The 288,358-nt window shown below is 38.9% G+C and overlaps 5 protein-coding genes across 10 annotated transcripts; 2 read left to right on the top strand and 3 right to left on the bottom strand.

Moving 5' to 3' along the window:
• Positions 1 to 4,733: 4,733 nt before the first annotated feature.
• parp9 (poly(ADP-ribose) polymerase family member 9) lies at positions 4,734 to 13,161 on the bottom strand. 2 transcript variants are annotated; one of them, XM_034304683.2, is made up of 10 exons: positions 13,029 to 13,161; positions 12,645 to 12,702; positions 9,605 to 10,482; positions 8,719 to 8,952; positions 8,353 to 8,571; positions 8,149 to 8,218; positions 7,142 to 7,555; positions 6,932 to 7,029; positions 6,523 to 6,679; positions 4,734 to 6,076 (listed from the first exon to the last, which is right to left on the bottom strand). In XM_034304683.2, the coding sequence occupies exons 3-10, from the start codon at positions 10,478 to 10,480 to the stop codon at positions 5,784 to 5,786; spliced, it is 2,361 nt and encodes a 786-aa protein (XP_034160574.2). In that variant the 5' UTR covers positions 10,481 to 10,482; positions 12,645 to 12,702; positions 13,029 to 13,161; the 3' UTR covers positions 4,734 to 5,783. The 2 variants fall into 2 exon arrangements, with proteins under 2 accessions (XP_034160574.2, XP_034160573.2); XM_034304682.2 differs by lacking the exon at positions 13,029 to 13,161 and having other exon boundaries at positions 12,645 to 12,817.
• parp14rs1 (poly(ADP-ribose) polymerase family member 14-related sequence 1) lies at positions 13,060 to 27,000 on the top strand. 2 transcript variants are annotated; one of them, XM_026934130.3, is made up of 17 exons: positions 13,060 to 13,240; positions 14,755 to 14,858; positions 14,976 to 15,009; positions 16,133 to 16,366; positions 16,797 to 17,024; positions 17,202 to 19,453; positions 19,553 to 19,786; positions 19,882 to 20,100; positions 20,581 to 20,647; positions 20,750 to 20,899; positions 21,268 to 21,330; positions 21,446 to 21,622; positions 22,389 to 22,595; positions 22,786 to 23,442; positions 24,109 to 24,248; positions 24,349 to 24,523; positions 24,618 to 27,000. In XM_026934130.3, the coding sequence occupies exons 1-17, from the start codon at positions 13,060 to 13,062 to the stop codon at positions 24,899 to 24,901; spliced, it is 5,406 nt and encodes a 1,801-aa protein (XP_026789931.3). In that variant the 3' UTR covers positions 24,902 to 27,000. The 2 variants fall into 2 exon arrangements, with proteins under 2 accessions (XP_026789931.3, XP_026789921.3); XM_026934120.3 differs by having other exon boundaries at positions 16,130 to 16,366.
• Positions 27,001 to 27,544: 544 nt separating this feature from the next.
• Positions 27,545 to 49,228, bottom strand: esyt3 (extended synaptotagmin-like protein 3). The gene is made up of 23 exons (XM_026933121.3): positions 48,522 to 49,228; positions 42,381 to 42,422; positions 41,476 to 41,610; positions 41,200 to 41,276; positions 40,822 to 40,891; positions 40,210 to 40,299; positions 40,060 to 40,115; positions 39,552 to 39,672; positions 39,081 to 39,257; positions 38,678 to 38,760; positions 38,493 to 38,541; positions 37,210 to 37,299; positions 36,078 to 36,140; positions 35,637 to 35,696; positions 34,254 to 34,325; positions 33,985 to 34,071; positions 31,469 to 31,618; positions 30,771 to 31,135; positions 29,176 to 29,274; positions 28,737 to 28,868; positions 28,548 to 28,653; positions 28,402 to 28,451; positions 27,545 to 28,274 (listed from the first exon to the last, which is right to left on the bottom strand). The coding sequence occupies exons 1-23, from the start codon at positions 48,813 to 48,815 to the stop codon at positions 28,235 to 28,237; spliced, it is 2,508 nt and encodes an 835-aa protein (XP_026788922.3). The 5' UTR covers positions 48,816 to 49,228; the 3' UTR covers positions 27,545 to 28,234.
• A 2,904-nt stretch (positions 49,229 to 52,132) lies between these two features.
• dnah7 (dynein, axonemal, heavy chain 7) lies at positions 52,133 to 163,626 on the top strand. Its single transcript, XM_034304802.2, has 65 exons — positions 52,133 to 52,472; positions 55,011 to 55,082; positions 55,179 to 55,275; positions 59,203 to 59,338; positions 61,520 to 61,595; positions 61,962 to 62,142; positions 63,331 to 63,403; positions 64,048 to 64,173; positions 64,598 to 64,717; positions 65,047 to 65,230; positions 65,806 to 65,985; positions 66,265 to 66,537; positions 67,425 to 67,552; positions 68,574 to 68,652; positions 68,747 to 68,968; positions 69,300 to 69,446; positions 69,709 to 70,029; positions 70,703 to 71,070; positions 71,502 to 71,688; positions 75,065 to 75,258; positions 79,475 to 79,673; positions 81,229 to 81,369; positions 81,677 to 81,889; positions 83,718 to 83,827; positions 86,876 to 87,044; positions 89,313 to 89,415; positions 90,136 to 90,263; positions 91,360 to 91,572; positions 93,470 to 93,568; positions 94,642 to 94,890; positions 101,911 to 102,060; positions 103,180 to 103,362; positions 107,250 to 107,426; positions 109,323 to 109,454; positions 112,538 to 112,759; positions 115,972 to 116,169; positions 118,073 to 118,228; positions 119,037 to 119,205; positions 119,446 to 119,572; positions 119,913 to 120,132; positions 120,251 to 121,123; positions 121,741 to 121,970; positions 122,105 to 122,435; positions 122,541 to 122,887; positions 123,045 to 123,225; positions 124,446 to 124,631; positions 126,922 to 127,085; positions 129,972 to 130,126; positions 133,900 to 134,090; positions 138,356 to 138,489; positions 139,140 to 139,475; positions 141,102 to 141,228; positions 143,129 to 143,323; positions 143,538 to 143,630; positions 143,760 to 143,936; positions 144,655 to 144,816; positions 145,155 to 145,355; positions 145,652 to 145,813; positions 148,324 to 148,509; positions 149,077 to 149,214; positions 150,052 to 150,282; positions 154,381 to 154,533; positions 157,605 to 157,782; positions 159,514 to 159,617; positions 163,246 to 163,626. Exons 1-65 carry the CDS (start codon positions 52,461 to 52,463, stop codon positions 163,450 to 163,452), a joined length of 11,976 nt encoding a protein of 3,991 aa, XP_034160693.2. The 5' UTR covers positions 52,133 to 52,460; the 3' UTR covers positions 163,453 to 163,626.
• A 687-nt stretch (positions 163,627 to 164,313) lies between these two features.
• On the bottom strand, positions 164,314 to 207,531 carry slc39a10 (solute carrier family 39 member 10). 4 transcript variants are annotated; one of them, XM_026942380.3, is made up of 11 exons: positions 207,471 to 207,531; positions 188,171 to 188,248; positions 184,043 to 185,458; positions 183,796 to 183,964; positions 171,986 to 172,161; positions 171,631 to 171,804; positions 170,833 to 170,953; positions 170,299 to 170,568; positions 169,621 to 169,701; positions 166,445 to 166,635; positions 164,314 to 166,118 (listed from the first exon to the last, which is right to left on the bottom strand). In XM_026942380.3, exons 3-11 carry the CDS (start codon positions 185,435 to 185,437, stop codon positions 165,966 to 165,968), a joined length of 2,730 nt encoding a protein of 909 aa, XP_026798181.2. In that variant the 5' UTR covers positions 185,438 to 185,458; positions 188,171 to 188,248; positions 207,471 to 207,531; the 3' UTR covers positions 164,314 to 165,965. The 4 variants fall into 4 exon arrangements, with proteins under 4 accessions (XP_026798181.2, XP_026798157.2, XP_026798174.2 ...); XM_026942356.3 differs by lacking the exon at positions 207,471 to 207,531 and adding an exon at positions 204,384 to 204,523; XM_026942373.3 differs by lacking the exon at positions 207,471 to 207,531 and adding an exon at positions 191,780 to 196,384.
• Positions 207,532 to 288,358: the final 80,827 nt, after the last annotated feature.

The following is a 288,358-nucleotide window of genomic DNA, read 5'->3' as shown; positions in this document are numbered from 1 at the left end:
CCATAGTCATACTCCAAAATCTATCCCATTTGTTTTCCCCTCCCTCGTGGTTTCCATTGTTTGTCTCTCCCTCTTGCTTCTGTTTGTGAGTGTGTGTCTCTGGGTGTACCACACCACTTTGCGCCTCTCCCTTATTGAATCAGTGTACACACCTGCTCCTCATCTGTTCATCAGTCAGAAGCATATATAAACCCTGGTTCACCAGCTCACCAGATCGTTCCGGGCTTCCAGTGCAGCTTCCAGACCTACTCATGTTTGTGTTTTTTGTTGCCCAGTGTTTGTTTATTCACTTATCCTGTCATTTTCCCTGTGTGCTCCAGTTTCATGTCTTCCCCAGCTTGCTTGCCTGCATTCCGCTATGCCAAGCCCTGCTTTGCCTTCCCTGTGATTCACCCGACTGTGCGTTCGACTCCCACACCGCTGACCCAAGTTCAATCCCGGCCTCCCCGGCCTCATCCAATGCACCAAGCCACACTCCTTTCCCACACATTTCTATCCTCTCCAAACCCCAATGAAACCCGTTTAACCTTCTACCCTTGTGTCTGTGTTCTGCTTCTGGGTCCCCACATTCTTGTTGGTTATAACAGAATGATCTGGCCACCATGGACTCAGCGGAACCAGATCCCCTGCACACAGCCCTGTCAAGCCATGGTGCTCTCCTTGGCCAGCATGACCAATGGCTCCATGAACTCGGAGAGAGTAGTCACATCATGGTGAACCAGATGGAGCTCATCAGCCAACATCTTAACTGCATCCCCTCCCAGCTCGTCCAGCCACCTTCTGGTCCCCCAGCCCAGTCAGCCCATTCATGCAGCCTCCGCTGCTCCTTCCTTCCCCCAGCCTTCTGCACTGTGAAGCGTATGTTCCTGACCCTGAACCCTACGTGGGCAACTTGGGTAAATGTAAGTCTTTCCTCTTCCAGTGCACCCTTGTGTTTGGCCAGCGCCCACTGACATATACCAGCGACAAAGCCAAGGTCTCCTATATAATGGAGCTGCTAAGGGGAGATGCCACGGCCATCTGGGACAGGCAGCCAGCTCTGTGATCCTCCTTGAGGCCGACAAACACCTGCTCTCCCTGCGCCAGGGGTCCCGCAGAGTGGCAGAGTATTCAGTGGACTTCCACATGCTAGACGCAGAGTCTGGCTGGAATGAGGTGCCACTTCACGGGGTGTTCTGATTGGGCTCGATGAACTGGCCCTTAAGGATGAGCCACACTCCTTTGAGTCTCTGATCTCCCTCACCATCAGGCTGGATAACCACATGCAGGAGCAGTGTAGGGAGAAAACCAGCCGGCCCCACTCCTCGGTTGTCCTCCATCTGCCCCCCACTCCCCGCTTAGCGGGCCCCATGGCCCTCAAGCAGCCACCCAGGCCTCGAGCCTCCTCCAGTTCCCCTTCAGACAGTGAAGTGCTCGGCTCAACCCCGCTGAGCACAACCGAAGATTGAAGCTGGGCATGTGCCTTTATTGTGGGCAAAGGGGTAACCTACATGCACTGGCCAAAAGGGGGGAGATGAAGCTGCTGGTGAACCGAACCTCCCCTACCTCATTCCCCCTACTCCATCTCCAAATCCAAGCCACATTGTGTCACAACCAGCTCTCCATAACCCTGGTCACATTGGTCGACTTGGCAACAGCTTTCTCCCATCACTGTTAATGCCCTGGACGGAAGATTCTTGGCTCGTATAACCTGCCACATCGTCCCATTACTCCCAGTCCTCTCAGGCAACCACCATGAGGACATCCAGCTGAACCGCATGTCTTCCCCATGTGCCCCATTGGTGTTGGGGCGTTCATGGCTGAGGAAACACAAACCCCACATAGACTGGTCAGCAGGGATAATAACCAACTGGAGCTCCTTCTGTCACATCCTGCCTGTGATCAGCCCTTCTGCCTGCTGTAGCGGCAAGGTCTCCACCGGCCTTGCCCCATCTGATCTCGTGTGCCCCCTGAGTACCATGACCAGGTTTTTAGCAAGGACTGGGCCCTCTCCCTACTACCTCACTGCCCATAGGACTGTGCCAAGAAAGACCAATCCCTCCATCCTTGTATTGATTACCACAGCTTGAACAGCATCACAGTTAAAAACAAGTACCCTCTGCCTATCCTCAACTTGGCCTTTGAGCCACTTCATGGGGCCACCATCTTCACCAAATTGGACCTGCAGAAAGCATACCACCTACTGAGGATCAGAGAAGGGGATAAGTGGAAGACAGCATTTAACACCCCCCTGGTCCACTTCGACTACTTGGTCATGCCCTTCGGCCTCACCAATGCGCCAGCAGTGTTCCAGGCCCTGGTTAATGATATTGTCAGAGATTTACTGAACCACTTTGTCTTTGTGTACCTGGACGACATCTTGATCTTTTCTCGCACTCCCGCTGAGCACAACCAACACAGCTCAGTGACAGCTCAGTCAGCTTACTGGGGCAGGTCATCGAGAGCAGGCTAGTGATGGCCAATCCCGAGAAGATCCAGGCTGTTGCCGAATGGCCGAGGCCCACCACCCTGAAACAGCTACAATGGTTCCTGGGGTTCGGTAACTCTTACCGCTGCTTCATCAGGGATTACAGCCGGGTAGCAGCACCCCTCTCCAGGCTCACCTCCACCTCCACTCCCTTTGTTTTGAGGCCTGAAGTGGATCACGCCTTTGACAAACTCAAAAGGTTGTTCACCTCCACTCCTGTGTTAATACAGCCTGATCCCTCTTGACAGTTCACAGTGGAGGTAGACGCCTCGGACTCAGGAGTGGGTGCAGACCTGTCCCAAAGCGCAGCCCAAGACCAAAAACTGCACCTGTGCACCTGCTTCTTTCACTATCTGTCCCCTGCCAAGCACAATTTCGATGTAGTTGGCACTGGAGGAGTGAAGACACTGACTGAACAACAACAACAAGGGGGCGGAACAACCCTTCATCATATGGACTGACCATTAGAACCTAGCCTATATCCAAACCATCAAACGACTCAACTCTCAGGGCACGCTGGGCCCTGTTCTTTAACTGCATCACTTTTGCCATCACATACTGCCCCAGGTCCAAGAACGTCAAGCTTGATGCTATTTCACGTCAATTCACCTCTGAAGGCCTCCTCGCATTTGTGTTTTTTGTTGCCCAGTGTTTGGTTACTCGCTTATCCTGTCATTCTCGTCTTCTCCAGCTTGCTTGCCTGCATTCCGCTATGCCCAGCCCTGCTTCGCCTTCCCTGTGGCTCACTGACTGAGGTTTGACTCCCACGCCACCGACCTGAGTTCAAGCCTGGCCTTGCCTTCAACACAAAGGCCCGTTTGCACTCTGCCTCACTCCCCCTTCCCCGTGGCACAGAGATTGAGCATCTGACTCTCACAGCACTGACCTGAGTTTGAATCCTGGCCTCAACAGACGAACCAAGCCCTGCTCCTTCCCCACACATTTCTATCCTTCCAACCCTCAAAAAAAACCTTGTGTCTGTGTTCTGCTTCTGGGTCCCCACATTCTTGTTGGTTATAACAACATATGGGTGCGATGGTGAGTTGTCCACAAACATTTGGCCTTGTAGTGTAGGTGTGTCTCATTATTGCACCTGCTAAAGCCATGGCTTGAGTTGCCAATCATGGAACCAACTTGTAACTTTACTATATCAGACCTAATAGACCTGCTGTTAATGATCAGATTGTATTAAACCTGGCCAAAATGGTATTTCATAGATCATGTGATTTTTATGAGCTTTGCCTTGATTCCTAAAAATATATTGTATTATGTGCTCACCAGCAGTGAAGGAAGGAGTAGAAATGAGACTAAATCACAGAAAAGAAAATGAGAAACTTCATACATGGTTGAAACAAGCTGAGCCAGACTCGTTTGACTTTCAGTTTTAATAGTGAAGATTTCAGGACAATAAAATGGAGCTGCTAGACTTCTGGATTGACTTACCTTCATGTGCGGTGGCATCATTGCTTACATCTCTAAAAACTGACGTGGTTAGGAACCAAATATGAAATACAAGTGTTTACACATGTGAGAACATTCCTTTAAGAACTTTTAAAGGTCCCAGCCACCATCGCGGTGGATGACAGTAACATTCCTGTGGAAGTGCACTTGGAAGTCAGTGTCATTTTATATAGAACGGCTACAGAGTATTTACAGATTTTGTACTTTCCAAATTCAGTGTTTGGCAATTCTTCCTGTTGAAACCTGCTTTAAGTGGCTCTTTATGAAAAGTTTAGGGCTCGTTATTATCGATATTCATATGGCAGACTGTAAAGTGCCTACCAATCTCCACTAAACTGATTCAATTCAATTCAATTTTATTTGTATAGCGCTTTTAACAATGAACATTGTCACAAAGCAGCTTTACAGAAATAAATGGATTCACAAAAAAAAGATATATAGTAAATATGTGAATTTATCCCTGTGAATTTATCCCTAATGAGCAAGCCAGAGGTGACACTGATACAACCTTTAAAGGGTTATTAGGAATATAAAAAGGAACTGATTTGTCTTTTCTTTCCAAATCACGAAGACTGCAAGACTTCAACACATTTCCTGATTCCTTACAGGTAATCTGCTTAGCCCTTCACCATTGTGTTGTTATATTTAAAAGTATGTACAGTAATATCGTGATTCTAAGTGTGGGTCAACAAATACTGTGTTTGTGTTACAAATTAAACCTGTCTGTATATCAGATTTAATTTAATCTACCGGCTCATTCCTTTTACACACATCTGACATAAATCAATTGAACATAGAGAGCAAATATGGAATATGTTATATTTTATTGCTGTAATCAAAAGACAGACCAGAAAACACTACACACTTTCAAGCCATCACCTAATCATAACCCATCATTCTTAGTATTGAAAATGAAAATAAAACATAATATAGCTTCACAAAAGAGTGCAATCAAAAATAGTATATAAATCTGCAAAGGTTGTTGCTCTATAAAATTCTCTCATTAATGTAGTGCCTACATTTATACATTAGCCCCTGTCCCATTTTCTATCATTCTGACATGTGCCATTCAACAATGTGGTACTGAGACTCAGGGAAAGTCCATGAGAATTAAAACAAAAAAAAAATCACGAATAAGTAAGCACACAGCTAGAAGATTCACAGCATTATAAAGGCCACAGAGTATTTGTTGAGTAAGCTCCTATATCTTCATTTTTATCTTCAAATATCTTTTTTCTTCTTATCTTCAAATCAACAACTATAATTACAATGTGTATAAACCATTCATATTACTGTAGTACATGAATTTATAAGTCAGCCCTTAGCGAATTTTCCCTGAAACTGAAGCAGAGGCAGAAGCCTCTAAAGCAAAACAATACAGTATATGATCAGGCCCAAAACAAGAAGAGAAAAGGACAAAGAAAAGCTGATAGCTCAGAGTATCCTAAAGAGGATTTGCCATCAGCAAGGTCTGGCAATATGTATCAAAATGTACACCAAGATGTCCTTTTTCTGTTTTCTGACTAATTAAACTTTTTTGTGTAGGTCATAGTGTAATTTAGCTTCCAGTATTTTTTGCCCTGAAACTATTAATCACATCCGTGTTTCCATAAAGTTCAGGTATAATCTAAACCATTATCAGTACAATAAAACTAATTTAAGTTCACTGAATCTATTTACTGCCTATATGCTAAGAGTTTTGTTGGTTAGAGTTAGCAAGCTGTAAGTTTAATTTTTGACATCTTTAATTTACTCTGAATGAGGCGTTGGTGCTCAGTGAATGTAATGTAAAACCTTATTTTAATGTAAATACAGAATGCCTTAGTGGAAAATACAGGGTTTAGCTAAAAGAAAGCTAAAAATAAGTTTGGTTGGCTTGTTTGCTACATGTGAAGAGGAACTCAGGATAGGCTTGTTGGCCATTGAAGATGATGTGGATGCCCCTCCCATTGGTCACACTATCGTAACGAACCAGAGGGTCTTTTCCAAATGGAGGAGGGACAATCATTTCTGATGAACCTTGTGTCTCTTTACCAGTGAGCACTTGAGCTTCAATGAAGTAGATATACTCTTCTTCATTGTCCGTCCACAGTGATTTTGCTTTGTCCACTTCAGTAGTGAAGTATATTCCAGCTCCATACTTTTGTTCTGGAAGTAAAGAGAAATGGATTAGTGATAGGTGACTATTAACTATCAAGACAAAGTTACATTAACTGTCCATTTCAAGTCAATAAAATCCATTTTTGGACAGGCTCCATCAACTACCTAATTCTTTATATTTAAAGACTTATGCTCACTCTAAAATTCTCAAGGGACTTCTGATTAAAGTCTGTATTAAGTGTACTTGTTTGGTTAAGCAGTTTCTGTAAGCCTAGATTTGGCTAGAAAGTGTTACAATCACATGTTGTGTGCTGCATGTGCCTAATTAGAGTGCTACTGATCAGCCTTTTATAGACAGATCTACAATTTTTTTCTAGAGCATGGGGTCCCCACCTCTTTTTTTCAGCTACCTAAACTTATAGTTACTTGTTACTAAATCTTAGAGCCAAGAATTGAGAAATATCCCATTTAGTACAGCAGTGGTGGTTTTGTACCGTTAGGTGGTGCGTATTCCCTCTGGAAGCCCACTCTGCAGATCAGATCACAGAACTGTGCTTTCACACACTGGTACAGACGCCGAGGTGGAGGTTGTATACGTTTGCTGTTCAACTTGAAGAGCTGCTGCAGAGCGTAGTTCTCAATTTTTTCCACCTACAGCAAACAAAACCAGGAAAACCACATCAAGTCCAATCACTTTAACAGTAGTTTTTAATTGAAACACTGCCATACAAGGATTTGTTGGATTTTTAATGCACCCTTAATGGCACATTGTGAGTCTGTTATTCAACCTTCATTAGCTCTGAGCAATTTTTAAATGGTATTATGATCACTTTAAATTTTATTGTGATGATTTATCATTTTAACCTAAGTACAAAGACACAAGTGAAAAATCTCACAGCTTACCTTCACAATGTTCAGGCCACATTTTGCAAAGTTTCTCAGTCTTTCTTTTACTGCCCAGTCATTGAGGTCTATGGGTGTCTTCCGATATGACCTGTTTGCTAATGGGCAATGGAGACAAATTATACAAACGCATATAAAGAAACATTTATGTTAATATTGAGTGTTTTTTTGTGTATTGTCAAGTAATACAATGTAGTACAGAGAACATACACATCCTCTCTATCTGTTGTCTTTGCCCAAAATCGTCTGCCACATACATATGCTCCAAATCGCCCTGCATGTATTTCTCTTCACTCTGAGCAAAGTCTTCTTGGGCCTGACATAACATGGCTTCCACCTCCAATGCGGCACACCTGGTCCCTACAGGCTCACCATTGATGATAATTCCTCCTTTGCCTTCGCGAAAGAATTCTGAGATGATGACATTAAATGAAACCTGAAGGGACATCAGCTTTTCATGATCCTCTTGGTTCAGGTGCAGAACGTGATTATTGTATATTTTCTGACAGCCAGAACGCAAATCCAGCATATCAAAAGACCATCGTTTGGCCTCTCTTAGCGCCTCTGGAGAGGGGGCAAAGAGCTCAATGCAAGGTGCTGTTCTAATGCCCAGATTGTCATGACCTGTCAGAAAAAATAAAAGGTGGAGTGAGAACAATTAAGTATTATTTGTAATTATGTTATGAAATACATTTATATGCTCATGATATTTTCTTTTTTTGCCATATATAGTGCTTCAGTCTGAATTTTGTGCAGGTGTTGACCACCTGCACCATGTCAGCCACTACTAGTAAAATAACAAGTCGAACTTGATGCCAACGGTGTCGATGGGGATTCTTGTTACTAATTTGTATGCCAGAAATACCCTTGTAATAAAACATACTTCAACAGCTCTTGAAGAGAAACTATTTCAGACATGTGACCTTGCTGTGACCTTGACCCTGTTTAGATCAATTCCAAAATCTAATCAGTTCACCTGCTGGTTACAACGATAATTCCATGTAATTCCTACAAACATTTAACCACTTGTTCTTGAGATGTTGCGCTAAGGAGAATCTCAGACAGACAGACAGACAACCCTCAGTAGCAGAGGCATAAAAATGGTGAACAATCTTAAAGCAACTATGTGCTTTCAGGAAACCATAATCACTTAGAGACCAATGAGGTTTGAAACACAATCACAGGTGAAAATATACTTTTTATAAAAATGTCCTCACTTTTGGTGCTGCTGGACATTTGAAAGGTTTGCAGTCTTGTGTTAGTGGAAGCTATTTCCTTTTCAAAAGCCTAAAACAAATCAAATACATCAACAGTATACACCAATGCATTGACATTCTGACCTTTCATGATATACAGTACTGTGACCAATGCCACAGCTAATAAGTCGTTCTACATTAGAATAAATGGGAGCGTAAGTGTACCTTCAGTGTGTCAGTATCCTTTGGAAAAATTACGAAAAATATTTTTATTTTCGAGCCTTTATAGTATTTAGAAAATTCCACTACTGCAGTGGTCATAATTTGAGAAACTTCATCTTTTCCAAGGCCAAGGTTGCCCGTCCCGAGAGCAGGAAAAGATATAGATGACCAACCTTTATTTCTTGCCATCGTAAGGCAATTTGTGACCACCGAGTGAAGAATCTAGAAAAGACAAGGTCAACATTCAAGACTTAAAACATCAGCCATGATGAAGGGCTGAATAAACTTTAGATGCTAAATCAGAGTGCTAATGAATTACTTGATGTAAACTTCTAGAATGCTTGACTGGTTATATATCAGAAATCCAACCTTATTGGCCTTATCATCAGTGGTACTTTTTGGCACACAGACAGTGTGGTACACTGCCTTACAGTTCAGTTTACAGCCAGAAGTTGGAATAATGTCACCCTCGTGAACATGTCCATGTTTAAGATGTTTTATTTCATCCTGAATCTTCCGGCCAGCTTTTTTCAGCAGAGCAGCTGAAACCTGTCCTTTTGATAAATCTAAGTTGGGTCCTATCGTGTTCACGATGACATCTGTCTACAAACACAAACATAATGAAATGGTCAAACATCATTAGAGGCTAACAATAATATTAACCTACTAACAATTATATGAAGACAATAAAGGCTATAGAAATGCACTGAAATATTGGAATATAAATAATGGAAATAGTATTTCTTTACATTGTTATAACCCTCATGAGTTTATTCACCTAGAGATTGTGCTTTGTTATATTTTCTACATACACTATATGGGCAAAAGTTTGTGGACACCTGGTCAGCACACACATATATAGTTCTTCCCCAAACTGTTGCCACAAACTTGGAAGCACACAATTGTATAGAATGTCTTTGTATGCTGTAGCCTTACAGTTTCTCTTCACTTCACTGGAACTAAGAGGCTGAAACCTGTTCCAGCATGACAATGCCCCTGTGCACAAAGCGAGCTCCATGAAGACATGGTGTGTGAAGGTTGGAGTGGAAGAACTCGAGTGTCCTGCACAGAGCCCTGACCTCAACCCCACTGAACACCTTTGGGATGAACTGGAACACCAACTACACTCCAGACCATGGGATGTTCAACAAACACATATGGGTGTGATTGGTCAGGTATCCACAAAATTTTGGCCATAGAGTCTAAGTGCGCCATTATAATTTAGTTTATAGATGTTAACATTTTTTTAACTTACTGTCTCATTCTCAATGGCACCCTTTTTGAGGTGGAGAGTCACATTCCCCAGATCTAGACTGGAGACTGGAGACTGGGTTGGTGCATTGCCCTGGTTTTGCATTGGCATTAGGTCAGATGGCCCCAGAATTTCCCTGCAGGCTCTGTGCATCTGTTGAACTGATGGATCATCATTATTCACCAGACGAACTTCAAGGTTCCCGGCTTCTGGATTGCGTTTATCACTGAATGACTTCACTGTAGCTACAATGATTTCAGCACATTTTTGCAGTGGAAAATTGTAAAGCCCTGAGCTAATTGCAGGGATTGCAACAGACTGCATGTTTTCATAGTTAGCTTTTCGCAAGATACTCCAAATAGTTTTCTCTAAAAGGTCTGATGCATCCCTAAGTTCTGTCTTTGTTGCCTTTAGTGATACACAGGGTCCAACGGCGTGTATGATCATTTTACAAGGGAGATTTCCAGCTCGAGTGGCAACAGCTTCACCTGTGTGAACTTTACCCTTTTGTTTTATGATTTCATCACTCCATTGCTGAATCATACGACCTCCAGCTCGACTCAGAGCTAGAGCAAGTCCTGCTCCATGATTTAAATGCTCATTTGCTGCATTTACCACAGCATCAACCTTATGTGTAGTAAGATCATCTTTCCACACTGATACTTTCAGACTCTTAGACAGCTGTTTGCTGTACTTAATGTCAGGCACAATGGTTGCTTTGCTGTGGGAAAAGGATGAAGCTGTATGATCCTCCAAATTGTGGATCTGAGCGGTACAACCAAATTTTCCTTCTAGCCCACGGCAAAATGCAGAGCTACTGCGTTTCAGAATCTCAATCCCCTCTGGCTGCAACAGAATAAATGCCTTGCCATCTTCCATGACTAAAAGGAAAAAAATAAAGAAGCAGAAAGCATGAGAATAGTTAATTGGGATTTCAATTGAAAGTTTAATTGAAAGGAGGTTGTGGCTGGAAATTGGCTTCATCGCACCACTGACAGTGATTAACTGATTCTGAATTATGCCATTATTTATTGTATATTTATGTAGCCCCTTATGTACAGTATATCTTAGTGGGATATACTGTAAAATATGAAAGTATGATATTTATTTATCTACTTTAATTTGATGTACACAAAGTAAAAATCTCTGCAAACTATGTTTTTGTACTCTCTCTCTCTCTCTCTCTCACACACACACACACACACACTGCATCTCCGCTTATCTCCTTGGTGCCACTGTACTTTGCAATAGATGTATACAGTATATAAGAGGGTTCGATTTTGAGAAGGCATGAGTAGATTAATAAATGTTATTGTGGTTTACTTCATTGGAAAACACTTTAAAGATTGCTCCAATTAACCTGAAGCATGCTGTTCCAAATTGCCAAAAATATTTGATAATTTGGGACATCTTGAAAATAATTAAATAATAAACATATGTACATGATTTGAACTAACATTATGTTTATTTTGTTACAGTAGTACATAGTCAAGATATATGATTTCACAAGAATTAAGGCATGTTCCTTCCAGTCCTGCCAACCCAGTGACTTTGTTGCTAAATTTAGTGACTTTTTAGACCCTTTTAGTGGTTTTATTTAACTCTACTGACTTTTTGAGCAGATCTTAGCGACCTTACTGCACTTGATATGGCTCTACAGCTCACACCACAGCTGCTGGTTATACAGGCATGGTCAACTAACCACCAGTGTGTGACAATGACAGTGGACCTTGTCACAACCTTTACAGAAATAGAGGATATGGATTTAGATTTAACTCAATGCAAGAGAGAGGTGACAAAAACGTAACCAGTTTCTTTGTGTCTATTTCCAAACTTCAGAAGTTCAGACGTAGATGTGGATCCCAAATGAGCAAGCCAGGGGTGACAGTGGAGTAGAAAATACTCCCAGAGACGACCCAGGAAGAAATATTAAGGTGACTCAAAAGGAAGCTCATCCTGTTCTCTATTATATTCTATTATGTAAGATATAACACACGACAGACTGTGCTGTTATACGAAAATGATGCATGCTGGGGGTTGGTGAGGACCTGGGTGGTTTGGGGTCTGGGGGTCGATGGTGATGCTCTCCCCTAGCCTCCTACCCCCCAGATTGCATTACTTTTGTTTGCCGCATGGTCTGGAGTGTGCTATTCCACTTATGCTACAGAGATTTTCCAATAATTAGAATGTTTAATTAATTGATGAACAACATGTCACACATTTGTACAGTTTATAGTTATATTTAGTGTTGTGGAATGTCCAAGAGACAAGTTGTTTCCTGTTCTCACCTATATTATAGCTGTGCTAAATGTTATTCACCAGCCTCTCTCTCGCTCTCTCTCTCTCTCAAAAAAAAAATGCAGCTTGTCATTTTACAGAGAAACCAGAAAGTACAAACTCTTATAGTTCATGTTACAGCCCGAACTACTTGTGCTGTTATACGAAAATAATGCACAACTTCTGACCAATCAGATTCGCGCATTCACCTTCTGTGGTATAAAATATATTATTTTCCAGTTCTGCTATTCTATTCTTGGTGTCTTCAGAAAATGTTCCTCCTTCATATAACATGTTTTGATATTCAAATGATCATAACAATGCAATGAATATGCAAATGAGTCTGTGAGGGCATCTGGTGACGTCTATGGACCTTCAGAGCAAGCATACTTTCCCCTGAAAAGATCAGGAAGAAATGATGGCCTGCTTGTGTTCAAATCCTGCTGATGCCATGCATGACCTTTGTCTTTGTTTTTAAAAAAAAAAAAAAAGGCTTTCATGTCTCCTTCTATTTCTGCCAGGGAATTTTAGGAGAAATATGTGTGGCAAAGTTGAAAACAAAATGAAACACAAGTGAGAATCACTATTAGCCTAAATCCTAAGGTAGCCTGTCAATGGTAAACAGGGAAGCAGAGAATTTTTCCTCAAGGTGAAACACAGACTACGAGAAAAGTCTAACTTCACCTTCCCACGAACCGGTTTCCAAAACACTCCGTACTTGTACTGTTTTCTGTTAAATTACTGATTAAAAGTTCGTATTTCTTACCTGGTTTTGTGTCAGAAGCAAAACAGGCGTGCAAAACGACCAGCGACAGAGTACACTGCTGTGAAAAAAAATCGAAAGTAAAAGCATTTCCTTGATAAACCTGATGATACATTTACGGGAAACGAAAACAAGTTCCGCGTAAACCCCGCCTCCTCTGTAAATAACAATAACCTTCCTCGTCTTTTTATCTGTTTTTCTTTAAAAAATGGTAACTTTTTCTAACTTTATATATGACTCTGTATACATAGTATCTGGCTGTGCTTTAAGCCATGGACATGTGCTGAAGTTCTGTGTGTTTTGAGCACATCTGCTCAAATCCTCTTTAACCTAAATCTCCATTTGGTGTGAAACAAAAGCGAAAGTGTAGCACTTAGCTCTCTTCACCTCAGAGTCAGGCGTCAGTACACACTCAGCGATGGACGAAGAGTTTCCCTTCACCCTGTTCGTGGAGGGAAAATGGGACCCCACGACGCCCAAGCTGAAGAACAAGCTTACTATTTACTTCCAGAGCAAAAAGTCTAATGGAGGAGACTGTGTGGTACAATATGAGGCTTCTGACGGCCAGAGAGCAACCGTACGCTTCAAAACGGAAGAAGGTAGCTATCATTATTTACTGTCGATAACTCTGTAAGAATAATAATAATAATAATAATAATAATAATAATAATAATAATAATAATAAGTTCACATACAGCCTTATGGGCTGTTAATTGAAACTACAGCTGTACAGACTGTTCAACACCCTCAGTTCAACACTTTTCTGTTGGCCTGCTGCCATCAAGGGCATGTTTTCTACTTTGAGTATGCAGCTGTAACCAGGAAACGCCAATCTATTGTACTTTTTTTAAAAAAAAAAAAATCAAGGTGCTTAATTAAACCCTAAGGACCAGACCACTGATAAAAGCTAATCAGGTGCACACAACATGTCTCATTCATCCCCCAGGTGAAAGATACACACTAAAAGTGCCACCTCAGCAACAAGAAACAGTACAGCTTAGTACCTTAAAAGTGCAAGAGTTCACATTTTTCATTTCTTGTCATTTAGTACAAATAATGTGGAAAGTTATGTAGAAATGTTAATATATACAGTGCTGCGCAAAAGTCTTAGACACCCTATTTTTTTTTTTTAGTACAAACTTTGTTAGAGATTTTTATTTTATGATCTACTACATTTCTACATTTATGATTTCTATATTGATTCAGTACAAAAACATTTTAGATTCCAAACAATAGTTTTCCAGGAAATTAAATGTTACAGAAAAATGTTTGTATATCAGTAAAGAAAGCAGCAGATTACATAAGAGACACTTTTATGTAACCTTTAGTTTTATGTAACCTTTAGTCCTAGTCTGCTCATATGATTGGACGAGGGGCGATCCAAGAGTGCTTTTATACTGTATATATATATATATATATATATATATATATATATATATATATATATATATATATATATTTTTTTTTTTTCACTGTGTGTATCACTCCGTGAAACAGAGCAACAGTCCACTGAAACTGTTAACAGTAAAGCTAGTAAGATCATCAGCAGACCTGGCAAACGATACATATTTTCATGAATATAACATCTGACTTGAAATAGCAAAGCTCGTAAGATGAAGATGAAATATAAAAATGGAAGCCAATTACACTGGAAGCACCTTTAATGGGAATGTACAAATCATTGTGAGCTAGCTAACGGGCTTCGGGATCCATTTCCATTCACTGAGCAAAAATAAACAGAACGTTTGGCCATATTGTGTCATTTATAAAACTGTTACCTGCGGCACTGGTGCCTACACTCGAATCACAGCCGTGCTGATATTCAGCATAACAGCACTCTTGCTCGTGTGATATTGCTTAAGTACTTTCGTGCAGTTGAAAAGTGCGCTTGAAGTGATGTCATGACAGTCCTTGCTACTGGTAACTCTAGTAAGCATGCTAACTCAAGTTGAACGACCATAAATACTGGGGGAGCTTTGTGTAAATGAGGGGAAATGGGACTGGCTCAATGATTAAAAGAATCATTCAACTCTTATTCAACTCCATTGATTTAATCATTAGAGACCTATTTATATCTTACCTAATGCACCTTTAATTTTTTATTTTGTTTTAGTGAGACAGAATGTTCTTGAGAAGCAAACGCATGAAATTAAGCTGGTGAAAGACATCCTGAGCCTCAGTGTTTATCTTCCTCCGACTGAGGCCAAACCTACTCAGGTGAATATTTTATTGGATTATTTTTTCCCCCAAAGGTTAATGGAAATTTATAAGAGATTAACTGATATAAAAAAATCACTTATGGAAGTATGACTGCTCAAAACATTTGTTTTTCAGGAAACACGGCCCTCGGTTAACACAGGTCAAAGAGGTGAGCCATTTTGTCATGATTTAAACCCTTTTTTTTTTTTGCTTCCCTCTAGAGGTGAAACTGATATGTGAACCTATTACACATTTTTATTGTGATTTTTTTTTCCAAAAATTTGCTTTATCTATTTACATGTGTGTATAGCACATATGTTACACACTCTTAAGAGGAGCAAAGAAACCCTGTTCACTGTTGAATGCAGTTTTGGTTGTGTACATTTAACCCCTTAAAGTTTGGGTTTATTATTAAGTTATTCATAGTTATTCATACATTACTTAGATACTGCTATGAATTATTCAGTGCATTCAGTGACACTGATAGTATGCAGTTACAAGACAGAGGAACGTAAGTCTGGACCAAATGATGATTCATTGAAGTTCAAGGGGTTAATAATACCTCTTGATATACTGTATATTGCCCTCTATTCTGTGTTTATTAACAGTTGTAAACCAGTTGTAAACTAGCTAGTAAAGACTATTCTTTTAATCTACTGAAATAATTTATCTTTAGTTACATTCAGTGTAGTGGCTCCATAATAGCAAACCATTAACCACTGAGGAGCTGAGCGAGAAAATAACTTCCGTGACTTGTAAGTCTGTAATCATCCAATATACTTGCACCTTGACTTTTATTTTATAATCACCCGACATGTCACATTTTGACATAAGTTCAAACGATTGCTTAGGTCATTATAGAAAAACATTTGGACATCTTATAGAATTGTATGGTCAACAAAAATACACACTCCCTCACTCACCCCCTTATTCCTTGAGAAAACATACAACAACAGGTGTTTTAACCCCATCTAATCAATAACATTCACATTTAAACAGACATGACAATTTATTTGGCTCCTACAGTCAACTACACTTTCATTTGTTTCAGTTCTAAACATGCCACTTAACGTAGTTCTCGGTCTCAGTCCTCAATCTTTCGCTCGTCAAACACAGCAGATGTTTGTGTTTCCCCCGCTCTTTTACACCAGATTTATGTCATGAATGGTTTTCTAAAGAAGAAAGAACACAAATGTTCAGTACATCCCAAGATTGAGAATGACCAGCCTTTATTGGCATGTGTATTGTATCTGTTTAGAAAAAATTAAATAAGTGCATTTTCTTTTTAGAAGAATCGTCTACCGAAGATGAAAAGCCAACATCCCCTGAATCTAAAGAAGAAGAGGACTGTGAAGACAGTGAGGAGTCATCTCACACATCAGCTGTAATCAAAAACATCCAGAACTTGAAAGTGGAGTTCCTCGATATGCTGGTAGAGAATGTCCTCAAGGGGACCGCTGAGCCAAAAGACATAGAAGTCATCCCTGAGTGTGATTGTGCTGTGGTTACTTTTACTAACAGCAAAGGTGAACCATTACCCCCTGCATAAAACACATACTTTTATTGGTGTATAATGGCAAATTATACTCAATGTAAAAAAAAAACAAAAAAAAAAACAACAATAGCGAGTTTGTGGTAAAACAATTGAGAAAAACACCCACAATAAAATTATTCACATATAAATAATTTTAAATATGTAAACCTCATCCACATTATAACATTAATATGCATACAGTAATTACCATTATTACCTATTCAAATTTATTTTTTAAAAAGTGATTAAGGTAAATTAATCCTTGTTTACCTAGTGTAGTTTGTTGCCACGTAAATGAATAAATTACCCCATTAATAGTAAAGCTATACAGTAACTCAATTTGTACTAACTTGCAATAATATATGCCCCCTAAGCCAATATCATTTCATCTACAGTGAATGTTATAACTTTCTGTGCTTTAGATGCAGGACACTTCATTAAGTCTTGCCCAGAGAACTCAGTTTTCAAGAAGAAGAATCTGGAGATCAGTCCTCTAGAGATGACTACAAAGGTGAAAGTAGAAGATTTACCTTCAAACGTGAACTCCGACTATATCATGCTTTATTTTGAAAAGTATGGTGAACTAGAGGGCGACGTGGAAATGCTAGAAGATGATAAATCAGCTATAATCACATTTCAAGTTCATGCGGGTAAATATTAACTATTAAATATTACTTAAAATAATTTTTCGTTATAAGCAGTGTCAAGCTATAGCAGAATCTTAGCTTAGCATGCAGAGTAATCTGGTGTAAGATCTTTCAAATGGTGTCTGTGTTAACCTTAATAACTGCTGTGTGTTACAAAAATCTTTACATTTGTTTTTCCAGATGTAAACAAAGTTCTGGGAAAACAACATCAGATTAGAAAGCACCCTCTCAGAGTATTTCCATACTACGAATCACTGGGAGTTGCTCTCTATGGTAAAGAGAGACCCATTTTGAAACTCCCAGAATCTTTCATAGAAAACATTGATAAATCTGTCTGGAAATATCTTCAAGAACACCAAAAAACATTGGACCTAATCATGCAAGATATGCGGAAGCATTTCTGCCACCTGGAGTTTCAAGACCCAGCTGTAAGAATCAGTCCTCTACCTTCCATTCTTCAGCAAGGTTTACAGACAAAGAAACTTATCCAGACATGGAGGGAGAAGGCCTCTGCTGAGTTCACTACAGCAATGTCAAAATATAAGTCACTAGAAATCAAGATTGAGGGAGATGCATGGGCTGAACTGGAAGGAGAAGTCCACAAGATGTTGTCATCTGAACCTGTAACCCTGATCCTTCACAAAGGTCAAGGAATGATGATCATTGCAGGCCTTGCAGAAGATGTACACAGAACTGCGAATGTGGCACAGAGTACTGTTAACAGGATTACACAAAGAATCCAAAGAGAGAAGAGCAGCATTGAAGATGGGCTCTCCATGACTCCATCTATTTTTGAGCTCATCATGAAAGATGGTTTGGAGTACAAAATCTGCAATGAATGTCCAGAACTGAAGCTGAGTTACAATGCTTCCAGTCAAACGTTAACTCTTTTTGGGATAAAACAAGACATTTTAGAGTCAAAGAATAAGATTTTGCAAGAGTTTGTGGGCCTAATTCGGAGAATGATAGAACTCCACCCATCTATTCGGCAGTTTCTGATTATGGGGGACAGCGAAGAACTGACCAAAGAACTATTCTTATCCAAGGGAATCAGAGCATCATTGGAGATTAAGGAACACCAGGCATTTCTTGTTGCTAAAACAGAGAAGACCTTGAAAAACAGTGAAGATCAGTTGAAAGCACAACTAGATCATGCATGCATTGATATAGATGATCCCAGTGTGCTCAGGAGGGCAGAATGGCAAAATCTTGTTGACAGATTAAGGAGCACAGTAAATTCATCAGTTATGACAGTGCTAATAAACACATCAGACAGCCAAGTTGTGATTTCTGGATTTGTTGAATCAGTGCAGTTAGTTCAGGAACAGCTGTCTGATTATGTGCTTAACAATTCCCATGTTACCACAACCCTGCAGGCCAATAAGATTATTGTGAATTTTATAAAGGAGCACAAAAAGGAAGACTGGTGTGAAATTATGAAAGACAACGTAAACGTTAGCTTTGAGGATGATACAATCTCACTGAGTGGCCCAAGGCTTCATGTATCAATGTGGAAACTTCTCTTTGAGAACCTACTTTCATCTGTTTACTGCTGCAACTTTAGTGTAGATAAGCCTGGTGCCAAGAAGTTTTTTAAGAGTAAGGAATTGATGATTGTTGAAACAGCCAAGATCAAAATGGGGTGTGTAGTCGAGTTGGTAGATGAACATGATCGCAACAAGATTTCTTCTAACATCACAGGAAAAAAGAGAGTTCGTACACCTGATGGAGTGGAGATTGTAGTTAACAAAAGTGACATGTGCTTCTATCCTGTAGATGCTATAGTGAATGCAGCCAATGAAACGCTCGACCTCAGTGGAGGTCTATCAAAAGCACTTTCTGATGCTGCAGGACCTCAACTGCAGGAAGCCTGTAACCAGATTATTAAAAAGCGGACACAGTTGAAGACAGGTGAGGCTGTCCTTACTGATGCTGGACAATTGCCCTGCAAGTATGTAATTCATGTAGTAGGGCCAGACTATGATAGTTCTAATCCTCAGAAAGCAGTTACTCTTTTGAACAATGCCCTAAGAAGGAGTCTGAATCTTGCTGACAGAGAGTATTGCCAGACGTTGGCAATACCAGCCATTAGTTCTGGCAACCGTGGATTCCCACTAGACCTTTGTGCAGACACCATTGTTTCAGCAGTGAAAGAATTCATTGAGTTCATGAATGGAGACACATGTTTAAAGGAGATCCATCTGATTGACAAAAATGATAAAACCATTGCAGCTTTAGAAGCTGCAGTGCAGAATGTATATGGGGGCAGTTCCACAAGTCAGGACCCAACATTCAGGGCAATTCCCAAATCCAGCAGCCAACAGCAAAACCTGAAACCATCAAACTCCTCGAACCAAGGATCTTCCCAGAGTGTTAAGACGAATGAAGGGTTGACTGTTACTCTTGCAAAGTGCAACATTCAGGATACCTCAGTGAGTTAAATTCTCCTACCTAACATGCTCTTTCTTAACTTTTATAATTCTTCAAGACCAAAGTTGTAGTAATATTTTTGCCTGTTGTTTTGACCTTAGGTGGATGTGGTTGTGAACTCTATATCATCTGACCTGGCCCTTAACCATGGAGTTATTGCACAAGCCATTCTTGCTGCAGCAGGGCCCCAGATTCAGACACTTCTTAACCAGCAGGCTACAGGCCCTGCAAACAGTGGAGCAGTCTTTGTCACTAGTGGTTGCAATCTCAAAAACAAACTGGTGTTTCATGCTGTAGCTCCACATTGGGACCAGGGACAAGGTTCAGCACAGACGGTACGGTTTTATTGTTTCTACCATACCTGCCTTTTTTTCTATAGTAGATTTTTTTTTTGTTGTACCATAATTCTAATGGATTCTGGTGTCTGCAGTTGGAAGGCATCATGGATAAATGTTTAAGTCAGGCAGAACAGCAGAAGCAGGGGTCTATTGTGTTCCCTGCTATTGGAACAGGGAAGTTGGGTTTTCCAAAGGCGTTGGTGGCTACCATTATGCTGGACTCAGTTCTTAAGTTTAGCAAAAACAGGACTTCACATCATGTGCAAGAAGTGATGTTTGCTCTCCATCCTAGTGACCATCAAACCATCCAGGTAAGTAAAGATAATAATAATAATAATAATAATAATAAAAATAATAATTTTCTTATAGCACTAAGTACTCAGTGTAATATAATACTTTTCACAAAAACATAAATATGCATGAAAGAAAATAGAATAAGAAACCCATATTATTAAGGAGGTAGGCAGGAAAGGATGAGTGGTGGAGGTTCTGGGTGGGCCAATAGCAGAGTAGCTTGTAATCCTTAAAAATAATAAATATGTTTAGAAGATTTGTAGTGTGTAAGATTGTCTGAAGGGAAAGAAGTTCCAGAGAAGAATGGAGGTTAGATGGAGGGCTAAAGAGCAGGATGGGAAAGGGAGATCTGAGTACAGGTGAGGTGGTAGAGGAGGACTTTGTAAGTGATGAGGAGGAACTTTAATTAGATTGTTGCTTGTAAGTAGACTGTGAAGATGTTTTCTTTAAAGAGATGAATTAAAAAGGTGTAAAATGTTTTTTTTTTTAATTCCCAGGCTTTTACAGATGAATATAACAAAAGGTTTAACATCCAGTCATCCTCAGCAAGTGGATCCACAAAAGGTTCATTGTCAAACCAAATATTTAAAAAAACACAAATATGTGAAAAGTAAAATTCAAATAGCTTTCAGGTCTGTTTATTTCATGTTTATGATGAATTTCTAGGCCCGTTTTCAAAGGTCACCTCACCAAAGACAGGGATTTATGAGACTACGATGGGAGGAGTTATGATTCAGGTTCTCAGCGGTGACATCACTAAGGAGACAACTGATGTCATCGTAAACTCAACCAATGAGAATTTCACACTGAAATCAGGTAACTCTGGTAATGCTTGGAAACCTGTTGTAGCAAAATGCAGATTGGTAACCAGAGAGAATGAAATTACAGTTACAGCTGTTACACCGCAGTGTATTTGTATTATTAAAATCAATCTGCCAGATGTTCAGTTAATAACTGACCTTTACAATCACAGTGAGTCTACTGCATGCTGCAGCTGATTTGTACAGTAAAAACATGCAGTTATATAGACCGCATTCTTTGTTTATAACATGCTATCCTGTACATGATGCAATTTTGAAGTGCAATGTATCATTTCCCTATAATTTAAATTTTGTGATGTGGCAGTTATTATTCAACCAGCTGCTACAATATAATTAATACATAATGTATCTCTCATTTTTAAGGTGTCTCAAAGGCTGTTTTAGATGGAGCAGGTCCAAACGTTGAGGCTGAGTGCCAGCAACTAGGTGAGAACTGTTCACATTAATGAAATCAGCTTCTAAAATAACAGAAAAAATTTATCTAAATGTTTTCTGTGTGTGACTTGATGCATAATTTACATATCACATTATATATTAACAGGAGCACAGCAAAACAAGGGACTGATAATGACTCAACAAGGCAACCTGCAATGCAAAAAGATCATCCATATTTCAGCAAAAAATAATCTTACAGTAATCCAACAACGAGTTAAGCAAGCTTTAGAAATGTGTGTGAAGCACAAGTTCAGCTCCATTGCCTTCCCTGCCTTTGGAACAGGTGAGCTCCAACACTTTTATAAATACTTTACATATGACAGATATATATATAAACTATAAAAGTATAAAATATATAAAGACTTATAGGATGCTTTTACCATGTGAAGCTTATGCCAGTGCATTGTAATAACCAGTTTCCATGTGTTATCTGTAACGTTTTGTTAACACGTTGTATAAGGGTATCTACATTGGGCTTTAATAACACATTCATAAGCAATATTGGAGCATTTATTTATGCATGGGTGTGACTTGGGTTAAACATTGTGTTCAGAGATCTGGGGCTGTGAACAAACTGAGATGTTTTAGTAGACTGCAGTATCACTATAACAACAAGCCATTCGGTTAAATACCGTGGTCACTTTATTATCCAAACTACTTAGAAAAACAACATTACTGACAGATTTTACAGAATTGCAAGATTACAATAGGAGATGTTATCACTTTGATTATCAGTGACATCCATATCAGTTTCTGTCTCATTACCTGAGGTAAAAGGTGTTTAAACAAGAGCCTTATCATTATTTCTTCAGTCATCTGATCTCTGTGCTAACACTGGTGGGGAAATAATTGATTCCAAATTCATTCCAAAACTATTATGAGCATTATTGCAATACAACTTTATTTTGAATCATATTTGGTAATCCAGTTTGCATTCATACCCAAGATCCTTCAATGGTTGACCCCCTTCATGGTCCATCATTGAAGGACCATGAACAAAGAGTGGCCCAAAGAATATGTGTAAGAAAATAAATCCATCTTTCTTGCAGGTCAGGGTGGAGTTAATCCAGGCCATGTTGCAGACTCCATGATGGATGGTATAGTTGACTTTTTAAATCAGACTCCACAGTCTTCACTCAGAATGGTGCGCATAGTGATCTTCCAGGCCCCCATGTTGGTAGATTTTCATCAGAGTATGCTGAGAAGAGAAGCCACTGAAAAGCAGAAGAATGAGAGTACCTGGTCAAGACTTACATGTACGTCTTCCTGATTTTTTTTTACCCCGTGTTCAAATGAACGCAAGTAATGCATTACACAATAGTGCTTTCAGTTGTTATGTGGTGAATTTTAAAGATGCACCATGCAGCGATCAAAGATGTTTTTAACTAAAATGAGAAATCTGTTTTTCCCAAATGCCAACACATCTCATATCTTTCATTTCAACAGCATTTACCAAATCGATTTTTATGAGCAACAAGACCAAAGTTGTCAAGCCACCACAAGAGATGGACTTTGTAATCAAGGAAAAGATGGTGACTGCGGTTTGCTTCTCCATCTGTGGGCCTTCACAAACCGCCGTGGATGAAACCAAGCAGTTTCTTGAAAAGCTCATCTCAGATGAACTGGCATTTCAGCCCATCAGTGATGCAATGATCCTCACATTGTCTGATAAAGACAGACAACGAATCCAGGAGCTGCAACGAACCATGGACGTTAGTGTGAAAATTGAGCACAAGGCTCAGGCGGCTACAGCAGCAGATTCAGACGAGGTCATACTTATAGTAGAGGGTCTCAGCAGGGATGTCCTGTTGGTTGTAGGTGAGATCAACACCATGTTGAAAACAACCAGAGAAGAAATGAACATGAAGGAAAACATGAAACTAACAGCTGAGCTGGTAGACTGGCAATACCAACAGGGTGGCCAGTACCACAGCTTCGACCTAGATACAAACTTCCAACTAGAAAAAGCATTTACTCTGAATTCTCAAGAAGTGGACATCAAATTTAAAAAAAAAGTGTACAAAGTCAGAATGCCAGAGGGTCCTGCTGTGAGTACTACTGGTGGCAACCAGATGGAAATCAGGCGTGTTGACAAAATGAGAGGTACTTTTTTATTACTTCTACAAGGATTTAAGTCGTCTAGGTAATTTTAAACAATTAGTACAGGGGTATGGGACCAAAATTTATAAAGGTCCAGATGCATAAAACTCTCTGCTCACAAAGGTGTGGATACACCACAAGAGATACTTTTTAATGCTTAACAATTACTGATTAGTTTGTGGCTAGAACTAAGACAGTTCGAAGTGGTTATGTTTTGTTTCGTAATGGTGCTTCACATTACCACTTTTGATTATGTACGCTGAACAGATTTTCAGAACCTGTTCTGAATTTGACACAAGGAGAAAAAAAGCATTCATCTTTAAACACAGCATTTACATCATTGACTTTTCTTTAATCAAGTCAATTTTCTTTAATTCTTGTTGAACAAGTCTGTTCGCTCATCAGACCAAAGCCGGTAAATAAAATGAAAAAAATCTTTGAAGGTCCGTGGAAATTCTCCCCTTTCTGAACTAATGTCTTTAGCCCTGTAGTTCAGTCAACTAAAATACTTTTCTGGCTCCTCATCCAGATCTAGTAAAACAAGATTAATGTACTTATGGTATAATCTTGGGAAATAATTTGTTTCTGCCAATCAGAGCTATTACTAAATGTCCTTATAACCTTTAAGCATTTCTGATTCAATTAAAATAATCAATTTTTCAATTGCAGCCACTGAGAACCTCCCAGAGGAATGGAGCATCATGGGACCAAATGAGCTGCACAAGGTTTGTCCACTGCAAACTGGCAGCAAAGAGTACAATGATGTCCTAGGCCACTTTAGAAAAACATGCAATCATAATGTTCTTAAGGTATGTAGCTTCTGAGACATGTGAGGCATAAATTTGATAAATTTCCATGGCTTAACTTTTGATATGGTTTATGTACGGTCTTCTTTTTTGCTCCTTGTAGATCGAACGGATACAGAATCCTCGCATGTGGAAGAATTACCAAACTAATAAGCAATATATGGAACAAATGAATGGCCATCAGAACAACGAGAAGATGCTGTTTCACGGAACCAGAGAAGAGTCCATAAACCACATAAATCAAAATGGCTTCAACCGGAGCTACGCAGGGAAAAATGGTATAATAATCTGAATGATCAGTGGTTTAGTTTTTGCTTTACTCTTTAAATTAGTGCCTAATTTTACTAATGTCTTTATGTTGTTTCGTTGCAGCTGCAGCCTATGGAAAAGGCACCTACTTTGCGCTTAATGCAAGCTACTCTTCCCAAAATACATATTCAGTACCAAATGCACAAGGACAGAAGCGCATGTATTACTGCAGAGTTCTCACTGGAGACTATACACTTGGAAACGCAACAATGATTGATCCGCCTGCTAAAACCGCTAATGGCACAGATCTCTATGACACTGTGGTGGATAACACAGCTACTCCAACCATCTTTGTGGTGTTCCGTGATTGCCATGCATATCCGGAATATTTAATTACTTTTACCTGAACTGCAAAACAATGAGAGCCTTCATGATTCATGAACACAAACCCCATATAGTGCCTTGTACACCTATTCAGCCCCATGAACTTTTTCCACAGTTTGTACTGTTGCAACCTGGAACCGAAATGGACTTTATTGGGATTATATGTCATGAATCAAAACAAAATAATCCATAATATTGAAGGGGGGAAAACTAGTTATAATTTGAAAAATTATTTACAAAAATTATGAAAGTTGTGATTGCAAAATTAGTCAAAATTAGTTCTGGTGCAAGAAAATAAAGTAGGAGAACTGTGACTCTGCCTAGTCACATGTCCACCAAAACCAGGAACCAGGTATATAGGGGATTAGTCAGAGAAGCAACCAAGATGCCAAGGGTAATGCTGAGCACAGTGCTACCACCACCATGCTTCACTATGGGGAATGATGTTCTCAGGGTGAACAGCAGTCTTTCATGGTGATTTATGCCAAGGCCAAAAAGTTAAATTTGGTCTCAGACCAGAGAACTTTTTTCCACGTTTGCTGAGTCTCCAACTTTACTTTTGCCAAACAAGAAACAGGATTTTGTATTTCTTGCAATTTTTTATATAAAGCTGACCTTAGTGGAGTGTAGGGGTTATGGTTGTCCTGTGTCTCCTATCCGAGCTGTGGATCTCTTCAGCTCCTTTAGAGTTTCCCTTGTCCTCTTGGTTGCTTCTCTGACTAATGCCCTCCTTACCTGGTTATTTGGTGGATGGTCTCCTCTTCACAGTTATGCCATATCCAGGATGCAGGATATCCAAAGTTTAGGATATTTTTTTGTATAATCCAACCCCGATACATACTTTTCCAGAACTTTATCCCTGGACTTTGATTGCTCGTTGGTCTTAATGAGACCAACTGTGTGTTTAGGTATGTTCTCTAACATACTTTGAGTCTTCCCACAAACAGGTGTGTTTATATTGAAATCACACTTTAATTGCACGCTTTAATTCAACTCCATTCAACTAATTATGTGACTTCTGATGGCAACTGGTTGCACAGAAAATAATATAGGTGTTTCACAGAAATGGGAGTGAATACTTGAGTGAGTACTATGGGTTGTTTTCTGTGATTTATTAAATATTTAAGTCAATCTCAGTTCCAGACTGTAACACTACAAAATGTGGAGAATACAATACAGTACCTAACAAATGTGTGATATAAACTGCTTGAATTATCATTGAAGTGTCAACTGTGTTTTACATAAAAATCCATGCAATGCTGCTTTTAGGTTTGTTCAAAATAAGATTGTCTTTACAGTTCGTTTATTATTGTCTGCTGTTTTTGATCAGAAGTATAACTGTATCTCTATAACTAGAGGCCTCTTGGCAAATGAAGCTCAGGGTTGTGACCTTGTTTTGAAGTGCACTAGATATATAGTGTACTTGAATATCACAGGTTATTATTTCAGCACATACTAAGCCCTGTATGCCTTAACACCAGGAATTGCTGAAATAGCACCACCGCTGGCTCAAGACTGTAAGAACTATTATGGGTGACAAGTTTATTGCACATTTCTCTTGATGTAGTTTTTTTTTTTTCCAGTGATCATTGTTATGAAAGTTTAGTCACTGATATAAGAGTGATATTTTTAGTTACATCAGTTCCTAACTAGATCTAACTAACTTCCTAACTTTCTAACTATAGCAATATCCTTAGCTTACATCCAAAAACTAAGGAATGTGATACTGTGCTCTGACTTTTACAGTTTATTAATGTTCTGTGCTGCTGCCTTCGTGTTGATTTTTAAATGAAGATGCACTGTGATTTTGTTTACAGAGAACTGAATCTATTATCTGTAAATTAATGACTCCAGTATTCAAACCATTCTTGCTCTTTCAAGATAATTCATGATGTTTATGCACAAAGTAAAAGAGCAATATGAAATATGAAAAATGTTTTCCTTACTTCTACCTTCAATTTAGGAAAAAAAAACCACTTTTATATATGGTTATAATCAAGGCACTCTTTAGTTAGCTTTTTTGTTTTAAAACACTATTCACCGGTAACTCAGCATGCATGTTTTCCTATCCAGAAACTGCTGACACTCAGTTTAACTTTAATAAAAGCCATAGTTTATTTAATAGTTGTCATGTTTTTTTTTTTTCTTTTCTTTACATTTCCCAGTGTTTACTACAACACAATCACAGTTTAAATGAATATACAGAAAAATACTGAGGAAAATAAAATAGAAATATAACAACACTTTGCCATTAATTAATTTGTTATGTCAATTCATGCTATATGTTTACAAAATTTGATCACAGAATATCCTTTCTGAAGAAGATATATATATATATATATATATATATAAATAGGCTTAAGTACTGAACATACATCCATGCCAGCTAACTTATTGTACTTTTTTGTTTGAAAACATATACATTTCATATATATATATATATATATATATATATATATACATATATACATATATATATATATATATATATATATATATATATATACATATATACATATATATATATATATATATATATATATATATATATATATATATATATGTATATATATATATATATACATATATACATATATATATATATATATATATATATATATATATATATATATATATATATATATATATACACATGTACATATATATATACACATACATACACACACACACGTCAGCTCTCCTAGTCGTAATCCTTAAGACCCTCACTGAGAGTGCACATTTTAATTCATTATAGTGCTCAGCATGTTCGAGACAGCAGTTACTGAGGAATAACTGATTACTGATTATTGCCTTTGGTTTGTCAAGAGCTGTAATGTGGAGCCACAGAGGCATGTATTAGTTTATTATTTACAATCTAGTAAACATCACATAACCAAAGAACAATGCATTAACATGTGCAACACAATTCCTATTGTCATGAGAGCGTACACATATATTTTATATCATGAGTCCAGAAATATTGCGCGCATGAAAATTCACACCAAAATATATTTACAGAGAACAAATCGATGCAATCTTATTGACACAAAGCAGTACCAGTGCTTCCAGTATGATTAAAAAAATGCAGTGCAAAAAAAATAATAAATGACCGCTTCCCATCATCAGGTGAAAACTCCACTCACAACTGATGGAAAAATATTTAAATACAGTGCCCTTAAAAAAAAAAAAAAAAAAAAAAAAAGTTCTTCAGTGTTAAAATAAAAATAAAGATTCTCGTATTTGTCACTACCTGAGAGGTGAAAGAAATTTTGCATTAAAGTTGTAAACAGAAGTGCAGAAATGAAGCAACTTCTGAACTTTGGAAGGAGTTGGTTTGATTAAAGATCTTCATTCCTCTAGACAGCTTTCTTCAGCCCTGGGATACTGAGCTCGTACCTAGAAAAAATGCATACACAATTCATACTAATAAGCTTGAAGACAGCAGTGTATTTGTTCATCAACCAGATTCACATTAAATTTTTACAAACAAACAACAAAAAAAGAGAGATACATCATTACTAACCATTCTGTGGAACCTTTCACAAGATCCAACTGAGCCAGATTAATCAAGACCTGCGGATAGAGGACAGGTGGCGATTTTATCGATCAATGACCAAAGCTAACCGGAGCAAAGTTATCATAACTTCTTAATATGTGCATCTTTCGTACCATCCCGATCTCTTTTCGTTCTCTGGTATGGAACATTCGATTGTTCTTCACAGAAACATCTAACTTCCGGGTCTTGGCTTCTTCGAATGGCACCGAAAACTCGAACCTGAGTACGTATATACGTTTAGTTAACAAGGCATGATTAGCAGTGCTACAGTACCTACGTAGGTCATTGGAACAAATTCTCACTTCTCATCGAAGACGGGATCCACGGTTTTCCTCTTCACTTTTGTGCGCATGCGGTTTTTCCACCTTTGGTCAGGAAGCAAGTAAATGCGAACGTAGGTGTCCGAGCCGTTGGAGTTACAGGGGAACAGGTTCCTAGAAAACAGTGTTACAGGAGATGCCACTTTAATTTAGCAATACAATATATAGCCTCATTTTACAATTGGGCAGAGTTTTTATTAGAGTATTATTATTATCATTATTATTATTTTCATCTAAAATAAAGCTAACTACCTGAGCAGGTTAGTATGTATGATCTTAGCTTTAAATGATTAGTAGTTTTGGGTCTTTAAAATTTAAATGATGATTTATTTCACAGTAACCAATGTTTTCTAATACACAATGAGTATCTTAAACATTTTTTCCCATGAAGCAGAAGCTTCATCAGTCTTTAGAAACTCACCTGCAGTTAATGACCGTCACAGTGAGCTTGTTCCTCAGCGTGGCATAACGAATAGTTATCTGAATCTGGCCAAAGCTGCCCTGGTGGTTCATGATGGCGCTGTAATTCACACAATGATAGTTGTGTTAAGGGTTTAACAGTCTTCTCAAGTTGTGCTATGCAGCATTTAGCATTTCAGGAGAATATTTTACCACAAAATACTAAAGACTGCTAATGATACATGAAAGTAAGCTCTGGCTAGTTAGCATAAGATAAGCTCCCTACTGCTCTTACTCAGCGTTAGCAGCATGACTATTTTTGCCAGAAACATTGTGTCAAATTCTACCATTCTTCATATAATAATTATGTAAACTCAGTTAGCACATGGCTATGAACTTATGAAAACTAATAGTTAGCATGTGGCTATGAACTTATGAAAACTAGTAGTTAGCGTGTGGCTATGAACTTATGAAAACTAGTAGTTAGCGTGTGGCTATGAACTTATGAAAACTAGTAGTTAGCGTGTGGCTATGAACTTATGAAAACTAGTAGTTAGCATGTGGCTATGAACTTATGAAAACTAGTAGTTAGCATGTGGCTATGAACTTATGAAAACTAGTAGTTAGCGTGTGGCTATGAGCTCATGAAAAATAACATTTAGCGTACAGCTACGATTTTATGAAAACTAGTAGTTAGCATTCAGCTATGAGCTGGGTGCTATGGACATAGGTTCGTCTACGACAACATAATTTATGCTGAATGCAAAAAGTTTGAATGATGCGCTTTTGTCAGATTTGAATATTTCGCAAAAAGAACTGTTGGTCTAATTCACTTTATCAAAAAGAACCAAGTAGACTAGGAAAGGCTTCAACTCAATAAAAGCTCCACATTAATAATGAAATGTACATACATATGCATATTTTGGATAACATTACTATGTGATTATAAATTTTTTATTACTGACATCTATATGACATACACATGATATACATATAGGCAATTTCCTGTTTTGGTTAAATCATTGGTTTGGGCTTTTTTTTTTCCAGCTGCGATTTCTGTCTTCAGCTGACAAAAGTATTTGAATATGAATTTCATATATTTTTGTATATCATATACATCAATTTGTTGATGGTGCGTTTAATTAATATTTTGCCAATGTTTTGAAACATAAATTTTGAAATAAAAAAAATCTAAACCAAAAAAATAGAAAACAAATCCCAAAAATAAATTCAAATATCAAAAATGTATATTTTATGTAAAGGTGAAGCATCTGGAATTCCCAGGGTTAAGTAGACACTTTGGTCTAATTTCCAAAAAAAAAATCTGTATTTTTGAGATTTGAATTTTTGAGATTTGTATTTAGGGTATGGATTCTTTTTTAAAATCTCAAAAATGTAGCCTATAATTTTGAAAATCATAACCCTGCAAGTTCAAAACAAAGAAAAACATATACAGTATAAGCTCCATACATATTTTAACATTCTGTAATAAGTACGTCTAACCCAAAAGTCTAAGTTATCTAAACTTTCCTGTGACACAATCTTAATTTTTATATTTTTGTTTCTGTCACCAGACTCATATTATACAGTGTAACACCATGTGTACATCACACTCACTCTGGGTAAGGGACACCATCGAGCAGGTCTAAGCGTGAAGAAGCGATAGAGTTTTCTGAGAGGAGGCTGTGTGAGTCATAGCGCCGCATTCGAGTGGAGCCCGCGAGACGGTTCTCCGAGACCATGAGAGAACCTCTCCGGGCCATATACTCAGCCTGGGATCCGCTAGAAGAGCTGACAGGCACCTGCATCTGAGAGAGTGTGGAGGCCTGATTTTTCTCCTCAGGTTTCAAGGAGTTAAGAGGAGGCTGGGCCTGGGATTGCTGAGGTTGCTGGAGCTGAGGATCTTTGACCTGGTTCCCTGTTCGAGGTTTGGCAACTGGAGGGTTTGAAACTTTGGGCTTAGGCTTCTCCAGTTTCAGGATCTGGGATGATAAAGAGCTTAGTAAAGAAACTATACACTCTGAAACATACATATATAACAAAAGTGTGTTGATGGTACAAAATATTGTAAACACACTGTTAGAGTTTGCATTATGACACTGAAGCCTTGTAGGAACCATAAAATAATGACTAATGAGTGAGAAAGTTACTAATTTGCAAGAAATTGCACAAACAAGCACTAATTAAACTAAAGAGGAACCAAGCGCAAGATGTCCTTCATACTCAAAAAGTAAAGGTTTACCAGGATTACAACAGACAAACATAGAATTAAAAGTGAAGCATGGAATCATGCAGGTCTTGGTTTAGCAGCTCACCCTGAGGATGGCTTTCATCTTGAGCTGGCTGTTGGAGCCGGAACGTTCCAGCTGGAAACGCTGGTCCAGAGTCAGGTCTGAGGCTTTGAGCAGCCGGGCGAGAGGCAGAGTGAGCATGCCCAGTGTATTTTTCTTTTCAGCCAACATCACCTGAACCCATGAGGCAAGTAAAATAATCATCAAATTCACTTTATACTTACTGGGAGGCACATATGGCTGTTGCCATCTCTGTTTGTTTACATCTGCTCCTTTTTCATGCTTAACAATAACAATAACAATAACAATAATAATAATAATAATAATAATAATAATAATAATAGCACTTGTGATCAAGCCTTAAGGCCAGGTCTTATTCCTTTATTCCTGTCTTGGCTGTTTCGATTATCAATGAATTACTCTGACCATTCATTCATTCATTCATTCATTAATTCATTCATTCCATTCATTCAATTGTTTTACCCTGGTCAGGGTCACGGTGGATTCAGAGTCTATCCAATCCACCTACCATGTTTTTTGTGAAGTGGGAGGAAACTGGAGAACCCAGAAGAAATCCACGCGGAACATGTGAAACTTAGCACAGACAGTAACCTGTTCTACCATGCTGCCCTCTGAAAATGCAGTTTTCTATTTCATTTTTTCTATTTCATTTGTCCAATTAGAAAGCGACTGTCTCAACAAATATATACATCAATCAGCCATAACATTAAAACCACCTGTCTAATATTCTGTAGGTTCCATTTGTGCTTCCAAAACAGCTCTGACCCGTCGAGGCATGGACTCCACAAGACCTCTGAAGGTGTGCTGTGGTGTCTGGCACCAAGATGTTAGCAGCAGATCCTTTAAGTCCTGTAAGTAGCGAGGTGGAGCCTCCATGGATCGGACTTGTTTGTCCACCACATCCCACAGATGCTCGATTTGATTGAGATCTGGGGAATTTGGAGGCCAATCAACACCATGAACTCTTTGTCATGTTCCTCAAACCATGAAAACATGGTCTGCAACAATGTTTAGGTAGGTGATACGTGTCAAAGTAGCATCCACATGAATGCCAGGACCCAAACTTTCCCAGCAGAACATTGGCCAGAGCTTCACACTGCCTCTGCCAGCTTGCCATCTTCCCATAGTGCATCCTGGTGCCATCTCTTCCCCAGGTAAGTGATGCACACGCACCCAGCCGTCCACGTGATATAAAAGAAAGTGTGATTCATCAGAACAGGCCACCTTCTTCCGTTGCTCCATGGTCCAGTTCTGATGCTCACGTGCCCATTGTAGGTGCTGTCGGCGCTGGACATGGTCACTCTGACCGGTCTGCGGCTACGCAGCCCCATACGCAGCAAGCTGCACTGCACTGTGTGTTCTGATACCTTTCTGTCAGAGCCAGCATTAACTTTTTTAGCAGTTTGTGCCACAGTAGCTCTTCTGTGGGATCGGACCAGACAGACAGGCCTTCGCTCCACACATGCATCAATGAGCCTTGGGCGCCAATGATCCTGTCGCTGGTTCACCGGTTGTCCTTCCTTGGACCAGTTTTGGTAGGTACTAACCACTGCATACCGGGAACACCCCACAAGACCTGCAGTTTTGGAGATGCTCTGACCCAGTCGTCTAACCCTCACAACTTGGCCCTTGTCAAAGTCGCTCAGATCCTTACACTCATTTTTCCTGCTTCCAACACATCAACTTCGAGAACTGATTGTTCACTTGCTGCCTAATATATCCCACCCCTAGACAGGTGCCATTGTAATAAGATAATGTTATTCATTTCACCTGTCAGTGGTTTTAATGTTACGGCTGATCTGTGTGTGTGTGTGTGTGTGTGTGTGTGTGTGTAATATATTGTGTGTATAATATAATATTTAAAATAAAGAAAGTAAATGTTCAATATCTTAAGATAAGATAAGATGTGCAATATTTCTAGGTCTCTATTTAAATGTAAGCAATGTTAAATGCTTCATACAAAAGGTCAGATTTTCCTCAAGCCTAATCTTTTCTACTGAAGTATGTGTTCAGAGGAAACTCTGATAGATTTGTTCTAAAATGAATCATAAGATCTTGCCCAAACTTGTGGAGTCAATGCCAGCTTGAGTACACACCATCAGTAAAAAAAAAAAATTAAAAAAAAAGCAAAAAGGGGGTGAACAAAATTCTAAGAAAGTCTGAAATTCATATAAATATTTCTCTCTCAGACTTTTTGACCCCACTGTATGTGTGTATGTATGTATGTATGTGTGTATGTATGTATGTATGTATGTATACACTGACATGTATAGCAGACTGTAAGATGTGATTTCACTACTAAATTACTTTACTAATCCTCCTGTGTTGCTTAATGTTCATTTTCATACATCCACCTTTTACCTTCTCATTATACTTTGCAAAGCAAGCTCATCCATAATATCTCACTTGGACTAAATATGAAAATTTTAATATTGTAACTTCTAAATAGAAAACAATTTGAACATTGTATATGATATACCAGACCATGATCTGGTTTTGGCAATTTAACTCTAGCATACCTGCACGTTAAGCACCTGGCTTTCCACATTGTGCACAAAGAATGTGAAGTACTGCTCAAAAACAGGATCTCTGGATGCATACACAATCTCAAATAAAAGAGACGGACAAAAGGGTTAGAAACTTAGAAAAGCGGAAAAAACATGACACTTGAACAAAGTAAATATGATCCATTTTACACATTGTTTCTGTGTGCTAGTTTATTCCAGCAGAGGGTGCTGAACCTCTACGTTTCTCACTAGTGGTAATGTAAATGGAATGCAAATGGTACCTTGCTTTTCTGGGTTTGTTGGTCTATGGAGAACTTCACATAAGAGTTGGGATTGTGTTGCCTCCTTGTGAGCTGCAATGCACAAGAAAACACTTAAACCCATAAATGCTTGAGGCTCCTTTTGTACATATTGGGGGAATAGATTAATGTTTAGGGCTGGCCATACAAGGAAAATGGATGGAGAAGAAAAAAAACATAATATCAACCATCAGCTGCCATTTTGCTATGGTGTCCAGTTTGTATGATGCATTTCACAGCAGTTGTGCAAGAGAAACCAAACTGTAGCTGTGCCTATGATCATATGTTCCCAAAGGAAACCGGTTCAACAGGTCCCAGGAGTGATTTACAAACCAAAACCTGCTTCTATACCCTGTCCATCAGAGTTCACAATACATGCCACGTCTGTATGTGACTCTGGAATGCTTTTTAGCCCATGCATCTGCATTCTTTTTCAAGACAAAAAAAGTGCTGGTTGACTCATGCAAATAATATCTACATAGCAATCACGTAACCAAAACTAAAAACGTTTCTATTGAAATGCAAGGCAATAAATCAAATTAAAATTCACAGTAGACTTTTGCTATGAACAGTGGGGACTTTTATAGTTATTCTCATATTTATCTCTGCGTAGTAATGTCCTTCTGAAACTAATGATATTGTAAGTTGCTAATATAATATATAACTATGTAGAAAAGTTCACCATAATTTAACAGGAAACTCCAGATGCCAGATGTTTTTTTTTTATTTTTTTTATTTTTAAGCGAATTCAAGAAAGACAACTAGAGGAATGAAGCTCATTCCCGTTTTTATGCCTCAAACATCCCTTTACCAGCAGTTATTAAACAGGAAATTTTCTTTTTTTTTTTTTTTGCTTAACAGGTCACATGTTCTAAAGTCCCCTAACCAGTATTGGCTGTCAGCTCTTCCTCTTGAGTCTCATCAAACCTCTAGGCAACCGGACGCATACAAGTTGAAGCAGTGCACTTGTTAAGAAAGTGGAAAGATGAGCGCATGAAAACTGGATGGACAGCAAATTCTGGGTTGGTTCAAAAATGCTTAGCTGACTTTGTTCACGTAGCAAACGTCTCTAAAAAAAAAAAAAAAAAAACTGTAGACAGCTGCCTGATTGAATTATTACAAAGTGTGGTGTTACGTACATTAGCACAAATAATCCAAACAGTAAATGCAGGCTTTGATATGTATATTAATGCAAACATACTTCTGTTTGATCATGTGACTAAAAGAATGAAGACACCTGGTCTTTCTCGTCTTCGGTGACTGACGGTGTGGTGTCAGTCAACACAGAAGAATGACACAGAAATGCGTCCAAGTATATTCCTGTTTGTGAAAGTGGAGCTATAATCATAACCGAGGACAACTTACCCTCGCCTCTTTGGGTTGCTTCCCATGTTTCTCAAGCTGGCTTAATTCATTCTGGTCTTTCTAAATATATAGAGACATAGAAGAAACATCAGCAAAAACTTTGACTTGACAATAAATCTCAATCTAAACGAACGTACAGTCATAAAATCATAATAATAAATCATAAATCTTGTAAACAAGCTAGTATATGAATAAGCTGTATCGGTCTGTTTTGGTGTTGTGTATCTTCTAACAATATTGTATATGTAAATGATTTTATAGCATTTGTCAGTGTTGAACAACAACCTTTTTATCTGGTGAAGTTATATAGGTTATATTTGCAAAATGCAAAAATCCTTCACAGAACAAAATAAAGAAACCACGGAGACAGCTGACTGTTGTATCGACAAGGCAATGTCAGAATAATAATAAGAAAAAAACAACGCTTGGTAGTTTACTCACAGGAAGGTTAGAGGCATTGTCCAAATATATGGCAAGCATGGCACAGGCACAGCCATCAGTGGCCTAAAGAAAATTAAAATGTTTTATGTAATGTCTCATATACTTGTCTGTGTGCAAGTTGCGTTCACTGGTTTCAAAATTATTTTCGAAATAAGTAATGACATGCAAATGAGAAGCTTGCACGTACAAAAACAAACATTACAAAAAGCTTTCATATTTGTCCTTTGCTTGTTTTTCATCATTTTGGGTTCATTTTGGGGATAAAATGAAGGAAAGATTGTGATGGACCCAGATGTGTATCAGCAATCACTGGCTAACTAATAGCAAACAGGTTAGAATAAAGATTGACCCAAGTACCTGTTGTACTGCTAATATGGATCACTGTGTGCTTTTCAAAAATAGCAAGAGGGTAACAGTAAAGAAGGACAACATGGTGGGTGAAAAAAATCTGCAGGATTTTCCAGGTGCTGCGATTTAAGAATATTTTCAACATCCAAAATGTATTCTTGTATATGTTGGGTCCATTTTTCAGTCCCTGGAGGACTAGTGGTTCAGTCTTGGTGCTCTCACCGCTGAGGCCCGGGTTCGATTCCTGGCCAGGGAACCAACCACAGCCATTGGGGGTGCACAAGACAGTGCACTCACAGTGCCGGTCTCAAGCCCGGATAAAACTGGGGAGGGTTGTGTCAGGAAGGGCGTCCAGCATAAAAGCTGTGCCAAATCAAATATGCAAACCAATGATCCGCTGTCACGACCCCTAACAGGAGCAGCAGAAAGAACAACAACAACAATGTGTTGGGTCCATTTTTATCACATCTTTTATGAAAATGGTATATAAGTCTCTAGAGTACACATCTTAACCAGAGAATAGCCTGTAGAACAGACCTGTTCCAGGTCACAGGGGGCATTTTCATATTTCATGACTTTGTGTGTAGAAACAATTAGATAAGAGTCAGTACTTTCTTTTTTAAAAAAAAATAATTTTATGAAAAAAATGACTTCATTCCCTATTTCAGTGTGTGCCAAAAAAGAGAGATTTTGTTCATCTGAAAAATGAATGAAAGCACACACACCTAACATGTGGGTAAATCAATTGATCTTCATAATATCCACAGTAAGTATGCCAGGTTACCTCTTTCAGTAGCTCCAGATCAGTCTGCAGAGAGAGCCACTGCAGTTTCATGTGTACTTGTCCTTTTTCGATCTCCTGCAGGGGGAACCACTGTAAAATCAAAGGCAGTGTGTAAAGAATCATCAAGATCATCATCAAATCATACAGAACCGCACTGAAATGTATTTTATTGTAATGGTAATTGATAATAATTATATGTTTAGAATTGTAAGTTTCAGTAAGAGTAAGCTAATTCCAAAAACACACTCCTTAAGCTAGCATGGGGAATGTCAAAATGTCTACTGTTTATGGTTTTGCACCAAAAATACACTTCTTTTTATATCCTGAAGCACATTCATCGCTTTATTACAAAGGGTTCAAAATGTAATTAGTGGCTCTTTTTATACGGTGCACACACAGCATCGCCCTCCTCGTAGTGTTACGACATTAGTGTAAAGCTCATCAGACAAGGAACAGTACTGTGGAGAATATTCCAGATTCTATTCCATGATCTAACTCTTAACGTCAATAGAATATTCCAGATTCTATTCCATGATCTAACTCTTAACGGCAAATGGAATATTCCACATTCGATTCCAAACATGATCTAACCCTTAACATCTGTAGAATATTCCAGATTCTATTCCATGATCTAACTCTTAACATCAGTAGAATATTCCACATTCTATTCCAAACATGATCTAACTCTTAACATCAGTAGAATATTCTAGATTCTATTCCAAACATGCGCTAACTCTTGACGTCAATAGAATATTCCAGATTCTATTCCAAACACGATCTAACTCTTGACGTCAAAAGAATATTCCAGATTCTATTCCAAACATGATCTAACTCTTAACATCAGTAGAATATTCCAGATTCTATTCCAAACATGATCTAACTCTTAACATCAGTAGAATATTCCAGATTCTATTCCAAACATGATCTAACTCTTAACGTCAATAGAATATTCTAGATTCTATTCCAAACATGATCTAACTCTTAACATCAGTAGAATATTCCAGATTCTATTCCAAACATGATCTAACTCTTAACATCAGTAGAATATTCCAGATTCTATTCCAAACATGATCTAACTCTTAACGTCAATAGAATATTCTAGATTCTATTCCAAACATGATCTAACTCTTAACATCAGTAGAATATTCCAGATTCTATTCCAAACATGATCTAACTCTTAACATCAGTAGAATATTCTAGATTCTATTCCAAACATGATCTAATTGTTCTAAACTTCTATTCCCAAATAATCAAGCTGTTCATAGCATGCAATAAGCACATACCTTATTGATCTCTCTTTCCTTCTTCACCTCGCCAAAATCCAGATTAAACCTGTGTTAAATGAACACGTGCATTAAATATTACCTCAGATAAACACAGTGCCTGTTACTCAGCCTTCTAATTTAATTGCACATCACAGATTGAAATAGAAATAGAAACAAAATAGAAACAAAACAGAAATAAGCACCTGCCCATAAAGTCATCCTTGTCCGTGTCCTCATCATAGAGCTCCACTTCAAGCTCTTGGCCAGGAGCCTCATGAACCACAAACTGTATTCAAAAGAATATAGATTTATCACTCTGGACAAAAGAATCCAACATGGCCTAGCATAGAGCCCTGTGGAACCCCCTGATCCTGATATTTCTTTATTGAAACACAACAGTTGCTAAATTTATTGTAACTGTGCCACTGAGCTGGAAGAAACGCAATTTGTCTGCATAGCGCATTTACCGTGTATCAAAATAAAAACCTTGTTTTATATAGAGTAATTTACAAGATAAGAACAATTATGCAAAGAAGCTGATTGGACATCAGCTTGAATGCAAATTTTGTAGTTGTTATATGTGCAAAGCAAAGCATCAGCCGTTACCTCATACACCTCATTCCAGCTGGGAGTCAAGGACTCTTTAACGGTCTTCGTTTGGAAACGCTGATTCCCAACCGTAAGGACTACATATGGATCAGACTTGCCTTTTACTAGTCCCATCATTACTGTATCCATGGCCTTCAAATCCTGAGCCTCCAGCACATGGACACGTACCACACCCTAGAGAAGGTCCAAAAAACACCCAACAGGTTACAGCAGTCGCTAATATTGTGTTATCTTAATGCACTTTATGTCATTTATGAAAGGATCTGCAGTCTGATCCACAACAGGTCAAATCTTTTGTATTCACCAACAAACAGCATCCCGGACTATATTGAACAAGCAATAACTTGATTTTTTTCAAGACTCAAGACGAGTACTCAAAACCTGAACACACACATTTGTCATTCTGTGCTTACAAAATGTTCCACTTACTATCAGTTGCAGTTTAACAGAAACAGTGATTGCACTCACTCGAGGCAGAGGAAATCTCATTTCATCCACCTTGACTTGGTCTATTAATGGGAAACATAGACGATTCGGTAGGACCATGATGGAAGCGATGATGTCCATGACGGTCGCCTCGGAAAAGGATCTGCAATGAAGTGTGTGAATTGCATTAGGTGTAAAACTAAAAACTAAAACTAAACTACAAACAAGACTCTATACTGGGAATGCTGGTGTGAGGTGTTAATACGCCCTGGATGGGATGTTGGTCCATCACAGAGCCACATGCATTCACATACTCATTCACACCTTGGGGCAATTCATCATAACCAATCCACCTAATAACATGTACTATTTCTGGGAGGTAGGAGGAAACCGGAGAACCTGGAGGAACCCGGACACAGGGAGAACATGCAGTAACCCGAGCCCAGGACTGACCCGGGGACCCCGGAGGTGTGAGGTGGCAACACCGCCTGCTGCACCACTGTGTTGCCCATGACGGAGTTAATAAAAAGCAAAATCAAACAGTGCATACCGTAGTGCTGGACTATCCAGGAGATTGGTCATACCAGTCCAATTCAAGTGCATCGTCTGAGAATTTAGATTAAAAGAGCTCATCAATAATTTTTGCAGCATGTTTAAATATAATGTATATTGTATTATGTAAAATCAAAATGTTACCCACAGGTCGACGGATGAAAAACATTGTGACCCCGCCCACAAGTGGAGACTGGCCAATCAAGGGATTAAGAATCACTCTGAGCATCCCCTGAAGCTGAATGAGAAAAAAAAAACTGTTTCAATTACAGGTAAAGGAGTGGTCAAACTGTTTCACTGCATATTTGTGCAAAGCTGCTGTGCAAAGATGTTCAAAAGGCACAGGAACCAAACTAAATGAATGATTTTCAATTAATATTAGCCTGAAAAGTTCCTGCTTAAATTGAAAAAAGGATATTTAGATAGCTAGAATATCTATCATGATTAACTACTAAAATCTTCACATTTTTTTCTGTCACTGATGTACAGTCAATATATCTGAGACAAAAAAAAAATCAAATACTGAAACATTAAAAATATGTATTAATTTTTTAACATTTAAAAAGGTATTAGTTAATATAACAAGAATGGCCTTTATAACCAAGTTTCATATATCAGTCTTACACACGATACAATTCAATCAAACCCTACAACTGTCACTCTCTCAGCTTAGGACTTGTTAATCAATACTAAACAAACTTAATACCACAAAAATACCACAAAATTCTTATTCCAAAATGAAAACGTAATGGGCGCCAACCTGAAGTTCTTTAACTCCTGCTGAGATGCGTGGCTTTATATCTGCGTCGATGTCAATATCTCCCACGTAACTAAGAAATATTCATGAAATATTTCATCAGTGATAGCATTCTATGAAGCAAATGACGATGGATCTGTGACAGAAGATGCACCAGATCCACTAACACAGAATGACCTTGGAACTGTAGGGTTGTAAATGTTATTTATTAGCCACTTAGGAAATGTTTAAGGTTGAAAAGTTGTATCTGCTCTGACTTTATTGAAGGACAGAAACTTTGAGCCTTAAGTTCTTAAAATCACAGAAATATTAGAAACAGAACATGTTTCTATATGGTCCTTGTTTTCTAGTACATGTATTCACACTGACCACAGAACTTACACAATGTTGAAGTCTAGGATGACTTCCCTCATGTCTGCTTCTTGTGTGTACGCTCGTACCCCTGTAATTGTTGGAGCCTGAAACACCACCAACCAGAGGTGCATTTTAGTCTATCAACTTTGCAATCTTCTGCAATTGCTTACGATTTATTAAAAAGGGAAAGGAGCAAGCCTCTATAAAATGTCCACCAGTGTCTAAGATCATCATGAACCTCTAAGCATCATTAAATGTAATCTATCTAATCTATGCATTGTCTATTAGAGCAGTTCTCCTCACCCTTTGGCCAAAGTGGACCTTGGTGAAGGTGAAGGTCTTGAGGGGAGGGCTGGATTGCCTAATCAAAGGCTGGATGCTCTCTTTCAGGAGCTTGTCCATGAAGACGCCAAAGAATGGCCAGGCTTGATGAAGAATCTGAGAAAATTGAGAAGCACAGTCATACCTGAAGAATCTCATAATTGCAAATGTTTTTCCAGCAAGTTTCACCGCAGAAGAATGAAGTTTGGACCAACATTTGTGTAAAAATTTCAAGTTATTCTTAAAATACTGTACAGAGCATCATTAGAGCAAAGGCCAGTTTTGTTGAATAGTTGCTACCCAATGACTAGCATATTTTCTTTTTATTTCTGTGGCTTAGTAAAATGAGAAACCATCATACCAATAGTGGAGAATCTTATAAAGGAAAAGATGGCCACCTTTATTTGAGAACTTTACACCCAGTGATCATTTGAACCTACCGACATTTTCCCAGGTAACATTGCTCGTAAAAATATACTTAACCTCGACATTCCATAATAAGCAATAAGTTTTATTGCTACAAAACTCAAGGACAAGAAGCCATTTGAATCTAGTTCATCCTATAATATGGCACTGTATAATAAAAAAAAAATAAAAAAAAGACACTCTTTGACAATGACACAAGAAAACACTCCCACCAGTCATTCTGTTTATTTGAGTGTCTTCTTGAAGGACTGCCTGGCTGAGTCAAGCGAATTTTATTAAGCATGGAAAAACATTCATTGCCTTGTTCTTACTGACCCCACATTTGTTGAAGAGTAACACATCATATAAACCTGGTAATATCAGTCAGTAGATATTAAAGAGAATGTTATGGATACCAGGTTATACGTATATATACATATATATTACAATATCTGAGAAAGGATTCGATCATTCTTTCTTACCTTGTTGATCCAGGCAGCCTTTTCAACTTCATTAAATTGAATCTATTGAGCAGAAAGAAAAACAGACAGTGGGGCAAATATGAGAAAGATTATCACACACAAGCACAGTTTGTCTCCAGATGTGACACAGACACGTTCCCTCAGAGGGAAGCATCATTGCAAACCAATACAAAGTTACACCTATGGGAGATTTTGGAGTGACGTGTTAGACAGTGCTCTCCACCACCACCATCTGCAACACCAATATCTTTTGGAAGAACTGCACTCATCCCTTCGGTCTAGTTCCAGAGACTTGTAGGATCTGCGCTAATGCACGCTGAAGCTATTGGCTTGGGGTGGCCCAATACATTAATAAGGCGGTTTATGTAGGTTTTGTACTCAATGTTCTATTTGATTCACCTTCATTCATTTTTACAGAAAACTGTATGCAAGCCAATGGTAGAAATAACAGGCAAATGTAATTTGAAGTTTACATTAGACTAATTGGCAGTCTTTACATGTGCCTTGCATCTCCAGCAGCATTTCAATTCAACTAAATATAATTTTATTTCTATAATGCTTTTAACAGTAGATTATCACAAATCCAGATATAGATTGAGATCTTTAATGAGCAAGCCCTGAGATGACACGAAGAGGAAACGAGCAAACAAACATACAATTCAAGAGGTACCAGAGTCAAAAAGGAATGATTCTTCTTCTAAGTGACATCAATGGGTTGAAGTTAGGCGAAACGATCCACAACTGAGTTCTGGCACCCTGAGTAATTTTGAGAGGGTAAAAATTCAAATTTTCTGCTTTGAGATGATCTGAGGCGTGAAGGACAGCAGGAACCAAACTTGCGGCCACCGTATCTCAGAAACCATCATGCTTCAAAGGAAACTAGTACGAGACAAAGTTTCATCTTTAACAAACATCGTCCAGTTTTATTGTTTATAGTGTAATCTGATGTGAGATGAGTGAGTGAACACTGAGAGGTGGGAACGTACGCTCAAAATCTCTTCAAATCAAGTTGATTTTAACAGTGCTGTGAGTTAACTGCTCATGTTCATCTAACAGAATTTGTAACGATATATACAATAATCTTACCTTGCTTATCAGATTATGTGTAAATATAGCTAGCTTGTCGACTTGCTGATTAGATTAGCTACCTGCTTATTCCATAGTGTATCTGGTATCACAAACACTGGGCTGGCGTAAGATTTTTCCCTTTCATTTCATAACAATTCAGCAATATTTTTTTCTGTACATGTCGTAAGATCTAATAGAAACTGCAAACTCCTCCCCAACCTTTCAAATTCCACTTTATCCCTAGTGACAACATTGAATAGTGCAATTATATACATTACAATAAACTCTCTGGCATGGCATTAGATCATCTGCATGGCATTAGATCAGAAGAGACGTAGAATAAGGCTATAATATAGATATGTCCTGAACATACTAGTTACAGTTGGGGTCATAAGTTTACATACTCCTTGAAGAATCTGCAAAAATGTTAATAATAAAAAAAAAAAAAGAGGGATCATAAAAAAATTGCATTTTGTTTTTTTTATTTAGTACTGCCCTGAATAAGCTATTTCACAAAACAGATGTTTACATACTGTATAGTCCACAAGACTAAATAATAACTGAATTTACACAAATGTACACAATAGTTGTGCATGAGGCCCTCATTTGTCAAACTGCCCACTGTTCTTAGGAAAAATCCTCCAGGTCCTGCACATTATTTGCTTTTCCAGCATCTTCTGCATATGTGACCCCTTTCCAACAGCGGCTATATGATGTTGAGATCCATCTTTTCACACTGAGGACAACTGAGGACAACTTATACACAACTATTACAAAAGGTACAAACATTCACTGATGCTCAAGAAGGCAACACGATACATTTAAAGCCAGGGGGTGTAAACTTTCAAACAGGAAGATCAGTGTAAATTATTATTTTGTCTTCTGGGAAAGATGTAAATATCTTATGTAGCTTCTGAACAGCAGGACTAAATGAAAAAAATAAGATCTTTAAACAAAATAATTTATTTAAGTACAATATATATATATATATGTTTTAAATGATTAACATTTTGCAGATTCTGCAAGGTGTATACAAAGTTATGTCCCCAACTGTATGCACCATAAACTACTTCTGGAAGCATCAAATAGAACTCATATACAGTGAGTGTATTTGTAGCTAGAACTACAAATACAGTATGAACATACAGAAAGAATTAAATGACACTGCTGATACTTAATGTGTACAGAAGAACTACTTCTGTAGCCTATGGACAGCAAGTATTCGGGAGTGATACAAACAAAACAGTCATACTGAACAGTGAAATTTTCTCAGTTTTTCACAATGATGGACATAAACTGACAGCATGCCAATAAAAAACACTTAGTAATTTTAGACATTATAGAAAAATTGAACATGGAAGAAAAGTCGAAGGCCATTTGATTTAAAACTATTTCGTAAAGGATTACATGTGTGCGGAAGGAAGAATAATGCAAGAGCAACAAACTGCATTAATTCCTTTAACACTGTTAATGTATGCAGGTGTTCTCATAAAAGGAGAAACATAGTGCTCAGGTGTGGCATCTCAAAAAATAGTTGCTGTCTATGGAAAATTACTGAACGGAATTGCTCGACTGGTACCATTATGATAGTTATGACTCACTGCTGAAGGTTTTCAAAATCAAGCAGTGCTCCTCCTAAAATACACAATAAATTCTTTCATTTATCACAATTTTCTGAACAACTCTAGAGGTAGAATATTGCTGCAGTGAACATATTTTGTCTTCTGTTTGACAGGAACCTGTTTTTATTTTTTTCGGCACGTGCACGTACACAAACACAGAGAGAGAGAGAGAGAGAGAGAGAGAGAGAGAGAGAGAGAGAGAGAGACAGAGAGAGACAGAGAGAGAGAGGGCTGCATTGTGTACTTGGCATCAAAAACACCAAAAGGCAGAGGTGGAGCTTAGAAATGAAACCTGCTTTGCCTGTGAGGTTCCCAGGCAACGCAACAAAGACCACACCCCTGAAAACACACAATAGTGGAATGACACAATGCCCTGAATCCAAAACCACGCCACATTAAAGCAAGTTGGTATGGAAACAATGATTACACACTTCACTATGTCATCACTCCTACTAAATCGGATCATGAACTGAAGCAGGAAATCCACCTCAGACCCGATAGACCACGTTACAAATATGACAAATCATATTTCCAGCTATCAGAAAACATTGTTTGTTCAGAATGTTCAGGAATGTATTCGACTAGTAGGGTTATGAAATAATTTTGCAATATTCTGAAAAAACATGTGATCTAAAATGGTTTGATTTATATGATCCTGAACAGTATTGAAAATGTGAGATGTTCTAGATCGTTGTTCTTGCACTATAGGATTTAACCAAAACAAAACCCCACACGCTTTCAACGTCTCCCAGAATGAACATGAACAAATGTAATCTCAGATGGCGAACACCAGTTTAGCTCAGCTGTCACTGCTTATCGGTCATGGTATGGATTCATCAAGGATGACATCAATCCACACTACAGGATAATGAGTCATAAATACAGACAGTGTTTAATATTTACTATTTTATGAGTAGATCGGATGGTTTAAGATTGGATTGTACACCCCACACCATGGGATATGCTGGGAAGACAGTTGTTAATGATGATCATGAAATCAGGAAACCTTTTGCGGTATGAGTCAGTTTCAAAACTGGCCTGATTAGTCAGTTTGGTTCAGACATTTGTGCATTAAAAACATTTGTGCAAGGACGCTCATGAACTACAAAAGGTGCATCAGTGGCGCAGGAACATTTAGAAATGCTACAAATGTTACCAGGACAACCACAAAACAAATCAATTGTTCTTAGATATAACGCTCAGGAACAATTCCTACTAACTTAAACCAGTTAGCTGAGTTCGAAAACGTCCAGGTGTATTGCAACTATAATATGCACCATGCACCAGAAAGGTGACATTTGGATTGTTTGCTGTTTGATTCGGTTTTAACATTGCACTCTGTTTTCTTTCACACGTGTGTTAATTTTTAAAAACCTAAAAGCATAATACATTTGCTGAGGGGTGTGTAAGAGGGGATGTGGCTGAAAATGTACCCGTATAACTATTTGTAGCATTGGTCAAAGTGTGAGTGTGTGTAGAAATCAACTGCATGGAGAACACTGATCTGGTCCTAATTAAATGACTAATTAAGACACTAGTTCAAGGGGAATCCTGGGAATTCTATCCAGCCTTCCTGTTGGACTCTATGGGTCAAGTTAGGAGAAAAAATAATTGCTTCCCGCAACCCAAACTACACAGCAGGGTCGAATTGATTTGTCAGTCGAACCATGCTAAAGTTTCTGGTAAGCAGACCGAGACTGTGGCCGACTGTAGGTTAAGAGGCTTTGGACCGGTTCTTCTAGTCAGCCACGTCTGACTGCTGTGTTTATACCTGCCTTACTGACCTGCACCAAAGAGTTAATCACACCAGGATTAGATTCAAATGGACTAAAGGCTGCAGGGTGAAAGCACCCTTAGAATGGTGTGATCAATCAAAAGAGAGTTACTCTTCCACAGGCTCTGTGATTGCTCTGTGATTGCTCAAGGAGCTCATAATATGATATCAGTATTGCAAAGGACGATAATATCATGGTAATGAGCAACAGATGATAAATCACACAGCATTCAAGCCACTTGTTTTACCCATGAGTGTAGCTAAGAGGTAGCCAGAGGCCACTGAAGTGAGAGATTATTATTATTAGTAGCAGTAGCAGCAGCAGCAGTAGTAGCAACAGCAGTAGTAGTATAGTAGTAGTAGCAGCAACGGTAGCAGTAGTAGCAGTAGCAGCAGTAGTAGTAGCAGTAGCAGCAGTAGTAGTAGCAGTAGTAGTAGCAGTAGTAGCAGTAGTAGTAGTAGTAGTAGTAGTAGCAGTAGCAGTAGTAGCAGCAGTAGCAGCAGTAGTAGTAGCAGTAGCAGTAGTAGTAGCAGTAGTAGCAGTAGCAGCAGTAGTAGAAGCAGTAGTAGCAGTAGTAGTAGCAGTAGCAGCAGTAGTAGAAGCAGTAGTAGCAGTAGTAGTAGCAGTAGCAGTAGTAGTAGTAGCAGTAGCAGCAGTAGTAGCAGTAGCAGCAGTAGTAGAAGCAGTAGTAGCAGTAGCAGTAGTAGTAGTAGTAGTAGCAGTAGCAGCAGTAGTAGTAGCAGTAGCAGCAGTAGTAGAAGCAGTAGTAGCAGTAGCAGTAGTAGCAGTAGCAGTAGTAGCAGCAGTAGTAGTAGCAGTAGCAGTAGTAGTATAGTAGCGGCAGTAGTAGCAGCAGTAGCAGTAGTAGTAGTAGCAGTAGCAGTAGCAGCAGTAGTAGTAGTAGCAGCAGCCGTAGTAGGAGTAGGAGAATAGTAGTAGTAGCAGCAGTAGTAGTAGCAGCAGCAGTAGTAGCAGCAGCAGCAGCAGTAGTAGCAGTAGCAGCAGTAGTAGAGGTAGTAGTAGTAGTAGCAGTAGCAGTAGTAGTAGAGGTAGTAGTAGGAGTAGCAGCAGCAGCAGTAGTAGCAGTAGTACTAGTAGTAGCAGTAGCAGTAGCAGTGCAGTTACTGATGTCATATGATGCCAAACTGAATGACTTGGTAATCCTTGCTGTGATCTGGTTAGCTTGAATAATAACACAAGGTCCACTACAACATCTCTGGGAAACTGCACTTCATCCTTGACCAGTGGACAGATTGTCAGTGCTGTTCATAAACAAGCGAGTTTACCTCTCCACCACAGAACCTCTCTATTCCCCCGCCACAGCGAACCACCAGCCAAGCAAACGGTGGTCAAACTCTGAGGTTAATGACGCTCGTTATTTAGAGGCGCTGGATTTCTTCAGTACTGATATGGAATTCGGAACTCTAGTGCACTTCGTAAGATGTTATGTTTCCTATGATTTTTTTCGTAGTTTGCCAGACGACAACAACTGTTACTTGTGCCTGTCATGTCCCATGGGGTTGTACACACACACACACACTCATACAGGAAGTGACATTTTTCAATGTGGATTGGTATTTTGAGCCACCCTAGACTGCCACCCCAAACAAAGTCACTGGGTGTAACCTGGCCACCCCATAACACAACCCCTCGCCACGCCCCCTTGTTTTACGCACCCAGGTGGGCGAGTTGAGCGCCGTCATGAGCTCGCTCTTGATCACGTGGCACTCGTTCTCCACGAAGTCGATGGCGGCGTCCACGCGCTCGCCCTTGCGCCGCCGGTTCTTGTCCCACAGCCCCCACAGCAGCACCGTGAGCAGCAGCCAGCTGGCGCTCAGGCCCAGCGCGCCGCACACGTACACCGGGTAGAGCAGCAGCGCGCACCGCGCCACGAACACCATGAACTGCATGAGAGCGCGGCTCACCTCGCTGCTGCTCAGCTCCTTCCTCATCTCACCTCCAGACGACATTTCCACACGTTCCTGCGATTTACAAGTCCAGCAGGAAAAGCATCTTTGGAAATTCGGTGCCTTTTTACTCTGGATGAAGAGGCTGTGACGCGCCTGCGTTCAGCTGCAATCACCTGAAGTGCAGGGTCCAGATTAGAGCTCAGTTCCTGGAGTTTGTAATAAATAAACACATGAATAAATGAATGAATGAATATTCCAAGCTCTCCTGTGTCGACTCCGATCTCACTGCTTCTTGACTTCCGTGTTGCAGACCTCCAGTTTGTCTGAGATTTTTTTCTTCACCTGATACTAATAGGTGGAGAAACGCCCGTGTTCCTCCCCACTCGGTTATTTATGGAAGCTGCAGGTACCAGTTACAGACTGCAGCCATCTCCAGCCACATGAACGCCATGGCCATGCACTGTGCATCCACAAATCTGCTGTATATTAGCCTGGGTATTGAAATCTAATAAATAAATAAATTCATGCATTCTTCTAATAAATGTGTAAATAAAATAATGTTGATTGGGAGGTTATTTTTTTAGGCCATATTTGTTTTATGATCTATTGTTTGCATGCTTCATTATCCTGGTGGCATCTCAATTCGGCTTTGTTGCATTCATAAACCTATAGGATGAGATATATATCTCAAAGAGGAAGCTCCTTAATGGTGTGAGAGACACTACTGTGAGACACTGACACTACCACTGATCATTAAACTTCCACATTACTGTGTTACACTGCACTGAAACACCAGAGTGCTGCTATTTAGAAACATGGTCACTGCTGCCATCTTGTGGTTCCTTAAAAGCATTTTTTTAGGTGCTATGATGAGCCTAAAACAACAAGGGCTCCAAAATATCACAGAATGATCAAAAGTATGTGAACGCCTGACCATTCCACTCATATGCGTTTCTTCCCCAAACTGTAACCACAAAGCTGGAAGCACACAGTTGTATAGAATGTCTTTGTATGCTGTAGCATTACAGTTTCCCTTCACTGGAACTAAGAGGCTGAAACCTGTTCCAGCATGACAATGCCCCTGTGCACAAAGCGAGCTCCATGAAGACATGGTGTGTGAAGGTTGGAGTGGAAGAACTCGAGTGTCCTGCACAGAGCCCTGACCTCAACCCCACTGAACACTTTTGGGATGAACTGGAACACCGACTGAACCCCAGACCTCCTCACCAACATCAGTGCCTGATCTCACTAATGCTCTTGTAGCTGAATGATCACAAATCCCCACAGCCACGCTCCAAAATCTAGTGGAAAGCCTTCCCAGAAGAGTGGAGCTTATTATAACAGCGAAAGGGGAATAAATCTGGAATGAGACGTTCAGCAGGTACATATGGGTGTGATGGTCAGGTTTACACAAACTTTTGGCTATATAATGTATATAGGGGAAGTCAGGTAAACTGGCAAACCAAAGAACAATTCTGCTTTGTGAAGAGCACTTCAGCTAAACTGGCATGTGTGTGTGTTTGTGATTGTGCCCTGCAGTGGGTCGGCACCCTATCCAGTGTTTCCCCCACAGATATCATGTGGTTGACATGGCAGTGTGTGTGAGACACGGGTAGGAGTGTATCAGTGGTGCTGGGGGTTTTAAACACTGTATACCACCTGCACTTTATCAGATTCTCATGTACCTTGCTTGTACAGCCTGTACAGGCGTATTGTTAATGACAAGAGCTCATATTTTTCATGCACAGTGTGTGTTAATCATCCTTTAGCCTTTCAGTGGCAGTTTCTGACCACTGGACTGCTGTCACACTCAAGTTTTTGTTTAGATGGTGACCCATTATCCCTGGGTGTAAATGTGTGTGTGTGTGTGTGTGTGTGTGTGTGTGGTGAACTGTCCAGTGTTCCTGGGATAGGCTGGATCCACTGCAACCCTGACCAGGATACTGGTACTGAAGATGAATGAATGAACCTGTGTATGTTAAGATATTAGAAATAAACAACATTGATAAGGAAGTTTGCACTTCCTTCTTGTTTTAGAAGTCACTGAAGGGACAGAATCTGAATTTAAAGGCTACTCCTGCACCTTACTGAGGGCTCATTAAGGCTTGTGCTGTGTGTACAGTGTGCATGCAGGCTGTACACACTGTCGCGTGCCAGTCTTTGTTATTGTCCAGAGAAAGCGCGTGCCCCGAGGAGCAGTGGTTTCCTTGGTTACAGCGTCCTCCAATCAGAACTCGTTCCGCGAGGCGCTCGCGCTTCCTTGTAAAGATTTTGAATGAAATGACATGTTTAACCAAAGTCAGTTTTTAATCGTCTAACTTATTTAATATATAGTATAACACTCCGTCCCGTGTTCTGTTTGGGTCCAAATATCCCATTTTATATTTTATATTTTATAGTTTATATATGCTGTTATGACAGACAGGACGGGTTTGTTCACCAGATCTGTTCCTCTGACCACGGGTTGCTAAGCAACAGCAACGACCACTTTATTCCAAACTGCTTCGAATCATAACCAAAAAAATTAAGAAAAGATTTTAAAAATATTAGAAAAGATAATATACAACGTATATCCGTTAGCCTACTTTAGTTAGATTCTGAATTATTATTATTATTATTATTATTATTATTATTATTATTATTATTATTGTTATTAACCTGTGGTCACTCAGTTCATATTTTGTACCGAACAATGAGTCATGTCATTTGACTCAGCTCACCGATAAGAGTCGACTCTTTCGCCTTCCAAACGGCTCATTGCTTTTTTTTTTTCTGTAAACCAAACCATTTCCATTTATCCTGATAAATAAATAATCTCTACTCTTATACACTTGTCAACATACAGTACATCTTCACCAAGCAGGAATGGAAACAAACAAACAAACACACATTCGGCTCATTCATGTGAGTCAGCTGTCAGCGTTCACCTAAAGCCGACTCAAGGAGCCGACTCAAGGAGCCAACTCAAGGAGCCGACTCAAGGGGCCAACTCAAGGAGCCGACTCAAGGAGCCGACTCAAGGAGCCAACTCAAGGAGCCGCAACGAGCCGTAAGGAACCGACTCAAGGAGCCGACTCAAAGAGCTGTAATGAGCCGTAAGGAGTCGAGTCAAGGAGCTTACTCAAGGAGCCAAATCAAGGAGCCGCAACGAGCCGTAAGGAGCCGATTCAAGGAGCTGAATCAAGGAGCCGCAAGGAGCCGTAAGGAACCGACTCAAGGAGCCGACTCAAGGAGCCAACTCAAGGAACCGCAAGGAGCCGTAAGGAACCGAATCAAGGAGCCGACACAAAGAGCAGTAATGAGCCGTAAGGAGTCGAGTCAAGGAGTCGACTTAAGGAGCCGACTCAAGGAGCCGACTCGTTCGCAAACGACTACTTCCTTAGTTACCGGAGTAGCAACAACAACTTTAGATGGTGATCCAAGGTAGAAGATAGGCTAGGTAGCTAAAAGTATCTTCCACACTGCGTTATAGCGAATGTAACATGTTTTATTACTTTTAATGCTGCACTGCTTCAGCACAGAAGACTCATTCAGAGTTACAGACACTTGTATTTGGCATGTTCAAACAATGTCCGTTTTGTTTGTTTGTTTGTTTGTTTGTTTTCCGGTTTAGTGATTTTAGACAGGCTGAGAACCAGCCAGTTTAATTAGCTTTCTGTACTAATTTAACAGAAATACAGCTGCTCCTGTGTAAGAGTTTCTAAAATGGAAAGTAAGGTAAGACTTGAATCAACGCAAGCAATGCAATGCAAGACAGTTTTATGGACTTCCACTTTCCACAGTATTTTTATTTTCTGATTCTGTTGATATTCATTCACATCCACAAGAAAGTGTTAATGTTTTTCATGATAATATTTTAGCCACTAGAGGGCAGTGTGAGACTGACAGCAGACTCTGTCTCCAGGCCTGTGTCTTAACAATCCTGCTTTATAGTCAATCACAGTTATTATTATTATTATTATTATTATTATTATTATTATTATATTATTATTATTATTCCAGGAGTTCCCAAACTTTTGTGACTCCAAAAGGACTTTATGAATTTTCTTCTACCCCAAGCCTTTAACACTAAAAAAAGAAATTCCACACACAGGATTACTGTAACATTTCAACATTTTATTAAGTCAGTAACATACGTATGTGCAACATAAGTGAATAAAAACCAGAGGAATATTTCTTGCCCTGATTGGTGTTGTTATAGAGAAATAATCCACGCAGCAGGGGTGTGATACGGCGCGACGCGAGGCAGAGGAGTATGACGTTGTGTGTCTGTGCAGAAGCAGTGGCTCAAACCCTCGCTTCGTATCTTAGGTACATCTGGAAGATTTAAAAGTGGCATTCGGTACCCGGCACGTCAGAGACAAAGCGTGTGTCCAACAGGTTTCTGAATCGAGCTGTAAATTGTTCAGTGATTTTATTCACAGCGACGTTAAACACACTGACGAGCTCTGGTTCTCTTTAAAACTTTCCGCCGTCGTCGTGATTGTTGTCATGAGCTGCATCTCAAATCGAGAACTCTGATCTCACATTCAGAAGTATTTACTAATCTAGAAAATCCAGAAGACCAGTATGCAAAAAACAGACCTTTTGGTAGATTTGAAGGCTACATGAGAGGTTTTTTTTAAAAAAAATAAAACACTAATAGAAAAACTGGTTAGTGTTAGTGCTCAGTAATGGTCTAGAGTATTACATAAGTACTGGGATTTGAGACACTAGTTTATTTTGAGGAGGCAAGTGGATGGTGAAAAAGACTAAAATAGCATTTACACTTTTCATTTAACTGTGGCTTGTTCATTCGAATGAGTAACATTATGAAGGAGGAGATTGTGAGTTTCCTCGCGACTCCATTTGTAAATCATGTGACCACACATGAGGTCGAAACCCCTAGTTTGGGAATCTCTGGATTACGCTTATTGCTATACTCTAATAGGCTTTAATCTAAATGTTACTTACACTAACTAAAAGTGATTTCATTCGTTCATTCATCCATCTTCAGTCAGCTCTTTATCCTGGTCAGAGTCGCAAGTGAATCCAGAGGCTGTTTCAGAAACACTGGGCATAAGACAGGGATGAACCCTGGATGGAGCTCCAGTGTATTCACTCTCATTCAGTCATTCACTCGTAAGGGTAATTCAGCACAGCCGATTCGCCTTCCGTCATGTTTTTGGGAGGTGGGAGGAAACCGGAGAACCCACACAGTGACGGGAGAACATGCACAGAAACTCTACAGAGACAGAAACTCTAGTTCAGGTTCAAATCAGGGACCCTGGAGCTGTGAGGCAGCAGGGTGAAGTTTCAAAACGTAAAGCTCTTAGTCAAGAGAAGCCTAATAAGCCCCGAGTCATTTACTGTGATATAGGGTTAAACATGTTTGTGCAGTTCATTATAGAAACCATGTCTTCTTGCAGCTTAACTTTCTATAAGAGTGATATCAAAATAAGGAAAGAAGGATCTCCTACTTGGTTGCATTTAGATCGCGTGTCATAAGCTGCGTTTACATGGACACTAATAATCCGATCGTAATTGGACTAGAAGCACAATCAGATTTAAAAAGTCACATGTAAACACGTCAATCTGAATGAATCGGCCAAAACCGAGTAAAATTTAATTCGGATTGTAAGGGGTGGTTTAAACCTTTTCTAATCCGATGGAAAGGACATGTAAACACTTCATCGGAGTGAAAATGAAACCAGATAGTTCTGCGCATGTGCAATGACGTACAAATCACGAAATGACGCATGACGCTCCCACCGGTCCTTGCCTCGGAGCCTCATCCACAGACACCTTGTTCTGGGCTCGGGAAGGGGCGTTTTAATTGCTTGATAAATACACGCATCGCTTGATAAATAAACAGCACGCGCTCGTCGTCTTCTAATTAGCAGCTGAAATAGGCAAATGTTAAGTCTGCTTTTTAAAACAAAGACAAGAAGCAATGGCGAGAGAGTGGCTGCTAGTATCTGCATGTTGGAACGGCGGGAAACGTGTAATCGTGCACTGTGCGCATGTCAGAAGATCAAATCCGATTCTGTCATGTAAACGCGCACATCAGCCCGATTACTTTATTCAGCGTTCTTGTAAACACTGCGATCGGATTAAACAATCTGATTGATTTCATTCCGATTGAAACAAAAAAGTGTCCGTGCAAACGTGACTATAGATTGGAATCAATGTTTCATACTCTACACTGTGAACTGTTATAGAGAGAAATAAACTGGCAGCTGCATTATTCTAACAAAGTACCTTCCCCTTGTTCAGGGTGCATCAGGGAGTAAAAAGCTCCCCGGATTCCCTCACAGCTCCTTGCATCTTTTGCCACAACTTCCATTGGTGAGTGATGAATGGGAGCATCATTCTGAATAGCAGTCTACTTTAGGTGTATGTGAGAACTGATACTCTCCCGTATGATCGGCTTGTGTTCCTCAGGTTCGTGCGAAGCCTAAGTGGCAGGATGCAAAGCCAAGCTTCGTCCTCCTGGGCCAGACAGAAATCACAGATCACGAAGTGTCCACGAGGATCTCCAGTAAGGGACAGAGCATTCCTTTTTAATCTGATCATTAACATCCTCCTCACACATCACGTGATTAGATTACTGGTCTAATTTATTTAATATGTAGTATAACATTCTGTCTCAAGTTCTGTTTGAGTCAAAATAACCCTTTTTATATTTTTACTGTAAATGAAGCACTAAAATGATTTTCTCCAGCGTGAAAGTTTGCAGCATTGCTCAGCATCTCTGATGTTTTTTTTTTTTTTTTTTTTTTTAATTTACATTTTTTTTGCAGCATTGCTCAGCATCTCTGATGTTTTTTTTTAATTCTTATTATTTTTTTGCAGCATTGCTCAGCATCTCTGTTTTTTTTTTTTTTTTTTTTTTAATTTAATTTTTTTTTGCAGCATTGCTCAGCATCTCTGATGTTTTTTTTTTTATTTTTAATTTAATTTTTTTTTGCAGCATTGCTCAGCATCTCTGATGTTTTTTTTTTTATTTTTAATTTAATTTTTTTTTTGCAACATTGCTCAGCATCTCTGATGTTTTTTTTTTTTTTTTTTTTTTTTAATTTACATTTTTTTTGCAGCATTGCTCAGCACCTCTGATGTTTTTTTTATTATTATTATTTTTTTTGCAGCATTGCTCAGCATCTCTGATGTTTTTTATTTTATTTTTTTAATTTCATTTTTTTTTGCAGCATTGCTCAGCATCTCTGATGTTTTTTTTTTTTTATTTTTATTTTTTGCAGCATTGCTCAGCATCTCTGATGTTTTTTTTTTTTTAATTTAATTTTTTTTTTGCAGCATTGCTCAGCATCTCTGATTTTTTATTTTTATTTTTATTTTTTTTTGCAGCATTGCTCAAAATCTCTGATGATTTATTTATTTATTTATTTATTTTTGCAGCATTGCTCAGCATCTCTGATTGTTTTTTTATTATTTATTTTTTTAATTTGCAATTCCTACCCAGAAAGTATTTCTCTCCAATTGAATGACACATACATCCTTTGAGACATGAAGTCACAGCATCTTGAAGTCACACACAGCTACTCATGCAGTATCACAAGGCAGCTGATCATGCTCGGAAGAGCAGCATGAGCTATAGAAAACAGCAGCTATTGCCTGGAGTTGTTTATTTTCAACTATAAATCATCTGATTGATTGAAAGTCGTTCTAATTGCGATGATACAGAGTACAAATATCACGGTTTCTTCACCTAATCTCTAACCATTCCTCTGGCCACGGGCTGCTAAGTAACAGCAACGATCATGATACTCCAAGCTGATTAAATCATAACCAACAAAATTAGAAATGATTAAAAAGTATCAGAAATAGAATTGGAAATATTAGAAAACATTTTGCACTAGTTTGGTTTGGCTTCCGCAAACATTTACGGAAATCTTTACTAAAGGATTGATAAATGAGGCCCAGTGTTTGTATAAAACACTTGTAGCAGTCAAATACATCTGTTATCACAAATACCATCGCGACTTTAACATCATTATCACATTATTCCCAGCCAGAGAAATACGGAGAAAGCTCTGCTGTTGTGCCACAAAAAGATCGTTATATTATATTATAGAGATTATGTCCCTGAAATAAAATGACTGGTCTTTGTAAATATGAAAGACAAAAGGTGATTAAAGTTGATCTCACGTTCCTACGTGTCACATTTACCCCCAAATGCGCACGCTTGTCATCAGGAAGATGCCCAGACAAGAGATTTATAATAAACATTCTGTGGCTAGGAGTAATTATCACTGGGGTGCTCAACTACGCCACCTTGGGATTTGGGCCATAAGGAATAAGGAATAGTTAAGCTTGTAAGAATGACATGTATGCAGTTTAGGTAAATTATATTTAAAAATTGTACCAGCACCATTACATTATAAGAACATCCAAATCGAAAATATTTATTAATACAGCATTTAAATCCAGTTCCCAGTGGAGGTCAGGGTCCGATTGGCCGAGTGGATCGGTCAGCATCTGTCATCAGCCACTCCATCTAAAAGGTTAATACACTTTATGTTATGAAATATCCCATGTATTGTGCTGGGAAAGAGCCAACTGAAGCCAAAATTCTGTCAAAATCAGGAAGGAAAATATCTGTATCTGCAGCAATTACAGGCTCTGTCAGCATTATCCTGCAGGTTTAATTGTAAGCCATGGTTAGATAAACCACACTAATTAAAACGAGCAAAAACCTCCGTAAACAGACAAACATCAGCATCCACCTATATAAAAAAAATACATCTGACAACTTTAACAAAAGTAAGCTTCAAGTAAGTATGAGCAGCGACCTATAATTCTCAAGGAACAGCGAGCGGCAATTTGCATCATCACAGCAGGACAGGCTTTCTAGCCGGCCCTGCTGCTACCTACGTTTTTTCTTCTCGCACCTTCAAAAGCCACAAGAAAAGTCTCTGTTGTTCTCAAACCCAGACTGTACACTCATCAGTCGTCTTTTACACCTCGCCCAAAAGTAAGTCCACAGCGTGCTATGATTCTTGACCACAAAGAAGTGAAGAGATTCCCATGTTGATTGCTGGATGATAGACACGTAATTTAATACAATAATTCTTCATTTATTTCATGTAGCTGTGGATACGCTGGTTGGTGACTATTCTGCTAATGGGAGCAGGCGCGAGCTGTTGGACCAGAGCTGTCTGAATGGAGACGAATAGGGATTTCATAGCAACCCGAACCACTTCCTAATCATCTGCAAGAGTTTTGCGAAGACATCAGTCATAAATAATAGTTGTTCAGTATTCTTTAGAAGGCTCCAAGAAAGAGAAATCAACTGTCCATCTCATTCATCTGAATGCGAGCAAGTGGGGTTTGAGATGCGAGGTTTAACGCTTGGCTATGGTGCATTGTTGACACTGCTGTTGATGTCTTATCCCTCACCTGCCAGTAACACATCTCCCTCAACATTATTTCTTGTATGTCTGAAACCAGTGTTATCATGCAACTGTTGCAGCCAGTCTGTCTTCGAGTACTCTGGGAGAATCATCTACAGGAACGCAGGTCTCAGTAGAGCAATAAGCCCCCATGCCTTTACTGTCTGATTACGGGAGAAAGGCATTAATGGGTGGATCACTGATTGGGTCTCGCTCTCCTAAATAACCTGGTGCAAGGGTTTGGACAAGGTTTCATGGTAGCTGCTGGCCTTGCCAGGACAATGCATTCCTCCCAGTCTATCTGAACACCCCATTATGTAAGCTGAAGACCATCCTGTTCATTTTAAATATGCCAAAATTTACAGTACAGGGAGTGGGCCATTCTTTTTTCCTCCCCACTCTACTGCTAATAGTCTGGATATCAAGTGAACATGAGCTGTCACAGAATCATAGGCAGGGGAAAACACCAATATTGTTGCCTTACAGGTCTGATTTTTTTTTTTTTTTCAAAAATTAAAAGCTTCAAAAGAATAGTGTAGGTCAGGGATAGATAGATCAGGTGTAATGGCTGTTACTCATCACATCGAAAAAACAAAAGCTCATTTATTCATCCTCAGTAACTGCTGCATCCTGCTTAGTGTCACAGTGAATCTAGGGAATGAACCCAGGAACACTGGATATGAGGCAGTAATTACACCCTGGATGGGACGTCAATTCATTGCAGGACACCATGCACACACACACACACATATTCATACCTAGGGGCAATTTAGAGTCTCCAATCTACCTACCAGCATGTTTTTGGGAGGTGGGAAGAAACACAAGAACCCAAAGGAACTGATAAGCTCATGAGGAGAACATGGAAACCTCCACACAGACAGTAACCTGAGCACAGGATCGAACTGGAGACCCCATTAATTCATATTCATAAAAAGTGGAAATGATGAAAGCCTTAAATTTTGCCAGTTACAACTGTTTATATTGCTACTGATAGAAATAATGACGGCTTGGGTGATGTTAAAATCAATATTACAATTGATCGCTCCTTTTCTTTCCAGGAGAAACACTCAGAGGGAGCTTGCAGCTCAGCCAGAGAGCACGCAGCACAGCCAGAGTGTCTGAATCCTTCAAACAATGTATGAAGTCGAAAAACGATCGCGAGCAGCTTCGCAGGACTCTCATCAGCATATTCTCGTAGGTGCCGTTTTTCCAAATTCAAGTGTCAGCACCTATGGCGTCAAGTTCTTGATGACTTATTTATTGCTTTGCACTATTTTTTATCATCATTACAGGGAGCAGAGGTTTTTGTTATGTTATTTACGGTCCCCTGAAATGAAGGTGTCTATGACTAATTATAAGACATTATGTAAAAATAACCCCGTATGGGATTTTCTTTTATGAATGCAACAGAACCACGAAAATGGCAACATGATATCCGGTTAAAAAAAGTAAAATCAAAATGTTGTTTGTCACGTGAATAATGTTTTGGGTTCTAAGGATGTAAAAAGACACTAGCACCCTTTAGCTAACATGCGTGAAGGATACCATGAATATTAGTCATGCAGGGTTACAGAATATAAATTATATCATATGATTTATATCGTTTTCATACTCATCAAGTCATTCAGAGAGCCCTCGTGCTGTGTGGATGGGGGTGGAGTCACCCTAGAAGAGACCACGCCCATCAGGATGGAGATGTTTCAGCTAGTATAAGGAGACAAGTGGACTCGAACCATGACAGCAAAATGGCTACAGCGTAACAGAGCCAGTGCTTTTCCTTTCACATGTCACCTATCTGTGTATCTATAATGATAAATCACAATGTTTGAGTGTTTTTTTTTTTAGGGAAGCTGATGCACTCATTCAGCTGCACATGATCTTAAGATGATTTGTGATTATTAAACAGGCTACAGCAAGAAAGCAGGGCTGCATGATTCTTGATAAAATAGGAATCATGAAATTATTATTTTTTTTTTTTGCTTATAACTGAGACTCTTGATTATTTGAATATCAGATTTGTAATATTTATTAAATTCTTACTTTACAGTAGCAGCTCATCGTAACTATGTATTCCTAGTGGACGTTTGTGAATTACTAATCTGATTTATTGGCAATAACCTTAATCCTGAGCAATAATAACTGCTGTCTAGTGTAAAACTTTAATCATATCAGTGTGCCAAGAGCACAGCGTTTCCTCCGAAAGTTACAAGGAAACAGGCAATATTAACGGCTGGTTAAACAATTCATTTCTGTTTTTCTGCCTAAGCAACCTCTTATAGGCAAAAATTGGGCTTGATATGTATTGGGCTTGTACAGGCTGTAGATGTGATGTGTCACAGGCAGGGTTTAAGTGAGACGGTGCATGCAGCCATGACTCGCTTGCCCCTGTCATTCATTTCATACGTTTAGTCATTGTTTGTTTAGTAACTGGGAATTAAATACTGATGCGTGACTGAACAATCAGGTTCCAATCCTTACTCAAGCAGATATGTGTTTATTGAAGGATGTAGTGCTAAAAAGAGTGGACAGGAAAAGCACTGGACTTCTCACTTCAGGCTAGAATATTTACTTAAAAATGGGTGTTGTCTATTTGCATAATGTTGAATATTCATAAGGAATCAAACAAAGAACTTTCAGTTAAGTTCAATTCACTTCTACAGTGCTTTTAACAATGGACACTGTCACAAAGCAGATTTACAGAAATCTGGATATAAAATTAGAATTTAAATTTATCCCTAACGAGCAGAGGTGATGGTGGCATGGAAAAACCCCCTGAGACGACACGAGGATCCAGACTCAAAAGGATATGAATGCGATTATAAATCATTCCACTTCTATAACTGTATACTATAAAGTCAGTGCTAAATATGTTAAATATGTTTAAGTATGAGCGTCATACCTTCTCATTGTACGTTTCTTGTATCAGACTGAAGTTATCAACTGTTCAGTGATGGACACTTGAGCATAAACTGTTCTTAGCAGCTGCAGGCTTAAGGGTATAAAAGTGAGAAGATCCACAGCCATCTTTAGGGTGCTGTGTGGAGCCATCCACAGTAATCTCAGGGTGATCTTTAGGCTCTCCATGTGGGACATTCTTCCAGATATCCAGTTTTCCAGTTAACTAGATAACATATTCATATCAAATATGATGATAATGCAAAAGTTAGGGCCCTCTGTTTCAGTTATTTCCCACTGGGTACATAGTGGCCCTCTGTTTTAAGCAGTTTAAGAACATTTTTCCATGCAGATCAACATTTTATAACTTTTAGAAAACATCTTCATTTAGAATTCCTATCATGTTTTTATTAATGAGGACCATATCTTTAAATGCTTCTTATTAATCATTATTTTGTTTCTCCACTTTGGTTGTCATAGGGAGGAGGAATCGGACACGGATGAAAGCTTACAACCTGCAAGTGGTTCTCTAACTTTAACTGAGAAAAGAATGTTGGTAAGAAGCTGCTGTGTGTACTACTGCATTGTAATTCTGCATGAAACACACTTTTTCAGCAATTTCTCTAATGCTGTCGGATCCAAGAAAGACCGCCTTACAGTTAATTACTGCAAGATAATGTGTTTTATCTCACTGTTATAAAATCTGGCAAACACATTAAGGTCAAACAAAAAAAGGAGAAAAATCAAAACATAAGAGACAAAATGTTTTAGGGAATAAATAAATCTACGATATGTTCATCATTAAATTCATTATTAAACAGTCTTTTATCATTATAATATAATATAGTTATTTATGCAGCAGTGAAAATATCACCTTTTTTTCTGATTTTCTGTTGTGCTGTGTTTTTTTTTTTTCCTCCAGAAATATTATAACTACATTCGATATGGGATTGACACGCAGCACTTGGCCCCTATGGAAGATTCCTGGCTGGAGAGGATTTTGATCTGGGTGCCAAGTCACCTGAAGACGTTAACAAGATCCGTTGAGGTTCTCTCCGATGAGATAAGAGAGGATTATCTGCTGAGTGCTAAGAAAGCTATAGGTATATTCCTGCCTAGCGTTTTATTGGTCTGTGAAGGAGCGGGTGTTACACAACGCACACAACACTTAACACCAGTTAACTCCTTCTAGCTTTATTTCCCAAATTAGACCCCATGTGGAGTAACTCGACTTACATGTGGGTCATGAGAGAAACTCGCCATCTCCTTTTCTTTGTTTTATTAATTAATTTTACTAATTAACATTATGAATATTGCTCTAACTATGAACACACAATTTGTATGCTCCTATTTTGAAACATTACTCAGAGTCACATTGAAACAAGCCATGTTTAATTAATTAATTAATGAAGAGTGTACATGCTATTTAAGTGTTTTTTTTTTTTTCGCTATCCTAACAGGCTACACTACTAAGAGTTCAGCAATAAAAAATGAAAATCTCTCCATCCATTTACCTCTGCTAGTTCTTCAGCGACATCCAGTGACTCGGAGTAAAAGTCAAGAAAACAAACAAGAATATGTCTAAATATTTATATAAATAAAGTCCTAAATTATAAACCTGCAATAAAATATGCAGAGTGGTCAAGGCCTATGTTTCTTTCACAAACATGATAGAGTTATTATTAATTAAGTGAAGGGCCTCTGCATGTCTGTTTCTATAAATATTGTTTATACAGTATATCTAATATTGGAGATGGAGATGAGATATACTGGATAAAATTTAAAAATCAAGTTTGAATTACTGTAATATCCAAAGATTTATCCTGGGCGAATGGGGGGACAATGATATTATTATTATTATTATTATTATTATAAATGATAATAATAGTAATGATGAGCAGAACCTGAGGGTTAGAATGTTATACATACTTAAAACCTATTACATCGAGTTTAATTATCTTTCAATAGTTCTTATTTTATTTGTGTGGCTTCTTGCATGATACTGATCAGTTGAATGGATCAATTATTGATCATCTGGAGTCTCTGGATGTTAAAAACAGCTAAAATTCTTGGATTCTTTTAGCTTCCTGCTTCCAGAGCCAAGAGTTCCTCAACCAAATCATTTTTTTCTCCTTGCACACAAACTTCTATGGTGATGCTGTTTGGAAAGCTGTAATAGTTTATAAGAGCGACTTGTTGTCTGGAATTAATTAGAAAATAATTTGACTAAACTGCCCAAACGTGAATAGTTTACGATAACAGCGTCAGTCACCCCCTGCCTGCTTTTGCAGTGGATTTTGCGTTGCAAGACCCGAGAGAGAGTGAAGAAAAGAAGGTGAAAAGTCTTCCGCCTCACAGAGAAGAGTGAGTCTAACTGAATTCTAATATTCACATACATGTTTTTAACATGCTACAGCACATGAGAAACAAAACACAGCTTTAAACACAGCTTTACACTGATGGTAGTTACATCTCTACTGGGTGGATCCTGTAAGGAATAAAACAGGACGGGGCATGCTATTACAGGAAAATAATCCAAGACATGTTCCTATAACAGCAAAGCTTGAAGTTATTTATTCCTCTTATACCACAAAAAAGTTGACAGTGCTTACAGTTTTTTTGCCACTAGGTGGTAGAGGCATTATATTTTCAGGTTGTCTATGCGTCTGTCCGTGGATCCAGTCTGAGATACTCATAAGCGCAATATCTCAAGAACACGTGGTTGGATGTTTCTAGGTTTTATATAAAATTATCAGTGTAAGCAACAGATGAAGTGATTACATTTTGGAATTGATCCAAACTGGGTGAAGGTCACAGCAAGGTCAAATGTCTGAAATAGTTTTCCTTCAAAAGCTTCCACCATGTTTGAAGTATATTCGTTAAGAGTAAAAAGAACTTGTTGAGACTTGTCGGTGGAGGAGGCATCCACGTCAACACCGTTGCCATTGCGTTCTGCTTGTTTTTAAAATGATCATTTGAAGTAACTCTTTGTTTACAATGTCTTTCAGGATGGCAGTTGTGCCAAAGCCGTGGAATGCATCCTTCCAAAAAGCACAAAAAAGGATGAGCCAGCATCTCCATGCCATCAACCCCACCATGCTGTCTGTGCTGAACCTGTGGCATGTGTCCTTCAAGTGAGTGGAAACCATGTTCTCGATGTACAGATATCTTCTCTTTGTGTGTTTTGGGTTCAGCAGTAGAACAAGACAGAACTATTCAGAGGTTTATATTTCGTAATTAACAATATACAGAAGTAAATCATTCTGGCAAAAAAAAAAAAAGGAGCTTGTGTTTACTGTTTATCAAATGATATATCATTTAAGTGATGAGGACTCCTACATAAGGAAATGCATGCTGATTACTCATGTCTTGTTTGTTCTTCTTAAATTATTGTATTATTAGTAGTGCAGATTGAGATTTAATTGAGATGAAAATCTTTATTTTGCATAAAACATTGTATTCAGTGCTTCGGTTCTTCTTTCTTTCCACTCTGTTTTCCCATTTTCTGTTTCTTCCACTCCTCTGTATTTAACTATGAGTGATGATCTTCTCACCCAGGAATTTACGTCTTCTCGACGTGACAGAGTTCCACACCAGAGAGGAGGCTATGGAGCTCTCCGTCTTTCAGCAGATTGTCAGCCAACACATTGAAAGTGCTGAAGACGTCCTGCTGAAGAAGTAGGCACACAGCTCTTAGTTTACTTTTACACCCCAACATGTAATACCAGTGAAAATTTTACATCCCTATCATCTAGGTAGAAATACAGTCTTCTGTCCAAATGTCCATCTAAAATTGGATAAATGCTAAAAAATATTCTTCTGCTCAACTCAATTTCTATAATGCACACGAAGAGTATGTATGTTTATGTCGCTGTGTTGCAAAAGTAAGAAATAAAAATTGCCTGTGTTGATGGGATGTCTAATGATTAAATGGTGAAGAGAACAGGACAGTTAAGTTAATACAGCAGAAATACTGGGGGAAAAAAAATCTCTTTTGGATAAAACAGGTGGTTTCCTGAGGTGCAACAAATCTACTACCAGGGAAGCAAGCGCAAATTGGTCCCCAGAAATACCAATCCGTCACGGCTGCAGTCTTTCTTCAACTGCGTAGCTGCCCTAATGTCCTCTCAGCTCCAGAGTCTGGCCCTGGAATCTATTCGCGACTACACACGCCTGATAGTTCAGGACCCAGTAAGACATACAGCGCATGCCATGCGCTGAAATTAACTCCTTGAACTTCCAGCTTAATATTTGGTTGTTACTCTTAAAGCACATTACTTACTCACTAAGTGCTGTGAAATATTCAGCAACAGCAGTGATACTAACAGGAAGGGTAAAAGTAAACTAATAGGATTGGACAGTGAGGAAGTTTAAGAGGTTACATTTTCATAGCGTGATATCACACGTAAAATATTGGCATGTCTTTTTTTTTTTTTTTTATTTTCTACATCTGCATGTTTACTTTTAATCAAAAAGCTACCTCAGCAGGCATTTCATCCACAACACACTTTAGTGTCATGCTGTATGCGTAACGTTTCCTTACTGGCAGTTTCGAGCAGCTTAGATACATGTAGTGAGAATAATCTGAAGTGTTGAGTTGTGTTATATCTTGCCTGATACTTTTTATACCAAGTGTTCTTGAATGTGCTTTCTGAGTAACACTTCTCTTATGCTCTGTTTTTTAGAGCATGTTGCATTTAATAGCCTTTACATGTCTTTACTTTAACCGCTAGCATTAAATAATTCACGTTGTCTTCTCCCTGAAGCGTTCAGTAAGCGCTTATGAGCATCCGGGCTTTGTTCTGCGGCTGATCCTGAAGCAGAACAAGATCATATTTGAGCCAGATTTCAAGGACTTTGAGGTCGTTTTGCTGAATGTCTATGACGCAATGTTGAAATGCATCAGCTTGGTGCCTCGAGTCGAGACAAAGCTGTACTCAGAATGGGTAAGAGGTTTTATTTTTTTTTTCTTCTCCTTCTCATTCCTGAAGGTTTTCTCTCAAGGAAATGAGCTTTTTCCCCTTGACAACACCCTCTTGTATGGTATTATAACCATATTTTGTATGTTTTAATGTATATTCTGGAGGCACAATGTCATGCTCTGTTATGAATGGGAAATTTACTTGACTTCAAAACAAATGAAAATGACTTTTATTAAAAACAACAAGGCTACATTTGATCATTGACTCCTAAACCCTGTCCTTTATTTTGACTTTCTATTGTAGCCAGGCACCGAGGATGCCGGAACCCTGAAACCCATCATCCTGCCTGAGATCCTGAAGGCACAAAAGGATGAAATTCGGCGGGTGATACGTGAGGAGAGCAGTGGGCCAACTCAGCATGTGCACCTCTACGACAAATTTGCGCCGTTGATATCGCAACAGGCCGAGCAGGACATAGAGCACTTCCTGGTGGAGCAGCACTCCTTCCAGGAGATGACGATGGAGGCGACACGCTACCAGCAGCTGGCTGATGAGATCCAGTATGACTCCTGCAAGGTCAGTTTAAATATGGCAGTTATTTATTTTTTTAAAGGTGCAGGATCTCAATGACTTTCTATCGCTTCTGTTGTAATTAGTGCTACATTTGCGTTACTTTCAAACATTTCATAAAAGTTCTTTATGAATCCAGGCATCAGGTCTCATTTTAATGGCTGTTCATCAATAGGGATTTTAATTTGCATTTTTTCTATTAGTTTGGTAAATAAGATGCAGTACAGAGAGGATATTCATATCTGTGCCTGAGGGCCACAATATTGCAAGCGTCTTTGTAGGCTAAGATTTAATTCACTGTTTGCATCTTTCTGTTTTCTGAACAGGATTAACATGATGTAAAGGCTTACTACCAACACACAGTGAAATAATACTTATTGAAATTACGCTTTATTGTCTTTTTTATTTGACATTAAGGTTGTTGGTTACGTATGGTGGTTTTCCAAAAGTCTGAATCCACCACCAAGGACAGTGTTTGTTTCGAAACCAATAAAAAATTTCATACATTCTTTTGTACATATATACATATATACACATAGATAGATAGATAGATATAGATATATATAGATATAGATTTTTGTTTTTCAAAAATAGAAGTTAGGTCTAATTAACGTAACGCACTAATACGCAATAATGCATGCACCACAATTGACTCGGACTTTGGACCTGTATTCCAAAGTGCTGAAAATAAATGAGTAAATGATGTGTGTAAATGAGAATAGAGTGATATTATGAGTCTAGAAAGTGAGCCTATAACACATTTTAAAGGATCTAATGAAACAATTGAAAGATAACTCAGAAGTGATACTGGGTTTAATGGTAAGATTTATGAGACGGCATTAATATGGTCAGAGATTGATCCAGGGTTCTGTCCCTGTTGTTGAATGTGACAGGTCGTACGACTCGGTATGTTCGAAGTGCACTGCCATGAGCTTATCCTTGCACTAGTGAAGCGTGCGGAGGGACTCAGGGAGAAACTAGTCACCCGTATGCTGAAGGACCACCAGAATTGCAATAAAAAGTGAGTGCTAACATTCATCTCACTGTTGGAAACAATGCACAATTCAAATCATATAAATGCAAATAGATGTGTTTTTACTAGGTAATTATGAGCAACAGGAAGGAAACAAGCGACAAATGAAAATTAAGTGCTTATTTGGTACAAAAAGAAGTCCTTTCTATAGAAATTCTTTACATTGGGCCGCATTTATCAAGCTGAATATGAATGGATTTATCGTTAATATGTGTGTTTACACAAGAAACCTGGTATTCATGAAAATCTCTTAAATTCAGCTGATGGGGATTTAGCACTCGCTCATTATTATTATTATTGTTAATATTATATAGTATTAAATATTTTTATTGGCATAGTAGCGAGTCATAACTATTTCCATTTCCGTCTTTCAGCTTTTACCCTGATCTATAGTTTCATGCTCACAGCTGCTTGTGCTCTTTAACTTTTTTGGAGTTTTGTGGGCGTCACTACATGCACATGAGCTGTGCCATGCACACGCACGGTAATTTATTTTGTAAATCCAGTGAAAATGTTCAGTTCGGTTTGGCTTGCACAATCATTTACACACAGTTAGATGTTTCGTTTGGTCCTGGTCAGCAGTGCCGTGCTTTACTGTGTATTCGATAGCCGTCTTGTATGATAAAGTAGTAGAAGTAGCAATGTAATGTATTTACAATAGAAGTGCCTCACATAGCCAAAGGGTTTTCAGTGCATTCTCATCTCCTGCGCCGAGAAACAGAGCTTGCTCTATGATTTAGAGAGGGAGTTGCAGCCGGACACAAAAGGGATGAGATTCACTGGAGTAAGGAATTTGATCAGGTGAAAATTGAATTTGTAGAAGGTAATACACAGAAATGCAGTTTAATCTGTATTCTGTAACAGTCTGATCACACTGTGACTAACAATGAAACCTTAACCACCCTATTCTAGCCGTACAATTTCTCAATACAAGCTTCTTATAAATCTCGAAACAGTGCCATGTTGTGCTTCAATGTTCCTCATCCATGTGTGTGTCCAATACCTACAGACTTTGTGATGAATTTGAGAAGATTGCAAAAAAAGCCCACAGCACTCCTTCAAACACACAAGAGCTCATGGCTCTTAAGGTGATACAGTACATCCAGATATATGAACTCTCAGCTCTATTCTTCAATAACTCTAGTCCTGACTTCCTATTTGATCATTTTTCCTTCATTATAGGCTTACATAAAGAAGGTTGAAGCTGAAGAGATGCCCAAACTGGAGCTCAAGCTCAGCGAATCCATGAATCGTCTCTGCTTCTTGGCTGGTTATGAGTTTTCTTCAATGGACATAAGCCTGAACAAGAAGACATTCCAGTGGCACATGCGCATGCCTTCCATCTTTGACAAGCACCGAGAAATTGCTAACGAGAAGACCGTACATTTCCAGGATTTCCTTAAGGTAAAAAAAAATAAAAAATCGCATCAAAAAACCCCAAATATTAATCTCTAAGCTACAGTGATTGCTCAGTCACAGCACAGCAGAGAACATCATGTATACGCTCTAGAAAAACGAGACAACAAAAAAGCTAAAGTAAAACATACAATTACATCTTACATTAGCAAATCAAACTAATTAAATGTCCTCATACTGTAAGCTAATAACAATCTGTAATGAGGCACAAAACAAATTTACACCAGTCACAACATGGAGACGCCTTCCCGCTGACAGGCTAGGCTGCATTAGCATTTATTATCTGTAAGATATTAATGACTTCATTTATCGCTCACAGTTGCGGTGCGAGAAGTTCGTGGAAGATCTGGAAGGCTATGAGAAGCAGGTGGAGGAGTTCACCTTTTTCGGGGACCTGTCTGACCTCAGCAAGTATCTGAAAAAGGCTCAGGCACTCAATTCCAAGCTGGAGACTGCTATAGAGAAAGTAAGTCATTCATTTACTCCAGTGAGTGACTGAGCCTCGTAAAAGCATTTTGGTCATAAGCTATAACTGTTGAAATGGCTCAGTTTCTTAGTCCATAAGCGTGGTGATAGACAATTTAAATTTTTTTTAGATTAACCGTGGCTTTGCTGATGTGTTTGACATTTTTTTAAAGAGATAGAAATCTTTAAAAAAAAAAAAAGAAAAAAAACAGGTCAGCTTGATCATCTGTTTCACCTGTTTTATTATGATTCTTCTCCCCAAGATCGAGGGCTTCAACTTGGAGGAAGAAGCGTTTGAATGGCCCGTCTCCCAGTACCCTTTACGCAAGAAGGTCCAAGACCAGCTGCTCCCATACCTTCGCCTGTACCAGACAGCTACCGAGTTTCAGGCTGATCATCAGCACTGGCTTAACGGCCCCCTCACGTCCGTCAACCCCGACAAGGTGGAGGGCGACGTCAGCAACTACTGGCGCTCACTCTACAAACTGGAAAAAGGTTTTCAGGACTCGCCCAAGGCTCTGCACATCGCCGCCCAAGTCAAGGCTGAGGTGGAGGATTTCAAGCAGCACCTCCCCTTAGTGCAGGTACGTAATTAGTGAGATGAAGAATAAGGACATTATGGATCAACTGCTACACAGAGTCCCAACAATTTCTACTCTATCTTGTGCGTGCATGGGTTTGATGTACCGTTTCCTCCAGCTTGATGTAAGAGGTTTAAAAGTCTCTGGATATACTGTACTTCATAAACATTTTCCCATTTTTCAAAAGCTACTGGTCTTCTTCTACTCCTAATGTTACCCATATCATTGCACAATTCAAACATTTTTTATTTCCTTTTTTTTTTTTTGTAAAAAGCATAAACTGTCAGATGCTTACTCTCTATTAATTAATGCTCCCCTTAGTTAGCTTTGGCGGCTTGCCAATCTCTCTTCAAGTACCTATTCATAACAATTAAAGTCTTCGGGGCTCGTTTCTCCAGAAACCTAATAAAAACACACCTGTTCTACTTGTAATTTTAACTCAGTCAGACAATTAATGTAGTACTTCATTGTTTGTCAGTGGCATAGCTGGATTAATGGCTCCAGTGTTGAAAACACGCCGATTTTGAAAAGTTTAAGCAGTAGCAAGTCGAATCAACTCTCTGTGATTAACATTTTTTTCCATTCATTCGAGGTGCTTCATCAGTTCTGCCTGCTTCTTATGAGAACCTTTTGTACTCACACTAAAATCCTGTCTGCAAAACTATCTCCCCTCCAGGTGCTGTGTAATCCAGGCTTGCGAGACCGCCACTGGGACGCCATGTCAGCCGTGGTGGGTTTCTCCCTGAAGCCTTCAGAAGAGGAGGCCTGCATTTCCCACTTCATTCCTATGCACCTCGAGGCCCATTTGCCCAACTTCGAGAGCATCAGTGAGGCAGCCAGTAAAGAGTACTCACTGGAGAAGGCCATGGAGCGCATGGCAGGTGAATGGGCAGGCATAAAGTTCAACCTGCTGCCGTACCGTGAGACCGGCACGTCCATTCTGTCCTCAGTGGACGAGATCCAGATGCTGCTGGACGACCATATTGTCAAGACACAGACGATGCGCGGCTCACCCTTCATCAAACCCTTCGAGGCTGAGATACGGTAAGCTTTTGAGGGTTTTTAAGGCAAATTACACACAGAGCAAGTTTACAGAGCAAAACTCTAATGAGTTTGGCTAACATCACTAGCATTCATGGACAAGACCGTACATACAGCGAGGTTCTGGATTTGAATGTTCTGCAGGTGTAAAGCCTGAAGCAATGATTAAAAGTTATCAGTGAACAATGCTGAAATGACTAAATGATGGATAGAAGATACCAAAAGCCAAGATCATAATAACCATGATTATTCAGTGTCTTTCAGAGACATTTGAGAGATATCTACACTACAATACCTTGATGAATGGATCCTGGGTTTAAATAATCTGAGCCTACTAGCAATCATTGTTTTATATTCCTAGTTAGAAATGAATAATGTGAAATAAAGCTATGTTTGGTTAGACAGATGGACAAATCTGTGGGTTTGTGTTGTAGAGACTGGGAGGGCAAGCTGCTGCTGCTGCAGGAGATTTTAGACGAGTGGTTGAAGGTGCAGACCACGTGGCTCTACCTGGAGCCCATATTCAGTTCTCCAGACATCATGGCCCAGATGCCAGAGGAGGGACGCTGCTTCACCGCTGTGGATAAAACCTGGAGGGACATCATTAAGCAAGTCAGCCTGGTAGGTCAATATATACTGTATGTAGTTCTTAGTATAGTAGTAAAATGTAGAACTTTATTGCAGGCCTAATGATATATACTCGATTGTTTCCAGATGTTCCTGCCGGTTTGACTAACTGAATCTCAGGAGTCTGTAAATCATTAATAAATGGTCAGGGTTAAGGGATTGTCCTCAACACAGACAAAAGGTTTTTCACATTTAGTTTATTACATAGAAATTTAATTGTTGCACAATTCTGTTCTGCAGAATTAAGACCATGACTTGGAAGTGATTTTGATGGCTGCTGACATGCAGTACTGACTTAAAAACAAACAAACAACAGGTTTTGTATGATTGCATCATCTAATCACTACTTGAAGAAGGTAGAAAAAGCAGGGATTGTAGCCATGGGTCCAAAAATGACTTGATATTTTACTTGATCTTATGCTAAGCCTCTGTCTGTATAGAAATAAATGGCATGTCATGCCAAATGAGAACATACTCAGGCTATTGATAGGGGTTGCGTGCTCTAATCAGTCTTGCTTTACTGTCTCACACACACACACACACACACACACACACACACACACACACACACATACTGCTACTCATTTTGAGACTCTGAAGGGTGCAATTGCCATTCTCAGCTGCTGTGAAACGAGACGCGTCGATAGCTTGTTGTCGCGAGACAGAAAAAAAAAAACAACATAAGGCAGCACCATCAAATAGAAATTATAGATTTTGTCTGGAGGCCTCGACCCTGGCACATCATCAAAAAAAGAGAAGTGAGGATGGGGTTTTAATTCTTAAAATATCACCCGATTTCAGTTATCACAGCTTTCTTTATGCTCACCACTACCTACATTCAATGACTTATTTCCTGCCAGTGATGAACAAATGAAGAGCAGAAAGCGATAAAACGGATGAGATTTGACGACAGCTCAGATGTACATACTGCACAGAAGAAGCTGGATCATTTCATTTTATTGCATACATAGTGCAGCACCATGCTTTTTTCAAGCTGTAGAGTCAACATCATAAACTGCAACATAGAAAGCTCCACATGGTGTCACTCTTTTTCCACCGTTTTCCCCGAACATGTCGGCGGCTTTCTCCCTTAGACATATGAACAGATAAAACACTGCAAATGTGCTTAAATACACAAGCATCGTTTGAATGCGTCCTGTTAATTACGTCTTGTGCCTCTCCATGATTTTTCTCCCCTGTCTGAAAAAGCCAATGATCACCCTCTAGAGCTAGAGGTGGCTGTTTTTTTTACCATCCCATCCACCTTTCTCAAAGGGAAGACGATCGAATGAGAAGGAACACAATAGGAAATGGAAAATCGTCAACTTTTCGGTTTCTCGACCTCACTTGAACATATAATGAGAGTATAATTATAGTTACGCGGTCTAAAGAAAAAGTTGAATATTCTTGTTCCGATTCAAGGTCGATAATTTGACTTCTTCATTTAAAGGAGGACGTTAATGTCTTTTTGTGTAGGCAGCTGCTCCCTCCGATTCACCTCGAATCCAGTGTAATAAAACAGGTCTCCTATCTTGCCTCTCCACACTCTCTTTCATTAGAATCACCTTTCTCAGGCACAAAAAAAAAATGTGATTTGGGGGAGGCTTTAGGTTATTACCATCACTTCATTACACATTCAAAGAATCCCTTTTCAGAAATCATGTTTCATCCCAAAGCGATGATTAAACTTCAAAATCTCTCACGAAGACTTCAACTCCAAACCACCCAGACGTGGTTAATAGAAAATCAATAGCAATCAAAATTTGAAGGCTCAGGGGCCAATTATTAGTTTCTCTCAAACTTCAATGAATGGAGCACACAGAGAGAGAGAGAGAGAGAGAGAGAGAGAGTGAGAGTGAGACAAAGGAAGGGCAGATGGGTAGGAAGTGCTTCTAATTGTTTGCTTTGTCTCGGATGAAGGACAGACCTTTAATTCAACCTTTTGCACAGAGGCTGGATTGAATTATTTACCTTTATTGTGCTTTACAGTCTTTTTGACTTAAAAGCAGTGAATGTGAGACAGTTGTGTTGATCCCTGTTGATCGTACAGCATATGTGTTGATTGAACCGATAGCCGAAAGAGTTATGGCTTAAAAAAAAATAAATAAATACTGGCTCTTTTGAGAGTGTCAGGCTGCACAATAATTGGAAAAACCATTATACTTTGATTGTATTGCTGTATGCTGTGATTGCAGTGTGCTTTGTGATATCTTAAAAATCCATTCGAGGAGCTTTGATGTTTATGCCTAAAAATTGGCCTTCATTATTTTGACGGTACAAAACGGTACTGTCCTCCAGTTTAAACTTTAAAAAGTAATTAGTGTAGATATCTGCTGCACTGCACATGGCTTTTGCCGGTTCTGCACTAGGGATACGCCTGCTGCCTCATTTTAATATTTGGATACCCATACGAGTTAATGAAAGGATTTTCAGTTAACCTCTAGGAGAGGAAAAGGCTTTCTGTTTTTTTTCATTCGGTGTAATCAAGCATCGTTTGTCGACTGCAGTTAAACTTTCGTCCTGTCAGTGGCAGCACACGTGTTTGTGTTTGACGGATATAATATAAAGAAATGATGAAGAGAAATATTGAACACACAGTAAAAGCTTTACTGAATGTCAGCTCAATACTTCAGTAGAAGCTGAAGTATTGTTGAAGCTCATACTCCAGAGTCTTTAAGTTTTAAGTGCCACAGAGCTGAAAAGACTACATTTGTAGGCAGGATGTTTGAAAATCTCATTGGATTAGCGGTTTGTGTTAATGCATGCGTATAATAATCTGATGGTCAGCTTTGCACATTATATTTACTAAACAGTAGTGAATGGAAAATGTAAGAGCAGCATTCAGTGTCAAATGAAAAGCATCACAGGGCTTAAACTACAAACTTGAGGTACCTGATTTGTGTCCGTTGTCGTTTAAGGCGAAGAATACATCATCTTGTGCTGAAAGCTTCATATCTGACCTTTTGCTCCCACCTGCATGAGAGTAAAAAATGCCTACTCCTGAGATCTAACTCACACACCATGACAGTGCTGCACTCTGCATCAACTATAGATGGCCAGATGTGGCTTCAGTTTTTCATATTTTCCCGCTGATTTCATGTGGATATAATACATAAAGAATATCCAAATAATGATTTCAATATTTCAGTCAAAATCCTAGCCCATCAAATGGAGAACAGTGTATTAGAAAACCTGTGCATACTCCTATACTGAGCCATTTACAACCAACATTGCAAATTTCTCAAGATCTTAGATTAAAATTAATCACCAGATCTAATGCTGCCTAAAAAAATATCACACTTAAGTAGTGTTAAGATTTTAAATCAGGCATTCATACTGATTCTGAAGCCCATTTTGTCTCTTGCTTTAGGACAAGCACGTCCTGGCTGTGGTGGCCATCGATAAGATGTTGGAGAAGCTTAAGAAGAGCAATGAGTTCCTGGAGCTCATATTGAAAGGCCTGAACAAGTACCTGGAAAAGAAGAGACTCTTCTTCCCTCGCTTCTTCTTTCTGTCCAACGATGAGCTACTGGAGATTCTTTCCGAGACGAAGGACCCGACCAGGTACAGGGTCAAATCTGGGTCAGATCAAATTCAATTAGGTCTGCCTTTAAAAAAAAAAAAAAATGAAAAAGATCAATGGAAATTAAATTTTTTTTGTATTTAGATTTTTTTCATAGCAATGTTTAGAAGGAAAAAAAAAGCATGAAGAGTTTGAAGGTTAATTTGAAACCATGTGTTGGATTGCTTCCAGTATAACTACATACAACCCTTAAAAGAGCCAATAAAAAAAAAATCGAATCCATTTTTTAATTCAACTTGGGAGTAAAATCATTGCATCTTGTTGGAAAATTGTAATTAAAACCTGGCAGAGAAATCAACCCATATTGAATTAATTTAGAGATCAGTGCAGATTAGATTTTTCATTAGATTTCATTAACTACAAAATCACAACAGCGATGCAGTTCTGCGTTCATGTTTAGCAGACAGCACCACCACTTTCATTGTATACGTGGGTGAAATTTGGCTGAGGTTGAAACTGTAGAACAGAAGGTAGATTAGTCTAGTAATTTTAGTTTTGTTTTAATTTCCATGTATATTCTTACTGTATATCCAAGACCTGAGACTCTTTTTTCTTCTATACATAAAACAATGATCGCGTTCTTGGGACTCATGAATAGGTCCTAATAGAGGAGACTTGACTTCAACAACAGCTTGAAACCAAATTGCTGGACCATGAACCATGCTGCTAAAGCCAAATAGGCTTTTTAAGCCAAGCTTATGCTGATAGGTATTATGTAAGGAGATTTCATGCTTACAAAGGCAGTTAATTTGTGTTTTGCCTGCAGTCTAGTTGGCAGTTTTAAGGCCATTTAGTTTTAGAATAACTATATAATTATAAACCAAACTGTAGGAACTGTAATGATTAAGAACAATTTCATTGGAGATCATACAAATGAAAAAGTAATTTAAACTATGATAGATTATGTAGCTGTATAGTATTTAAATTATAATCTATGGTTGTAGCATTGTTGCCACATTGTTAGCATTGGGGCAGAGATGCCCTTATCCAGAGTGAATAGTCTCTAACTAGAACATAACTAGGAAAACCATTGAGCAAAAATCATGTTAGAATCAAGGAGTGAGCCTCGTGGTGATTCCACAGCGTTTTTGCAGGCTTCTCGTAGCTAGTTTTGAAGGAACATAATCTCGCAGCTAGTTTCGAGAGAATGTAATATCAGCTAGTTTTGAAGGAACATAAGCTTTTGGCAAGTTTTGAAGGAATGTAAGTTTGTAGCTAGTTTTGAAGGAACATAAGTTCGTAGCTAGTTTCGAGAGAATGTAATATCAGCTAGTTTTGAAGGAACATAAGCATTTGGCAAGTTTTGAAGGAATGTAAGTTTGTAGCTAGTTTTGAAGGAACATAAGTTCGTAGCTAGTTTCGAGAGAATGTAATATCAGCTAGTTTTGAAGGAACATAAGCTTTTGGCAAGTTTTGAAGGAATGTAAGTTCGTAGCTAGTTTCAAGAGAATGTAAACTCATAGCTAGTTTTGAAGGAACATAAGCTTTTGGCAAGTTTTGAAGGAATGTAAGTTTGTAGCTAGTTTCAAGAGAATGTAAACTCATAGCTAGTTTTGAAGGAACATAAGCTTTTGGCAAGTTTTGAAGGAATGTAAGTTTGTAGCTAGTTTTGAAGGAACATAAGCTCGTAGCTAGTTTCAAGAGAATGTAATATCAGCTAGTTTTGAAGGAATGTAAGCTTGTAGCTAGTTTTAAATGAATATAAGCTCATAACTAGTTTTGAGGGAATATAAACTCGTGGCTAGTTTTGAAGGAATATCAGCAGTAGTCAGTAGTGTTTGGAAAGATTTGGACAGCTTTTATGGAGAACACAGTCTGTATTACTCTTAGCTAATTTGAATGCCATATGTCATAAAATAGCATACCATTCAGTCACATTTGTTTACTAATGGGTCTCTCATCAATTAAATAAAGTTTAAAATCTGCATATGATCACGAAAATCGAAGTCTAGTTTTAAGACAGTGTGATATTAAAGTTATGCAGTCGGTTCTTCTAACACCGTCACTACGTTAATCAAAATTCATTTATCTGCAGCCCATACTGAATCCACAGTAGCACCAGAGGAGCAAGGACACATGAAAAGCAATTTAGCTGTGCTTGGCCCTGGAAAAAACTCATCTTGAGCCTCTGAAAATCCTGTACTTACTGTGGGAATTTAATTATAAAATCGCTTTTCCGTATGACATTCTGGTCTGCTTCCTATGGCGCGGTTCTCTTGAGCATAGCCTTGGTTGATAAGCAATCCTTGTCTTATTTCACCCAAGGTATTTGTTTAATAATGAATGTGTGCACCGACACAGAGACATTTACTTCCACAAATCTCGTAATCACGGTCTCTCTTTCCCTTCCTCTTCTTCCTAGTGCTCTTGCTTGATTGTGCTCTTTTTTCTTAGGCTCATTCATCTCTCTTTCTCTCTCACACACATGTGCACATTATCCCTTTGTCCTCTGCTCTGTCATTTCTTCTGAGAATTTAACTGAACCCAGCGCTTTATAGAAAGCTGAATTTTGAAAAGTGCTCGTGTGGGTTGGAATCCGTCAGCGTAATACTGAGACAGCTGGGTTAAATGGGGACTGAAGGAGGACAGAGCTTCTGTGCTTCTTTTAAAATACAATACACAGCTGACATTGTGCTTTCACGTTGTAGTGTCAGTGGGGATAGCCGAAGAGGATGAGTTAATCTGACTGTTGTTATCAGTGCTATCTGTTTTGGTCATTCTTTGACATCACTACTGTTAGATTGCAGTGTTTTCGCTGTTGAGATTGCCTGGGAACTTTGCACTAAAGCTCAGTTACAGCAATCGCTTTACTGAAGATAAGGTTTGTTTGCAATATCTCACCAGCTGTCAGAGAGACAGGAAGTATAGTGTCAGCCCCACCATTGCTCTATTCCTGCAGCTAGTCCGATGGTAAGAGGTTATACTGGGATCAGATCAGATCTTTTTGCTATGAACTGGGAGATTCAATGTTAGCAATCAGTAGATGTGAGATGGTGAGATTGTGAGATTGCACTAATCAGAGAACATCCTGGTCATTAAACATCCTGTTTCAAAATAACGCTAGGAAAAAAAATCTGAATCTGAGACTGCATTCAGTATAAAGTGAGCATCCCTTTCTTCCTTTCAGCATACTGTTCCATAACGCTTTCTTACTTAGCTTAGCCATCTTTGTGGACACCTGACCATCACACCCATATGTGCTTGTTGAACGTCCCATTCCAGATTTAGTCCCCTTTACTGTTATAATAAGCTCCACTCTTCTGGGAAGCTTTCCACTAGATGTTGGAGCGTGGCTGTGGGGATTTGTGATCATTCAGCTACAAGAGCATTAGTGAGATCAGGCACTGATGTTGGTGAGGAGGTCTGGGGTTCAGTCGGTGTTCCAGTTCATCCCAAAGGTGTTCAGTGGGGTTGAGGTCAGGGCTCTGTGCAGGACACTCGAGTTCTTCCACTCCAACCTTCACACACCATGTCTTCATAGAGCTCGCTGTGGATAAAGCCTTACTACTCCTCTTATTCACTATAGCATGGGTAACTTTGTTGTTTTATTCTGTTAGCTAGGGAACTAGTTAGCAAGTGCATATTGCCAAGTGTAACACTTCAAAGACGGGCAAGGAGGAAGCGGGAACCGAGTGAACTCCAACGTAAAGGTTAATAATAAACAGAACTCAAATATAACAAACAAACGTAGCACCGACATAAAACACGCGTGCATCTCTCGCTCTTTCCCAGGCGTCTCCAGCCGCTCCTTTATCATTCTCTCCCACTCTCTCCTCCTCGTCACACCAAGAACATATAGTCATGAAGGGAAGCCGATAAGTCTGTGTTGAAAACAAGCAAGCTGAGTAGTATTGCAAGGTTGTTAACTTTACAAGAGGCTCTTTAACCCCTTTTTTAGTTAACTATATGACCATTCAGTAATTTTGCTGGGATAAATGCTCAAACAGACAAAATACAAATCATATTTTGATCAGCTTTGCACACTTATGCCCTTGGTTTTATCCTGCTACTTCTTTATAATTGAGTGTGCAGTTAACAGTGTGCAATTGTCATGTGTATTTGTTGAATTGTATTGTACTGTAGGTTTGTCCATTGCTCTTGTCTTTTGTGCAGCACCAAAGTGCTGGAGGCTACTGTTTCATTAATTTCATAGTATACATTCATTTTGTTTTATAAGTTTCTTTGGACTCCCTCCAGAGTACAGCCGCATCTGAAGAAGTGTTTTGAGGGCATTGCCAGTGTTGTGTTCACTGACATTCTGGACATCACACACATGAAGAGCAGTGAGGGTGAGATGGTGGAGCTGCTGGACATCATCTCCACTTCTAAAGCCCGCGGCCAGGTCGAGAAATGGCTCCTCGAGCTGGAGAGTGGGATGCTCAAGTCCCTACACAAGGTGCTAGGCAATTTCACTTGGGATTGATTCCTGAACCCTTATGAACTCTTCTGTTCTCTTCATGTCAAAAGAAAGAAAAAACTCCATGCACTAAATTGTATTTTATTTCATGTCCTGTTTTTACTCCCTGTATACTGTGTTACATCAGTTACACTTTTAAGTCTCTGTATACTGCGTTTTGTTATATTTATTCCCACAGCACTGTTACATTCTCGAATCTGATTGGTCAGAAGGTGTTGATTAATTTTCTATAACAGCAGCTCTAACAGTAGTTCTGGCTCAAAGTCAAATTATAGAAATATGTTAATTAGCTGTTCTAATACATTATCATTTCTATAGTACCCAGGAACATGTATAGCAGATGCTTCACATAAATAGGTTAAAATAAACATATAATCACTGATATAATGAAGTAGTCTATGAGGAGACATTTATTTAGCATTTTGGAAGAAGTCTCCGGTGTCAGGCCTTCGTAACAGTCAGAGAAAAAGCTGTTGCTTCATGTTTTCTGGCACAGAAACGTCTTCAGGATGGAGGGCTTTGTATTTTTCATTTTCCCAGTCCCACTACAAGCTGTGGTTTTTGTATTATTAATTTCAGGAGACAGAAACTAGAAGATGGTGAAAGAAATACTTCTTATAGCTGTTATAACACAAGTGAAACTATTAAACTATTAAACAATTAACTATAAACTGATAAAAAAAAAAGTACAATTAAGCTTTCTTTAATAAATAAAAATGCTAGCATTGACAGATTGTGTGGTATAAAGAGAATAAAACACTTTGGGACATGTTGTTACTGGAAAATAATAATCAGACCTATTTGGATTTATGTACATTTTACACCTAATGTGTGAATTCAACTTCTGAAATTTTGCTTTAGTCATGGTAGTTGAGATTTTCACACACGTGATTCCATCAACTTGGGATGGTATATTAGGCTTTTGCAAGATTAACATGAGTTAGTGCTACTCAATAATTAAAATACGACTCAGATATTACCACAAATGTAAATCTTACCCCATGGTAATCATAGCTCAAACAATTCCTTATGACCATATCTCAAACGATTCCTGTTCCAGCTGACATTTTGGGCTTATTGCACCTTTTCATCTACTATATATTATTATACATAGAGTTATCATCACCTATTAACAGTGTAAATAAGTAATATCTCAGATTTTTCAGACCTAAACTCCATGTACAGCATCTGTATGGTAAATATGGTAAATTACCAGAAAGAACAGCTGCCATGTTTCCTCGGACTGTAAAAGGCCCAGGTTACTGAGATCATATCATATATCATAAATAAAACATTATAAGCGTTTCAAATTATCATCACAAAACATCACAAAATTAGACACTAAGCGCTCACTTCCCTTTACAGGCGACACTGTAAGCATTAACCACACCATTTAAAATTTTTTTAAGTAAGTAAATAAAAATATAACATACTGTTACAATGTTTTCAATGTCCGTAATAAGACATTGTAGCATTAACTTCACTCAATAAGATCATAAAGGAATTTTACTTAACTTTTCATTGTGATTTGCAGGTGATAGCTGAGGCGATCGAGGCGTACCCTAAAGAGCTGCGCATCAACTGGGTGCGAGCCTGGCCAGGTCAGACAGTACTGTGTGTGTCTCAGGTGTACTGGACCAAATACATCCACGAAGCCATTGCAACGGGACCGCAGGTCTGTACTACACACACACACACACACACACACACACACGTTCATTTTTGTTACTTAAGAAACTACAAATAGTTATCTAGTTAGCTAGTAAAATTAAATGTTAGTCTTAGCATTAGTTATCATCATTTTCCCTCTTTCTTTTTCCTGACTTTCTGGAGACTCTTAAAAAGGGCTGGGAATGATTGTAGGATGAATAAATTAAGTAACTATAACTTATGGACATTTTTTTTGTATCCGTGTTAAAAGCATTGCACCTTTAATATCAGTGTAGACTTCAATCTGAACTTTCTGCTCCTTTCTTTCTTAGGCTCTGGAAGCTTATTTGCATCAGAACAACACACAGATCGAGGATATCGTGGCCCTGGTGCGTGGGAAACTGTCCAAACAGAACCGAGTGACCCTGGGAGCGCTGGTGGTGTTGGACGTGCATGCTCGCGACGTCTTGGCCTCGCTTGTGCACAAGGGCGTGGATGATGAGAACAACTTCGAGTGGCTCAGCCAGCTTCGTTATTACTGGATTGTGAGTGTGTGTGTTTGTGCAAACTGGCAAAAAATATTAAGCTCAAAAAATAGGAAGCTTTTAACGGTCTTAACAACAAATCACTGGTCAGGAAATTAGCAAGAATTAAACAAATAGATACGGGAACTTAGAATGGGATAGCTTTTCCCTCTGATTTCTTTAAATGTTTAAGCCTTTTGGCCCTTGCATCAGGTGTGGCAAAAAACATCCCAGAAGATATTTTTGGAAAATTTTGTAGATCCAGACATGGGTTAGTTTGAATTTTACATTTTAATCATTATGATGATTTTACCTTTGTGTACAAGAAGACTATATAAGTGAATTTCCCTGTTTCTAGCTTTTTCCCAAACAAACAGTTCACTGCAGCAAAAGTAAACAAGCAAATAGTGGCACACATTTTATATATATATATATATATATATATATATATATATATATATATATATATATATATATATATATATATACACTATATTACCAAAAGTATTCGGTCCCCTGCCTTGACTCACATATGAACTTAAGTGCCATCCCATTCCTAACCCATAGGGTTCAATATGATGTCGGTCCACCTTTTGCAGCTATTACAGCTTCAACTCTTCTGGGAAGGCTGTCCACAAGGTTGAGGAGTGTGTTTATAGGAATTTTTGACCACTCTTCCAAAAGCGCATTGGTGAGGTCACACACTGATGTTGGTCGAGAAGGCCTGGCTCTCAGTCTCCGCTCTAATTCATCCCAAAGGTGTTCTATCAGGTTCAGGTCAGGACTCTGTGCAGGCCAGTCAAGTTCCTCCACACCAGACTCTGTCATCCATGTCTTTATGGACCTTGCTTTGTGCACTGGTGCACAGTCATGTTGGAAGAGGAAGGGGCCTGCTCCAAACTGTTCCCACAAGGTTGGGAGCATGGAATTGTCCAAAATGTTTTGGTATCCTGAAGCATTCAAAGTTCCTTTCACTGGAACTAAGGGGCCAAGCCCAACTCCTGAAAAACAACCCCACACCATAATTCCTCCTCCACCAAATTTCACACTCGGCACAATGCAGTCCGAAATGTACCATTCTCCTGGCAACCTCCAAACCCAGACTCGTCCATCAGATTGCCAGATGGAAAAGCGTGATTCATCACTCCAGAGAACGCGTCTCCACTGCTCTAGAGTCCAGTGGAGGCGCTTTACACCACTGCATCCGACGCTTTGCATTGCACTTGGTGATGTGTGGCTTGGATGCAGCTGCTCGGCCATGGAAACCCATTCCATGAAGCTCTCTGCGTACTGTACTTGGGCTAATCTGAAGGTCACATGAAGTTTGGAGCTCTGTAGCAATTGACTGTGAAGAAAGTCGACGACCTCTTTGCACTATGCGCTTCAGCATCCGCTGACCCCTCTCCGTCAGTTTACGTGGCCTACCACTTCGTGGCTGAGTTGCTGTTGTTCCCAAACTCTTCCATTTTGTTATGATAAAGCTGACGGTTGACTGTGGAATATTTAGGAGCGAGGAAATTTCACGACTGGATTTGTTGCACAGGTGGCATCCTATGACAGTTCCACGCTGGAATTCACTGAGCTCCTGAGAGCGGCCCATTCTTTCACAAATGTTTGTAAAAACAGTCTGCATGCCTAAGTGCTTGATTTTATACACCTGTGGCCAGGCCAAGTGATTAGGACACCTGATTCTGATCATTTGGATGGGTGACCGAATACTTTTGGTAATATAGTGTGTATATATATATATATATATATATATATATATATATATAGTTATGTGTGGAATAAGTGTGGTATATCTTTGAAAAGCTCTCAGCATTTCAGCGTTTCTCTTTTCTTTTTGCAGGAGAACCAGCTTCAGACCAAAATGATTAACGCAGGCCTGGCTTATGGCTACGAGTACCTCGGGAACACGCCACGACTGGTCATCACTCCCCTCACCGATCGCTGCTACAGGTCAGAACAACTTTATGCTAAACTCTTCACTACAGTGAACTTGTATGAGTACACAATACACTCAAAAACTCGTGAACCAGTGTATCAGAAAGTATTTATTAATAAAGACTTCAAAGCACTTTTGTAAGTTGCTCTGGATAAGGGCGTCTGCCAAATGCCATAAATGTAAATGTAAATGCAGTTGTTTGTCCTTTACGTACCTCTGTGAAGACATTTCAGCATAATCCTGCTCATGTTTATAGTATGTGTATTGCTTTTCCTTTAATTTTGTAACTTGCAACCATTGAAAATATATCAAAAGCATGAGATTTAAAATTCTGTAAGCAATTGGGTACATTATCTATTACACTGATTAGTTTAAAAAGCAGTGAATAATTTTAGGAAAAAAGAGATTCAAAATGATTTCTAAATTGGTAACTTTTTTTTAAAGAAATGATCACGTTACTTATCAAATAATCTCTGCAGTCACAGTATATTCGAGTTACAGTTCTAGTCTAGCATTAGTAGTGTTTATGGAAAAAAATAGAGATGGAAAATACATTTAAAAATTATGTAGTAGACATAAATTTGCACACTAATGGACTGTGGCATCAGTCCAGTTTGCCTCTTTATAGCTCCAAATCTCATTTGCGGCACCAGCACTTCATTACCTTAGTATTAATATGTTTTTTGTCTGGGTGAAGAGCCATTTTGAGATGTAGGACTTCTCAGTTTTGACATTCCAGCTAGCAACATATTAAAAGTTACTTCAAATGTACATTATGCAAAATTCTGGGACATTCAGAAAGAGGATTTTTGAACAGTGGCCAAAGACAGAAAGAATAAAGATATATTATTCTGTAAGATCAATCCAGTTTGGTTTAATAATGTTCTATCTGTCGGATATTATGCACTATCTAAATCTCATTAAATAACTAAAGAAGTGTAATAACCTCAGCAGTGAAATATGTTGAGATGATTAAGACCACATTATGATCATATATGCTTTTCAATAAGTTTTATTTTTCTGACTGCATTTGCAAGATCTAGAAGATATTTCACTTTTTAAGATATTTTTGCTTAAAATGTCATGTATGTAAAATCGTAAAACATTTAAAATAATAAAATACAATAGAACATACAATCTGAATTCCAGAAATGTTGGGACATTTTTTAAATTTGAATAAAATGAAAAGTAAAAGACTTTCAAATCACATGAGCCAATATTTTATTCACAATAGAACATAGATAACATAACAAATGTTTAAACGGAGAAATTTTACACGTTTATCTCAAAAAAGTTGGCACGGGGGCAACAAAAGGCTGAAAAAGCAGGAAATTTTGAAAAGATTTAGCTGGGAGAACATCTAGAAACTAATTAAGTTAATTGACATCAGGTCTGTAGCATGATTAGCTATAAAAGGATGTCTTAGAGAAGCAGAGTCTCTCAGAAGTAAAGATGGGCAGAGGCTCTCCAACCTGTGAAAGAGCGCGTAAAAAGATTATGGAATACTTTAAAAACAACGTTCCTCGACGTCAAATTGCAAAGGCTTTGCAAATCTCATCATCTACAGTGCATAACATCATCAAAAGATTCAGAGAAACTGGAAGGATGTCTGTGTGTAAGGGACAAGGCCGAGGACCTTTGTTGGATGCTCGTGGTCTTCGGGCCCTCAGACGACACTGCATCACTCATCGGCATGATTCTGTCATTGACATTACTAAATGGGCCCAGGAATACTTCCAGAAACCACTGTCGGTAAACACAATCCGCCGTGCCATCTGCAGATGCCAACTAAAGCTCTATCATGCAAAAAGGAAGCCATATGTGAACATGGTCCAGAAGCGCCGCCGTGTCCTGTGGGCCAAGGCTCATTTAAAATGGACTGTTTCCAAGTGGAAAAGTGTTCTATGGTCAGACGAGTCCAAATTTGACATTCTTGTTGGAAATCATGGACACCGTGTCCTCCGGGCTAAAGAGGAGGGAGACCTTCCGGCGTGTTATCAGCGTTCAGTTCAAAAGCCAGCATCTCTGATGGTATGGGGGTGCAGAAGTGCATACGGTATGGGCAGCTTGCATGTTTTGGAAGGTACTATGAATGCTGAAAGGTATATAAAGGTTTTAGAGCAACATATGCTCCCCTCCAGACGACGTCTATTTCAGGGAAGGCCTTGTGTATTTCTAAATAGAGAACATTTAGCGCATCATTAAACGAAAAATACGTAAAAGACGACCACGAACTCTTCAGCAGCTGGAAACCTATATCAGGCAAGAATGGGACCAAATTCCATCACCAAAACTCATAACCTCGATGCCCAGACGTCTTCAAACTGGTTTGAAAAGAAGAGGAGATGCTACACCATGGTAAACATGCCCCCGTCCCAACTATGTTGAGACCTGTAGCAGGCATCAGATTTGAAATGAGCTCATTTTGTGCATAAAATTGTAAAATTTCTCCGTTTAAACATTTGTTATGTTATCTATGTACTATTGTGAATAAAATATTGGCTCATGTGATTTGAAATTCTTTTAGTTTTCATTTTATTCAAATTTAAAAAACATCCCAACATTTCCGGAATTTGGGTTGTACAATACGTGTTTCTGTGCAACCACACGAACACATCTTACAAAGCTTGACAAGTCCTGGTTATAACTGAAGCTTCAGTTCAATAAGTACATTGTGTGTGTGTGTGTGTGTGTGTATGTATATATATATATACGTATATATATGTGTGTGTGTATATGTATGTGTGTATATATATGTATGTTGCTAATGTCAGTAATATTTAATATTACTGTATTAGTGATATTAATAGTAATATATATAGTAATATTTAATTTAATGCTAATGTTATCTGATGTTAGCCACAATATTATAACATAACATAAATAGAACAAGGATATTGTTGCATTTATCATAGATGATGATTGGTTTGCAGACAGAAAGTTTATCTGTGACTTTGGTGATAAAACTTTATATTTTGCAAAATTAAAATAAGAAAGTGTTGAAGGTTAATTCATTTTTGACCCAATTGCCAGATTGAAACTTCCCGTGTCTTTGTCCCTAGAACTCTTTTTGGAGCCCTGCACTTGCATTTAGGAGGAGCTCCTGAAGGCCCAGCAGGCACGGGGAAGACCGAGACGACTAAAGATCTGGCCAAAGCTGTGGCTAAGCAGTGTGTCGTGTTCAACTGCTCTGATGGTCTTGATTACATTGCCCTGGGAAAGTTCTTTAAGGTCAGTGACCTTTACCTCGAGGTCAGAGTTGTATTGTAAATTACATTTGTATTGAGAGAGGTTTTTTTTTTTTTTTTTTTTTTTCTTCAAACTTCCACTCACACTGTTGTGACGACAGAAAACCCCGTCTGAATTAAGTTTTATATCTGACTACTTAATCAAAAGAAAAAAGAAAACAATCAGTAGCTTATATTAAACTTGTTTTAACAGAATGCTTAAATTATAGCAGCTATTTGAAAAATGTATTTATCAGCACAAAATGCTCTAAAAGCCGATATGAAAATTGAAGTTAGCACGGAAATGAAACGGAGTACAGGCTTAGAGGAGCGCCTGCTCATTTGTATGAAGATGTACTTTAGGTGAAGCTCAAGAGACGGCATGCGGTCAAAAGCTAGAAAAGAACATTGCCAGTTGCCATGGCAACAGAGACTTCGGCGAGCCTGGCTTGTTTGATGACGAATCCAGAGATGTAAAAACTTCAGCAGGAGTAACAGCCTTTTTACGGATCATAGGCAGGATTTTATTCAGAGAGCACTCATAAGACTTGGTTATTTACCTGGAACCTTTATGTAGATTTGTGTGTGTGTGTGTGTGTGTGTGTGTGTGTATAGGAATTAAATGGTGCACTCAGAATTTCAATTACATAAACCTCATCTTGTGCCTATTTCATGCTAGCACGCAAAAATTGTGACTTTATCACCCTATTTAAAGTGAATTAGCACATACACTTAAAATGTAGGTGTAAAATGTAGCCCACATCTTGTCGCACGGCTGCTTCTAATACTCCAAAGCAGGGGAAGCATAAAATAAGAGAGACGAGTAAGGGAGCATGACCAGCTGGTTGCATTTTACTTTGCTTTGAAATTATTTAATCGCCAGTAGCAAGCTTTTAATAAGAAACATAATCCAGCTGAACTGTGTGTCAACATACAGAATTGCAGATCAGTGTGATGCCTCAGTGCCTGATGTGTGATGTTGATTATTCCCTGCTCATGATTTACCATTTAAATGGATTGTAATATATAATTAATTACTCAATCAGAACCGGGAAAAAAAAAAGACAGGAAAATGAACAATTTTACCATTTCCACATTTCCACACCATGGGTTAAACACTTTGAGCAGCAGTAGTAGAACAGTGAAGTTGTCGGCTGTGTGGACATTAAGCAACCAACACACACATACACACACATGTATCATATACATTTTCCTGTATCATCAATAATCTACCATCCAACTAAGTTTTTGTGATTGCCGCTGCCAGCAAGCAGCTCCCGACTGCACAGCTAGTAATATTATTACACCCTCCTATTATTCTACTCTCCTGACATATGTCTGAACACTGACTGGTACAGGAGAGCAAAAAAAAGCAAGAAAGAAATAATATTTAATCACTTTCTGATGAGGGGAGGGAGGCAGGGCTTCCAGGCAGTATCAAAGTTAGAGAGTTCAAAATACAAATGATTCCACTTTTCATATGTATATAATGGTATAATGGTAATATAATATCATCAGAGTAAACGTCACTGGCCATCGTGGCAGTGTGATATCCCATAGAGATGATTAAACCACTATAATGCACAAGCCTAGCCTTAACTGATCCAGTCATTAAGAACATATAAAGAACTCAATGTTTAATAGAATTAAATGCTTAATAAATAAAAATTTGTTTTATGTCCCAGAGTGTCTGGATTCCCCTCTGTTTCCTGCTTTGTACTTTTAAGACATAATTAACTAGTTTGAAGAATATAACTTAATGTTTCACAAATATTTCTGTAGTGTACTTAGAACTTTGCACCCTACTGTAGTAAGAATTGTTCTTACTGATCTGAGATACATGTGAATAAAGAAAGATGCATGAAGCATTAAAAGTGCCAGGGGAAAGATTTTGTTTTCCTCATAACAGTTTTTTTTTAATGTCTCTTCAAAATAATGAGCCCCCATCTCTCTGAAATTCTATTTTAATATCCTACTCCTTTTGGATTTTCAGGATTTGCATTCCTTCATACACTTTATTTTTATCCGATTTACACAACCGTTCACTTCATCTACTTTCAGGAGAAATACGAAGTGCAGCGACCCTTATTTCTTTTCCGAAAGACTTCAAGAGGGCCAAAGGAGTAAAGCGATAAACACAGACATTAGAGTAAAGTGACAAACACAGACTCAGACATTGATTTTTTATAGAACAGAAAGTACAGAACAGTTTGAGTTCTTTAGTTTTATTTATTTATTTTTTTGATTGATTGATTTTATCTGCTTCTTGTAGGGCTTGCTATCCTGTGGTGCATGGGCATGCTTTGACGAGTTCAACCGCATTGACCTGGAGGTGCTGTCTGTGGTGGCGCAACAAATTCTCACCATTCAGAGAGGTGTGTGTAGAGAGTCTATCTACAGTATATATGATCACACATGCACCATCGTTAAAGGGACAATAAATGCTACACTAATCTGTAGATCAAATTATAATCATGCTGATTTCCTCATTATGAGAATGTTGGACTTTTTGAGGACCATCTGTGATGCTTTGTGCTGTTCCGAGCACTCGGCGAAAGCCAAAATTAGACATAACTGAATAAAAGATGTCATTACGCCTTTCATCACATCTCTCAGTGGCTCTCAAAGATTTGAACTCCTTCAGCTGCTATTAAAAATGATATTACGGATTAAATGAATGCTAATATCGCCTAGCAAGGATGTCATGCTGATTGTTCGCTCTTGCTTTAATTCATGGTTAATTTAATTCACTTAGACCACATCATACATTTGGGTTTTTTGTCAAAATGAAATGGTCATTAATTCTCCATAAGGATACTTTAAAATCGTGACATGATATGAGTTCTGAATTGTACATTACCTCTCTTGCCAGACACTAGAGTCAGGAATAATAGATATCACAAAGAGAAATCCGGTTTTAAAAGATCTGAAATCACTTCAACTGATAATTAAATGGACAGTTGGATGAAACGAAGGCTGCATTTAGAAACATATTATACTAATTATGCCCTCCTTCAAATAAATAATTTAGCCCCATTAGCATTCTGTCTGTTAAAGCTCTACAGAAGTTCTAAGAAATCCGTGTTGCCATGTAGGGATCGCAGCTCATGCCGAGATGCTGATGTTTGAGGGGACGGAGTTAAGGCTCAACCCATCCTGTGCTGTCTTCATCACTATGAACCCGGGATACGCTGGTCGCTCCGAACTGCCTGATAACCTGAAGGTACCACGTGTAAATCAAGGACACTGAGAAAACTCCATCTGGGGCTAATATAAGCTTAAACACAAGCGTGTTACACAAGCCAATCACGTCCATTAATAACTATTTTTAGATATGAAGCGTTTCACGGACCTGGCTTTTACCTCAATCATTCACATTTTGAAGGCCGAAGATTTTCCACAAAGTGGAGCTAATGGCCCTCATGGTAATATCCTGGGTATCCAGAGAAATCTGCAGGGGCGGAGACAAACCCTGACGCATGTGGAGCGCTGCAGAGTTGGCGCTCACTCAAATAATTTTCCTGCCAATGTTCCTTTAGTCGTACCGGAGTAGTGCGTGTCCTCAGCTCAATTAAAATCTTACTGGATTAACAAGGTTTAACATCTACTGGATTAACAAGGTTTAATCTTTAAGGCATATAACCACTGAAGCTGTAAAACACAATTCTGTTTTTGAGTGTTTTTAATTTCATAAGATGAACTTGTTTTTTTTTTTTTTTTAATACTGTTGAGCTGTATTGCATACTTTTGGCACAAAACGGTGTATAGTTGGTATTTTGGATGAACGTTCCATTATATAAAATAAATAGAACATGTTTAGGGGGAAAAGTGAATGCCAAATGAATGGCAATGTATTAAAATATAACGAGAAATATATAAAAAAAAAATTACATTTGGCACCGTAATATGAAACAGGTCACTTTATATTGTACATTGGTACATGTTTTATGAAATGAATTTAAAGAATGAGATATGAGAGTGAGGCCAGCTTATGAAAAAATAAAGGATTTTACTAATTTAATTGTTTAAAAATTCAGATATTATATAAAATCCAGTTTTAGCTGTCCACTAAATATTATATCTAGCTAAAGTGTATCTGAATATCCTCTTCACACATTTGCTTCATTATTTTACAGTTTTTGTGATGTCACATATTATATTGATAGTTTTGCTTGGAAGGAAAAGATGAAGGCAGACAAATTTATTATTAATAATTTACCGTTGGAAGTATGTTTATCCATAATGCAGATGTCTGTATGGACTTAAAGTCAGTCAGTGTAGAACTCTTGACACACACATCTTTCAAATCTTTGCCTCAGGCCCTGTTCCGCACCGTGGCCATGATGGTTCCCGATTATGCCCTGATTGCCGAGATTGTGCTTTACTCTTGTGGTTTTGTAACGGCCCGTCCGCTCTCAGTGAAGATTGTGGCCACGTATCGCCTCTGCTCCGAGCAGCTGTCCTCTCAGAGCCACTATGATTACGGCATGAGGGCCGTCAAATCTGTCCTGACCGCCGCTGGAAACTTAAAGGTAAGAAAACTTCATCAGACATTCAGGATGTTCAGAAAATCATTTGGTCAGTACTTGCTTTGTGCCACAGTAGGAGAAATCTTCATGTAAAATTGAATTATCCACATAATCTGTTCTTAAAATATTCACTTCTCTCTCAAAATTCTGGCTTTAAAGCGATTCCGGACGCTCAGGACATCCACACACAAGGTGGCAGTTTACACTTAAAATGTGAACTAACAAGTTGGTGATAAACTCACAGAACTAGCAAGAGTCTTCGCTTCTATGATATTTTGATGAATATTTTTTTTTCCCAACAAGCCTCGGGCGACCTGGAAAATATAATATAACGATTTTTTCAGACTGGATCACGATCTGTGATTTTATCAAGATTATTTTTCATGTTGATTTTTTTGAGACTATTTTGCAAAGTTGACTGAACAGAGCAACCGAACTAATTTGGTTAAAATTTGGTAAAAATATAACTCTAAAAAGAACTTCCAAGTATAGATTCATTAACATTCAGATCAATTCAAATACAATCTTAAGTATAATTTCAAAAGGTCCACAGTATAGTAATTAGTTTATATGTTTACTTTTTCAGTTAAAAACACTTGCTTTCTCTTTTAGGTGCATTTTTTTAACAAAAGAATAATTTTAGTCTAGTTTGAATTATATTAGTTCACAATCATGGGATCTTGTTTGAAAAATTAGTTTGACAAAAATATTTTTTTAGAATTTCCTTTTAGAGAACTAGTGATGCTGGATCCTATTGTGTTCAGAGATTTATTAATCATATCATTTATCATGCAAGTTATTTACTGTTTTTCTTTGTTAAAATGGACCTGGCGACAATCCTCCAAAGGTACTTCCACATCCTATTCACATGCCTTTTGGATTCTTTATTTGCATTTTATTTTTTGCTTCATTTTCCAGCTGCCTTTGAAGAACCACTATTTCGTGGTTTGTATTTTTTTTTTTGTGTGTGTGTGTGTGTGTGTGTTTATCTTTGCCAAGTGTTTTTGGGCTCCAGAAAGACATTACACAACTTAAACTTATTCTTATTGCCTTTTGGATGTTGTTAGCTCAGTTCCTCTTCCATTTCCATCTTTTAATATGACATTAGAGAGGACCAAAGGAGCAGAAGGTTTCTGCTTCATCTAAAATTCCCACTACCTGGCTCCCTCTCATTTTCTTTCTCTTTCTGGCTCAAAACCAATTGAGTGAAACAGCAAGTAGAAGCATCTTTCGCTTTTCGGGTCTCCACGGACATGTAGAGCGAGAAAGCACCACTACAAACCTGTCTATCCTAATAAAGTCCCAGGCCAGATGACCTTTAGCCTTATGGCAATACTCAGTACTTTTTATTAGTAAAATAATCCTCATATCACTCCTATCTCGTCCCTTATTGTAAAGAAAGCACTTAAGCCACCAAAATGGAGTTCAGACTTCAGCAAAAATCAGGATGATTTTAGGGCACAGGAAAAGTTACTGACCTCAAAACCTTCCTTTTCCCTCCACTATTTTCCCATTTAAGCCCAATACCTTTTGTGCAGCTTTCTGAAAATGAATGCACGCATGTCATTTCAATGCCAATTTGTTTTCTGCACCATCACACGCGGGACTGCACCCTTTTGTCCTGTTGCGGAATGACTTGTGGAGTAAAGAAGTATGCGCTCTTAGCCTCCTGGGCTCAACTTGTAAATGGCAGCGATGGTAAAGAATGAGCAAAAAAAAATACACAAGAGGAGTGTGTGAATGAGACTTTCCCCAAAAGACATCAAAGAGTTGTATGTGTGATGAGTCCTTCACTGCGAGGCTAACCTCAAGGGTTGCCCTTTTCTTTCCATTTGGTTCTTTCTCTATTTCTTCCTCTCGCCTTCTCACATATCCTCACTGTGTGTTTGAAATGTCACAGCTGAAGTTTCCGGAGGAGAACGAGGACATTCTTCTGCTGAGGTCCATCATTGATGTTAACCTTCCCAAATTTTTGGCCCATGATCTGCCACTTTTTGAGGTAAAACGTGCATCAGACTGTTTATAATTTCACAGCTTTTGTATGCTTTTGGCACAGTGTTTATGATTTTCTGACCCCCTGCTACAGTCAGAAAAAGTAGCCTCAGCTAAAACTGCTTTAGCTAAAGTAGAGGTCAGGCTGAAGGTTAGGCTAGCCGAAAAGCCAATTCACTGAAGGGGAATGGACACAGAGCACGAAAGACACACGTTTGCTTCTGACTTTATCTATGTGGATTCTTACCTGTGAATCTCTGGCCAATAGAAAGCAAGTGGACGGGGCTTGCGCTATTTTCTCACTGGTGCTTGAGGCACATCTGAAAAAAATTAGCCATCGCTTCCACTTACATTTTGTGATAAAAGTTTTTTTCTCTCTCTCTGCCTGCTTTCTTTTGTTGGCACATCTGACCGCACATTTGATAGCTTTACCAATACGAAAGTTACTAATGCCAAACTAACATTCATTGCTGAGCTAATGACTGTGAAAGCTGACATTACACCCTGCTTTACACAGCTTAGCAAGTGAAAATATATATAATGTAGTCAGATTTTTCAGGTATTTCCTGTTATTAGATTACTATAAACCAAATGCGTGATTATTAAACCTATTTTTAGACTTTTGTCCTATTGGCAGGTAATTTTTTTTATAATTTTAAGGGTTTTTTTTTTCTAGAAAGAAGAAAAAATATCTGCCAATAATATAAGACAGTTTAAAACTAACAAGCTGAATAATATTATATTTAATTTACAATATTCTCATAATTAGAAATAGTAGATAAATTTGCCCATATTCAAAACATGTACACTTGATAAGATGTTCAGTGTACTCATAATCTGCCATGGTTTGATAATGAGGTAAAGATAAAGTGTACGTCTTTTTTATTTTTGGAATAATTTGGTGTGCTGATGAAAACTTTGACTGCATACATTAAAATGAGATGCTTAATCATTATTACTGATTTTCAGTTCATGTTTTTCTATGAACACTAGAATTTAGTTTTTAATTTCTGACCATTTGACTTCTCTTCTCTTTTTTTATTATTACTTTTCCCCCTTTACTGGGCTAATCCCCTCTAGGGAATCACTTCAGATCTTTTCCCTGGTGTAAAACTCCCCAAACCAGACTATACTGTCCTGCTGGAGGCCATTAAAGAGAACAGTGAGAAGATGAACCTGCAGGTGACAGATTTCTTTGCGGAGAAGATCCTGCAGGTTTTTGAGATGATGATCGTGCGTCACGGCTTCATGCTGGTGGGAGAGCCGTTCGGAGGGAAGACAAGCGCCTATCGAGTCCTCGCCGCTGCCTTGAACGATATCTGTGAGAAGGTAACGTGCTTCTCTTCTTACCTGTGCCCAGAAATACAAGGTGACATCATGCTCCTTTTTCCTCACAGCCATCTTTGAAATGAACAGAAAGGTGAAAATTTCATTGTATGATAACCATAAAACTTAGTATTGTGGTGTTTTGGGTACAATATCTGCTTATAAACTCTCATTTTCAGAAATAACATTAGATAACATACAATAGACTATACTATACTATTCTAGCAACTCCAAAATTATTGGCCCCTTTCATGAAAAAAAGCTTAATATACAATGATATTTTGAGACTGAAAATATGGAGAAACTGTCTAGTTTTATTTTAGACCGTATTTTTTTAAACAGAAAAGTTTTTTTCTACAATTTTTTTTTTCTTGGTCTCAAAGTTGTCTAAGAAGGTGGGAGCCACTTATAATGAAATCAAATCGAATCAAATCACTTGTCACTTCATCATAAACACACGTGTACAGGTGGTGAAAATCTTAGGTGCAGAACACAATATACATAATAAACACCTGTCCAGTATGTCCAGTATTCACATAACACAATATACACAGTATACACATCGGACTCAATACACAGTACACATATACACATACGCAGTAGTGGTACACAGTGTGCAGGTGAGCAGCGCAGTGTGCAGTAGTGCAAATAGAATATCAAGGAGTACAGAATAATGAGGATAGTGAAAGTAACATTGCTGGAATGTATGCTGTGCTAAGCAGCACATGAGACACATTGCAGCACTATCAGTCTGATATCAGTCTATCTATCAGTCAGAGTCCAGTGTTAACATAAAATTCAGTACATGGAAGGTAGACTGGGTTGTGCTTGTGGTAGTGTTATTAGTGAGAGTTCACCAGTCTGATGGCCTGCAAGAGGAAGCCGTCACGCAGCCTGCTGGTGTGGGATCTGATGCTGCGATACTGTCGGACTGATGGTAGCAGTGAGCGCAGTCCATGGCTCGGTGGCTGGAGTCCCTGATGATCCTCCATGCTTTCCTCACACACTGCCTGGTGTAGATGTCTTGAAGGGAAGGAAGCTGTCCTCTGATGATGCGCTGGGCTGTCTGCACCACTCTCTGCAGAGCTTTGCGCTTGAGGGCGGTGCTGTTCCCATACCAGGCAGTGATGCAGCCAGTCAGGATGCTCTCCGTGGTGCAGGTGTAGAATGATTTGAGGATGTTGGGGATCATACCGAACTTCCTCAGCCATCTGAGGAAGAAGAGGATCTTGTGAGCTTTCTTCACAACTTCATGAGGCAGCGCATGAGACACTCGAAGCTGTTGACCCGCTCCACTGGCATCCTGTTGATGGTGATGGGGGTATGCTCGCTGTCCTGTCTCCTAAAGTCCACTACAAGCTCCTTGGTCTTATTGATGTTGAGTGAGAGGTTGTTTTCCTGGCACCAGTGTGTGAGCATGTGCACCGCTTCTCTGTAGGCTGTCTCATCATTGTAGGTAATCAGACTTACCACTGTTGCGTCATCCGCAAATTTGATGATGATTGGTGTGTGTGGTTACACAGTAGTTGGTGTATAAGGAGTATAGGAGAGGACTGAGAACACAGCCCTGCAGGGCTCCAGTGTTGAGGGTCAGCGGGGAGGAGATGTTGCTGCCAATTCTGACCACCTGGTGTCTGCCTGAGAGAAAGTCCAGGATCCAGCTGCACAGGGAGCTGTCCAGGCCCAGAGCCCAGAGTTTCAAGTCAAGCTTGGAGGGCACGATGGTATTGAATGCTGAGCTGTAGTCCACAAACAACATTCTCAGATTGTTTATAGCTGGCTTGGTTATACTCTTCTACATTGCAGGGAGTAGAGGCAAAGTTTCACATGTTTAGGGGATTATAGAGGATCTTCATACAGAATGTTTCAAGATCCTTTATATTCTGAGATTTGAATATGTGAACTATATTTGATTCAATAGGGTTCAAATCCAGAGACAGATGAAAAGACTGAAACACAGGGAAATATGCAGGGCTAGAAATGCTAGAAATGCTAGAAATGCCAGCACTGTCAGCAAAGCTTGTGAATTTTGGCTCTGACAGTTCCTCAGCCTTAGCCCCATCACTCGAATTCAATTCAATTTTATTTGTATAGCACTTTTAAAAGTGGACATTGTCACAAAGCAGCTTTACAGAAATAAATGGATTCACAAAAAAATATATTGTAAATATGTGAATTTCTCTCTAATGAGCGAGCCAGAGGCGACAATGGCAAGGAAAAACTCCCTGAGACAATATGAGGAAGAAACCTTGAGAGGAACCAGGCTCAAAAGGGAACCCATCCTCATCTGGGTGCAACGGATAGTGCGATTATACATAAATCCCTTCTATTATTGTGTACTATATGGACAAATAGTGCAATTGTGCAACCAGTAAATTCATCACAGTTTTTGCAAGAAGTCCGGCTGGTTAAAATCTGTCCATTGTCCACTGATGGAGTCCTGAGTACGAAGGTGCTCGTGGCAACTGCAGCCCCAAAGCCACTACAGCAATCGCAGTCCCAAGCCATTACAGTACAGCTCCCCATATGTGATCCCCAAGCCATCTCCACAGACCCCAGGTGGGACTATCCCCAGCAATCCAAATGGTTCTTCAGGCAGTCCATATGGGGCCACCCCCAGTAGCAGTGAGCGAACTCAACCGATGAGAACTCCAACCAGAAGTGGGGCATCAGGATGGGCCAGGCAGGTCCGGGGGGCAGAAGGGGCAGAAGGGGCATGTGTAGCTCGACAGAGAGTGAGGGAGAGAGAGAGATGGAGAGAGAGGGAGAGATTGTTAGGTAAGCTTTTGTCCTCTAATGGTTAAGGACAATATACTTTGCGTGCAGAGAGCAAGCAGGGACTCCAGCAAGACTAGCTATGACAGCATAACTAAAAGTCATAATTAGTCAAATAGAAATGTGTTCAGGAATGTTTTTTAATCCCATTCATGCAGATATTATTTTTGTTTCTACCTGCCCACGATGTCTTCTTATAAATCTGTTTATTTCCCAAAATATACAGTATATAAAAAATATAAACAAACTAGTAACCTGATTTAAACCCCAATGACTGACCAGGCAGTTACTAAGGATGACTGAACACTGTACTGTATAATCATGAATGTGGGGTTTGTGCACATCCTATTTGTATATGTATTTGTATCTGTTTTTAAAACATTTTCTTATCATTCCTAATAATTAATTTGGTTTCTTTTACAACCCTGCCGTGTTGATTTGGATGTATGTTTGGGGACATTATCCTTCTAAAGATCCATCTATGGCCAAGTCTTAACGTCTTGGGAGAGGCAGTAAAGTCTTGGGCTAAAATTACACAGAGTAAACAATTCTTTGTACGTAGCCCTTGTCTTGCACAACATGTTGACGGTGTGCATAGAAAAAAAGTTTTTGGTCTTTCTGACCACATCATCTGACTCCAGTTGTATGTAGTTCTAGTGATGACCAGTGAAGTTCAGGCTTTGTGGGTTGCTCTCAGGAAGTATCCAACACTTTCAAACAGCATATTATGTTGGTGACATGATTAGAATCAACTGAAATGTTAAAGTTGAACAAAAGTTTCTTTACCCCCCTCATCATCCTTCTTACTTTTGGGATGGTTGGTTGTAGTAGGCTTATGTTGTTGGATGCTGATAAATGAATTCCAATGATGTTGGCAATTATTTTAAATCTTTTTCAGGCAATACATCTGTTACATATGTTTTTGCATTGCATTATTTTTGTTAAAGCAAACTAAATTCTATTGTTTGCCTGGAAGTTTTGAAAGTTTTATTTTATATGATGTTTTTTGCCCATTCCCTTAAAGGGTGCCAATAATTTCCAGAGTTGACCAACACTGCACCAGCTGCATCAAGTGTTTTGGTTTGGTAAACTGCTAGAATAATTACTAAAAGTCTTACTCTTTCCCTTTTGTAGTTTATCATACCAATGTGGAAATACATACATTATATAAGATTTTAGGCAAAAATCTCATATGCATACTGTATAACAGAAGAGTGCCCGTATAACCATTTCTGATTTCTGTATCACATTGCATCATTGTCTGCACATCAGTCTTGTCATATCTTTAACTCAAAATAAACCACTATGCCCAGGAAAGCTGATATCAATAATACCATGACCTAAAGAAGAAGGGATGTTTGTTCAGACCTGCGAGTGTGTGAGAGAGATCATATCTCAAATCATCTCCAATGTTGTAAATTTGATCCATACTTTCACTCAAACTGATCCCGGCTTTCAAATAACTCCATTTCTCAACTAGCTGTGAATAGGTGTAGGCAGGCTGAGGATCCGCACATCTCTCCATGCCTCAGTCTCCATGTCAAAAGGAATATCGAGAAAGAGCCAAAGCAGTACGAGTGGTATAACCCACATGTCAAGAGACATAAAATGCAGATTTAGTACATGAATCTCAAGCAGCACTGCTCTCTTGAAGTTGCCCCAATTTCAAGTCGAGTTCACAGCACTAAATGCAGGAAGTAATAAGGAAATAAGAGAGCAGAACCTAAAGATCTCTAAGGGGAGCCACACAGCAGCTTTCATAACAATTATGTCATTCATGTTATCTTGTTGATAGTTCACATAAAGAATGTCTGGAGGTTATTTCCACTGGACTTAAAAAAAGTTATTTTCATCTATGTGCATCAAACACTAAATATTCAAGCGAGATTAACCTTTCACTGATCTAAGATCCTACTCTTATAGTTTATTTGTGAAAAATCAAAAAGACCAAAAATAACATTCCTACTTGCGTGGAGGAAACACAAAGGAGGCCAAGAGATAAGTCATGATTATCTGCATACAAATGTATGGTAATTGTTTTTAATTATCTTCCAGTCTCAAAAATACAGGGCTTAGCATGGAGCCTGGTGGAACCACATTTCTAGTGTCTAAAAATGAAACTTTCCATCAGACAGTTTTTGGTCAGAACTAAAGAGAATCAATGGTAGCATAGACATTCATCGTAAAATAACTAAATCTCAGCCCACTAAATCTTATAAACCATCAAAATATCTAAGACATAGGGGTTCGATCTTATCAGGAAATGGCTGGTGTGGATACAGGTTTTCGTTCCAACCAAGCAGAAGCCACACCTCAGTCTGCTGAAAGCCAAGTTCAACTGATTAAACAGGTGGAATCAGATGTGGCTCCTGTTTGATTGGAATGAATCAAACACCCACACTGGCCCTTTGTGGACACGATTGGACACCCCTGATCTAAGACTTTCTTTTTTTTTTTTATTTCTTTTTTATGACTGCCACGTTCCTAACTGCAATTCACACCACTTTGCAAAAACCTACTGGGAAACAGAAGCTACAAGCAGACTAAACAGAAGAGACTCTTAAGCAGTGAGAGAAACCAACAACAGCTGCACACAATTACCTAATTACAGCTTCTTTCCAACCTGAACTGAATGTTAGCAATAACACTGCTATTTCCATCTCTTTCCCCTTTTTAGAAATGTAATACCTGTAGAGACATGGACAGTATCATTAGATTTCCCATGAATAAAACGCTAACTAACTGCATCTTATCAAGTGGTTAAGCTCTAATCTTAACATTAGCCACTTGTAATGTTTAAATGTGTTACTTTGTGCTATTATTTACTGGTTGAAAATAATCTCAGTATGTAAACACATAGTTAACAAAACTCATTTTCCACCTCACATCATTGCCAGTAATGTTGGCTTCCCTTTAAAAATCACACTGGCAAACAGAAGTGGCTGTAATGAACGAGGGAAACTAGAGCAGGTGCACATCATTGCCTAATTACAGCCTCACTCCATCTGAATGCTTGTGTATCGCACAACACCGCTAAAGTCAAGCAACTTCACTTCTTCATTTTTAGGGGGCCAAGCACCTAAGGTGCACCCTATTGGAACTGTGTTTTCTTCTTCCTCCTCCTCCTCCTCCTCCACATGGGAGTCTATGGCAGACCATAGAACGCTTCTTATGCTTTTAATGAAATTTGGCACAGCAGTAGAGGACAGTCTCAGCTACCTTAACAGTACTTCTAGTGTACAACACTCTAGCACCACCAATAGGGCAAAGTTGGTCATACATTTACAATAATAACTCCTGAACACAATATTCCACTTTCCTCTGATTCTTTGGGTCAAGCCAAGTTCAACCACAATGTTACCATGTAATGATGTTAATTTCAGCCATATTTGATTTTCCACCATTTTGATTAAAACCAAAATTACAAATTTTGCGAGGGATATTGGCCGGTAATGATGCGAGATGTTTTCATATATGACGTTTTTACCGCTCCCTTGTTTGATGGACAGACCTAAGAACATTTTCACTGCTAGCCTTCAGCAGTCATTTCTGTTTATTTCAGGTGTTAACCAGAGTTTGTGGAAGCATCGCTTATTATGACACTCAATGCGGCAAAACATCAATCTATATAAATTATATGAAAGTAAAACACAATACACTAGGTTCATAAACTTCTACCAGTTGCACCAGCTATCAAAAACCAATATTCATTTGTCAAAAAAGATTGTCATTTTTCATATTTCATCATGTATAAAAACAAACAAAAAGTGAATATATAAATTAATAATGTGTGTTTATGGGCTGACAGGATCTGCACCAATCACACAGAATAAAGAGGACCAGAGCACACAGAAGATTATGTGCAAGCAGGATATTCAGATCAAAGCTGTTTGTATGATTGAATAATAAACACAAACTTGCCTTTGGTACAAATTTCATTCTGGATGATGTTATTTTTTGACCACAGAAAATTGCAGATTATAGATGTAGGCTATAATTTACATGATTATGTAGGAGATTGAATGTCATTTGGACTTTGGAATGATAAAACCCTTTGAGTTTAAAACTTAAATTATTTGTTATCATGATTCCAAATTACATGGGGGGGAAAAAATACCAGAGACAATCTCTCACAACATCCGAGATGAAAATGGTAAAATCTTCTAACCATGTGCGAAATAAAATGCACATAATTTTAATAATGTTCTAGTAATAACATTAGTGTTTTTTTTTTTTTCTCCTATGCAGGGCCTGATGGATGAGAACAAGGTTCAGATCACTGTTATCAACCCCAAGTCCATTACCATGGGTCAGCTGTATGGCCAGTTCGACCCTGTGTCTCATGAGTGGTCAGATGGCATACTTGCTGTGAGCTACAGAGCCTTTGCCACCTCTCAGGTGTGCTGTTATAGAGGTTTAAATGATTGAAATGGGCACTTCAATTTCCTTTGCATAAGAAGGTCACAAAAAAGCCCAGAAAGGAGGCAAAATACAAGCGCTGACTATTTTTAACTATTCTTTCTTTATAAAAAGTACTATACATTTTAATGGGACATCTTCCGGCCTGTTTTGTAATTCATCTTATGTGATACTTTTCAAATGTCAGTGGACAATGATATCGTTAGGTTTACCTTAAGAAGGTACTGTACATTTAATATTCTGGTTCATTTAGTAAATAATGATGATTACCCAAGCCCCCCACCCCTCAAAATTTAATTAGTATTATGTAGATGTCTATAAACAAGGAAACTAGGCAAGCCTGGTTTTTCCGGATCACCATCGGCTGCACAGTATTTGTCACACAATTGTCTGCAGATGCATGTCACAGAATGTCCCGGGTATTGCTCACTGCTTGCTAGCTAAAGGTTTCAACAATGCAGGTTTCAACAATGGGAGTCAGTCAGTCAGTCAGCGAATGAAAATGCCTCTTCCAGACTGGCCCGCTAGGTGGTCTGGCAAAAAAGCTCACTGAATTCAATTAATTCAAATGCGTAGATCTGTTCCGTGTGAATTCATTATTTTATATTAACACACAATTTGTTTTTGTCCATCCAGCATGATTTGATCGTGAATTTTCAAAGCCCTGAACAAAATCTCTCACCCCAGTGCAAGATCAAATGCAGGTCATAATATATATATATATATATATATATATATATATATATATATATATATAATTATTTCTTCAGTGCTAACATCCTCATGAGATTTTATAAAGTAATTGGATGAATTCAATTAAAAACTTGTTTAAAATAAATTTAGTATAAGCAATAAAATCATGTTTTGATGAGAAATCTAATATTTTTATGTAAACTATACATAATATATTCTCTTGAATCTTTTTGGCCACATATATTCCCTTTATTTTAGCATAGGTAGACTCCTCAAGCATGAATATTTCAAAAATGGGACTCAGTCAGTGTGTCTGTCAGTCCGTCACTCAGTGAGCAAAAATGCCCCTTCTAGGCTGGCCTGCCAGGCGGTCCAGCAAAAAAACACTATTTCTCATCTCTTCAGACTCCAGACAGGAAGTGGCTGATTTTTGACGGCCCTGTGGATGCAGTGTGGATTGAGAACATGAACACAGTGCTTGATGACAATAAGAAACTGTGTCTGATGAGCGGTGAGATCATCCAAATGTCTCCTCAAATGAGCCTCATCTTTGAACCCATGGACCTGGAGGTGGCTTCACCCGCCACGGTGAGCGACACTAAGACTACATTTCCCATGTTTATTAATTATAACTAATAATCTGTTCTTTTAGTATGCTAAGCTGCAAAAGGTTTCTTAGTAAACTATGTTACATTGTCAAATTCATTTGTATAGTTCAAACCTTAAGAGAAGGAACCAGACTCACAAGGGAAAGGGAAAGTTTGTGTCCTTCACTGGGTGATGCCGGATAGTGGGATTTTGATCATTACACTAAACAGTCATATAGAGAGAGGGCAAACAGTACTACCTGTACTGAAGGGGTATGGAAAACATATGCATATAATGAATAGAAGCACAGATCTGTTCCTTTTAGGAGACTGGGAAGAGCATGGGGCAGGTTTTTTGATCACAACAGGAGTTCTTATGAAGCATCACAACATCACAGTTTACCATAACTTTCTATGCCCATAAACCCCCATATCTGCATCATGTTTACCTAAGAGAAACCTATATGGAGATATTTAACCACATGACTGACTTAACCAGAGTTAAAAAATGAGATTATGTTTGAGCTTCAGACAGCAATTGGAAGATTGTTTCACACTTGGGGGGCTTTGTAGGAAAAAGCTGAAGTCTTTATTATTCTAGGTACTAAAACAGACCACATGTTGATCAAAGCAGATGTGGCGGAGCTTAATACACCAAAAGTTCACTCAGGTACTATTGAATAAAACCATTCAGTGCTTTATAGGTCATTAGTAGTATTTTAATAATCAATGCAAAATCTTACTGGAAGCCAGTGAAGTGTGGATAAGATAGGGGAGATATGGTCAAAAGTTCGGGTTCTAGTAAGGACTCTGGCCGCTGCATCCTGGACTAACTGAAGCTTGTTTATGCAGCTACTGTAACATCCAGACAGCAAGGCATTACAACAGTCCACCCTAGAGATAACAAAATCATGAACTGGTTTTGATGTATCATGTAACAACAGTGTACAGTATTTCTTAGCTTAGCAATACTGTAAGTCTGAGTCAAGTCATCTACATGAGCTTTAAAGTAGTAAGTCATTTACCACTTTAATTGCTGCACATGATATTACTGTAAAGCCACCCAGAGTTGGTACATAATCAGAAAGCATGCGTCTTGCTGCCTGTGTCAGAATAAGCGGGGAAGAAGTTACTTAGCATCCAGTGTTTAATGTCCTTTACACATTCCTCAACTTTATTAAGCTGGCATCTGCCATCTGGCATTGCTGAAACATACAGCTGTGTGTCATCAGCATATAATTGGAAACTAATACCATGTTTATGACCTAATTGCACCCAGATGTTGCATAAATAGGTTTAAAAAAATAAATGGGGCTAGGGCAAGCCTTGTGGAACCCCAAACCTTTGTATGCGTAGAGAAATCACCATTAAAAAACTGATAACAGTCAGATAAGATCTGATAGGAAAAGCCATTTCTCAAATCCCAACTCAATTTTTTTATTCTGTCTAGAAGAATATTGTGATCTATGGCATTAAAAGCTGCACTGAGATCAAGTAATACTAGCAGGAAGATACAACCCTGATCAGAAGCCAGTAGTAGGTCATTTACTACTTTAACCAGTGCTGTCTCACTACGATGAGGCCTAAACCCTGACTCAAAGATTTAATGAATGTGATTTTTGTACCTGAACTGCAACCTTTTCTAGAATCGTGGAGATAAAGGAGAGGTTTGATAGTGGCCTATAATTTGAAAATAGAAATGAAATATAGCAAAGAACATAAGGTTTACAGATTCATATTTAGTTAAAATCAAGATGGGCAATAAAGGTTAAGTGGAAAAAAACAACAACAAAGAAACTCTAGTAGAAATGTCAACAGAGTCATTTTTAGCTGCAGTGATTCAATATTTGGACCTGAAACATTGTGTGGATGTTGCCACTGGCTACCACGTGTTTTCTGATGTAAATATGATGAAATAAGATGAAAATGAATCCCCTATTTACTCATCATTGGTGCATAAAAATGACATGTCATGTGCAAATTTGTACTTTGATGTTTAGGTAAAGAGGACTACAAATCAGATTACCTCTGGTATGTGGTAGGTTTTTCCAGCAAGCCTGTGAAAAAAAGGGAGCTATGAGAAATCCATTACCAATCCTTCTTTTCCAGAGAGTCTCTTTCTCTCAGGCGCTTCATCTGTAGATTGTAATGACATGCTGACATTGGCTTTCAGAAACTCCAATGCCAACTCACTCTGCACAAAACCTTTTATCTAAGAAAGAAGACTGGAGAAAAAAAAATAATCTCCGTTCAGTTCTATAATACATGACACTTGTAGCATAAAAATGTATTTTTTTAATTAGATTTATATTACAAGTGATCACTTTATTTTGAGTAACAAAGAGAAATTATGTGACTGATGTTTGTAAATCAAAAAGAAAAAGGTGATTTTAGTCCCATTCTCTATGGAACACTTCCACTGACATAATTATTAATGCAGCTAATTAATGCTATATATGCTAAATCTAACCTTAACTTTAACTTTTTGTCTTTTTTTAGTTTTTGAAACTGCAAAAAAATGTCCTCATAAGGTCACATGTGTCAGATATTCCTATCCCTGTGGGAACATTTGGTCCCCACTGAGATATAAAAACATGCACACACACACACACACACACACACACACACACACACACACACACACACACACAAGGGGAAAGGGAGAAATAGTGGTCTGCCTGTGCCTGTGGCTGTGCCTGTGTGTGTGTGTGTGTGTGTGTGTGTGTTTAAGTGTGTTATGCAGGGACTGCCATCAGATTAAAGTCGATATTGATTAGAGGCAGTGTGTTTCTGCCTTTGGGAGAGCTGAGATAGAAAAAAATGTGAAAATACGTGTGTTGTGACACAAAATGAAAGGATTTGGCTGCAACATAAAGAGTCTTTTTCTCTCTTGTTATCTCTCTGGGCTTTCTCTGTCTCTCCCCCTCATTTTGTTCTCTCTTTCTCTCTCTCTCTCTCTCTCTCTCTCTCTCTCTCTATCTTTCGTCCACACTTCTTTATTGAAATCTCGCTGGCTCTCGTTCCAACTTTCTTCCCCTCAGTCCACATTGTTTCATTGTTACTCGATTATAATTCAGCTATCAAGCTAGTAGACTCAGTAAGGTCCTCACTAGCTCCTTTGACTCCCTGAGCCCCACATTTGTGCTCCTAATCCACCAGCATTTATTCAAATTCAGCTGCTACAGGGGCAAAAATATGTGATATTCATTTCAGTGATGGAACACGGCTGTTATAATGGGCTGTTCAACGTGCCTTCCGCCTCCGAAGACTTCTGCACCTGCTCCACCAATGGAATTAAACAGTAAAAAGAATAGAAAGAAATGACAGTCATAAAAAGTCTTTTCCATTATGTAAGTGGCCAGATTTTGTGTGATTAAGTGTTAGGAATGTGTGATTCTCCTGTAGAAAAAGCTCAACCCTTCCAGTAAAAAAACAACTAGTTATATTTTCATGGTGCTTAAAGCTGGTGATGCAACCTGAGGAAGGTCAGACAAACAATTGGATCATGGATTTAAAGGATTTAAATAATTCAAATGACTTGGATTTCAGAAAAGATGCTATAAACAAGACTTGTATAGAAAATCTGCTTTGTTATGATCTGAGGATAGCATTATATCAGGTCAAAGGTCCAGCGTCCACGTGTTATGACATGCAAATTGTGGGGATTTGTGCTGAACATTAACTAATAAGCTATAACTGCTTTGTTGTAAAAGCAACAGTCCATTGTTATTTCCAGCTGAGGTCTGCTGAGAGAAAGAAAGACCTAAACCAGCAGCATATCACAGCACTATGGACCAGTTAGCATAAAAACAATAACAGAACTATAAACTACAAAGTACTACAGAGGAAATCCGTGTACTTTTTAAATGTGACAGTGTTTGTGTGCAGGTGTCTCGCTGTGGTATGATCTACATGGAGCCTCATATGCTGGGCTGGAGGCCACTAATGATCTCCTGGCTCAACACCCTGCCGTCCACACTGAGCTCCGTGCAGAAAGACCTCATCACCGGCCTCTTTGACCGCATGCTGCCCAGCTGCCTGCAGCTCATCCGCAAAGGGACCAAGGTGCTCACGCAGATTAGCACATAAATCACTGCTGACATTATTCACCAGAAGAAAAGCCTTTTGTTTAACTTTTTGTGGCCTTTTGTGGCCTTTTTGGAAAATAAAATAATCTATTTATAGTTCTATGTGTTGTTGGGAATGGTAGGGACTTAAAAGTAACACCTTCAAAATAGTGTGTGTTGTATCTTTAGAAGTGTGTAGGGATTTCCTGTAAAATACATACAGTGTACATATATACACTCTTGGGCAAAAAAGAAAAATGGGTCAAGCCCAAAACTGCAAAATATTAACCTTTTAATGGTCTTAACAACAAATCACTGGTCGGGAAATTAGCGATAATTAAACAAATAGATAAAGGAACTTAGTATGGGATAGCTTTTCCCTCTGATTTCTTTAAATGTCTAAGCCTGCATCAGGCAGATAACCAAATAATGACTAATCTTTTAAGAAAAAAAGAAAAACATCCTAGAAGATATTTTTGGAAAATTCTGTACACAGAGACATGTTAGATTGAATTTTACACCTTACAACATTTTAACCATTATAATGATTTTACCTTTGCGTACAAGAAGATCATATAAGTGAATTTCCCTGTTTCTAACTTTTCGCCAAACAAGTTAAATGAGCGAAATAGTGGCACAGGAACTCTCAGGAGTGCATTTGTTTAATTTACTATGTGTGTGTGTGTGTGTGTGTGTGTGTGTGTGTGTGTGTGTGTGTATATACGGACAAACAAAAACTCTTGCATCTTTTGCACTACGTCCTCAAAAAGCTGCTAAACACTTTCTACATATTTTTACGTATAACCTATATTTTGTCTAATAAAGTCTAAAATATTCTATTTTATTTTTCTATTTTATTCATTATATTCTTTTAATCATATTCAGCTTTTATTATATTCTGTTTTATGTATCATAGTGGGACGAGGCACTAAGGAAAAACATTTCACTACATTAATACATCACATGTATGTAATGTATGTGACAAATAAAGAACCTTGAACCTTGATATATATATATATATATATACTATTCAGTAATGCAGCCAAAAAAGGCTGCATTAAGGCTGTATGTAGCATTTATTTTTATTTATTTATTTATTTAGTTAGTTAGTTAGTTAGTTAGATAGTTAGTTAGTTTTTACAAAATAGTGTTTGACAGTTCATAAGTAACATATTTCACATAAATGGAAATGTGAAATCATGGGAAAAAATAAATACTCTTGAGAACATAGTGTGTATGGAAATAGTCCAAACGGAGGATTACCAAAATATAATAGCAATAACAATTTCTCTCCCCTCCGCTGCATATTACTAAATAAAACACCCCCACATCGATTTCCATTACCACGGTCTGATAATTGCACTAAAAGAGACAAAATGACTTCTCAAATCTTCTCAGCACAACATTGGCATGTTTTGTCCTGATATTCACTAAACATGACATTTTTAATGATTCGCAGTTACAGTGGCACACTTTAGCTGTTTCTGATGTACATATTAGTTACTGTGTATAAATATTTTTAAGGCGTAAACCTTAGCATTATTTCTTTATCTTAATGTTTGGCTTGCCTCCAGTGTTCAGTGATGACATAATTAATATCACATTGTGTCTAAAATGCTTTCAGGTAATGAACAAAGCGTAATGCTCTCTGGTCCCACCAGCTTTCAGTAATGAAATGTTTAATATTCACATGTTAAAGAAAATGTGTTTATGAAAAATGATGGGGACTCATTAGCTTTTTAGCTTAGGACTACCCAGTCTTTCCAGCTTTTAGTGAAATAAATATTTCATCTTCACATTTTTGGGTCACTGATACCTCCAAGAATAGTTGTACCATTTCTTCATAAAAGACAGATCTGACCTTTTGCTCTTTCTCTTTCACGACCTACATAAGGAGTTGTCTCCGACATCAGACACCAACCTGGTGCGCTCCCTGATGAACCTGATGGATTGCATGATGGACGAGTTTAGAGATGAGGGCCAGATGAAGGCCATGAGCGAGAGAGATGTGTGCTCCTGGCTTGAGGTGAGAGTAAACAAACCTTAACCTCACAAGTACTGCTTAGTGTGTTATACACAGAATTTCACATGTTCTCCTCGTGTACTTGGGTTGCTTCCCACCTCCCTAAAGCATCTACTGGTTACTATAGTTTGGCCCTAAGTATGAATGAGTGTTTGTCTGTGTGTGTGTGTTTGTCTGTGTGTGTGTGAGAGAGAGATGCTCTGTAATAGACTGGTATCCCACCCTGGGCCATGACCCTGAACAAAATAAAGTGCTTACAGAAGATTGAAGATGTTCCCCAGCCAAAATATGAGTCACTTGTGTCATTTCTTTCTACTACTAGCTTACATTTTCTCTTTCCTTAATAACAGCATCAGTCCCGTAAAGTAAGGATTCACCTTGTCTTCAGTCAGATCCGGTCGCACTCTTCCAATAACTAAGTGCAAATTCAGTCATAGTTTCTGGCCAAGTTTGATCTGTGTTCACCAGCTTTTCCAAAAATCCCACACGTTTTCTTTGGAATTGAGAGCCAGTGATTTTACAGGCCTGTTCTACAGTGTCTCAGTGTTCCCTACACTCATCATCCTGGTACTTTGGAGGGTCGGTGTTGTGTTCTGCTTGAACAAAAAGCACAAAAGGCAACCTCAGAGTCTAACCAACACCTGAACATCTGCTTTTATCCTAAATTACATTCATCCAAGTGTACAACCTATTGATATTGTACAATAAGGCACTGCTATGTGATTATTTTCTTGTCTGAGGAGCCCATCACTAGCTCTCACGGGAAAAAGGAGTGAGAACCATTTTGTTGTTTTGGCGTTGCAGGGTGGGCAGGACGAGCCATACAACAGAAATGAACAAGGTGCAGTAATGCAGATGAGAAGAGTCATGATGTGGCAACTACCAGTAGGCCTGAGTGGGGTGGTTAGTTTGCTTTTTTCTGGGATGGAAGCATTTTTCTGTTTTTTTTTTTTTGTTCCAAGTATTCGTTCCTACTTACTCCAGAGCCAAACAGTGAGACTTGCACGTCAGTTACTCCCAGCATTGTGTGTGTGTGTGTGTGTGTGACTGATCATGTGTAACCTGATCCAAGTTTTTTTTTTTTTTTTCTTTCAGATATAAAGCTTACAATGTACTCGGCAGCTCGTGTCTAGCATTCTTATGAAGTTGTTTCTCCTGCAGGCGGTTCGATTCTTTTCTGTCTTTCGATTCTCTTTCTTTCTATGAAGGTGTGATAATTTTCTTCCACCTGGCCTCTTAAGACCAACATATCATATCAGCGCAAGAACCAACATTGATCCAGACGTGTAGCATTATTGATTAGCCTATGACAGGGTCTTACCTTCTGTAGCTCTCTCCTAGTTTATCCACTGCCTCCTAGTCAACACAGCTAGACAGACAAACTTATATATAATAAATGTTTATAGAAAATATTTTTAAGACCACATATAATTCAAGCGAAAGAGAGGTAATCACACGTGGAGCTGAAACTATTTTCTCTATTTATTGCCTGTAGTACTTGTTTTTCACCATCATCCCGTTTAGACAGCATTTCAGAATAGTTGATTGAGTTAGTAAGGTCAGCAGTGGGCCATGGATAAATGAAAGTTTAATGATATTACAGTTTGTAATAATATATTGCCTAAATGTATTTTTAGTTATTACGTATTGTGCTGTATTGTGCTGGTAAAAGTATGATGCTATAGCCTGTGGCAGCAGGGCAATGATCGCTTTGATGATGCAAGATTCTCTCTATAGCGAGGCAGCAAGATGTCACACAGAATGATGTTAGAAAATAAAGTTGCACTGTTATTCTTATTTAGCCATTGGCACTTTTTATATATTTTATGATTAAGTTCAGAGCTTAGTAACTGTTTCAATCATAATCTGAATCAGAAAGTAAATAGTTTAATAATACAATACATCAATATCACAGCAACTTTTTTTTTTTTTTTTTACTTATTTTCCTCATTTCTGTTTCTCACAGCAATTTGAGTTCCATGTCCTCAACAACAAAGACTAAATATTATGTGGGAGTAGCAATCTGACTGAAACCAGCTGGCCCTGTTTTATCTGAATATTCTGACAGAGATGCACGAAACCGTGTAACATGAGAGATAAAATTGTGCCCTTGAAATGATATTTCACTGACCTGTGGCTGTACAACAGGGTCCTAGACTCTAAATCACTTATCAAAATGGATATAAAATATTACTGATTTATTCATTATTACAGTGATGCACTGTTCAAATGCAATATGAGTGTTTGAGAAGTTCTTGTATATAAAATTTGAAATTTGAATGTTTTATTTTGTGCTCCCCTTCTACTGCTCTCACACCGCATTACCTGTTACCTTAAAATTGACTCAATTAATAATTCTTAAATGTGTTTGTTATTTTTACTGAAATGAGTGTAGACTGACATAATGCAAAATTGTATTTTCTAAGGGTGTAACGATACACTCCGGTCAGGATTCGATTCTATTCACAATACTTGCTTCATGATTTGATTCAATTCGATTCCCAGAATAATATGAACAAAATTTTAGTGAAGAAAATTCATGACTGAGAAGACTCCTTTTTAATTTCTGAATAATAATGCAAAAACAATGTGTATTTTTGTCTGTATAAAACTAAATAAATCAAAAATTGCTATGAAAAGAGGTTTAATATTGTAAAAAAAAAATGTACTACAGATTCACCATATTAAAAAAAATTAATAAATAAATTTAGGAATTTAACAAAGTCTTTTGAAAGCTACTGGAGAGCTCTTTTTAATAGTTATCATTATGTTGTCTAACCATATAACCTATAATGCATGTTGGTTGTTGTGATCCTGAGCTATCGGTCACTTCACAAGTGCAGATGATTCCCAGTAATGGTGCAGACTATCCACGATGAAAAGGCGATCATATGACCAGCGTACACGCCATATATTATAACTCGATGGGTTGCACATTTCCACAATGCACATCGTCACATTTTTACATCCCTAGCATTTTCATAAACTGTTAAATAAAAAGCAGTTATTGGTAGTGGTAGAAGTCTCCACTTTAACTAACCCTTATCTAACTGACTTGGTTTTCTCTCTCTCTCTCTCTCGGCTAGGGTATTTTTGTGTTTTCTCTGGTGTGGTCAGTGGGTGCGAGCTGCACAGAACCTGGGAGAGTGAAGGTTGATGATCTGGTGAGGGAGCTGCTAACAGGTGCCCTGACTGAGGAGACACGGGCAAGCCATGGCATCCTGGAGCACATAGAGGCACCAAGCAAGCAGCTCACAGTGCCCTTACCTGCTGCGGGCACTCTCTATGAGTACCGCTTCATCAAAGAGGTCAGCAGCATTGACATGAAAGGAGAAGCGACTATTGTGTCTGAATTGTGTCTCCTGAAGATGAGTTCAATTTATTTTCATTCTAAGATCCGAACAAACATTGGGAACAATTTCTTCCCAATTTGACTCTTTTTTTTTCCTCTAAATGTCATCCTAACACAGGAGAAGGACACTAACCCCTAGGAAGCTGGGTCTTTAGAGGGTAAATGGCCATTTTGTACATACAGTAACATTATGAAGAGCTGTTCTCTGTCAAGATAAGGTAGCAAGCCGCTGCTGAAAAACCCTGGCTATAAAAGTATATCTCTGAATCATTCTTGAAAAAATGTGATAAAGAGCAGATTTGTCTCATAATTAGCTTCGGTCGTGAGTTTTAATTCTGACTAATAAGGCTTCGTGCATGACTTGGCCAAATGCATCAATTTCATACCTCATTACATTCTAGAAATAAGTGTTTCTGTCAGGCTTCATCCTTTGTTTCGACAGACAGATATAGCAAGGAGCTTCTTCCTCAGAGTATCAGATTTGTTTCAGAGCTTTTGATATATTCTTCCCGTTAATGCTCCCTTTTTTGTTTAATTGTCACTTGGTCTAAGTGAGATTAAACTAATTACTCCTCACTGTGTGGTACACAGTAACGGTCACTCCGGACAGGGCAGTACAGCTTATAGATGCAGTGCAGTCTGGAAATCATTGTACAGTGGCACAAGCCTATGGATTTAAAATTTAAACGATGAAAGCAGAATGATAGCTTCATTTCAAAGTTCTATCTGTTTTATATCTGGAATATCATGTTATATCTCCTTTTTTTAAACGGTTGACTGCTGTGTGTCAAAATCAACTGCAATACATTGCTAAGATGAAAAAAAAAAGGGTAATCTAAGCTATAGGAAATAGCTATCGATCATTTAAGGAATAAAACCCAACATAAAATGCTGTTATAGTAAAATAATCAACAGTGGGGATGGTATCACCTTAAAGTTAATTATAACAGCAGTGTTTTATTCCTCTTATACCACAGCAGTTTGTTGTTGTTACATTTAACTTACACTTCCTGTTCTCTCTTTTTTTCTCTCTTGATGTTAATATTACAAAAATGCGGCTTGTAATATTACCAAAAAAACTGGAAGCACAAAGCCCTCCGCTTTACTTCTGATTTTACAAAGTGCTGAAATGAAGACTCATTACAAAACTACTAAATACCAGCAGCTACATGATTTTTAAAACATATTCAGATGGAGCATCCACCATACAAACCCCTGTGTAACTGATTATAGAAACAATAACACATTACAACAAGCACATGGATATGAACCCGGATTGGCCTTGAGACTGGTTCCGCTGTCAGAGCGGCTGTTATACAAAATTAATCATCTTCAGTCCAATCTGATTCCAGAATTCAAAATCTAAATAAGCTACCATAAAGAGAAAAATGCATCAGCGACATCTTAGACCATCAGACACACACCACTTGTATGCTCTAAGTCCACACAAGCCAGGCCATTATTTTCTGCATGCATTAAAAAAGTCTTGCTGCATGCATTTAAAAAAGAGTTCTAAAGCAAAACTTTAAACTTCATCAGTGTAATGAAATGAGAAAATTGTGGAGAGGGAAAATCATCATCCAATTAAAATGATCCAATTATAGTTATAATTATCCTGCTTATTATCCAAGCATCTGTGAAACATGTTAGAGTTTGTAATCCATGACTTCAGGATGGATTCTGAAGTGAACAGGAACATCTGAACTGCTATTTTCCAGTTTACTGACTAATCACCGCACATGAACCTCAATGAGCTGCATTCACTTACTAAAGACACATCTGAAGACACAAAGACTCTGAAAAGAACAAGAACTGAGATTGCCTCTATTACAGGCCTGGCAGAGTAGCAGCAGAAACGATAGGAAGGAATGGATGAATTGATTGAAATGGATTTCTGTTTTATTTATGACTAGTTACTTTAAAACTACTGAATTTCAGGAATTATATATATATGGAAAGAAATTTCTGGCTTTTTGAAAGAAATTGCGTTCTTAATTGAATTGAAAAAAGAGCTAGGCACAGGTTTTATGTCAGATGCCCTTCCTGATGCAACCCTCCCATTTTATCCGGGCTTGGGACCAGCACTGAGAGTGCACTAGCTCCTGCAAATCTAGTGGCTGGGTTTGGGCCCAATGTGGAACTCAAACCCACAACCCTGGGATTAAGAGTCTCATGTTCTACCAACTGAGCTAGCCACACACCTAAAGATACACTATATGGCCAAAAGTATGACCATTACACCCATATGGGGTTTTTCCCCAAACTGTTGCCACAACATTTGAAGCACACAGTTGTATAGAATGTCTTTGTATGCTGTAGCATTACAATTTCCCTTCACTGGAACTAAGAGGCTCAAACCTGTTCCAGCATGACAATGCTCCTGTGCACAAAGTGAGCTCCATGAAGACATGGTGTGTGAAGGTTGGAGTGGAAGAACTCGAGTGTCCTGCACAGAGCCCTGACCTCAACCCCACTGAATTGAAGACCCCTGGGAAGACCTCAAAGCCTACCCAGAAGAGTGGAGGTTATTATAACAGTAAAGGGGGACTAAATGGGTGTGATGGTCAGGTGTCCACAATATTTGGCCATATAGCATACATAGTTCTTCATTAACAAGTTACAGAAGCTAACTACATAGGTCTCTTCTCTTCCCACTTCAGGATTATGGGATAGTTTGTGTAGCTTCATGACATATAATACCAATTAAGTCCATTTCAATTCCATGCTGAACAATTATGCAAGGCACTACATATAAATTTGTATTCTAGGTGATATATACGTATGTTCAATTTGTTTGTGCGTTCAGAATGAATGTAGATAAATGTTGATAAATGAACACATTTAAGAGGAGTCGTTGTGTTATTGGTCTACTAAACTGAATTTCTTTTGGTCCTGCCCATTTGATATTGAGCTGTAATGTGGCCCATTACTTAAAATGAGTTTCAATAACTGGAGAAGTAAATATCCTTAAAATCAACCTATTCGTCATTATTTTATTCTAAACCCAATATACAGATGCCATACAACTACATTTCTATTCATTCCCATAAAGACGGCACTGTAAATAAAGTTCAGCAAAGATGCTAATGTGCTAATTAATTAATTAATTAATTAATTAATTAATTAATTAATTAATAAATGCTTGTTCAACTCTGTGATTTGACTCAGGGTCCAGGCAGATGGGAGCTGTGGACCGAGGAGCTGAAGCAGGCTCCACCGATCCCTAAAGACATGCAGTTCAATGAGATCATCGTGCCGACGGAGGATACAGTGCGCTACACGGCTCTGATGGAGCTGCTTGTCACGCACCAGAAGCCCACCATCTTTGTGGGGCCCACAGGAACCGGCAAGAGCGTGTACATTATAGTGAGTGGAAAAATCGATTATATTCTTGGATAATAATAAAGAGCTCAAAGGACAGTGAAAACAGCCAGACAAAACAAGATCAGTCCTAACAAGACTTTTTATACTATTTAATATAAAGAGATTTATTTATACTATTTATAGAGTATTTATACAAAATAAAATATACTACGGTGGTAAAGACTATGGCCATTATGCTTATAATAGTTTAGAATGTGAATCAGTTTTTTCACGGTTAATTAGTTGCGCTTTCTGAAGTGCACAGTTGAAAGATGTGTATGTGGCACCTTCATCACACTCATTCACACCTGATTCCACTCACCACTTCATTCTGAAACCCTTCATTAGCTGAACGCGGCATACAGCACGCAATAAACACTGCAACGCTCTTGAAACTGATTTAAACACTTTCATCTGTCTTCTTGATGCTAAGTTTATTAAAGCTAGCGGAATAAGAAATAGGAAAGATGGCTCACTTTTCAGTGTGGCACTAATCTATCAGTTCTTTACTTCAAAAAAAAAAACCTTAAGCTTTTAATCAGCCTCTGAGGAACAGCTGAAGGCAGACGGAAATAAACAATTCCTTGCGGGATCTTGTCCACTGGAGACAAATTTAGAGAATGCATTTAGCACCAAGGGGGCTTCTCACTCACACTCTCAGTACCTCATCACTGCTGGAGCTAGAGCGTGTATCTGCGTGTTGCATGTGTGTGCATGACAGCGGCTTGTGATAAACGAGCCAGCGGGCCGAGACCGACGGCGCCCTGCCGCGCCCCTTTCCTCCGTTCTATCCCTCTAGCCGAGAGTAGGAGAGGAAAACGGCTCCTATTTTTGGCGCAACCAGCTGGAGATCCATCACACTAACAGCCTCATCCATTACCCGCCTCGTTACACTCATATTTTACACACACGCACACAGGGATACACACACACTCAGCCACGGTACGAGCCCCCTTGTGTTCGCTATAGATTAACGGTTACAAGTGCAGGGGCAAAGTACGTCTGGAGGTAGTTTTTCACTGAAGAATGAAACGGGACGTGTTTTATGGTGCGGTTGAGAAGAAGGCGATCAGTCCTCATCTGGCGAGGACTGAGAATGATTCATAGTGTCATAACACTTTTAGCAGCCATTTTGCAACGATTATGTTTACATCCTTCTGAATCAGTAGACACTAAGCATCTGACACTCACTCAGTCTCACTCTCTCTTTGCTTTTCCCTTTTCACTTTTCTCGTCCATTCATTCACAGAACCAAGGGCTTTTCAATAATATATTTGAAAATACCCTGTACCAAAGTACCAAAGAGAAGAAAAAACCTCCCAGACGACATTTAACTTTCAGGGTGAATTTTTTAATGCCTGCAAATGACTTTAATGGCCACATTGAGAAAGTGGATGTGAAATCATGTCACTTGTCAAATGAGGGTGCTTGGCGCTTTCAGGAACTGTTAAGTGATTTCACTACATAGTGTTTCAGGCTCTGGTAAATGCAGGATTTTATCATTTCAATGCAGAGATGCACAGATTTGCTCTTATTGGGTGGTAATTATCTGACCCACAAAAAAATGGAGGCAGTTGGTAAATGTAAGTGTCATTATTACTAATTGTTCAGAGAAAACCATTCCAGATGCAAGAACTTATATAAATACCATGCCAGCTGTAGACATTCATGGTATTTAAAGTTGTAATTGTTTCATATTACTATACTTTAAAAGTCTAAAGTCTATAAAGTCTTTTTAAAAGTAGGCTTTTAATGTCAAATATTCCCTGTAACGATGCCAACGGCGCTATTTGTCTACCTCCTCTAATCTACAATATGAGCATGTTGACATTTCTCTATATATCTGCAGAACTTGTGGTCTAAACCCCTCCAGTGAGATTGATTGAAACTCTTTGTTGCTCCACAGGACTTCCTGTTGAAGCGGCTCAACAAGGATACGTACAGTCCTCTGCTAATCAACTTTTCAGCCCAAACCACAGCCGCTCAGACTCAGAACATCATCATGTCCAAGCTGGACAAGAGACGCAAAGGAGTGTTTGGCCCCCCGCTGGGAAAGAAGATGGTGTGATATTATAATACATTCTATGACATTATAATACTTTTTTTTTCTATTTTAATATGAATAGCTGGTAGCTTCTATAATAAGCTTTCCTAATTCTCTGAATCTTTTCTCTGTCAGCTTTCATTTAAGTATTGTAGCAAGACATAGTAAGCATGAATATCTGTGTGTTTCTGCTATAATAGCCTGTGTTTAATAATATTATTAATACTAAATATTAATTTGTTTTATTACTGTTATATTTAGTATTATAGATTTTTTTTTTTATTATAGATTTTGCTCTGTATCTAGTATTATTATATTTCTTATTACTTATGTACTCACGCCAGAGTCCAATTAAGTCTGGGCCACACTAGAGGATAAGCAAATCGATTTTGATTTTGATCTTGATCTTCTTCTCCCAGTGATTGCAGAATTGATTGATTTCTCAAATTTAGGCTCTTGAATGATTATCTTCGCAGGTCATCTTGTTGTGTGGGGTGTGTAAAATCCAATTTTCAATCTTTTCATGTTCCAACGTGTTCGTTATTTGCGACTCACCTGTAGTGAATGTGTGTGTGTTTGGAGGAGATTCCAGGTCTGGGGACTCTGACTCATAAGCATAACCTGAAAGTCTTTTATTCTGCACAAAACCTGTTGTGTGGAAGGTTTGATGACTGAAGGACAATTCTAGACAAAAAAAAAAAAAGCTGTGAAATTTGCCATCCTGTCTGAGGTTTCAGTTTCAACACTGCTAAGGATTGTATAAATCTTGTAGCGTGGTCCAAGCATTGGGTAAGATTTAAGTGTGTTGAAGGTGTTTTCTGTGTAGGTGGTGTTCGTGGATGATGTGAATATGCCTGCGAGAGAGACGTACGGTGCTCAGCCTCCTGTGGAGCTTCTGCGCCAGTGGCTGGACCACTGGAACTGGTACGACATGAAGGACTGCTCCATGATCAACCTGGTGGACATCCAGCTGATGTGTGCCATGGGGCCTCCTGGTGGGTCTGGCTATTTCACACAGAATGTGAATAAACAAAATGATCAAAGACTATGAGCCATCCAGTTTTTTTGTTTTTTTAAATGGGATTCAAAGCACTGCGTGCCATTATATTGTTCCTGAAAAGGTTTTGTTTCTCATGGGGACTGGGTAATTTTATGAATGAACGCTATAGCTGAACATAATGGAATGTGTGTGTGATGTACTTCCCCTTGTCTTTTTGTCATTTTGTAATTTCCAGGTGGTGGGAGAAACCCAGTGACACCTCGCTTCCTCCGTCATTTTAACACAGTAACGATTAATGATTTTGATGAGAAGGCCATGTATACCATTTTCTCCAGAATCCTAAACTGGCACTTGACTATACGGTAAATGTCTGTGGTGTACAAGTTGTGCTGATTTTTTTCTTATCCTTTAGACCTGACCACGCAGCTGTAGTTCTCTCATTCAGTCATTTTAAGTGTATAATGTGAGATCTGGTAAGGGATTGTACGATGAGTAGAATGATGTGTAACAGCTTAAATGAGTATTTAGTCCATAATTCTGAATTTTCTAATAATAAATAACTAGCTGGTTAGAATGTTAGCAGTCAATAAATAAGAACATTCTAACTGGTCCTTAACTAGTATTTTTGGGTGTAGTCTTCATTTAATGCTGACATTTACATAATATCCCAAAATAAATATGTATGCTTGTGCTTTTCCTTAGATTTCCCTTTCCTCCAGCATTTGCCAGCCTCACCTCTCAGATAGTGGGTGCCACCTTGACAGTGTATCAGGAGGCCACTAAGAACTTGCTGCCTACCCCAGCCAAGTCTCATTATCTTTTCAACCTGCGGGATTTCTCCCGTGTCATCCAGGGCATTTGCTTATCTTGCCCAGAGACGGCAGATGACCCCAAAGCTATTAAACGCTTGTGGGTGCATGAGGTAGGAATGATAAAAACAAAATGTAGTTTAAGAACAACCTATTTGTTGGATGATATTGGAGGCCTGTTCTCAGATATTGAGAGAACTCAGAAAGTTCTGACATACTTTATTGTTTCAGGTGCAGAGAATTTATTACGACCGCTTAGTTCACCCATCAGACCGCACCTGGATGGTGGGCTTTTTGCAGGAGGTCTGCAAGTCCCACCTAAAGGAGGACTTCCATCAGCTCTTCAAGCACCTGGACTTTGACTCTGATGGATGCGTAACTGAAGATGACTTGCGCAGCCTCATGTTCTGTGATTTCCATGACCCCAAGGGTGAGGACCGCAACTACCGTGAAGTTGGTGACCTTGATCAGCTACGCCAAGTGGTGGAGGCCCACCTAGAGGAGTTTAACAACATCAGCAAGGCACCCATGAACCTTGTGCTTTTCCGATTCGCCATTGAGCATGTCTGCAGAATCTCTCGTATCCTAAAACAGCCACGGGGTCATGCGCTTCTGGTCGGTGTTGGAGGGAGTGGTCGGCAGTCCCTGACTCGCCTGGCTGCTCACATGGCTGAAGCCGAGCTCTTCCAAGTGGAGATCTCCAAGAGTTATGGGATGACAGAATGGCGTGACGACCTAAAACTTATTATGCGCAAATCAACATCTGGTGATACCCATGGTGTCTTCCTCTTCACTGACACCCAGATAAAGATGGAGTCATTCCTCGAAGATGTTAGCAATTTGCTCAACACAGGTGAAGTTCCTAATCTCTTTGCCGTGGATGAGAAGCAGGAAATCTGTGAACGTATGCGGGTCCTGGATCGCCAGCGGGAGCGGGAGAAGCAGACAGATGGAAGTCCTCTGGCACTGTTCAACATGTTTGTAGAGCGCTGTCGTAGTCAGTTGCATGTGGTGCTGGCCATGAGTCCAATCGGTGATGCCTTCCGAGGCCGCCTGCGACGTTTTCCTGCACTTATCAACTGCTGCACCATAGACTGGTTCCAGGTCAGCATTGCATTTATTTCATAAGGGTCTCCTGGATGCACCAATAATAGCTGTGGTTATGTCACTAATTTAGGTGCACAGTAGCTTAATTATTGTTAGTTGAAGTAAAAGGTTTTTTTGGTGCAAAATGTTGCTAAATCATGTCAATATTCCCAAATTATGTATACTATATGGCCAAAAGTTTGTACACACCTGACTGTTGCACCCATATGTGGTTCTTCCACAAACTGTTGCCGCAAAGTTGGTAGTACACAGTTGTATAGTTTGTAGTGGAAGAACTCGAGTGGCTTGCACAGAGCCCTGTCCTCAACCCCACTGAACACTGTGGGATGAGCTGGAATGCAGAATACGCCCCAGGCGTCCTCGCTCGACATCAGCGCCTGACCTCACTAATGCTCTTGTGGCTGAATAGGCAAATCAAAACAGCTTTCTAGTTGAAAGCCTTCCCAGAAGAGTGTAGGTTATTATAACAGCAAAGGCGGGGCTAAATCTAGAATGGGATGTTCAACAAACTCATATGCGTGTGAAGGTCATTTGTTCACAAACTTTTGGCAATATAGTGTATGTGACCACCTGTTGCCAGCATTCACCCTATTTTTTTTTATTTTTCCCTCAAGAGCTGGCCCGATGATGCTCTACAGGCTGTGGCATCTCGGTTTCTGGAGGACATTGAGATGACGGATGATGCCCGCGCTGGCTGCATAGACATGTGCCAGAGCTTCCACACTTCAACCATCAATCTCTCGGCACGCTTTCTGGCTGAGCTGCAGCGCCACAACTACGTCACCCCGACCTCCTACCTGGAGCTCATCTCCACCTTCAAAGTCCTGCTGGAGTGCAAGAGAGCGTAAGGGTGTTTATCCATGACCATGAGAGTTTGTTGTTAAGTATGGTGTGCATTTATATATTTTGAATTTCAGCAGATGGAAAATGTTTCTACATGTATATTACTTTTCTAAAATGTCATCCTCTCTTCCCCAGTGAGGTGATGAAGCTAAAACAGCGCTATGAGGTTGGCCTGGAAAAGCTGGATTCTGCTGCTGCTCAAGTGGCCACCATGCAAGTGGAGCTGGAGGCACTTCAGCCTCAGCTTCGGGTGGCTAGCAAAGAGGTGGACGAGATGATGGTGGTGATTGAGCATGAGTCTGTGGAGGTGGCCGAGACAGAGAAGGTGGTTCGCGTGGATGAGGCAGTGGCAAATGAACAGGCCACGGCTGCCAAGGCTATCAAAGATGAGTGTGACGCCGACTTGGCTGTTGCTCTGCCCATCCTGGAATCAGCTCTGGCTGCACTTGATACACTTACTCCACAGGCAAGAAAACACACGCATTCACACACACAGAAAAATAATAGAATTACATCCAGCATCGAAATTATTTTGCTTGCACAGCCAAAAACTTTGTTGGCCTCTCTGTAGGACATCACAGTGGTGAAGTCCATGAAGAGCCCTCCGGCTGGAGTCAAACTCGTGATGGAGGCCATTTGTATCCTGAAAGGCATAAAACCTGACCGCATCCCTGATCCTTCTGGCTCAGGCAAGAAGATTGAGGACTTCTGGGGTCCAGCCAAGAAGCTTCTAGGTGACATGAAGTTCCTGCAGAGTCTGCATGAGTACAACAAAGACAACATTCCGGCCGCTTACATGACTATTATCCGCAACAAATACATCACCAACCCAGATTTTGTCCCCGAGAAGATCCGGACGGCCTCCACTGCAGCCGAGGGCCTCTGCAAGTGGGTCTGTGCTATGGACTCTTACGACAAGTGAGTTTGTATAACACGAGTGGATGAGTAACCATCCTAAATACCACTAAGTGAATGGTTCCCTTATAGTCGGCATTGTTCAATCACTCCCTAGAACCAAGGGTGTTTGGAAAGTGTATGGTGAAATAAATAATCTTTGTAATGTCTCCTCTCTCAGGGTTGCGAAAGTTGTGGCCCCTAAGAAAGAGAAGTTGGCTCAAGCAGAGGCTAAGCTGAAGGTAGCCACGGAGAGTCTCCAAAAGAAGCAGGCAGCTCTAAAGGAGGTCCAGGACAAATTGGCCAAACTTCAGGAGACTCTGGAGGCCAACAAGAGCAAGAAAGCTGACCTGGAAAATCAGGTTAGTCATAATTTTAATAATACTGTGTCTATGTGTCAGTAATAGTATTTTAAAGTCAATAGGCCACTGGTGTAAAAAAAATGAAGAGTAAATGCAGTAATCTATATAGAATTGTAATCTAACCTTGAATTATGAGCTATAAATGTACAGACTTGTTTTTAGAAGTGAAGAGGCTATAGGTGCTGTCATCTTCAGTAAGCAATGTATCCTGGTCCGAGTCACAGTGGATCCAGAGCCAATCCCAAGAACACGCCTATATGTTTAAACAATACAGAAGCCGCCTTGGTTATTTGCAATGATAAATATATTGCTTCTCTTCTGTGACATTTGTGGCTGTATAAATCTATCCAGTGTGGGGGTGCGTAACTTTTTTCCTTTATTGCCTCTTAAGCAAACATTCCAAGACACAAAACACAATCAGTCTTTAACTGATTACAAATTCTGCCCCTTTTGATGGTCGTTTCGTGTGGGCTTTGTTTACATCTTTCATTTTTGAAAACTTTACTTCGTAGTTTTATCTTCAAATGTCTTGAAAAGCCCCATGGCTTTGCCTTTGTGTGCACTCCTCTTCAATGCATCATTCTGTTCTTGCTTTGAAGTCGGAAAAGTGAAGCTCTCGTTTCTAAACCCACCCTCTGTGTACACACAGAAGCATAAACACTCCCCACACACACCCAAACACACTGCTCTGATTTGTTTATGGAAGCTGGCTGTCAGTTTTTTTGGTTAAACACACCACCAGGGCCCTTCTGTCTTTTTCTGCCCTATTTCACTACCTTTCATGTTTTGTCTTCTTTTCTTTCCCTTGTCTCTTCTGTCTGTTTATTTATTTATTTTTTAGGCTGTCTGTTTTCCCTGTTCAATGGAGAAAATTGTTTATGCCATGCTCCCCCAAGCATATCGAACATCGCATGCACAGGGGCAACGTCTAACTCTTCCCCAAGTGCTACCATTGAGAAACATTTCCTTTTTAACACTCAGCTTTCCTTCTTCTGTTCAGGAATTTTTGTGTGTGTGACATTGGAGGAAAAAATGTTTTGGCTATGGCGAGAGCTAACAGTCAGGTTTTCAGTTGTGACATTGGATATGAATTTAATTAATTAGAGCCTCTGTGCTAGGAATGATCATGGCCTCCATGTTCGAAGCTTCTAGTAAAGGATACAATGTTCCTATATTGTACAAATTTACGCCAAATGATGTGATCTAACTATTTGCAATAGGTGGAGCTGTGCAGTAAGAAGCTGGAGAGAGCAGAACAGCTGATTGGTGGTTTGGGAGGAGAGAAGACACGTTGGAGTGAGACAGCATTGAACCTGGGAGAACTGTACACCAATCTAACCGGAGATATTCTCATCTCAGCTGCTATAGTAGCCTACCTTGGGGCTTTCACATCTAGTTATAGACAGGTATATATACACACACACACACACACACACACAGATATATTTGGATATATAAATTATATTCATTCATTCAGTCATCTTTGGTAAGCACCTTATCCTGTTGGATCTGAAGTCTATCTTGGGAACAGTGGGCATGAGAAAGGAATACGCCCAGAATGGGACACCAGTCTATCACAGGGCACCATTCACACACTTATTCACACCTAAGGGCAATTTACTGTAGCTGATCCATCTTCCTTCAAGTTTTTAGGAGGTAGGAGGAAACCAGCAAACCCAGAGGAAACCCATCTGGACACAGAGAGAACATGAAAAACACCACACCAATAGTAGCCTTAAGTCAGGAGTGAACCGGAGACCCTGGAGCTGTGAGCCAGCAATACCTGCTGCGCCTCTGTGCTGCCGATAAATGTGTTATAACAAAAAAAAAAAAAAATTAAGTTGAGGGTATGAAGTGTTTAAGCACTTTGCTAAATTGACTCGTGATAAGAAAGTGGAAATACCATTGATCTTATTTTAGATAAATGAATACAATACTTTATGAATACAATCCTGTACTTCCTTGGATTGATGGCTAAAATTGGCAAGTGCAGAAAAGTTTATTTCACTCAAAAATAGGCCAAACTTTAGTTTCCTTAAAGCAAATTCTTCTGCATCTTTTAGTTTTCCAAACACATGCTCCATTTTGTGTAAGAATATTTCCTCATGGGAACTCACAATATCTGCCCTCAATTTCAAAGCGTTCGGGTTATTATTGTTGTGGAGATATTATAATGAAAGTATACCATCCCTTTCTCTCTCTAGCTCTCTCTTACATACACACACACACACACACACAGTACATGCACACATTTGTCAGGCAACATATTCCGAACGTGTGACAACCCAGACTGGTGCTCCATTTCATTTCCGTCTCAAAGCTCCTTGTTTGATGTGACCCAGGCGGCACAGACATCACATCTCTAAATATTTAACTTAATTATTTTTATGAGACACACGAGGAGCAATATTAAAATGCCTTTGCAGTCTCTTTGTCATTATTGGCACACACGCCTATGAAAAATGAATGAGCCCAGGGAAAATATTTGGAAGCATGCAGAGTAGTGACTGGGGGAACAGGAGCACTTTAACTTCATTGTGTTCCCACAGACTCTCCTTCTATAAGAGACACGGAAGTATATTACACTTGTGTGTACAAAGCAATTATTGTTTAAAAAAAAATAAAGTCAACCAACCAGCTCAGCGATTAGACATCACTGGCATATGCTATATGCATTTTTGTTCTTATCATATTTTAGAAAAGTTTTGCTTCCTTTTTTAAAACTTCAGGCAGATTCTTAAGGGGAAAAAAGTAATTATTTAATTAGTTTCCTGTGCCGTTGCTATCTTTACACCAGGAGAGTTTGAGGTATGTGCTCATTCTTTCTTATAAAAAGTGTTTAGTATAACCCCTGCTTTTTCAAGCTGTGTTCAATTTTGAGATATGTGGGAGTGATATCAAATATACACAAGCAATATTCCTAACAGCTTGGAACAAGATATCCTGCTGTCAGAACCCACAGAAAAATGTAGTTCATAGAAGAGAGGTAATATAGTAGCTATCACTGTTGCTTAAAGATTAGGCATGCTTTCATTTGAAACAAAATGCTCCAGCCAGGTTTAAAGCTGGAATTGGTATGCATGAGATTGGCACTTCCTGTGATGGACTGACATTCCGTCTTGGGTGTATTCCCGCATCGCACCCAGTCTTTCCAGCATAGGCTCAGGATCCACCATAACCCTGACCAGGAGAAAACAATTATTGAAAATGACTAAACGAATGAATAAGATTGGCACTTTAAAACGGTCAGATATGAAAATGTGTATTTATTTACCTTGGATAGCTGACTTTCTTTATACTTGAGCTCTAAGTCAAGAATATCAAATAATATCAAATGAGAATCTTGCTATCTGATCACATCTATTTTCATTCATGTTCCACCATGTTAGCATATTTAGGATGAAATTTACTTATAATAAAGTTAGTAAAGTATAAAGTTAAGTTGCCAAAACTCCGTTCCACCTCCACAGTGAAGCATGGTGGTGGTAGCACTATGTTTAGCGTTACCCTTGGCGTCTTTGTCCTCTGACTAATGCGCTCCTTTTACCAGTTCACGATTGTAGTCCCGATTGAGTTAGTAAATTTTTTAAAATGACCAACCATAAATGAAGGCAATATTGCAAAACTCTTACAATGTGCTTTCATTAGGAGAACTGTGTAACTATAGTTGAACTGTCCATGTTTTTGCATTTGTAGAGTGCTACAGAAGAATGGATCGAGCTGTGTAAGGCCAAAGCAATCCCCTACTCTAAGAATGTGTCTCTGATGCTCTCTTTGGGAGAGCCGGTGAAAATCAGAAGCTGGACCATCGCTGGCCTTCCCTCAGATAGTTTCTCCATTGACAACGGCATCATCATCTCGTACGTATTTCCTCAAATCCAGACATCCAGGAAATCTTGTCATGTCGATCATGTGTTCGTGTAGTATTGCACTTTATGGAATCCTATATTCAGATTTGATATCTACTTGATATCTTACTCTGTGTGAAAGCTAAACAGCTGAAAGTAGATGTATGAGCTTGGCCATCTCAGGGCCATGCATGCTATGCATCATACTGTTCTTGCATTGTGATTGCACTAAAAAAAAAAAGAACATAATGCTTTACACAAGAACATTGTTGTATCTGATTGGTCAGAAAGTGTTCATTAATTTTTCATAACAGCAGCTGTGACAGTAGCACCAACTGCAAAGCAAATCACATTTATATTAATGTACTTATTTTGATTACATTATCATTTCTATAGTAACACCAACATACTGTATGCTCCCACATGAGGCCAGGGTCTAGGATGGGCACGAAAACAATAACGAATTCAGATTGTGAGTTGGATGGATGCTAGCGGTGTGTATGAGAGAAGGTTGAAAAAATCTTCAGCTATACTAAAGCAATTAAACAAACAGCAAGACAGACAGCAGGGAATTTTCAGGAAGCTAGTCTCATCTAGGAGAGAGAACATAAAGGGTACCAATGAAAAGTACATAACAAAACAGTACCACACCAGGCTAACCTTAAAAAAGAAAGAAAAACCAAAAGAAAACTAAAGTACACTATAGGCTAAAATACCCAAAAACACAATGGGATTGCATCCGCCCTCTAATCTAATGTGTCTAGACATTATATCCATGATACGCAGGTGCACGCACAGACTTAGCTGTTCTCAAACCAAGGGAGGTAGCACAATAGAGAGAGAGATTAACACACAATTGACAAACAACGAACAAACAAATAGCCACAACAGTTAACTAAACTACACAATGTACAACTTAGGAATTACATACAATAGGAATATCAAGGCAGCTTAACAAAAGCAAACACCAGCACAAGCTAGCAGGCAAACAAGCTAGCAGGCAAACAAGCTAGCAGGCAAACAAGCTAGCAGGAAAACAAACAGTCAGAGACTGAGCCAATGGGCTAACACAAGGGCTCCAATGTGCTGCCTTTAAAGCCAAAAATCCACCCCTTCCGCCAGGTCTCCATGTTCCCACTGGTCAGTTCGGGTCCAACAAGTAATGATGACTGACAGATGGATCCACCTGTAGAGGGACAGCCAGAGAGGGAAGCACAAATATACAGGAGACGTTTATTTTGTATTTTTTTGAAGGAGTCTCCAGTGTCAGTGCGTTGTAACAGATATTGGAATTTGCGTCACCTGGAGTATAGATAGAACCAGGGTGTGTTTACTGTTCAGCTAGCATGTACAGAGACACAGCGGCTAGAGAATAGCGAATAGTCTCACTGATTAAAATGTGTCTCTGCCAAAGATTATTTGGTGGTGTGACTTATGGAAGATGTAGATGTTTTTTTTTTTTTTTTTTTGTATTTTATTTTATTTTATTGCTGTAGAATACACATAAATGTACAATGTTTATTAGATGAGAGTTATTTAAATGCAGCATTACATTTAAAGTAGCACTGACGCTGAAAAGGCTTTAAAAGTTCAAACTGAAGAGAACTTTGACATCATTACTTTTTCTAAATGCTAAGTTTGTGGAATTGATCCAAACTCATTATAATGTCCAATTTATAATTATGATATAAATGATAAACTATGGCTTCTGTTTAAACTCCTGTAGCCTGAGTGAGATTACTTTAAAACTTATATATATTTTTTGTAGAGGGACGGTACTTACCAGCTTTACTCCACAAGATTTGACAGGGCAATAGCTGATGGTATTTTTAGGAAGCAATATAATGCTGTTTAAGAGCCCATGTGACAATATTTGAAAAAAAAAAAAAAAATCTTGCCGTTTCTTGCAGTGTGTAATATTGAGAAGTGAATTATGTTTGTGGGGTGAGGAAAGATTAGAGAAATGTTATTCTTGAGAAATAATGCAATCACATCCTGGAGACAATATGTCCTCAAAATAGAAAATATTTGCACTGTAAGAGTGAGACAGTGTTCTTGATGTTGCTGAAGGTCACTAAGCTGATCTCCTGACAAATGGAAAAATGATTTGGTTGAATTTCAAAATATAAAACTGCTCTCCTGTTCTCTGTCCTAAACTTAATCATTTATAATATACCTAATGCTCATCACACATTCCTCAAATGTTTCTTCTTAAATATTAACTTTAAATTCAAAGGAACTGCTAGTAGTTCCCGGCTCTCACAACTTTCACATTTCATAAGACACACACAAGAGATCAGTGGAAAGCTAAAACTCTGTTCTGCTCAAACTGATCATTTCCTAAGCATGTAAAATCAGGTGAAAATATTAAATAAAATAAAAATCAAACCCTATACTGGAAACATAACTATTTTGTTTCACATTCTCGTTATTAACTTGCAGTCATAAATGTTGAGGACCATGTTGAGGATTCCTTACATGTGAGTGTTCTTTATTGGTCCCATGCATGTTCCTTAAATTCCCTAAGAAAAACTAACAAGTTGGCAAATGTGATTTTTTTTTATTTATGTGTTTATAAGGAATAGAAGATAATTCCTTACATGTGACTATCCTTCATGAGTTGCTCAAACTTTCGTCTAAATGTTCCCTGCATGATCCACTAATGCTGTTTGCATGTTCCATGTAAATGAGACATTAAGACATTACTGCTAATACGCCCTTCACCCTAACCTCGGCCATTCATAATGTCTCAAAATGCATTGGCTTCTGCAAATAAAACTTCAGGTGGGATTTATGAAGAAAGGAAGGGAGTTTGTTGCATGTGAGAGTTCTTTAGAATGCTCTTTACAAGGTCCTGAAATGTTCCTTACTTGTTTGTCAAACATCCCTCCTCTGCAGGAACGCAAGGCGATGGCCTCTGATGATCGACCCACAGGGCCAAGCAAACAAGTGGGTAAAGAATATGGAGAAGGCCAACAGCCTGCACGTTATCAAGCTGAGCGATGGCGACTTTGTGAGAACGCTGGAGAACTGCATTCAGTTCGGCACGCCAGGTGATTCGCCTCATATTTGTTTTTCAACATAATGTAGGACTGTAATGATATGACAGCAGTAAGATATGCGCTCCATGGTACTTTAACTACTATGGTACAGTCATTATAATATTTTCTTTAAAAAACAGGTGGCAAAAGTATCAGCACCCCAATGAACATTACAATTCATTGTCCTAGCCACCTTTTGTTTCCATGGGGTATTAATATAATGCTTGCATCCATGTAAATTGCCAGTAAAATTCACCCCAGTGTTGGTTATTTTCCTATAACTGCACACCCCAGAGTGTTTTAGTCACTTACACAACAGCAACTTGCCAAAAATGACACATCTTTCTTTGTTAAAGAACAACACATGATTTTATCTCTTTATAATTATATACACCATACGGCCAAAAGTCTGTGGACATCTAACCATCACATTCATATGTGCTTTTTAATCCCATTCCAGATTTAAAAATCCCATTTTTTAATCCCATTCCAGATTTAAAGCTTTTTAATCCCACTCCAGATTTAGTCCCCTTTACTGTTATAATAAGCTCCACTCTTCTGGGAAGGCTTTCCACTAGATGTTGGAGCGTGGCTGTGGGGATTTGTGATCATTCAGCTACAAGAGCATTAGTGAGATCAGGCGCTGATGTTGGTGAGGAGGTCTGGGGTTCAGTCGGTGTTCCAGTTCATCCCAAAGGTGTTCAGTGGGGTTGAGGTCAGGGCTCTGTGCAGGACACTCGAGTTGTTCCACTCCAACCTTCACACACCATGTCTTCATGGAGCTCGCTTTGTGCACAGGGGCATTGTCATGCTGGAACAGGTTTCAGCCTCTTAGTTCCAGTGAAGTGAAACTGTAATGCTACAGTGTACAAAGACATTCTATACAATTGTGTGCTTCAGACTTTGTGGTTACACTTTGGGGAAGAACCGCATATGAGTGTGATGGTGTCCACATACGTTTGTCCACAGGTGAGTAAAATATAGAGTATTTGTCCACCTTATAGAGTATAATGTTATGCAACCTCTGGAATAGTCTCAGAGGCAACATTGCTTCACTCAAAGATTTTCCCAGCACCAAACAATACCTATATTTAAGTATTTAAGTATAAGTGCTGACACTGAAGTCTTATTTTTTTCTTTGTAAAAAAGAAAAAATTTTTTTGTTTTTAAGAAAGGCAACAAGTGTTAAAAATTTTTCACACAATAATAGCTTTAGTGTCATGGTGGCGCTTTGCTACCTCACAGTTTGATCCTGAGCTTGGGTTAATGTCTGTGACTAGTTTCTGTGCATGTTCTCGGGATTCTTCAGTTTCCTCCCACCTTCCAAAAACATGCAAGGAAGTGGATTGGCTACTCTAAATTGCCCCTATGTGTGTGTGTGTGTATGTCTGTGTGGGTGTGTGTGTATGTGTGTGTGTGCCTGGTGGCCTGCAATGGACTGATGTCTCATCCAGAATGTATTTCTGCCTCATGCCCTGCGTTCCCATGATAGGCTCCGGATCCATCGCCCACCCTGACCAGGCTGAAGTGGATACTGAAGATGAATGAGTGAATAAATGAATATTATTTAGGCTCTTTAGTGTTGGAGAATGTTAAATGATGCGGATTGCCATACGAGCCCCTGTAAATTCATTACTATCATGGAAACTATACCGTATTACAGGTGCATTAATTTAGCAATGACCAAGTGTGCTGTTGTACTGAATATCAGCTATCTGACATTTCAGACATAATATGGCCAAATAATTTGTTTATTTCTGCTCCGTCAACGAAAATAGCAGGATAGAGCGCTGTGTGTTGCCATGGCAACGCACAGACCGACTGACCGCCTGTAGTAAGTGTAATAATGGTTTCAGTGTAATGAACTATTGCTAGGGTTGGGATTTTTTGTAGCAAAAACGGACAAAAGGAGTAATTCAAATACTGCAATGTACCCGTGTGGTTGTATTAAATATCGGCACACTTACAATGCTGCTTGTCCAATCAAATTAGTGGACTGGAGCTAACTGTGGTATAATACAGTATATACCTGTATATATTATTGAACTATCAGAGATATGTTTCTCTAAAAAAAATTCAAGTATTGTTTGCCAACTTTGTACCATGCAGAGCTTTCTTACATAGCCAAAGAGCACTTCATCCCATTCCTGTTCTTCCTTATCCACTCCAAATAGTTTCTTCCTGCTTGTGCAGTCTGATCTATTCAAGCAATTCTGCTATATAACCTGATATTTTACACAGCAGGTGTAATACTGCCCCCTCTCCCCAGGGGTCTCTCTTCACCAGGAAACCTGAAACAAACTCAAAGCGTGAGCTGAAACAACTGAGCAATACTCACATTCTTACCTCTGGGCGATGAAAATTTTACTTATTTCCAGAACACACACTGCCTGGAAGCAGCATCTGCACATAATTTTTGCATGTCTGATCCTCCAGGGTGGGCACTAAACCCAATCTGACTTTGTGATCGTCTTCCCTGCCTGTCAGCCCTTTTCCTGATAGGATAGAGAGGAAAAAAAAAAAAAGAAGAAGAAGAATAGGCTTGACGGCTCCATTTGTGTTCGAATGATTCCCTCAGTGTTCACTGTTTTAGCCCTGATGATGAGAAGCACTGCTTTAATTCCCACCTCAGCAGCCCTGTATGACCTGTGAGTAAATAGGTGTTATTGTGAGTTATAGTTTTTGTCAGTTGTTTGAGCAGAAATAAATAGGGGTTTTGCACACCATGAACTCAACTTGGTATATGAGAGCGAGAGAGAGAGAGAAAGAGAAAGAGGAGGAGGAGGCATGGATAACTCAAAAACATCAGGATGTCAAATGAGGAGCACAAGACAAAGCACACATAAAACACACAGTGGACCTCATTTATCTAGCTGGATACGAATGGATTTATTTGTAAATCATTCATACGAGTATTTACATAAGAAATCTGGTATTCATTTAAATTCGGAAATCCGTTTGTATTCTACTCGTGCTCCTGAGTGTGTGTAAATTTACACATAAGAAGACTAACTAATGTAAACCTCGACTCGATCCACTTCAAATCGTATAATTTGAAGAAAATCAGCGTCAATCGGGCAAATTTAAGTTTGGTTTCTCTTCCACAAACACTTACACACAACTTTACTAAAAATTGATACATGTGACCTAATATAAGCACAAACTTTGCACAATGGATGTGATTCACGTATTTTTGCATCATGTTTTCTTAAGCTGTGTCTCAGCTTTTTTTCAGGTTAGTTAATCAAGATCTAATTATCTTGAGATCTAATTTGTTTAATTTAATTTCCATCACATAGTAGGAGTCTAAGGTTGTTATCAAAACAGATAGACAATATATTAATCAATTTGACAGCATTCTATTTTTATTTATTTATTTAATTTAGTTTATACTTATACCACATCAGATTTTTTCCACTGAACATAATAACTTGATTTTTTTTTTAAAGAATCTGTATGAAGTTTTGACTCCTTTTACATTTCTCACTGTTTTATCCAGGCATTTTGAACTATTTATGAAATAATCTGATCAATTTACTGATTTACTGTTTATGATATAGCAAGATTGTTACAGTAGATGGGTAAAAGCAGCTGAATAAAACAAATGTCACACCCTAATGAGGACTTTCATAGAGCGAACGACATGGTTTTATTTGTGTTATAGTAAAGATACTGTTCACAGCAGGACTGTGAAATGATGACATCTAATTTCATACTCTCTGAAAATGTGAAGTTGTACATGGTAGCCTGTACTACCACAAAATAAATGTTGATTTGTCTTCCAGTTCTGCTGGAAAATGTGGGCGAGGAGCTGGACCCCATCCTGGAGCCTCTGCTGCTGAAGCAGACGTTTAAGCAGGGAGGGAGTGTGTGTATCCGCCTGGGAGACTCCACCATAGAGTACGCACCGGACTTCCGCTTCTACATCACCACCAAGCTACGCAACCCACACTATCTGCCCGAGACCTCAGTCAAGGTGGAGCTTAAACACACACACACACACACACACACACACACTGCAAATTTGTACATTGCCACCCAGCAGATCCCAGGATACACTGTTATTATACAGGAAGACAGAAACATAAAGCACAGTACAGTGTGTTCTGATTCAGATAAACACACACACACAGAGTTCTTTCTTTGCTTCCTCATCCCTCCTGTCCAAACACAGATAGCTCTGATTTAATCTTGTGATGAAAGGCTGCCCTCTCCAAACTAGAATATAGCATTAGAGACAAAAGACCGCACAAGTGCTGAAAGTAACTTGAGGCTAAGGTACTGCTATTTGCCCCCCCCTTTGCCATCCTCTAGATAAAAGAGAAAACATCATTGTTGGAGATCATAATATTGGCTCTCACTGCTTTCAGAGCTGTGCAGATTGTTTGGTTCTCTAACATCTAAAGCCGATATCTCCATCTCATACACAACAGCAACAGCAGGATCCACTACCAACAACTGGTTCATTTTATTAATTATATAACGCTAACTTACCTGTCTCAAATATATAAGGAAAACAATTAATGCCCCAATAGTGTGATATGAAAATGATTAGATTAGTATAACAGCACATGCTGAAGTGTTTTATTCCTCTTATACACAGCAATGATTATAATATATTTAAAAATTAATTAATGAATCCCACATCATAGTTTTTATCAGATGGATTGATGCCATTTTTATTTTCAGACTGAGTATGAGTACGTGTTTTTTCCTTATCAGTACTGAAACGTGTAACCTGAAATGAGGATTAAGCAATTGGAGGAGTCATGAAACATTTTATTTAGCTCTGATTATATTAGTTGCTGCTGTGTTTATGTTTAAGATGCTATGAAATTTAATCTGCATCTTTAACAGAGCATGTGAGGACGTCCGAACTGAGCACACATCAGCGAGCATGGTCATTAAAACTGAGCAAGTTGCTATGAACTACAGGGGAAAGGACGTGTGAGTGGCTCAGTGCTCAGTGCTCGCAGAACTGAAGTGCTCTCACATGCTATAGTTTCTCTGCATGCTCACGTCACTGTTCCATACTTGCGAATACCCGTGTGTGCACACAATTCACGCCATTTTTAATGACCGTGATCTGTGCTTTCAGCCATGAAGATGGTTTATCATGCTATCAGGTTCCTCGTGTTGTAGGAAGATGCCGTTCCTTCACAAAGCACAGTTTGTCATCTGCTTCACTTTGATCATTGATCATTAAATATGTCCAGATTGTGGTCATTTCATGTCGTCTGTTCAGTAGCACAACAACGTCCACTTGTCTCATGTCACATAGTATCACATGGTATCAGATATTGGTATCGGAGCATTTTTATGAGTAAATAAGCATCAGACTAATATGCATCTTTTGTTTATGGTTATATTTAATGCTGTGGAACGTCCACAAAACAAGTTAGTTCCAGTTATCACTTATGTTATAGAAGCTGTAAACAGCCACCAGCTTCTCTTCTCTTCTCTCTCTCTCTCTCTCTCTCTCTCAATAAGTCCATTAATAAGTCTTCTTAATCCTTTAGTCCTGAAGACTCCCGTGGTGGAAACCGCAGTGACTGTTACAAAGTGCTGACACTGGAGACTCCTTCCATAAATCGAACACATTTTTATGTCTGTTTATTATTAGCCTTAGATTATATGGAGCGTCCACCACACAAGTTCCTGTGAATGAGTTGTTACTATAGAAACGATAATGGATTAGAATGAGCGCAGCAATATAAACCTGCACGTTTAAATTTGTTTTGCGAAAAATATAATCATTCTTGACTTAATAATAAGTCAAGGTTGTTTTTGTTAACACATAACTGATGGGTCAGGTGAACATGAACAGAATATTATGCAGGTAGTCATAATGTTTGACTATAGTGTGCGATCAGGATATTCAGGATAGATACCAATTTTATACACAGATTTCTCAGATGGAAATGATAACAAGAAAGCATCAGCGTAGTAAAACTGTGCTGTAATTTCTGATCAGTCTTCTCGATAGTGGACTGTGCAGAAAGCAGAAAGAGGATAACTAGCAGAAATTGTAGAATAAACACAAATGGTGCAAGGCATTAACTTTGGATGTTTGTAATGAAGCCCCATGCAAGATCATGCTGATCTATTTCCCATAATTGCTGCGTGTTCACGTCTGAGGCAGCAACACACAGCTGCGGGGAACAGGTGTGTGCGTGTGTGTGTGTGTGTGTGTGTGTGTGCGTGTGTGTGTGTGTGTGCGCGTGTGTGTGTGTGTGCGTGTGCACGCACCCCTAATGAATCAGCTTCTCCCTAGCAAACAGATGCAGAGATATTTCATGCAGCTCACTGTCTCTATCGTCATCTGTCATGAATAATAAGCCCTAGAACATCAGATGTGCTCAAATACACATTCTCATATCACGTATTCCCATAGATATGCAAGATTTCTATTTCTAAATAAAGGGGCATCAGGAATCTTTAGAAACGCTTCTTGAATCGTTCTCTTTGTGAGTTTTAACATCCTTACAAATTGAAAGGATTATGTAGCAATGAAGCATCCATGAGTCCTTTTTGCTAAGAGTTGCAGTTTGCCGGAAGCCAAGATGAGATCTTACGAATCTCAGTATTGTATATTCAGGGTCAATAGAATTTATTTTATAATACTTTTTTATAGCACTATTGCTTTTCCAGCATGAGAGGAAACTAACAGTCACAAAGAAAGAATGAATCTTTACACCATCTTCAGTTTTCGAGCCGTTTTATCTATTCAGTCTTGATGGATGCCTGCCTCACACGTTGCGTTTTAAGGCCCTGCCAATAGAACAGTGATGCATTTGATTTGCTTGTAATAGCGAACAATATAGACGACAAAATCAAAATGCTCCAGAAACAGTTAATCATGATCATTGTCTATGGCATTATTTCATTCAACAGGCATTAAGTCAAGCACCTTCTTCTCTCTCACAATTGGAATCTATTGCATACAATCTGGCAGCTGCAAAAAAATATAAATAAATAAATAAATAAATAATAAGAAGAAAAGAATAACAAGTAATTGCAAGTTTGGAAGGAGGTGCATGAGATGGACATGTAACTAACATTTTAAAGCAAAATGATACTCGACAATAAGTTGCAACTTGCTAAATGTATGATTTGCTAAGATCGATAAAATTTAAATGACAAAACTGCAAACAAAGTGAAAACTCAATTAATACCAAACTGATATTAGCTACGTTACACATATGACCTATGCTTCTTTTTGCAATGCACATAAATATTTTACTCAAATGTTTAACGTAGAACCAACTGGTGCTAAGCTGTAAGGATCGAAAGTAAGAGTGAGACACAGCTTTCAAAGCCAATGTGCTTTATGGAAGTATCAACATCTTTATAGCATCAAACTCATCAAAAGCTCCTGATGTTAAAAAAAACAAATCAGAATCAGAATAAATGAGAACTAATCATGTAGGTTTTAATCATTTGGTATATAATGATACCTTGATTTCAATTTTCTATGCTAAAACATTACACTATATTGCCAAAAGTTTGTGGACGACCTTTGGGATGAACTGGAACACCGACTGAACCCCAGACCTCCTCACCAACATCAGCGCCTGATCTCACTAATGCTCTTGTAGCTGAATGATCACAAATCCCCACAGCCACGCTCCAACATCTAGTGGAAAGCCTTCCCAGAAGAGTGGAGCTCATTATAACAGTAAAGGGGAATAAATCTGGAATGAGATGTTCAACAAGTACATATGGGTGTGATGGTCAGGTGTCCACAAACTTTTGTAGATATTTTGTAGCAGTCTGCCACATTTTGCTCTGTCACCCTGTCCAGGATAAAATTGTTACTGAAGATTGTTATGAATGAATAAATACTTCACACAAAGGAAAGAATTAATCTGAATGAAAATCTCTGCATTTTATATATATACATATTGTAATTCTGTATTCGGTAATCATGTATGTGTGAAAATTAGTTTTTTTTTTTAAAACTAATTTTAATTTTAATTTAATTTTTTTTAATTTAATTTTAATTGAATTTTAAACTAATTTCTGAGATACAGTGATTAGATCAGGCATGTCCATTCTAATGAAATATGATATAAATATAATATATAAATCCATTGCTTTTATTCTATAATATGAGATGTTTGAAGCAATAAGTATTGGAAGACACCAGAAACGTACAGCGCGGACATAATTTAAGATGTGTCGCCTGATAAGGAATTGTTCTGTGCCAGTGATTTGTCCAAATTCACGTTGGATGTTTAGGTAACGCTTCTGAACTTCATGATCACGCCTGAGGGAATGCAAGACCAGCTGCTTGGTATAGTGGTGGCTAGAGAGAGGCCAGACCTAGAAGAGGAGAAACAAGCCCTCATCCTGCAGGGGGCGGAAAACAAGAGGTATGACCGGAGAGAACCTTTATTTCCCAATAGTGCCATTATGTCTGTAGAATTTGGTACCAGTTGTTATTTGGACGTTTCTACGAGTTTCTGTGAGAGTGATTGAGCTCACTTGAACTGTGAGCAGTTTAGGACAGTGGACGTGGATAATCTAGATGTTTTGCTGCTTGTGTTTAACTCATAAAGCCGCTTAAGATTATACCGGTACTAATAAAACCAGCTTCATGAGGTGAGGAGATGAATTAGATGCATTAGTTTAGAGAAAAAACACAAGTTTTGTCAAAGCAGGATCTAAACAGACATTTTTTTGTCATTGTAAAGGGACAGTGGTGGCAAACATTAAAATTCTGACTCTGTAGGACAATGTTATTGGAAAATATTCAACTTCAGGGTGGTAAGAGTAACTGTGCTTCACATCGGGGAACATCGCACCACCCCATGACCTGACGTGTTTTAGTCCATATATAACCAATGACACTCATTTCTGATCAACATGGAATTGACTAATAATAATAATAATAATAATAATAATAATAATAAGCGTTGAGTTGATTGGAATTGTGGTATAATCCCGAAGATGTTTTGTGACTTACTGTATCTAAGGGTCTCGCCTACTCGGCATCACTGATAATTCCTTCCTCATCCTGCAGACAGCTTCAGGAGATCGAAGACAAGATCCTGGAAGTACTCTCGGCATCTAAAGGGAATATCCTGGAGGACGAGACAGCTGTCCAGATTCTCTCCTCCTCCAAAGTGCTGGCCAATGAAATCTCGGAGAAGCAGGCTGTGGCCGAGGTGACAGAGAGAAAAATTGATGAAACACGTATGGGCTACACACCCATCGCAGTCCACTCTGCCATCTTGTTCTTCTCCATCGCTGACCTGGCCAACATTGAACCCATGTACCAGTACTCACTCGGCTGGTTCATCAATCTCTTTATCTTATCCATCGACAACTCGGACAAGAGCGAGGTTCTGGAGCAGAGGTGTGAAGCTACATCAGTTGTTTAGTAGAAATTTTGTGTATTTTATGAATATGTTTTGTGTAATTAGTCATTGTATAGAAGGTTTCTTTGTTAGTTTTAAATGTCCTGGACATTTTTTCTAAAAAATTCTTTAGAAAACTTATAACAGGTTATCTTTTCGCTTACAGTTAGCCGCAAAAAAACTGTTTAGGCTTTTTTCATCTTTTCCTCACCAAATGCAACCAAAAGCAAATTATGTGTAGAAGAAATTTGTTTTTGCCTACATATTAAATACATCAGGTGGCACAGTTGTGCAACAGAGTCGAGGGTTTAGCATGCTTCTCTGAGTCTTGTGAGGCCAATAATCTGAACAGACATGTTGGATTGGTTATTTCTGGCATAAACAATACGTTGGAAGATATGCATATGTTCCTGTGTATTCCTTCTCATCTAGCTGATGAGATAACAGATAACAGACGGAAATCTGCATGAGACTGGCAATCAAATTTAAATCAAAACAAGAAAAAAAAACTGTTTTAAATGAACCATCACTGCCACCTGCAATTATCAGACTGATGGCGGATAATTCAGTTGGACAGCAGCTGTGTAAACTGAGCACTAACCATTTTTAAGCTTCAAAGGATCATACTTATAATTCCAGCCTACACTGTAGCATGATCTGAAAATTCTTACCTTTTGCCACCAAGATATTTCTGCCCTGTGTTTATCACCACTTCGCTGTCTCAGTACACTTTAAAATTTTACTCAAGCGCTTACCAGCTCAGTCCACTAAGCATACTAACGTCAGAGCTAAAGAAAAACTGAGCCTGTGTAAACAGCACAATAGGCTGATGCATCAAATCATAATGCACAATGGCACATTCAACAAAATTCTTGATATCTGTCCAATTTGTTGCTTTGGCCAATATTTTTATTCACTCAACATTCAAGGTGTTGAGTTGAAGTCAAGTGTAAAGTAATTATTGTATTATAGAGTAAGCATGTTTTTGCCCCTTGTTATAATTTATCCTAATTATTACAGCCAATCTTTTTTTAATCTGCTTGCTTTGATGCAAGTTTCAAATCTTTGCTTAAGAAAAACCTAATGAAAACTTTTGTGTCAGGAAAAGTTTCCATGCAATAAGATTGATCCAGCATCACAGTGACTATGCTTTTATGCCTTTTTGATGCCAGCAACTTCTTGCTTTGCTCCCCATTCAGAATATTTATCATTCTACAGTGTCAGTAGTTGATCATTTTTATTTCCTTAACCTTTTGTAGATTCACTTAACTTTGAAAAATTGGATAATGGATAATACAAATTAGGTACAAGTTTAAATAAAGTCAATCATTTTAACTAGTAACAGAGCACAGTGTAGATTTGCTGCATTTTAAGAGCTTTAGAAGAACTTTAGAAGAGCTTAAAAAGCATTTAGCTAAAAGGGGATGCTGAGCTTATATCAGCATAATGGACACGTACGATTTTAAACTATTCATCCACATTTTATTAAAATAATTAATCACCATGTAACAATAACTGGTGTATTTTTAAAGCCATTGCACCAAGTTTTTAACAAAAATATAGAACTCATGTGATCATTTTCATGCTTCATTCTTTCTTCCTTGCCTATTTGTGTGTGCGCCCAGACTGCAGATCCTAAGAGACCACTTCACCTACTCGCTGTACGTCAACGTGTGCCGATCACTCTTCGAGAAGGACAAGCTGCTCTTCTCCTTCTGCCTCAATGTCAACCTGCTTAAACACGAAAAGCTTGTGAGTGCTGCCTTTCCACAGCCATGCTGAACACCTGCTATGTTCACAAAATATTATTAGAGAAGCCAATCAGCTGAGTAAATAGATAAAATGAACATAAGTCACTGCAGTTAATATTACATGCACAACTTAAATATATAATTAACTGAAACCATTAATAATCACATATTCTTATGGCACTCGTCATATCTACACCTTTATTTTTTCGTGCGTGTGCATAAAAAGCCAAAATCAAATGCTGCATTTGTACGGCTGAATTTATTTCCCAAGGACTGATTCTCTGATAAATGATTAAACACATTTGTTTCTGTTGAGGGAGGATGAGGCAGAGGGCCTCAAGCAAACAACAACCAAGCACATTTTCAACAAGGGAATACGGAGTTAAACTGATACAGTTTTATTCTTCTTGTGTAAAATAATACCTGCCATTTTAGATGACACCCTGTTTAGATCATGTGAGATAAAGGCAGTATGTATTTTAAAGAGATGCCCGATTATTTGTATGTTTTTAAAAATGTTTTATGATCTAAAGATCTTAAATCTATTAATCCTTTCAGTCATCCAGGTTATACAGACTGTCTTGTAGTAATCATGGACGAACATGTGTTTCAATCTCGAAGACTTCCGAAGGTCTTCTGAAGGCCTCCATTAGTTCTTTAGTGAGAAACTCCTCTGCAACATGCTAACACACAGTACAGTGCCATGAACAACCTTTCTGACGATCAGTTCCCCAAGTGAAAAGTCTACCAATCTGCCAGTCTACCTTTTTCCACATAACCCCCAAATGCTTCTTGGTAAAACACAGCTGATATGGTTTTAAGGAGCTTCATACAGTATCTCTTGTGATGCTCACATACAGGCCAGATTAATGGAGCAATTCTGATATAGTGTCGTTATATTCACACAATGAAACTTGACGACAGAACTGTATACACAAGAAAAGGAATAACAGATACAAGATATAATATACGCTGGAGGGGTACATTATTTTCGATCTAGACTTTGTTATTCTGCTTATACCACAGTGACTCATGGAGCGTTGTCCGTACAAGTCTCTGTGTATGAGCCATTACTATAGAAACAATAATGTATTAAAATTAGCACATTAATATAAACCTATCATTCATGTTACATCCAGACCTATTGTCTGACGTAGTGCACACCTTCCGACCAATCAGATTCGAGAATTCAACTGCACTGTGCTACTTTTTTTTTTTTTTTATAAGTATACAGTTGTTTGACGTAAAGGAAAATACATTAAATATGTTTATAGTTTTATATAAATATTTGTGATTTGTGATTTTGCTTAGTAATTCTGGTGCTAATTTGTTGGTTGGTTGTCTGCCATGCTAATGCAGTTACAATCGAGTGTAATATTAGAAAAAAATTAATTTCAACAATGATCTCAAACATTAGTAATAACAGTCAGGTTTTGCTGTTGGCTGCTAAAATCATGAAGAGCAAGAGCTTATTTTCTTACTCATCTTTTTATACGGTGATGTTCAGTGTTCAATATGACATGTTCGATGTTATATTAATGAGAAATCCAACGTAGAAGGAGTGGAGACAGCAAACGCTCGGCTAGTTAGCGTTTCACAACATGAAACAAGTTCAAACTACAAAAGTCTACTCAGAATTTCATTACAAAATAAATCTTGGACTCAAGATCATATGTTAATTATAGGGATCAGTATGCATGGATTTTTCCACATGTTTGATTCTCTAAATTGAGTTTCACTCTTTTGAAATATGTTTAAATATTCTTATGTTCCTTTTTTTTTTAAAGCTATTTAATAAGCACAGGAACCATATTGTAATACATAATATAATCTGGATCAGGGATAATATAAGATTTTTTTTATGATACCCTCTTGGCTTTTTCTGACACTTCATCCTGTAGATCGACGAGAACGAGTGGCGCTTTCTGCTGACGGGTGGCGTGGGTCTGGATAACCCTCACGCCAAACCCTGCGACTGGCTGCCCAAGAAATCCTGGGATGAGATCTGCCGCCTAGACGAGCTGGAGTGCTTCAAGGGCCTGCGTGAGGACGTGGCACGCCTCAGAGATGGCTGGAAAGAAGTGTACGACAGCAAGGTGTGTTTGATAACTCACCCCATGCCACAGTGGTATGGAAATGGATGGAAAATGCTCTTGAGGAAATAATAAAGGAGATGCTGAGCTCAGCTCCTAGCTTTCCTTAATGGACCTGAAGGAACAGCATGCACGATGGCTGAGTTAGGCTGTTAAAGCATGGCAGCGGAAACTATAGTTAAAATGAGAGCTGTGTGTGCGTTTGTGTGTTACACAGGATCCTCATCACACACCTTTTCCTGGACAGTGGCAGGAGAAACTGGGACAATTTCAGAGAATGTTGGTCATACGCTGCATGAGACCGGACAAGGTGAAACAATCATGTACATCTGTCAACACTGACTTCCATACATAGTGCAGTTTCGCTTGTTATGAATGCTGAAAACTGAAACCTCTTAATCTATGGATGCTCTTCTTTTTCCTACTTGTTCTCCTTCAGATCATTCCAATGGTGCAGGAGTTTGTGTCAAACAGCTTGGGACAGCAGTTTATCGAGGTGCCTCCCTTTAACCTGGGGAAGGCATTTGGAGACAGTCACTGCTGCGCTCCGCTCATCTTCATCCTCTCACCAGGCTCCGACCCCATGGCAGCTCTGCTGAAATTTGGAGACGAACAGGTTAAACATGTCCAAATCTTTGTTCATCGACTAAGTTTGAATTCTACTGAATTCTCAAATCTGATTGGTCCGAAAATTTTCTATAACAGCAGCTCTGGCAGTAGTACAGACTGTAATTCATATGATAAGGTGTTTGCTTGTGCTTACACGTTATTGCTTCTACAGTAACAACTTATTCAGAGGGACTTGTATAACAGACTCTGCACATAATCTAAGCCTAATAATAGCCTAATGGATTAAAAAAAGGAGTTGTTATTTAACAAAGAAAAACATATATTTGTTGATATCGTGAAGTTTTATGTTAGAAGACATTGGTGTAACATTTGTGGAACAAAAAGTCAGTCATTAATATATTAAACATTGTAAGCATTGGCAAATCACTGTGGTATAAGAGGAATAAAACACTTTGTAACGTGGTATAATAGGAACGTATTCTACTTTGGGGTGGTAACAGTAATCCTGCTTCACATCCAGCTGCATCACACAACCCCATCATGGATTATTTTCTTATAACTGCATGTTTTATTCCTTACGTATTCATCCTTCTTTTCAATGTTTGTCAAAGAAAATGCAGTAGGTTAGACCAAAGTAAAATCTCTTCAGGCTTATCTCATACTCCAAAAGGTTTGTATTTAAAACCCTGTCATGTCTCAGTAGTGTCTCTATAGAGTAACAGCCCCGCTCTGCTAAACACTCTACCTTTATGTGTTACTCGCAGGGCTTCACAGGGAACAAGCTGACCTCTCTGTCACTAGGCCAAGGCCAGGGTCCTATTGCTATGAGTATGATTGAGATGGGAGTGAAGGAAGGCACGTGGGTGGTGCTGCAAAACTGCCACCTGGCCACATCCTGGATGGCCACGCTGGAACGGGTCTGCGAGGTACTGCTGGATAACATGGTTCATTTGGATAGGAGTAAAAACCGAGTGAGATGAAAATTGGAACTAGAAGTATAGTCTTTTTGTAGAAAGTAGTCATTACATTGATAGTCGCACCAGTTGCCCAGAAACTAGTTTTCGTAATAGGAGAAATTGGTGTTTACAGTTTGTGGAGTTGCTTAGCAAGAAGTAGTTTGTGATTTTGTGATTTTTTGGAGGAAACCAGTGTTTCCAGTTTGTTGCGGTTCTTGAAAGAAAGCACTGGTTCTGGTTTATTGTGGTACCATCAATAAATCACAGACCCTTTTTCCAAAGTTTCTTTTGACGTTATTTTCCTCCAGGAGCTCAACCCAGACACCACTCATCCAGACTTCCGTCTGTGGCTAACCAGTTACCCCTCACCTAACTTTCCCGTGGCCGTCCTTCAGAACGGTGTCAAGATGACAAACGAGGCCCCCAAGGGGTTGCGTTCCAACATCATCGGCTCCCTTTATATGAACCCCATCTCCGATCCAGAGTTCTTCAACAGCAGCACAAAGCCAGTGAGTAGAGAGTTTGGCAAAAACGAGGCTTAGGCTAAGGTGAAAAATCTGGTATAGTGATTGAGAGAGTGTGTGAGAAAAGGGTAAATGATAGAGCAAAATCTTTTAGCCTCTCCACTATTCATGGAAACACGCCTACTTTTCAAATTGCAAAGCATTTGAATGGGAACATAACTGTTGTGGGGGAAAATGTTGATGCATAGGAAGTTGTTTTCTTCACTCAGGTGCTTTATTGTTAATTGTGTGGTCATGGGTTTTGTACATGTACAAGTTTAACTTGTGTGTATGTGTTTTAGGCTGTGTTCAAGAAGCTCCTTTTTGGCCTGTGTTTCTTTCATGCTCTTACCCAAGAGCGAAGGAAGTTCGGTCCCCTGGGCTGGAACATCCCCTATGAGTTCAATGAAACTGACTTGCGCATCTCTGTCCAACAGCTGCATATGTTCCTGGACCAGTATGACGTGAGGAGACACACACACACACACAAACACACACATCCCATCCACTTCTGCTCCTCTTTTCATACCAACATCGACCAATTCTCACCTGCCTGCACTCCATCACATGCGCGCTTAACACAATCTCTCCATGTCTCTGACTTCATTTTCACGCACCCCACCAATCCTTTCATAAGTCCCTCTGAAGAAGCATGAAAAAAAAAAAAACCCTTGACATTTCCACAGCTTCAGAGCCGCCCTCCGTGCTACTCTCTCTATGCCTTTCAAAACAAGCACTCTGCATAAACTGATCAAGAACCCCCCGGAAAAAAAACCCCGCTGACATTTCCTCCATGGCATTAGCAAGGGAAATTTCAGCAGGAAATGTCACGATCCGAGCGTCACCGGCTCCACCTTTTCATTTCTGAAACCCCTCCGAAGTGTGCCGAAGTGTGCCAACTGACACCTAGCACCGCAGCACATAATGAAAAGGGTCTTTGGTGTGAAAATGAGACACCAGCATAGGTTGTTGCCTTTTTCCTAATCGAATGAGACAGTAGGGAAAAGGAGGCAGTGAGACCCTGCCATTAAAGTGGCTGTTTTAGATGCTGAATGTATAGTAGGATCCAAAAGTTTGAGCCCAGTATCATTATTATTATTATTATTATTATTATTATTATTATTATAATGAAATCTTTTATTTCATCCCTTATGATGAAAAGTGTTATTTAAAACTGAGACAAGTCAAAGTTTAGCTATTGTAGAACATAAGAATGTATGAAATTTTTTAAATACACGTTTACTCCCTCTTCACTGGTTTGAACATTGTTTAATTATTGTTGTTCTTTCAGCTGATCGTTGGACCGCATGTTTGATTTGGCACAGGTTTTACGCCGGATGCCCTTCCTGATGTAACCCCCCCCAACCTTATTACATTTTGTGTAAAAGCTCTGCATTTTGACATTGTAGTATGCTAGTACAAGTTATCATTCAAAATATGCAAAAAGAGCAGTCTTCTTTTCTTCCCCCAACAAAGACAGCAGTTGAGCCAATCAACATATGGACCTGCAATGATTGACAGCCGCATAGGGGTTTTAAAATCTCTAATATTTTCTGACCCCCTGCAAGCCCCGCCCCCTTTCCTATCTCACATTAGTAATTGTTTTGCTCTCGTCTCAACTCGAATTTCCTGTTAGAAAAAGCTGTTGCTTTCCATCCAGTGAATGGAGAACGTTTTGAACTGATAAATATGATATAAAACTAGCAATGTACATATATTTGACTTAGCTCATATTAGGTAGGTATATATTTAACATAAGCTAATTATATTTATTAAGAATGACAGTGGAAAGTTTTGGACAAATATAGTCAAAAACAGTACTTTGCCAAATGATTTGACCAAAAAAAAAAGATTCTAACACTTTAGAAATCATTTTAATGGTAATGATAATTAGGAAGTGATTAAACACTGTTTGTTTTATTTGCTCTCCTGCACCCATCAGGGCTCAGATGAGAATTTAAACAGTTTGAGCAGCAGATTAACAGTAAAAAAATGTCGGCCATGTGGAAGCGTTTCACCGTTTCTCATTGTGGGGTCTGCAATTCCATATAAACACAGCAGTAGTGAGGCTAATTGATCAGGAACGTCCAGGTGCCTTTAAGTAACAGTGTTGATTACTGTAAGAAGTTTAAAGATAGAATTTGGTTCTGTTGTTTGTACATAAGAGCTAACAGCTTACATTGTCAGACCATCTGTACAGACAGGTGACAAATTAAAGGAAAACCAGTGGCACTGTTATGCTGCAGGTATTTTGCTGGCATGGTTTGGGTCCAAATGATGACAGTGCAAAGATTCATGGGGCTCAAATTGTGAAAGAGTGGTTCAGGGAGCATGAGGAATCATTTTCACACATGAATTGGCCAGCACAGAGTCCTGACCTTAACCCCATTGAAAGTCTTTGGGATGTGCTGGAGAAGACTTTGCAGAGTGGTTCGACTCTCCCGTCCTCCATACGAGATCTTGGCCAAAAATTAATGCAGCTTTGGACGGAAATAATGTTGTGACGTTGCATAACGTTGTGGAAACAATGCCACGATGAATGTGCGCCGTAATCAAAGCTAAAGGCTGTGCAGCAAAATATTAGAGTGTGCAGTTTTGTTTTGGCTAGGCAGTGTATAAAAAGCATAGCTTCCTGCTTTCTAATTACAATTATTAGTTTAATTGAAAATCCTAAAAACATAAATAGCCAAAACTGGTGTTTATGTTTGTTGTCGTGGTTACATTCCAATGTAATTGCATAATATGAGGAGCAATGGTTTAGATTGTCATACAACCTAAATTATACGCATACCAACATTAGAAAATAACATAAACCACAAATCTTAAAAAGAATTTGGAGAATAAAATTATGAAGAATTTTAGTAATGGATTAATTATGTACCCCGAGGGACCCCCTTTGAAAACCACCAACACAGATGATGATAAGCTTTATCTCTCCCAACTGGACTCTATAAGCTGATTTTTTTTTTTTTAGGACGTGCCATTCGACGCACTGCGCTACATGACAGGAGAGTGTAACTACGGAGGACGTGTTACGGATGACTGGGACCGCCGGACCCTCCGCACCATCCTCTCCATCTTCTACACCAATAAGATCATCGAAGACCCAGAGTACAAGTTCGACCCAAGCGGACTTTACTACTCACCGCCTGAAGGGGAGGTAAGATCTCTCACACACACACACAGAGATCTCTGTTTTGATTACTGCTGTCATTTAATTAAATAAATAGACTAATATTATCAATTAAAACAAAACATATTTTTTTTTACCACACACTCTTCTGCAAAATGGTGTGCCTTTCATTTAAGTGGGACACAGTCTAAATGAAAACTTATCACCAGAACTTGATGATATTTAGATCAAATGACTAAGAGATGTAACTCGCCTACGCAATGCAAAACGCATCATTTCTGATTCACTTGCCCACTCATTTTTTTTCATTCCAGAAAGTTCTGAAAATCATAATGAGCTCCAAGTTCAATAACTGTGCGCGGTGGGATGCCACCAGTGGCCGCTGCCTAATTTATTTGCGAGCACATGTATAATCTACGCTCAGTTTTATTTGCCATTTTCTGCTGGAATCTTTTATTCATGAACGTTGATTTGCATAGTCATTATTATAAATGTCAGCGATCTCGTGGGTGGCGTGCTTTAAATGCGCCATCGTTATTTAGTGTCTCTGCTTTCTGGATGTGTGCATCAGGAAGTGTCTCGTTTCTTTTGCAGCATAATAGCTACATAGAGTACACCAAATCACTCCCACTGTATCCGTCACCAGAAATCTTCGGCATGAACGCCAACGCTGACATCACCAAGGACCAGGTGGAGACGCAGCTCCTGTTTGACAGCATCCTGCTCACTCAGGTTTGATGGGGAATGGACTGAAATCACAACGTTCAAACTTAAATCAAGGGTGAATGTACAATGTGCACAAGACAAAAGTCTTATTTGTGATCTTGATTCGTTTCACTTGGTCCCGGATGAAATGTCAGTCAGTGTAAATAATAAAAGACGACTGAGTGTAATTCACACACAGGGAAGTCGAATGGGAGAGCTACAGCGCTATCTTTACCAGTCCTATTTCCAGCGTAATGGCCTTTATTCATCAAATCAGGATGTGTAAATGATGATGGTATGTAGATGATATACGGTATAAATAATGGACAGGGTGAATGCTTGATTCAAGATTTACATTAAAATCTCCACTTATTGCATCTTCAATCAGATGTGGAAGAGTTTACATGCCATTCCTTGCATACAAATCTATCCTTGTTTCTGTGTAACTAATAAAAAAGGGCTCCTTTGTGCTACTTGCTGTAATGTTAGCGTGCTGCTAATGATCCAATTTGGCTCAGATAGCTGATGGCTGCAGTTGGCACGCTATCCAATATGGGTTGAGAGACAATTATTTGAAACCCTGTGTATGTTTCTAAGGGACTAGTCATTGCTTGTTAATTTATGTGTGTGCATCTTTTACTTCTGGGGAGTTTTAACAGTAAGTGCAGGCTCGGGTACAGGTACAGACAGGACCAGTCAGAAATAAGTCAAACCTATTCACCTATATTCAGAATCAAGTCGCTGATTTTGTGGACTGCAGAATGAACTGCAAGCAAAGAGAAAGCAGTGTCCTAGTGTTAAACTATGGCTAAGAATTTCATATCGTTGCTAATACAACTTTTCTCCTCCATCTCTTCCCTCCAGTCTCGCATGACAGGCGGTGATGCTAAATCCTCTGACGACATGGTGTACGAGGTGGCGGCGGACATTTTGAGCAAACTACCACAAGACTTTGACACGGAGGCAGCCATGCGCAGGTTCCCCACCAGTTACAAGCAGAGCATGAACACGGTGCTGGTGCAGGAGATGGGCCGCTTCAACAAGCTGCTGCAGACAATCCGTGACTCATGTGTCAACATCCAGAAGGCCATCAAGGTTAGAACCATAGAGGAACCTTAGATAAATCTTAGAGGAGCTTTGTAGGCTCTGAAGAACCTTAGAGAAATCTTAAAAATACTTTGAAGGTTTTGAGGAACCTTAGAGAACTCTTAGAGGAGCTCTAGAGGCTACGAGGAACCTTAGAGAAACCTTAGATGAGCTTTGGAGGCTCTGTGGAATCTTAGAAAAACCATAGATGAGCTTTGGAGGCTCTGAGGTACCTTAGAGAAACCTTAGACGAGCTGTGGAGGCTCTGTGGAATCTTAGAGAAATCTTAGAGGCACATTGGAGGCTCTGAAGAACCTTAGAGGAATCTCAAGTTAAGGTCTGTATAGGTCATTGGTTTGGTGATTAATGTCGGGCAAAGACGCATGAAAGTGCGCACTGAGCTTCGAGTTAAACCAGCTGTGATACAATAAACACTCAGTTTGAGATCTGCTGTTAATACGAATCCCATATACAGGGAAAAAGCTGCATTAGGATTAGGATTGTATTTGGATTCACTTGTACACTATATTACCAAAAGTATTCGGTCACCCATCCAAATAATCAGAATCAGGTGTCCTAATCACTTGGCCTGGCCACAGGTGTATAAAATCAAGCACTTAGGCATGCAGACTGTTTTTACAAACATTTGTGAAAGAATGGGCCGCTCTCAGGAGCTCAGTGAATTCCAGCGTGGAACTGTCATAGGATGCCACCTGTGCAACAAATCCAGTCGTGAAATTTCCTCGCTCCTAAATATTCCACAGTCAACTGTCAGCTTTATCATAACAAAATGGAAGAGTTTGGGAACAACAGCAACTCAGCCACGAAGTGGTAGGCCACGTAAACTGACGGAGAGGGGTCAGCGGATGCTGAAGCGCATAGTGCAAAGAGGTCATCGACTTTCTTCACAGTCAATTGCTACAGAGCTCCAAACTTCATGTGACCTTCAGATTAGCCCAAGTACAGTACGCAGAGAGCTTCATGGAATGGGTTTCCATGGCCGAGCAGCTGCATCCAAGCCACACATCACCAAGTGCAATGCAAAGCGTCGGATGCAGTGGTGTAAAGTGCCGCCACTGGACTCTAGAGCAGTGGAGACGCGTTCTCTGGAGTGATGAATCACGCTTTTCCATCTGGCAATCTGATGGACGAGTCTGGGTTTGGAGGTTGCCAGGAGAACGGTACATTTCGGACTGCATTGTGCCGAGTGTGAAATTTGGTGGAGGAGGAATTATGGTGTGGGGTTGTTTTTCAGGAGTTGGGCTTGGCCCCTTAGTTCCAGTGAAAGGAACTTTGAATGCTTAAGGATTCCAAAACATTTTGGACAATTCCATGCTCCCAACCTTGTGGGAACAGTTTGGAGCGGGCCCCTTCCTCTTCCAACATGACTGTGCACCAGTGCACAAAGCAAGGTCCATAAAGACATGGATGACAGAGTCTGGTGTGGCTGAACTTGACTGACCTGCACAGAGTCCTGACCTGAACCCGATAGAACACCTTTGGGATGAATTAGAGCGGAGACTGAGAGCCAGGCCTTCTCGATCAACATCAGTGTGTGACCTCACCAATGCGCTTTTGGAAGAATGGTCAAAAATTCCTATAAACACACTCCTCAACCTTGTGGACAGCCTTCCCAGAAGAGTTGAAGCTGTAATAGCTGCAAAAGGTGGACCGACATCATATTGAACCCTATGGGTTAGGAATGGGATGGCACTTAAGTTCATATGTGAGTCAAGGCAGGTGACCGAATACTTTTGGTAATATAGTGTACTAACCTTGGATAAGAACTCAGTTTTGTTTCTTTTCTTCTCTCTCACCTTCTGATTAAAATTAACTAAAGGAACAGTTCTCATATAAATGCCAGCAAATTAGTTAGCGTAAGCAGTTGTAATACTTGACCATTCTTCCACCACTCTACAAACACTGTTAAGCACTCCATGTGAATCACCGATACACATGACATTTCGCTCTACCCATTATCAACCTAATATTAGGCGCGATTAGGAATGATAAGCATATTTAAGCATATTTAAATGACTCTATTAGTACATTTTAATTAAATGGTGCGAGACAGATACCCTAGTTTTTGCCACACTTCTTGCTAGTGTGCCTGGCCCTGAAGATTCGGAACCTGTGCTGGATTTCCTCCTGCTGTTTGGTTGACAGCTCCAATCCTGGTTAACGCTGTGCTCCTGTCTTGATGAGAGAGCAGCACTACTGAATACACCCTGTGGCCCCTGATCCCTTAATCTAACCCTAATATAATCCCCTTCATCTCCTCCAACTCCCCACTTGAACCCTTCCCCAGGGTGCCTGTCTTTTTTTTTTTTTTTTTTTTTTTTTAACTTCTCATTTCATGATTTTTATCCTCCCTATTCCCTTTTTCATTCTTCTCCTTCTCCTCCACATCGCTTCTCGCTCCTGCACTCGTTAACTCCGCGTCCTCTGAAGAGATGAAGAGGTGGTCGTTCTTTAATCTCAGACGCTGTTTGTGCAGAGCCTAACAACATGAGCTCTTGTTAGATTAAATTTTGGCTGAAGGGGAACATGGAGACAGTTGGCCAAAGTTCAACTTTTAAAATGCTGTTACTCTAAGCAAAATGTGAGTTTTATGCAGCTCGCACATATGTGGCATTTCAGCAGGCGATTTGAATACAATGCAACTTCAGGCACAGTTTTATCTCAAAGAAGTACAGAATCTGCTCTTAGTACTGACAGATTCTCAATACCAGTTAGCTTCCCTGCCAAGTGGAAACTCCCAAGAGGCTAATTAATTCAGCCTTGCTAGTTTGACAATAAATTATTCATGGATAAAATAAACATAAATACATAAATTCCTTAATCCACAAAAAAACTGTGAGAATTACAAAAGCATTTTTTTACTTACACTTAATGTTAGACAGACTATTTACTAAAACAGCTATCATTATTAATCATCTTCATTACCATCATTAGAGTTGAGTCATGTGACGGCTGTAGTTGGAGATTGAATATGTTAAAAATATATTAAACTGTTTGATGTAGAACCAACCGCTGCTAAGCTGTAAGGATCGAATGTCAGAGTGGCACACAGCTTTCAAAGCCAATGTGCTGTATAGAAGTATGAAAAGCTTTATAGCAACAAACTCAACAAAAGTTGTTAATGTTAAAAAAAAAATAAAAATCTGAATCAGAATAAATGAGAACTAATCATGTAGGTTTTAATCATTTGGTATATAAAGATATCTTGATTTCAATTTTCTATGCTAAAACATTACACTATATTGTCAAAAGTATGTGGACACCTGACCATCACACCTAAATGTGTTCCTTCCCCAAACCGTTGCCACAAAGTTGGAAACACACAATTGTATAGAATGTTTTTGTACGCTCTAGTATACAAAGCAACAACCTCAACAACAAATATAATTTCCCTTCACTGGAACTAAGAGGCTCAAACCTGTTCCAGCATGACAATGCCCCTGTGCACAAAGCGAGCTCCATGAAGACATGGTGTGTGAAGGTTGGAGTGGAAGAACTCGAGTGTCCTGCTCAGAGCCCTAACCTCAACCCCACTGAACACCTTTGGGATGAACTGGAACACCGACTGAACCCCAGACCTCCTCACCAACATCAGTGCCTGATCTCACTAATGCTCTTGTAGCTGAATGATCACAAATCCAAGTGGAGGTTATTATAATGGCAAAAGGGGACTAAATCTGGACTGAATCTGAGATGTTCAACAAACACATATGGGTGTGATGGTCAGGTGTCCACATACTTTTGCCCATATAGTGTATAATGTAACCTCACATATGATGTGATCTGTAATGGTGGTCCTGAGCAGCACCAGGCTCGAGTCAGTGGAAAAATCCTAATTCAGATCTCTGTGTTCAACTTTTTGGATAAGACATTCAGTTTGGAATAAATAAATATAAATAAATAAATAGTGTGTGCTTTGTTAGAAGAAATTCACAAAATTTCACAAATGGATGAATCATCTTCAAAATCCTCAAAATGTGATTTCAATTTAAAAATTGACTTACAGTGGGTTTAAGCAATTTATTTTGTTTAGGTGTTTATACAGTACGTGCCAGACCTTTACCTATGTTCCTGTCTGTGCCACAGGGTCTGGTGGTGATGTCGGTCGAGTTAGAGGAAGTAGTGACGAGCATTCTGAAGGGCCGTATTCCAGGTATGTGGATGAAAAAGTCATACCCGAGCCTCAAAACTCTCGGAGGCTACGTCAGCGACTTCCTGGAGAGGCTCAGATTCTTACAGGTGAGCTCGGCTGTCCTGAGTTACGTGTCGACCCTGCAGATAAACTCCTAAAGAGCTGCATATCTATCTGTGTTGAGCTGAACAGAATGTGGTGGCATATTATCTGTGCCTGAAGGGGGCAGTAGAACGCTTTAGTTGTCAGGCAGAATGAAATGAAATCTCACACAGCAGAATGTGTAGAAAAGAGAGGCTTCTGTATTCGACGTTGAATTTGACAGTATAATTATGGTGATAACTGTGTGTTTTAACTGTTTAAATGAAGTTTAGAGGAATTACAGTGTTACTGGCTCAATGAGAACTTCAGTTACTTCCAGTAGTTTCTAGATGATGTACGTCTACTACAAAACATAGAGATTATAACAGAGAAAAGGCTGTTCACACAGTGCTTCTTATTCGTTATATCTTCTTATTTTTCCAATCTAATCAGCTAGCAGGTCAAATGCTTTCCCTGGAACTAAACTTGTAAATTCTCCAATCCAAGCAAATCAATGTTACATCTTGTTGGCCTGCTAGTGCGAGATTTATAGGCGCTGTTATTGAGGTGTGTTCAGCAGTTCATTAACATGATGTACAATAAGCTGAACAGTGTTAGCTGAACTAGCTGAACTTCATTACACTCCATAGTTTGTTTCACATTTTGACATGCAATTTCTTGCACTCACTTTCTTTGTTCATAAATACATAACTTGTATGAAGCAGCACTTTTGTATTATCAGGATTAACCCAAACCCCCACAACATTCCACCACCAAACTCCAGCTGTTGAACATTCACGCTCATATCGCGTGAACAAGTAATTAGTAACACAGTAGAGATGCTAATTTTCTCTTAATTGTCTACATCCCCTATTGAAGTGAGAGTATTGCAATAGCATGCATATTTTTCCACCATGAACCCGTCCAAATATTGTCATTTTTAGTCAGAGAACACTTAATGTCTCTGTCAAGACACATTCACAAAGTACAGATTTGTGCTTTAAGACTTTTCGGTGCCTCTGATGGAGACGGTTTTGTGTAAATGTGCAGTGTTTAACCCCAAATACAAATCTCCCTTGCAATTATTACTGTGTGATTAAAAACCATGTCATAGCAACGTTGTTTTGTTATCTCCGGAGGTAAATGAGATTTCATTAAACTGACAGATTTGAGTGAATGAAACAGATCCTGTAAGAGATTTATACACTCATTGAGCATTTTATTAGGAACACTATACTAATACTGGCTAGGGCCTCCCTTTGCTCTCAAAACAGCCTCAATTGTTCATGGTGTGGATTCCACAAGATGTTGGAAACATTGCTTTGAGATTCTGGTCCATGTTGACATGATTGCATTACGCAATTCCTGCAGAATTTTCAGTTGCACTTTCATGCAACTCACAGATGCAACACTTTCATCTCCCGTTCTACCACGTCCCTAAGGTGTTCTACTGGATTCAGATCCAGTGACTGGGAAGGCCACTGAAGAACATTATCATGTCAATGAAACCAGTTTGAGACGACTTTTGCTTTGTCACATGGTGCATTATCATGCTGGATGTAGCCATTAGAAGTTGGTAAATTGTAGCCATGCAGTGATGCACATGGTCAGCAGCAATACTCCAACAGACTGTGGCATTCAAGCGATGCTCGAATGGTATTAACGGGCCCAAAGTGTGCCAAGAAAACATTCCCTACACCATTACACCACCTCCATCAACCTGGACTGTTGACTCAAGGCAGGTTTGGTCCATGGATTCGTGCTGTTGGTGCCAAATTCTGACCCCACCATCTGTGAGCCTCAGCAGAAAGCGAGATTCATCAGGCCAGGCTACGTTTCTCCAGTCTTCAACTGTCCAGTTTTAGTGAGCCTGTGCCCACTGCAGCCTCAGCTTTCTATTCTTGGCTGACAGAAGTGGAACCCATCATGGTCTTCTGCTGTTGTAGTCCATCCACATCAAGCTTCAATGTGTTGTGCATTCTGAGATGCTTTTCTGCTCACCACAACTGTACAGAGTGGTTATCTGAGTTACTGTAGCCTTTCTGTCAGCTCGAACCAGTCTGGCCGTTCTCCTCTGATCTCTCTCATCAACAAGGCATTTCCACCCACTGAACTGAACCCTCTCTCACAGATGTTTTTTTTTTGTTTTTCGCACCATTCTGTGTAAACTCCAGAGACAGTTGTGTGTGAATATCCCAGGAGATCAGCAGTTATAGAAATACTCAAACCAGCCCGTCTGTCTGCCACCAACACTCACGCCACGGTCAGAATCACTGAGGTCACATTATTTCCCCATTCTGGTGATTGATGTGAACGTTACCTGAAGCTGTTGGCCCGTATGAATAGGTGTTTAGGTTCCTAATAAAGTGTTCGATGAGTGTATATGGCTCGTTATGATTGTATAACCCATATCTCTAATCATATTTCTATTGTATAGAACATTTTCAGGGCTGAGTTTCCTAAAAAAAAAAAAAAAAAAAAAAAAAAAACTGAACACACTCTCCACCAGTTAACATGATCTACTAAAACACTGCACAACAGCCGAAACTGAGAGAATTCCAGCATACAGTAAGAGCCATGGGGGGAGTCACATGCTCACCATCTGACTCAAATAGTTTGCTATGCATTCTAATCATAATCCTGTGTAATCACTACTATAAGGTAGTAAGCATTTTAATGTTTAGTTTAATGTGTAGATTATGGCATTCCTTTAGATGACTTATTAGCTTTCACACTGAACATAACCTCAGACATCAAGCTGTGCTACTGACTACATTTCAGCATGGATTATAAAAACCTACTTTTCCTGTAGAGCCTTTAATTTGGTTGTAAATATGCAGTACCTGGCTGTAAATACCCTCCCCACTGCCATGTTTGTATGTTCTAACACATGCCACTGACCTAAGACTTTATATCACTGTCCTTACATACTGTAAGTATGGTGGTTTGCGATATTGAAGTATATTCTTGGAGTAGTATTACACTGCAGTGGGTTAATGAAGATTGTGGTTCTATCCAGCTCTAATAGAATTGTATGAGGTAGCGGTAATAATCATAGTAATAACCAGAGTGTTAATTGTGTGTTTTCTCTGTGCAGGAGTGGTATAATAACGGCATGCCGGCTGTGTTCTGGATGTCAGGCTTCTTCTTCACACAGGCTTTCCTGACTGGTGCACAGCAGAACTACGCTCGCAAACACACCATCCCCATCGACCTGCTCGCCTTCGACTTCTACGTCATGGACGAAATGGAGTACACACAGCCGCCTGAGGATGGTAAGACAAAGAGAGACAGGCAGAAACAGAGATATATATAGACAGAAACAGAGAGCTGTTTGTTGGGTACACCCCTTTTCTCTCAGAACAGCCTCAATTCTTTGTGGCATGGATTCCCCAAGGTGTTGGAAACGTTCCTTTGGGATTCTGGTTCAGGTTGCTGCAGATTCATGCTGCTCTGTTGGATTCAGATCCAGTGACTGTAGAGGCCACTGAAGTATACTGAACTTGTCATGTTCATGGAACCTGTTTGAGATGACTTGTACTTTGTGACATGATGCATTGTCTTGCTGGAAGTAGCCATTAGAAGATGGTAATCTGTGGCCATAAACATGGTCACCAGCAATACTCAGATAGACTGTGGCACTCAAACGGTGCTAGCTAAGATGTGTGCTAATAAAAAATTCCCCACACCATTACACAACCACCACCAGTCTGAAGTGTTGCCACAAGGCAGGTTGGGTCCATGGATTGATGCTGTTGATGCCAAACCCTACCATCTGAAGCAGAAATCAATATTCATCAGACTAGGCAACGTTTTTCCAATCTTCACCTGTCCAGGTTTGGCGATCCTGTGCCCACTGTAGCCTCAGGTTCCTGTTCTTGGCTGACAGGAGTGGAACCAGATGTGGTCTTCTGCTATTTTGTAGCCCATCCGCCGCAAGATCATGTTCTGAGATGCTTTTCTGCTCTCCGCAGTTATAAAGCGTGATTATTTGAGTTACCATTGCCTTCTGTCAGCTCGAACCAGTCTAGACATTCTCGTCTGACCTCTCTCACATCATCAGGGTGTTTCTGCTCACAGAACTGCCACACACTGGATATTCCTTTGTTTTTCACACTATTCTGTATAAACTCTAGAGACTCTTGTGTGTGAAAATCCCAGGAGAGCAGTACTTTCTCAGTGAGATGGTCAAAGTCACTGAGATTTTCCCCATTCTGGTGTTTGATGTGAACATTAATTAACGCTCTTGACCTGTATCTGAGAGCAGTTATAAAGGTGTTCCTGTGAAAGTTTCTGGTCAGGATGGATGAATAGAATCAGCAAAAATTGTGAAACATAGTTCCAGACTGTATTGTATATAGCCTTTGTACAGACAGGTATATGGATGAATGGACAGACACAGACAGAAAGAGACAAACAGACGCATACACAGACAGATAAATAGAGATAGGGACACGTACATGGACAAAAAAGGAAATGAATGAAGGCTAAAACCTGAGTGAACATGACAGAACAGACGAGAGGAGGTAAGGAATGGAGGGAAAGAGGGAGACAGGAGGAGAGAGGACGCATTAACCCCTCGCCGTGCCCATGGGCTATCAATCAGAGTCAACATTACCTCGCTCTTTTACATCAGACCCCTGTCGCTCGTTCATCAGCATGTGATGAAGCTCTTGTTCCTCAGGGGGCTGCAAGCAGGCAAGCACACACACATACACATACACACACCCACAGATTGACAGCTGGTGGGTGTGTGTGTGTGTGTGTGTGTGTGTGTGTGTGTGTGTGTGCACTAGTATGCACTAGTGTTTACCAAGTTTTTAGAGTCCTTAATGTCTGCCCTAGGGCTTCTTCTTCAGGCGAAACTCAGGGTTTGTAAAATGATTAAAAGTTTGTGTGTGAGTGAGAGAGAGAGAGAGAGAGAGAGAGAGAGAGACCTAGCCTGTTTGCAGTTCACGGCTGTGGGTGTTTATGAAACCCATGGTGTCTCTTCTCATCCCTGGCAGGCGTCTACATTCGTGGTTTGTTCCTGGACGGGGCACGCTGGGACAGAAAAAAGAAGCTGCTGGCAGAGTCGTACCCCAAGGTCCTCCACGACACCATGCCAGTCGTAATTATTCATCATTTCCTTATTTATTATTTATTTCCTTTCCTTATTTATATCCCTCTGGGTTTGGTTACATACTGTTCATCGACACGGTGTATAATAACACCTGACACGTTATGTAAGTTAATCAACAGGGAAAAATATAAAACATAAATGACAGAGAGCGCTGCCATGCTGTTCTTTACACATCCTCACCCCATTACACAGTCCTCCAGAAAGGTCAGAGCTCCTTCTAGCAGGTGTTTAACACAATATGGCTACAAAATTTAATGTGTCGTTCTCAAAACACTTCTGAGGAAATATGGTGGTGTGTATATGTTCTAATAGCTTATTATAGATAGAACATGTTCATGCTTCAGTGATACACTAATGAGGCTCATGTAAAGAGGCAAAGAGAGATCAGAGATAGTCGGCCAGCAAACGAGGTATTGCAGCTCCATCTCTCTAAATCTCCATCTCCTATGTTATACATGAATAAATAAAAAAAAAAGTTTATTATTAGTTTTGATTATGTGGAGGGTCCACTGTACAAGTCCCTATGAACGAGCTGTTACTATAGAAATGATAGCACATTAGAGCGAGCGCATTATTAAAATAAAATGATTTGTTTTGTAGCCAGCACTACTGTCACAGCTGCGGATATAGAAAATGAACCACCTTCTGACCCATCAGAATGCAACAGCGCTGTGGTATAAAGTTAGTTACTGACTAGAGACTTTGCCTGTGTGACCCTAAATTACACTCGCTACATATCCCTTGTTGCTATCGTCGAAAACGTCGCTGATTATAATTCAGCCAAACGTTTAAGCAGAGATGAGACGCGAGACAAAGAGACTCGCACATCAATAGCGTGAGAGTCGGCAAGCCTGGTCTAACCTTAAGGTGCTAATGCGTGCATATGTTTTAGCTGGAAAAGTTAAACTCCGTGTATAATTCATTTCTCCATCACGAAAAAAATATATATTTAGGTTGTATCTCCTGAGTCACACACTACCAATCCCAGAAGACGTTAGCGTGGTGTTTATTATTATGTGGTGCTTTTATCACCATGGCCTACTTTATGATACAGCGTCGATCATTTGATTGACATTTCCCCTTTGCACACTTTGACTTTTGAAGTCATTCGTGCAGGAGAACTTTACAGCGGATTCAGTCTCAACATGGCCGAGATAATCTTACAAACGCTCCACTGGTGAATTTGTGTTTTTTTTTTTTTTTTTTTCGAGTCTGTTGAGCATAAAAGGGCTCGGTGAACAGCTTCATAAACTAGATCATTGACCAGCTCGGAGATTCCTCCCTGTTTCCGTCGCATTAACTCCAATTCTACTGTGCAACTTTCTCAGCTAAGTCTTGTAAACACCGAGCTCACGGTGAATTGAAAATGTCTTGCAATACAAACACAGCACACGAGGGAGGAGAATGGAGTTCCTCCAGACATTATGTGGCTCGGCTCCTGGGAGGCAGCGCTTTTCATCTCCGTACAATACCCAAAAGCCTTTGCTACAGCGAGTATCCGAATGATTAATTATAGCTGCTGTGACCCAGGAGACAAAACGCACATGGTGAGCTTTTGTCTTGCTGGGTGTTATCTTGGGGCTTCTGAAAAGCATAAAGCCATTTCAGCGCAGCAACTCAAAAAGTTCACTTTGTCTTTGTTCGACACTGATTGGAAGACGTTCCAATTACATATTTATACAAAATATTGCATGAATATTGCAGTAAGTGAATAGTGTGGAGTAAAATCTACAGCCGGCACTGTTTTGGAAATACTGTTTTTTTCCCTAAACTTATATTCCGATTCCCTCCCTCATTCTCGCGCTGTGAAATACACACAAGCTGCTATTTAATAGTCAGAAATTCCGAGGTGAATTAATCCAAGAATCAGAATTTGACAATCTAAATTTCAATCTTAACTTTCATGACAAAGCTTTTTTCCTTTTTCTACTAGCTTTTCACTCAGTCTTTATACAACTGAAATGTGCATACATGCACACACACACAGACACAAAATGCAGAAACTAAAAGGAAATCTTTAGGCTTGTTTAGTTTTTTAAATAAAAGCTACAATTATGGATGGATGGATGGATGGATGGATAAGCAGTTTTCCTGATTAGGAATGATCCAGATGTGTCCATAAGCTCAAAACTGACACATATTTGCTCCCCACCAAAGCTCTTAGTTTTCAGCAGGAAGTGTTATGCAGAAGGACTAGTTTTTACTAGCTGTTTTTACCCTAACGTTAATTGTTTACTGATAAATTGGCTGATCTTTACGTCCCGATAAAATGTAGTTTTAAAGGTTATATAGGTAAACAACACCCATAAATGTGATGTGTTTTTGAAAAACCCAGCACATTATAGGGCACTATAACTTTGAGGTTGAGAAATCAACAACCAACTGAGTAAAATGTCCTGTTTAACTACAACTACTGACTTTATTTTGGACCATATGAATAGTCAGGACTCTAAATTGCCCCTGGAGGGCAATACATGTGTGTGTGTGTGTGTGTGTGTGTGTGTGTGTGTGTGTGTGTGTGTGTGTGTGTGTGTGTGTGCTAGCACACAATCTAGGGTGTATTCCTACCTCCCAACTGGCTTTCCTGGGATAGGCTCCGGTTCCCCGGCAACCCTGACCAGGATACAGCACGTACTATCAGAAAATCCATTTATTATCAATATTTATCGAGTCGAATACCTGCAAGTGAAAAGATTTTGGGTGAAACAGACCTCCATTACCTTTTAGCAACATTAGCCTCATAACAGCAGCACAAACCTAAAGAAGTAAAGACGTCCTAGGATGAGAGGAATATTTCATTTCTCGCCAATCTACTACTTTTAACTTGCACTTTTATAGCAAGATTTTCTTGATAATATTAAAGACACATTTTGGTGTCTGGTATGCAGCTAGCTAGCATTAGTTATTCAGCTTATTATCAGCTATTACAGTGCTAATGCTGCGTTCATGACCACGCGGGAAATCTCCTGAAGGTCCGTTTGAACGGCTCTCGAACTTGTAATTCCTATTCGTAAAGTCCGATTTTTTCGAAAGCTCCGACTTCTCTGAGTTGCGATTCTATATTGTCACTTCAGCATGGCGGTGCTCATAGTGAAAAGTAAGAACGAGAAACAACGGCATGATTTAAGGTTTTTTTCGCAGACTGAAAGGTTACTGCTAATATTTGAAATACTGGGTGATACTTTGATCATTGAAATGTTAAGATTTTTTGCAAGATTTTGTGATCAACTTGCTTTTTCATGTAAATAAAATAAATCCACTTTAAAAACAAATTAAGCAATAACCAAACAACTCCTGAATTCCAGTTTTTGCAGATGGCTTACAGTGAGTATTCATTTTATTTTCAACTTTACACGGTTGAGTTCGTGAGAACGCTGTCATGTGGGAAGTAGTGTGGGAGGTTCTGAGTTGGAAAATTCTGACTTCCCAGTTGTCGTGAACGCAGCACAACACACAAATAGTACAAAGTCAGTGTTCTCATTGGGTTTTTTTTTTTAATACTGTGACATTGTAACCGACTTGAAAATCCCTCTGCACACGTAGTACTTCAGAGCAGAATGTCTGACTGAATGTGTGCATATGAAATGCTTCTCCTCATTAATGTCCACTGTTGTAGATTTGGCTCATGCCCATCAAGAAGCAGGACATCCCCAAGCGCCTGTGCTACATTTCACCCGTGTATAAGACGAGTGAGAGACGGGGGACGCTGTCCACCACGGGCCACTCCACCAACTACGTCATCGCCATGACCCTCAACTCAGACGTGCCACCTGAGCACTGGATTCGTCGCGGCGTTGCTCTGCTCTGCCAGCTGAACTCATAACGCAGCAGTACCTAAAGGTGGCATATTCAAGCCTCGCATTTATACTGTTCACATTTATACTGTTCACATTTATACTGTTCACATTTATACTGTTCACAATAGCTCTGTTCTCGAAACTGTTCACAATCTCTGCCTTTTAGTGTAATGAATCATTCCATAAAACTTACTCAAGTCTGGCTCGTAGTCTTTTCAGAGGTTTCAGATTCTTCAGATGACAGCCTTTTTTTCAGCTTTGTGGGTTTTTTTGAGTTACTTTTAAAAAGTGGCAATCATTACTTCAGATCTTGAAATTGGATTTAAAATCATTTGTTTATTTTGGAAAAAGCCTTAATCCTCTCAGGATAAAAACTCAGGAGTTTACACGCTCAAACACAAAGAGAGCAGTTGGCGGACCTTTATTTCTAGACAGAGCGACATCAGCAAGACTAACAAATGTGATGAAGACATTTATACACCCAGCTTTCAGAATGGCAGGGAAAAAAAACCGTCAAGGCCAGATCCTTCACATTTTTTCATCTTTGTGATGAAGTAAGTGATGAAGTAATCTTTCAGGTAAAAAGACCATACATTTTATTATTAATTATTATTATTATTATTTTGTTAAATACAAGCTGCACTACCACATTGGAAATTACAATGTAGATGAGTGATATACAAGTGCTTTTTAATCGTACCACATGCCTTTCTCTTTTCATACTTATAATCCAGAAAATTGGATTAAAAGTTAGTTTGAACCACCTTGTGCTTTGGTTCATTTGATCAAACTCGAGCATGATCAAGGTGAACACTTTAATTATGTCATCATCACTTCCTATAACTAATAACTGAGAAGCAAAACAAACAAAACGCTCAACACTCAGCATGTCTTACTCTATTTAATAGAAATCAAACACTGACCAAAACAGGGGAAAAAAAAAAGTTTGTTCCATTTAGCTCATGCCACATGCATGTTTCAGGTCCATTTGAGAATGTTGGCGAAATGAAAGCGACTGATCTTTATATACATTCAAGAGAACGGATCACAGAACAGGAGTGTTTGCTTGGTAAGCGAATCGAGCAGCAGACACGGCCAATGGAATGTGTGGTGGGAAAGTCTACAGTGCAGCGCGGTGGTCAGTGCCCTCAAAACAGCATCACATACTGCAGCAAAAAAAAAAAAAAAAAAAAAAATCCACCATTTGTTTAGATTACAAGGAAATGAAACATCTGTGCAAGTGCAAATCAAACCTGGAGTTTGGATACTGAACCGTGGAGTTTGGATTGTCAAAGAAGCCAGAAAGATACATCGCTGAATTTACATTAAATCTACTAACTGCTGTCAAAGAACTGTTTCTGATTGTGTGTCATGATGAAAGATTCAGCACCCTGGGCCAAGTGTAACACCTTGATTTGACCAGAATAACAAGCTGAAACAAAGAGCATAATTACAGTAATGAACGTTGCAGACACACAACAGTAAACTGATGAAAAAAATGGTCACCTGGATGTACTGCATGAACGTGTATATTTAAAACAATGCGCTGTGTAGCAATGAGAAAAATGAGAGCTTGACGAATGAAACAATCTAATAAATATCTCGTGTTGGGATCTGGCTGATCCAACAACTCGTAGCTAACAAAATACTAGCTTGACCTGGCTGTTACATCATTCTAACCTTGCTTCAAAACACTGTTCACTTTTTTTTTTTTTTTTTGGACTAATACTGAAATGGATGGCAACTGATGGCTTTACAGGATTTGCTGATGGAAGGATTTGAACAGAGTGATAAATGTAGTGCGCTTCCTCCACCTATAAACAGTAGAGTTACTACAGCATAATGAAAAGCAGGCAAATCTACGCAACTACGCAAACAATGGCTGCCATTCATACTCAGTACAGTTTTTTTGTTTTTTTTGTTTTTTTTTTAAACGCTGGAGAAGTTTGCGGCTTTGACTTGTGCTTTAGCACGATGATGGTTGGACAACACGAGACACAACACAGCAAGAGACGTCACATTTCTTCATGAAGAGGCCCGTAAGTGCACTACAAATGGAAACACAACTCTTATTACTGGACGACTACACTCAGAGGGATGGCTGGCTGCGATAGCTGCTTCTCTCAACAGTCTGTCCGTCATTAAATTAAAGGGATACTCCTTCAATTCTGGAACTTCCTTCTGATATGTAGTGATATTTAGAGGATGTTCACATACTGATACACATGTAAAGATAAGCACTGGGAGATGCTCTTTGAGCTTTTGAAGACTGAGAGAGAGAGAGAGAGAGAGAGAGAGAGAGAGAGAGAGAGAGAGAGAGAGAGAGAGAGAGAGAGGGAGGGGGGGACGCCTGCGTTTCTGCATCTGGATTGTGCTTACTCGGGTTTACTCAATAAGGAGGGAAATATAGCCAAATTGTAAATGTTCTTGTCTGCATGTCCACCATAAGCCACCGAGGCCCTCTTGGAGAGCAAATGAAAACACAAGGACGCTTCGTGCCATGTTTTCAGAAGAGGACGTTGCTGACGTGGAGATGAAGCTAGAAGCCGAAGTCGAACACGATGCGGTCCTCGAAGATGGCGATGAGCAGCATGATGGCGAAGCCTGTGAGCATGCCAACGTTCTGCAAGACAAAGTGTCCCAGCTGGCAGCGTTTATTATCTTCACTATCGCCGTGCAGCATCTCAGGCAACTGTTCAACAAAAGAAAATTCATTTCAAATATCACTGACGTTAGACTCAACAGAAAATTCAGGCAAATTTGCCATTTATGATCAACTTTGCTGCTCATCAAGTGCATTTTTGTTGTAAAATACTTCACAAATGGATTAAAATAGTTCTTCTGTATTGTATTATATTACTAGTGACTGGACGATGGCTTGGAAATATAATCCACATCCACATGTGTGTTCAGCAACAATGAAACATTCACGTGATTTTTTTTTTTTAACATCAACAGGAATTGCAGCTCTAAATGCATTTTTATTTAGTAAATCCTCAGAAGTGTATCAATACTCACCATGTCTACCAAGGCCACGTAGAGGAACATGCCAGCAGTGATGGCGAAAATCCAGCTTGTGACGTTGTGTGTGTACTGACCCACGGCTGTGCCAATCACCATGCCAAAGTAGGCCATGAGAGCTGACAGCAAGTTATACACAATAGCCTGCTTTACTGTCATACCGGCCTTCAGCAGCACCGCAAAGTCACCTACAGGCAGAAACAGGCACAGTGTCAGACCCATACATCACACCACGCAGCGCAAACAACGGCTTGTTCAAGGACAACCCGCAGACATGTACAAGTATGTACGCACTTCCATTGCACTAATTTCAAAAGCACATTATTTTAGGTGACGGGCTAAAAATGTACACAGCCAATTGGCACTCGGTCTCAATCCCCAAGCAAGACGAAGTGAAAATGCCAAAAAAGTCGATTGTTGGCCTAGATTCTCGTTACGTCGTGTCTCCTGTCCTCCTTCCCTGCTAATTACTGTCTAGAATGCATTAATGTGTCTCATGCATCAATCCATCTCAGGAAAACCGGTGGAGACTTGACAGTCTCAACTGTGCAACGCTACTGCGCTAGCTCTCGACTTCCCTCGTGTCGACAGGCACAATTAAAACAGCCGTCAAAGGAAATTAGCTGCGCCTCGAGGTGCTAAAGAGCACTCATTACCACTGCGTCGTGCCTCGTGAAGAGGTGCTGGCAGACCCATCATTCCCCTGAGATGGCAAAAATATAAACACCACAACACAAGCCTGTGAAAATCAGATCAGTCAAAAAACCAAACTTATACATACACATACATATATACACATAGGATACATACGATCCTACGTGGAAAAACTCAAAAATAAACAGATATTCTGGCCAGGTAACCCAAACACTATGAAGGATATTTGGGTTTGTGTTGTTTTGTCTCAGACTTGATTGATCTATGGCACAGCCATTTTGGTTACTGTTTGTTTTCCTTCCATTTAAACATGAAAGGAGGCAGACATACACAGAGAGATAGATGGAACGTCTCTGTTCCCCAGCTGATGTCTGGGACGAGGTGATCGATTGATTTGGGATGCAACAGGCATCACTGGAAATGAAAAGCCATTACTCACACAAGCAGGAGAAATATTGCTGCACGGTATTGTTGCAGGAAGGTACAAAAGATCCGGCTGCACTAGGAGTGATTCATACTGACTGGTAGCATCCTTAAGGCCAGCTTAACCTTCCTTATACTAAATACAGCAGGGCTGAGAAGTCTGAAGCCACTACCAACAACTGCTTTCTCAAATTTATTTCTCTCTAAACATTATTCGTAATTTTAACTACGAGTAAATCTAACGAGTAACTATGCCTAACTTGGTTTTGTTCAGCATGTTGGTTGTGCACTTCCTCAGAAAATAATGTGATCTCGACTAGTATGTGGACACCTGACCATCACACCCACACGTGTTCCTTCTCCAAACTGTTCCCATAAAGTCTGAAGCACACAGTTGTATAGAAAGTCTCTGTATGCTGTAGCATTACAATTTCCCTTCACTGGAACTAAGAGGCCCAAACTTGTTCCAGCATGACGATGCCCCTGTACACAAAGCAAGCTCCATGAAGACATGGTGTGTGAAGGTTGGAGTGGAAGAACTCGAGTGTCCTGCACAGAGCCCTGACCTCAACCCCACTGAACACCTTTGGGATGAACTGGAACACCGACTGAACCCCAGACCTCCTCACCAACATCAGTGTCTGATCTCACTAATGCTCTTGTAGCTGAATGATCACAAATCCCCACAGCCACGCTCCAAAATCTAGTGGAAAGCCTTCGCAGAAGAGTGGAGCTTATTATAACAGCAAAGGGGGAATAAATCTGGATTCTGGGATGTTCAGCAGGTACATATGGGTGTGATGGTCAGGTTTACACACACTTTTGGCAATAATGTGTAGAACAAGAATTAAAAAAAAAAAAAAAATTAAATCCCCTAATTGTTCTTTCTTAGAAAGACTTTTTAGAAAAAAATATTACTTAGAAAAAGATTTTTGAGAATGAAAAAATAATACATAGCAAGGTAGAGCTGCTTAGCCAGAAACAATTTTGAGAATTCGCAGCTGTACAAAAAAGTCATGAGAACCACTGGAGTAAAGAACTTGATCAGGTTAAAAAAAATTATTAGATAAATTAAAGAATCAGTAGACTAATCAAAGGATTTTACTCTGTATTAAAAAAATAATAATAAAAAAAACAAAAACAACGGTGAAGCATCGGATCATACACCATAACCTACCGTGAAACCCTAACAACGCTAGCAATAATAAACCCAACATGAATGTCACTTGTCTTCTGCATCTTCTTGATTAGTGCACAGCATTAAATAACGTCTTATTTGAGACGCGGCTCATGACAACTATCGTGAGAATGGCAGAAAGTTTTGAAGAGAAGCTTCATGCTGCTTTACAGCAACAGCGACTCTTTTCCCAGAGTCTTTGTTACCATCAAATCGTAACATTTTCCAGAAACGGTATCACTTTTCATCCTCCAGGTGCAGAAAAGTTAAGCAAGTGAGTACTTGAATAATGCTACAAGGATCAAGGAAGACATGTATCAAGACTCTCTTCTCTGTTCGGGCACCCAGGGGGGGTGGAATGAACTTCCCCTGGCGGTCCGAACAGCTGAGTCACTGACCTTCTTCAAGTAACTCAAGACCTCTTCACCAAGCATGTGAATTATGAATTATTTAGTCTATTAAAAATTCCTTGACCTTGTGTTTTCTTTTCTTGCTGTACTAGCTTTCCCAGCAGGGTTTTTCAACTGATGGTAGTCTAAGTGAAATAGCAAGAGGATGTGTTTTTGATAGAGACGACAAAGCACTTCTGCAAGTCGCTCTGGATAACGGCGTCTGCTAAATGCTGGAAACATCAATTTAAATGCTATCTTGAAATACAGCACTGGTCTGAGATTATACATCTGCGTTTATTCACTGCAAATTATAACATAAATGAGTAATGCATAAAGGACCACAGGAACCGTGTCCTTCGCAGATGTCAGTCATTAAGAGACAACAGTCGACACAAGGTTACCATTTAAATGGTAATATACTGTATGTTTTAACAGAATGATAGATATATGGGGTGTATTTGAGTTTCCTACAAATAAATCAGTTTCAACCAAGGCAACATTTGCATTAGTTCTGAGAAATGACCTACCCAGTTCATGAGGTAATTCATGGCAGAAGACAGCAACAGATGTACTGATACCCCCTGTAATGTTGGCACTAAACGCAGCACCTGGAATACAGAATACAGCTCTTCTGTAGGTAGGTTTCCATGTTCTGCCAAGCAAATTTCTAGTTGTTAAAAGAATTTGTTAATTACTACACATTTCCCTCAACAGTATTCTGGTAAATATTCTGAAGCGAGTGATGATGTAAGGAAAAGACTGATCGTGAAACATAAAAAAAAACGTGCTGCAGAGATAAAGTCACCATTGTCTGTTATTATAAATTCATTTGCATCAGAAAATGGGCAATATGTAAGCAATTACACACTCCAGACCATGCTGGTATACAAAGTTAATGCGCATGATGTGGCACGACAGCACAGTCTGGAGTGTGTTGCTTCACTTATACCACAGCGATTTGAATTTATTAATGGTTTATAGTTAAATGTTGTGGACCTATATATCATGATACATATCATATATCGCAGAAATATCTTAAACTATTGTGATTTTTATGTCATTTTGTCATCTCCAGTTTCCATCATTCTTTATCAAATCTTTTTAATCACGGCCATTTGTGCTGATTATTGTTTTCACTGTTTTAATTATTGTTATTGTTTCCAGTCTAAGCAAGCAGTAAGTTCTAGACATTTCGGCATGTTTACCTATAGCCAACCCATCACTGAAGTTGTGCATGCCATCTCCCATGATGACCATCCAGGCTATGCTAGCGATGCCGGCGTCTTTCATGTCCTTCTCTGAGTGGCAGTGGTCGTGATGCGAGTGGCTGTGGCCGTGGCCGTGCTTCTTTGTTTTTGCCTTTTTGCTGTTTTCCTCAGCGGCTACAGGGAGCTCCGTGTCCATAATGGCCAGTGGAGCCTTGCTGGGAGAATCTGGAGGCTGCGGTTCCATCATCGGAGTGTCGCTCTGGGAAGCTGATTGCGGAAAAGTGGATTTTGAACATCAGCCCAAAAAAACTGACTTTAGTTTATGATGTAGTGTCTCGACAGCTGAGTCACTGGCTGTCTTCAAACAAACCCAGCAGACCTACCTCTTCACTAAGCACTTAAATGAGCTATTAAAAAATGTCTTTTTTTTTGGTTTTTCTTGAAGGTTGTCTACTAAATGCTGTAAATCTAAATCACCTTTGCAGTCTTATAGTTTTCGAAAGTGGACAAGTGGCTGGACAAGTGACTTACCATCATCTAAACGTTTTAAATGCATCCACTCCGCATCTGAGCGCCTGTTTAGTTTGTGATCGGACAGCTTCTTCCCAATCTTCCCATCCTCGCCTCTCTTTTTCCTCCGACAGAAGTTACCCTGCACAGACAAAACCAGTTTAGAGCAAAAACGCTCCTTCTCTTCTATACTTTCCTTCCTTTCTGTCCTAAAACACATGCACTGTTGTGTGATGGCTGTTCTCGGTTTCTGGTTAGTTTTCAGAATTAATGACTTCTCCTAACCGAGGCCATTTTAACCAGCTGTCCATCAATCAGTCTATAAATGGCCCATGTGAGTCTGACAGGTAATTAGTGATAATATTAGATTTATTACACTGGCAAACAGAAAATAATCATGAGTGAGCAATACCAACATTTTATTAAATATCAATGCCTTATTTTGGTGAAAAATTGCAAATTGATTTTTTTTTTTTTGCTGTTTTTAATGCACGACTCTTTGCTTTGAGGAATAACACCCTGAATAACTGTATCAGTAATCACCTTACATTAACTTCCACCTTGTCTTGTGTTATTTTTTCCACTTGTTCAATCAGTACTCGCATACTACTAGTACTAGGACATGTTTGTGCATGACATACCAATTTTTAAAGCTTCTACTCTACTATCTACACTCTTTCAGTCTTTCACTGATTAGCTGTTCTGTCTCAGCCCTCACAACCCACATGATTTTCCCATTTGGCCATTTGGTAGTGGATTTGAATAGCGCTGGCCCAACCCTGCACAGCAGTCCTTGTCCTGTCTGAAACAGCCTCGTACCCCGTGTTCTTTGTAATGTTTGACCATCCTGATGCAGTGCTCGATGATGAACAGGAGGTAGATTCCTGCCAGCGCAGTCAGACCCTTCCACACGCCGTCAAACTCCGTGAGCAGGTCCATGTCCTCATCTGCATGTTCGTGCTCACCGTGACTGTGGTCATGGCTTCCTTGAGACTAGAAGATAAAACAGAATATGGAACAATGCATGAACTCAGTGCACTGTGACAGAAAATACAATGCTCGCGGCCTATCACAATGCCCGATAACGCAGTACACATGATTCCGCACGTGACTGATTAGTGGTCATTAAACACTTCACTCAGCCTCTTCAAGCAGAAAGTTCATTTGGTCTTACGTGAGGTAGCAGATGGAGGAGGGCATCGCCGCTCAGCGTGCCCACTGCCAGCGCCACCAGGAAGGTGAGCAGGAACTTGAAGCAGGACTGATTGAGGATGGGCACCAGCACGACGCCCAGCAGGGACAGCAGGCTGATTACAGTGATGGACACGAAGCCCCACACCCAGATCCATGCTGCAACAACAAGAGCAAGTATTCAGTGCTGGAGAAATGTGCTGGAGTGGTTGTTTGTGCAGGTGAGAGCACAGCAATCGCACTCGGGTGCGGACCAAAACAACTCAGAGCATCTGAGCGAGATGTTCTCCGTCCGCTTCCATGCGAACTACAGTGCGGTTTAATTACAATTAATTTCAACCCAACTGCAGGAAGTGAACCAAACATGTCGTGTGTTTTGGGTTGTGTGCAGCATTTTTCTGTCGATGCGATCTACTAAACTGAGTCACAAAATGAGCCAAAAAAACCACAAAATGAGTAAAAAAAGCCTCGTGAGAGGTCTGGATATGTGGACTGAGGAAGGAAAAAAAAAAGAGCTGGATCTGATACACAAAATGATTATGAAACTGTGTGTTCTGTGTGTGTTCTACACACCTCAAATTCTAACCAATGAACAAAAGTGTTTTACAAGACTGTTTTCAGCCCTAAATGCTCCATTTGCTTTTTGGATTGTTTAATTATGTGTAACGTAAAAACAAACCAAACGGCAACCTAAAGTACTAATTTGTCTCTGCTTCAGACTACTAGGTGTGAAAGCACCCTAAGTATAGACTGTAGAGGCTACGCAGGTAGACAGTGAGGCTACACACAAGAAAACATGCATTAACTTCACAATGGAAGCTGATTAGATATGCTGGAGTGGTAATAGACTCTACTGAGCAAAAATTTACTTAATTAGCTTAATTAGGCAATCACTTTAATTGCATTTTAATGAGAGTTATTTAAAAGTTTTAGAGGTCATACATTAAGGATACTTTTTATAGCTTTTTCATTGGGCGTTACTGTTTATAACAACTGCAGATCCTGTTCCTCGGAAAAAATGCACAAGGTCATAATTAATTCATTTATTTAACTAAAATGCCTGACATTAAATTCAGCACGGTGTTTAATGTGGCCCCTCACGGGCACGGAGTGCACAGATTTCTGATTTCTGGATAAGTGTAAAGATCAGATTTAAAAAAAAAAAAGAAGTGTTGAAAGAGCTCACATGACTGAAAAGAAAAAAGAATACTGATAACTCAGTGACTCCATATTGTGATATTTTAATTACAGTTAACCACATTAATATGTATGATTATAAAAAAAATGCAATTAGCACTTTTTTTTTGTCTTTTGCTAAAACTGTATTTCTCTGAAGAGCACAGCAGAAAGTTACAGACTATAAACTTGTAAAGGATCCTCGCTCGTTTAGGAGAAGCGCACACTGTCTCTGGAGGAAAAAGCAATCACGCACAGACACACAGTGCTAATTATACAGGCCTAATAAATAGCACCCTCAAGCTCATGTCCAGTGAGTGTGTGTGTGTCTCTCTCTCTCTCACACACACACACACACACACACACACACACACTTCTCCCCACTTCTAATGACTAGTACAAGTGTTAATTAATTCATTAATTAATGGCCTAGTTATCAGTGTGTGAATCAGTGGTTTATCGATGCCTTTTTAATGGATTAGGAATAAATATACTGACAAAATGTATTACTGAACTTCTAATAAATAAAGCCGGGGTTACACTGTACGATTTTTGGCCCAATTTTGATGTTGCAGGTAAAAATGTTGAGCGCTGCTCTTAACAGCTGCTACAGCACTCAGCATCAGTAGGAGGACGGCACAGGATGAGGCGAAACTCACCAGACAGCTAAAAATACAGTAGTGGCTGAATAAGTTTATTATTTAATCGTGACAGCACAGAGCTGGAAATGGTAGATGAATGACATTTTCCTGTTTCCTTATTAAGTAAAGCACACTTTGAAGAACTGGCATTCATGTTGTCTTATTTATTTATTTGTTCATTCATTTTTTTTTTAAAGCCAAGATCAGCTCCAAACTCCTCTTCTTCAGCATCAATTCTCTAGAGGTAACGCTGCTCCTGTTACACTGACGGCTTGTTTCTGCATGAGCTCTCGTCGAACGGTTGGATGACGTACACAGAATGTACTAACTTTCAGAATCTGACATGGAGAACAAACTGTTATCACATAGTCTATTACACAGTTCGGCCAGGATTTTATTTCACGTCTCATACAGTGTGCCTGAAGTTCGCACAGTGTAAAACAGACTTCAGATCGTATCTGTACAACTGGCTTTGAGTTCAGGTTCACGTTTCAGTATTGATGACTTTTTGTGCATGTAAGAAGACTCCAGTGTTCACACCCACACAGGCAGAGTGAGGCATATGATCGCTTTCCTCAGGGAAGATACAGCCAAAGACAACGGCATCATTCACACTGAACTCGCGCACATCATATCAAATTAGATTCCCGCAGTCATTTTGACAAGTTGTTTCATTTTCCAGTATTGCATACGTTTGCGTTATGTATTATGCGACTCTTTTATGCGAATTTGTTTATAGTGTAGTGGCAGTGCATTTATCTTTAATATCATGTTTGTCTGGATTAGTCTTCTTGTAGTAAACACAGGAACTTGTCAACAGCACAATGTGCCTCTTTCAGTAGGTTATTTTTGTATGGAAAATTGCCTCGTGTGTGGGGTTTGTTGCGAGTCAAATGATTTTACTACTTGATTACAGCGAGTTATAACCCTTATGTAAAACATAAAGGAAGATAAAGAAACCAGACCGAGACAATTCGCCACGGCAGTTTTATAGAACAAGCAACAAGAAGAGTTTAGATTAGGATAGTAGATAAACTTAGATAACAGCCTATTTAACCCTTTCATGCACAGTGTCCACACTCACGGACAGTCAGTTTAAGGCTCTTTTTTTATATTTTAGGAAAATACAAGTATAATGTAATAGTGTAAATGTAAATCACCCCCAAATCACTTGTGAGCATTATTGTCAATTAATGTAATCCTCTGTAGCTCTAAAGCTCAAACTTTACTAACTTTCTGCATTAAAAAAAGAAAAAGAAATTAAGTACAACATTTTTTTTTGTTGCCAGATTTAACTGGAAACTTTTTTTTAGTTGTGTAAATTTAGAATGTCCATAAATGATATTTTCTCTCTTAAATTTCTGTCTTCAGCATTACATATTTTAGATTTTGGAGCTGTAAAGAGGCATACAGTTTTAGCCTTTTTTACTCAAGGATTTACTCAATTAATTTTACTTTGTAATATTTGATATTTAGATATTCTGACAGAATCACACTTCATATATTATGCAATTTTAAGAGGAGGAATCTGGATATGCGCATAAATAATTATGTTGGAATGACAAAGCCAACATTCTGCAATAATACTATTAATAATAATGATAATATTTATTATCATCATCATCATCATCATTATTATTATTATTATTATTATCATTATTATTATTATTATGGGGCCAAGCACCAAAGGTGAGTAGGCACCCTACTGTTATTCTACCTTTTCTTCTTCTGCTTCTTCTTCTTCTGGCTAGAGTGTGTCTATGGCAGCCCATAGAACCGTCTGGTACAAAGTTGTGAAATTTTGCACACTGATTGTGGAGGGTCTAAGGAACATTCTGACCAAATTTGGGCCAAGTGCTGCCAACGCTCTAGCGTCACCATCAGGTCAAATTTGGGCCTAATTTGAAAGTATGTTTATGGTCATATTTCACAAATGCAGCGCGCTCTTCCATTAACACTCACTGTAACAGTCCCTCACTCTAACACTCCCTGCCTGTAACCCTCCATCATTGTAACACTCCCTGCCCCAATACTCCCTCACTGTAACACCCCGACTCACTGTAACACCCCGACTCACTGTAATACTCACTAACTGTAACACCCCGACTCACTGTAACACCCCGACTCACTGTAACACCCCGACTCACTGTAATACTCACTAACTGTAACACCCCGACTCACTGTAACACCCCGACTCACTGTAATACTCACTAACTGTAACACCCCGACTCACTGTAACACCCCGACTCACTGTAACACCCAGACTCACTGTAATACTCACTAACTGTAACACCCCGACTCACTGTAACACCCCGACTCACTGTAATACTCACTAACTGTAACACCCAGACTCACTGTAACATCCCGACTCACTAACACCCCGACTCACTGTAACACCCCGACTCACTGTAATACCCAGACTCACTGTAATACTAACTGTAAAAATCTCTCACTGTAACATTCCCTCATTTTAATACCCCGTCACTGTAATACTCCCTCCCTGTAACACTCTCTGCCTGTAATAACCCCTTACTGTAATACTCCTTAAGTGTAATACTCCCCAACCATAACAATCTGTCCCCGTAACACTCCCTCACTAACACTCTCTTCACTCTAACACTCTCTTCACTCTAACACTCTCTTCACTCTAACACTCTGTCATACTCCCTCATTGTAATATTACTACACTATAACACTCCCTCACTGTAACACTCTCTTCACTCTAACACTCACTCTCTCTGTAACACTCCCTCATTGTAACACTCCCTCACTGTAATACTTCCACACTCTAACAATCCCTCACTGTAACACTCCCGCTCTTATCCCACTGGACTAGCCCTAAGGTTTTTTAGGTTTTAGCATTAGAATGTGATCTGAATTTCAGACTGAATATCAGTCCTATAAATGGGTCTTTTTAGAGTTTGAAGAGTTTTAAAGGAATTGGACAGTCAGGAGCTGATTTTAATCTGAATTTTAATTTTTTCTTTACTTTTGTGACAGCTGCCAAAGTTTTATTCATAATTAATCATTTTATAATCAGTCTGTCAATCAATTAATCAAAAAAAAAATTAATGACTCACTCAACCAACCTAAATAAATAAATAATGCCAATATATAATTTCTTTATTAATAGAAATGTATTTTCAATTCTTAGCATATAAAATTTAAATTGAAATTAATTTACGTGTTGTTTCCGCCGTCGTTTGTTCCACTGCAATGAAAACATGCATAAGGTTTACATTAATGCAATATGACTGCATCATGTTTACAATAATGTATTGCATTAGGTTTACATTAATCTACTGTGACTGTAATAATGTCACTAATAACATGCGCCTGCATAAGGTTTACATGAAATGCGCTGTGTGCCAAAGGTGTATTTTAAAAATCAATCAACCAACCATACAACCATAATTAATTAATTTATGAGTTAATATTTCTTACTTTGTGAAATGTATTCTCATCTCTCAACAGATAATATTGGAACTGAAATATATTTACCTGCTGATTGGCCCTTAGGCCCACTGCAAGAAACAAAATGCATATTAAAGTAATGGGACTGTAATGGGACTGTAATGGGACTGTAATGGGACTTCATAATGTCCCATATGGTCATTTGAGGTTTTATTTAGCTGTGTTTGTATTTGTAATTGAGATAGTATTTGGCAGTTATGAGTATTTCTAGTTGAGGTGGTATTATCGCTACTGGTGGTTGAGGGGGTATTTAGTTTTGGATAATTTGTGTTTAATTTTAAAATTGTGTAACTACTGTACATAAGGTTTACTTTAATGTCATGTGGCTGGGTAAGGTTTACAGTTACGGCATGTGGCTGCATACCTCGATGCACAAGGAAGCGCTTTCACAGGTCCTTCCTTTCAGCAGCTGTCAGACCTTGTAATCCTATCCTTTGGTCATCTGATTAACTTTTATACTTTTTGTCTGCACAAATCTTATCTTCTAATTTTACATTAACTTAATGTGGCTGCATGAGCTTTACTTTAAAATCATTTACATTCCAATTTTTATTGTCTTGTTTTATTACAAACATTTTCCATAACCGTTAAAAGTATATTATAAAAGATATTTTATTAAATTCAAAAAAAGTTTCTCTCTGCAACCTCAATTTCGATCAGTTTAGTTCTTGGAGCCTTGTAGTGACAGTACAATTACCAAGCGTCCACAGATAGAGGACACTCTTCCATTAACACTCCCTCACTGTAACACTGCATTGTTTCCTTCACTCTAACACTCCTTCACTCTAACACTCCTTCACTCTAACACTCCTTCACTGTAAACACCCTCCTTGTAACATTCCCACTGTAACACTTCCACACTGTAATAATCCCATACTGTAACATGTCCTGATATATATTCCGTCAATATAATGCTCCATCACTATACATATGTACCCTCACTGTAACACTCCCTCACTGTAACACTCCCTCACTGTAACACTCCCTCACTGTAACACGCCCTCACTGTAACACTCCCTCACACACCGTCACTATACACATCACTGTAACACTTTCAGTGTAATACTCCACTGTGACAGTCTTTCACTGTAATACTCCATTACTGTAATAATCTCTCACTGCAATACTCCCTCCCAGTAACACTCCCACATGGTAATACTCCCTTACTGTAAGTCCCTCACTGTAAGATTCCCTTACTGTAACACTCCATCATTGTTACACTCCCTCACTGTAACACACCCGCATTCTAACAGTCCCGCACCGTAACCCTCCCCCACTGTAATATTCCATCACTCTTAAAAACATTCATATCAAGTACTTTATATATATATAAAGTATTTGGTCAGTGACACAATTTTCATAATTTTGCCTCTGTATGCCACCACAATGGATTTGAATTGAAGCAATCAGGATGTGATTGAAGTGTAGACTTTCAGCTTTAATTCAAGGGGTTTAGCAGAAAATATTGCATTAACCGTTTAGGAATTACAGCCATTTTTTCACAGTACCTCCATTTTCACAGGCTCAAAAATTAATTGGACAATTCATTGATAAGCAGCTTCATGGCCAGGTGTGGCCTGTTTCCTCATTATTTCATGACAAATTAATGAGATAAAAGGTCTGGAGTTGATTCCAAGCATTGAATTTGCATTTGGTAGCTGTTCATGCGAACTCTCACTATTGCAGTCCAAAGAGGTGTCGATGCAAGTGAAGAAGGCCAACATTAGGCTGAAAAACCAAAACAGACCCTAACAACAAACTCTTCAAAAAAAAAAAAAAAAAAGCCTGACCTCTGATGCAACATTAACTTGTACCAGAATGATGGGAAGAGAAGAGAAGAGAAGAGTATGGAGAAGGAAAGGGAGGGCTCATGAGCCAAAGCATCCCACATCATGTGTCAAACATGTGGAGGCAGTGTTATGGCATGGGCATGTTTGGCTGCTAATGGAACTGAGTCACTGGTGTTTAGTGATGACGTGACTGCTGATAAAAGTAGCAGGATGAATTCTGAAGTGTATAGAGAAATACTTTCTGCTCAGATTCAGTCAAATGCTGCAAAACTGATAAGATAACGCTTGACAGTACAGATGGATAATGACCCAAAACATCCTGCAAACGCAACCCAAGAGCTTCTTAAGGCAAAGAAATTTAATGTCCTTAAAATAGCCAAGTCAGTCACCTGACCTCAACCCAACAGAGCAGCTTTTCACTTACTGAAGACAAAACTGAAGGCAGAAAGACCCACAAACAACTGAAGGTAGCTGCAATAAAGCCCTGGCAAAGCAACTCAAGTGAGGAAACTCAGCATTTGATGATGTCCATGGGGTCCAGACTTCGGGCAGTCATTGACTACAAAGGATTTGCACCCAAGTATTAAAAATAATCCTAATACTTATAGGTTAGCTTCTGCAATTACTTTTGAGCATATGAAATGGAGGGACTTTGTAAAAAATGGCTGTAAAATGATTAAACCAGTTCTTAGGTATGTCCATACATTTACTTCTTTGTATCTTTGCCAAATATCTTTAAAAACAAAGTCCTTCACATCTGATACATGTACCTCTGTCTTGACCTCTTGATGGAGTCACGATATTGCAGTGTACTGGGCTGTAAATGAAACAACTACTTTTCAATGTTGATGTTGGTCAGGGCAAAGAATTTCATCAACATCCCACTAAATATTCTCAAGTGTATATACAGCTTGAGAAAAAACACAGTATCACACAAAATCCATGCTTGACAAGCATTTGCCTCAATGTTCCCACATGCCTCTTCCATGGCCTGCAGAAGTGTTATATAAATTGCACTCAAATACTTTCCATCTCCAGATGAAAAGAACTCCTATAGCGGGTTCCACCACAGGACCACCATCGTAAAACATGTATCGTCTTGGATGATGATGGTGTTGTTTTGTATGACCGTGTTTACAACTGCATTTTATTGTTCCTCTGAATACATATGTAGGTATCCTGCCATCACTCGGCCTTCATTACATCCACGTCTTTGATGCACTGATCTGTTCTCTCTCTGGAACGTTTGAATGATTGAGACCACAGTAGATCTGCAGACATTCGGCTGAACTCTTTGCCCAGCCACTCTTAGAGAAAGACCATGGTTCCATTTTTTTCCTCATTTGGATAAACTGTACCTGAATGAATACACCTAATAATTGATTCCTTATGCTAAAATCTCAATCACACAATATTCTTTCACAATGATAAACGCATTCTCATTAATTCAACATAGTTTACAGCTCTGATGCATACATTTTGCGAAATTCTATACACACTTCTCAACACACTATATACTTCTCACTGGGAACACAGCTGTCTCATTTTCCTAACCACTGGAGCTACCAATCAGAAATCAGTGTGCTAATGAATGCAACCACATTCCGCCTGTGAAAACTCAATTCACCATAATTATACGCTCAGTTTTCCTAATTGCCTGGGGCATATAAACTTTGCCCCTGTCATACTTTTTCAGGAAAAAAAACAAACAAACAGAAAATGGAGCAAGAACGACCACAGAGAAGAAGAGGCAGAGGAAGACGAAGAGGACGGGGAAGGCAAATAAATATTTCCAGTGACATTTGAGCAATTCTGGATGATAGTGATATCAAACATGGAATGAGCACGAGGGAAGCTGGGCAGCGAGTACAAGCGCATTACTGTCGTCACACTGCGGCCGGAATCATTAGGACCTTTTGAGTTGAGAGCAGGTAAGGCTTCACACTTTGCTCTTCAGATGTCTGGTATGGAAGCTCCTATATATATATATATATATATATATATATATATATATATATATATATATTTTTACAGTAATTTATTTTTTCCTTTAGGACTGACAATCTGCTGGGTGGAGAAGTCACTTGTTAACCCAAGTCCAAGAAGCTGCAGTTGTTGACACGGTTTTGGTATATAACAGAATCACACTTCGAGAAGTACAGACATATATATTAGAGCACAACATTACAAATGTTTCCACTATCCACTATTGACCGTTTACTGAAAATACACAGAGAATGCAAGAAGCAAATATATCGAGCTCCATTTGAGAGGAAGTCTGATCGTGTAAAGGAAATGCGATTTGTGTATGTACAGATAACTTTAGAAATACTTTACAATGTACACCATTCAGTATGTGGTTACTGATTCTACAATGTCTCCTTTTCATTCAGAGAACACTTGAATTGGATGCGAATCCTGACCCAGTGGAATAGCTGTATGTCGATGAAGCTGGCTTTAACCTCACCAAAAGCCATCGCAGAGGATGGAACATCACTGGGCAAAGGGCAGTAGTGTAGGTCCCTGGCCAAAGAGGGGGAACATAACTATCTGTGCTGCCATCATTCTGCAAGTGGTTGTTCATCGCCACATCACCATTGGCCCTTAAAGCACAGCACTCCTTCTGGAATTCCTCAACACACTGTATGACATTTTCTTCCCACCTCCAGAACGACAGCACAGGGCTACAGACACCACCACCTATGTTGCTGTATGGGACGATGTCACTCTAGGTGCTGTTTGGCGAGGGAGAACATTAGTTGTGATGTACATGAGGTTTTGTGGCCGAATTCTCATGATCGACAAGATGAACACCAAACTTTTCTTTTTTATTTCATCATTATGTTGGCTCAATAAAGCCAACATTCTGTTCTGCTGTTTAAGCTTATTATATTGGCTTGCTGTGTGTAAATAATAGAATTAGCTGTAAAATAAGCAGAATCACAAAACTACCGTAACATAGACATGTGACACATCCAAAAAGCTCTGCTGACTGAGGAGAATTGCGTTATGGGTATTTTAGTGATGTCACATGTACGTTAACCCCTAAAATAAGTGGAATCACAAAACTACTAGTACAGTATATAGACGTGTGATACATCAAAACGCTTGGCTTACTGAGGAGAATTGCATTATGGGTATTCTAGGGACATCATGTGCACATGAACAGACTGCTATAAAGCCTATTTTATTTACTCTAGTAAAATACAATCATTATGCCTGCCGATATAGGTCAAATTAGTTATGCTTCAACAAACGCGTACACACATGCCCCTACTGACCCGCGTGTGCAGCTGCATGTCGGTGTCAAACTGTGCACGGGCAAGCACCACTCACAGGTTCTTCAGAAAATGTAAATTCTAGTTATGTTGGCTTGTCAAAGCTAACATAACATTTTTTCTAACTGATTGGACTTACAGTTTTCCTGTGAAGTGACTTGTGGCCAAGTGTGGTGACCCATACTCGGAATTTGTGCTCTGCATTTAACCCATCCAAGTGCACACACACAGTAGTGAACACACACACAGTAGTGAACACACACACAGTAGTGAACACACACCCCGAGCAGTGGGCAGCCTTTTTTTTTTTTTGCTGCGGCTCAGTTGGGGGTTCGGTGCCTTGCTCAAGGGTCTCACCTCAGTCGTGGTATTGAGGGTGGGAGAGAGCGCTGGTCATTCACTCCCCCCACCTACAATCCCTGCCGGACCTGAGACTCGAACCCACAACCTTCAGGTTCACCTTAGGGTTGCAAGTCCGAGACTCTAACCATTAGGCCACGACTGCCCCCAATTTGATTGTAGCGGACAATCAAATGTCCCAAACCCTCCCGTAGACTTACACTGACAGAATGTTCAGAGCCTGGCTCAGGATGTTCAAGATTTCAAACTCCAACTATCAAAACTCACACACACACACACACCTGTGTGCACAAGGCCTGACGCTCCTCTTACTCTGTCACGGTACCTGTAACACAGTCTCTCACTTCATCTATCTCTCGATCAATGCCACACACTCTCTCCATCCATCTCTCTATCAATTTACCAGTAGTGCACACACTCTCGCTCTCTCCATATTTCTTTCTGTCAGTCTACCTATATCACTCTCTCACTCCTTCTGTCTTTCTACTTGTATCACTCTATTTGTCATCCATCTTTCTACCAGTAACTGTCTGTCAGTCACCCTTTCTTTCGTTCTTTCTGTCTTTCAACTTCAAACTATCTTCAAGCTTATCAGACAGTTTCAAACTTTCAGATTGGTTTGTTCAAAATCAAATCAAAGCTTGTCGTGACAAACTTTACCTATCTAGTTTATGCATGAAAGGGTTTAACTTTAAATAACAGAATTTTTAAAAAATAAATAAAAAGACACATTTCTAAGAGAAATGGTGTAGAGTCAACGTTGCTATGCTCCAAGGTAAACACACATACACACATATCAGCAAAGCTATTACATTATGACTGTACAGTATATTGTCTGTTCAACACTTGAATTACCTGTGTAGCAAAACGGCGCATTAGAAACTTGTCACAGAGTCCTGAGGAGTTTTAGTTTACATGTATCATGTAAGGGACAAGGTTGAAAAGCTCAGAACACCGGAGCAGATTAAGCTGAAGTGTCAGCATCGATGTCAGTGCGTGTGTGGACTCATCTGATATAGCCCTAAAGCATGAAATAATAAGGACTGTGGTGACTTTATTAACGCAAGCTTGTACCTGTGGACTGAGGCGCTTCCTCAACGTGGACCTGGTGGTAATGGCGGATGCAGAGGCGACTGTCTATCTGATAGAGCAGGGCAGGACACAGGTAGGTGAACTGTGTTGGGGAAATGAGCGAGTCGGGACTCAGGCCATAGTGGTGCAGCAGCTGGGTGAGATTTAGACACTGAAAGACAAGATGAGGACAAAGAGTGAGCCATGGTTCAAAATGATTAGAGTTTGCAATAATAATGACGTGAGCTACCTCCTCATGTTGGTGAGGCATGTCTTCAAACCGAGCAGACAAGGATGAGTTTGGGTTCATCATCTCTTCCGGTACTGCACGTTTTTCTTTGGACTGTCCTTGATGGTGCAAATGGTGGTCATGATCGTGATCATGCTCATGGACATTCCCACTATCGTCCACCACAGAGCTGGTGGTAGGTTTAGGCGTTCTGCTTCGTCCATGCTGTCCTTTACCCTTTTGTGGCCTCCTGTTCCTCTTAGGCGTTGAGTTAAGAGGCTGACTGGAGGGCTGGAGAGCGTGTGCCTCAGGATTGCTAAGCTGAAGGGACGTCAAGGTCGTTTGTGTAGGGATCATCTGGTTTGTGGTGTCTGGAGTGTGGTAGTGGTGAGGGTGGGGGTTTTTATGGTGATGATGGACATGATGATGAGGCTGTGTCTTATCTTCATGGCTACTGGGGAAGGTGCTCTCTAAAGATGTTCCAGCAAGGTCATTGGTTTCCTGTGTATGCGCATTGCTGTGTCCCTTTGTGTGGTCATGCAAGTGAACATGTGAGTGCCCAAGACTGTCCTGTGTATGGTCATGGTCAGGTGTTTCAGTCTGAGTATTGTCCTGTTCATGATCGTGGTCATGGTCATGGTCATGGTCATGTGAGTGACCATGTGAGTGTTCGTGACTGTTATGCGTGTGGTCATGATCAACACTTTGATTAGTCTGAGTATTGCCATGCTCAGGTTTATGATCATGTACATGATGGTCATGATCGTGGTCATGATCGTGGTCATGATCGTGGTCATGATCGTGGCCACCATCCTTGCCCTTCCGTCCACGAGGCTTGCTCTCTACAGTAGGTCCGGCTACTGCAGTGAGACTGGGGCTACATGAGCTTCCATCAGCCTCTCCATGGGAGTGATGGTGGTGGTTGTGATGGGAGTGCTTCGGATGTGAGTGTGAGTGACCAGCTGAATGCGAATGCAGTCCTTCCTGCACTTCCAGAAGGTCCAGATGGGCCACATGGTCATGGCCTAGGTTGTCATGATCCAGCTCCACCACTCGCACCTCACCTAGCCCCAAGCTCAGCAGCAGGTTCTGGAAGCCTTGGAAGTCGAGCCGGTCCTGCTGGCCGTAGCGGCGGAACAGCTGCTGAATGTAGTACTTTTGCTCCTGCTCTGCGGCTTCTTTCTTGTTGCTGGGCACCGGTTGATCTGGTGGACCTACGTAAGACTCCCTTGATATCTGGTGGTCATTGTGGACATGGTCGTGGTCATGGTCATGGTCATGGTCATGGTCGTGACCATTACTGTGGTGGTGGTGGTGGTGGTGGTGGTGGCCGCTTTCATGACAATGAGTGCATTGATGGAACAGGAGGGTGAAGACGCAGAGAAAGCAAAACTTGGTGTGCACGTGAACTCTCATCGTCTCTTCACTTCAAGACCACTGCAAATACAATAAAAATAAAATAGATAGATAAAGACAATAAAATAAAAAAAATTGCTTTTATGTAGCATGAAAAATCTAATCTCTTTTATTAACTGACAAGACCAGGAGCAGTGACATAACTCCAGACAGGTTATCTACACACATTTTCCTATAGACAGAATCCTGTCTTTAGTCTTGGTGTAATAATAAAGCAATAAATGCAGAAGAGCTTTCTGACAAAAGCACTGAAATACACACATTGCAAAGTGCAAGGCAAAGTGAGGCAGCTTAGTATTAGCAAGCTAATTACCAAAATTGTGGTTTTACAGTTTGAATGTAAAACGATGGCGCAGGAAAACAGGAGAACTTCAGTGCAAAAAAATAAATAATAAAATAAAATAAATAATTTTTAAAAAGTGACAATTTTCCAACTACCCTCTGACCATTTGAATACCACCAAACAACCAGATCACCATAAACTCAAACAGGGTTGAAAGTTTTAACAAACATACCTGGAAGGAAAAGGTTCAGCTGTAACTATAAACACCAAATTCCAAATCATAATGGCTCGAATTTCCCGAATTCATATCTGCAGCCAATTATTCTTATATATCCTTAGATCTGGAACTGAGGCAGAACCCAAAGTTTGAAAGAGCTTTAAGACAGAGGTTTTCTGTGACAAACATCCTTCCACTTCCCACAGTCTGATAAGGGGAAGGGGTCACGTTAAAAGAGGCGTGAGTGACAGGAGTAGCACAAAATACTACAACCTGAGAAAGAGAATTTTGTTGTGGGAAAGTCTTACAAAAGAAAGAGGACGTTGCAGTAGAGAAGTGCTGTTTACAAAAGAATGCATTGTACAGTAAAGAGAAAGCTAAAGTGAGGTTTCTGTAACAGCCTTCAAATACAGAGATAAATGCATGTGCCCTAAGGGATTAGGAGCAAAAGAAGCCAACAGGGTCTTGAATGAAAAAACGCTGTCTTTCTATCCTTTCGAGGATCAGCGGCATAGGAGGTAACAGTGCAGCAGAGACATCAATCTTCAGCATTCTCGTTTCAGAAGAACAGATTAATTTAGAGCAATACAGATCCAACACAGAGATCTTCATTCTTATAACTACATCACATTTAAGAAGAAACTTCTGTGAAATTGCTATTACTCAAGACACGATCATACAATCAAGTTGTTAGTCGTGGAGGAAAAAAAAAAACCTCACACACTTTAAGGTCAGTAATATCCTCAGGAAGTCCATTTCTAAGCTCCAAAGAAAAGACTGCTGCCTAAATATTTCTTTATTACACTTCAAAGCAGACAATAATTCTTTAAAGCGTCACTAGCACAGCCCAGCTAGATCACATGCCGCTTATAAAAAAAAAAATAATAATCATTTGTAAGGATCAGCTGAAAACATGTTCCTAAAACATGAAGGGAGCCACTTCAATGGGATTCTCCTGCCTCAATGCCTCATGTGTAGTACTTACACCAGCTTCAGTGTGTGATTCCCGATCGACGCGCTAAAGCAAATTAAAGATACGCGAGCGAGGTGGCGTTCTGGCTTTCAGTTTCAAATATTGGTCTAATTATGAGCCTTCCTCTGAGCTCTCGCCAACTGTGTTTATAAACATGCAACTGAAGTGACCTCTGAACCCCGGAGGAGATAGGATAGGGCAATAGCTCAGTCTATTCTGAGGCAATCCGGCCTCACAAATAAGACAGTGTTGCCTGCTCAATGTGCTCTTTGTTACCTGCAAAAAAAGGGATTTTTTTTAGCAAAGGCGCGTGTTGAAAAAATATCATGAGACAATTCGGATCAGACCGGAATCTGCTGGAAAAGCAAGCACAGATGACCGGGGCTGAGGGAATTTCAGGGAAGCATGGTAATCATTACCATAATCATTCTGATAGCCATAACCGTGCTGCGTATCTCTCCTCATCTCTCTCTGAGTGAATCGGTAATCAACAGGGATCTTAAAAGCTCACCGTTTCCAAGGAGCTACAAAAACCTGAGTTTATTGTTTAGAGGAGCTCAGGCATGTACAGTAGTTGTGTAACACAGTGACACTATCTGTTTAATGCTCCAAATATTCGTACATGTATTTAGATATAATCCCAAAGTGGGTGTGGCCTAAACCGTAAGGTTTAATCCCACTGTAATCCCGCTCACACAGTTAGTGGTTTTGTTTGTAGCTGCCAGTGAGGCTTTCTAGCAAATAGAGTTGGTTCTATTTCCTCAAAAAACAAACAAGCTAGTAGGCTGATTTAAACCACCATATCCCTGACCAGGCTGATGCTAAGGATGAGCAAATGAATGCTGTAAATGCATCATCCACGTTAATAAATGTAGCCTTTCTTTGTCGCATCAGCTTCAGATCTAACTACTTGCTTGAAATCTCCCACTTATGTTAAGAAAAAAAACAAAAAACAAACAAGTACACCTCCTATTTGTTTGCATCTGTTTAGAATGCATTATCCGATCATTTTGAATAATGTATGCATATTCGCTTACATGAAGGCTATGATCAGGTTGCCTCAGGCCTATGAGAAAATCAGAGAGACACACACACACACACACACTTCTGCCTAATAAAATACAACCCTTAAAAATAGCCTCCCATCCCAAGCTGAGGGTTAGGAGCAACTTAAATATTAGCATTTAACTCAATAATTCTTCCAGATCTACAACTAAAACTGATTTTTCTTAAAATAGCTTGATAGATACCAATACATACCGTAAAACTACGGCCCGCCGCTTTGGCCCCGGTCCTGATCCAAAGACGTCTTCCCCAGCTCTTCACTCTGTTCTGAAACTGAATTACGAGCAAAATCAGATTCCAGGATTAATATTAAATCATTTCACCCTGTTATTTTAATCTATTCATTAACACTTCATCAAGCGTGGCCTTATAAAGTTTAATCTTGAAAAATCTATAGGTGCGTGCGGTCTTACACAATGTACTAATAATGAATGCAGAGTGCAAAGAAGGATTAGCTGCTGTTTGAAATGGCATCATGCTGTCAGATGTACATGTTCTATGATCACAGGCTGCGGAGAAGCCGAACAGCATGGAGCCGAGTCAAACAAAAAATACGTTCCTCACGGGCACTCGTACAACAAACGCACAGGAGGCGAGTTGCTTTGTTTCATCTGGTGAAAGGCAGGAGGGGGTCAGGAGGCTCAACCCAGGCAAGCTGAATTCTGGGGAACTTTAAAACTTTTAAAACATTCTGCACAGAATGAAATAGAAAAAAGTGCATGACAATACTTTTTCACACTAGAAGGTCAGCAATGTCCTTAAGCAGGTAATTTCTTAGCTGCTGAACGAATCTTTCAACATTCATGAGCACAGCTTTACAAAAAGGGCCCCATTTAGGAGGGATTCTGCCACTGAGTGTCCTGAGAGGGAAACATACACACCCACTTCCCAAAGTCTTTAAGTCAGCTGAGTTCATATGACTCTCATGTGCTCTCTTCATTTCTCCTGTCTTTCTCAAGCACGAGTCCTTTGCTGGTTCAGTGCTCAACATGTAACCCAGATTGACAAGGCTTACAGTAAAGCTGTCTCGATTAGCCGACTGGATTATCCCATTAATCACACCCTGCTTCATTTCTTTAATTAGCAATCTCTCTCTCTCTCTCACACACACATACACACACACACACACAAGCAGGCAGGCAGGCCTGTAAAATCTAAAATATATAATATATAAACTCCTACTGAGCTGCGAGTCTACGGATATCAATCAGACAAACTGGGTGATTAATTCAAACAAACTTTGATTAAGCTTCGCAAAGGAAAGCATGATGACACAAGATTTGATTGAACTTCAGCGAAGCTTCTGATCCATCATAATGCGGTTTCCGCTCTGGGAGCTTCTAATGAAACCAAGATGTTGATATCAGGGCCACATGGGCTGGTATTAGCTCTTATACATGTTAAAATGCTGACAGTTTGGTGTTTGCTTTATTTAATTTTAACACTCGAAGGTGTAGGTATGTGGCATGAATCATGAACATCAAGACAGCACTGATATCTCGCATGCAGATCAGGAAGCCATCTTCTAGCTGATCTGAGTTGAACTGGAATTTGGGCTTAATGGTAATGACAGAAAGCAGGAATTTGCCAGTGTGGCACAATTCATTTGAAGAGGCTTATTATCCCACTCAAGGTGCCACAACACAAAACACACAAGTGAACTTTTTTGTTTTTTTTACTGCATGGTCCATGTTCAGTCCCCTGGCGAATGAAAAATCAAGCATTCTCCAGTTTTCTCTTCAAAATGAAGCACATTTCAAACCTTAATCAAGCATCTAGGGTGTCTGAAAAGACAGGAACCAATGGGAATATGTGGAGCAAATATATCGTGAATATATCCTAATACGTGGAGCAAAATCTGCAAAAAAAAACATGATACAGTAGCATAGAGCATAAGGGTGAACATGTAGAGCACATGTTGTAAATAATAAATACAAAATTAAGTCTATGCAGTTTTACGCTCATCGGTTCCAGACTTTTCCTGACACCCCGTATATTACGTATTAAAAAGATCTGATGTATGCAGCGACTCGGACAGGAAGCTGTTTATAAACTGAGAAGAAACAATGATTCATGTTCATAGCAGCTTCGTTCACACGTAAGAGTTCCCACCATTTTATCAGAATGACACACACAAGAAGGTGACAGCTGCCTGTTTTTTCCAACATATGACTCGCCTAATGAAATCACACTGCCCTTCACGAGCTAGGAGAACGTGAGCAATCTGTTTTCCTTCCTGTCAAAAAAAAAAAAAATGACGTGCTTCCCTTTTTTTTAGGCATACTGTCTAACAACTGTTAAGCTGTAGACATATAAATAAAGACAAAACAGAAGCATAAAAGTCCACATGAGCAAGCAGCTCTTCAAATGGGTATCATGTACATATGTTTTGGAAAGCCCTAAGGGTCAGGAGCGACGAGCAGATGCCTTTGAACACAATGGCAGATGGTGGGAGGAACAGTGTGTGCTCTGCGACGACTGGGGAAATTAAGCAAAGTGGAGCTGTGTGCGGGTTTCAGTTGACCAAACTTCTGCAGAACTTTCCGTAAATCAGGATCAAATTGACGGATGCGTCGATACCAATATTTGTATTGCGTATTTGTTGATACCATGTTCATATATTCTAATTCATAAAAATGCTGCAATAGCAATATCTGATATACCAGGTGATACTATATGACGCAAACCTAGCTGTTTTTCTTCTTGTTTTAATTAACAGACCTCATGACATGACAGCGATCTGGACTTATTTCATGATTAATGATGGCAATCAAATCAAAGCTGACTGCAAACTCTTCTCTGTGAAAGTATGAAGGCGAGGAACTCACACAGACTAGATAAAACATCTTACACACAAAACTCAGCACAAATTGTTCACAAACAGCAAAATAAAACACCCATGACGTCCCTAGTCATTATTAGTACTGTTACCAATGAGTTCCAAAAAAAGAAAAATAACAACTCTGTCTGAAAAATAAAAATGCTGATGCATCCCTAATGAAATCCAGAGCACCTGAAGGTCATGCAGCAGTTCTGCTCAGTAAATTGAAACATCAACGGAATTCCAGCTGTCTAAAGAGACCAAACCGTTGAGGATCTTAAAAAAAAAAAAAAAAAAAAAGGACGCCTGGGGTGTCGAGAGCCTAGCCCAAAGATCCTTGATCCTTCAGTCAAAAAGACACACACACACACCTACCATAAAAATAAAGACACGCCATAAAACTAAACACATACGACCCAGATAGATGACCAGCAAGATCATCAGGGTCAACGGGTATCTGACTCTCGAGCTCAACCTGTCAAAACACTACAAAAGATTCACAGAATCTCACATTTGAACAGAAAAATATAAACTTGTCCTGCAATCACTCACAAGCAAGCAACAAGCAGAGCTCGTGCACAGAGTAAATAAAATACTGAGATCAGTGTCAAAGACATTTAGCTTACACACACGACTCAAGAAGTCTATAAGCACCACCACTCGTGTCACTGAGAAATAGTACCACTTCCCAAAAGTACTTCTTCCAACCCTGTCACCTGTAAGCAGCGCTCCAGAATAGCTGATCTCCAGACCACAGGTTGACTTCTCAGGCCCTTTCCACAAGCACAAATCCACAAATCTATAATGAAGTGAACTGAGTGAGAGTAAAAGCTACACGTTCAAGTAAATGAAAAAAAAAAAAAAAACAGCACCTCTAACCATCAGCAAGTCAGCTCATGCGAGTTCATCATGAGGCCACAATGCACCCGAGTTTCAGTTTACGATGTGTGTCCAGGCCATGGCAAAGTCCCGGCACTGAATACCTTTCATCCAAAGATGCGTCTGGACGGGAGAAGGAGTCGTGCAGAAGGACAGAGATGATCAGCCTTAAAAATGCTCTTCTACAGCACCATGCAGAACGCCTGCAGGCTCAACTCCTTCACGTCAATGCAGTTTTGGGTTTATAAGGGCGCGGTTGTGGACTTGTATGCATAGGAGTGGGTGGAGAGGGGGATTTAAGTTAATCAGCTACTGGGGTGACCACATGCTGCAGCAGAAAGAAAAAAAAAAAACAGCCTGGAGACATCAGTGAGCTGCGAACACTTGCAGAGATCCAGCATTACGAATGCTTCAACAGACAGGTCTGAAGTTTTGGGTGCTAACTGATGGTCATTAAGCAACTCCAAGTTACTTAATGAAAGATATTATTTCACGTTTGTAAAAGTAATGAGGAATTCTTACAACAGCATTCTTCACGATCATGATGTTTAGCCAAAGGCGCTAAAATCGGTAACATTTGATGGTACACGTGGTATAAGTTACATCCTCTGAGTAACTTGATAAATCGTGTTGAAGTTGTTGACATGTCGCCTACAACCCAGGTCCAGTTTAGGATACTCTGCTGTATATTTACATGATCCCTTAAACCATCTATTAACTACCCAAAACCAGATAACACTATTGTTATTGTAAAAAATAATGTAAAGAAATATGTAAAGAGTACGTGAATCCTCTTTGTTCATATTCCACTTTTTACCAAATCATATGCAATATGTAGGGCTTCTTCCTTCACACTTTCATCACATTCTCTTACGCACAAATTCAGATGTGAAATAAAATCGGTAGAAAGGTGGAGCAACACTAGGATTCATGTGACATGGTGGTTTGGGATGAGGAAGTGAAATCTGCTACAAGTCAGTGATCCTAAAATATGCAGAGAAACATGTGGTATTTTTTTGTTAGAAAACTTCCCTGAATGTCTAAGAATGATGCAACACTTGTCTGCTTGTCTGAGATTCCACGCCATGTATGAAATAGTCTGTTGTGATATCATTAAGGAGTAGGCTAAAATACCACATTAAAAATAAATAAACACATATTTATAAACACACACACAGAGAGAGATCAGCCATAACATTAAAACCACTAAGAGGTGAAGTGAATAACATTGATTACCTCATTACAGTGGCACCTGTCTAGGGGTGGGATATATTAGGCAGCAAGTGAACAGTCAGTTCTCGAAGTTGATGTGTTGGAAGCAGGAAAAATGAGTGTAAGGATCTGAGCGTCTTTGATAAGGGCCAAATTGCGATGGCTAGATGACTGGGTCAGAGCATCTCCAAAACAGCAGGTCTTGTGGGGTGTTCCCAGTATGCAGTGGTTAGTACCTACCAAAACTGGTCCAAGGAAAGACAACTGGTGAACCGGCGACAGGGTCATTGGTGCCCAAGGCTCATTGATACATGTGGGGAGTGAAGGCCTGTCTGTCTGGTCCGATCCCACAGAAGAGCTACTGTAGCACAAATTGCTGAAAAACTTAATGCTGGCTCTGATAGAAAGGTATCAGAACACACAGTGCAGTGCAGCTTGCTGCGTATGGGGCTGCGTAGCCGCAAACCGGTCAGAGGGCCCATGCCGACCCCTGTGCACTGCTGAAAGTGCCTATAATGGGCACGTGAGCATCAGAACTGGACCATGGAGCAATGGAAGAAGGTGGCCTGATCTGATGAATCATGTTTTCTTTTAGATCATGTAGACAGCCAGGTGGGTGCATCGCTTACCTGGGGAGGAGATGGCACCAGGACGCACTATGGGAAGAAGGTAAGCTGGTGAAGGCAGTGTGATGCTCTGGCCAATGTTCTGCTGGGAAACCTTGGGTCCTGGCATTCATGTGGATGCTACTTTGACACGTACCACCTACCTTAACATTGTTACAGACCAAGTTTTTATGGTTTGAGAAACATGACAAAGAGTTCAAGGTGCTGACTTGGATTCCCCAGAACTCAGTCCAATCGAATATCTGTGGGACGTGCTGGACAAACAAGTCTGATCCATGGAGGCTCCACCTCGCTACTTACAGGACTTAAAGGATCTGCTGCTAACATCTTGGTGTCAGATGCCACAGCACACCTTCAGAGGTCTTGTGGAGTCCATGCCTCGACGCGTCAGAGGTGTTTTGACAGCACAAGGGGGACCTACACAGTATTAGGCAGGTGGTTTTAATGTTACGGCTGATCAGTGTACACACACTTATCCATTTCTCTCTCTATATATATATATCATTAACATCAATCGCAACAGTGTTCAACTAATCAAAATCTGATCTTCTTTGGCCTGACATGAATAAAGAAATATGTGCATATGGTCTATTTTAAAATGCGCATGGCGGTGGTGGTCCTTCTCCTACGGCTCTTACTGGGTGGAGGATGAGAGACCCAAACAAAGCCCAGGGTGCCGATACTTTAATGTTAGTTGTAGGGTTGCAAAATTTGTAAGATGGTAAGTTTGTCACAAAGTTGATACTTTGTAAGAAAAATACACGTCCACACAAATCTTTCGCTTCATGAGGTGATATTAATGTGTCTTGCCACTCGTGTTTGCAGTCACTATAGTGAATATAAAGCTCAGATATTCTACATGGCCATTAATTAATAACAAAAATTATTAAATAATCTCATGATATGACCTCACAGCCAGGATAATTATTACAGATGGATAAGAAATACACCACATCACACACATAATCATGTTGTCTTTTTTTTTTTTAAAAAGAAAAAAATCACAATACTCTAGGGTAGTGAGATGCATACACAACCAAAAATAATAAAAAAAATAGTAAAGCATAATGATGATAAAATAAATTCATCAGATTGATCACCTTGTGTAAGTGATGATAAAAGATTTTCAATTGAAACAGACATCAGTAACCAGCTCGAGATCCGCATTATTATTTGTTAGCAGTAAACTCGGCGGTTCCCAGAGCTTTCGGGAAAGCGAGCCCACGTGAACATTATGAATTTTCTGCAACCCCAAGCCTTGGCGTTTTGTTTTTCCCCCCCATTAACATCATCTCGCTTGCAAATCCATTATTTTCTGCATAGTTTTGTATTTGTGACTTCTGTTGATCCACTAGGGTCAGAGTCATTAATGTTGTTGAGAAACTAGTGAAGTTGGATGGAAAGAGAGCACAAAACACGAAAATAGCACGTGGATTGCTTGAATGCGACTTCCAGTAACATTTCAGTATATTATATATTAGCACACAAAAATGTCATTTAGATTACTTTTCGTTTTGAGTTATTTAAGTTACGAATGTGCCAAGGTTGTCCCATACGTGTATTTTGTTTTATTGATTGAAGGCTTGAAATCAAAGCGAACCAATGAAGTTTTTTTTTCCTTCTTTCTTTTGTATTTTTTCAGTGCCTGTGGATTTGCAAGGTTTTGGGACAATTACTAACTCTAACTCCAGCCACAATTCATTTATTTTTTGAAGAAAATGCACTGAATGTAGCGGACTTGATATAAATACAAGTGTAATTTTCTAAATGGGTTGCATCTCTTTTATGCATGTTTAATTTACAAAAACCTTAGTGTGAATGCTTATTCGACAGAAACTGTCTGGAGCCTGACCATCGCTATAACACTTAGAGTAAATAAACGAATAAAACAAAAAGAAGAGGTTGTTCGTTTCTCTCGTGACTCCATTTGTAAATCAGACGAGCCCTAGTTTGGGAAATTCAGGGTTAACTCGTCTGTACCATCATTCTTCTGGCCAATATATTTAAAGTTAACTCTCACCTACTCACTTGTGTCCTGCCTCAATCGTACGTTTACTGTGAATTAAAATCATCAGCCATATGAGCACATGTAAATGTAAATCTTACACACAGCATCAAGCCTCTCATGTACAATAAACTCCTTTCAATGGCTCATTTATTTTACATGAATGCTCCCTTTTTTTGCCCTAATTACACAGTACAGACGTCGCATTTGCATTTTTCGCAATCAGCGTGTGTTGGTACCACGCACGTCCTGTAACACGCTGGGAAGTGAGGCCAGTTAAAGGCAACACTCTTAAAAGACACTAATCAGGTTTGCCTCAAACCTGCATAATAAGTGTAAATACCACTTTAGACAGGTCCGTGTTGTGCTGCGGCGAACTAAGAAATGATTACGGAGAAGAAAAATAATAGCTGCAGGTAAGCTTGGGCCGATATTCCCCCGCAGACAGATCAATAAGAATACGGTTAGACCACTTGCACATACTGTAGGAGTAGATTTGACTACCACCTTTATTCCATGTTAAACAGAGTAACAGAACACACAGATCGATGTGCGAGGCGCCCTTCGTGCATTTATACTGTTTACTCCTGTTCAACTGAACAGTTTTAACAACGCTGGCCAATTAAGCGTCCACCGGCTTCCTCCCAATAACTTTATTATAATCACTACGATCTACAACCACGTGTTAAAAAGGGCAGAAAGCAAAGCGGGGAAAAAACATCACTGAAAACTAGAACTGAACTCATTTCCCTTACAACAACCAACAATAATAATAATAATAATAATAATAATGATAAAGCATCTTTCATGTGTTTAAAATGCAGCTCAATGTGCTTTAAAGTGTGACGTTAAAATAGAAAGAAAGAAACAGGGTCAAATTTTTACTTAAAAAAAAACCAGACAAAAATAGAAATGCAACAAATAAGAGGGGAAAAAAAACAAAATTATACAGAATAAAAATGCATAAAAATAATATAAAATATAAGATATATTAATATATATATATATATATATATATATATATATATATATATATATATATTAAAAAAATATAATAAATATAGAAAAATATATAATATAAATGTTTTACGTTAATAGTTAAAACAATGTAATGACATCACTAAATGTAGGATTTTAAAGGTAGTTAAATTCCAAAGCAAATAATTTACTTAAAAAAAAAAAAACAGTAATTACATTTTTGTTAATTCTAACACATTAACAGATTTCAGTTTGAAAACTTGTTGCTAAATTTATCACTAAGTTTGAAAGCACACAAAATTGAGGAAAACACAAAACCAAGACATCCAATAGCGCTAAACCGTCAAAAACATGTATCATGATACTTGGAGAATTTCAACGATACCAAATACGCGTTACGATATTTATATCTGCTAAAGCACCGCAGTGACTCAACTGACCACACACTCTCACGCTAATCCACGTGACACACGTTACACTGGACGAGTGCAGCAGATTATTGTGTTGATGCCGCATGGCCAACTGCAAGAAAAATAATACACTATTCGTGCTATTCTTCAGTGTAAACTTTACAGGAGCAGTGCGCTCGGGTGTCTGTTAAAACTACAGTCGAGGTCTAACTGCAAAAGTACAGCAGAAAAATACTACTGGATTAACAAACTTTGATCAAACACAGACTTTTTCAGTCTGACAGTACTCAGTACAGATTATTTGTACATTATATTTACGAAATCAGAAAGCGCAGAATGAACACGCTGAACACACATCTGTAGGCACATCTGGTGTGAAAGGAAGCACGTGGTGAGTCGGTGATGTTGCGCATTGGTGTAAAATCTGCTTAACAGAGCGCCAGCGATACGGCAGCGACACTTTAGTGGAAAAAAAGCACAAACACTACAGATCTGATGATGAAACAGACCATGAGAATAACGAAAGGGTGCAAAACTGGATTTTAAAGTTTAACCGGCTTTTCTGGACGCTCGCAGTAAACAAAGCGCATTGTGGCGTAATTTGCTGCACAGTTTTTATATCATCAGAGCAGCAAACTCACAGATGACCTGAATACGGTGCTGTGTGGAGTTAGTCATCTATCGAACGCTAACACGCTCTTCACACGTTTCAATTCCTTTCCCACGTCTCGACTGTGTTCCTTTTTACTCCGCTGTGACAATAACCATGATTGGTGTAGACGACTTGTTTATTTCGTCTGTGGCTTGAATAAACCAACACAGGGAAGTAAGATCTCACAGATGACCTTGTATGTGTTTTTGTTTTGTGTTTTTCCAGCTTGGAAAAAAACAGGCTGTTCTTGTTAAGGAATTAATGCATCAACATTGTTGCGTGTGTGTAAAATAGATTTCCCGAACGTTTTTGCAGCATTTTCAGGTTTTACCGCAGAATGATTTGCTGGTAAAAGTCTGATTAAAAAAAAAGTGGGCTGAAGGTGTAACATTAACCTCGGTGTCTGTATAAGACGCAGGTTTGGTTCTACAGGTTTGTTTGGTTCCTCAGTCACTCGTCTCTCCATCGTGTTTACGGAGTAGATACCATCGTGTCAGGTGTCTTTCCACAGGAAGCTGTAGCTGTTCGAGCGACTGTTATCACGGTCCTTGATGGCTCTTATCAAGGACTCGAATGACGTACTGTATACCAGGATGACTTTTTTTACACGTACAAATATCCAAGCGTCAATCTGTATTTTTTATTTGTCTTGTTTAAATTGTACCCAGAGAGAAATCTATGCCTTCTGAGGCGAACAAATGAATCAGAATCATCTCCGAGACGTTAGAGTTAACGCGCTTTTTTAGTTCTCTGCCTTGTTGAATTACATTCGAGCGTTTTGTAGTTACCTCTCATCAAATCAGTGCTCTAATGAGCCTCGACACATTTCATTACCTCTGAATGAACTCCAGCTCAGCGGTGTTTATGAGCTTTATGAGCTTCACAACAGCCAGTGCAGTATCAATCAGTATATCATATATTAGGACTTCCACTGCATTTTATTGGACACTCACTGTGCGGTTTATCCCGGTCAGGGTTGCCTCGGATCCCGGCAGGAACACACTTCTGGTGTTTATCGCAATTCTGTCATCACACACCCTTCGAATGTTCAGGTCATCTGTAAATTTGCTGCTCTGATGATATAAAATCTGTGCAGTCCATTTTACACGATGCACAATATTCCATAACCGGCTCACGACACGTTTCCTTTCACACCGGCTGAACGTGTCAAGAATCTCTACTAGTGAAGTGTGTTTTACTAAAACATTAACCAAAGAGCAATTATCTCACTGCAGTCCATTTTCACGCCACTGCTCGACATTCCTACAGATAAAAGCTGTCACATATAAAGCCATTTTATAACACCGTGTGTTTGGTTGTGGTTTTGAAAATGCTGTCACATTAAGTCAGTGGAGGCTCTCACACACACCTTATCAGTGCTTTATCAGCTTGTGGAACCTTAGTATCGGCTGATTTGATCTGCCAACTAATATATCTGTCTGACCTTAGCCGATTTATGTAGCGTGTGTAGCTGTAATATAATGATTTTATTGTCTCTGCATGATGTTACACTGCCATGATATTCAGTCACATTCACAATTATATTACAACGCCAGACCCGCCAACGTTTACACATTTTGCGTACGAGCTCCACAATTTAACATCGCAGTACACTAGTACAAGTAATCGCTGAATAACACTCCCAAAGATCAGTCTGGTTCTTCACAGAAGATGAAACAGGAGATGAGCCACATACGAGTCGGGAACAAATTTTCGCAGGCGTTTTGTACCCTGATACCATCTGGAAGCCCCGCCCCCTTCCACCATCACACGATCTAGACTGGACTCGCTTTCTGTCATGGTAATGACAGATATTAATGACCTCAAAACAATCAGTGTATATTCGACTTACTGAAGAAAGAGGAAAAAAAAAAAAACAAAATTAGACAAGTATGTAGTTAACATCAGTGGAAATGCTTCTACTCCTGTCTGTCTATCCAGGCTATTGGTTCTGGACAATTAAATCATTAATCGTGATTTTTTTTAAAACCATAAATCACGAACAGGGAGTAAAATCAATTTCACACAAACCTTTAACCAGCTGCTTAGCGAACAACGCTTTATTAGCTGAAAGCCATTATACTTAGGGGTCCAAGCACCAACGGCAGCTCAGACCGAAAATGTTTCATCACTGCAATGTTCAGCAATGGAAAGCACTTTAGCTCGGATAAATATATAAAATGATACTTGACAAATTTAAATAATTCAAATTTAAGTAAATCTGTACTGAGAGTCTGTGGAATTTATTTTAGTTAAAGGGGTTCCTATGTGCAAAAAGTTAGAGAAACCCTGATCAAGGCTGTTTTTTTTTTTATTATGAGCTTTGAATAAGAATACTGGGCCTCATTTATCTGATAGATACAAACAAATTTATTTGTGAATTTATTCGTCATTCATATGAGTGTTTACACAAGAAACCTGCTATTCATCCTGAAAATCCTGTAAATTCGGAAAATCGTTCGTATCCTACTCGTGCTCCTGAGCGTGTGTAAATTTACGCATAAGAACACTAACTAACGTAAACCTCGACTCGAACGGTTTCAAATCGTATAATCTGCATGGACTACTGCACTTTTATATCTGGATTATACTGTAGACTATAAATTGCTTATTTTTATTGTAACTACTGCGTTTAGCAGACGCTCTTATCCAGAGCGACTTACAGAAGAGCTTGGGGGTCTCTATCACATCTATCACAGACACAGCCTCATGCTAGTACCAGTCATTTTATATTATTGTTATTAATCAAAGAATATAAAAAAATAAAGCAAGCATGTCAACACAAACCCATAAATTAAGACAAATAAAACTAATCATTCAACTGCAGTGAAAGAAATATGGCGCTGTATAAACGGAGGACGGGTCGGTCTGTCTGCGCAGAGCTGTAAGCCGTAAACAAATGCCTCAGCTGATGGAGGATTTAGCGCTCGATCTCTTTATTATTATTATTAATATTATTATTATTATTAATATTACTAAATATCTTTATTGGCATAGAAGTGAGTCAAAATGACTTCTCCCTTTCAGCCTTTACCCTGACTGCTCATTTCGTGCTCCCAGCTCTCTGTGCACTTGACCTTTTATGGAGTTTTGTGGGCGTCGCTACATGCAAATGAGCTGTGTTGGGAATGTGCTTTGCATTATAGAGGTGACAAACATGCGTACGTGAGCGTGAAGCCTTTCTGAAACCTCTGTAAATCCTGGGGAAAATTTTACTTCCATTATGCAAATATTTACACACCCGTGATGTTAATATATTTAATGGGAACTCAGAAAGGAAACATTGCACCAAATGATTGTTTTGCACAAAAACTCCTCCTCCTCCTCCTGCCCTTTTCTCCAGTCTGATTGGGAGAAACGAGTGAAAGAGCGACGTGTGGAGTTTCTTTATTCCATTAAACAGCAGCAGTAATGTGCACAGCAGGAGGATTTTGGAAAAGGACCAATATGCTAAAGCATGTGAAAATCAGCTGAATTTAAAAAAAAAAAAAAGAAAAAGGAAGAGGAAGAGGGAATGCTAGAAAAATCTTTTAGCAGGAAGAAGTCTTTCATCGAGGCAACAGGTTTTATTAAAAAATAATACAGCTTCCAGTAAACATTTATATACAATGCTGAAAAGAATCAGACACTAGAGCTGCCCATCATCAGACTCAACCCAAGTCCTGTTTCAGCCTTTACCTAACAAATGCTAATAGATCTACGGGTTTCATACATAAATATAGATCATAACACACAGTTTTAACACAACACCAATTACACAACTTCCTTACAGAAGCAATAATTATGTGGGAAGAGGAAAATGGGAATGTGGTTATTTTTTTCTGCACTCATCAGGCCCCTCGTGCACCAGTGCAGGTGACTGGAGATGATTACGAACACGAGTTAATTACGCAACTGAACAGTTATACAATCGTGTTTACAGTCTGTGCAGAAAGTTCAGCGCTGAAATGCTCTCGAACTGGACAGCAGTTACACTGACGCTCACACAGAAAGCCCTGAGCTCTACTGAGAGACCAGAGCATGGAGTTTACATCAGCTGCATATAAAACGAGTCTCTAATCGCAGTCTGACACGATTTCAATGTGAAGTGCAGCTGCATACAACGTTCGCTCTTTATAAAAAAAAAAAAAAAAACACTTACTTTTCAAACTTTTCACATCTTTTTCACAGTGATAATAAAATGAGCTTTTATTTCTGAGTCGATACTTAATCAAAATATTGATCAGAACTAAAGTTTCTTACTCCCCTGAAAACTGTGGGTTCTTTTGTTTCTCACTCAGGTTTTATTTTTTCCATCCACGTATTATTACAGGAAGTGACACAAAAGGTCACAGAGAGTCTGAGAGTCAGCTCGGAGAGTTTTACATCGATCTCCAATCCTGGTGTCAACACTTCAGACAGAAACAGTCGTGGAACGCGGTTCAGTCGCGACGCCTTGGTCTGATTCGGATTCGGCGAGTCTTACATGAGAAGATGGGGTGATTTTTTAATTTTTTATCTTTTTTAGTCCTGTCTGAATCCTGTATTTTAATTTCTACACAATGTAGAAATAATCGCTGATGATATCTAAAACCCCGTCTGAATAAACACGCTGTAAAAGACTCCATTACATCACGGAGGAAAAGAGGTTCTGCGCTTTTTCTTCAGAATAAATACAGGAAGCACGTCTTTCTTTCGTCTCCTGTCCAAACCAGAACGAAACGCGGCAGCGGCCGAGTTTAAAATGCAGAACGACAAACGGCCGTTTAAGAGCCTGTTTACATGTTATGGTCATGTGACCTACGAATCGTCAAACACTCACACGCTCAAAGCAATCGGCTTTGTGTTAGAATGAGGTGAACGTAATACACGTGGACCTTAACAACTCTCATCTCTGTCCCTCTCATTATAGAGCGATCGCTCATCCTGCGTGAAGCGCTCGGTTACTGAAAACGTCCTCCGGTAACAACACACACACACACACACACACACACACACACACGTCCGTCCAGAAATCATATCCCATCCAAACGGTACTCCAGTCAGACTAATATTAGACTGCTGGTGTAGAGACAAACCTATTCCCAGGGTTAATGGTGACCTTATAAACCATTCTCAACGCATCAGCTGTACGATAATCACGCAGCTCACCTCGTGTCTAAAACCCAGAACAAACCGTGAGCAGATAATAATAATAATAATAATTACAATAATAACAATAATAATAATAAAAAAGGTATAGGTGTCATCAGGAAACGCTTGGCGGACTTGTAGCGCATCCCGTGTTCAGGTTTTCATCAGACGCATTTCCCAACACGTCTCAGTTTTCGGAAGCACGCGTTAAACCCGAACGCACGGTCTGACCTCGCCGTAATCGTGCTCTGTTACAGGAGACACGCAGGAAGCGTATTTCGACCTGTTACACAAGCTTCAGCACACGTACACACACTGCTCCAAACGCGTCTGTTCTGCGACACGCCGTAACGTATCTCCAGGTTTAGACATTTTCACATCCTGGATCAAGTTACCGTGACGTCAGAATCTGTTTCACAACACTACGTTGTGATGCGAAGCTCCTCCGGTGTGATGGTGACGCGCTTATTTCCCCACAGCACATACTCAACTAACACAAGCACTTTAAAATAGCTCGGCAAAAACTAATTTACCAGTTTAGACTTCTGTGACTAATACTGTGACTAATATATCATTTAAATAAACAGCTTGTAAACTTATTCAGTATATAATTATGTATCACACTGGACTTTACACGGCTATAAACTCACACAGGAGGGAAAATCAGACTTAAACACAAACACTGAGGCGGTAAAGAATGCCATTTTCACTGGAAAAATAAACAAACAAACAAACAAATAAATAAATAAAAATATTTGTGATTTAAAAATAAAATAAATAAACACTTTTTACAGCAGAAAGTTCCCTAACAGGAAGTGACGTTATACAGAAAATAGTCGACATTTTATAATGACAGTGTGTTTCAGACTCCGAGTCACTGTTTGTGTAAATAATTTTAGATAAGAAGTGTAAATGAGGCTGTGTACTTCAGGACTGAAAAAGGGTTAAAGCTGGATTTAAACTGCAAGCAGCACGCAGTCCATAGCAACAACATCAACATAAACATAAACAACATAAACATAAACAACAACAACACCATCATCATCATCATCATCCTCCTCCTGTCACAGTTTTACACCAGACTCCTTCATCTACACGCCGTTTATTTAGTTAATTAGTTATTTATTTATTCATGTCCCTGGCTGACCGCGCTCAAACCACTTCCCCTGGCTAATGCTAATCATCACGAGAGACACACGCACACGCACACGCACACACACACACACACACACACACACACACACACACACACGGAGTCTAACAACAAACTTAAACATTTTCATCACATTTCAGGGCTTTAAACACTCCGCCATTTTACACCCGTCTGGTCTGGCAGCCATTATCGCGAACAAAACCCAAACACACAGCAGGAGCAGAGCTAACGCTAGCTCGAAGCTAAGCTAAGCTAGGCTAGGCTATGCTAGCTCTATGCTAAGCTAGTTCTAGGCTAGGCTATGCTATGCTAGCTCTATGCTAGGCTAGGCTAGGCTAAGCTCCGGGCTCTGTAAAGGCACACGTCAACGCAATGTGCTCCGTGAGCGAGGCGAGAGCTCGAGCAGCCCGGGATCTTCCCCATTACAGCTCCGGATTTATCGGTTTTTTAAAAATAAATTATAAATACAGGAGCGCTGGCTACGCGCGGATACGGCGCCCGGGTCCATGTTGTGGGAGTGTGTGAAAACAAAATCGCGGGTTTTTTTTTTATATAGTTACCTCACTCAAGTGCCGTGTGCATCTCCTCTCCGCTCGGTACTAAACACCCAGCAGCCGAGCCGGAAACGCACAGAAAGGCCAGTGAGGGGCGCAGGAACGACATTCACCAACCGCACTTACGCACTGTTTCACGCGTAACGCTGGTGCGTAGCTGGGAGAGAGCGGCACGCGCGCTGCGTAGGGAAGCAGTGACGTGACACAGCTCGCGCGCGCGCGCGAAAGTGTCTGTGAGACCCTGTCACCTGCAACTTCTGTTCATTTATATATAAACTTATATATATAAACTTTATATATATATATATATATATGTGTGTGTGTGTATATGTGTGTGTGTGTGTATAATTTATTTATTTTTCTTTACGTGTGTCTTATTTATTTAATAATTTCTTTATGGTTGTGTTTCTTTTATACTTGAATTGAATGAAAGATTTTAGTGTTGGTTATGGAGTCAATAAATTCAATTCAATTTTATTTGTATAGCGCTTTTAACAATGGACATCGTCACAAGCAGCTGTACAGAATTTATATATATATATATAAAGTTAAATTATAAATTTATAAGTTTATCCCTAATGAGCAAGCCAGAGGCGACGGTGTTGAGGAAAATCTCCCTGAGATGATATGAGGAAGAAACCCTGAGAGGAAAGCAGACTCAGAAGGGAACCCATCCTCATCTGGGCGACACCGGAGAGTGCGACTACAAATAATTCTCCTTCTATTACTGTATAGTATATGATCGAGAAGTGCAATTATGTAACCAGGAACTTGTGAGCTTATGAGCAACTTGTAAATATGCGCATCAGAGTTATTTCTGAATTCATTATAGTTTTAACATGAAGCCTATTTCGTTGAAGTTATGAACTGTTCAATGAAGGAGACCTGAGTGCAAAACTGTTCATATCAGTTGCAGTCCAAAGCTGTCTTTATGGTTTCTAAGTGGCACCATCCACAGTAATCTCACTGATCTTTAGGCTGACTATATGGGGTCATCCTCAGCAGCAGCGAGAAGTTTCCAAGTGATACACATCTCTTTTTTTTTTTTTTTCCATCTTCTTCCTGAGCTCTGTAAAAGCTTGCTATTTTCTGCTATAGGTCACTTGGAAGCTGTTTTTGATTCCTGTTTTTGACTCTTAACTCGACTCTTTCACAGCCAACTGCTTTACTGTTTCAGCCTGGTACAACTTTTTTGGCTTAAATAGTATGTAGCAAAGTAAACGTAACTGTTGTAAGTCAGTTTTAATTTAATGAGTCAGGTTTATATAAGCGTGTCAACACAGATGCGGATTAAAAATCAAAATCAGTTGCTATAGACTCATATTTAGGGTAACAGGTTTTCAACATCATTAGATAAATAAACCCAACAACATTAAATCCTGTTTTGTAGACAAACTGCAAAATAGAGAGTGGAGACCAAGGGGGTGCAAACTTTCACACACAACTGTATAAGCCTGGTGACATTGGTGGTATTTCTCACTTGAACTATAGACAGATGCCCAAACTGGTGGAATAAACCACATTATTTTTGTTTGTAATAATTTCTTGATCACAAATCCTTTCAGGCCTGTCCAGATCCCTTTCAGATAAGACTCAGTTGCCTAATAATTTCATACAGGCAGTTTAAAAGAATGAATTAATGGGTGAATAAAGAAAGAAAGAAACAAATAGTGTTTTTTTCCAGCTCACTAAGCATCCCTGTTATAACGACTCCACAGCTCACCACACAGCCTGAGAAAGAGGGTGAGAGAGCACATAAATATGGGTTAGACAGCAAGGTTCAGGTGTGCCACTTCTGCACAAACCCCTCGTCCTGGTGTAAACCTGCACTACGAGTGCTAAAATCAATCTCCCCAGGGAGGAGTATTTTAAAGTGTTTTGGTGCAATTATTACAAGATAGTGCTACAGCTGCTGAACCTGCTGAACACCTGACATCAACCCAATTGAGCTGCTTTTCACTTACTGAAAACAAAACCGAAGGCAGAAAGACCCACAAACAAGCAGCAACTGAAGTCAGCTGCAGTAAAAAAGGCCTGTAAAAACATCTCAAGGGAGGAAACTCAGCATTTGATGATGTCCACGGGTTTCAGACTTCAGGCAGTCATTGACTGTAAAGGATTTGCACCCAAGTATTAAAAGTAATCCTAATATTTATGATTGTTAGTTTGTCCAATTACTTTTGAACCTGTGAAAATGGCTGTAATGTAAAAAATGGCTATAATTCCTAAACGGTTCATGCAATATTTTTTGTTAAACCTCTTGAATTAAAGCTGAAAGTCTACACTTCAATCACATCTTGATTTCAAATCCATTGCGATGGTGTACAGAGTCAAAATTATGAAAATTGTGCCACTGTCCAAATACTTAAGGACCTGACAGTAAAATGTAAAATAGACATACCTGTATATATGTTTCTTTTTTTTTTTGTTGCCCAGAGATCATTGGGGATGCACTCAGCTGTATTGTATGCAAGCAACTGTGTTTTTTTTAATCAGTATTACTGTATAATAATGTTATATTTTAAATAATCAATAAGAAACACTTTAATAGAAACTCAGCAGAAAAAAATCTAATTATGCGTAATTAATCAAATGTTTATTGAAAGTATATGTACACATTTGACGTGCATGACAGATTTATGTTCTGTGCATATGAAAGTTGGAATACTTTCTATTACTCTTAAAAAGAACATGAAAAATAGTATTAAAAGCAGTTGTTTTTAATACCAACACCAATATTGCTACCACCAATTGAACCCCATCTGAGGACAGTGCTGGGGTAAAATGAGTCATTTTGGTGAGGAGGAACCCAAATCATATCTTGTTTAGAAACTCAAAAGGCTAAAGCTAGCCTTGTGAAAAACCAAGGTGACCTTATATACATAAAAGATACTATTTACTGTATACATATAACATACTACACTGTGTTCTCACCTGTGAAAAAAGGTGCAACAATATAGATCTTAAACACAAGTATCTTATCCAGTACTTCTTTTATCCAAAATTTGTTTACAATCATTTGCCTTCGATCCCTGGAACCTTAAAGAAAGAAAGATGTTATTCACACTAGTAGTAAGAGAGTGGGACACTCACAGCTGTTGGTATATCAGGTGCAAGAGACGTTAAGATCCCACTAGCTGGCCTTGGTGATGGAGAGTGTGAACAAACACAGCCCTTTAACAGCGAATATGCCAAGGTCAGGCCATGTGCGTTCTGTCAAATACTGTAGCATTTCATGTTCTCATCAGATAAACAAAATACATGAAGATTTCCAACGAGGAACAGCCTCAAGTTAAAGTTCAGAAACACCTAACAGCTACTTACTATTTAGGAATGAAATATAACGTGTAGTCTCACATTAACATGTTAGATGTGATGTTGTAGAGGTTTGGGGAAGGTTTAACAGCCAGGATGCACATGTAGAGAGTTTTTAGGCTAATCCGAGAATCAGAAAGCAGGAACGGCAGCATGGTCATCCTCAACAGATCCATAATTACACCACAAAAACCGACATATTCTTTCTAATTGTATGTGCATTAGTACATAGTGCCAAAATGCTCTCATCTGGCAGATATTGTTTATCTAAAGTGACTTACAGGTGAAGCAAGCAAGAATGTTATAGAAGGTAAGAGAGGAAACTCAGTGCAATGTTAAAAGCTACGTAATATTCTAAAGAGTACAATTCAAGTTTACAAACAATAACAAAGAGCAGAGAAACCAACTTCAAGCCGTGAACCATGAGGCTTCGGATTCGATGATCATGTGTTTGTGGAAAAGTTTTGAAATGTTTTTTTTGATAAGAAAAGGTACTAACCTTGGGCCTGACTGTTCACAGAACACATTGTCATATGAATTTGCAAATAGTTACAAATTTGTGTGAGATTATATATACACACAAAAAAATGATCTGACTTTTATTTTTTTTTATTATTTTAAGTCCTGCTAAATAATTTATTTTTATTTATTTCAGTATATTTAACTCTTTCAGTACGTTTAACTTTCTCTTATGCATAATTTTGACTTGCTGCTTTCATTTTTAAGGTATCGAAACAACCACACTTTCATTTAACCATTTCTCTTTGTTTGTTTGTTTGTTTTTCTGAACCTTTATTCACATGATGTAGGAACATTGAGAGACAGGGACATAGAAAACCATGGAAACCCATCTTCATAATGATGGTTTAAGCAGGAAAGGTTATTTCACTCTTTCAGCTAAAAATGAAAACTCAAATTTAAGTACTTTGACATTTCCAAACCCAACAGATTTACTAGTTTAATGTTGTCCTTTTTTTCCCCCCAGTCTCTGGGTTGGTGTTTCTGGTTGGTGATGTGTGTGGCCTTGAGCTGACATGGCCAAATCTGTGTTTGCGAATGTTTGCGTGGCAGCAAGAGAGCTGAGCTGTACTGCCTGATACTGAGTTGCTGATTTCTGAAATTCTGCTGATTTCTGAAAATCCCCTCAGCCTTGATGGCTAAATAATCAGATCAGCTTTCGTATCCATTTGAAGAGTAGATACAATTTTGACACTTCAGAGGTACACTGTGTCTGTACTGTCTGTACTGTCTGTACTGTCTGTCTTGTAGTAGTATGTACTGGACTTGTGTAAAGCATTAAGAGAAACATGTAAAGCATTAAAGCAAACAAAGAAAATTTTGAACAAAACAGTGAGCAAAACATGCAAAGCATTAAACATGTAAATCAGTAAAATAAACACAAAGCACACATATATGTGTAAAGTAATAAGATAAACATGTAAAGCCTTAAATATAAATTGTTAAAGTAAGTATGTAAATCATTAAACATAGAAAGCATTCATGTAAACACGCAGGGAAACACGTAAAGCATTAAAGTAAAGACAGAAAAGCAGTGAATAAAACATGCAAAGCATTAAGGTAAATACATAAAGCATAAACGTGTAAAGCATTTAATATAAAGCATTAAAGTAAATATCTAAAGGCGATTCTTGATGATCAATTTTCGATTTTTCAATTTAAAAAAACATTTTTAAAACATCAGTTTATCTATTATAACGAGTGATAAGGATAATTTTCAGATGTTATACGTTTACAGCTCTTATTTCTTCACGCTCACTCCCTGCCTCACGTCTACTCTTAGTGACGTATCATAACAAAGTCATAAAGTTGAAAAACTTTTCCTTTACTTTGCCTTTAGAAAAAAAGTTTGAAATAGAGATGAAGTAGAATAAGTAAATGCTCATAGTTTCAGCTGGCCTCGCACGAGCCAAGTTTTTGACTGACAAGCCTTTGGTTTTTATTGCCGACATAAGCTTTTATATCCATAGTTGTACACTGCTGGTTTTCTGAAGATTGAATCCACCGCTGATGCTACAGGATACGGCTTCATGTTTTTGAACTTGGAACGCAAAGAACAGAGGAGTATATCTGGAGTTTCACATGTAAATATGACAAGATATGTAGAGCTGTGATAAAAAAAAAAAAAGCAGGTATATTCTTAACGCTGCTGAAACCTTGCCGTAAGATTTCGACAGCATCCGTGTTCCACCTCATTTTACATTCTTTTTGGTCTCATCTGTGGTTATGTATATGGTGTGCTCCATTTTAGACATATGAGAATACTGAACACTAAAAACAGCCCTGTCAGATCCTCTGTTTTTACCAAATGATATTTACCAAATATGATAAACAAAGCCTGCTGAGTAATGTCATTTCAAATGGAGAGAACAGTCCAAGTTCCTCTTGACGTTTTCAGGGAGAAACTTGAGACTGGAATATTAGGAGTTGAGAATTTGAGTGCACTTTTTTTTTAACCAGGCCATGTTAACTGGAATCATTCTGGGTTAAACCACAATGAGGCATCAAATCGCATGAAACTATATAGTCAATGTCAGTTTGGCATCCATCAATGATTAATTACCTGCCAGTCTCTGACCACTGCTGACAAGCAGGAATCATCTGAAATATACAATGACCCACTTTTCTCTTCTCATCTTACTGCAATCATCTCCTTTGCTCTGGACCTATCCAGTAGTGTTGATACTCCTTCAGGTAATACATTCCAGCTGCTGTTCTTCACTTGTCCTCTTGCTCCATGAACAGTCATGTATGTGTTCATGTGCCCACATTTACTGTACACAAACATGACCTTTAGACTAGAGATAATAGTACAGTATAAACAGTGCAGAGATTAATCATAAAGGTTTTATAGCCCACTTGGTGCGTAATAGTAATCAAGTCATTGTTTGGTGCCAGTTGTTGTATGTGCTAGCTGGTGCTATGTATTGTAATGAACCAGACTTTCTAGACCAGTGAGGATGTCCATGTGCAGAGTTTATTGAGACATAATCCAGAATCTAAGTGATTAGGTATGTAATGGTCAATGTACAGCAATGATATTCATCAAACAACTGGGTAATCCAAAGAGTAATCCATGTTAACAAGATGGTCAAAACCCAGGAAAGGTAAACAGGGAAACACAGCTCAGCCATGGTGATGGCCCCAATAACATTTTCAGATGCACCCACTTATACAACAAATGGACATGAGGGATCAGGATGATGGATAATCATTCCTTCAGGTTCTGAATTGTGTCTAAAGCAGCAGTATTTCATTTGGGTTTTTGCTTCAATAATAACATGAGTGTAGCAGCTTGAGAACTAAAGCCTTGGATAAATCTTTAATATAAATTCACAAACCAAAAGAATCTCTGGGGCTCTTTGACATTCTTGGGCTGTGGCCAGGAAGCTACTGCTTCTACAGTACTTTGTCTTCTACACTATGCATCCACTCTTTTAGCATTCAAGAGGAACCTGAAAAATGCCACTGAAATTCACACATTTCTAACTTCACATAGATGTGATTTTCCATGAGTTTGGACAGCACTAGGACTTACTCTTCTTGCTCTTCTTCTGATGAGGAGTAAATGTACCACTATAATGAACTGGTTCAGGAATTCTCAAAGTACTTCATTCAGAAATAGAGTACTTGGCGTACAGAGGGGTGTTCACAATTGCATAAAACATCAAATGTTCATAATGACTTGAGGTTGTGATGAAGGCTGATTACTGTTCGCCCCCTCTCTGACACAAACAAGATTATAGGCATTATGTAAGTCCAACTTTGTGAAGACTCATGCCCCCCTTCCCATCCCTGTCCCTCAGCACATGTTCTAAAGCAGGTGGGACTAAAGGTAAAGGATGGCATTCAAGCCATGCTAATCAATACAGGGTTTAAGCCTTCAATCAGTTTTCTCAACAAAGAAGAATAATGGTGCTGCTGGAGAAGTAGAGGGATAAGTGTAGCCCAAGGCCAATTCTCACTTAAATGTACTCATCCATGGTCTTCCTGGAACTGATAAAAGATATGCACAACTGCATGGTGGTGAAGCTCCTGGCAGGAGATCGATCACACAGTCCAATGATCAGTGCAGGGGCAATGTGGAGGCCTTGGCTTTGGTAAAGCCCTCTGCAAGGTCAAGGTACGGTTCTTTATTTCACTATCTGGAAATTCAACTAGGGCAACATAATAGGGAAGAGACATGCACTGTTCATAGCACTGCAGACTCCACAATGATTGTTCTCCTTGTGTAAGAGGCTTATGAGGGGAATTGGTAGTGAGAAATTAGATGGTTTCAGAGTGCAGAAATCTTCTGCACATTGGCACGGTGTCAAAGACACAGTTTTCCTTTGCATCCTCCATTCGCCTAGTGGACCACCAGCAAGTATGTAAATACAGAGAGATAGGGCTGTGTGATATGGCGATACATATCGCAGGATGATAGAACAATGTCTATTGATAAATATTTTCCTATATGGTTTATATCTCTAACGTCTCAAAAGCCACTTATTGGCAGCTGATTTATGTCACTAAGGTCATAGCAAGGAGTTACTAACAGTGTACTGTAACAAAAAACAAAAACAAGCATGGAGAAGCATGACACAGAGCGAAACTCCCTGCAACACTCTGTCACAGAACAGGCACCAACCCAAACGAAAGATGAGGAACTTGTACCTAAAAAGGGAGGTACTGTACTTCTATCGTTTGGATTCTTGAAACTTGAAGTTCAGTATAGTGTTTTAATATTTATGTTTACCCATTTGGCAGTGTTATGTTTTTCCTTCTTCTCATTTGTAATAGTTCTGTTCAATGTCACTTTCAAATAAAAGGAGAAAAGACTAAGTGCCTTTCACTGGTGTTTAGTTCACAGAATTATCAAAAAGCAGTCATGAATGCATGCAGTTATTTTGTATAGATAATTTTTCCATCAATTTTAGCGAAAACGTGATGTATATTGTTTCAAGATACGAAATTATCCATATCGCGATAAGATTTTGTCCATATCTCCCAGCCCTACCGAAAGATGTGGACATGGAAACGATGGGAATCTTTAACTGCTTAGCTATTTCCTCATCCAGGAAGATACCTGCAGCCCAAGAAGTTGACTTAAGATAGTGGAAATATATACACCATGATAAACAAATGGGTAAAGCGACTTTATGGTTCTCTGCCACAGACCTGAGCTCACCTGGACTTTCTCTTCAGGGTTCATTTAGTCTTTGATAATGGTTTTCCTCTTCAGAAAACTTGACATGACATATTTCCATTCCTTCACATTCAGGCTTGGTCTCGAGTACCTGTGGATCTACAGTGCAGCATACACAAGAGCATCCAGCCCCTAAGAGGCTATCCATGCATATGGCTAATTCAATATACTGATTCAGAGAGAGGGTATCATCCTTACATGAGCTTTAACTGTAAAGCATCATTTAAGAAAGTAGTTTTCAAGGCTGGTTCATTCCAATGGGCAGCCAATGTGCAAACACAGTCATCAACACAGTAATCAAACAATAGTAGTCAAAATTAGCAAGATGGTCAAAATACAGGAAAGGCAAACAGGGAAAACACAGCTACCACCTTACACAACATGGGAGAAACAAGACAAACATGGCAAACTGAAGACCCTGTACTTCCTGTATATAGTGAACAAACCAGGAAGTAAACAGGAAATGAACTGATTAGAACTCTGGAGATATTGACCTCTGCCGTCAGGGAGGAGTATTGTCTTGGGCTGTTGTGACAAATATAATTGTATTTCTAGATATGATATAAGATAATATTTCCAGATTCAATGCTTATTTAGGGTACACTGTTAATGCCAAAAATAAATAAACCAGTGCAATAAATGTGTGTAATAATAAAATTGCGTATCATATTTCAGTGTAACAGATCCCTCCTTATAGCCTTCACTGGATGGAGGATGCTATGTGTACAACAGTATCTGGGAGGTTTTTCCACCGTGTTCAACTCTGGCCTGTGTAGTGTCCAAAAACAAGTCTGGATTGGCCAATGTAGCAGCTGGCATGCTAAATGAGTGGGACTGGAGAGTAACACACAACCCGTTGCACCAAATGCATTCTTTCACACACTGCTGGTCACAATGGTATTCACTATGCAATCTATAGTACAAAAAAAAAAAAAAAACATCGCAACTTATCTCTACACTTCTACACTGAAATGCTAATGTTCTATTAAAGCAAATGCAAATAATTAAAAAGATGTCCTAGTGTATTTTTACACAACGTGCAGTTGAATGTCACTTTGGCTTCATCTATACTGAAATATTTTCCGAGTAACAAAGTACATTTACTGTGTGCCTCGCTGTTCTTTCCACTGCCCTGACTACTCGATAGCTCCCCACAGTGGCGACTAGTGGATGTATTAGTTGATTAGTCAACTAATCTTTTTAACCCCTAATATTAGTACCTGTTTGCTTCTTTAGTTTTAAAGTACAATTATACACACTTCACTCAAAAGACATATTTTAGTACAGTAATACCATTTACTGCTACCATTAAAATAGTAGTATACCTCTGTATTAAAATAATTGAATACACACAATAAAATTTAAACTACATTACCATCCAAATTATTAATATACAATTATGAAGTTATTTAAAGTGTATTGTACACACTGGAATATACTTTCAAACTTTAGGGTACCCCTCTTACTTGTTTCTGATGCTGGTCCAGACTGACAGCAAACTGTGTGCTCAGGAAGAAAGTGATTCCAGCTTCAAGGTGGCTGCTATTACTGTTTTTAGTTATGTAGCATCTTTTGTTCCTTTTAGATAGTGTGTCATATAGTGTTTAGCAACCACACACATACGTCTGAGATACCGAACAGGTCATTGTGGTTTGAGGCTAGTATGCGATCATTTGCACAATGCTGGAGGATATGAAGCATTCTGAAAATCAGTAAAATCAACGAATACTCTATTAGGTTTCCCAAAAGTCCTATAATTGATGCACTACATTTTTTTTAAAACCAGATAGTTCATGTAGTACAACTAGTTAACATTCTGTGGTGGACCTTGAAAAAAGCCACTTGCTGCTAAGTATTTTGACAGCAGCTAAAAGTACGATAGAAAATAACTATAGAACTAACTAGCAATATTAAAAGCAAGAGGTGACCTGGGATTACATCAATCACATAGCAGTCTTAACAGTATATATACAGCCAAATAAACACGATAAAAGAATATTAATCCATTCAGAAACTCAAGTAGAAATGAAATAGGGTGGGGTTTAGAAACATTTCATAGTAATGTAATCATTACGTATACTATAGTATAGTATGTAACTATTTCTATAATGTGTATGATGGTACATCACAGTTCTTACAATAGCCACGTGTGTGAGCCATGCTGCTCAATTTTTGTGACCGTCATGTATTTAAGCATAGCCACGTTGTTGGATTTGGATTTAGCTACATGTTTAACCCCGTTTAGCCTACAGTCTAATTTCCAGCCTGCTAACATAAGACAATATCAACGATAACACCAGTCACCAAACCACTATTAGAGACATGCTAATGACAAATATCACAGGACTTCCATCACTGACAACCACAATATAACCAAATCAGCAAATATGGATATACACATAAAACACCTTACCTGCTTGGTCATTTGAAGCATTCAGTGATCTTCACAATACGGTTTTATTTACAATATGATATTCTCTTTATAGTGTTTTGATGAACACTTACTAACTTAAATAATCTTGTATATAGGATAGCGGTGCAAACTTAAACATGTTGTGTCCAAATAACTCAAATGCTACCTTATGCCTTTTTCCCATAGTCACATTTTACTTAATAACCTGATAGCGCCTGGTAAGAAAAAAAAAAAACCCTAGCATTTATCTGCTACTCAGCTCAGCACCAAGCATTAATCTCAACAGAACTATTCTTATTTACTGTCCATGCACTGCATAGCTGTTAGAGCATCACGTGACATTGTAATGATGAGACACTTTTCTGCCTAGTCTTAGTGATGATTATTTTCAGAGTTGTTAAGTATAAAATGCATGCAGAAAGTGGCAGGGATAAAATGAGGCATTTCTAAAAGAGATGGGAATGTGTCATCAGCACAAATTATACCTATGGCTCTAAGTACAGTAAGGAGTTCGAGGTGTAGCTCAGACACCTGCAGCTATCAGCCTTTAAAAAAAAAAAAAGACTGTGCAGAGGACGCTATGAGCCCTGTTGGTGGCATAAAGGGTAGTTTCCGTGAGTTTACTATAGAATTGTGTTGTAAGTAATGCAGGATTGAGTCATATGATAGATTAATGAAGTGAATTCAGACAGTTTAATCTTACACAAGAAAGTGATTCATAATGGTGTAAGGGAGTCATAGAATAGGGATGGACTAGAAAAGTATTACATGGAAAATAGGATATCTGCTCACTAAATGACATCATAGAAAACAAAAAAAACCTCCCCAGAAGTTACTATATGCAGTGGACTTTTCAGTAGAAACCCACTTCTCCTTGGCAGCAAATACTCTGTAATGCGGTATTGCTGCAATTTCCTGAGTGATTTAACCCACGCAGTTTCCCTCGAGCTATGAAACATATCAGCACAATAACAAACTGCTTTGTTAACTAATTCGGGATTCAGCAGTTATAAGAACAGGTTTGCATGTGAAGTGGACTTGCCTAGGTTTACATTTATTAGGCATTTTAATCACTACTGTATGTTTTGTACTAGACTCTAATATTAAACAATTTAAAATCAACCCTTTAATGTCCCTATAATCATAAATTTATCTGTATATTTTGCTCTACTCTCACTATTTTTACTGCAGTAATTTTAAGAACCCCCTTTTTTTTCTCAAGACTGCACAATAAGGGAAGCACAACTTTCTATTATGGAGCTCACGTCCCCATTGTAGGTGCTTTCGGTGAACAGAAAATGTGATTCATCAGACCAGGCCACCTTCTTCCATTGCTCCATGCTCCAGTTCTGATGCTCACGTGCCCATTGTAGACGCTTTCAGGGGTGGACAGGGTCAGCATGGACACTCTGACCGGTCTGCAGCTATGCAGCTCCATATGCAGCAAGCTGTAATGCAGTGTGTGTTCTGACACTTTTCTGTCATATCCAGCATTAACATTTTCATTAACATTTTCAGCAATTTGTGCTACAGTAGCTCTTCTGTGGGATCGGACCGGACAGACAGGCCTTCACTCCCCACGCGCATCAATGAGCCTTGGGCACCAATGACCCTGTCGCCGGTTCACCGGTTGTCCTTCCTTGGATCACTTTTGGTAGGTACTAACCACTACATACTGGGAACACCCCACAAGACCTGCAGTTTGACCCAGTTGTCTAGCCATCACAATTTGGCCCTTATCAAAGATGCTTAGATCTTTACACTTACTCATTTTTCCTGCTTCCAACACATCAACTTCAAGAGCTAAGCTGCTAGCTGAAGTAGAAGGCGACTTATAGTAGATATACTTAAGTATATTCTACATAAGTAGAAGAGAAACCTATAAATAACAAATTTCAGAAATGAATGCAAATACACTATATTACCAAAAGTATTCGGTCACCTGCCTTGACTCACATATGAACTTAAGTGCCATCCCATTCCTAACCCATAGGGTTCAATATGATGTCGGTCCACCTTTTGCAGCTATTACAGCTTCAACTCTTCTGGGAAGGCTCTCCACAAGGTTGAGGAGTGTGTTTATAGGAATTTTTGACCACTCTTCCAAAAGCGCATTGGTGAGGTCACACACTGATGTTGGTCGAGAAGGCCTGGCACTCAGTCTCCGCTCTAATTCATCCCAAAGGTGTTCTATCAGGTTCAGGTCAGGACTCTGTGCAGGTCAGTCAAGTTCCTCCACACCAGACTCTGTCATCCATGTCTTTATGGACCTTGCTTTGTGCACTGGTGCACAGTCATGTTGGAAGAGGAAGGGGCCCGCTCCAAACTGTTCCCACAAGGTTGGGAGCATGGAATTGTCCAAAATGTTTTGGTATCCTGAAGCATTCAAAGTTCCTTTCACTGGAACTAAGGGGCCAAGCCCAACTCCTGAAAAACAACCCCACACCATAATTCCTCCTCCACCAAATTTCACACTCGGCATAATGCAGTCCGAAATGTACCGTTCTCCTGGCAACCTCCAAACCCAGACTCATCCATCAGATTGCCAGATGGAAAAGCGTGATTCATCACTCCAGAGAACGCGTCTCCACTGCTCTAGAGTCCAGTGGCGGCGTGCTTTACACCACTGCATCCGACGCTTTGCATTGCACTTGATGTGTGGCTTGGATGCAGCTGCTCGGCCATGGAAACCCATTCCATGAAGCTCTCTGCGTACTGTACTTGGGCTAATCTGAAGGTCACGTGAAGTTTGGAGCTCTGTAGCAATTGACTGTGAAGAAAGTCGATGACCTCTTTGCACTATGCGCTTCAGCATCCGCTGACCCCTCTCCGTCAGTTTACGTGGCCTACCACTTCGTGGCTGAGTTGCTGTTGTTCCCAAACTCTTCCATTTTATTATGATAAAGCTGACAGTTGACTGTGGAATATTTAGGAGCGAGGAAATTTCACGACTGGATTTGTTGCACAGGTGGCATCCTATGACAGTTCCACGCTGGAATTCACTGAGCTCCTGAGAGCGGCCCATTCTTTCACAAATGTGTGTAAAAACAGTCTGCATGCCTAAGTGCTTGATTTTATACACCTGTGGCCAGGTCAAGTGATTAGGACACCTGATTCTGATTATTTGGATGGGTGACCGAATACTTTTGGTAATATAGTGTAATTAAACAGAACTTTATACTTATAGTGTATTTAAAGTATTTATATATTACACATTAGAAGTCTCCAACTGATTCTGACTGGCGCAGATATGTTTAAGTTTGAGATGTCAGTCATGTTCAGTAGTGTTTCTGTGATTGGCAGCTGGTTACAAGGTTACGCCCCTTTGAGAGTTCGACCAATCATCATAAAGAGAAGCTGTGCATCCAGGTGGGACAAATAAAGAGCTTACTCTCCAATAAATGTTAAAATGTTTTTTTTTTCTGTGCAAAACACACCCGCCTACACTCCATTCTCTCCCAGTGAAGCTGAGCGGCCGGGTGGGACTCAATATCAAGTGTTCAAAGCCTTTTGTCCAACGTCCAACTATAAGTGAGAAATACATTATATATAAACGTCAATTTGGGAAGTTGGTTAACTTTTTGAAGTTTTTGCTCTGAAGTACACATATAAACAGCTTTGTCTGGTGTTTTCTTTGCTGTATTGAATGAAAAAAGCATCAGATCAGTCTTCTGTATCAGGTGTTCTCAAATGCTTTAAAGGCTCACACCCCTATAAAACAAAAATCCATGGACACTCTTAGAACAGATTTATTTTCTGAACCTTATTTAAGTGTCTAATAATATTTTGACAATTTATTAGTGCCATAGAGCTTTTTTTAATTCCTGAACAGAACACATTAGGGTCCATCTTGACATTTATAGGTCTTGTTTTTTTTTTTTGTTTTTTTTTTTTGAGTTATAAAGGTTTGGATTAAACCCATTCATTTCAACTGACCAGTCAAACAGGCTAATAACTATAAGAACTCGATAATAAGTATAATTACCTTGATCATGGTAGGCTGTAATTTTCACTGCTACAACAAAATTAAAGTATTACTGACTCCTGGGTGTCCCCAGGCTCCACATTGTGAACCACTGTTCAATATGATTGTTGTCACTAGCTTTACCTCAGAATGAACTAAAACCCAGTTTTGTTGTATAGCATTTTCAAGGCAAAAGAATTGCCAACCTAGAAGAAGGCCATTCACTCCAGACTGGTGTGTGATAGGATTGGGTATCATAGCACAGGATATAGAAGATAGGAAGATAGGAAGATAGAAGGTGAGGATTCTGAAGCTGGCTGATCCTGGGCAAGGAGCCATCAGCTGATTCTCTATATGGTTTGTGTTCAGGTGTGACACTCCATTTTTCCTAGCAACCATGGACTTCCTTCATGATAGACTTTGCAACGGTGCGCCCAGGATCTCAACGTCTTGTTCCTCTTTCAGGTCTTCTAAAATGCGCTCATCAGTGGACGTGCTTTGACTTCATGAACTTCCAGAAGAAGTCATCTTAGGACCAACCAGTTCACACTGCAAGTATGGAAAGTCTTCACTGAATCTTGGGTCATGGCATTAACTTGACGTCTGTTTTGTATTGTATTTAATGCTGTTTTTTTTTTCTTAAGCTTGGAAATACAAATAACTGTGTTATTATTCAGATGCTGTAGAGCTGAATGAGAATGAAAATACTGTTATGCTAACTAGCGATGAATAAATTAAATGTACTCATATACAGGAACACGACAAATGATGCTTATAAAATGAGAAATGTGTATCGTCAGCTGTTAACTCAAAACAGTAGTTAGAGTGTTTTCATCGCCAAATATGTATTGTGCGCAGAGCTTGCATAAATTCACAGATAAGGTATTAAAAGCCTTGTTAATGCCTGATGTTGTCAGTTGAGGATTTGTAAGGTTTACATGTTTTTGTGATTTGTTTAGATGTAGCAACATGCTCAGAGAGCTGGAATTCAATCATTTGCAAATAAAAACAAAAAGAAGGGATGCTAATTTAACTACTGCACATTGCTGTCTCATTAAAGATTGGTGTCTTTGTCGATGAACCTGTGACTTCTGCCGAAACTTAGGGAAGCATGAAATCTACCCAGACCCACCTACGCATTGTTTGCTAATTATTTCTAATGGTCACATCAAGCATCACTTTTGAGGTTATCATCTGTACCAGATCTTTCCTCAGGCTTTTCCGAGAACGCACATTACCGTCAGCACGGTGCCACATTCAGCGGCTTGATAGATACAGATTTTATTACCTTCTGATCATTATCATAATTTCCCCTCGTCTCGCCGCCCCATTCGTTATCGAAAACCGCATTTCCAGAGATTAGAAGTCATTCCTCATGATGAGCAAATCTGTTTTGCCACGTGCGGTCATAAGCCGTCAGTTTAATTTGAAAGAGCACGAGTGGGTTTTGCCACGAGCGACAGCCCCTTATTGAACTCAGAGGCCATGGCTCATCTCTACCTGTCACGGTTGGTGCTAGTCAGCCCAGAGCTGGGAGTTTCTTATCACCTCACAACCACGTTCACCAACCAAGCTAACAATTACACACATACATCACATACAGATTATCAACTGAAAGTAAACACACACAGACACACACACGTATGTATGGAAGGGAATATAAGAAATAGCTCTTTTTACTTCTATAAATAATTCTTTGATTTTAGTCCTACACAACCCCAAACACACACACACACACACACACACACAGCTTATCTCTCTCTATTCCCACAGGTCTCCAGGTCTTGTTTGTCTTCAGCTTAGCAGTCAAGTGGAAGCCTGAGCTTGTCAAGCTGTGTGTGCTGGGCAGATTGCAGCAGACAGGATAAGTGGTCAGTCAGCAGCCCAGCATTCGAGCAACTTCCACTGGGAACCTCAAGCAGAAGTCTGGGTCAATGCCTTCTCTTGCTTGTGTGTGTGTGTGTGTGCCAAAATTTACACCAGATAGCAGAGAAAATGTTCTTCAATAGAAAAGTATAGTATTATACCACTGAGCAGTAGATAAATGCTCAAATGTAATTGGTCAGTAAGTGTGATTTGCTTTCTGGCTGCAAGTGATTATAGGCTTATATTAATATGCTTGTTCTTATTACCTTTATAGTAACAGCTCATTCACAGGGACTTGAATGGTGGATGGTCCACATAATCGGAGGCTCATAATAATGTTATTTAACAGAAAAAATATTTGAAAACTAATTTTTTGCCGCACTTTTACGTTGCACTTCCATATACATAACATTTACAAACACAAACCTAAACATTTAATTCACAAGGATGCATTTTTGTGCTGGTTAAATTTCAAAATGAATTCCAGGGAATCAAGAGAATGAAGAATCTGATGTTGAGTGGATCAAAAATAATGAGCATTTTTGATCATTTTTGAATTTTAGCACCCCTAGAGGGAATTTAGACAACTTCTTGGAATCATTTACTCATCTACAAAATCTGGTCTGCATATCAAACATGTGTTATTTGGATGAAGCAGCTTCCTAAAGTTAGGCAGGTCTAATCATTGATATGGTGAGGATTCTGTAAGAAAAGGTTTATTTAACATTTAAGGAAGGAGTCTCCAGTGTCAGTGCTTTGTATCAGTCAGTAATTTTTCCACCAAGGGATAGTCTTCAGGACTGAGGATTTTGGAGGACTTGAAAATAACTAACATAACTACAAAGTCATAATTCTTTAATAAATAAAAATATAGTAATGTTGGCAAATAAAGAAATAAATAAAGAAATAAAACACTTCACAAACACTTTTTAAAAATAGGAAAATAATCACCTTAGTAACTCATTCTACACAGTGATCATGGCAGGCCACATCACACCACCCCATCGTTGATTCCTGTAACAGGACGCCCCCAAGTGTTAAATTCCTTACTCATATTTCAGTTTTCACGAGTGAGTGATAATATAATACAGTTATAGGTTTATTTACGTTTACGCTGCCCAAACACCAGTATAAGTACATGCAAAATCATTTACTATACATAAAGCATGATTGCAATATATTCCACATACAGATTAGTAATAATTCAGCACCAGTTAGTACATTTAACTTTTCTTTCTTCCTATCGTTAGTCTTTAATACCTGCACTTTAACTGTCTGTGAGCTGCTGTGATAAGTGAATTTCTCCACTGTGGGATCAATAAAGTTTATCTTATCTCATCTTATCTTATCTTATCTTATCTTATATGCAAGTATATAACTATTTAACATTGTCTAAGTATTGTTTTCTTTCTACGTACAGTACTGTGCAAAAGTCTTAGACACCTTTTTTTTTTAGTACAAACTTTGTTATAGATTTTTATTTTATGACTTCTACATTACTGATTCAGTACAAAAACTTTTTAGATTCCAAACATTAGTTTTCCAGCACAAAATGAAATGTTACAGAAAAATGTTTGTATGTCAGTAAAGAAAGCAGCAGATTCCATAAGAGACACTTTTCAGATAAAAAAGCATAATGAAGGCTGCTGGGTTTCGCTGCAGAAATAAGAAGCGAGTCGACAGTCAAAGTCTCCAGAAGAACTGTGGCTGCTTCTGCAAGATGCTCAGTAACACTTACAGCTCATTTCCTTATAAAACTGCACAAATCACAGCAAATATTGACTTTGTTTCATTTATTACTGTTTACTGCTCTTGATAGTATTTTTTTTAATGTAGAAACATTTATTATTTTTGAAGGTATCTTTGCTCTACAGCATTTCTTTGCATGTGCCTAAGACATTTGCGCAGTCCTGTATGTATTATATGTTGTAGTTATTTAAGTGTATATGTGTGTGTGTGTGTGTGGCTATGGCAATTATCAAGATGAATTCATCTCTTATAATATTTTATAACTAAACTTATAATATTTATTATCCAGTCAGGCTGTTAAGTACAGCCACATTTATGTGTCTACAGCGCCTCAGTTACTGTGTGGATCTATACATAGTGAATTGAGGAATCAATCAATAGGTCTATTATTTGTTACAAGCATTTATATAGTCCTTAAAGGAATCATCAATTACATCTTAAGGCACACAAGTTAAATGAAGCATAAACTCAGAGGAGCATCAATATCTGCACGCTGGGAGGAGGGCATACTGGAGAAGTCATGACTGAGACTAATGAAGGCTGTGCAGGTGATAACAGCTTCTTCCTGAATCTCTGTTTCATAAATCAGATTTTTTTTTTTTTTTTTTTTTTTGGGCACACACCTTTGAACTAAAATACTGTAATATTTACACTAAACTTTACTCTCAATTCATTTTTGGTACACCGTCTTCACATTCTCTTTCTTGTCATCTGTGAAATAAATAAAATTAGATGCCGCAAAAGACTCGCTGCACAACTCAATCTTCTGAAATGTTACAATTATGTGAGGCCAGGATTGCAAAAACCTGACCCGCACACCAAATTTGGTCTCTGTGGCAATTAAATGTCAAGCTGGAATAAGCTCAAGAGTGGACAGATTTATTTGCAAGCCTCATTAATAGTCCAAAGTTTTGTATAATTGTGAACCTCATCCTATCATTAGTATTTAGCAAGATGCTCTAGTCTGCTTTATATGCCAAACGTGGAGTCACAATGAATTTGCAAGTTCCCAAGCTGGCTAAAGACACTAATGGCTTGCTGTAATCTAATGAATGATGCACTGAGCCAAGGCACCACCTTAGAGAGAGAGAGAGAGAGGGAGAGAGAGAGAGAGAGAGGGAGAGAGAGAGAGGATGCAAGGAAGACAAACACAAATTTACCTTGAGAAAGTGTCACTCAGGGAGGAAAGGGGCGGGGTGTCCATGACCTCCAATGACTTTGCGGGGAACAGCGGTGTACTGCAGAGACATCAGACGCTCTTCTGATTGTCTCTCTCACTCTCATTAGCACCTGCTAATTAGAGCTTGTTTACGGATCAGCCATGCATCAGGAGAGACACTGTAGCCGTGGAGCGTGGCAGAAGATTACATGATCGACACTGAGCAAACACACGGAGTGAAAAACAAACCATAAATGACCGACTAATGGCTTCTGCAAAGTTAAGAAGCAGAGTTGCAGAACTTGTGATGTATGTTGTTTAGCATGGTTTCAGCCTGGGCCGTTTTTTTTGAAAGAGATGACTCACTTCTTCATATTTTTGTTTTTCAGTCTTGCACATTTAAGCTTCCACCATGTTTCTTTGGATAGTTTAAAAATTCTTCCTAAAGGGGTTCTCAAAAATTGTAGGGCTATATACTGTATATAATCTTAAGGCTCTCACAGATAGACAAACCATTTAAGATGTTCGATGCGACGTGTTTTTTCTTAGAAAGCCTCAACATGACTACTCATATCCTAGAATCAAGAAAATCTGACATTTTGCACATAAACACTGACTCTGGAAGCCTGATTCAGAGCTAGCATTGCTGAGTAGGCTAGCACCAGGTGCAGGGAAACCAAATCACATTACATTCTGATAAACACATTTTCCAATTCGACATAGATGATGGTTCCCTTGCCCTTATTTGAAACATAATATTATCGCCTTGGCTATGATCATATTAAATCGCTGCTCATCACTGTGCTCTCGCCACCTTAATTCGAGCATAATTCTTGCTAGTATCACGTTGGGTATCGTCAGGTTAATGGGCGCATTAGGCAACGGATTTCCAACCTGGGTTTCACAAACTCGGGCTTGCCTTTCCTAACCATATTTCATCATTTGCCATTTCCTGCGAGCCAATATATCGCTGAGAAGTTCCGGTAAATAGATTGCGCCTGGCCTAATGTCGTTGAGCCTGTTTATTGAGGCCAATGATTCAGCTCGACTATTTATAAAGCAGACTCTTTAGGAGGCAGTGACTAACATCCTGCTGTCTGTGGGTGAAACTAGAGGAAGATGCTGTGGAAGGCTGTGAAAGCAGCACAGGATGAGGTCATTAAAGGGACTAAAATAAAATATAGTTCTTTTTTTGGGAGAACTAAGAAGTGACTAATATGAGGTTTTGGAAAGCAATCAAATTAACACTGTCTATTGTCTAGTGGTATCATCTCCTCTTATATGATTATGGACTATGTGCACGAGGAGCTGTGGAGCTGTGAAGATTTATCTTTAATTTATCTGGCACCACATTTGGCCCACGAAGGCCTTGGCAATTAATTGTTGAGTTGAATCAGTGTGTTATATAAGGTAAATAAGGTAAAGGTCTCATTGCTGTGGGCCTCTAGCTCTGGAGTTGGAGCAAGTTTTCCAAAGGACTCTAAGGCTGCTTTAAAAAAAAATGACACCCTCGCCAATTATTACATTTATTACATTTTATACTACAGTGCTGTTGAAATCTTGAATCTGATTGGTCAGAAGGTGTTGATTAATTTTTATAACAGGAGCTCTGATAGTAATTCAAACCACATGTTTATATTAATGAACATATCCTTCTAATATGTTATTGTTTCTATAGTAACAGCTCATAACAGTCTAGTAATAAACAGATTTCATTTTAAAGTTTAGTTATTTAACAAGGGATTTATTCATATAATCATTGATATGGTGAAGTTTTCTTTCTTTATTTAACAATTATGGAAGGAGTCTTGGGTGTCAGAGATTTGTAAAGTCAGTATGTTTTCTGCACAGGAGAGACTTCAGGATAGAGGAGTTTGCACTTTCCGGTTTATTGATATTTATTATTTTTCTTATTAACTTTAAGAGAGAGAGAGAGAGAGAGAGAGAGAGAGAGAGGCTGGAGATCCTGTTTATATCTGCTACAATGTAAGTAAGAACAGGAACTAACTTGTGGACATTACACAACATTAACTGTAACTATAAATGGATAAAAAGCATGATGTGTTGTTCGTTAATAGATTAAAAATTGTAATCGTTGGCGAATTGCTGTAGTATAAGAAGAATAAGAAACTTCATGCCTTGCCCTGCCATGTTTTATCATTTACTTACTACACAGCATTTAATAATTTATATGGAGATGAATTCCTCATTATGAATACCCATGCAGATTGTAATGATTGTGATTTCCCACAAAAAAGGGATGCAAGGCTGATATGTGGGAAATTTCACAGTTGGATCAATTCCCAAATAAGCAAACTTTAAACTGCATGCTGTCTTTGTAGGTGATGCTCAAGAATTCTGGTTCTCATATGTCACGTTAGTACACTGATTTGCATCAGCCTCCATCTGTATAAACATATTGATTACATGAAATGCAAAAACTAATCCTTGATCAGTGTGCTTCCTGTACTCTTCCTGAGCAATTAGCATAATGCGCCATTAGGGATGATAAAACATCAGATTCATAATATACAAAAAAAAAAAAAAATCCTCAGGCACTACACGAGTGAGTGAATCACCTCCCTCACGTTTGCCTTAACGGGCAGTGAAATCCATTGCCACAGTATTACTTAGCATAATCTAAAGATCAGAGAAGAAGGCTTTTAAGGCATCCCGGATTTTACTCTGAGCTGCAGGCAAGAGCAATCCATAAGTGTGGCATTAAGAAGAGGCCCGACCGCTGGCCCGAGCTTCCAATACATTTTTGAGGCCCGAAATTAGGTTAGCCGCACTTACGGAGAGAACCCTTTTATCATTAGCTCCTCAAATGGCGGGAATATAAAATTATTGAAATTGTGAGCATACGTCTTCATAAGTGGGCTTTATTGCCTCCTCATTCTGTCTATTCTCTCTCTCTCTCTCTCTCTCTCTCTCTCTATTTTTTTTTTTTAATCCTCACTGGGGTGCGGAGGCAGCGGGCATTGTGGGTAATAGCTGACATCAATAAGGCTGTAATGTGATTGGGCAATGCTTGGCAGGCGTTAGAAGGGACGGCAGACGAAGGGATGTCCCATCTCTTCCTGTAATGGCAGAAATGGCGGGAACGTGGATCTTTCCTTTTCTAAATGTTTGACTTTCAAATTATGTTCAGTTTAGCCTTTCTGGAACTTGGTGATTTGGCAACGTAAATAAACCGTCGATAATTATTAATTAAAGAACACACTACTTTACAGTGATACAAAGACAGTCTTCATATGACACTGAAAGCTGTCGGAATAGCTTGTTTGTACACAAGACTACATTCAAATGGTAGCACATGCACGCTTCGTACACACAGTGTTAATTGTCATCTTCTGTTTTTGGCTCAGGATATTATGCGTTATTGTGCGTTCTGCTTTCTCTCAGTAAGCACACTGGTGTAGTTTAAGAAATATTTGACATTATTGTGTCTTCTTTGTAAAAAAAATGACTTTACTTTGTCACTTTAACAGTCTGATAAGCTCTTTGCACTACTCACTTTACATCTGCACTGTTTGCACTCTATGTGTTGTGCCTTGTAGATTTACATTTATACTCTATTTATATGTATCCATTTGCATTTCCATTTGTATTTTTACATCCTTTTTTTTTGTGTTATCTGTATGCACCTAGGGTCTGAGAGTAACGTAATTTCAATTCTCTGTATGTGCTGAACATGTGGCAGAATTGACAATAAAGCAGACTTTGACTTTGACTTGACTTTGAAATGTAGTACACTAAGGACAGCACCATACACACTATCATGTCTGTGTTACCACTATGCTGAGAATGTACACCACCCAAGTAATATCTGCTCACTTTACACTGATGGATTTGGAAGAGGTGGCTGAGAAACTGTGTAAAGTAGCAAATGGTCTACAGTCAGTAAGTATTGTATTCGGAGTTAGCGACTGAATCCGACAACTTAAGTCCAAAGGTTATATCCGTATTTATGCTGGGAAAGTTGCACATATTCAGAATCTGGTTATGCACCTGCTTAGTTTGATTTTCAGATTATAGAACATTATCTGTGTGTAGTTCACACCTCCGAGGATTTATCTGAGTAGCAGTGTCTGAGACAGAGTTTTTCAACAGGATAGAAAATGTGGACTGAAGAAGGAAGTAGCATTTATTTCTTTGCTCTCAAATGTAATATGATATGAAAAGACAATTTGAAACGTAAAGACACAGAACAAATATGTGATACATGAATGACAAGATGGCAATCATTGAATTAAAAAAATCTATTACAGTATATTGCCCATACTGTATATTGTTGCATAAATACAGTAGTCCTAATTGTAATCATAACAATAATCACTGAAAATTTGGTTCAATTGAACAGTATGGCTCCCACCAACATTTTTGACAGCTTATAAAATAGCACTTGATCCAATACATCCTTTTATTTTGTATCTAACTTTTTTTAATATTGTGCTCTGACAGTTACTCATTACTGTGTACAGTACACCTTGTAAGCCATGAGATACTAAATCGAGGTAAAGAAATCATAATGTGTACAGGATATAATCTATTTTATCTTTTAATTTTCTATTTTGAGTTGTCAACCAAATCAAATTTTCAGATGTGCTCTCCTGTAAAGAAAATATGTCCACAGTTTGAAGGATAATCTGACCGAGCAGTCGTCTGCCATGATAACAGCTCACTTTAAGTGTTCTTCTTAACTTTATCATAAGAAATGGCTCAGAATAAGATGCTGTCCATGTGAGAAAAAACCCTTTTCCTTTACTTTACAGGGATGACACTATTAATTAATTGTCATGTTTAGGTTTAATATTTAATATTAGCCTCAAGTATGGAATGACACTTGAGGCTAATATTAAATATTAGCACAGTTTTTTGGTGTGTATTTAAAGCATAAAACATAACAGACATAAGAAAACTCCACTCCATGTGCGTAACTCTCACAGAGCCTCTGAATAGTGCTTATGCAATAGTGCTTATAGTTATGTCTAAAGTCTGAAAACCAATATGCGCAATTTTGCAATTAAATTCTCACAACTCAACTCTGTACACAGCCCTATATGCCTATAATTCGCTTGACCAGGCCTATAAAATAACATTTATGGTACGTTTACGAGATTAAAAGGCATAATGAGTAATGAGTATAATGAGTGTAGCAACAGGTTCATAGGTACATAGATACATAATGAACTCTCACCACAACAGCTATGTATATACAGTACTATGCAAAAGTCTTAGGAACCCTATTTTTTAGTACAAATTTTGTTATAGTTATTGATTTTATGAATTCAGCATTACATAGTCAGTGCAAAAACATTTTAGATTTCCAAACATAACTTTTCCAAAAAAAAAAATGTTACAGAAAAATGTTTGTATGTCAATAAAGAAAGCAACATATTACATAAGAGACCTCTGTTCAGGCAAAAACATAATGAAGGCTGCTGGGTTTTGCATGCATAAAAAAGAAGCAAGTGCGACAGTCAAAGTCTCCAGAAGAACTGTGGCAGATTCTCCAAGATACTCAGTAAAACTTACAGCTCATTTCCTTACAAAACTGCACACATTGTACCCAGGAATAGTAGTTCAGAAAAAAAAAGCAGAGTCATCACACCATATATTGAGTTTGTTTAGTTTATTACTGTTTACTGCATGTTGTAGTTGTAGAAAGATTTTATTATTTTTGAAGTCATCTATACTTTAAAGCATTTCTTTGCATGTGCCTAAGACTTTTACACTATACTGTATGTATACGCGAAGTTTCCACACCATTAGTTACAGCCCTGTAGTTAATAATAAACAGACAACTCAGTACATAACAGATTTATGCAGTGTTCATGAGTAGCAACTCATTTGTACTTACCAGTGTGTTGATGGCACTTCCAGGGCTTTCATTGTGCAGTCATCATTTTCTTCAGCAACCTTTCACCCCCAGATACTTGTCTCCATGGCAACAAGCCTAGTCAGTGAGACAGGAAGTGGGGCTGCATTACTAAAGCTCGTCTTTCCAAAGATTCTTTATTGCAGTAAACAAGTTTCAAGGCTTCGGCATGCAACTGTAGTGCCAAAATCCTGTTTCCTAATGAACCATCTGTCAATACTGCTGTTATCTAAAGCACAATCACATTAGCCTTGAGTGTAACAGCAGGCCCGGCTCGAGAAAGAAAGGATAGAGGTTCGATGAAACATTCGCCTTGGCGTGCCTTTTTGTGAGTACATGGGGAAAAAAAGTAAAAGGGGGAAAAGAGCAACCAAGTTCTAAATTTGTAATGCAAGTGCAAGTTTTATGGCAGCATTTCCCACAAGATATGAGATTAGACAAAATAAAATGCTGTTATTTAGCAGGTTTTTGGTTTGGGATTGGCTTTTAAAATTATGCTTTCAAATGCCAATCCCAGACAACTGTTAATTGTCCCAGATTAAATGTACAAAAAGGTATTCAACTGCTCATAATTTGCTATACATTATATCTGGACACCGGTAATAATTAGAAGGGAATATCTGAAGAGTGTAATTTGTGTAGTGCTATCTACATATATGTTATATTTAAAGTTGATAGATAGATCAGACAAAAATCTATCAACATGTATTTATATAGCACATTTAAAAACAGCAGGTGTTGACTAAAGTGCTGTACAGAACTAACCAACACTAGATAGATAGACAGACAGATAGATAGATAGATAGATAGATCAAATATGACTTACACAATTCATTTATGTTTAATGAACACTGATACATAATGATTATGTAAATATATGGAAATACGTCCATGACTAGTGGGTTGTTATGGCACAGAGTTGGGGGAAGGAAACAATATGCAAATTAGATATGTGCGTAAGCTAAATATTTCCTCTATCCACAGCGAATTTGGAAAACAAAGGGACTCCTTACTAGAGATTACTAATATTCTAACTGTTCTGTGGACATGGCAGTTTAAATCTGAGAAAGAACAGATTGCAATAAGAAATAGGGTAATGAAATTTATGATCTCACAGTGCTGTATATTTTTGGAAGAAAGTATTGACTACTATTAGGTTTACTTCCCTGTTTGGAGAATCTGTGCTGTGGTATGCAATTTTATGACCATGAGAACATATATACCAAGAATAGTGGATGAGATAAGATGGGGATATGTGATGGCAAGAAGATGATGGTGAGGAAGATAGGAGGTGGCAGTTATGTAAAACTATGATAATCAGTGTATTCTGTCATCCAACAGGATGTTGATTTCTTTATCCTTTACTAAATGAATAAGAATAATAAATCAATGAATAATTCATGAATGTAACCATATATACTTCAGTTTTCAACCCTCGTAGGTAAGGTACAGTTGGTAAGGTAAGAGTGGCTACCCAGGCTGGTGACCAATTGCTGACTGAATAAAATATTTACTTGACCACATTCAAGTGTTGGTAGTGGTTTTGAAATTTACAGGTAAATTTCCACCACAATTCCACCACAATAGCAACCAAATTGGAAATGAGTGAGACAACTGAGTCACTCTCCTGAACTTCAGCAGATACCCCACTGAGTGACGGTGCCATAAATTTAGTAAGTGAAACTATTCTTGGTTTGCTCAAATAGAATATTTTGAAAAGGGTCAAGGGTTTACTATTTACTGTTAAGCTGCATAGAGTTTTAAACATCAAAGGTGTGTACTAAGTATTTAACTGCAACCCTCCTAGTAGACATGCAAAGTTCTAATGAGTGAACATGCACAGAACTGAGAAATCTTTTTTCTTTCCTTCTTTTCCTTTCCATTTTCTATGGCATTGTTGATTTGTGCTGCATTTGTTCTCTCTTTATCTATTAGGAGTTCTAATTTTAAATGGGATCGATCTTCTGGTCCTGTTTGAGAAATGGAGAAAGTCTGGGGTGGTATAGATCATAACCAGGGTAGATTGTGGTGTAAATTATCTAAAGGGAAATTTCCAGAGAATGGCACCCTAAATGTGGCTAAACCAGAAGAGTGCAGGAAAGTTTTAGAAGAGAAGAATACTAGAGGTGGAGTTAACTGGGGAGATTTTAAATAATGAGAGAGGGAAGCAAAATGTAGGCAGGACGTCAGTGAAGGAAGAAAGAAAAAGCAAGATGAAAAGACAAGCATTTATTATAAACCAAATAAGCTTTGATGCTGTGGTGAGTTTGTTTTTGTATTTGCAGATGTCTGGACCTCCTCCCTATCCATGTGGCACCCCAGGTCCAGAGGGCCGATAAGGTGATCTGCCCTGGTCTATCCCTCAACCCTCTACTCAACCCTCTGCACCACCTGAAGAAGACCAGCAGGGTGCCATAGGAGGACTGGATGAAAGAGAAACCGCCAGCTCAGCGGATGAGAGTAAACCATCAAGGGTTCAGCAGAGGTGTAAGAGAGGACATACCAGGCCCGGCGGCTCATTTTGACCCCTGACTCCTGAGACTGGAAAACAACCAGAGATTAACCAAATGCCCTTGATCCAAATCCCAAACCCGAGGGCTGGACAAGATGCTGGAGATGGCAGAATACTTCCCGCAAGGCTGTGTACATTTATCAGCCACTTGAGTTGTCTGAACTACATTCCATGGTCAAAGACATCATGAGCCCCAAAGTGAATGTGGATCAGTGCATTAAAGACTTGGAAGCTCTCGATGACATGGTCAAACTGACTCACCAGGAGTGGACTAAAGTCATGGCCAGAGTCTTTGGGTTCAAATGGGAACAACTGCGACGAAGTTACGAACATCCTAAGTACTCAATGCAGTTTGACCCCCTGAACATCCTTCCACGAATTGGGACCACCTGATGAGAGGAATCAAAGGCCCTTTCCAGTAACTAGAGACTGGGACAAAGTCAATAACTACAGACAGAAACCCATTGAGTCAGTCATTTAATATGTTGAACAAGTGGTTCAAGCTGTGAATGACTACACTAGACTGGTGAATGAAGAAGATAAGGCACAATGTGTCAGACAATTTCTGGCTCAATGACTGGAGAAGTAAATAACTGAGATGGTGAAAAACACCTGCATTGCCTGGCAAAATAAAGACTATATCGAACTGATGGATCATCCTATACATGCTGAAAAAGCCTCTCCAAATGGCACAACTTCAATTTTACAAAGGCAATCGGCAGTTTGGGAGAGGAGCTGGAGGCTACTGTGGGAGATGAGGCCAAGGCCGAAATCGTGGTAGAGGATGTAGTCAAGGTCAAGTTAGGAGAACCTATGGTGCTTGTCAACATACATAGCACACACACCTACACACACTGATGTGCTATTGGTGAACTTGAGTAAGGCGATAAAAATATTGGGACAATGGTTTATTTTGATTTTTCCATAGAGTGTTGAAAACATGCTGAAAAGCACTATTGGGAAAAATATAGCAAGCCTGAAGCTCTGCCATGGTCTGCATGGGGATGGCCAGAGGAAGAGTGGGTCCTCTTCAGTGGGTCAGCTCCATATCAGGGGCGTGGGGAGCAACGGGGCATTGGGAGGGCTCCGTCCCTCAACCCATTGCAGGGATTCCCCTCGGGGATTTCCCATTGGAGCAGTCATGTGAAAAGACTCTGACTAAGTGAGAGTAATTGATGGTCAGCAAATTCAACCTAATGGTGTGCTATCCCACCTGTGCTTTTGTGTTATTAAGAATAGTTTATATTGACTGACCCAGGACAATCCAGCCAAGGAAGAGAGTTGTTGGTACCAAAGAGCCATAAGGAAATGCTGCTCTATGCAGCTCATTATAATCCCATGGCTGGGCATTTAGGGCAGGATAAAACACTAAACCATCTGAAGGCCTTCATCTTGTAAAAATGAAATTCAGTACATTCTGGACCTGAGAGTAAATCTCCACACCTTGAGTCACCTAACACAGGAGAATTTGCCTCAGACCCGAGAACAGCAGTCCCAACTACATAAGAGGGGAGCTCGGCTATGGGAATTCTCACCAGGAGATAAAGTGCTTGTATTACTTCCCACATTGACCTCTAAATTACTCACAAAGCCCTTTGAGTTTACACGTCAAGTTGGGGAAGTTGACTATGTGGTTAGGCAAATGGATAGAGGCGATGCACTGCAGATATACCACCTTAATCTCCTTAAACCATGGGGAGAGGTGGTTCCTGTGGCTCTGGCAACGGTGGTTCCAGAGAGAGACGAGCTGGGACCAGAGGTTGTGTGTGGGAGGGTGGCAGCAGGGGATGGGGTGGTCAGATGCAGGCTGGTCGGCTCCCTGGCCTGAGTCAGGGGGGATGGGTATGTTGTATGGGGTATGCTGAGCACCAGCTGAGGCCAGGGAGGAGGTGGGTTGTACTGGCAGATAACGTATGATGAATCTCACCCGTGTGTGATCACAGTGAGTTTACATATGTCTGTGTTTGTCCTTTCAGGGAAAAGAGAATGCTATGAACCAGAGAGAGGGGGACAGAGCTGACGGATGCTGCACATAACACACTCACACCCACACATGCCGGAGAATGAGCTTGGAAAGTGTTGATGAACTCGAGTGAGGTGAAAGCCCCGGAATATTGGGATGGTGTTTTATTTTGGTTTTTCTGAGTGTTGAAAGAACTCTGTAAAGTGCTAGTGGGAAAAATAAAGCGAGACCAAAGCTCTGTCAAAGTCCGGCCTGTCTCCTGAGTCCTCCCTCCCACCCACCTTCACACACACAAGGTTCTACAGTTATAAATAAGTTTTAGGTCACATGTTGAATGTCTTTGTGGTGATTTTCCAAGTCAAATTCCTCAGGTATCCTGTACATTTCTGCTTCTGATGCTGTCTATTCATACAAAGAAGTCATATGTCCTGACTGCAAGGTCTTTCCCACAGGGGGAAAAATCAAATTTTGAAACCTGTAGTAATTCATTTAAAAATGAATACCTTACTGAGAATAAGTAAAAATTACATTGACTAATGTAATTAAATAAGGTAATGACTTGACACTGTTTATTCCCACAGTGTATTTTCATTCATTCATTCATTCATTCTTGGACAACAAGAATCCACAGATTTAGCAGTAGACCCAAATATTCAACAAAGAACAGATCCCCAAGAGAGAACTGCCTGGTCCATCTCAACCCCTTGTTCTGGGTTTTATTTGTTCTTCTCTCCTTCTCCCCCACAAACCAGTAGATAATATCTATGCCCCATTGGGCCACCATGCAAATATGAACTTTAGAGCAGAACTGTAGCTCTTCTGTAAGCCTGATTTAAAATAGTTAATGGCATCTCTCTGGTTCTAACGAGCTGCTTATCATTTATATGTATGATAATGAGCCTGTCTGTCTCTTCCAAATAAATAGGTCAGGGACACTAATGTCAGAGGTTGGTGTCTCCAGTTCAGGCTTCAGCTTTATTCTTGTCCTGAATTAAAAAAAATTCATCACACAGCTAGCAAAATAATTAACACTGGCAGGTTCTGTGCTATTGCTGGAAGTGTTTGAAAAATCAGGAATTCAATTTAATGGTTGTGTATTAAGAACAAATTGAATTTTACTTGTGAAATAATGACAAACAGGCATATGTTATTTGCTTTATTTTACTGTCCTGTATTTGTAGATCTGGATGTCTACGTGTGTCCTCAAATAACTACACACAAACAAGGATGACTTATGATAACTAGCTGCACAAAACAACCCATATTAAATGTTATAAGTGGTTAAGGATAGGGTGGGGGCAGTGTTTCGCAATCAGGGCTTTTCTCTACATATGAAATCCAATGAAATTGCTCTGATTTATTTGTTTGTTTGTTTGTTTGTTTATTTATTTATTTATTATTACAATTTCTACACGATTTGCATGAATTAACATGACTAGTTTGGGTAACGATTTCCCTTTCCTTCCTATCACTCTCTTAATCTTTCATTGTTTAAGAACATGTTTCATATTTCAGCACATTTAAACAAAGCAATACACCAACATACCTAATAAACTGGCATCTCATATATATATATATATATATATATATATATATGTGTGTGTGTGTGTGTGTGTGTGTGTGTGTATGTGTATGCGTGAAGAGAATAACGTGGCTTATCTCATTACAATGGCACCTGTCAAGGGCTGGGATATATTATTCAGCAAGTGAACAGTCAGTTCTCGAAGATGCAAGAAAAATGCAAGAAAAATGGGCAAGCATAAGGATCTGAGCGACTTTGACAAGGGCCAAATTGTGATGGTTAGACGACTGGGTCGGAGCATCTCCAAAATGGCAGGTCTTGTGCGGTGTTCCCGGTATGCAGTGGTTAGTACCTACCAAAAGTGCTCCATGGAAGGTGAACCGGTGACAGGATCATGGGCGCCCAAGGCTCAATGATGCATTGTGCTACTGTAGCACAAATTGCAGAAAAATGCTGGCTATGATAGAACAGTGTCAGAACATACAGTGCATTGCAGCTTGCTGCGTATGGGGCTGCGTAGCCGCCAAACAGTCAAAGGGCCCATGCTGACCCCTGTCCACTGCCAAAAGCACCTACAATGGGCACATGAGCATCAGAACTGGACAATGGAGTAACGGAAGAAGGTGGCCTGGTCTGATGAATCACACTTTCTTTTATATCACGTGGACGGCTGGGTGTGTGTCGCTTACCTGGGGAAGAGATGGCACCAGGATGCTTCCCAAGCTGGCAGAGGCAATGTTCTGCTGGGAAACTTTGGGTCCTGGCATTCATGTGGATGTTACTTTGACACATACCACCTACCTAAACATTGCTGCAGACCAAGTACACTCCTTCATGGCAATGGTATTCTCTAATGGCAGTGGCCTCTTTCAGCAGGATAATGCTCTCTGCCTCACTGCAAAAATTGTTCAGGAAAGGTTTGAGGAACACGACAAAGAGTTCAAGGTGTTGACTTGGCCTCCAAATTCCCCAGATCTCAATCCGATCGAGCATCTGTGGGATGTGGTGGACAAACAAGTCCGAGCCATAGAGGCCCCACCTTGCAAATTACAGAACTTAAAGGATTTGCTGCTAACATCAATATATATACTGAGTTTATTAGATTTAATCATAATAATAAAGTTACACTTTAATAATAAGATCTTTTATGATACAACTGAAAATAAATGGCTGTCAGGCATCATCTAAAACCGAGACAGGACTAATGTGTGTCATATTCCCCTCCAGCTCCCAATTATCTAATTAATATTCTTTGGACTACAGGCTTCAAGAACAAAGATTTGGATGTTTTTATACCCAATTAACTTCATGATCAGAATAACCGCACAAAACAATGAAAAATAAATGCAATGAAAATTGATATTATTTTGCCCTGGGCCATGTTTAGATGAAGTTAATTTTCTATGATGTCGGCGTAAGAGTGGCAAATTTCTCATTAATTTCAGTGCAGTGTTTATGATCTTGTTATTTTTGTCTTGTGAAAACAATTTCTGACTGTGATTACAGATTTTCCAGCTGGCATGGGGTGCATTTCTAATGTCAGTTCAAAGGCTGTTTAATCACATTTTTCATATTATCCAATATCTGAAGGATGTGTGTGGTGCACAAGCTGAACTCTGGCCATTTTTCTGTTTCTCATCAATCGTAATGTAGAAACTCTTGGAAAATTCAAGCGCCTACACACACACACACACACACACACACACACACTCACCTAGTTATTAATTACATGTCTGTCATTCACTTGTATCATGCCAATACTACCAATCTTTTCTAAAAGTTGCATTTAAGATTCATGAAAATGTTCAGAGGGCTCCATGACACATACAATAAGTGAAAACTTACATAAAATTGCTAAAGACTGCTTTTGCTGTCAAGCTGACAGAACACCTGAGTCAAACCTACACAGGGACTGGCAGACACTCTGTATAATCTGAGTTGAATAATAAACGGATTAAAAAATAATTGTGACATAACACGTTAAACATTAAGACCAAACTACCTCTAATTTACAGTTAGAGTAAACTCACATAACTCATGATTATTACTCTGTTGTTACACTGTAATTATTGACATGCCTTTATGTTGATGTTACCTCATGTATCGAACTCAGAATACTCTTCAGAGCATCTTTTGCTAATGCTCACCTTCATTGTTCCACTTAACTTCACTATAATGTATCACCTTATCACCATTGTATGACTCTGACATACCAGGCATTTGCTGAGAGATAAAGTCAGTTGTCATGACGTTCTAATCTAAGTTAGACTGTAAAGTGTCACAACACAAATCTGTGTCACGTGACTCAGGTGTTATATGAACCTGACATTAAAACTGTCCAATGAGATCTTTATATCAGTTGATGCCTACTGAGATAAACCCTTCTAAAGATACGTATACAGAATTCAGTAGCATTTAAGTCAAGTGCTACCAAACATTCTGTAAATTCTGTATCTGTTTTCAGCATATCTTATTACTCAAGATTAGTAGCTGTGGTTCCTACTGTACTTGAATCTTATTATCTTCCCTCCAGCTACTGCAAAATTTGGTCTGAACAAATAACACTTTCTTAAATCACCTCTATGGCTTTTCCACAATAGCTCTGTGGGTATTGCCTGTTTGCGAATGTTTAAACATTTATACCATCTGAAGATCTCATGCATCATTCTAAGCCACAATCAGTATCGGTAACAGCAGACAGAGGCAACATCGAAAGCTTTGTGAGGAGAATTCTGACAAATTGTCATCCATCTAGACTCTGCTGGGACATGCCTGTAAGTGCCATCTGTGACCAGAGATGGAGAGAAAGAGAAAAGAGAGAAATGAAAGGAGCACCACTGTATAGGAGATGAGAAAGGAAAATGAAACACGGTCCTGTCAGGCAGAGACCTGCACTGTGCCCTCTCATTGATCAGCCCGTGACACAAGGCAGATGGAAAAAGAAGTGAGCCTGCTGAGGCGAAGGAAGGAGAGAGGGTTGGGAGAGAAAGAAGAAGAGAGTGAGAAGAAGGTCAAGACAGAACCCATCTATAGTTAGTTTCCAAGCAGCGTTCAATACTTCAGTGTAATCATTGGGGAAGGAGAGGCCATGAAGATGCAGCGAAGTCGTTTTACATGATGTAAGGTCTACTAAAATGGGTTTGGCTATTATTTATTATTAATGGGGGCATTTTGCATTGTATCATGACCAGAACAGCTCGAGGGAAGTACTGAGGTTGCTGGCCTTTTCGATTTTCATTTTTAGACAAAAATTGCTTCTTCAAGGAAAAAAAAAAATCTCCTCCATCTGCTTTCAGCTGTAGCTGTATTCATAAATAGGAAGAACCTGCTAGCAATGAGCAACACTGACATATAACTGCAGTTTAGACCCTTCAGTTTCACAATACTCTCTATAGATAGATAGATAGAGATGTGGGGTACATTTAACATGTGAGTGCTAGCATTTAAACATGTAAGTTATCACCTGAGTCTTGTCATCAGTGAGTCCTGTTGCAATCCCCCGGCATGCTGTGACATGTGAACCCTGTCAAGCATGTGAAATCAATCATTTGCTCACCACATCTATCCTTTTTTTTTGAGGCATCCACTCTTCATTGTTAAAATAAATATATTTATAGTGGAACCCAGTGTGGCCTTCTGCTATCCCTCCACCTCAAGGATCAATGTTAGACTAGCATTCACGATTATCCATATTAACATTAGTATATTGCTTAAGATTAAGGTTAAGGTAAGCGAAATGCAGGCAGAGTGTTGAGTGTTAGTAAAGTGTAATCATTTATAGTTTATGGTCTTTATGTTGTTTGTTTTCTTGATTCTATAACTTCAGTTCGGGTCATGGCTGGCATCTCTGAGCTTAGTGCTGCACTTCGCAGTGTACATGTTGAGAATTGAAATAGACTATATAAGACTGAGTTCACTACACGGTCAAAAAACAGAGTGTGAGGTACTGGAGGTGATTTTAACGTGAAAACAGACACTGGTGACACAACGACATATCAACTCTAGGTTAAATAGTTCTATATGTACATTGAGTGTTAATTATCAATGTATTAAATGTTTAGTTGAAAATGATCAGTGTATACATGAAAAATGAATGCTTTATAAATACTCACTATGTAGCCCGTACATTTTCTGCCATTATCACCATTAAATTCACACCATTTGTCTAGTCCTGTTAGATATGGATTAATATTTGTAAGCCACCTGTGTAAAGTGGAGCGTGCCAATATTTAACAAGCGTAAGGTCACATGCATGTGAGATTTTAAGCTATAACTCTCTCATCTAAATGCCTAGAACCTTGAGAGGAAATAACTTCACACTGGTGTTTTGTCTATGGACAAAAAAATCTGTTTTATCTTTGCTGCTTTTACCTAAAAAACAGTTAAATATTTAAATGAATTTAATTCAGTTTTATCTGTGTAGTGTTTTTTAACAATAGACATGATCACAAAGCAGCTTTACAGAAACCTGGATATAGATTTAGATCCATAATGAGCAAATCAGAGGCAACAGTCAGAAAGATAAGACAAAATGAGGATGGAACCTGGACACTCAAAATGGAGCTTCCAGGTGACACCAGATGTTGAGATCCGAGATTACAGGTAAAATACAAACAGTACTACATTTGTGAAAAGAATACTGAATATTCAGTATGAGCATGAATAATTGTGAATGAGACATACGCAAAAATGTTATTTGCATGCCACTGAGTATGACTGAGGATTTACATCAAAATATTGTTGCTTGTTTATATTTTATGTTTGGTGTAACATCTTAAAATCACAAAATTGTCTTCTCAAGGTTTATAATTCCAATATATATATAAATCACCCAAAGGTTATAGTGGTCTCCATCATATGTTAGGTTCTGTCTCAGGATGAATACTTCCTGTTCACCTCAATAGTGCAATAGTGTAGGTTTGAGATGAGATTAAAATATTAATCTACAACATTTCCATTTAAATTCAAACCTGGTAGTGGTTCTAACCCAAACGGAATTATTCTACCACAGAGGCATTTAATGGGAATGCAAAAAAAAAAAAAAAAAAGACTATAGCACTGAGGTTACAAGTTTATATTTACTCCATATCTAATGTATTGGTGACTTGATTAACTGTATATTCCACATATATACACAAAGTTGCCAGTTTATTAGCTAATAACTAATAATCTCATCAACTCAGTCTGATTGCTAGCCACAAAATAATCTGTATGTGATATAAAGTCGAAGAATTCTTGCAAGAGAGGCAATACATCTACCAATGTCCTACAGGGAACAGCTTGGAGAAGCCTGTCTTACAATGACCAAAGTCCTTGTATAATTACACTCTAATTAGTTGCTTGGCATTCTGAAAGTGCACAGATTCAGTATTTGGCGCTGATTTGAAATGCCGCCTTAAAATTCGGCCATGTGAAAGAGCTTTCAAACAGATTCTGTGCACAGTCAATTGGCTCGTGCCATTGTTCCTTCTGAAAGACGACTGCTGGCTGAGCTGAAACAACAGGCTTCAGCGTGACAGCAGTGGCTTGGCAGGCTCAGCATGCTGGAAAAGCACTTATACTCTCCCAGAGAATATAGCGAAAGGTAGAAAATGCTATCGTGTCTCCTCAGAAATGAAATATTGCTCAGGTCCAGCTCATAAACTGAGATTACAGCTGTCAAGCAAAAAAAGTATTTCTCTCAAGACAGATTAAAATGGAATAGTATTTTTAGACAGGTGCTTTACTGACAGTAAAATACATTATATTTAGCTGATTACTGTTTAACCCTGATGTTCTATTTGCATCCAAATGAAACTGGGTTCTTGGGTCAGTTTCTGCAATAAACCTAAAACCCCTGCTTTTTTTTATTTTTATAACTTTATATTATATTGATCATATTCAGATAATTCTGTATTAAAGTGTTAAAAAGGAATCATCTTTGTAGAAATGAAATATTTAGAATGTCACATGACTTTCTTCTCTTTCATGTTTCATACAGGCATTTCATGTACATCTTGCTAATACTTTCCATGAGGATAAGATACAATACTGAGTATTGAGTACTTTTACTTCAGTATATTGCAGTAAAACTAAAACCAACCATCTGCCTGAATGAGATATTTAAATATTTAAAATAAAATAAAAAATAAATAAATTAAAAAAATCAGTGCCGAAATTAAAAGAACATTATTTGTCTACTGAGAGAGGATGCTTTTTATCCCCATCTTCGGGCGTGGATAGTTTAATGCTATAATCATCCTGCAGAGGGAGCTGTGGCACCTCAAAAGCTGTGCCACCTCTCACATGGCCAGCCCCGTCTCTGAGACAATTATTTTTCCCATCGGATCTGACACTGATGGCAAAATGGCTGTATGAGGTGCACAGTGGGGCACCGGTGTATATGCGAGACAGCTCCTTGGCTAAAATAATGAGATTATGTTAGCCATTAGAAGAGTATTTTTCAAAAAAAAAAAAAATTGGAAGGCTATTTAGGGTAACCCGTGCCAGAAAATGAGCATGTGGGTGTGGAAAGATATTCTTTACTTTGTGTGTTATAACTCTAACGTTATAAAGTCCAGATTGGTCAGTTTGAAATGGTTGCAGATTTAGACAAAAGACAGTAATGACATTTAAAATTAGAAACTTACCCTCTGGATTAGAAGCCAAATGTACAAAAATAGGCAAACAGTCATCGGTTGTGATATAGTGGAAGTTAGTCATCCTCCTTGCCTGACTTTCTGAATTAGACACTAGCAGGTACAAACAGTTCAGTCGAGATCATGAGGACTGTGTGCGCGTGTGTGTGTTTGTGTGTGTGTGTGTGTGTGAAGACTGAGTGTGAGTAATGGAGTGACAGTGAGAGGATGAGTGACAGTGGAATACGGGCCAGCAGCAGGCTGAGATCCCTGAATATTTTTCTTCGCCAGTCAGGGAATGATTATTACGTTAATAGCCTCAAATTAACTTCTAGCTCTTACTGTTTTTTAATACCAGAGTTTCATTTCAAATGCCTGTCAGATTATAATCCAAATAACTGACCCATACTGCAAGTCGTCGTTGCCTAGACATTAAATATTGCTGCATCCACACTTTATGAAACAAGATCATAAATCAAAAAGGACCTGTCATATTTTGTTGTCTTCTCTACAACTACGTGTGTTGTCACAAGAAATAGGAAAAACATTGGAATTGATAATGTAGCCAAAAAAAAGTAAACTCCTTTTGTCTTCTTCTTCTTCTTATTATTATTATTAATGCTATATGTGATAGCATTTGTGATTTGTGATAGCAGCAAAAAATAGCATTTATCCACTATTTCCTCATGCTTGAATCTACTGACACAAAATGGCAAAATGGCTGTATGAAGGGCATAACAGGGCGCCGGTGTATATACGAGACAGCTCCCAAACAACTTGGGCCATAAAATGAGCTGGGTGTGGAAAAATATTCTTTACTTAAAGTTAAAGTCTGTTGTACTTGTGGAATTAGTATTAACTATTATTTCCTCATGCTTCCCCCGACATTAAACGACCCGTCCTTGGACCTCTTCCGAGTGGTCAACCATTTCCACAAGCTTGAGAATAACTCAGCCCTGGACATCTCTTTAAGCTAACAGGTTGGCACATTAGCTGTTAGTTGCCATCTTCTCTCCCTGTTGGTGTTAGAAGGGCAGGTGAAGGTGGCAGGGAGGATTATGGGGGCCCGATTTAGCAGCCCCACTATGGCCTATAAAGAGGAGTTAATGGCCTGAGGTGGAGTGGGAGGTCTCGCATGCAGGCAAGGCCATGAAAAGCAATGACTTTTATAGCATGCTGACCTGCAGCCTTTAGCCCCCATATCCCTCTCTCTCTCTTAAGAGGACTTTCTTGAGGAAGTATAGTTAATGTACCACTGTTAATGAAGCCTCCATGCTTCACTTAGTCGCAGGATGTGGAGACAGCTCCCACATAAGACGACCCTCCTTTCCCTGTAAAACCTGGTTAGCGTTGAGTTCTGTAGCTAGGGTAAAAAAAAAGGATGGCTACTGCTAATGCAGTTTGTGCCCGGACCAGTCTCAGCCTCAGACGGCCTATTAGTACTTTTTTATTTTTTATAAACTCGAGAGTCTTGAATGTTGCAATCTGATTGGTTATTCTCACTTTGTTGCACCGTGAAGCAAAACTTTTGAACACAATGACGCAATAAGCTTTTCAGAGCAGGATATACTACTCACTGGACTGATAAAAGTTCACAGCATCTAATATTTGGTCCAGAGCTAGTGAGTAAACAAGATTATTATATATCTTTGCCTACAAGCTACAGTAAAATCTCTGGGCAGGGTTGTCTGCAATGTCAGTCAAATGGCCTCTTCCTGTAAAAGTAGGCAGTTCTTGTCTACAATTAGTAAACAAGAACCACGGGCTAGACATCTGGCTTCTGAGAATATGCTCAACTTGACTATATAATCAAAGCTACTCAGCCACACTGAGGTTAGGTATGTGAAGAATGGATGTTTGAGTGTTCACACCTCACGTGTGAAGTCTGATGAGTTTGGGAATGCAAGATAACGAAGAAGAGACTGAAGGAGTGTGAACTGGAGGAAGGCCAACAGGAAGTGTCAAGCACTCATTATCAGGCCCAATGTTAATATGTACATATGTTCAAGCTACACATGCTAACAATCACTAAAAACTGGGTGGTTTGACTTTATTATTTATGGCCACCTTCATATGAATGCTTAGTTTTCTAATTTTGTAGTGATAAAATGAGATGGATGGAATATTTCTGTCCACTTATAAATGTCTACACAAACATCTCGTGCACCAGGGGCTATTAATGACCGTAGGCTGTTAAGATCTTGGTCTAAATCCACTAAAACGCTACACAAGCCCAGGGGCTTAATTAACTTAAAGTACTTCACCCAAAAATGGTAGCTTCACTAATAAAGATCTGAAACTTAACAGCTCCTCAGTAGCGCGCATCATTGTTTGCCACATTAGCATTAGCAAGTAAAGCAAACCTTGATGTCAAGTAGAAGGCATTGACCTTAAAACCCAAAATGATGTGAAATGAGATAGAAATGGAATAAATGACTTTCAAAACAAGCAAGAAAACTAATTTATTGAAAAGGTTTGATGCAACGTATTTAATTTCAAAACAATTCTTTTTTTCTCAATCTCTCCTTTTGAATATCTCACAGTGGATGTGTGAATCACTGCAATGTATCTGAAGTCAGAGGACTTTAGGTTAGGAAAACACAGATGCCATGTGTGTTCATAAAACCTGGGCAAAGGCTTCTACATACATATACTTAGTCTGTCTTTCCTGTCGCCATAATAACACCTATATTACCACCTTTCCCTAGACAGTAACACTTTCCTGATATAATCTTTACGTAAGTAGCGCTTTTCCACCACACAGCACAGCTCGTTTTAGTTTAATTTAATTAAACTAAGCTCCATGAGCCATGCCATAACTACGTACCCTTAGAATTTGGGTACCTTCTAGCCCAAGCACCATATCAATCAATCTGTGATGTATGAATGGAGCTAGTAATACTGGTCACAGACTCGTCCTCATTAAAATTTCTGCTTGGAAACAGTTGTCTCTTAAGTAGTAATGTAGAGAATATATGCAAAAGCTTTTTCTTCCAAATGTACAGTTTATCCACAATGATTTTTAAAATTTTTTTAGCTTACCTGTAATACATTTCAAATCAAAATAGCCTGAATTCTAAACGGCTTCCTAGTCACAATGTTTGTTTACTACTTTACATATAGGCAACGTACATCTACCAAGTGCCAAGTGTTTTGGTCACTCGACTTTCCCTATAAGGAGACAACTGCCAGCATCATGTACGTGTTAAAATAAAATAGGCAATGTGCCTATAAAAGAAAATCTATTTGCCAGTTTTAAGAAATGTTTTAATTTTTTTTGCCCATCACTAATCACCACCTGATAACCTTCAGATAAACTCCTCCTTATTATACACTATACGACTAAAAGTATATGGTCATGTGACCATCACACCCATATTACCTTCCACAAACCTTTGCCACAAAGTTGGAGGCACGTGATTGTCTAGGAAATCTTTCTATGCTGTAGCATTACAATTTCCCTTCACTAGAACTAAGGAGCCCAAGCCTGCATGAAAATGCCGCTGCGCATAAAGCGAGCTCCATGAAGACATGGTTTGCCAACGTTGGAGTGGAAGAACTCAAGTGTCCTGCACAATAATCGAATGTGTAGCCTACGTTTCAAATCCCTTCTGAATCCTTCCTCTGATCCTCTCTGCAGTTGCCGAATTTCACCAGTTGCCCTCCTGCAATAAACCGTAAGCCCCTAACCTCTTCACCTCTGGGGCTCTACACACATTAAAGCAACAGCTCACACGTTTATTATGGAATTACTGCCTGGTGAAGGGCTTCGTGACAGAAAGGAAGCCCTAGATTAGCTAGGCCGAGGCGCTGACATCTTGCCCGTCATGCATGGCCACACTTGAAATATGGAGGCCCTCATGCTTCAGCACTTTTAAGAAGAGCAAAAAAGGGAGGTGGGACACTAAAGCGTTACTGTCAATATGACATAAAATGTGTGTGTGTGTGTGTGTGTGTGAGAGAGAGAGAGAGAGAGAGAGAGAGAGAGGCAAAGCTTGTAAAACTGCTTTTTGACTTTCCAATCTGTTCTTTACAGATTTCATGGTTCCATCATAAACGGTAAAAGTATTTGCAATCCAACATTAGTATTCTCTAGTAGAAGGTCTGTGTGGACTTTAATGAGTCTGTTCGCTGAGAACTTGCTGGAACTACTCATGGGCAAAAAAAGAGAAAGACTCATCATCATCAGCAGTATTAGTGTTTTAGATTGAAAAGTATCTCAGTGCACCAGTGATTGGAATGGTGGCTTTAAATCAGTATAGCTCGAAGCACCTATTTTTTTTTTTTCGATGATGTTCAAAATTGTGTCCTGATTACAAATTCACAAGTTAGAAATGGTTAAGGTTATGGCGAGGGTGAGGGATAGCGCTTACAGCTTTTCTTACAACTTTATTCCTATGAAGTAGAATAAAACCTTTTCCAATTATCATATTATATTGCTAGGAGTTTAGCATAGGAGCAGGTTGTATCGTTGCTGTTGCTTGTCAAGGCTCTGTTCATGCTGTGGATGTTGTCACTTGTTGCCATAATGGCCATCTGTGCTTACACATCAGTTTTTGGCAGGTTCCTGGAAAACCATCTTAACACCAAATATGGCTAGGACATATTGCGGGATCTGTTGTAGATGGCTGTGAAAACTACATTAATTACATTCCCATGTTGAAATAGATATGAAATAGTCTTAAATACTATACAGTGATTAAAGGAAGCCTGGTCCTGGCAAAATGCAAATGACCTCATACAAATTGTGTAGGCTTTCTAATGAATGAGGGTGATCAGATACGGTTTCATACAAAGGAATCCTCACATGGTCAGTTCTGAGAGAGAGAGAAAGCTAAATGCACTAACCCCTACTCATCACTCCAACTTCAAACATTACATTTTTTCATATGCTTTGCATGAGTGTATTTTATTCATTTATTAATTATTATTATTATTTTTTTTTAACAAACTCGCAGTCATAACACTGTGTTGGTATGATATAACCAACATTATCCTTTTGTTTGCATTTGCATTTGTATCAAATCAACATTAACCTGTCCACAACTAAGAGTTCATGGAACTTTCCATCATTTTCAGTTTACTTGAGTTCATTTTATATCACCCCATTTTCTTATAAGCCTATTCATCTTTTTGATATTAAACATCCCAATTTCCATATTTTTCCATAAAAAGAGCTGTGCGGCTCTATGGACAAGATCTTTCTCTTGCTTTTTTAAAGCTCATATTCTTCATTTTCTGCTCATCAATAGAAGAGGGCTGTTATTACAGAAAGGAAGGAAGTGTGTGGGGGAAAAAAAGAGAAAGTATTAAAGGAAAGTTTGAAAAGTGCCATGAAGTGATGAAGGCTTATCAGATCCCCACAGTGATGTCTGTATTGACTAATTCCTTATCTTAGCTGCAGAAATGACATTTTTGCATGGGTGGCCACAGGGCGGCTTATCCCCTTAGAGTATGCCCATACATATTTAATATCACTGATTCACATTACCTTTTATAGTTTACTGAGGAGAGGAACAGATAGAAATTCATTTTAGTGTCCTTCATTCTAGTGGCCAATTTTCCCCAACAAGGTCACTGAAACTCTTGCCAATTTTACTGATGTTTCTATAGAATCTGAAGAATGACGTATGGGTAATTAATGCTACATTATAATATTTTCAGGGATCAATACACAAGAAGGCAGCAACAAAATAAGATAATTCATATTCTGAGTCAAACAGGCAAAGGTCAAATCCAGGAATAAAGAACATGGATCTGAGTTTGGGATCTAAGACTTGGACTTACAGACATTAAGCACAGACTTCACATGGAACCGAGACACAACAGGGTATAAATAGACAAACCAATACAAAACAGGCGAACACAATAGGTAACAGACCAATGACGTGACAGTGGCAGAGCAGGACCACCTTGTAACCCCTCATCTAATCCTAACCTAAACTATTTTTAACTTTTCATTTTTGATGCCACTGCAGGACTGAACTATAGCTTAGTCTATGTTTGGAAAATAATAAATAGCATTTGAAATAAGTCTCTGTCTAAGTCTTTAGACACAGATTATTTATAAGAATAGAACTTTAATTCATTATAACAAGCCTATATTCACATTCTTGTTTTGTCTCTTGCATACTTTTCCTATTACTTTCATCATAATTTACGGATTCATAATAGTTATTGAATAATATGTTTCAAGATGAATAATTAAATAATACTGGAGGCTCTAAGTGGTTATTGGATGTATGGAAAAATTTTCTGCCATAGTTTGTATAATTTCAAACACATTGTCTTACCTTGACATTCCAGGCATACAAGATTTTCCCTTATAGTTTGGTCTGTATGTGTGTCTTCCTGCTAAATCATAGGACTGTTTTCTAACCATGACATGGTGTCATTAATACAAGCACTCATACAGCACATCCTATGGCCTTTTATGCCTTCCAAATCTGGACAAAATAGTTAGTATTTGCTTTGAATGACATATTGTATATATAGTTTCCTCTGAAAGTATTGGAATGGCAAGGTCAATTCTTTTGTTTTTGCTGATAGATCAGAACTTGATCTACAACCTGATATTTACATCTAGATCTAGGGGGTTCTCCCATTAGTCTCCTCTTCAGGAGATTAAAATCTTGCTCAATTGGGTTAAGGTCTGATGATTGCCTTGGCCAGGCTAAAACCTTCCACTTTTTTCCCTTGATGAAGTCCTTTGTTGTGTTGGCAGTGTATTTTGGGTCATTGTCTTCCTGCATGTTGAAGCTCCTCCCAATTAGATTCTCTGTAAATTGGCAAACAGAATGTTTCTGTAGACTTCTGAATTCATTCTGCTGCTACCATCATGAGTTCCATCATCAATAAAGATTAGTGAGCCAGTTCCAGAAGCAACCACGCAAGCCCAAGCCATGACACTACCTCCACCATGCTTGACCGATGAGCTTGTATGTTTTGGATCATGAGCAGATCCTTTCTTTCTCCACACTTTGGCCTTTTCCATCACTTTGTGATGGCTACAGCAGGGGACAGAGCTTTCTCTTACAAAGCCCCACAGTTATGGAACAGCCTTCCAATTAGTGTTTGGGACTCAGACACAGTCTCAGTATTTAAGTCTAGCCTCAAAACACATTTGCTTTTGTTAGTCAAGCCTTTAGTCAAGTGTTGTGGTGAACTGGGATGTTTGGATGCTGTGGCCCCCAACCGCACACTCATGCATTCACTCAGTTTTGTTGACGGTGGAGTGTATCTGTGTGAATAATTTGTGTTTCTCTCTCTCTTTTTCTCTTTCTCCAGCTACACTTGCTACTTCTGAGATATCATTGATTCTGACCCCTTCTGCTCTCTGGACCTGCCTGATCCATCCTGATGCCCTACTTCTGGTTGGAATTCTCATCTCGCGGAAACCACTCGCAGCTGCTCAGGATGGACCCACAGGGACAGGCTACTACTCAAGATACGTGAGATTACTGTGGATGGTACAACTTAGCCATAAACATGGTTTCGAACTGTAATTGTTATAATAGCTTTAGGATTACAATTGCTGCAAACAGTTTTGCACTAAAGTCTCCATCACTGAACAGTTTGATAACTTCAACAAGACTTCATGTGAAAACTATGATGAATTTCCTGGTTACACAATTGCACTTTTGACCTTGTAGTACACAGTTGTAGAAGGGAATAATGGGAATAAAGCTGCTTTGTGACAATGTCCATTGTTAAAAGCACTTTACAAATAAATTGAATCGAAATTGAATTGTATTGAATTTTGATCGTGGTTAATCTATCCTTGTATTTCTTTGTGAATTCCAATCTAGTCTTCCAATTCTTAATGCTGATGAGTGGTTTGCATCTTGTTGTATGGCCTCTATATATCTGCTCTCGAAGTCTTTCTTGAATGGTGGATTCTGATACTTTCACCCCTGCCCTGTGGAGGTTGTTGGTGATGCCACTGACTTGTATTTTTGGGTTTTTCTTCACAGCTCTCACGATGTTTCTGTCATGAACTGCGATTGTTTTCCTTGGCCAACTTGTTCGATGTCTGGTTGTTAGTACACCAGTGGTTCCTTTCTTTTCCAGGACATTCCAAATTGCTGTATTGGCTATACCCAATGCTTGTGCAATGGCTCTGGATTTTCCCTCTTTTCTCAGCTTCAAAATAGCTTGCTTTTCTCCCATGATCTTTATGTTGGTTTATCTTTTTCAACCACAAATTCAGTCTTCACAGGAGAAACCCAGGGCTCAAACCAAGAGTAGACTTTCAGAGCTATTAATTATTTAAACAATCAATCTAACAGGGCTATCAGTGAGGCTACTTTGACCAGGTGAATGTTTCTAACATCAGTAAAAATATTAGTTATTGTTATTGTAGTCTGCATTGGCGCAGGGTGTCTTTCTAGCGTATTACTTATGGGTCCAAGCATGGAAGGTGCTGGAACCCTATTGTTTTTGTTAAAATTTCTTCTTCTTCTTCTTCTGATTACGCACAACAAAGAAAATTCTTTTTCTTGTTCTCCCAAACAAAAAGCCTCAAGAACCATTTAGTCATGCCCAACTAAATTTTGACCTAAATTGCATAATATAGAAAAACCCACTGCTGTGAACTAGGATCAGCTAGGATTTTCGGCCTGTCTTCACAACATTAGCCTTAAACTACTCAGGATTAGGGACACCTCAAAATGATCAAAAACATGTTGAGATTTGTAAACCATATCGCCGTCACATGCGAATCAATGTGAATTCTTATGTGTTAGAGCCTAATTTGCTCAAACAGCTGTAACTCATGATTGGTTGTAACCTGAATGGTATGTACAGGACAGCATTCTGAGTTCATAGGAAAAGTTGACTTTTGGACCATTTAGGTCCACCCACTCAAATTTATGATAAGCTTGATTTACTAAAACAGCTGAAAGTAAGGACTGATTGTGTAGATTCACACAAAACTTAAAATGCATCTATCAGTGTTATGAGGAAGTGTTTGGGGTATGAATGTAGATGGTGGTAAAGTTATGTTCAAAGGAACTGAAAGTCTTATTGAGCTGTAATTTGGTATGCTGCATCATTCTGCTAATCTGTAACTGGATTTTAATGACCACTGGGTTACTTTAAAACACGGCCATTTTGGCATACAACGTCGTACAATGAATACTGAAGAATCCTCACAAAACTTTATCAGTACAGTATGTTTATCTATGGACTCTTTATTATTCTATGTAAGTTGGGGGTGATATTTACTGAAGGTGCTGTTGTGTGCCGCTGATCACCGTTTGTTCCTTTCAACAGGATTGCACACAACAGCTACTCAAGTACCTGAGATCACTAAACACAGTTGAGTGAGTGACTGAGTTACAAACCTGGTCCATGAGGTGCTGCATCTAGTAACTTGTTTAAAATCTCACAGATATGGACACTGAGGCTGCTATACAGATTTCAAGTGTTTAGAATGAACTGCTACTTGCCTATGCTAATGCATACTTAAGATACTAGAGTTAGGCTAATTTGTGTCCTCAAAACAAGACTATTTTTTAAAATACAATCTCAGCAATTATACATAATGAATGATTGTATTTAAATGAATTGTTTTAAAGTGCAGAAGTCCTTAAAATAAGTACTCTTGGCTTACATTCATTAAAACCATGATGATTTAAACTCCATGTATGCAAACCTTTCCCCTATAGTTTAGGCTATTTTGGTGTCATTTGCTGTTGCTCATTATAAGACTATTTTTTCCCCACAGCAAGCACAATTAAATCACTATTGATCATGCTGTGCTTAGCCTATGCTGAGGCAGTTTGTAATAACTGAACCTTGCGCTGCTTCTACGTGCAATGTTCTATGCTCCCCATTCACATTTAATCAATACTCCATTAAAAACTCCTGTTTCCTCTAAGGAACACACAAGAGTGGCCTGCTTACTTTCAAAAAAAGTCATCGGCCTGGCGCGTGCCATCCTCAGGCGTGGACAGACAGCGCAGGGAAAGATTCTGTGACTGAGCGATGGATTGGTCTTGCAACTCCCAAGGCCATCGATTAGGATTACGACTGTGGCCTTTGTGCGTCAGCGGTGACAAATTAGTCACTTCGTGGTAAATATAGGGCTAGAGGCCAAGTTTATAGAGAACCAGGCTGAGATATCTGTTGAATCTGAGTGTATTCTGAGCTTGCACCTCCCAGCAGGATCATGCTTTTATTCCTGCACCTTATTTATTGGAATAATTATGACTTTCATATATATATATATATATATATATATATATATATATATATATATATTTCCCCTACTGGTGGTAGCATATTACCATTTGATATGAAAAGCACAGGTTGTCTGGACTACAGTACATTGGTCAAAAGTGAGAAATAATACTGTATTTTAACAGCTGCCATATATTTTTAGCACCATCTGTTTGCCTTCTCTGGTCAGATCCTCTAGAGGATCTTCAAATGACTCATTGAGGAACTTTTTAACAGCCGTTAGTGCTGAAATAGCTAGGAATTTTTCAGGTCCTGGGAAATTCGCAATTACTGGAATAAACTTGGTAAGGCATTTCTGGTCTGACTGTTATTCTTCATGTATGAAGATCAGAAACACTAAAGACTAGCAGTACCATTGCAGTTCAATCAGTTTCCTCTTTCCCAAAGGTGAACTATTAATCATATGTATGTATTTTTTCTCCCACATTTTTCTCCCCAGTTTGGTCACCTGCCAAGTCCCTCCCAAATCTCCCCAACCATATGACAGCTACCAATCATGGAGGTTGATGGCTATCACATGTTTCCTCCGGGACACATGATGCCAGCCAACCACATCTTTTTCACATTGCTCATGCTTCACTCTGAGGAGTTATCTGCCCTCTTCCACATACATGAGCTCACATAGAGAGTATGTCATCCCTTCCATCCAGAGAGCACAGCAAGTTTTGCTTCCTTGGCATAGCGGCACCATCAGGATTCAAACTTGTGAGCTCCTGATGATAGATATGCCACTCAGGATCTTATCTGTAAAATGCCATTTGCTGGGTAGTTCTGTGGCTCTCATGACTCAAATTGTTCAGCAATAGCTATAGATGATAAAGTTATTAAATGATGGGTGAAACCCCGTTTTTGGATCAGAGGATAGCAGTAATGTGGACACACTGGTGAAAAATACAAAATGACAAATGGATAATTACCATTGCCTGAAATCAATATCATGAACTACAACTCATTTAGACTTATAATGCAATGCAATGTTATACACTATTCCAACACCACTCCCCTCAGAGTAGTATGTTCCTATAGAGAATGTGTAGCTCCAGTTACCTTACCCTCATCTCCACAGCGAAAGATCATTTTAAAAGTTGTTAAAACTAGAATAAGATGCATTAAGGGGTCAGGTGGGTCCTTTCAACTTGTGAAATTGAATTTTACAATACAGATGAATTAGTAAGAAGCCATTTGTCAACCATTTACACGCTGCCTAATAGATTATTAATATCTCCTGAATATGATATCAGCAGGAGTGTGTAAAAAATGGATAGGAGAGGGTCATTTGCATTGTCTCATGTTAAGGGTGAAGGAATGAAACGTCCCTTGTAAGAAAGTGTAACTCCATCTTTCTTTCAGGTGTCCTCTAAAGGCACCTGCCCCTAAAAAAAAGGTAGTGTGTGTGTGTGTGTGTGTGTGTGTGTGGGAGAGAGAGAGAGAGAGAGAGAGAGAGGATAATGTTGAACCATGTACATTATATGAACATTTCCTCAAGCCACTTTATTAACCCAACGATATTACTTCCTGCCAAAAAAAAAAAAAAAAAAAAAAGTTCCGAGCCAGTGATGATGAAGAGGGAGCAAATACTCAAGGCACAGGAAAGGAACAGAAATGGACTCATAACTAAAAGGTTGAGAGGTGAAGCTGAAAGAGGAAGAGTTTGGAGAACAGGTTTGGCAGACTCACTTGTCAAAACCAAATATAACCTTTTCCTTCATGGTTCCTCTCTTAACCCCATACGTTCTGTTCAGAAAAATGCCCTGTTTTAATTTTTTATTTAATTTTATTATTATTATTATTATTATTATTATTATTTTGCAAAAAATGGAACCATATCACACATTTTTCTACATCATGACGATGTGCTTTGATTAGATTTATTAATGGATATCAAAACTCATAATCTCATTTATTATACAAATTATGTTCAGGTTCACATATACTACATGTTTATATATTTAAATGGCTGGTATTTGTGTTTTTAGTCATTTATCTCCATCTCATTTAAACTCAGGCGGATATCCAAGCATTTATGTGTCTATTTTATTGTTTAATATTGTTTGTAAGGAATAAAACACAACAGGGGTTGCTGTTATAGGAAAATAATCCACAAAGGAGTGGTATGATGCAACGCGATGTGAAGTGGTGGGCTGTAACCGCAGCAAAGTTGAGGCTTTTCCTAAAACAGCACATCCTAAAGTGTTTTATTCCTCTTAGACACAAAGTACTTTTTAAACATTTAGAGTTACATTTAATGTTAGTTCCTGTTCTCACTTGTTATAGCAGTTATAGACAGTTGCTCCCTCACCAGCGTCTCTTTTTTCTCTCTCTTGAGGTTAATAAGACAGAAAAGTGCACTGCTTGTCATGCTACTGAGAAACTGTTTCTGCAAGTTTTCCCAGTTTTCCAAAAAATAAAATCACGTTTTTAAAATGGTTTTATTATTAGTCTTGGATTATGTGGAGTGTCCCTGTTACTATACAAACAATAATATATTATAAGAAGGCCATTATTATGTATAAACCAAACCAGAGATGGTCAATGACATATCCATTTCTAAATAGCGTATAAAACATAAGGGTTAATAGATGATGCATCTGGAGATCATCACTTTGAATCCAGATCAGTGCTGTCAGTTTGCCCGGAGATCCTCTTGCTAAGGAAAGCTGGTTTTAGCGTGATTGGAATGTCACCTATTTCGCTTCAGGCTTATCGGTGAAGGTAATGAAAGTCTTACTCTGTGAGATAGGGCCGTCTTATCTCCGTCAGATTGTTGATGCATGTGGGAGGGGAAAACACGCTTCAGTACGCGATCCTGAGGCTGAGGTATCTGTCGAATCTGAGTGTGTCTCAAGCTTGCACCTCCCAGCAGGCTCGCACTTTTATTCCTGTACCTTACTTATTGGAATTATTACGACTTAGATATGATTCCTCGGATTTACTGTAAATGTGGCTTAAATAAAGAAATACTGTGGAAGACTAAACGTACCATCTCTACATCATTAACCTGGGTATGTTTTCTGAATTTTGAATATTTCTCCCTCGGGAAATGTGTAATTTCTAGAAAGACACAAATCAGAAAACTCCATTTTGGCACCTTGCAGCATTACTATATTCTTGAAACCCGATACAGCCAAAAAGTCTTCAGGCAGTTTTTTTTTCAGGCTTTGCCCCAGCCTGAACCTGTCTGAAAGCTTCGGAGTGTTGGGAATGGTTTATCCTGGAGGCAGTGTTATAGGAACTGAGGAATCCTCACCAATTTGGTTCCTGTTGATATATAAGGCATAGTAGTGTGACATTGCATGTCTTAGGAAGTGAGTCAAGGCTGCAAATTGCACGACATTCTTAACACTTTGAGAAACTTTCTGGCACATTTATTGAAGTCACCCACACACTTATGCTTCTCGAATCACAAAATAATAACAGGCTTGTTTTGATTCCGTAACTTGCGCTTGAGTCACGGCTAAGTTTGAATGAGTGGTGGGCTGCCTAATAGATGGGTCTCTAGAGGAAGGAGAAAGGACTGTGTGTGTGTGCGTGCGTGTGCGTGTGTGTGTGTGTGTGTGTGTGTGTGTGTGTGAACCAGTCCTTTCTCCACTGCAGGTGCCAATTAGCTTTGCAGCTGACAGGACAAGTCTGACTCAGGTGGTGGCTAAGATGTAGCTATGGTGGCTTTGCTTTCTTCCCCTGTCCCTCACTTCATGTGGGCAGCCAGCCATCTCATTACAGCAAACAGACTTCAGCCTCAAGTCTCCCTCGCTCTCTCCCTCACTCTTTCGCTTCGCATTTGTCTTTGTAGCTTGTATTGTTTCCGTAGTTTGGACACTCGCTCCTGTTTTTCCTGCTAAGTCCTGTTTACTTCAAATGTCGTCAGCCTGCTGCATCAGATGTGCTTGCTTTAATCCATTTAAAGCATTTCCAGAACCTTCTGTTTGGTTCCATATATCCCTATCGTATGTGGCAGTCACCACTGAGTTTGACATCTCCCAATATTTACATATTATCTTGCAATATAATGCATTAAAATGTGTGTTTGAATCAGGAGTGTGGGAATATAACAGGCTATAATCTGAAATGTAATGTAAACTTGTAAAATTGTTGTTTTTAGCTACGACATAGGACCGGATTATTGGCACATGATCCAGCGTTTTTATGTATTGGTGTCTCTTATTAAGCAATGTTAGCGTAATGCAGGCTAGGTAATTATCTACTTGTGAGGTAATATCATCCATAATATGATGCAAACAAAAGTCCTTTTATCAGCTATAACTAAATAACAAAGTAAGGCAAAGCCCATAATAATAAACAGTATAACTCATTGCTTGAAAGTGATGTCATGAAAATCCTTGCTAATGCTAACACTAGTTAGTATTCTAACTGTTGTTGAGCTCTATAAGGCACTTTAGATCCTGGGGGCGGGGATTTGTCTACATGGGCTCAAGAGGTAACAAGAAAAAAAATAAAAAAAATAATAATAATAAAAAACACTATGTGGTCAAAAGTATGTGGACAGGACAAGTGACCATCTCTCCAGTATGTGCTTGTTGAACATCCCATTCCAGATTTATTCCCCTTTGCTTGTTGGTGAACCATGTCTTCATGGAGCTCGCTTTGTGCCCAGGCGCATTGTCATGCTGGAACAGGTTTGGACCTCGTAGTTCAAGTGAATGGAAATTGTAATGCTACAGCATAAAGAGACATTCTATACAACTGTGTGCTTTTAACTTTATGGTAACAGTTTGGGGAAGGAACACATATGAGTGTGATGGTCAGGTGTCCACAAACTTTTGGCCATATAGTGTAGACCTGCTCAGGAATGCTCCTTTTAATTTTTTAGTCCCTCACCAATGAACCATTTGTGCATGTAGGTAAGCACTAGCCTATGATGGCCCGTAAGTGCACATCACATTATCAAACCAATAACACAACAGCAAAACAGAAAACACAACAACAAAACCAAAACACAAAGGGGCTACAGTGACATTACAGTGACACTCTCATTAAATGGAGTGCGTGGGACATTTGTTGTGCATTGTATTAGTTGTATGAAATTTGTGTTATTAGATATAACATACTTCGTGGTGTGGTAAGCCAAACTGACCGATCAGATCAATTCATGCATAAAAAACCTTAATGTCTTACCTCAATCTAGCCCTGTTCTTACCCATTTGCAATTTTTACAAGAGTTGTCTGCGATGTTGCGAAATGCTGTTGTGTTTCTCAGTAGAATTATGAGCAAACGAGTGGAAGAATCACAGTAATACCAGTATACACATTGATCATCAAGTGACAGAGAAGCGGTTTAACTTCATTACTATGTAAAAAAAAACAAAAAACAGTGGAATCTATATACAAACACGGCATTTTTTGTGCTCAGGGTCCTTTTTAAATATTAATAGCCTTAACGCTGTCATTTTGTGGCATCAGGTGTCCGAGTAACTGAGATGGTTAGCTTTCCGCCTGGATGACTGTCTGTCGAACCCATCCAAACTCTGACATGTTGAACTCCCTGAGGGAAGAAAGCTCATGGGAATGAATTGTTCTCAGAATACAGTGTGACCAAGAAAGGTAGAGATAGAAAGAGAGAGAGCGAGAGAGAACGAGAGAGAGGGACTTTATTCAGTAAATAAAACAGAAACTCTTACACCTAATATTTATGCATCGAATGAAATTTATGCAATGAAATTACAAATTTAAAACTTATAATTAGTGCACTGATAAATTTACAACAAATATCAGTTAATGTGACAGTGTTACACATCACAAAAATTAACATTACACCCTCTCCTACTGTACATTTAGATATTTCATATTTAACATTTTTAGTGTATGTTTCCTTCCTAGCATAGTTTACAGTATGGAGTATTAATCTGGATATATTATGCGATGCATTATCGATTTTGTATTCCTCTAATCATGTATTCACCTCACTCCATAATGTACAACAATACAATCCTTTATCCATATCATTACCCAAAAGCTTCAGATCCATCACCATCTCCAGTCATCATGGATTTGCCGTAAGCACAGTCCTGAAGCTCAGTTTATTGAGTGAGAAGCAGCAATACTTAACTCAACCAGTCAAACTCTCCGGAATGATGAAAAGCTCTTTCTTGTTCGCAGAGATAGAAACAAAAAGCCTCTCCCTCATGTGAGATACTGAAGCTACCTTTCATCCCTAATTGGCTCCTATATTCCAGGCTGTGTGATCTAGCCGTCTTTGTGATCAGTAAGGATAGTGTCTCTGTAGCTTCACAGAGGTCTGCTGAGGTAATCCCTCTGTGTGAGAACAGCCACTGCTGTTTGATATCTGCCTCTCGCCTGGAGAGCCTGGAGCTGTGCATGAGTTCAACTCCAACGTGCAGAATGAAGAACTTGAAGAACTAACACAGTCTCGAAGTTGCAAATGGGTTTGAAATTTCCAAAGCATTTCGGTTGAGGTGAAGGGCAAGGTTAATGGTGGTAGATTTCTTGTGATTAAATACAAATAGATTACTTTCTGTGAATTAGCATTTCCCCAAAACAGTCCTAAACAGTGCTTTAAGGGTGAACAGGAAATCCAGGAATCTGTAAAGATATAACTCTACAAAAGGGTTTCCTTTTCAGAGATGGTTCTAGTGTGAATCCCTTTAACTTCCTTATTACAAAGAACCATTGAGGAATATAATATATACAGCACAGTAGGAGCATAGTTACTAGTCTTGCAAGCCAGAACTCTAATTTCACAGAAAAGGCATTTTGATGACATGTCAAAAAACCAACTGCAGACTTTTTTTTCCCATAGCCTGTCAGCAAACATGACAGACTAGGTTTACTAAAACTCTATACCTTCTAGAGGCAAGATTCTGTGAACCTTTTTTATAGTTTAGTGACTATATTGTGTTCTGAAAAGCTCTCACTGTTTTCAAAAGTTGATAGCAACCTTCAACATTATGATGCTTGTCGCCAGAAATGTGTAAAAGATATCAGACGCTTTGTGTCTCATGGACATGGATATAGTTACTATGAAATATATACACTTCATGTAAGGTAGAAAAGTAATACAGTATTTTCTTTTTTACACACTCAGAAAAGATATCCTTCAGACTTTTTTTTTAGATAGATGAGGATTTCCTGAAGTGGTATTATTTAAACTCTTTCTAAGAGGGAAAAACTGATATAGAGTTGCAAGTAGAACTTTTAAGGTTACTAGGTTTTAAAATCGACCTTTCTTTCTGAGAAGGTAATTATTAATAACATGCAGATGAAAAGAATGAAAGTCTCTGTGTCTGCATCTGCACTGGTAAGCAATGCCTTTAGCAGGTGTGCCCTTATTTCTAATCAGGACGGTCACGCTAGCCGTGTAGTAGTTAGAATATTCCATGCAAGGTTATTGAGTCTCTAGTGATTTTGTCAACAGTCTGGGCATGAATATAAAGCACCTGTAGACTTTGAGTCAACACTTTTCCTCATACACGGAGATCCCAGGCTTTGTTTGATAACCAAAATGGCCAGATCGAAAAACGAAGCAAAGCTCGCAAGTTGGCAAACACAATTTAGAACGGAAACTGAAAATGCAATTTTGCACAGGTGCAGAATGTGGTTTGTATGTGTGTGTGTGTGTATGTGTGTATATTCAATGCCTGATTTGTTTTCTGCAGAGCTGAAAGAGGTTTTTGTTGGAAGTATTGCTCAGTAGGGTCCGTCTGGTACTGAGGAGATTTCTGAAGAATCTCTCGACTCAATAAAACAGATGACTCAGGTGATGCAAGTCTCAGTTGCAGCTGTCGCATGCTGAAAATTCTGGTTTGGTTTCTCTAAAGTTTCACAGCATAATGATTATTGTTTTGAGGAAGTGCAAAAATGGCACTTCATATTCTACCACATTATCATGATGCAAATGATGCAAAGCTTTTCTGAAAATACAGTCAGTCAGTGGTGTTTAAGCTTTATGTATTTGAATGAATACTGGCTATAAAAACCAACATGGTGTCACCATTGCAAGAATTCCCAAGAGCCACCTTGCCTGACAACATTGAATATTTACATTTAGGGTGAACAACGAGTTTAGGATTTGGTTTTCCAACCGAAAATCACTCCTGCTCATTATACTTTCTAAAAATGTTCCATGAGCTCATGCAATATAAACTCTTTTAATTTTGTGAGCCCCGATACGGTTTGGTGTTATACAAGCTTCCTAGCCATTTTTAGCCATGAAATGGAGTGTGTTAGATGAGCTGAGGGGATGGATGAGTTGCTGAAGGCAGTTGAGTGATCAAACACAGAGAGTGGAAACTAAAATAGTAACACAAACAATGCCTGACAACCCTGATGATTCTACTTTGCTAATACATCTCTTCCTTAACTAATACGTACCTTCATCAAATAATGTAATGAAGTAGTGAGAATGTGATGCTCACAGAAGTGACTTTATGAAGCTTGGTGTGATTTTGATACCAAGCAAAAAAATCCTAGAACAAATGGTGGCTTGTCGCATTTGCTGGCAGCCATGACAGTTGCAGCACATATGGGTGGTTCCCATTTGGTCAGAGATACCAGGGCTGTCAGAAAGTTCCTAAAATACCACTTGGAGGAGAGGTGTTTATAAGTTGGTAGCTTGTAATTACGATAATTTTGACTGTGTGAATTTGGCATCATGTAGGTGCAGCGTTCATGCATTCAGGCAGTGGAGCTGATGTCAATAAATGAAGACTTGTAGCAGAGTTACAAAGTAGGCAATATGTGTAAGAGGCTGAAAACTGGGGGGACCAACATGGTCTCAGGTACAAATTCATGAAAATTTCAATTTGTATAAAAAGATATACAGTATTGCCAAATGTTTGTGGACACCTGACCATCACATCCACATGCTTTCTGAAGATCCCATTCCTACAGAAATCCAGAAATGCCATGCATTATTTCTTCTTCTTTTTTTGCCATGATCTCAAGATAACAAAAGTTGTTTTCAAGAGCTCACAACTTATTTTTCTCATATGCTGAGATGCATTATTGTCTCTGTCGAGCTACACATGCTACTCCTGAGATGCCAGTGATCTTGACCCGTTCTGCTCTCTGGACCTACCTGATCCATCCTGATGCCCTACTTCTGGTTGGAATTCTCATCACTTTGAAATGACTCGCTGCTGCAGAGGATGGACCCACATGGTCAGCCTGAAGATCAATGACATTACTGAGGATGGTACCACTTAAAAACCATGAAGATGGATTTGGACCACAATTGATACGACTAGTTTTGCTATGATGGCAAAATTATTGCCATGAACAGTTTTGCATTCAAGTCTCCATCAGTGAACAGTTTGATAACTACAGCAAAATAGACTTCATGTGAAAACTATAATGAATTTCTTGGAAATGAAGGAAATTAATTTTAAATGCACTTTATAGTGTCACCCAGATGAGGATAGGTTTCCTTTTGAGTCTGGTTCCTCTCAAGGCGTCTTCCTCATATCGTCTCAGGGATACAGGGATTAGGGATACACTTATACGTTTAAAATTTATATCCTGAATTCTGTAAAGCTGCTTTATGACAGTGGCCATTGTGAATTCAATGAACTGAATTGAATTAAATTATACATACTACAGGGTGTTCCAAAAGTCTCCATACATAGGGCTAAACACTTTTTAGCAATATTTTTCATACTTTCATAGTTTATATTATATTTTTTTCAGATAGCCTTTAAGAATGCCTTTTACAAAGGAAGAACGTATTGAAATCATTCTCAGGGCGGGATCAGGAAGCCGTTCCAAGGTTGCAATGGACTTTAACAGGAAACATGGCAAGCAAATCACACACGACACTGTTGCCAAACTTATTAATAAATTCAAAAAGATTGGAAGTGTTGTGGTGCTTATGTTTGTCAGTGCTAGACCATTTCCAAATTGGTGTTACTTGACAAGGTGACTCAGAAATCTGCAACTATACCATAGTGAACACTATAACACTGAACAGATGGTCAAACTGCCAGTCAATTTGAGGTACCAGGTTGTCTCCATGGTTAGAGAGCTAGATAGAGAGACAGATAGATAGATAGATAGATAGATAGATAGATAGATAGATAGATAGCTCAGGATTGAACCCACAACCTTAGGGCTATAAAGCTGTAACACTACCACTGTATCAGGTACTTTCTGTTAAGGAGCTCCCTGATGTATAGTATGTATAGCCAATAATGTAGTTTGACACATGAAAAAAGAAGTTATGATCTCCAGAAAACAACTTTTGTTATCTTGATATCACAAGAAAAAATAAAGAAATAAGGCATGTCCTTTCTGGACTTCCATACATTCCAGTTGTAGTTGCCTGTTATAATAAGCTCCACTCTTCTGGGAAGCTTTCCACTAGATTTTGGAGCGTGGCTGTGGGGATTTGTGATCATTCAGCTACAAGAGCATTAGTGAGATCAGGCACTGATGTTGGTGAGGAGATCTGGGGTTCAGTCAGTGTTCCAGTTCATCCCAATGGTGTTCAGTGGGGTTGAGGTCAGGGCTCTGTGCAGGACACTCGAGTTCTTCCACTCCAACCTTCACACACCATGTCTTCATGGAGCTCGCTTTGTGCAGAGGGGAACAGGTTTGAGCCTCTTAGGTCCAGTGAAGGAACATTTGTAATGCTAAAAAGATATCCTAGATAATTGTGTGCTTCTAAATGTTGATGAATGAACACATATGGGTGTGATGGTCAGGTATCCACAAACTTTTGGCTGTTTAGTGCATGTTAAGGTTAGGCTTAGGGGCATTTGTACCATTTCTTACGACTTCACCTGTTTGAATTTGCGCAAAGTTCTCCTGAGACCAGGTTGACCAAACTACAGGTTGAACCATTCTAAGATTGTCCATCACATGCCTACTGCCCGACTGATACTGCGCCTGATACCCACTCTTCATCTTGCAGGTAGTGAACCCACAAGCTGGCTCTGTGATGCCATTTTCGAGTTTTGAGTTATGTGTGTGGACTAGTTATCAGATGCTCATCTGCGGACACCATCCCCAGACTTGGCTCCAGGAGTCCCAGTAAGCTTAATTCAGGCAGGGTACTCATTTTTATACCTTTCATGTTCTTTTTTTTTTATTTCGCACTTTGTCTGACCTTTCCCTTATATCTATTCATTAGCCTTCTGGTGAGATAGTCCTGAGACTCAACAAAGTACCCAAGCCCTTTCACTACCATGGCATAGTCTCGATCCGTGAAGGGACAGGTTGATCCATTTGCTGTATATACTATAAAATCCAAACTTGCGTCTAATCAACTTTTACCATAATCATATTCCCTTCCAAGTTTTTCTTTAAAATAAAGTTAATCTTATGCCAGCTCTGATGTAAATGACTGTGGCCCATTACCCCAATCTGCGAATCTTTATCAGCAAATTGAAGAGGACTCGCACAGATTTGTAATTAAAGAATGGAGACAAGGCTCTTCTCAAACATCTGTTCAAGACGTGGTTTTGAAGTCAAAGTTAATTAGGCACCTTGCCTTTCAGGTGATCACGTTGCCGTATCGAGACGCAAACATCTCCCCATGTCAGCTGCCTTGAGATAATGAAAGAGCATTGAAAATAGTCTAGGAGGTAAGCCTGCAGTGTACAGTTTTCCATTAGTTAAGGAATGTATTTCAATCTAAGCTGAATTTTCACTCTTATGCTTTTTGTTTCAAAAATACAGCCATATTGTTATAGTTTCTCTGCACTTAAAAAGTTCAATAATCAACTGAGTGACCAAAAGTACCAACTGACCTTTCAATTATTTAAATAGAAACTAACTAACTAACTAAAACTAAGCCTAACCTAAATATTGCTTCAATTGCACATTTGATCTGCTGCAGAGAGGATTTGTTTTTACAATTTCCTATGGTTTTGCTCAGTATACAGTAATTACTTCATCCCAGCTATCGTTATTAGTCTTTGCTTGTTAGTCTGCAATAATATCTCAATTGATCTATTTTTTAAGAGCCTGCACCATTAGAGGGGGAAAAAAAAGGTATTTAGAGAAATATTTCTTAAAGATGAGTACACATGACAAGATGCTCACTAATGGATGACATAAAAGCAATAACAGCTGGTTAGGTTTCTTTTTTTCTTTACTCCTTCCTTCAGTAATTTGGAAGAAAGCTGCCGAGATGACATTTTCCCCCAATCTGTTATTGTATTTTGAGAAACAGAGCTGCTTTTTCTTTCTCGCAGTAATTGCATAGGTGCTCTGGCTCAAAGTACAGCTCAATGCTTCTGATTGACTGAGAAGGCACAGTACTTTTTTGCTATGAAATTGGGGAGAGTCTGCTAAAAACTTCTGGTCTTAATTTGGAGCAGTGCTAATAGTGTCCTCATTTCTCTCTTGACCATTGGTACTGCTCGTCTTCTTCCTTTTCACCTTTTCATGTCGGCTGAATTGCAGGCAGCTGCACTCTGACCTCGCTGCTGTTTGTGGTCTTTTTAAAGTAAAAGGGATAGCCGAGCACTGTAGAGCGTATAACCTGGAGTTAAAAATGCCTTTTTATTTCCACAACAGAAAGGATATTCACTGTACAAAGCATGATTGCATTAATCATTGAAGATGATGACTATTGTATGTGACAACAGAAGTGACAACAGCTGTCTAATGCGATTGTTCATTTATTCCCTTGATGCATGCATGGACCTGCCTGCGTTTTACACATTTCACTACACTGCAAATTGAGTATCATGTTACAGCAATTAAATATTTAATTTAAATCACGCATAACTGTGGCTTGTATGGAATACATGTACATATTAATAAAAGTCTGCCTTCATTTTCCTGTGATTAGTTGTCTACTAATTAATTAAAATGTTTAGCCATGTGGGCTGAAAGTGACAGCTAGTGGTACTTTGAGCTGAAGCTACTATATGTGACTCTAATTAGTACAGTGCCTTGCGAAAGTATTCACCCCCTTGGTGTTTTTCCTGTTTGTTTCATTACAACCTGGAATTAAAATTCTTGGGGGGTGGTACCATTTGATTTACACAACATTCCTACCACTTTGAAGGTGCAAATTTTTTTTTATCGTGACACAAACAATAAAAATGGGTTGTGTTGGTGTACAGCAATCATGCCACAGATTCTCAGTTGGATTGAGGTCTGGACTTTGACTAGGCCATTCCAAGACATTTAAATGTTTCCCTTTAAACCACTCCAGTGTAGCTTTAGCAGTACGTTTAGGGTCATTGTCCTGCTGAAAGGTGAACTGCCATCCCAGTCTCAAACTTCCGGCAGGCTGAAACAGGTTTTCCTCAAGAATTGCCCTGTATTTAGTGCCATCCATCTTTCCTTCAATCCTGAACAGTTTTCCAGTCCCTGCCAATGAAAAGCATCCCCACAACATGATGCTGCCACCACCATGCTTCACTGTAGGAATGGTGTTCTCGGGGTGATGGGAAGTGTTGGGTTTGCGCCACACATAGTGTTTACCATGATGGCCAAAAAGTTCAGTTGTAGTCTCATCTGACCAGAGAACCTTGTTCCATGTGTTCGGGGAGTCTGCCACATGTTTGACGAACTCCAAACGTGTTTTCTTATTTTTTTTTCTTTAAGCAATGGCTTTTTTCTGGCCACTCTTCCATAAAGCCCCCCTCTGTGGAGTGTACGGCTTAAAGTGGTCCTGTGGACAGATACTCCCATCTCCGCTGTGGATCTTTGCAGCTCTTTCTTGAATCTTTGAAAGGAGCCTTTCAGAACAGGTGTATTTCTACTGACATTATGTCACAGATCATGTGACACTTTGATTGCATACAGGTGGACCTTTTTTTGTAAACAAGGTACTTTTTTCATTCCACTTCAACATTTTTGGACTATTTTGTTAGGTCTATTGCATAAAATTCAAATAAAAACCAATTTTAATTCCAGGTTGCAATGCAACAAATCAAGAAAAACATCAAGGGGTGTGAATACTTTTGCAAGGCACTGTATATAAAGGCCCACTGCAGATGAAGATCTATTCCATTTGTACCTTATACTGTTATACGTATATAAAACTGGCGAATGCAGATTTCTATTAAATCTATAATCAGTTCAAATCAATTTATTTATACAGAGCTTTTAACATTGGACGTTGCCACAAAGCAGCTTTACAGATGTAGATTTATATTTAGATTCCTAATGAGCAAACCAGAGATGATAGTGGCAAAGAAGACATGAGGAAGAAACTTGTAGCTCAGAAGGGAACCCGTCCTCTTCTTGGAGTCACAGGACAGTGCGATTATAAATCATTACTCTTCCACAATTATATACTATAAAATCAAACCATACTAAATGTGTTAGAAAGATGTTCAGTGTGAGCATCAGTTCTTAGGTACATTCTACAGTATGCAGGTGAGATTATACAGTGTTGAGACTTAAACTGTTTTTGGGAAGTGCACATCTTTAGCTTATCCATCTGGGACCATCCACAGCAGGAGAGTGTGAGTCACAAGTGTACAGTCTCCAAGCAGAAGAAGCATCAGGATAAATAAGGCAGATCAAGTCAGTAGAGCTAACATACAATACGTACATGCTAGCTCTTAATTCTGTGGATGCCATGTACTCTTGTTTCAGTAAAAAAAGAAAAAAATGCTGTTGTGCCAACATCCTAATTAGCAAGGGAGCTACATATGATATTGCTAAGACATAAATTGTGCTTTCTGGGATTCTGGTAATGATATAATCCTCAATTATATTATAAAAAGATGATAAATGTCTACATGATATACATTGTTGGTAAGGTCAATTTTAATGCAGGCTTGTTTTGCAGCCTTCATGGGACCATATAAAGATTGCAAGGAGTATTTTTTATGTGTTTTATGCTCTTACACATGTCCTTTTGCTTACTTGTTCATTGAGGACACTGTAAGATAATATATACAACAAAATAAATCAAAAGAAATTGTATATGTGTGTGAAAACAATTCTTATTGTCATGAGAAAATGGTTATTGAACTCATTATAAAAATAATAAAAGAAAAATTAGGAAATGGTTTTTTAGAGGAATTAGGATATTAGATATTAGATAGGCATTGATTTTAAAACAAACCAGTTCTGTTCATTTTAAACTACTTCAAACCAATGACTGAAATTATTACTGAGTTGGAAATACACTGAATGAAAAAACATATTTTGAGTACTGGATTGTGTTTGGTAAAGAATTTATATCAAGTGCATACTGTTCCCAAACAGCAGCGTTACAAGTGCCTGATGTTCGCTGATCCTCTAAATTTACTTGCTCTTAATATACACTCTTAATCTACACTCTAACGTTTGAGCTAAATCTGTTTTTAGATGCATGTCTGTGTTTCTGGATGCCATCGGGCTCCTCACGCTCTCATGCTTACTCCTGTGGGCATGAATATTGCATAATGAACCCGGGCAGCAAAAGATCGCAGATGTTATTTTGGGTCAAGCTGCCAGCTACTGGCTACATTGTGTGTGTTTGTGTGCGCTCTGACAGATGGGTGGCCTGGCTCACTCCCACAAAAACAATGGACTGGTTTGGGTTGTGTTGATTTATTTGTTCTGAAGTCCGTTTGGACACTTTGCTTGACATCAATGCCAATGTGGGATATACTCAATCACTCAAAACATAACCTTAATGTAAAAATAACAGGCTAGCATTGTTGGCTGACAGATGATAAATGGATGAGGATGTGCTATCAACATTGTATTTATTTATTTTTAAAGTCAAATCAGTTTATTATTATTACTTTTATTATTATTATTATTATTAACGAATAATGTCATGTTAAGCCGAGACAAATACTTTAAGAAATAAATATTTCAACATCCCTGATTATGCTGTTTCCAAATATCTAAATTTCCCCCAAAACATTATTATACTGTGTATTTCATTAAAATACGCTTAAGCATGTAAGCTCTTAATATACAGCGGTAATTGTTGTAATCTCTTGCATAATGAATAATCATCCCTCCTGCTTCCAGTAAATAAGAATTTTACTTAGTAAATCAGAATGTTAATTTGTTTGAAAAATATAACACATTGATTTTAATTTTGTGTTATTTTAATACAGTATAGTTGGGTTTTTCGAATATTTGCCAACTGGTAAAATTGGAAAGTCTTATACAGTCCTTGCCCTTTGGAATTGCCCTACTGTTTCAAATTTCAAGCACTGTATATTGTTTTTAGGAAATAAATGTGACATTACAAACCTGAGCTTATAATAAATTCGTGCGTATTCAAACACTTACGGTGATTTTGCTATAAGAAATGACGCAAATTCTAACCCTCTGTTGTCCTTTCTCTAATAGCCGGCTTTATTTGATTGGGTGCCCACGCCTGGCAGAGATGACCTCGGAGGCTACCAGGTGAGAGGCAGTGGCACGGGGAGATGCCAGTCTGGCAACTTCCTAGCTCACAGTGCCCATCTGCTGGTTGTCTGTATGGGAGGAGGGCGGGATAGTAGGCAGGATCTGAGCCACCTGTCAAAGTCAGCATCGCATATTTGAGTACATAGTTTGGTACGCATGTACATGTAGACTTGTGGACATTTATAAGCTTATAATATAGTTACTTTTTTTTTTTATTTAAACTTTTAAGCCCAAATCAACTACTACCACTACTACTGCTACTATAAATACTAGTAGTATTAGTATCACTACTACTTCTACTACTAACACTACCAATTCTACTACTATTACTATTACTACTACTGCTACTACTACTACTACTACTACTACCACTACTACTGCTACTATAAATACTAGTAGTATTAGTATCACTACTACTTCTACTACTAACACTACCAATTCTACTACTATTACTATTACTACTACTGCTACTACTACTACTACTACTACCACTACTACTGCTACTATAAATACTAGTAGTATTAGTATCACTACTACTTCTACTACTAACACTACCAATTCTACTACTATTACTATTACTACTACTGCTACTACTACTACTACTACTACCACTACTACTGCTACTATAAATACTAGTAGTATTAGTATCACTACTACTTCTACTACTAACACTACCAATTCTACTACTATTACTATTACTACTACTGCTACTACTACTACTACTACTACTACTACCACTACTACTGCTACTATTTCTACTAATTATTTTTTACTAATTCTACTGTGACTACTATTATTGCTATAACTATCACTGCTATTACTACTGCTACTAATATTACTACTATTACTGCCCCTGCTGCTACCATTTCTACTAATAATATTACTAATACTACTGCAACTACTATTACTGTAACTATTACTACTAAAACTATAATTATCACAACTACTAATATAAATACTGCTACTATTAATATTAATACTATTACCACTACCACCACTAGGCTGGTCACAATATTCAATGTGAGGACTACTTTTTAATATTTTAATACCCATCAGTAAGTCAGCAGTAGTATTATGAAACGATTAAGTATAGCACGGGTCTGATCACAGGCATAAAATGTATGGTGTGTTCATCCCGTTGTGTAATAGCTTAGATTAGACAGTGTAGTCTATTTACTGCTTTTACCTCCAAATGCATTTTGAAAAATTATCGACTAAGACTGACTGAAGTAATCCACCTTGTTCTTTAACACTTGCTACTATAGTTCACATGCAGTCACTGCTGACGATGTGTTACAGATGTGTCAGCAAAGTGGGCTTAAATATGAAAATGTAAGGGAATATGAAATGTACGGGGCGTTTCACTCTGTGTAAACACTTGATATGACTGTAACTGATAGGCTGCCAGAATCTACATTGTAGTAGTGAAGGGCCTGGGCCCTGCTTGAACATTTATAGCAACCACCCCAGCTACAGCTGCTACTAATAATAAATGAATCACGGTAATTATTTAATTAATCCACTTTACTCAAGCATTTCCTGCATAGTGCATTCAAAAGTACATATTAATTTACTCATGTCAACTTTCAAAACATGCAACAGAAATTCAACATTTCGTAGAGTTATTTATCTCTGTAAAATGCACGTGTTCATATTTGAAAATACGTGTGAATTTACTCAAATCACTTTCGAAATGTTCCTCTTTCGGCTGCTCCCGTTAGGGGTCGCCACAGCGGATCATTGGTCCACGTATTTGATTTGGCACAGATTTTACGCCAGATGCCCTTCATGGCGCAGCCCTCCCCAGTTTTATCCGGGCTTGGGACCGGGACTGAGAGCACACTGTTGCATGCAACCCCAGTGGCCAGGGTTGGTTCCCTGGCCAGGAATCAAACCCGGGCAGCAGCAGTGAGAGTGCTGTGTCCTAACCACTAGTTCTCCAGGGACCCACTCAAATCACTTTCAAAATATGCAACAGAAATTCAACATATGGTAGAATCAATTATTTCTGCAAAATGTACATGTTCATATCAGTAACATATTGAATCTAAGACTTGTCATATCCTTTGTAATTCAGATTCTAGGTACATACAGTGAGGCTAAAGCAGTTTGTCTGATGTTGATTTTATTATTTTCGTCTCTGGGATCCAAAATATGCATTCACTTTTGAATCAAAGGATACAGCAAAAAGTCACCTCTCTTTAATAAAAAATTCTCAAAAAGCCTCACTTCAAGTTCAGTGTCACTTTGCAAACAAATCAACTCAATGTTTATGTTTTTGGCAATGCAAAGACCTTCTCTAACATAGCAGACACCTTTCAATTCGTGTAGCCATGAAAGAGTTTGAGATAAACATCACATCGTGTTCCATGTCATTCAGCTCCTAAAAACACTGGCTGAACCCTGTCCTGGTGGCCACAGAAGTGTTTCAGGCTGAAATGCATCACTGTCAGATATCTTTTCCACATTTGGTAAGTGTGCCAGCTTTCAGTTCCTCAGATGGGTGACCCACACACTCCGCTTCACCCTAAGTGTATTCTCTGCACTGATCACGTGTTGGATGCCATCATCTTCTCCTTGTAGCTGAAGGTTAAGCTTGTTCAGTTTTTTTTCTGTCAGCTCAGATAAAGAATGTGACACTAGGTTACACTGCAGGCAACAGTGTCCCGAATTCCAGTCCAATCTTTTCCCTTGTATGTGACACAGATCTGGCTTTTTCATTCCATTCTGAATAACAAAAAATTATATCGCTTCTGACAGTTTCAACTCTGATTTGGGCCACTTTCATATGTGGGACTGAAATCCGACACTGATATACAGTGTAGCGATGTGACCTCAGTCTGTACAGATCAGATCAGAATTCATGCAACATCAATCCAACTTGATTTTTGGGTGTCAAATCTTGTGAGATTTATGAAAACTCTTTGCTGCATCTGGCTTTACTTGTAAAACGTTTACAAATCTAGGTTCAGCCTGCGAGTTGCATGGAAATATTTTGCTATTGCTGTTGAATTGTTAAATCTGATTGGTCAGAAGGTATTGATTAATTTTCTGTGACCGAACAACTCTGACACTAAGGCTAGCTTTAGTTCAAACCACATGCTTATATTAATGTGTTCTCACATTATAGTAATGGCTCATTCACATTGACCTACAGTATATGGTAGACACTCCACATAATCTAAACCTAATAATAAATGGATTAAACTTTTTTTTTTTTTTTTCCAGTAACATGACAAGCTCTGCTTTCTTGTCTTATTAACCTCAAGATACAGTAGAGATAAAACAGACGCTGGTGGGGGGTGAATGTTTATAGCTGTTATACCGTAAGTGATAACAGGAACTAACTTGCTTTGTGGACATTCCACAACATTAAATGGCTAAAAAGCATGGCATGCCATTCACTAATGAATTAGAAATTTTTACTTGTTGTCAAATTGCTGAGGTAGAAGCATGACAGAATGCTCTGTTATTCAAAAATAATCAACTTTGGGGTGATATTAACTCCGTCTTTTTTGTCAGCTGTTCATTTATTCCATGGGTTTTATACCCCGCTTATTACACAGCTTGACACTAACATGAAGCAATGTAATAAAGTGGCATGCATAACAAATAATCAACTTTATTTGTTAAGGTATGGATCAATTCCCTGGACCACAGATATGTTTGAAAACGGATTTCACACTCGACTGTGCATACTGAACTCTCACTGAAAACAATTTCGGGTCCAGAGAAAAAGCAGCAGAGAGCCAGCATGATTGTAGGTGTGTTAGTCTCCAGGTGCATTTGAAAAATCTCTTGCTGGAGATATTTGTGAAAAAATAAATTTGAGCCATGCAAGTAAAAAAAATAAATAATAATAAAGGAAACAAAGTGTTTTTCGAGTATTAATTTTTCTTTAATGTTTAAAATTTTCCTTAATATTCAACTGAATTCTGTACAGTTGTGTACAAACATTGCTCTACACTAACTGGGAGCACAGTATTCAGAGTGTGTACACGCTACTTCTGTTTGCAAGACTGGGAGAAACAGTGGGTGCATGAGTACAATTGTAACACCTGTTATCTCAGACCCTTAAGAGGGAGAAAAGATTGTGCGCACACTCATTCCCACGCTTGCAAGGATGAATTGCAAATTGATGCAGAGCTCACAATGATTTCTTCCTTTAAAAAAAAAAATCAATCAATACAATTATAGTTAACCCAAGGGGGCATGATGTCATAGCGGTTAGTACGTTTGCCTCGTACATGTGGGGTTGGGGGTACAAATCTCACCTCTGCCCTGTGTCCATGGAGTTTGCTTCATGGGTTTCCTCCAGGTACTCCAGTTTCCTCCACCATTCCAAAGACAGATTGGTATTTCCAAATTGTCTGTAGTGTGTGAGTGTGTTTACGATTGTGCTCTGCCTTGTGCCCCGAGTTCCCTGGAATAGGCTCCAGGCTCCAGGCTCCATGTGACCCTGTGTAGGATAAGCAGTATGGAAAATGGATGGATGCATAGTTAAATCATATACTGTATCATAATCACAAAGATTACTATGATATAACAAAAAAATTTATGGAAATGACTAAAAACAAACAACAAAAAAGGATGACATTTTATAAGCTCTGCATCATCAATCAATTGAGCTGTATATTTTCTATGCAATTGATTTACAGTATAAAAAGTTATAACATCAAAAAATTGTAGTTTTTTTATGAAATAAAACAAAGAAACCAAGATAAATCATGTTAGAGCTTTTTCCACCTTTAATATGATTAACAAAATTTAAGTGAAAAACAAAGTTAAAAAAAAAAAAAACTTACAATAACCTGGTTGCATAAGTGTGCACACCCCTTAACTAATTATAATTTTGTTAAAGCACCTTTTTCTTTTAATGCAGCACTCAGTCTTTTTGGGAAAGAGTCCACCAACTTATCTCATCTTGATTTAATAATTTTATTCCAATGTTTCTTACAAATTCCATATGCCACAGCTTTCAGATAGGAGTTAGACCTTGGCTGTGACTGGATCATTCCAAAATGTTGACCTTTTTCTTTTGAAGCCATTCCTTTGTTGACTTGGATTTGTGCTTTGGATCGTTATTGTTCTGGAAGGTGAAATGTTTATTTATCTTCAGCTGTCCAACAGAGACCTGCATGTTTTGTACCAAAAAAAAACCCAGTATTTGGAGCTATCCATGATTTCCTCTATCTTGACTACACCCTCAGTCCCAGCTTAAGCGCAGCCCTATAGAATGATGCTGACACCACCATGCTTTACTTTTGGTTGATAAGCTGTCTAGTGCTTCCATCAAATGTATATTTTAGAATTCTGCCTAAAAAGTTCTACCTTGGTCTGATCAGACCACAACACATTTTATCACATGGTTTGGGCTGATTTGTGCAGGATTGGCTGTTTATTCATGAGAAAGGGCTTCCATCTTGCCACCCTACCCCACAGTCCAGACCTTTGAAAAATATGAGAGATTGTTGTCACATGCAGGGAGTGACCAGTACTTGCCATATATTCCTTCAGCTCCTTTAATGTCGTTGTAGATCTCTTGGCAGCCTCCCTGATAAGCTTCTTCCTTGTCCTTTTGACTATTTTGGAGGGACGGCCTGTTCATGGTCATGTCACTGTGGTGCGCCATTTTCGAGATCCGGTACAAAATGCATCCCGTTCCATGGCGTCAGCAGTCAGATGAAACCAAGAAAATATTAAGAAAATCCTACAGAAAGAGCAGATCTTTATTTGGGGTTAATCAGAATCACTTCATTGATCACAGGTGTATGATAATTACTTTTGAACACGAGTTTGGTTGTGTTTGGTTAATTCGGAGCACACTCACATTATATGTCCCATTATAAAGGGGTGTGCACACTTATGCAACCAAGTTATTATAAGTTTTTTCTTTTTCTTTCTAAAACTTTTCTGTTTGTTTTTGAATTTTGTTGGTCGCTATATCACATTAAATTAGAAAAAGATGTGATATGATTTATCTTATTTTCATTTTTTACATCACAAAATCTGCAATTTTAACAGGGGTGTGTAGACTTTTCTATATCCACTCTATCATACCATAATAATAATGATTACTAAGTTATAACAAAAACTGAAATGGAAAAAATCTAAACAAAACCCCAAGAAAGGATATCATCATTTATTATATCAGTTCGAATAAATGGGTGATTAATCAGTGTGCACTGAACGCATTTTTCTTGATGTACATGTAAGTTTACAGTGTTTTTTGAGCGGTGTTACAGTTGACCCATGATACAATTGTGCCACTTTTCCAGTACAATTATAACATGAGACTCTTTTTGGTTTCATTGGAATTGTACAGTAGTCGTTGGCGATATGGGAAACTTGATACAGCAAGCAAACGTGCATGATGTTATGCGGGAAGTGTGAAGTCTGTTATTTAAATCATTACTGAGTAATTTAACTCAAGCCAACACATGTTACAGTGTTTCTCTGCCAAGACAAAACATCGTTAAATGTTATACACTATATTAGGTTGCTGTTGTTGATGACAGCGCTGATTGGTCACGTTTGTAATATTTGGAGTTTCTCTGCTATGATGATGCTCACAAAATTACTTACTGTTCAGTAGTGGATATGAAAAAAAACAAATACAATGCAAATAACACATTTAATGCAAACACACACACACACACAGTAGAGTTATTATACATACACTCTAGACTAGTGTGCAATTAAATATGAACACCGGGGAACAATTGTAGTATGATCCTGAATTGTGCTTTCGTTATTGCCAGCAGTCATGGGGGGTATTTATTATTCTGCACCACACACACGCACACACACACACACACACACACACACAAAGAGAGAGAACAAATTAAATGAAGAGGTGTGCCAGAGCAGTCAGTGCCAACACATGCTTGCCAAATGCTTTTTTGATGCTGATGTTCTTTTATAACCTGCTTACAGTTTCATAATGAGGCCTCATCAGCCCCTCAGCCTTAAACACTTTCTTTCCCTCTGGCAGATGTTTTTAATATTTTTTATCTGTGTTGATTGAAACGTTAGCAGTACACAGCAGATGATCGCATATTCATGGAGAATGATTATGCGGCGATTGCCGTGAATCAAAATGACCTTGCGTTTTAAAAAGTAATCACACTATGTTTTGTGAAAACAATGTTGGCACTTTTAAAGTTTAACCTAAAAGAATTCTATAAAGAATTATAATTATAAATGGATATATTGTGTATAGATTATGTCCGTCTGTGTCAGCAATGCCCTTCACAATCACCTCATTTTACAAAGGAAATCAGATCATATGCACTATGTGCCTCCGATGTGTATACATACATGAATGTCTTGCTGAAAATGTCTTAGTATCAGTGCAGTGTTCCCAAGTATGATTTAAACCTCATACTAGACTATCTTCACATTCCTACACTGTAAACTAACTGTAAAGTAACTGCTTACTTTAGAATAGCAACTGTAATTCTTCTAATATAAAGTAAAGTAACTGATCATACAGCAACTTCATTAATCTACATACTGACCTTACTGCTCATCTGGGGGGAAAACTGCGCTCAGACGAGCACTAAACAGCAGTTTGGATCATTATTATCACTGGCATTCGAACTCATCAGCCGAATCATGTGTGCAAAGATGAGTTTATAGCAAATTAGCTAAAATTGAATGATTTCAGTGAACTTTCTAAGTAGTGAAAATACGTGCCAGCCTAGGAAAATACTATATCAAATTGTTTACACCTTTCTCACTGTGAACCTAATAATATAATAATAATAATAATAATACTTAAAATGTCTCTAATTCCATTTTTCAATAAATAGATTAAGTGACAGATGTATAGGTAGACACGGCTTTTGCTGTCCATAGCCTGTATACAAAGGATAACATTAAAATGCATAAAAAAATATGTTATGTAATTGTGCAAATGCGTAACTGCTTGCCTACTGGTACCCGAGTTACTTAGAGACTTAGTGTCAACCTTAACAATAAATCATTTTAATACCTTTAACTACACTAAACTGATAGCAGCTCTAATTATATAGATGTATCACTGCATACGAAAGGCAAGAAATTTAGAGACATACTCTTAAAAAACAAACTAACAAACAAACAAACAAACAAATAATTGGTAAGACTTTATTTGAAGGGTACCTGCCTAGTTCCTTTCTGCATAGTTCCATATTCATAAGCATTGCACAAATATTTTATAAAGCGGAGCTGGAGAATTCATGAAAGGCTGTCAAAAGGCGTAAGATGATATTGGAGATTTTGGGCAACTTTGTCTTTACGTGGTAGAGAGAGCAACAGCCATCAGATATCATTATGAGTGAGATATTGTGTTGCTGTAATTTTTTATCACAAGTCATTAGCTTGTTATTAGCTTACTAACAGCACATTCATGACACTCTGAGAAAGTTGTAGAACTTGCACATAGTGCTTCATAAGAATGTCATGAAAGTAAAATTTAATTAGCATTTTAGTCTGAGGGCATTAATATCATTCATTTGGCTGGCACAAGGACTTTATCAATAATATTGTATTAGCAGGATGCTCCATAATAGTATTGGAATGGTGCTCCATAATCATATTAATACACTAATAATAATGGACTGAGCATTCAATTCCTTGCTCCTATAAAAAGTAAATCCCATAATAAAGTATTGGCACCACCTGTGAGCGTATGTGCAGTATCTATGATATATACTATGATTATGGAGTGCCATATCAATACAGATTTATGGATTTATTTATGGAGCTAGCCAAATGAATGATTTTAATGCCCTCGAACTAAACTGTTAATCCAGGTTGCATTTAGAACATTTTTATGAAGCACTACATGACTATATGAAGCACAATTTTCTCTAAGTGTCGTGCATTTGCTGTTGGTAAAAATATGCTAATAACTTGCAAAATATGGCTAGAAAACACAGTAACACAATAATGGTTGTTGTTCTCTCTTCCATGTAAAGACAAAGTTGCATATCTTATACAATTTGACATTTCATACATTCTCCAACATTAAAACTGCTGCTTATTTTGCAAATACTGTTATTTTGATATTACCAATATATATTACCTAGATATTCTAAATATTAAAAAATGTTATTATTAAAATGGTATTATAACCCTACAGGCATGTAGGATATGCCCATGTAATAGTGCAAATAGTCTTTTCTTTTCATTACCCTGTTCTGAGAACCTCTGTAATATCTCTGCTATTGCTGTTAGACATGATGATATTAGCATTTGCACACTGGACCTTTAGAAGGATCCTGAGATTTTTGTGATTAATGAATATTTCATCAGATTAGGTGAGGTAGGAAGCGGCTTAAGTGTAAAATCTGTGTTGAGATCCGTAATCCATTATTGAAATGGACCACAGTGCTTCCTGCATGTTTCTGAAATAGTTCTGCTTTAGTGTTGCATAATATATGTATTAAGATACAAAAACAAATCTCTGGATCAATTAGGTTGTTAGAAGAAAAGTGTGTGCTTTTGTCTTTCTTTGACAATGCAAGTGACCTCAGTGAAACCTGTAGAAATTGGCTCTATTCCAAACTGTACCTAGAAAACACAAAGGGAGAAAAAAAAGCAAAGAAATGTCTGAAAGAAATCTCCAGAAATATTTAAGGTTGACATATCAAAGGAACCAGAAATGAATGTTTCAGGACTGAGTAAAGAAAATTAAATCGTTTATTGGGTTTGAAAGCTGCAGCCCTTATTAAGTGTGTTCCTCAGGTTATTTTTTTCCACTCCACAAGTAACTAAGAAAAAAAAAAAAAAGGTTTAAAACCAATTATACTGTAGAAGACCCCTCACTGGAAATTACCATTTGTTGCACAGCAAATGCCAATCACTGTGTTGTTCAGCTCCGGCCAACAGTACACATGTGCGGTGCTTAAAAACTGTGATGCCTTTTCAAATCAGAGTTTCCAGAGTTACAGTGACTTGGCAGAATGGAACTTTTAATGAGGTGGAAAAATACAATTCCATCACCTTTCGAGCTGCACAAACACTGCTGGGAATTCACAGTGTCTTTTTTGACTATTGCTTTCTTTAATCAGTCACTCGGCGCTGCTAACCATCCCCGGTTTTTGGCAGAGCTGACACATTCAGCTTTGTGATGTTTCATCATCCAGGAGAATAAGTGTACGTCAGGTGATCCAAGGCCCAGAACATCTTGGCAGGTAAAGTAAGTGCTCAGATCCATAGCGCGTTTGTCTGGACATACTGAAAGTTGACTTTTTGACACAGCAAGATAAGAGCTAATCCCTCTCCCCCATCCTCAACGGCTTTCCTCAATCTTCTGCTTTAATTAAAGTTCAGAGGGCTGCCTGCCTCGTTGGTTGAAAAATGAGGGCAAAAAGGAGCATGGTGCCTGGTTTTTCTCTCACTGGCTGAACAATCAAAATTTTAGAGAGGGATTGAGAACCATTTAGGGAAATGTAAGAGAAACCAACATGTTATATGATGAGAAATGTAATGCAACACACTACAGTATTGAGGTAATGACTTGAAATGACGTTTAAGGAGGATTCACTTGCTTAAAAAATGCCTCAAAATGTGTTTTGTTAATTTCTCCACATTACTGTAGTGATAAGAGCATGGTATGCTATGGCTTCATCCTTTTCAGCTGATTAATACTGTGATGCTACTAGTTCCTACTTAACTAATTAATAGGGGTATAAGGATACATTCATACATTCCATTTGATTCATGATACTGGATTCTTGATTCTATTCAATTTTTGTCTTTATTAAACTAACTAAATAAAAAATGGCTATGAACAAAGTTTTAATATTGTAAACAATCACCACATATTAAAAATAAATAAATAAATAAATTTATAAATTCTCCCAGTAATTTATTGAATAAAGAAAGTCTTGATTGAAACATAATGAGCTCCATAGCAGTGCCTGAGGCATCATTTTAACTGGAAATAGAGCTCCAAAGTCGGCTAAAATGCCCTACTTCCATGGCTGTTCTGTGTCTTTTGGTAGAGACATACCAGGCTCTTCGGCTGGGCTGCAGTGGCTGATTTGGATCCACGGGTTCAGACTGTCTACGTTAACTGCTGTAGCCATTGCTAGAGTTACCTTGGCTCAGCACCTTCATGTAGACATTGTGTCATTTTGGTTAGATGGAAAGGCCTTGAGAGAATCTGTCTACCACTACTAGACAGTACCTTTTTCCTTCTTTCCTTTCTGTCATGTCAATAAAATCCATGTCGATGTGTTCAAATGGGTCTAAGGGACTAGGGATGTGTCCTATTTGGGGCTGAAATGTCTTATGCACGGTGAGTTTTCTGCAGATATCACAGTTAGCAATGAAATTGTCAACTGTGGGTTACAAATAAGGTGAAAACCAATGTTGTTCAATATACTTGTTCATTTTCCCCCTTGCAGAGTGTGTCACACCATGAGCCACTCTGCAAAGGAAGAAATGAACAGGCATATTCTTTTTCTCACGCACCGTAATTTGTAGCAGTGTGATGCTGGTGGGGTTTGAAAGTGTTATAATGTGGCTGTGTAATTGTACAACGTATAATGCTGTTATGGTCGTTATGATCAGGAGCTATTGGGCCCAGCACGCACTATACATATCGAATTTTTACTCTGTGTTGCGCAGATCGGGACCTCTGCTGTTCAAACAGTGCAACTGCCTTTTATACATAATTAATAGAATGCTGATTCTCATGACCTGAATCGCACATTCCCACGACGCACGTCACGATGCACAAAAATGATGCACAATTTTCTGCATCATATCGCAATGCATCATTACGCCCCTACTAATTAATAAACCTAATTACATGTACATGGATACTACTATATAGCATATGATGGTAAATTTGCATACATCTGCTCATATGAAAATTATACCTGGTAAATGTAAAGCATGTGGATATATTAACTTTAAAGTTGTGTGTGTGTTTTTTTTTAATTCATTCATATGAAATCCACTTACACCCAGAAATGATTATCTCTCCCCACCAAGAGCCCTTCAAAAACCATCCTCTCAAGTGTGTACTTGATTTTATATTTTAAATATAGCCTTTACATGATGTTTTTACATTTGCTTTTACAGAACGTAGATAATTTTCATCAATACTGCCACCTTAATGCTTTTAAAACTGTTTTACTGCCAGATATACAGTAAGTTAATTAAGCTTTAATTTCAAAGACAGTATTTTATTTTGGCCACTGTACTTGTAGTTGAGTGGAGGAATGGGCGGTGAGTGAGCTGGTGTGCTGAAATTTTCAAGAGCTGATTACACACAAATTAGCATAGGACATTTGATTGCATGTTCTGTGGAGGTTTTTTTTCATCAAGGAGAGACTGTTTTATATGCAAAGTTTTTCAGCGCATATCCAGTAATTGCTGTGACCTTTACGACTTGTTTAGACAGTCATGAGCCGCATTCCACGGAGACCAGAGAATTTAGCAAGGTTCTCCCATTTAACCTGTCCATTGGCAAAAATATTCAAACATGATTGTTGCACATATTAAATATAATGCCTGATTAATGTGCAATGAGAAAAACATTGAATAAAATGAACTGACAACTTCAGTACATGGAGGATTGCTGGAAAAAAATCTGGCCTTGGTTTGAACTGTGACTATTGGACTATATAATAAAATAAAAATGTATTAAAATGTCGTACCTGCACTCTATATTTCAAAACACCTGTCTTTGTACTATTCACTCTCACTTAACACATCCACAGCCTCTGGTTTCAGGTCTCAAGAGGGTTTTTGACATCAGCTACAAAGTTAGTATCATTTATTAAATAAAAATTAAACCACAGTAGTGTCAGAAGGCGTTTTCTATAACAGCAGCTCTGACTGTAATTCAAATCACAGGTGTACAGTATATCAATATGTTAGCTCGAATACATTATCGTTTCTATAATAACTTACACAGGGACTTGTGTGGACGACATGCCAGGGACGTGGGTGAGATGATGTTTAGCATTCTTGGAAGGAGTCTCCAGTGTCAGTGCTTTGTAACAGACAGCAATAATCCTGTTTTTTAATGTTAGGTTAAGGATTTTGTGGTTTTTTGTTAACATACTGCATACTCCAAATATTTTGTCTTATTAACATTTAATATTTGCTATAATGTGATAACAGGAACTTGTTTCGCAGACGTTCTACAACAATAAATATAACTATAAATGAATAAAAAGTACTATGTTCCATTCTTTAATAAATAAATACCCATAAATGTCAGAACATTTCTGTGGTATATGAGAAATAAAACACCTCTGGACTCAGATACTTACTGTACAAAAACACATTATTTGAAACTAAGACAAATGCAATAAGAAATCCTCATATAACATTATAATTTAACTGAATGTTCACATACCATTTGTCTATTTTTTTTTTAAATTGTTGTGAGTCTGTACATTTTACTTAAATGGACATGCACATACTATATATATTATGTATTACTGTCTCTACAGCTTTTCACTCAACTGAACAAGTTTATTTTGGTTGTATTTATGTATTGATTTTTGTATTAGATTTTCACAAACAATACATAAAATATCAATACTGGACATTTTGGGTGTTTATTTTGCAATAGGACAACTGACTAGAGACTGTATTTTAATGTGCTATCCCTGTTGGTTTTGTTCTTCTTTCGGCTGCTCCCGTTAGGGGTCGCCGCAGTGGATCATTGGTCCACGTGTTTGACACAGTATTTACACCGGATGCCCTTCCTGACGCAACCCTCCCCAATTTTATCCAGGCTTGGTACTGGCACTGGGAGCACACTGTTGCATGCAACCCCAGTGGCTGGGGTCGGTTCCCTGGCCAGGGATCGAACCCGGGCCGCGGCGATGAGAGCGCCGTGGCCTATCCACTAGACCTCCAGGGACCACAACGTGTTTTCCCTGTAATAATCTTAAACTCAGAATAATTGGCTATTTAGCTTTGGTAAATGGTCTGCCACAAGATATGACTCTGTTGTGGCATCCCTGCTTTCGAAATTGGTGGAGAATATCCAAGTTTGAAGCAAATGTACAGTGAAAGAAAGAATATGTGTGGGTCTGGATCTCTGCAGCTTCCTGCAAATTAGTCTCCCCTACTGTTGTTGTGCTCGGTGTTATGTCACTCGGGGTGCTCATTTAATTAACGTACTGTTAAATCCCAGTGTGCGTCTTTTCTGTCTGGGTTTGGAGCTAAATGCCACGGACAATGGTGTTCATGTACATCTTACTACTAAGCAAGAAAGAAGACCAAAAAAAAAAAAAAAAAAGAATGGTGCAATGTGCTGGTTTTCAACCATTTAAAAATTGCTAAATTTACATTTGTATTTGCTAGTGTGGTAGACGTATTTTTACAAAATATGATAAAAAGTGTACATGAACTTGACGAATTTCTAGAAAAAAAATTAATGAGTGAGAGAGAGTCAGAAAATCACTCGAAAAGGTACTGCTGCTCTCTGCAATTCTGCATCTTACCCACCAAAATAAATAAATAAATAGTCATTTTTCATTCAGCTGTCTTACAAATTTGCAGCTGAAACACCTTGGATCAATACTGGACAATTTTTTCAGGAGAAATAACAAGTATGATGTATTTCAGTTCTGGTTCCAGACCCGTTAGAGAATCGGCATTGGAAAAACTGGTTTGTTTCTGTGGTGTTATTGTTGAATGATTTAAGTGCAGCATTTAACACTATTGGCTGTGATATTTTAATGGACAGGCTTGAAAACAGTCAGTTTAGAAGCTCTTGTCTGGTTTATATCTAGCTCACAGACTATCACCAATTTTTTATCAATGGAAATTCTACAGATATTCTACAGATATAAAGAGTACCTTATAGTGTACCACATGATTCAGTTCTTGGCCTCTTAGTGTTCTCCCTTTTTACAGCGTATTGGACATGAAGGCTGACATATTCTCTATGACTATGTCCTTTTGCTCAATATTATCTTCAACTAGTATCCTTGCCAGCTTTATTTATTTATTTATGTATTAGCAGCATCAGATTTTAGGCCACACTTAAGGAATATAAATATACTATAAACTGGACTTATATATATGTAAATACACAGTATGTAAATATCCCCACATGTTTAAAATATATTGTTAAATATATTGTAATTTGTTGCTGTAGTGCCTAAAAGTACGGTACCCTCTGAAAGAAGTAGATCAGGCAGCCAATTCTTTTATTTTTGCTATATACTGAAGATGTTTGTGTTTGAGATCAAAGGATGAATATGAGACGATAGAATTTCTTTTCACCTCAAACCCATATGTCTTCAGTATATAGCAAAAGCCATAGAATTAGCTTTGCCATTCCAATACTTTCAGAGGCGACTGTAAATGTGCTACACAATACACAATCAGATTACTACAAAGTAATTTTTATTACTACAAAGAGCATGGTATCTTTAAGTGGATGCAGGAAGTCCCATGGTCTCTTATGGTTTATTTTCCCCTTTTTTTCTTTTATATCTGTCTCTCCTTAAAGGTGGGTTTTGAAGTCAAGGACATTGTTCATTGACATGGCTTACTAATGTTAGCTTGAAGAGATAAAAATGCCAGCCTGGAGAAAGGTCAACTCTGATGTTTTTCTAAATATGACACAGTTAGTTTGCAGAACTCTGTATATGAAGATAGAAGTCCTGTATACACAGACGCAACAAGTGAACAGTCAGTTCTCGAAGTTGATGTGTTGGGCAAGCATAAGGATCTGAGCGACTTTGACAAGGACCAAGTTGTGATGGTTAGACGACTGGGTCAGAGCATCTCCAAAACAGCAGGTCTTGTGGGGTGTTCCCGGTATGCAGTGGTTAGTACCTAAAAAAAAAAGTGGTCCAAGGAAGGACAACTGGTGAACCGATGACAGGGTCATGGGCGCCCAAGGCTCACTGGTGCACGTGGGGAGTGAAGGCTAGCCCGTCTGGTCCGATCCCACAGAAGAGCTACTGTAGCACAAATTGCTGAAAAAGTTAAAGCTGGCTCTGATAGAAAGGTGTCAGAACACACAGTGCAGTGCAGCTTGCTGCCTATGGGGCTGTGTAGCTGCAGACCAGTCAGAGTGCCCATGCTGACCCCTGTGCACTGCCAAAAGCTCCTACAATGGGAATGTGAGCATCAGAACAGGATCAATGGAAGAAAGTGGCCTGGTCTGATGAATCATGCTTTCTTTTACATCATGTAGATGGCCAGGTGTGTGTGCGTCGCTTACCTGGGGAAGAGATGGCACCAGGATGCACTACGGGAAGAAGGCAAGCTGGCGGAGGCAGTGTGATGCTCTAGGCAATGCTGCTAACATCTTGGTGCCAGATGCCACAGCACACCTTCATAAGTCTTGTGGAGTCCATGCCTCGACGAGTCAGGGCTGTTTTGGCGGCACAAGGGGACCTGCACAATATTAGGCAGGCGTTTTTTATGGTATGGCTGATTCTGACATAATATTATGACTTTATTCTTGAAATATTGCAACATTTTTTTCATATTGTTGACACTTTTTTGAAATATTATTATTTTTATTCTCAAAATATTTTATCATATATTCCAACTTTTTTCTCCATATATGATGACTTTCTTCTTTAATTATTATGACCTTAATCTTAAGATCTAGTATTTTTTATTTTTATTTTTTAACAGCGGCCCTAAAATGCCCTTGTGGTCAGCTGTAAATGTAACTAGCTGAAATATCAAAACTTTCTCAAAAAGGCATTTCACTCTGATAGAACCATAAAATAAGGTCACAATATTATAATATATAGTCAGTATATAATCAATTTATCCATATAAACCATTATATATGTGAAATACATTAATAAATGTCACTATGTTCCATAAGCCCTCAGATAGATAAAGCTGTATTGTATATTTACAGTATAATATATTGTCAAAAGATTAAAATGAATAGTAATTTGTTGTCATTCATTATATATATATATATATATATATATATATATATATATATATATATATATATAGAGAGAGAGAGAGAGAGAGAGAGAGAGATGCATGGAGCAAGGCAGATATAGACTGTTGTCATAGCACCAGACATCTGATCTTGCTACATACAGTAATTGCAGACTACAAGCTAATGGAGATACTACAGAGGATTGGAGAAATAAACTTTTCTAACTTTTGAAATCTTTTTTGAACCTAGTGTCTGAACTTAATGTTTAATGTTTACTTACAGAGCAGTACTTTTGGTACATTGCTGCAGGATCAAGCTTCTTCCTCCTTCCTACATCACCTGGTCCTTATGTGCACCACTGGACGACCGCTGGTGTACACTTTGAGACTCTTTGACTTTCTGCTAAATGTTAACTGGAGTGAATAAGCGTACCTGCACTGCTCAATACGCAGTGACATTTTCAAATTGCAGGAAACGTAAACATGCATAACATTTTCCATGACATTGTTACTTTCTAGAATGGACAAAGAGGACACGCGTGAAAGTTTGCAGTGTATATTAACTTGTCACATTGTACTCTTGTGAATATTTTCATCATGTGCTTCACAGTATTCAGCAAAATCACATTTAACATAAATCAGTGGAAAGTGGATTACATGGGAAGTTAAAGGAAAGGAAAGTCACGTTTGGGCGAATATTCGCATAAGTATACTCCATAAGGATAGCAAAACCATGTGGAAATGCATGTTTTCACCCATGGCCTACCAGGATAAACTTTGCTTAAAGTGGGGAAAAAAGATAACAGATTATCAGCTTTGACCACATTGGATTCTTGGATCAGTGTTGCTACTGGAGTCCTAAAATAGGAAGGGACGAGATAAGCAATGCAATTTACTGTCACAATGTGGCTATATTTAATTGGCGAAAGGCCTGTAGCACAAATGTTGTAAACATTTACACCTGAACCATGAGGTTTAAATCTGATTGTTAACAGTTTGTGACACATTATAGGATTTAATTTAATTTAAATTAAGCCTTTTACTTAAACTGTAAAGAGTAAAACTTTGGAAAGTTTGATGAAATAGTGTCCAAAACTTTGTTTCGACCACTGCCCTCGACACAAGAACATTACTTTATGGGTGAAAAACAACAATTTTTGTGATAATAGTATTACACAACACATGTGTTTGGACTTATTCTAATTATACAGCAGCACCTGCTACAGTATATAACTACATGAATCATAACAGAATAGTAAAAAAGCTACACTATACATAAACAAAAGCAACTTTACCATTCTGCTTACTTACTCTGGGCTTCACTCTTCTACTGGACAGTGTGAAAGAACTGCAAGTGGTAGGCTTTACACAACTGCTGGCGATCTAAAGCCTGGTGAGGGACATGCTATCTGAACGCTATCAACTGCAAATCTCAAAGTGCTCATAGATAACAGGTTCAATTCAACAAATGAACATGTGCACAACCTACCAATTGGGAATGTTTCCGATGACATCATGCACATGAAGCATCACAACGCTATGAGACTGAATGCATGTAAGAAAGCCAGGCAAGGTTTTAACATCAAGAAACATATCAATAGCACAGGTTCTAGCACATTATATTCCCCAGGCAAGGTTTCTAACCCCTTAAACCAGAGATATTCAAACTGTGAGGCGAGCCACAGGAATTGCTTGTGAGGCGCTTGTGAGGCAGAAGAAAACAAAAATAAATGTTTCAGTGACTATTTCAGACATTTTGCGTAGGAGCGCCACATTTTAACAAAAGAATGCAAAAAATATGCCAAAAGAGCAGTCTTCTTTTTTCCATAATAAAAAAATTTGATGAGCCAATTGACATATGAATCTGGAATGATTCATGATTTCTGTCACAAAAAAAGTTCATTACCATGATTTTTATTAGTCGATTATTGTGAAATAAATGTAGTACGTCTGACTTAACTATCAAGTTTTAAGCATAAAAAAAAAAAAAAAAAAAAACAAGGCTAAAAGAAAATGGCAAGTGGGGAAAAATTTGAATACATCTGCCTTAAAGTGTCAAACAACAAGGGCTGATATGTTAAGATTGATCATTTTCACTTTCAAACAAATTCCAAGCTCCCAAGAGAGGACATAATTCACTTTTTAGGGTGTATAAATCATTATATCAAAATTCTCCTACAGCCTGTTTACGGTTCAGAATATTTAATACATGTTGAAAGCCGAGGGATATTCTACAGAGTGAGCTTAACATATCTACAATTTCCTCAAAAAAAGCTGGTGTCAGAAAATCATTCATTCATTCATTCATCTTCAGTAACTGGCAGTGGGGCGACGTGTTAAAGTAGCTGAAAGTCATTCATTTTCAAAAAGAGATTAGGAATTATGG

This window comes from Pangasianodon hypophthalmus, chromosome 5 (genome assembly GCF_027358585.1).
Source record: "Pangasianodon hypophthalmus isolate fPanHyp1 chromosome 5, fPanHyp1.pri, whole genome shotgun sequence".
Classification (NCBI taxonomy): domain Eukaryota; kingdom Metazoa; phylum Chordata; class Actinopteri; order Siluriformes; family Pangasiidae; genus Pangasianodon; species Pangasianodon hypophthalmus.
This window is presented reverse-complemented; position numbering and strand designations above follow the sequence as displayed.

What these genes read in the sequence shown, in the direction of transcription:
- parp14rs1 (XM_026934120.3), top strand. Translation starts at nt 13,060, where the DNA reads ATGGACGAAGAGTTTCCCTTCACCCTGTTCGTGGAGGGAAAATGGGAC. An exon ending in GGTTAACACAGGTCAAAGAG is followed by an intron (nt 15,010 to 16,129) that starts GTGAGCCATTTT and finishes TTTTCTTTTTAG; the next exon opens with AAGAATCGTCTACCGAAGAT. An exon ending in GACAAGGTTCAGCACAGACG is followed by an intron (nt 19,787 to 19,881) that starts GTACGGTTTTAT and finishes TGGTGTCTGCAG; the next exon opens with TTGGAAGGCATCATGGATAA.
- parp9 (XM_034304682.2), bottom strand. Translation starts at nt 12,756, where the DNA reads ATGTATCATCAGGTTTATCAAGGAAATGCTTTTACTTTCGATTTTTTT. An exon ending in CTGATGATAAGGCCAATAAG is followed by an intron (nt 8,572 to 8,718) that starts GTTGGATTTCTG and finishes TGTCTTTTCTAG; the next exon opens with ATTCTTCACTCGGTGGTCAC. An exon ending in GGAATACGCACCACCTAACG is followed by an intron (nt 6,077 to 6,522) that starts GTACAAAACCAC and finishes CTTTACTTCCAG; the next exon opens with AACAAAAGTATGGAGCTGGA.
- slc39a10 (XM_026942380.3), bottom strand. Translation starts at nt 185,437, where the DNA reads ATGAGAGTTCACGTGCACACCAAGTTTTGCTTTCTCTGCGTCTTCACC. An exon ending in TCCTCCATCTGCTACCTCAC is followed by an intron (nt 171,805 to 171,985) that starts GTAAGACCAAAT and finishes TTTATCTTCTAG; the next exon opens with TCTCAAGGAAGCCATGACCA. An exon ending in ACGTGGCCTTGGTAGACATG is followed by an intron (nt 166,119 to 166,444) that starts GTGAGTATTGAT and finishes TTTGTTGAACAG; the next exon opens with TTGCCTGAGATGCTGCACGG.
- esyt3 (XM_026933121.3), bottom strand. Translation starts at nt 48,815, where the DNA reads ATGTCGTCTGGAGGTGAGATGAGGAAGGAGCTGAGCAGCAGCGAGGTG. An exon ending in ATCCTAGACTTCAACATTGT is followed by an intron (nt 40,892 to 41,199) that starts GTAAGTTCTGTG and finishes AATATTTCTTAG; the next exon opens with TTACGTGGGAGATATTGACA. An exon ending in AGCAACCCAAAGAGGCGAGG is followed by an intron (nt 34,326 to 35,636) that starts GTAAGTTGTCCT and finishes TGTGCATTGCAG; the next exon opens with CTCACAAGGAGGCAACACAA.
- dnah7 (XM_034304802.2), top strand. An exon ending in AGTGTCCACGAGGATCTCCA is followed by an intron (nt 55,276 to 59,202) that starts GTAAGGGACAGA and finishes TTTTCTTTCCAG; the next exon opens with GAGAAACACTCAGAGGGAGC. An exon ending in CAGGGGGCGGAAAACAAGAG is followed by an intron (nt 138,490 to 139,139) that starts GTATGACCGGAG and finishes CTCATCCTGCAG; the next exon opens with ACAGCTTCAGGAGATCGAAG.